The 288,358-nt window shown below is 37.8% G+C and overlaps 10 protein-coding genes across 14 annotated transcripts in view; 6 read left to right on the plus strand and 4 right to left on the minus strand.

Annotated features, from left to right (window-relative positions):
- Positions 1 to 856: 856 nt before the first annotated feature.
- On the minus strand, positions 857 to 13,841 carry LOC134857280 (uncharacterized). The gene is made up of 9 exons (XM_063873661.1): positions 13,511 to 13,841; positions 13,118 to 13,273; positions 12,263 to 12,430; positions 11,508 to 11,659; positions 11,047 to 11,212; positions 10,682 to 10,834; positions 1,936 to 1,958; positions 1,620 to 1,674; positions 857 to 1,236 (listed from the first exon to the last, which is right to left on the minus strand). Exons 1-9 carry the CDS (start codon positions 13,703 to 13,705, stop codon positions 898 to 900), a joined length of 1,407 nt encoding a protein of 468 aa, XP_063729731.1. The 5' UTR covers positions 13,706 to 13,841; the 3' UTR covers positions 857 to 897.
- A 7,755-nt stretch (positions 13,842 to 21,596) lies between these two features.
- On the minus strand, positions 21,597 to 43,484 carry LOC134853104 (uncharacterized). Its single transcript, XM_063869047.1, has 7 exons — positions 43,286 to 43,484; positions 31,234 to 31,328; positions 29,794 to 29,898; positions 29,099 to 29,226; positions 25,035 to 25,159; positions 23,578 to 23,772; positions 21,597 to 22,513 (listed from the first exon to the last, which is right to left on the minus strand). The coding sequence occupies exons 1-7, from the start codon at positions 43,347 to 43,349 to the stop codon at positions 22,431 to 22,433; spliced, it is 795 nt and encodes a 264-aa protein (XP_063725117.1). The 5' UTR covers positions 43,350 to 43,484; the 3' UTR covers positions 21,597 to 22,430.
- On the plus strand, positions 31,273 to 36,893 carry LOC134853088 (UDP-galactose translocator-like). 2 transcript variants are annotated; one of them, XM_063869035.1, is made up of 2 exons: positions 31,273 to 31,382; positions 35,693 to 36,893. In XM_063869035.1, the coding sequence occupies exon 2, from the start codon at positions 35,715 to 35,717 to the stop codon at positions 36,738 to 36,740; it is 1,026 nt and encodes a 341-aa protein (XP_063725105.1). In that variant the 5' UTR covers positions 31,273 to 31,382; positions 35,693 to 35,714; the 3' UTR covers positions 36,741 to 36,893. The 2 variants fall into 2 exon arrangements, with proteins under 2 accessions (XP_063725105.1, XP_063725098.1); XM_063869028.1 differs by lacking the exon at positions 31,273 to 31,382 and adding an exon at positions 34,307 to 34,845.
- Positions 43,485 to 43,572: 88 nt separating the features above from the next.
- On the minus strand, positions 43,573 to 195,759 carry LOC134857282 (dopamine receptor 1-like). 4 transcript variants are annotated; one of them, XM_063873667.1, is made up of 5 exons: positions 195,673 to 195,759; positions 113,694 to 113,938; positions 112,029 to 113,339; positions 98,898 to 99,075; positions 43,573 to 44,333 (listed from the first exon to the last, which is right to left on the minus strand). In XM_063873667.1, exons 3-5 carry the CDS (start codon positions 113,281 to 113,283, stop codon positions 43,649 to 43,651), a joined length of 2,118 nt encoding a protein of 705 aa, XP_063729737.1. In that variant the 5' UTR covers positions 113,284 to 113,339; positions 113,694 to 113,938; positions 195,673 to 195,759; the 3' UTR covers positions 43,573 to 43,648. The 4 variants fall into 4 exon arrangements, with proteins under 4 accessions (XP_063729737.1, XP_063729734.1, XP_063729735.1 ...); XM_063873664.1 differs by lacking the exon at positions 195,673 to 195,759 and adding an exon at positions 195,199 to 195,333; XM_063873665.1 differs by lacking the exons at positions 113,694 to 113,938; positions 195,673 to 195,759 and adding an exon at positions 195,199 to 195,333.
- Positions 195,760 to 205,744: 9,985 nt separating this feature from the next.
- On the plus strand, positions 205,745 to 244,977 carry LOC134853112 (large ribosomal subunit protein uL14). Its single transcript, XM_063869058.1, has 3 exons — positions 205,745 to 205,848; positions 244,216 to 244,367; positions 244,707 to 244,977. The coding sequence occupies exons 2-3, from the start codon at positions 244,219 to 244,221 to the stop codon at positions 244,975 to 244,977; spliced, it is 420 nt and encodes a 139-aa protein (XP_063725128.1). The 5' UTR covers positions 205,745 to 205,848; positions 244,216 to 244,218.
- Positions 244,978 to 245,984: 1,007 nt separating this feature from the next.
- Positions 245,985 to 250,061, plus strand: LOC134841097 (selenocysteine-specific elongation factor-like). The gene is made up of 5 exons (XM_063856880.1): positions 245,985 to 246,244; positions 246,425 to 246,546; positions 246,846 to 246,964; positions 248,285 to 248,520; positions 249,088 to 250,061. The coding sequence occupies exons 1-5, from the start codon at positions 246,061 to 246,063 to the stop codon at positions 250,059 to 250,061; spliced, it is 1,635 nt and encodes a 544-aa protein (XP_063712950.1). The 5' UTR covers positions 245,985 to 246,060.
- Positions 250,062 to 253,405: 3,344 nt separating this feature from the next.
- LOC134857284 (large ribosomal subunit protein uL14) lies at positions 253,406 to 254,164 on the plus strand. Its single transcript, XM_063873669.1, has 2 exons — positions 253,406 to 253,554; positions 253,894 to 254,164. The coding sequence occupies exons 1-2, from the start codon at positions 253,406 to 253,408 to the stop codon at positions 254,162 to 254,164; spliced, it is 420 nt and encodes a 139-aa protein (XP_063729739.1).
- A 1,083-nt stretch (positions 254,165 to 255,247) lies between these two features.
- On the plus strand, positions 255,248 to 259,448 carry LOC134841106 (selenocysteine-specific elongation factor-like). The gene is made up of 6 exons (XM_063856893.1): positions 255,248 to 255,429; positions 255,628 to 255,731; positions 256,033 to 256,155; positions 257,647 to 257,882; positions 258,450 to 258,883; positions 259,002 to 259,448. Exons 1-6 carry the CDS (start codon positions 255,250 to 255,252, stop codon positions 259,446 to 259,448), a joined length of 1,524 nt encoding a protein of 507 aa, XP_063712963.1. The 5' UTR covers positions 255,248 to 255,249.
- A 95-nt stretch (positions 259,449 to 259,543) lies between these two features.
- Positions 259,544 to 282,419, plus strand: LOC134841115 (sorbitol dehydrogenase-like). The gene is made up of 7 exons (XM_063856905.1): positions 259,544 to 259,742; positions 260,854 to 260,973; positions 261,285 to 261,483; positions 261,658 to 261,782; positions 262,161 to 262,277; positions 281,626 to 281,805; positions 282,242 to 282,419. Exons 1-7 carry the CDS (start codon positions 259,544 to 259,546, stop codon positions 282,352 to 282,354), a joined length of 1,053 nt encoding a protein of 350 aa, XP_063712975.1. The 3' UTR covers positions 282,355 to 282,419.
- A 5,723-nt stretch (positions 282,420 to 288,142) lies between these two features.
- The window catches only part of LOC134853123 (kinesin light chain-like), a 9,712-nt gene continuing 9,496 nt past the window's right edge, over positions 288,143 to 288,358 (minus strand). The window contains exon 5 of the mRNA XM_063869070.1: positions 288,143 to 288,358. This exon is cut by the window's right edge and continues 122 nt beyond it. The gene's annotated coding sequence lies outside the window, so the exon portion shown is untranslated.

A 288,358-nucleotide genomic window follows, 5' to 3' on the forward strand; every position in this document is an offset into this window, starting at 1 on the left:
TGTAATCTCCATTAGCAAACTAATGGAGATAACATTAACTCCATTAGTTTGCTATAACTGAAAAAATTTGAGTAAGAGGACAAATCACATTTACTTTTGCTCAACCTATGAGTTGCTTTAATTTTTGATCTTTTACACTACTTTCGGACAACAAAACGGGAAGTAATAGGTGTTTTTCTTCAATAATTCCAATTAAGGAATTTTGTGATGTTTTACCATTCCGCTGTTTTCTTCAAGACAGTCTGGTGTGCAATTTATGAAACGCAGTGGTCTCATTTCATTGTTTCAACAATTTTCTTCAGTTTTGCCTCAAATTGAGATATACTAAGACAAAAAAGTGACCAAATAAATTTATTGGATTATTTACCTCAAGTAAAGTGCTGCAATATGTTACGCTATTTTTGGACATAATTTTCGGCCTGAAAATCGATCAATTTTGGCTTAATTTATTTGGTAGAACAATACGCAAAAACTACAATTTCAGCTGTGGGGAAAACGAACTTTTCTAAAATTAGGGTCATACTTAGCACAACAAAAATTGACAAGGATATAATCAAAAAGTACAATTTGATTTTTGTAATATGTATTTAAAAGGAAAATTATTTATTCATTTTTTTCACTTAAAACGATTATTATGTCTTTCAGACAACAAAATGGTTTTTTATACCATTTTTAAGAATATATATCCTGTCAAGATTTGTTGATTTAAGAAAGACCATAATTTTTATATAAATTGACCCAAAAAAGCAGCTGTTTTGCTGGCGTATTTTGTTCCTCTAGCCAGTAAGTTTTCTGGTTTCAAAATTAAAGAGCAAAATTTGACAGACAATTCATAAAATCAATGAAACAAACTCAATGAATTGTTTTGTAAATTTTGACCAAATACTAATTTGGATATCAGTTAAACCATCTCCCGAAGAAAGAGTTATTGTTAAGTAAGTTTCCACTCGAGCTTGCTTTTTTCTTCTCGTTTTCTGTAATTTCCTTTGCTGCATATTCCTCATAATTGCCTCTTCTGACCTCAAAGTCAATGTCGGTCAAGGTGTGAACTCTTTTCAATTTACTCGGTAGCGTTCTTGTGTAGTCCTCTTGAGCTCGGCCTTCCAGCTTTTGGAAGGCGGCGATTGATTCTTCAAATGAGGGGAGAGGTCTTTCCACTTGTCCGCCGCCCACTTCTTCAAACAAACTGGAGTTTCCGTCGCTGTCTTCGCCTGCGTATGCTTCGTTCACTTTGCCCTAACAAAAATTCAAAAACATTCAAAAAGAAAATCAGATTTTATTTTTTTTTGGAATTTTAACCATGTTGCAACTAAAAAAATGATAGAAGCAATCTGTTTTTTTGTTTTTTTTAGTAATAAGAGAATAATTGCAAAACATGGCTTGTTTTTAATCCTTTTTACCAGTATAGCATTGATGTTTTTATGACTGAAGTTATATGTCAAGTTGCAATCTACAATATTCGAGCAGAGGATACAATTTAACTCCAGAGGAAAAAGTATGCTCTAAATTTGAGGATAAAACTAAACTCAAGGGAGGAAAAAATTTGGCTCAAAAGAAGATAACTTTAACTCCATTAATTTGCTATAACAGACCCGAAAAAAAATATTTATTCTGTTCACCTGAGGGTTCTGAGATGAGTCCACTGCTCGAAAAAGATCCTGCAATGAAGAGGCTCTGAAAAAAAAATAAAAAAGAAAAGAAATGCACGAAGTTAAATAAAAGAACAAATTCATAAAAATAAATTTTCATCAACACTCATCTAAATAATTTTTCTTGAATTTGTAATTTAAACCTCGTATTGAAGGCAGCAATTTATTAGTTTTTGAAGTGGCTTGAGAAAGAAATGAAAGTAAACCTAGCAATCAAAAGCAGTAGATCCCGTGAAAATGTAAGTATTGTTATAAATATTCAAATCAAAGAAACAAAAATTATTACTTTCTGACGATTGAAGCCTCCTTCTAAAATACAAAAAAAATTATTCGTTATATGAGGAAATATTGTCTAGATCGGTTTATTTCTATTGAAATTTTATTATAAACTTCTTAACTATTTTGTACCAACATACATTAGTGAGTATACAAAACAAAAAAATTGGCATCAAGGGCAAGCGAAGTGTAGTTTTGCAATATTTGCAATCGAGAACGACAAATAATCAAGGGAAATATCTCAGAGCGGAAAAACATTTAATTTTTGGCTGCTTAATCGAGAAATCGACATTGCCGCTCAATTTTCCAAACAACAATAAAAAAGAGTGAGATTCACCTGTTTATGTGCAAACAGCACAGAAGGCGCTGATGAAGTTATTTTTTTTAAATAGAAAAATTCGCCAGCTTCTGTCGTTTTTTGGTACGTGATGAGGTGAGAAGGACTAAGGATTTCTTAGAAAAACATTGAAGAAGTGTGGAAATTCGGATAATTAGTGTTTTTGTATATCAAACTGAATTAGATAAGGACTAAGAGAAATTTTTTCATCAATAATTTTTCCACAATGTCAAGAAAAACTAGTCTGAGTTTTTCGTTGATCAGACTGAATTAGATAAAAACTGAAAAAAAATTAATCAAATGTAATCGCCCTTTCAAAAAAATTAACAGCGAAATTTTACAAAATAAACAAAATGAAGAGAAGAAAATCTTTTTCTTCAATTTTTTACATATTTTTTTAAAAGGAAAAAATTCATCGCCTTATGTGGTCAAAACAATCTGAGCTACTTGCATGTAGAGCAACTTTCCTTGTTTGGACGAAAGTTTCTTTCTAAAATAGAGAACAAACAAAAACACCAAAAAAAAAACATTTTTTTTCAAAATTTTCTTTCAAAATTTTTCTTAGATTCATTAATCAAAACTGTCAAATTTTATAACAAAATCACTTTGAAAAATCACAGCTGATTTGGCTCTACCTCTCTGTACTCGCTATTATTTTCATCAAATAAAGAAAACCAGTTTTTCTCAGCGCTGGAAAACTTTTTGGAATTTTTTAGATATTTATCGAGTCCAAATTGAGAGCAATTGATGCAAAACTTCTTGAAATTACAAGGCGGGCATCAATGACAGTATAGAAACAATTAATGAATAATGATTCTCAGCTCTCAAAATAGCTTAGACATCGAAGAAGCAAAACCTACTATTGCATTGATAAACTACTTAGGTATTATGGCGGTTAGACGTGCCAATTAGAACCAAAACTCTTGAAGTCAAAAAATCTATAACCCTCCTGCAACAAAATACTGAACTTTTTGAAGCATAGAGTATTTACTTAAAGCATTTTCAGGCAAAAACGCCGCTTTTAAAATGGGTAATAACTAAATAGTACAGTAACACCGCGCGAGATAAGAAAAAAGTTACGCTGTAAATTTATTGAGAACGTAGTTGTTTTGGTTTTTTTGCCTCATCTATAGTCCCGGTTTAAAAACACCTGTGTGGTGGTAGTGAGTAGACCACCTAAGATAGAGGACGTTATAACTTATTATTATTAATGTTACAGATCATTTGAATAACAATAATTAAAGACCTGTCAATCACGTTGATTGTTCTAACAACTTGATGGTGCTAAAGACTGAAACTCACTCTGTGTTAACTATTGAGAGATTATAGTTATCTTCTATTCTTTGATCCATACTTACTTATTAAACTTTACTATTAATTCAACTGTATTATTAGTCTAGTTTTCAGATAAGGTTTAGGGAATATCACATGGCGCAGCCAGCAGTTTGTTCTTCTGAAGACAGGACGGAACTCCTAGGTGTCCCTTCGTTCTGGGGTAAACCGTCAGCCGAACCTCCTTATCCTTGGGAGGTGTGGATAGGCCAATTTTTCCTCGCCGTATCACTCAAAGAAAATTGTGACCCGAATATCCTACTTACAGATCCGGCAGAAGTACACGACGACCCCCCACCAAGACCTGAACAGATTCCAAATTCAGAAAAGGCAGAAGAAGCGGACAGTAGAACCGCAAGAAATGAAGCGGCAATCAGGAGAACAAACGAAGCGAACGAAGAACGAAGAAAGAAGGGACCCAAAATAAATCCAAATGTGTATTTTCACGAAGCAGATGCAAGGATTAAGTTAAAGTTATTCTTCGCCTTGGGAAACGAAGGGAAGAAAAGATTCCTTCAACAACATGTACATACCAACCTAAACACAGTAAAATTCAAATTTTTCCATGATGCTTGCGAACAACTATTCAAACGGGAAAAGAACTATGTCATAGAAAGAATGCAAATCTACAACGCATCGCACGGGGACAGGGAAAGACTCGAATCATTTTACCTCCGCCTAGCAGGACAAGCTTCAAAATGTGGATGGACAGAGGAGATAGAGAAAGAAGTCATTCGCGACATCTTTATTGCAAAATTGAGATTCTCTGACATACAACGAGAACTTTGCATTAGACCAGGAGCCACAGTAGATGATACCCTCAAATCGGCATTACTTCAGGAGAAGGGATACGTGACAGCGAGCACTCTCCAAAAGCAGAATCCATCTACAACGAGCAATTCAGCGAACTTCACAAACTCATCTAACCAGTTTCGGGTCAAACAAGAACCACTGATGTCCATCCAGTCGAAAAACAATGTCCAAAACAGAATGAATAGAGCGCTAGGGAAAAGAAATTTCAAACCCAAAAACCAGCAAGACCAGTCGAACACTCAATCTAAAACATGCTATTTCTGTGGAAGAAGATTCACACCCGAACACAAATGTAAATGCCAAGCCAGAGGACCAACATGTAGAAATTGTGGGAAAAAGGGACATTTTGCGAAATGCTGCAACAGTAATCAAGTGGCCAATGTCGAACAACCAGATCCGGACGAAGAAGAGGAATGTAACTTCATAGAATCAGACAGCGAAGAGAACTACTCAGTCCTAAAAATCTCGGAAGCATCACTACAAACGGAAACAGTCAAGAATCTAGAAGTAATCAACTCCGCAACGGAGAAAACTAGGTGTCTAAGAACAACGCTAAAAACAAGAGGCTCTTTATTTAGCGCCACCGTCGACACTGGAAGCCCAGCATCATTCATAAACAAACGTACAGCTGAAACTCTATTACAGAAAGACCCCAACGCAAAGATCATATCACTAGATAAGAATCCGTTATCCACAACATAAGTAGAAAACAAACACAAACCGATAAAACTCTTCGGAATACTAGAAATTGACTTTTACTCAAATGGATGGAGACTACCAGGAGCAAAATTCTTAATTTCCGAGAATAGAACCAGATGTTTATTGGGCTTAGACATCCAACTAGACCTGGGAATAGTAACAACTCAACTAAAACCACCCAAAAATTCAATAAACGCAATTTCAGAAGAGCAAGAAAATGAATCAGTCGAATCGACCTTTTGGAGGAACAAATTCACTAAGAAATAAAATGACGTATTCCATAGATTGGGACGCTCAAAGAACCACAAGGTATTCACGTCATTTAAATCACCATTGATCCCAATTCAGGAAAAGGGCAGAAGAGTGCCAATCCATATTCAAACCAAAGTGGGAGCGGAAATTAAAAAACTCATAAAAGAAGGCCACAAAGTAAAACTTGATAAATGCACAAGTGATCACTTCGTAGCTCCAGTAGTCATAACAGCAAAAAAGGACGTCACGGTGAAACTAGCAATGGACGCAAAACCAATGAACTCACAGATCTTCAAAAATAAATTTCAGATGCCAAATTTATTAGAACTACTCGACTCAGCAGCCCAAATAATTACAACCAAGACAGAGGGCACAGTCTGGTTTACGTCATTAGACCTAAAGTACGCATTCAGTCAACTCCCATTAGACGAATCTGTGAGCAAACACTGTAACTTCAGCATCGTATGCGGGGAATTTATTGGAACGTACAGATTCAAAACCGGTTTTTATGGACTAACAGACATGCCAAAGGAATTCCGGAAGGCAATGGAAAACACAATCCAAGGAATTCAAGGAATCTTCTGTTTCTTAGATGACATACTAATAGTATCAAAAGGTTCAGTCACAGAACACAATGAAATAGTTGACAAAGTCCTGTCAAGGTTAGACAAAGAAGGATTTGCGCTAAAACTCAGCAAATGCAAATTTTCAAAAACAAAATTAATCTGGCTGGGATTCCAGATAGATGAGACAGGAGTGAGACCAAAACACTCGAAGATAGAAGCAGTAATGGCCTTACAACCGCCAAAATCTTTGAAACAACTGAGATCATTCATGGGTAGTTTAAATCACATGTCCAGATTCATACCCAATCTCCAAAAACACACCGAACCATTACGCCTATCATTGAAGGCGGATAACAAAGAAATTCATTTGGAGTGAAGAAGCAAACAACGCATTTAAGAAAACACTGGAACTAATCGCCAACATAACAAAACTGCACCATTACGATGCCACCAAACAATGTAGGATCAAATATGACGCCAGTCACAAAGGATTGGGGGCTGCATTGGAGCAAGAACTGGAACCGGGCAAATGGGTACCAATCGCATTCACATCAAGATTTTTGAATGCAGCTGAACAAAAGTACAGCACTAATGAGCTCGAACTACTAGCGGTGGTATGGTCATGTGAATTCTTCAAAAACTAGTTATTGGGAAACTAATTCCAAATATTATCCGACCACAAGGCCATAGTCACAGCATTAACAGAAAACCGGGGCAACAAAACATATCAATCCAGACTGACAAGATGGGCAGACAGAATGCTACCATTCGAATATACAATTTCTCACATCACAGGAGCTAAAATAGGAATGGCAGATTACTTATCAAGAAGCCCTAAATTTGAGGCACCACCTTCATCAAAATACGACGAACAGTTTGTAGTCAAAGCCATCGAAAACTTTGATGAGGCATGTAGGGTGATTAACAATCCAGCGCCGACCAAAAAAATTGAAAAAATCCAATTAGTCAAGGCCCACCTAGAGGAAAACAGGATAATTCCGAAGAGATTTACACTAATTGGGAGGGAGAACGGAGGAGAACACCCAATTTCCGAAGCACCGCAAGGGGGCGTCGATATCTCGTACGAAGAATTTATCCAATCAGATCCTCGATACAGAACCGCAAAAAGTAACAAAACATCCGATACGGAAGGAACAAGTATCAACCAATCAGGATCAGATATGCAAATGTTCACACATCTGCAAGAGGGCGCATCGTCATGCGGAACTGACACTATCCAATCAGATCAATGTATGAAAATTCACATCCCTCAAATACAGATCGGAATTTATGCGGCAAAAACAACAACCAATCAAAACAAGATATGCAAATGCACAACTCACCACGAGAGGGCGGAAAGCCATGCGGTGAAAATTGTAACGAATCAGATTCGTCAAATTTTAATTTATTCACAACTACGCCATATCTAACCAGTTCACCACGAGAGGGCGTCGTAACAAAATCCAACCAATCAGGAGTTATATTCAGCCAAAAATATACAAATTTCATTGTTCCCGACCTTAAACTTAAACATCAACAGCTCAAATAAATTCATAATCAACTCAACAAAACAAAATTTTCAGAGGAAAAAGAGTAAATTCATCCTGCCATCCATAAAACAGACGATAAACCCGATTGAGGAAAGAAATAGAGCAGAAACAAGACAGACAGTGGAGATGATAACCGAGAGCAGGAAAAGGAAAAGGATCAATATCGTAAACAAGAACAAGATGCACTACGCTCGAATGCTGGCAAACTTCAGAACGAACAGAATGAAAAAGACAATGAGGGTCAACATGATAGCAGATAAAGTTGGAAAGAAGAAAGAACAAGAAGCTCCAGTGAACACAAACAAGAAATCATTCACCACAGGCCTCCATAACATACTCGATGCGGATCTACTGGGGGAACTCACGACGGAAGACAGCCAGTTAGGCCAACTAAGGAAACACATCCTAGCGAAGGATAGAGAAGGATTCTTGAGATTGGGCAGCTACATGGCAAACTTTTAGGACGACGCCTCAGTAATCAACGACTGCATCATTATTGACAATAGAGTGGCAATACCAACTTGTCTGGGGAAAACAGTAATGGCCCGATTGCACAGAACACACCCAGGACAAGAGGCAATGGTGGACGCGGCACAAAATCTGTGGTGGCCGAAAATGCATAGGGAGATCATTGATTTATGCCAAACCTGCAGATCATGTTCAGCGTATGGTAAGAACCTTAAAACGTCTAAAACATTCAATTCGGCAGAACCCTTACCAGAATTATCAGAGGTGAACCAGGAATTACAAATAGACCTTGCTGGCCCAATGTTCGATTCTAAGGGAAAGAAACTATTCATAATAGTCGCTATTGATCGATTTTCGAAATACCTTTCTGCCATGATCACCAGGAATTCGGGCAGCGAAAAAATACTCAAACTCTTAAAAAACTACATACACCAACATACCATACCAAAGAATTTAAGGACAGATCAAAATTCGGGATTAAAAAATGCGAAATTAGCAGAATTTTGTAAATCGAAGGGAATAAATCAAATCTTTTGCCCAGTAGGAGACCACCGGGGGTGTGGATTAGTAGAAAGATGTATTCAAACCATAAAAAGAAAACTAGGCACAAGGCAATTGGACCCAAATTTTGAGGATATACAAACAGCAGTCAAGTCAATTTTAGAAGATATTCGAATATCACGTCACAGCATCCTTAACAAGTCACCTTTTGAACTTCATTTCGGACGGAAACCGAATCTGGAATGGTCTAGTTTCAGGGATAAACTAAAATGTTCATTAAATCTAGATCAACAGAGACTGGAGAGATTACTATTGAAGCCGGAGGAGATGCGAGAATCGGCGGACTCAAGGACTAGATTAAAGGTGGTGAAGAAAGGGATGGCAAGCAGAGACGTGTCACCAAAAATGAAGAGGACTGGAGAAGAGCCAGAGAGTTTCAGGGCATTAGAAAATCTGGCAAAGGCAGCATCGGACTGGAAGTTGCACAGGAGACATCTTTCACACAAAGAGGGATCTGAGGCATTGAGAAAGCTGACTGAAAGAAACCCATTATTAGCAGCAAGCCTCAGAAGCGACTTGAATCAAGGAACTCTAAGATTTAGAGTAGAACCGGAGGTGCCAGAGCACAGGACGAAAACAAGTAATCTAGAATTCGATCTTATTCACTATCCGGAGAAAGTAGTGGTATACCGGAAAATTTCAGGCAGGAAATCGGGACGTCCTTTATTCAAGCGGTTTAATGGGAAAATTGTTAAAGTCACTAAGAATACTTACATTACCAATAATGGGAAAGTAATTAGAAAAAACCACATATCACTTAAACCGAAATTCAAGTCAGCATATTGTTCAGGTTTAGGAAAGAAGACACCAGCCGCAAGCACGCCGAGGAAACCATTACATCAGTGCAGCTCAAGTGGACCAAACAGACCGGTTCATATCCTGCCGAGACCAGACGTCTCACCGGTTTCAACGTCAACAGAAAATTCAGACACAGAAAATATGACATTTGACAGGCCATTCGAGAAACTGGATAGACTACATGCGAAGACAATGAAACTATATTCCACGCTGACGAAAGCAGCGAGAAAGAATCCGCCAACGTTAGCTTCCAGATATGTAGCATCGCCAAATGTACTTAAAGAAGTACCGAGTGGAGGAGTAGTAGACCTAACCATGTCATCAAGGAGCTCCCCAGAACACGAGGTGCAAGCAGTACCACCAGCAGAAAATAGATTAGAGGCACAGTCGACAGAAGAATGTCCAATCTCTATAATACCAGCCGGAACAAAAGAAATGCAAATTGAGAATCAATCGAAAGAAAGCATAAACTGTCCAATTCCCTCAGTACCGACAACAGAGAAGGAGAAGACGCAAGACAACATGGAGGGGACTCAGAGTAAGACGGCAACAGAGAAGTCAAATACTTCACAGAACGAGTAAGAAAAATTAGACGGGAAGATGGGAATAACATCAGAAACGACGGAAAAGGAATCGGAGGAAGACAAATCAGCAGATAGAAGGAAACCAGAGAAGAAAAAGGAGAAAAGAAACGGAGAAGGCAATAACGATTCACAGGTGTCGAACAACTCAAGGTCGTCGGGCAGAAGCAAGCGGCAGACACAATTCTTTGGAAGCCCACTAAAACATTCGGTCAAAAACGTAGAAGAGAAACAAGGGTCACAAACTATTCCAATTTCGCCAGGGGAAATTCCGTAATCATCGGAAGATACAACGTCACCATCACCGAGAAGGAAACTTAGGAGACCAACATTCTTGACTAGTAAAATGGAACTACAAGAAAAGAAAATTTAATCCCAAAAACTTTTAAGCTCATTGACTGAATTTTGTTTATTGTGATCTTATAAGAGAATTTCAAACGTTGTTGAAATTTTCTAGAGGGGGAAATGTGGTGGTAGTGAGTAGACCACCTAAGATAGAGGACGTTATAACTTATTATTATTAATGTTACAGATCATTTGAATAACACTAATTAAAGAGCTGTCAATCACGTTGATTGTTCTAACAACTTGATGGTGCTAAAGACTGAAACTCACTCTGTGTTAACTATTGAGAGATTATAGTTATCTTCTATTCTTTGATCCATACTGACTTATTAAACTTTACTATTAATTCAACTGTATTATTAGTCTAGTTTTCAGATAAGATTTAGGGATTATCACAACCTGCTAATTGCAAGTGTAGAAATTAAGCTAAAAATGATCGGCTAAATTAAATCACCGGAGGCTTGATTTGTTCGAGAGGTGCCAGGACAGCCTCGTGCACCAAGCTTTTCTCATACAGAGTCAGGTTGGCTCCTCGGGGAAAAGTTCCAGTCCTCTGGAAGTCCAGTTTTCGATTTGAGTAGCCCGAGATTATGCCCGAATTAGCATTCTGAAAAAAAACATCCTTCCTACCGTTTCAAACTTTAAACATACTTTTACCTATGAAACTATATTTTATAGTCACTTATTTTTGATGTAGCAAAAAAAGGTTTCAAAGGTTATAATACTTAATTTGCAGCGCTGTAATAGCTTATAAGTTATAATAACAAGTTCTCAACCTAAAAATACTGAGACTCAAAATTAAATCTTTTCTTGTAAAACCTTAAGTGGAGCTTCGTCTTCTTCGAAATAGAGAGAGATAGATTGTGACATGGTATCAATCTCATCGCCATCGTCCTTATTGAAGCCACTCTCGGTCAGTGGACCATTATGAGAACTTGTTTCGGTCACAGGCATGAATTTGAACTCAGTGGGTACATACAAATCCCTATGAACAATATAGTAAAATCACTGAATTGATGATCGACTATAAAAACTGAGCAGAAAAGGTCCTCAAATTAAATACAATCCCTTTATATGGTGGCTTCTGCACAGATTAGGTGTCATTTAGTAACATAAGTATCAAGTTTTTGAAAATGAAAAGCTACCAAGTTTGCGGGTATAATTTTGAGTCGTTGTAGATGAAATGTGTTTAATCTGCAACGGTTATAAATCATATCAAAATGGTCAAAAGTGGCACTTTTAGGTGTTTTAAATCTATTTTACAAATATGAAGAACTCACTGGCTGTTTACGAGTGGCCTGCGAGATACTGAGGACATGAGGGAGTCGTGGCCTCCAGTGATCACACTATGGTCGTCATGGTTCTGTCTGTGTCTCACTCGACCAGTTTCCAGATCCACCATCAGGGCCGAGTTATCGAAAGTCGAGGCAGGCTAAAGAAGAACAAAACAAACAAAAACGTATCGTACAGTCACTATAGCTTTAATCTATTTTTTGAAAAAATTTAAAAAATGGTTTATGTACTTTTAGTAACATTGGTTTTGCATGCATTCGTGCAATAATCCAAAGTTTTTGTTGCCTTATTGAAAACATAAGTCAGCAACCTCCACCGCATCATACCAGAACAGCAAAAAATTTCAAAAAATTATTGTTCTGAATGGAAAACTTAGCATATTTTTGCATATTGATGCAAATTTTGCAAAGATTTTGCAAACTGAATGCATATTTTGCAAGGATCTGGCCAGACAAAAACAGGAATCATGAAATTTCTTCCAACAAGATTTGTTGCCAGATTTGCATTCCGAGAACACTGGCTTAAATCCAAGGGGACCGGAAAATTTCTATAAGCATGCTCAGTACACGCAGCAAGCGTCTGGGACTATGTTCAGACTTTGTGCAAGGCTTAGATCGTTTTTGAAATTTGGGTCGACGACTGGCAATTCTTACGTCTTTGAAAGTCTCAAAAAAACCGCGATCTCTGGTGTATCATAAAAATAGTGATTTGAAGTTTTAAATACAATTTTTAGTTCTCTCACCGTAACTTTTGGTTTCTTATCATGGCAGCACATCAAACAGCATAACACGATGCCGAGCAGAATGGAAAGAGCGCAAACAGCCGTCGTTATAACAGTGGCCCATCGCCAAAACTGCACTTCGTCCGATCTGTCGTCGAAGCTGAAGTCAGCCAATGAGACATCCTGGATCTGCAGATAATTATAGTTATTATATTTTTTACCAGTGCTCATTTTTCTCATCAGACTTTAAAACTTATGCACTATCTATGAGCCGCATTTTCAATGACTTTCAACTAGAAAATTGAATAACTAAAAACAAAGAAAGAAAGAAATAATTTCTCCAAAATAGTAATAAGGTATTTTAACTAGCATTTATGGTCTATATGAACCAAACAAAAATCTGGGTTGCTCTCCGAATCTAGAATTTTCTGAAAACTTTGACAATGTTTCTTTCTTCTTCGTCGGCCAAATTGATTTCCGAGCTTTCACAAATCACAAAAAAGCCTCTTTTTGTCTAAGTTTTGGGCCCCGCAAACAATTTTTTGAAAAAACAGATCTATTTTTGGGCACGTTTGAAGGTTTTTGGCTGAAAATTGCGTTTTTTTTTGGCGGGCGATTCCCATCAAAATTAGGTTGTATTGGCGTCAAAAGCGCCTTTAGAACAATTTTAGGGTCGGTCGGCCGGAAATGGATGTCTTAAATCCGCGTCAGAAAGGAGGTGAGCCTTTGGATAGTCAGGGGTCAAAATTACCCCTAAATCCGCTACTGACATGAACCATGGAGGTCACCTTGGTTTGCCAATTTGAATGACGAACTGTTTGGCATTTTTCCAATGCAAAAGTTTAAAAAAAAGTAGATCAAAAAAATAGAATCAACCTGGTTGCCCGTGATTTGTGATAAGTTTTTTTCATGTCCTTGGAATAGCTTGAGCACTACTTGTCCATCTAAGCGACTCCCCAGAGAATCCTCAAAGAGAGCCATGACATCGAATGATTCGTGACTTCTGTATGTTGCCCTTTGCATTTTCACAACCTATTAATGACACAACGTTTCTTGAACTAAAGTCATGCAATTTGAAGCTTGTGTTGGATTTTTTAGTTTTTGAAAATTACTGAATATGCAAATTTACGTACAAATTTGGTATAACTTTTATAGGGTATTCTTAAATGTGTCAATGATTGTTTATTTTGGATGCTTTTGGTCATTCAATTTTAAAACCAGCATCGAGATCTAAGACAAGGCGACGAACAATTATCGACTTCAACTTACTGTACAACTGGAAGCAGATGTCTGCTGCGAAGCATCGGTTCCAACGTCGACTTGCTGCTTGTGATTCAACTCGGAAACCAGCGCCTCTTGGAAGTCATTTAGGTTCGGTTCCAGAGTAAAATCGGTCAGGTTCGCAATCACGATAAGAAAATGAACAGCGTATGGTTCCAACGAGTTAATTAAAAGCGGAACCATTTTGACACAACGGCGCCACAAAATAATAGAAAATAAACTATGTCAAAACATGGTCACCTAAAAAGTATTGTTGTTTTGTTTTGTTTTTAACAATAAAATTATTAATGTGTTTATATAAGTGATACGACAGGGTGTAACAGATGTTGGCGTTATCAAAGTATTGGACTCATAAAAACGTATTGTTGGAATGTTTGTACAATAAACAGTTTTGAAATAAACCATATCGTTTTTGGTGGACTTCAAAGAAAGCTAAATAAAGAACAAAAAAATAATTTTGAAGGCCGGCCCAGCCTTCAAAAAATGTCAGCGGAAAATTGCAAAATTAAGGAATGGACTTCAGATTTAGAAAAACTTCTGCGCTCTGACAAAACTGAAGAAGCTGATAAAGAACTATAGTTATAAAGAACTACACAAGAAGCTGTACAGAACTATTGCTGTTTCATAGCAACCTTTGAAACACAGAGGCGAAAATGAATACGACTCCTAGATAAAAAATTCTGATATGCTTACTTGTTGATATTTTTCTCTACAGAGAGGATATTCGTCAATAGGTGCCCGAGAGGGGATACAGTTAAAGAGATCCCAAAAATCATTAGCAATGGTTCATGAAAGGAGGCTGTCAATTTTTTAAGAAAATCAAATGCAGTAAAAAGTAGAAATTTGTCAAAATTATTACATATTCAAACAAAGTGTAAAGTATTGAAGTGCGTATTTATTGGCCATAGACCGTAACCGTAAATCTGTAACAAATCTAGTTCTGATGGCACATTCAAAAGGAACGTTTTAAAACAAGCCGAAAAACACTGAAGCACATTCTTCAAAGCAAAAATGTTTTATAGAATTTTTTTCTAAAAAAAAACCTTTTTTAAGCTAAAAATTTACAAAGAAAAAAATCTATGCGCTAATAGAAAACTTCTATCAAATATCTGACGACAGTACTGCATCATTGAGTTATCAAAATTTTAACATTCATTTCTCGACAACAATAAATCGAAAAGACTGGAAGCAAAGTGGTAAAAAAGGGGAAAAGTCAGAAGATGAACTTACTAGGAATGGTAAGAATGGAGTGCTATGAGGTATAATACAACAGATGGACCTGTATTTGCAATACTTTAAAAAAATATATTTCGAATTAAAATTCAAGTTAAAATAGTATAAAAAATGATATTTTGAAAAACAATCAATCTGGCAGAAGAGTGTACTAAAAACAATTATCTTAGTACAATTTATTAGAAATAAGATGAATATATTATCCTGTATCGAACAAATACTTTGTTTCTGGCAAAAATTACTTACCTTTTAATCTAAATTTTTGACCGCAAGTTCTTAAATAAATTTTTGACCATAAGTTCGGAATAGAGACGGATTTTTTAAAATATTCGTCACTATTCTTATTTAGTTTATGATTAGACTATTGCTAGCGAGAAAACAGTCTCCTGGTAAAATTTGAGGCCCCGATGTCACATATCTTAGACAAGAGCGTCAAGCACAACGTTTATTTCGTTTCTTAGAAGTGAATTTATTTAGGTTTTTGTCCCGACCATTTAAAATTGGTAGAAACATTGTATTTGGATGTGTTTTCTTTTTTTTTGTTTTCGACGCAAAATCGGTTACCACAAATAACTACCAGCATACAATATGGGTTGAATGATATATCATAATAAAGCTCTTTCAATCGTGACTCCAGCGAAATTTAAAAAGTTTCCCAAGGTCGAGAAAAACAGTGGCTTGAAAAATTTGAATTTTAGTCCAATTTCAAGCGAGTAACGCACATTATAAAGAAATTTTACTTTCTTTAGACTAAAAAATTGAAAACACTTGCCTTTGTTATACAGAAAACTCATTAAGCGCTTAATTGTCAAAAAAAATGTTTTAAATAAATTTCATTTTTTTTATTTTTGTTTTTTGAATACAAATAATTAAACTGACGCCTATTTTACTAATTTTCTACGTCATCGCAACTTTTTCACACCCCACGACGCACTAAAAACGTTACTCATTTAATGAAGCGTATAAAAACATTGTTTTTTTATTTTCTTATGAATATGGTCGGAACATTTATTGCTACCCCCACAGCAACCGTATGTTTTTTTTAATTCATAATGTTAGATGAGAAACAATTCGTTTTGTACAGAAAACACAAAAAGTTAGATAAGATTAAAGTATAAAACTTGTACCCTGTTTACATGCTTTTGTTGGTTATGGGGAAGCATATTTCTCAAATTGGGTACATGCATCTGGATCACATTCCAGGAAATCTGGGATTATCTGACTTTGGCATTCATGAAAAAAAACATCACATTTTATCGACATTAATTCTTGAAGAGAAGAAACGCGTTGAAAAATGTTTAGAACACGTTTGGGAAGAAAAATCTGAGATGGCAAAAATTGCGATGTCTCCAGCAGGGAAGATGAAAGGATTCGAGACATTTTTGTGAACAACATCAGAAACTACAAAAAATTTTTTTGTAAAACTAAGCTTTCGCCCCTCTAGATTCACCCAATGAAATTTCAATTGAACGGAAAAAATTTGTGAACCATTTGAAGATGACTCATAGTGCCAAACATCAAAACCGCTCATCTAACGTCCATCGGAACTTTAATGTCAAATGGAAACCTACCCTAAACGTCGAAAAAAAAATCGTGTTCAAAGTGTGGAGGCAGTTGTCCATGTTCTAAAGGCAACTTGGCTGTTTGTATCGCAGACGATCTGCATTGTAGCTCTTAAATTTAAAGAACCAAGCTACAAAAAACTGTAATTCGAAACATAAAATTGAAAGTTTGTTTCGATCCTGTAAATAGTTCTGTGCAATCTTCTAATCTGCATTCTTTGTATAACCTTCTGGATAACCGAAAAAATTTTGTGGCGTTATGAACATTGCGATAACGATTACTACTCGGTTCTGAAGGTGAATAAAATTTTCGACTCCAAAGAAAAAGAACTGAAGAAACTGTTGAAAGTCGGATTAGGAAAACAAAATCTTAACATATGAAAAAAGGTCCATTTTGCAAGCCCAGCTTTTTTACAGAAAAATGTAATACACTCGTTGAAAATAAAATATACTCCAAAAAATAACAGTATACCAGGCAACCAAAAATTCAGATTGTGCTTCACTGAAGATGTAATAAAGGTTACTCAAAAAGGTGAAATTCCAATCCGATCAAACGGTTGGTTCTGTTCCAGTAAATCACTGCAAATGTCTTAATGGCAAAACTCTCATGGGACTTAGAACCTGCCAAAAATGTAATTAATATCGAGCAAAACGACCACGAGATAACTAACCTTAACGAGATAAATAAGGTTGCAAACTTTAAAAACATATTCTAAAAAATGCTGAAGAATTAGAATTGAAAATATTTCGAATCAGTTAACACAAAATCTGGGGTTACCTGATCCTGGCTTTCATGGGAAAACCCAACATCACAATTGATCAAAATTAACACTTAAAGAGAAGAAAAGGCGTAACGAAAATTCAAAACAAATTTCGGGCGCACTAGCTCAGATGGCAACGAATGTCATATCTCAAATGGAGAAAACGAATAGATTTGAGAACTTTTTGTAAATCAAAATGAGAAACTACGACATTTAAAGAACGTTTTTAAACAAAACTCTTGCCTCTTTAGCTGCACTCAAGGTAAGCATAATGGACGCAAAAGGAGTTCTGAATCACTTGAAGATGGCCTATACTTCCTAACTCCAAATCACACAGCTAAACGTCATCGGAAGATTAACCTCAAAGGGGCTCCTAGCCTAAACTTCGAAAAAAAAGTTAGTGTACAAAATGTGGACGCAGAACTTTGAAAAACTACTTGGCTGTTTGTCTAAATATTTATCTCATCTTTAGCTAGCATACTCGTTGGCGATATCACCGGAACCTATAAAATTTTTAACGGATTTTTTGAATTAGGTGATATGCCTTATGGACGCGAGCATTGTATCGTTTTCTACAACAAGTTACTTAGATGTCATTTTAGTTGGATCCAAAGGAGCTCTCGAAAATTTTTTCAAAAAAGAGATCTACTGGCTAGGTGTTATAATTACAAACTCAAAAATTTCTCTTTCGGACGATAAAACCCCTGCCAATAAAACTTCTGCTTTTTACAAATTTCGATAGATGCTTCTTTTAAAATCATTCGAACATTTTCTGTTCACTATAAAAAATCTTACTTCAACATGCTTACTCTGTTTCTTAGATTTTGAAAAATGCTTATTTTTAAAAAATCCCGCAAGTATGGCTATCACGCTCTTGCAGGAGCGGATAAGTACTTTTGCTATGAAAGGAAGGGAATTATAACTTGCCTTTCCGCTTGAAGTTGAAATCTCAGATTTGAGAGGGCAGTTTTTGAGAAAAGTCAAAAAGTTTCAAGATAATGGTCAGAAATCGAAAGTTTGACTTTTCCGAGTGCCATAAATTTTTTGGTACAAAAATTTTAACCGCTAACGCAGGATAGTTTCGCTCAACTCGTTTTCTCTATTAAATTGTAAATCTAAGATGGTCAAAAATGGTCAAAAAACCGGGAGTAAGACTTCTCAGAGAGCCAAAATTTTTTGTACGAAATTGTGCGAAGCCGCTAAACCCACTAAAGCGTCCCGCAAGCAGCCGTTTTGGTTGAAATTAAAGTATCAGTTTTGAGAAGATACTTTTGAGAAAGAGATAAAAACTCAAACATGTGATTCAAATATTCCCTCCCCCTCAAAAATAAAGTTTTCGAAGATTGCAGATAGTGAGTTATGGTAAGGAGATACTAGAAAAATTTCATTTCCATGTACAGCTTTTTATATATAAAAATTTACACTACTTTTTTAAAACTTTTTATTTTGCTTTTTCCAAGAAAAATTAAAAGTTTTGGAAAAAATGAAAAAAAATTCCAGTAACTCGCAAAATTTTTTTTAAAAAACCCGATCCCATGCCTTTTCAACATATCAGTTTTTATCAAACAGTAATTTTTTTTAATTCCTCCCAAAATTTTGAAACTAAAACACGTGTTGAGAACCTAATGTACATTTCACTTAGCAAATAAATTTGTTAAAACTGAACGTATTACAAAATAAAAGGTGAAAATGCGAAAAACTAATTTAAAGTTTTTATTTTATCTACGCTGACCTATAAGCTTGTTTTATTTTAACTTCTGCGCAAAGCAATCTGATGCTAGGCATACACGTTGTTCATTCTCGAACATTTCCTTTGCAAGGTGTTTTCTGTCTAAAATAAATGATTAGCTGTGGGCCAAGTTTAGATCTTTGAGGAAAACAAAAACCAACTGCCCTAAGCTTTAAAAATTCATTTGTTGATGCCATGTACTACTTACCATAATTAAAAATTTTAATTGACTAATTGGACCTGATAGCCCATAAGTTGCATGCTCTTAGGAGTAGTTGATCTACGGTATTGAACGCTTTTTAAGATCAATGACTATGCCTTGTAAAAAATTGTTTCTTTGTAAAAATTGTCCAATATCCTCAGTAAGTGAAATGATTGCGTCGAATATTCCTCGGCATTGCCTAAAACAAACCTGATTTAGGTCAGGTAAGTCAAATTTATTGAAATTTGATACCAAGCGGTTGCATTTAAGTTTTTCCGGGGGCTTACCTATCTTTGACAGTAAAACTATTGGTGCTATTACGCCATTGGTCGTGATTTTAGCTAAAGGTTTTAGTTTAAGGATTTAAGTTTTAAATTTCGTGTACCTTAGGTTTTAAGTAAGGTCGATTTAAGTTTCAGATTTTCTAGCGGAAAAAAATACCTATTGACCCAGTGTCCTCTATTTGTCAATTTTATGGAAAACTGTCTATCATAAAATTTTCCTGAAACTCAAAAAGCTTGTAAGATTCATGGCTAACTAAGTGTAACGAGCCTTCTGTGCGTCAAATTTTTGGTAACTAAAAACAGCCTAAGCTGGAAACAAGATCTGCAACCTCTTGAGTGTACTCTGAGAGTATCCAATTACAGGGCTGGTAATTTGATTTCAAACGTCTTTTTCAAACGTCCATAGAAAGGTTATATCTCGGAAACTTAAGGGACTATGGAGGATTTTAGAGGCAAAATTTGCAACTACTGAGACTTACATGGGGGCACAAACTTTTCTGGGACCTCCAAAGTTTACTTTTTTTCTTTTCCAGTTTTTCGGAAAACAATGAAAAACTGTTGTATCTTGGAAATGAAAAGGATTGTAGCAGTCATATTGGGGAAAAAAATTGCAACACCTGAGCTTACACTAAACGCATCCAACAACAGGGTTGGAAATTTCAAGTTTTGTAAACCTAACTTTCGTGAAAAACTTCTGAAAAATCATAAAAAAGGTCACACCTCGGAATGTAAATGCATCTGAGCAGTCGCATTTGGACGTAAATTTTGACACCCCTAAGATGGGAATTCCAATTTTTTAAAGTCGTCAAATCTAGTTTTCTGTACATTTTTGATAAAATTACAAAAATGTCTTCTCGTTGACTAAAAAAATATGAGAATCAGCACTGAATTTAAACTGCAAAACCGATAAAAAAAGCAGACGATTGCAATATACAATAAAGCTTAAAAGTGAAAAAATTTTTTTTATTGAACTAGCAAAAAAAAACGTTGAAAAGCTAAACAATAGCGAGATAGCAAAGCCCGCTTTTTATTATATGAGGAATTTTGAAGAGAAAACAATTCGAAAAACGTTCAAGAAGACAGTTTTATTGAGTTTTTTCACTTTTCCGAAAACAGATCAAAATATTCGTTTTTTTTTTGGTACGCGCTTCCCCTTTTAATTAGCATATAATGACGCTGATAGCAACTTTCGAAAGATATAAGGGTTGGTCGTCGGCCAAAAATGGATTACATGAAACAAAACCAAAAGGGTGACCCTTTGGGTGGTGCGGCGTGCAAATTACTCAGAGGCGGCGTGCAAATTACTCAGAGGAAAGCGTCATCCCCCCGCCCTAAATCTGCACTGGACCTGTTTATGTTAAAATAAAAATCTCAATCAGCAAGCATCGAAATATAACCATCATACAGTTGGAAAAGAGTCAGGAACTCAAGGAAACAGTAGAAAAAGCCAACTGTTTGGAAAAAAAATCAGCTTTCTAATTTCTAAGGAAAAAACATTCGGCCTTAAGAATCTTTGAATTTCACGAAAAATTTATACGTGACTTTTTTTGAGAAAATTAAGCCCATTTGAAAAAACTGGATCAATAGGTAAATCTTTTGTTCTGCTGAGAAATCTTGAAATACAACCTCGAAACTACACTAGTGGACAAAACTAAGCCCAAATTCAGTTTACTACTTTCTGAAATACTTGGTTTCAAGTCGAGTTTGGACAGCATTCATTTCGATTTTCCTTAAATTATTTACATGGACGAAGCATAAATAGTCAAAGCTACCATCCATTAAACCATCAATGTTTGGTTTCGAATAAATACCAATGTAATTTGGGTCTTGAAATGCCAGATTTTCTCATCTGCACTAAAATTTGATGTGGCATGAACAACTTTTTTTACTCTGCTTATTCAGAAAGAAATCATTACGATGTAGAACTTAGTGTAGATGAGGAAACTTGATAATATCAGACTCGAATTACATTGGTAAGTCTTTGAAACTAAGTGGATATAGTTTCATAGAGGGTAGCTATGATCATTTGCTCTTGGCCTATGTAGAAAAAATTTGTTGAAAAACGAAAAAGTTGTGCAAAATGCATATTAAAAAGAGAAATACGTGAGAAGAGTAAAAACGTGAAATTGCGCTGAACTTTGTAGACGCCAATCACTAGTGTAGAAGCCATCACGTTCGATAGAAGAATCTTAACGCGTTGGTTGACTCTTCAAAATGCTATTATTTGACTTGACTTGTAACAATTCTGAATGCAGACGCACAGGACGTCGACTTTCAAAGCAATTAATTGCGTTCAAAAGGAATTGCAGCAAGAATGAATTGAAGAATGGAAGGCAAGTTAACCGTGTTTATTGCTATACATTGTTTACATTACGACAATTAGAGACTAGAAGACACGAACGAAGACGAAGTCTATGTGCAGACTCAAAGGTCACATTAAGTGACGCTTCAGTTGAAAGCGCATTGCGATATCAATAATAATGAAATAAAGATGACGTGTGGCATCTAAGTACGCGAAGCTACAGGATGCAGCCCAGCCAATGCAATGTATCAGAAGCTTTAATACTTCATTCCAAAACATGACAATTTCGATTATTTTCTATTTGTTCCTTCAAACTTAAGAGCATTGACTGATTAGCATTTAGGCCTATTTACAGTGCATGGCCAAAGGATCTCAACTATTGATTTCCAAACTCCGCAAGATTGTACTAATAACTTACTGCAAAGCTAGAGATATCGCTGGGTTTAAAATGAGGCAGGGCGTTATTAGTAGGTCGTATGTCTGCACATAAATTTGAGTGTGGTACTGGCAAAAATTTAAACAAGGCTCGGTTAAAATAAAGAATTAAAACATTAATCAATACCACTAACGAAAGGCAAGTAATCGCAGACAACTATTTCAATGATCGACTATCACAACTCTCCCTGCTTTCTCAACAACTTAGCTTAAAAAGTTTCTCGCGTATCAAGACACTGGAACAATTTTTGTTTCCGCTGGTTTGGTACAGTCCAATTAGATTAAGAGTCAATGTGATTAGGTTGCTTGGTCCCATTTTCTCATTTTAGTTTCGTTTGACTTGGAATTTTTTTGTTCGCTTTTGGTGTAGATGCTTCTATTTCTCTTCTATATCCTCCAATCAACTGGCCGCATATGCCTCCGGGTTGTCTCCGACGGCACCATCTTTCGTCGGAGAGTTTTCATCGTCCTCTTCCTCGTCGGCTGGAGAAAAGAAAGGATCAGTATGTTCCTCATTTGAAATCAAAAATACGACCGAATTGTCTAACTGCAAAGTTAAACTCTAGCTAAAACTAAAAAGCACGAAATACATTATTGTTTCGACCATTGGTAAGGAATTTTTATTAGAATGTTTTTTATTAGCCCCCGGCCCAGCTCCCACAATTCAGCCTTGGCACTTTTGTCCTTCACGAGAGAGATGCCACCTATTTTACCGCAACTAGTGCCACTTTGAGGAGGTGGATGACACTGGACCCCTCCGACCGAGACCGAAGCGGGATTCGGCCCCACGATCTTTGTGTTAAAAGCCACGCGTCTAACCCACTCGGCCACCGCTGCTGGTGTGTTGAAGTTACGTTTTTCTTTTTGCTTCCACAGAAAACCAGGTAACAAGCATAACCAGGAAAAATAGAAATTGAGAAAACTGAAGCTTTTAAAATTGAAAAATGCAGCGTACATTTAATTAAAATTTTTCCATCAAAGGCTAAAATTTATTATGAAAACAAACTAATTAATTTAAGTTCAACAATTTCGAATCACTTGAATTGCGTTAGCTGGTGTTTGCAGCATGATATTTGCTAGACCTGACTTGTTTTTTAAATAAACAGAGCCAATATAGTTGGAAAAGTGTAGGCAAAGACTACATTTCAAACGAAAGATTTTACCTATGAGAAATTTTAGCAAAAATATTTTAATTTGAAAAATGCCAAAATGGCGCATTTTGGCCATTAAACGCTGAAAAAACTAGTTGGCTTCAATTTTAAAAATTTTATTCTCCTTTAACTTTGTTTGACTAAACAAAAGGATTAGTTTTGATACAATTGGTTCAAAATTGGCCAGATAGCTTCTGTTTAAAACGAAATTATGTGTCCGAACTTCGCAGACAAATAACACCAAAGTAAATCTGGCGATGATGTCGACATTTTTTTCTAAACTGAAACCAATTTTTGAAAACCACCATTGTTGCGTCATATAAGTGCAATATAATTAAAACAATCGTTAACTTTATTAAAATAAGCGACATGCAATGGGCCATGAAATCTACTTACGTTTGACGTCGTTAGACCATAGGGATAGGTTGTCTCGGATGAGCTGCATGATAAGGGTGGAGTCCTTGTAGCTCTCCTCGTTCAACTGGTCCAGTTCACTGATCGCATCGTCGAACGCACTCCTGGCCAGTGCGATGGCATGTTTGGGTGAGTTCAAGATCTCGTAGTGGAACACCGAGAAGTTCAGAGCCAGACCTATATCAACAGAACAAACTTGAAATCATAATCTGAATTATTATCATATTCAAGAGGTGGGCAGCATAACCGAGTAAAGCTCTAGTAGTTTAATTGAACAAGGACAGCCGGTTACTGTGCAAGTAGCACAATATGTTCCGACCATAGTCTATAAAGTTACAAAAAAAGTTTTTGTTTTCAAATTAGTGTCTTTTTTTTTCTGCGTGGTGTGATAAAAGGATCTGAACAAGAAAAAATGAAACTTAGGAATATTCGACAGTCATAGTAAAATAGGCAAAATTGTAGAAAAATGACCAAGATAACAAATTTCCAAATGTCGCTTAAAAAACTCCAAAAAACAACAATACTTGAGTAAAATTAAGCACAAAAAAGCAAGTGTAAGCCTGCTCACTCGCTCGCACTCGAATTTAGACTATAAATCAAAAATTTTAAACCTGTGTTAAGCTGGGACAATTTTTCGGAAAATTTTGAAACGTCGCTCGAATCACGACCGAAAGGGCTTTAATATAATATGTCATTCAACCCATTCCTATAATTTATTTGTAATTCCTGATTTTGCGAGGAAAAAAGCAAAAAAAATCTAAAAATCACCCGAGTACAAAGTTCCTCCCTATTTTTCAAACGGTCTGAACAAAAACAACATTAACGAATAAACTGCAATTTCCACGGTTGCAGAGTTAGAACTTTTCAAACGCATTCATCTAACGTCTAGTAGGGTAATATCAGATTGCAAAGTAAAATGATTCTTTGACAAAATTAAGTACTTAAATATGGTAAATTCTGGAGTTGAAAAAAATCGATTCTGGCATAAAGGCAAACTGCTTCAACAATTTATTTTTTCAAATTTCTTTACCCCATTCTTGAGTATATTTTTCAAATCAACAATTCTTTTTCGGACAAAACAGTCGTCCAGAATGCCTTAACCACTATAAGTATAAAATATTCCTTTGTTCTAGGATTTCGTTCAGATCCTCTCATCACACCGTGAACAAAAACGAAATTTAAAAAAAAAACAATTATTTTTTCCCGTTTTTTAATATAGTGGTCGGAAGCTTCTGTGCTACTTGCCCTACAACCGGCTATCCTTGTTTTGAATAGTAATTAGAATAATAATTTGATATCCAAGTCAGCGATGAGGTGGAAAATCTACTTCGCTTCATAGGAAAAAGCGCCTAAAGGGCAACAGACGTTATAAATATCTCGATTTCAATGATATGTGGTTGGATTGGTCTGGTAATATGGACGCCGTGTGGTATTTTGACCTAGTCTGATGGGGTGTGTCTTGACTAGAGATGTGGCTGCACTCTCGCTTGCCTTCTGGTAGGCCTTCAGTGCCAACTCAGCCGTCTTCTTCCTCTCCTCTGTCTCCTGCACTTCTGCAATGTACCTGCACAACAAATACACTGAACGTATAATGGCTCTTAACACGCTTTCAATTCTATATTTGTTTTTATTTTCTGACTCAATGCGTTATGAGACAAACAGGATGTCAACTTAGACGTGAAGCTGCATCTCGCACTGCCGAAACCTCTGACCTGGAGATTAGAAGTCTCACGTCCTCGCATCGGCGCCACTTGACAACCGATGCGAGGACGTTGACAACACACTAACACTAGCCACCAACAAAGCAGCTATAGGTGCTATTAAACTGCGAATGCTTGGAAATATGCCAAAATTGCCACCAAATGAGCTTCATTTCCGACTTGGGTTGGGAAAAAAATTGCTTCGTAGTATTACACTACGCTCCCTGGAGTGTAATTTTGAAGAAAAAATATGTTCAGAGCTACTAATTTTATAGCCATGCTTAGTTTCATAACAACAACGTTGCAATAATTTTAGAATGAAGATGAGTGTGGCAATGAGCCCGTACTACTCATACAAAACATTTAGACAGATTGAATTGAAATTTTGTCGGTGATATGTTACAACAGGTGGTAATTTTGAGTATAGCGCATGTATTAAATTTCAGAACTATTATGCATAATATAGTCATTTCATTTTCAATTAATTGTTCTCTTACTAAGATAGTTTTTGTAAATACATTACTCTGCCAAACGAAATGCTTTTCTAAGACTCAATTTTTACACTTCTTTTGCCGAAAAATGTGGCTTTTGAATTAAATTAAAAATAATGTGCGATGTATAACAAAAAGCGATCCAGCTAATGATATTGAACCTACCACCTATTGTAAGATATCACCATTTTGTCTAATGGAGTCGCCAACTAACGAAATCTGATTCTAATTGACTGGTTTAAAACACAGCCAAAAGACCGTTGGAAAAGCGCAAATGAACGCAAGGAAACTGAAAGATAATAACAGACTAGTTTTTTAAAACATACCGAATGAAAGCAAGGAAACAAAAAAAAATTTTTGAAAAAAAAATTGAACTTCCAACATCAAAATAAAAAATTTATTTCAAGAACAATACGCATTTCAGGAACAAATTACGTTTGACACTTTTTTGCTAACCTTCACTCAACTCGAAAAAAAACAGAATCAATATAGTTTTTATTCCACTGAGAACTTTTTACAATAAAAATGCTCTTTCGAAATTAGAAGTTGATCACGTATTTCGTGCCCTTTGCACTATGCAGTTCAAAAGTGGAACTTGACTTCCTTTTAAAAAAAAAATATGAAGAACTGAATTTAACACAGAGGCGAAGCTTCACTTCGCAAACACTAGCGAGAACGCCACAAAAAAATCATAAAGTTCATTGAGAAAAATTGTACGATTCGGCTACGTCTGAAATTCGGACCTGAGATCTAGAGATTAAGAGTCTCACACACTAACCACTCAGCCAAGGACGCTTAATAGGAACTAAATACTAGCCGCAATTAAAGCAGAGGACAGATACTTTGCAATTTACAATGCTGCAGTGAAATTTCTAAATAAGTTGACACTTAACACAGAGGCGAAGCGGAGCTTCACATCACTTGCAATACAACGCAATCATAGAAAAAACATAAGTTGAAAAAATTGGGTGAAAAAAAACTGGAGGTACGTGCTTGATATGTTTAGAATTTGTTATGCTGATGCGGGATCAAATGCGTAATTTCAAAAATTGGACTTTGCCGAAAACTTTGAAAAATTTTTGAGATTTTGGAATTTTCCCAGAGAATTTTACAGAAAAAAAACAGGAGTAGTCGCTTTTGCATGAAAAATAACCGCTTCTTTTTAAGAAAGTACTTTTTAAGAAAATTCAAAAAGTTTTTAGAAAATGGTCAAAATTCAAAATGATCAAAGTTCGCTTAACCTGAGAATTGGCATGGTAATTTTTGAGTATAAACAAAATGGATCCAAAAAACTGTCCGGAATTCAAAACCTTCACTTGTTTGAAGGTCATAACTTTTTTCTAAAAGAAACTGGACGTAGAAAACTATAAAGGTAAGCTTTCAGCAACCTGTTGTGTCGATTAAAGCTATATTATCAGATTTGGCAGGATAGTTATCGAGAGAAGTCCAAAAACCAGTCAACAAATCAGAAAGAGGATTATAGCTTTTTAATTTAAAAAAACTTAGGGCGTAGCCCTTTACGCAGAAGCGTTCCCCCCCCCCAACCTGTTGTTTCGATTGAACCCAAAAACCAAGATTTGACAGAGTAGTTTTCGAGAAAACTTCCAGAAAACGTTAAAAAAAAATCAAATTTTTCTTTTTTTCCGAGAGCCATAAATTGGCGTAATCGCGAATGCGGAGCTTCCCATAAACCGTTTTTTCCATTGAACCCAAAAAATCGGATATGGGAGGGTCTTTTAGTAAGATTTGTGTACGAAAAAACTTGAGTGGCCGTTAATCCAGGGGAGCTTCTTACTACCCGTTATCTCCATTGAACCCACAACCTCAGGTTTCGGGGGTTAGTTTTCAAGAAAAGTCGAAATGATTCAAAAAACGGTCACGTAAATCTAAAATTTCACCATTCCGAGAGCCATAATTTTATGTGTATAAAAATCTTGGGCTTACTTGCTCATAGGGGGGGGGGGCTTTTCAAGTCCGTTTATTCAGTGAACCCAAAATCTGTAGGTTAGATGCTGAGAAAACGAAAGAAAAATCAAAATTATCGGTCGGTCAAATATTTCCCCACAGACTTTTTCGAAGGCTGTCGACAAAAGGTTAAAACAAAAAGAGAGCAGGGGGAACATACAGGGACATAAGGGTATAGAAAATCTTGCTCTGGATACCTCTTTTTTTGAAAATAGCTAGAAGGTTTTTAAAAAAAAAACGATTTTTTTTCAAACAATTTTTTCCAAAGTGTCTCAAAATGATTAAAAACCCAATCACATACAATTTTATCAAACAGGATTAATAGGCGAACATGCCAAGCAAGACATTTGAAATTCAAATTAGCAACTGAACAAAATTTACGACGCGGAAACTTGGCCGGCAATCTTTGACCACGCACCATTGAGCCGCTGACACCAGAAAAAAAAACCTATTCTGTAAAAACTTTTGATAATTTCAAGGCCCCTTGATAATTTCAAGGCTCTATCAAGTGAAATAAAAAGTAGAAGTAAGCCTCAAATTAGCAAAACTCGGCTACGTGTAGGATTCGAATCTGCGGCCTACTGCAATCAAGAGATTTTGAGTCTCACGCACTATGTACTCAGCCACGCAAGCTTAACAACCGACAAACACTAGTCACGAATAAACAGCTAGATGAGCTAACAAATTGCCAATGCATTCAGCAAAAGTGGCACCAAAAACAAATGGACTCAATTTTTCGAGTAAAAAATTGGAATATAACAAACTGAAGGCATCCACACTAACTTTGCATGTAACAAATCGCAAAGCATGAAGCCTCACTATGTATAATTATCCATTTCAAAAAATTGTGAGATATATTGAGTTGAAAAATTTCTGAAATCGAGTTTTCATTATTGCTATGTTGTTTGAAACAAATTACTTTTTTTCGGTTCATTAGATGAATTAAAAATGCATCAACGTTGTTACTTATTACGATTCGAATGTCAAAGCACATGCTATGAAAAAGCTGTAAATGGGCCCTAAAAGTGGCACCAATATTTGCGACTGTAATGAATATTTGCTTCGCAAGTGTAACGAACACTTTTATTTGCGAATTAGTTTAGAAAAAAAAGAACAAGAGATGTAAAAATGAAGCAAAGCCGACGGACAGTTGGAAGAGTTAATGAACGCCAGGAAACGAAAAATTTTCAACTTCGAATTTCACAGAAAAAAAATATATGTGGCCTTACGGCTCTTTGAATTTCATGAAAAAAAAATCAAAATCCAAGCCGCAAAAGATCCGATTGAACACAAGCAAAATACCAACTAAATAGAAAACAGTTTAACCAAACAAGAAAAAAAGTATACCTATAGTAATCACCCTTCATCTTCTCGTAGAATATCTGGGAGTCGGCGTCATTCTCACTGGACTCCAGCAGGTAATTGTCTATCAGACGCAGAAGGTCGTGGCAAACGTCAAAGAGATCTGCCTCGATCTAAACATACATAATTGGAATATCATAATACAATCAGCTTCAGTTTACTAAAGAGTGAAAACAGATTTCAATTTCACAATTGTTTGAAATAGGTTTCAGATTTAGTCTGTTTAAGTCTAAGCAAAATGGATTTCATTATTAATATGGCAAATTTAAGGGTTGCACCCCAGTTCAGTGGAAAACTCATGCAAGGGGTTGCAGAATCTCCAGTTGTTGAGAGTGCAATCGTAACAATCTTCAACGTGCACTAGATAAGAGTAGAATAGCAGTATGTAAAATAATCAGATGATATTGGTCAACGTTGCGCAAATGAACAGCGAAGTCCTCTCTGCGAGCTCTCTCTAAGGAACTCATGAAAGGAAACGCGATCCCCCTTTTAAACATAGCAACTTAGTGTCACATTTTCCAACTGAAGCGGATTGGCGATAGCTGTGACCTATACTTATAGAGACTTGCTTTCACGCGTTTCGTCAGATGTGAAAATAATCGAACAAATCGTGCTGTTTTCATTTAAACGTTTGTTTATTATAGAAAAAAATTTAACTGCAATATCCTGTTTTGACTCACACTCTTGCGATAATCCTCGCACACTTTAGCCACACTGGAAGTCTCCTTTTCTTTCTCCTTCAGCTCCAGATTAGACAGCACTCTCCACGCAGTGCGCCTAGTGCCCTACACAACAGTTATACAGACAACAGATTACAGCGAATAATTTGATATGCTTCCAAATCAGGCCATGTCAAAGAAAAGAGGAACCGGCCGGGTTTCTACTCTAGCAAAAGCACCGTTTGGATCTTTTTAACTACCCACCCCGTACCCCCTATGGTACCTTGTAATGAATCTCTCTCCCCCCTCCCCTCCCCCCCTCTAAAAAGAAAGAATTAAACAGTTAAGCATATACGAATTTGGTACTTTGTAATGAATCCCCCCACCCTATTGCAATAGGGGGGAAAATTGTTAACAAGATCCCACCGTTTCAACCAGTCCCATCTTCAAATCAACATTATAACCACACTCATTTAGCATACGCTTTACACACAAACATCATTTAAATTATTCGAGCAAATGAACATTATTTCAAACTTCAAGAGCGTTTTTCTCAAATTGGGTTCAGATTGGACAAAAAAGAAGAGAAGAAAAGTTACTTAGAATTTCCCCAGAATTGACGCAATTTGTTTTGCGAAACATCTAGCCAAAATTTTAACCAAAAAAATTCACTTTGACCTTTTTAGTTAATCAAGAATTACGCTGAAACTACTCAGTTGATTGGTGAAAAAAATTTATACATAAAAAAAGCCTCTTAACCAGACGAACAAAACTAAAAGTAAAAAATCTCCAAAATATTGAGCTTTTACCATCTTGAATTGAGATTTTACCATCTTGAATTTTGTTAGACTGTGTAAGAAGCTCCATTTACTGTTACTTTTTTTTTTATCAATTAACATAATACTTTTTTTAATCAATTAACATAATACTTTAGACTAACTCTTGATTAACTAAAAAAAAGGCAAAATGTGTACTATAGCGGGCTCCAACTTTGCTTCCATAAGCAATTGCAACCAGTACTTTTTGCGCCCATTTAGTTCATTCACACATCCTAAATTATTGCTCAAAAAAATGGGATATGATAAAATTTTCAGTCATCTTCGTCATTCCTTTCCTTTACAATTTGTGGCAAAAATTAAAAATAGAAGAAAGACTGTAAAAAAAATCGGGGAGGTAAAAAAACAGGCTTACTTATGAGAATTTTTGATTTATAGATATGGAAGTTATATTAGTTCCATCAATGGTTTATTAAACACAATATATGTATACACTGAGCTCCATAGGATGTTTAAGCCATTGTAGTTTACCATTAAACGAATTCTAGTTTAGATTATCATCGTTTACTGTGAATTAGTTTCTTCAACCCAAAGACAGACTAAATTGTTTAGAAAATTAGCTTCAAACTATTTGAGTGTGATTACTTCATATTTTAAACATTAAAGAATGATGTTATGTGCTTACTACAATGTTCTTGTAGGCTACTGAAAGGAGGTTCCGCTCGTCCACTGTCAGAGCCACCTTCATCTCAACTATCTTCTTGATCTGGTCCCGCATGTCTGGAAGAAAAACACAGCAGATTTACACCATGACATAATTCAACAAAACACTCGGTAAGAAACATGGTACTTTTATCCACATGGGTTCGTCAACAGGCAACGCAAAAGAAAAATGATTTTTTTTCACTCGTTCGAAGAAAGTGAATTTTTTTCACTCGTTCGAAGAAAGTGAAGACTATTAATAAAAAGTTAGTTTCCATTTGTGAGGCGATGATTGGGCTTAAACGACTATTGGTCACTGACGTCATTTCGTAGATTTCAAAAGCGACAATTCGTTGTAAAGCTTTTTTCCGTACTAGTTGAAAGGTTTATTCCTGTAAAATTTTATCTAACAGTAGAGAATAAGTCGAACAGCGCCGTCTTAGCTGGCGAGAAGCTTTCTATGGGATCTTTTCACGAACCGTTAAGCTATTACACTTTGATAAATTGTTTCGTGATGCGTTGTCGCTTTTTCTAAATGCTGCGAATTGTCACTTTTGACGAATTGTTCAAAAGCTCCGGTGCTTTTAAGCTCAGACACTAGACGTTGAAAGTGCTAGATCTTAAGGGTTTATGTATTCATGCCAGTGAAGCTTACAACTGACATAGAATGTTGAAAATATTTTTCGATCAATTTTTTTTCTTAATTTTTCAAATTCAAAATGGCAGGCAGCAGAGTATTGTTTGATTCCATTTGAATTGGAGGACCTTTTATTACACTGACCGGGGACAATTTGTAAAATATGGGAAGATTCGAAAAAAAATCTGTTAGAATAAACAAAATTTCGCTGAGAAACCAGACTAAACGGCGTCATCAAATCTTTCAATCAATTTTGTTTATCGACTCTGGTAAAAAGTCCATGTCATAAATTTTCTGGAAGAGGTCGGTCCCCACCATATCAATACTCAGGCAATTCTAAACAACGCCAACTCGAATATCAACTGAAAATTTGTTTTGATAGCAAAATTATTTTTAACCAGTTTTGAATAATTGTTTTTTTTAGCCAATCAGATTTCAGTATAGTCATATTTGTCTCCTTACTGTTTTAACCACTATATTTTCCAAAGCCGTTTCAAATTAGCGTTTCACTAGACTGACCTTTCTTGAGAAACACTACAATAAGAGTTGTAAACAGTTGGTCAGGTAGAAAAGTGCGTAATCAGAAATCCCGAAATGAAAAATTAAAAAAAAACAAGCAGTCTCATAAGTCCCAAATCTTTTGACCACTTTAGACGAATCTCAGTTTAAGGTCACCAGTGGGCGCGTAGTGGCGTTAACCGGATCTAATCATTCAATAGAGTCTTAACATCTGTTGGCAAGCTGCCAACACGTTGGCGCGATTGTGGCAGTTTCTCTTCTGTCCTTTAATTTTTATCAGTGCAGATTTACATTATCCGGAAAAAATGAGTTCAACTTGAAAACTAAAACGCGTTTTTCTCAAATTGGGTTGATTTAGAACAAAATGAGGAAGACCAATCTTGCTTAAAACTTTTACAGAATTATAATATAGTGCAATATTTTTTGCTAAATTCGGGCCCAAAAAATTGACCCAAAAACTATCATTTTTGGTTTTGTTCACTCAATCAAAACTTGCTCCAAACCTAATTGTTCATTTACTGACAAAATTATATCAATGTAAGAATCTTATGGAGCCCAACAAAATTTAAGAAGGCTGTAACATTGGTGTTTAATAAAGTAAAAATGACATTTTTTTGCCATCAAACTAAAATAAATGTTTATAAAAAGCTGAGAAAATTACACCCTCCTTAAACTATGTTGTGCCACATAAGAGGCTTACAGTGATATATTTGTCAATAAATGAACAATTAGGTTTGGAGTAATTTTCGATTGACAAAACAGAGCCAGAAATGATAGTTTTTGGGGTAAAATTTTGGGACCGAATTTTGCAAAAACAAACATTGTACAAATTCTGTAAAAATTTTAAGTAAGATATGTCTTCATCACTTTTTGTCTAGTCTCAACCCAATTTGAGAAAAAATCCTAAATGTTTTCAAGTTTTGTGAATTTTGTTTAATTTAAATCAGCACTGCAGTTTGAACGAGCAATTAATCCATCTATGTTTTCGTTGGCTCAAAATTCAACCTATCAGAATTCAAGATGAATTGAATCATTTTGGGCGTATGCGATTGATTTTTTCATTTTGATTCATATGAAAGCTTTGGTTCCTATGAAACAACTCTCCTCATTTCAGATCTTATTTCTTTATATTTGATAAATTAATTTGCGAACTCGAAATGAAAAAACTAATCTTTTTGCTTTCGTTCAATTATCAATAGAGATTTAAAATAGCACACAAATGACAATCAACGGGAGACTCCATCATTCGCTAAGGATCCGATGCGCTAAAGATTTGTCAAGCAATCAGAGCTCTCAGTTTCCAAAATTTGATAGAAAAAACCGGTACATCAGTCAGTTTTGAACAGTTTAAGGGGTGATTGGTTGAAAATTTTCAGGTATTCGGTCCTTCGCGCATGAGAATAGCCCCCAATGGGTACCAGAAATCAATCCGAAAGGATCTAAAGCCAATTCTAAAAAAATAGGGGCTCCAAGCCGAACATTTTCATAGAAAATCACGAAAGTGGAATAAATTGAATAATATTTTCAATAACTTATCATGGAGAATATTCAAATTTAAGGTTTTTTTAATATATATTGGGCATTTCGTTGAATAAGTTTTTCAAATGTAAAAAATAGGCATTTCAGAAAACAAATGAAAGTCAGCTTTAAATTGCATTGTTACAAACAAAGATTAGTTTAAGATTAGTCAACGATTAGTCTAAGAGCAAAAAAAAAACCGAAAAACATTAAATTATTCGGCTATAAAAAACAGAACAAGTGTTAGAATTGTCAATACTACAAATGAATTAAATAAATTAGGCATGAATTGAGAAAATTCATTTTTATTTAATTAAAAACACTGTCAAATTTGCATATTTATTCATTTCTTTAGTAATATTGACAATTCTAATGCTTGTTGTACAGATAAACCTATAAAAGTGAAAAAATTTTATTTTCTGCTCTTGAACCATTCTGCTTTATGCTCCGCCTCCCCTCAGCTGCTAGTTAAGACCGAACTTATTTACGATCATCCAACAAAAAAAAAACAGATTTACTGTCGATAATTCTCCGTCTCCGCTTTTTCAAAGCTCAGAAGACGTAGCCGGCGTCAGAAGCCGTAGCATAAGAATATGTTGTGTTGCTCACACATGTTTTTCAATTGACTGTATATTCCTTTAACGGTTAAAAATTACTTGTTGTGGAAGGAACACAGAACACAACACACATCACGTCTTCAGTCAAGCCACCGATGGTGTTTAGTACATGGGGACTTGAGCAATCTTCAATGGAATAGTTCAGTGACTGAAATATGTGGCCATTATAATATATAGTTCACACTTTTTATCTCCTTTCATGCGATATTAACTCGTTTTATTTTGTTTTTTATCGTTATCGTAAAACGTCTCATTAACTTGTTTGAAGAGAGTTGTTTGAAGAGAGTCAACTCAATCGTTACAGGTAAATTAAATTAATTAGTGACCAAACGAAACAAAACGTTTTTTTTTTTTCATGTGCATATGCCGTTTCCAACTTTCTGCTAATTTCTGGTTGCGCAAACGTCACTTAACGTAAACAAGTTTTGCAAGGATTGTTTGTTTTCCTCATTTGCGATCGGGCGCGGACCTAGGATTTTCAAAAAACGAAAACCTATAATTTTTTAAATAGATAATAGCGCTTTTAGAAAAAAATAGGGTCTGTCAGTCTAAGATAGATAGATGTCAATAACTGTACGAAAGTGTAAGGGGAGCTTCGGGTGATTGGTATGCGCAATATGTTTATAATTTTTAACGGCAAAAAATCAGCAGTCGAATGCCTTTCAAGCACATTTGTCTCTTAAACTACTTTTGTCTCTTATTCCACGAACTAAACATTTCAGGATAAGAAAAATATAGTCGAACCTATGCATTTTAAAACTTAAATATCACACTTGAGAAATCATTTCCTCTCGATAAGTGCAGGTTTTTGATCGCGTCCCAATTAAAAATTGTTGTAAAATGAATGACCTTTCTTGATGAAAAAAAAATAAATTTCGAGTCATTTTGTCAGCTAGTACTAATCAAAAGAGTGCACTCAAATATAAGTCACATTTAATCGTCCAGCTAAACCTGTTCAAGCGTCAACACAAACGTGTACATTCAAATCTCAATTAAAGAGTTACAAACCATGACCAGCGTAAAAAATATTTATACGAATTAGTTTTATTAGCACAGCAATTCACGCAAATTTAATATAACCTATAACGTCTTTTCGTAGATTCAAACAACAGTTGTTTTAAATTTTTAAAAATGTTTCACTTTTCGAATAGCAATCAAGACTTCGATAGAAAAATGAGCAGTTACAAGAAATCGGACAAAGATGCCATCGTTTCAATCGAGACAACCATCTCACTCCAGCAACCTCCAGATCCGCACCTTCGGTTTAAACGATACCTATCACTCGCAATCTTAGCCATCCAAAATGCCGTGCTTGTTCTCATCGCTCGTTACTCCAGAACAATGCCTGGAGAACGATTTTTTTCGACAACGGCGGTTGTCGTTCAGGAATTACTCAAGCTCATAACGAGCGCAGTCATCATTATTTTTTATTCCGGTGGCTTAAGAGGCCTCTTTTCAGAGATAGACAAAAACATCATCAAGGCTCCTTGGGACACCTTGAGAGTATCAGTTCCAGCTATTCTCTATGTCATCCAGAATAACTTATTTTACGTTGCAGTATCCAACCTCCCCGCCGCAACATTTCAAGTTGTATTTCAGTCCAAAATCCTCACAACGGCTCTTTTTGCAGTGCTTATTCTGAATCAGAAACTATCCGCGACCAAGTGGTTATCTTTAGTTGTGTTAACGGTGGGAATCGCGACAGTCCAAGTCGAGACCACGGTATCCAAAGAGACCAAAGAACTGAACACAGAAGCACAGAGTCCAATCCTGGGTTTCATTGCAGTTATCGCAGCTAGCTTGACATCTGGCTTCGCTGGTGTCTACTTCGAAAAGATCCTTAAAGACTCTCAAGTTTCAGTCTGGATGAGAAATATTCAGCTGGCTATCTTCGGATGTACCTTAGGTTTAGTAGCCGTTTGGGTAAACGACGGCCCACAAGTCATGGAATTGGGATTCTTTTATGGTTACAACCGCTACACAGTTGGAGTGATCCTTAACCAGGCCCTTGGTGGGTTGATTGTGGCTTGTGTAGTGAAATATGCCGACAACATCCTCAAAGGCTTTGCCACTTCAATAGCAATAATAGTGTCATGCGTTTGCTCTATATTTATATTCAGTTTTCATATCACGCCTACGTTCATCATTGGTGCCATTATGGTTATCCTATCCGTTTGTATGTACAGTGGAACGAAGTGAGCACAGTGAAGGAGTCGTAATGGAAACACATGGGTATTTCAATTTATCACTTTACACGGCCGCAAGATCACAATAACATTGTTAATTTATATTTGTCAACGTCAATAATATTCTATATTTATGTATTTATGTTTCGTTGTTAAAGCAAAAAAGTTTAAAAGTTAGAACCTAAAGTTTAAAGTTTAGAGTCAAAGAAGATAGTGAAGGAGCCTTATATAGGTAGGGTCTTGATTTTTCTTTTCAGGAAACTTGTTCGCCCTCAAATTTCATTTTACGCGGTTTGATTTGTGAAAATTTTTTAAATCCAGTAAAAATCACGAAAAACGTGATCGATTTTTAGTTTCGAAAGTGAATTTTAATTGTCAAATTTTTCGCCGAACAAAAAATTTACCTATTGACCCAGTTTTTGTTTCAAATAGGGTTATTTCTAACAAAAGAATGCCAATCATAATTGTTCTCGAAATTCAGAGCTTTGAGGGCATGTGTATTTTTTTGAAGTTCGAAAGTTGGCTTTCCAAAAAATAAGCCAGTATTTTTTGTTTCCTTGTTCATTACAATTTTCAAACGGTCAGTTGGTTATGATTGAAGTCTTTCAAGCTTTTTCAGAATCCTTGATTGACCCTATTTGCAACAATATTCTCCGCCGCCAGCACTTTTTGAAAAATCTTGTCTTTTAAGTAGTCTTAGGAGGTATGAAAGTCGCGCGTTTTTGTGTTTTTGTAGTACGGTACCCCTTAGAACAATGGGCTATTGACGTTAAGGATCGATTTAATAAAAACTGAATGGTATCACTTGGAGAATTCTTGTGAAAAAAGTTGGCAAGTAGCATTGAGAGATGAACTTGAAGTGGATTTGTCCCAATTAAAGGAATAATTTGGTTTCCCTTCAAAAAATAAAGATTTTGATCTTAAAAAGTCATTTGATCCTTACAGATTGTGTTTTTCTTGAATAAAGAAAGCTCCAGAAAAATGAGATAACTATAATTAAAAGGTTCTGAGACATTTATAGTTATCTTAACATCGAGAAGTATTCCAAATTCAGTTGTGAACAAAACTGAGAGATACAGCTAAGTTGATCGATCAAAATTGGGAAGAGAAAACGTCGTTTTAAAATTCACATCAATTCTGGTAGTTCTTAAAATGAAATCAACAAAGATTTGCGACAAAAAAATAAAAAACTTCGAAAAACTTTGAACTGAATATTATGAGCATAGCAGAAAAAATTTTCCGAATTAAAATGTTTTTTTTCCGAATTAAAAAGTTCTCCGATATGATTTACTCACTCTTGCTTATCTTATCTTGAAGGAGTCGTAATGGAAACACATGGGTATTTCAATTTATCACTTTACACGGCCGCAAGATCACAATAACATTGTTAATTTATATTTGTCAACGTCAATAATATTCTATATTTATGTATTTATGTTTCGTTGTTAAAGCAAAAAAGTTTAAAAGTTAGAACCTAAAGTTTAAAGTTTAGAGTCAAAGAAGATAGTGAAGGAGCCTTATATAGGTAGGGTCTTGATTTTTCTTTTCAGGAAACTTGTTCGCCCTCAAATTTCATTTTACGCGGTTTGATTTGTGAAAATTTTTTAAATCCAGTAAAAATCACGAAAAACGTGATCGATTTTTAGTTTCGAAAGTGAATTTTAATTGTCAAATTTTTCGCCGAACAAAAAATTTACCTATTGACCCAGTTTTTGTTTCAAATAGGGTTATTTCTAACAAAAGAATGCCAATCATAATTGTTCTCGAAATTCAGAGCTTTGAGGGCATGTGTATTTTTTTGAAGTTCGAAAGTTGGCTTTCCAAAAAATAAGCCAGTATTTTTTGTTTCCTTGTTCATTACAATTTTCAAACGGTCAGTTGGTTATGATTGAAGTCTTTCAAGCTTTTTCAGAATCCTTGATTGACCCTATTTGCAACAATATTCTCCGCCGCCAGCACTTTTTGAAAAATCTTGTCTTTTAAGTAGTCTTAGGAGGTATGAAAGTCGCGCGTTTTTGTGTTTTTGTAGTACGGTACCCCTTAGAACAATGGGCTATTGACGTTAAGGATCGATTTAATAAAAACTGAATGGTATCACTTGGAGAATTCTTGTGAAAAAAGTTGGCAAGTAGCATTGAGAGATGAACTTGAAGTGGATTTGTCCCAATTAAAGGAATAATTTGGTTTCCCTTCAAAAAATAAAGATTTTGATCTTAAAAAGTCATTTGATCCTTACAGATTGTGTTTTTCTTGAATAAAGAAAGCTCCAGAAAAATGAGATAACTATAATTAAAAGGTTCTGAGACATTTATAGTTATCTTAACATCGAGAAGTATTCCAAATTCAGTTGTGAACAAAACTGAGAGATACAGCTAAGTTGATCGATCAAAATTGGGAAGAGAAAACGTCGTTTTAAAATTCACATCAATTCTGGTAGTTCTTAAAATGAAATCAACAAAGATTTGCGACAAAAAAATAAAAAACTTCGAAAAACTTTGAACTGAATATTATGAGCATAGCAGAAAAAATTTTCCGAATTAAAATGTTTTTTTTCCGAATTAAAAAGTTCTCCGATATGATTTACTCACTCTTGCTTATCTTATAAATTTTTTCATTAAATCTTACTTTTTAAAGAATAAATCAATTTTTAGTGGAAACAGTATGAAAATTTTTCCAAATAGCACTCAATATAGCTATTTATCTGCTTCTTAAATTGCTAAACAAGTGCTTTGTAAAAGTACTTTAAATTTCAAAAAAAAAAATAGGGACAATGCTTCCTAAATATCTCAAACCGAAAATCTGAAAGTTTTTCAGCAATAATTGTGATGGAAACAGAACTTTTGATAAGAAATTATTATGAATATCGTTAAAGCTATTTCGTAACTTCAATAATGATCGACCTTTTTTCGTAAGGTTCGCCCAATGTGAGAAAACGGATCAATACGTACATCGTCTATTCCACTGGGATATATAAAAACCAAAACCAATCATAGAACCATGGTCACCAAATGGTCGACAAAAATTAGTGACCTAGTCAAGATCAAGAGCAAATGCCTCAAAAAGGAAAAGAAACAAGAAAAAAACAGGCAAAAAGGCTGTTTTGGAGCATTATGTTGGAAGGTTTTGACCAAAAAAAAATCGCATTTTTCCGGCGCGCGCTCCCCTTAAAATTAGAATTTATTGGCTCCAATGGCGCCTTCGGATAAATTGAAGAATCAATGGGCCGAGAATGGATATTATTCACTAGCAACAATGGGTGTTACCAAAAACAGTGACCAGTAAAAAAAGAGCTTTTAGAGACTAATATTGACCGCCCACAATGAGAGAGACTAGTTGGCAATCCGATAAAGGACCTAATACGCCTTCAAGTTTTTTTGCGTCTTTTGGATTTTTGGTGTCGAAGAGCGCCAGTTTATTTTATCTTCGGGTCACGAATTCGAAATAAGCTTAAGCTAATCGAAAATGAAACCACGGAAAAACAAATTTCGATACTTTTACGATAATAACAAAAATCCACAAGGCTCAAATAAATGTCTTCATTGTTTTAATTGGCACTTAAGCATGTCACCACATGAAACAAAATAGTGGAAAGTAAAAATACGCTGTAGTCAGGTTACTCAATTTTCCCATATTCAACTACTTTATTCAAAAAAATTCAGAAACAGTGGCAACTGTATTCCAAAACAGTTACTTTTTTATGTAGTTGCCCCCGGACTTATTACGTATTTTCAGGGCCTTCTGTGATCCATTCTGCCGCAGCCGCCGTTCCTGCCTTGAGGAGGCGGATAACATAGGGTACCCTACGCCCATGACCAAATTTAGATTCAAACACATTGAAAAACTGTATCAAAATTAACACAATTTTTGCGAAGCAGCAGAAATCGTCACCCAATATCACTGATACACAAAAAACTAGCCATACAAGTTTACACAGTTTCAATTCTGAAATAACCCAGAAACTTTTTTTAATCATCTTCGTTGTTTTTAAAATTGAAATTCACTTAAAATTATAGCCTACCAATTCAATTTCAACCTTAATGGAAAACTGCTTAGGAAACCATTCTGGATCAAATCTAAAACAAAACAAGCACAAAAAAAATATTTAAAAATTAACCAACCTTAAGCTTTCAAAATAGGTAAATTGCTGGCAACACGTCGCCAAAACACATTTAATTTGCTGGTTCATGTTTTTTTCCCATTGCATAAAATCTTCGTTCAGATTTTGACGAGTGAAGCAATCATAAGACCAATGAACTACCCCCTTTAGTATTCAACGAGTGCTCAGCCAAATGAATTTGCTAATGATATGAGTCAAACAAAAACTCTAAAACAGCCCGCATTAATTGACCGTATTTGTCAAATAGACAAATAGTTTGAACTTTCAAATCCCCATAACTTAGCGAAAAAATATCACCAGTAAAACATCTTCTCAACTTCGATCTCAGGAAACCAATATCTTTCAGATGATATGACAGCCTGAACGAAAAGAATCGATTGTAATTTATCGCTGGATTATATCTATACTGCATAAAACTGAACTGAAAACAAAAATTTGTGGCGAAAAATAGTCCGAAAACTCTTGATATAAATGACTTGAACATGGCCAACAGATACTTGCTAAGCTGAAAAAAATCCAATTTCAAAACTAGAACTTAAAAAATTACATTTGAGCCTGAAAAACCATATTTGATTATGAAAAAACAACCTCAAAAAGTAACCCTATCACAATTCGATAACTTACCATTACTGGCAGTAACCCGTTTTAAAATTTTCAGTTAAAGTTTTGTCGAAAAACTCAGGCTACAAAATAATGTCCAAACGTTGTCAAACAAGTCAATGTACCTCAAATCACTCTACGAAAACTCCACTCCGTGCCATGATATCTTTCAGATGGAATAAGAACATTTGGGTAAAAGCGGCATGTTAAAAAGTCAAAAATTGCTTGCAAAAAATCAGACCGAGCTTATAAGCTACTTTTGTCTAGAAAAGCTAACTCAGATTCTAACGCAAGTTTTTGGTTGAATGATAACAGAATTATATAAGCTTATATAACGAAAAAAAACGTCGGTAGTGTCTTTGATTCAGGTGATTGCAATCTATTACAATAAATATTATATATGACCAGATGCTAATTAAAAAACGTAAATTAAATACTGTTTTTTCCGTCCCGCAAACACCCAAGTTTATTTCTGATACCCGATGTAACGAAAAAAAAATATCGCAAGTCACAAAATATCCAAATTTTAACAAGGATGACCGGTTACTGTGCAAGTAGCACAGAATGTTCCGACCAGTCTTATAAAATTACAAAACTATTTTTCCAATTAATGTCGTTTTTTCGGCTTGGTCTGATAAAATAATTTGAGCGAAAAAGTAGAGCTTAGGCATTTTTGTCAGTCATGTAAAATATGCATTTTGGAAAACAATTTCCGAATACAAATAACAAGAAAAACAAAAAAAAAAATTTTCAAAATTTTTGAAGTTTTTCTTAAGATGAAGCAAAAAACTCCAAAAACTAACTTCATTAGAGTAAAACTAAATTTTCAAGGCTTAAATTAAGCATAGATAAGCTGATGTAAGCCTGCTCACTCGCTCAAAATTAGACGAAAAATCAAAAATTTCAAACCGGTTTTTCTCGACACCGGGAAAACTTCTAAAATATTTTTAATGTCGTTCGAATCACGAGTAAAAGGGCTTCAATATGATATATCACTCAAGCCTATTCGATGATTATTTATTCTAGCTGATTTTGCGTGGAAAACAAAAAGAAATAAAACTAAAACACTCGAATACGAAGTTCCTCCCCATTTTGCTAACAAACAGAAAGTTGAAAAAGTGTCGACAAACTCAGGAAAACAAAAAACTGACAATTTTTTTGAAAAGTTGTTTTGGTCGGAATTCGAAGACAAAATGCATCACGTAAAAGCTCTGTGAATTTCAATTACCTTTTCAGGATTGACACTTTTTTTTGCTAAATTTGACAAAACTGGACGAAAGAAAAAAATATATCCCGCTGGGTAAACTTTACATACAGCTCTCCAACAGACAGTTGGAAAAGAGTCTTATGGCGACTTTTTTAAATGAACGCAAAGAAACATAAGAAAATACTGACTTATATATAGCCTTAAATCTCTTCGACTATGAGAAAAATTGATGATTGGCACTCAATTTAAGAAAAGTGGATTAATAAGTAAATTTTTATTCCGCTGGAAACCTGGTAATTTAAACCCACTTTCATAACAGCTTTTTTCTCGCCATTTCCTTTTCTTAATTAGAGAGCGTTATTTGCCGCCTTTTTAGCAAATTGACTTGAACCGAATTTGAAAAGAAAATCCAGTCGAACTTCGAAAGATCAATTTTGAGCGTGAAACTGTTTGTTTTCTTTATTTTGTTTTTTTTTTCTGGAAAAAAGTCTTAGATAACAGCTTCACGCTTCAATTCTTCGTTGTCACTTAATCAGTCGTACATTGGAGCTCACCTTGATCCATTTGTTTAATTTAACATGTTTGACTTTCGTTGTAAATTGCTCAAGAACTTCACACTCCCTGTATGACTCACCTTCGAATCGGTCAGCCTGTTCCGCCAATTTGGCAGAGTACAGCCTGTCTTCTCTGTCGGCCATTTGGGATGAATTTGAAGAAGGACTGGGGATACAAATCAAATCAGACTCTACAACTGAGAACACTTCGCTTTCGTCTCTTCTCTTCTCTTGCTAACTTCAAATTCAGTAAACTTGTTTCAGACAAGCACGCAAACAAAATCTGAAAAGAGATCAACTCAAATCCTGCTAGTTGAAAACCACTTGTTTCATGGTCTACAAAATGTATTTGTCTTTACACATCAGGGTATACAAAATTACAAATATTTAGTTGTAACGCAACGCCATTCAGGATTCTACACATACATTTCTAGAGCATTCATTCAGCTGCCAGTTGCGCGTTGTTTCGACGGGGCTGTCATGGCCATCATATGCCCCCGTTGCCTCATATTATCTTGGTTTCTGTATCGCTTGCAAAAAAGACAGCCTACTTTTCCGAAAATGCGCTCGAATGTCTGCCTGAAATGCGGGTGGCAATAAGGGTACAAAAAGGGATTGACTGTGCTGTTGAGCCAAAGTAGCCAGAAGGTTGCCTCGAACAATGTTTCTGGAATCAATGCAGGCCACAACGTACGAACCAGGTTGCATATGGTGTAGGGCGCCCAGGAAAGCGAAAACGCTCCCACTATAACAGCCAGAGCTCTGGCCGCCTTTTTGTCTCGCTTCAAACTTCGTGCCTCCTTGTCCTTCAAAATTGCAGCGACCGCTCCTTGCAAATCATCACTGCAAATTGACTTCTTTTTCATCTTGTTCGAACGTGACTTTATGTTCAGGTATATCTTCAGATTGATGTAACACACTGTAACGAGTGGAGTGATGAATTCAACGACAGCTATTGAAAACGTGTATGGGAAATTGCGATAGAACTCGGGCAGACATTCGTTCGGACCAACAATTCGCTCCCCCGCCACATACTCCCAAAATAGGGTTGATGGCCCATAAATGGTGAAGGCCACAGTCCATACGGCCACCATTTTCATCACCGCCTTCCTCACTGTTTGATCAACCCTAAAAAAATAAAAACGTCTTATTTAAAAGCAGTTTTCTCCGTCGCATAGAAAGGCCTTATCCTAAAAGAAATTCTCTCAATCGCTGCTCAAAGAGAAACATGTGAGCAGCACAGGCAGAACCAGGCGCACTCAAATTGAAGACATCGCTTTTGAGATACCATTTTCAACTAGAGCTTAAAACCACTTGCAATATATCACAAACATGGTATTGCAAGAAAGCCTAAGACACGGGCGAAGCCCATTGAGTTGAGCGAAAAACATTAGACAAATGTCAAAAATAACATCTAACAAAAATTTGGTACCTTTGATTCGAATTCATGCCATTTTGAGGATAAAATAGGTAAAAAGAATGGTCAGATAAAAACTAATCAACGCTGAACACTATGGGTAGTTAAGATATTCTGGAACAATTCCACTCAAACGAAACTTTCTTCAACATTATGACAAAAAAATACGCTGGGACAGGCAGAATCAAGTAACTTTAAGACTGCATGCAATTTCGTCGGCAACCAAATAAACGAACAATATATCAAATAAAAACCAATTACACAAATAGAAACATCAAAAGGTTATTCAAGAAAAATTATTCAAAATTTGAGGCTAATGTCATATTTTTTCCATTCCAAGGCAAAAAAAAACACTTCAAGAACTAGAAAAAAAATGATAGCCAGGTTTTTTTTAAAAAAATCTTGAAATAAGTTGTGCCCCTTAAGTGAGCTGATATTACTCAACTTCAACGCAAAATATTTCATCACTGTCGTGGTCACTGTGACTCACAAAAAAGCGCTCGAACAATTTCATTCAATAAGTCTTAATACTGAAGGCAACTTTAGCGGTGAACAAAAATTCAGAAACTCATAGCCATAAGTCACATAATTCAACCTAAAAAAAACAAAGGGTTAATCAAGACAGAACATAATTATATTCCTTCAATCCACTCCGAAATGCAAAAATCTTGTCACTCGGAGAACTCAACCAATGGAGATGGAAACGTTCCAGTTGGAAAAAACTTGAAAACAAGATAGTCAGTTGGAGTTAATCAATATGAAATAGTTTACGCAGCTTAGGCTAGCTGCAACTACTCCACTCGAACGCAAATTACCTCATCATTATAACAAATAAGGAATCGAAAGAACAATTTGACTTAAGTAGCCCTACTAGAAGCAGCTTCGGCGAAAAAAAAATCAAAACAAAACAAAGCCATAAATCACACAAAACAACTAAATATAAACCAAAGGGTTGATCAAGATAACACCCTTAACCGATTGCATTCAATCCTGCGCCTACTCCACTCAAACGCAAATTACTTCATTATTCTAACTTAAAAGAAATCGCCTCATTTAAATCAAGTAGCCTTAAGACTGAACAAAAAACTCAAAACTAACACAAATCAAAAAATCACATACATCAAGGAAATAAAAACCAAAGGGTTGGTCAAGACCAAACATTTGTACACCCTTTACCGATAGCATTCAATCCAATCATGATGAAAACCTGCCAAGTGGAAAAAACTTGAAAAAAAAATAGTCAGATAGAAGTTAATCATTATAAAATAGTTTACGCAGCTTAGGCTAATTGCAACTACTCCACTCAAACGCAAATTACTTCATCATTATAACAAATAAGGAACCGCTCGAACTATTTTAAGTAAGTATCCCTACTAGAAGCAGCTTCGGTAAAAAAAAAATCAAAACAAAATCAAAGCGATAAATGACATACATCGACAAAAAAAAGAACGAAGGATTGATCAAGAAAAACATTTGTACACCATTAACCTATTGCATTCAAGTCAATCAAGATGGAAATCTGCCACTTGGAACAAATTTGACAAAAAAAAGATACTCAGATAGAAATTGATCATTATGAAATAGTTTACGCAGCTTAGGCGAACTGCAACTACTCCACTCAAACGCAAATTACTTCATCAATCTAACTTGAAAGAAATCGAATCATTCAAATCAAAACAAAAATGAAAACAAAACAAAGCCATAAATCACATAAAACAACTAAATATAAACCAAAGGATTGATCAAGAGAAAATAATTGAACACCCTTAACCGATTGCATTCAATCCTGCCACTACTCCACAAAAACGCAAATTACTTCATTATTCTAACTTAAAAGAAATCGCATCATTTAAATCAAGTAGCCTAAAGACTAAACAAAAAACTCAAAACAAACGCAAAGCAAAAAATCACATACATCAACGAAATAAAAAAACAGGGTTGATCAAGACAAAACATTCGTACACCCTTTACCGATTGCATTCAATCCAATCAAGATGGAAACCTGCCAGTTGGAACAGACTTGACAAAAAAGATACTCAGATAGAAGTTGATCATTATGAAATAGTTTACGCAGCTTAGGCGAACTGCAACTCCTCCACTCAAACGCAAATTACTTCATCGTTCTAACTTAAAAGATATCGAATCATTTAAATCAAGTAGCCTTAATGCTGAACAAAAACTCAAAACAAACACAAAGCAATAAATCACATACATCAACGAAATAAAAAAACAGGGTTGATCAAGACAAAACATTCGTACACCCTTTACCGATTGCATTCAATCCAATCAAGATGGAAACCTGCCAGTTGGAACAGACTTGACAAAAAAGATACTCAGATAGAAGTTGATCATTATGAAATAGTTTACGCAGCTTAGGCTAGATGCAATTACTCCACCCAAACGCAAATTACTTCATCATTCTATCTTAAAAGAAATCGCATCAATTAAATCAAGTAGCCTTAAGACTGAGCAAAAACTCAAAACAAACATAAAAAAAATAAATCACACACATCAACGAAATAAATAGTCAAAAGGTTGATAAGACAGAACATTTGCACACCCTTTACCGATTGCATTGAACCCAAGGAAGATGGATATCTGACACTTGGGAAAAACTTGAAAAAAATGATAGTCAGATAGAAGTTAATCATTATGAAATAGTTCACGCAGCTTAGGCTAGCTGCAGCTACTCCACTCGAACGCAAATTACCTCATCATTATAACAAATAAAAAATCGCTCGAACAGTTTGACTTAAGTAGCCCTACTAGAAGCAGCTTCGGTAAAAAAATCAAAACAAAATCAAAGCGATAAATGACATACATCGACGAAAAAAGAACGAAGGATTGATCAAGAAAAACATTTGTACACCATTAACCTATTGCATTCAAGGCAATCAAGATGGAAATCTGCCACTTGGAAAAAACTTGACAAAAATGATACTCAGATAAAAGTTTATCATTATGAAATAGTTTACGCAGCTTAGGCTAGCTGCAACTACTCCACTCAAACGCAAATTACTTCATCATTATAACAAATAAGGAACCGCTCGATCATTTTTAATTTAACATCCCTACTAGAAGCAGCTTCGGTAAAAAAATCAAAACAAAATTAAAGCGATAAATGACATACATCGACAAAAAAAGAACGAAGGATTGATCAAGAAAAACATTTGTACACCATTAACCTCTTGCATTCAAGTCAATCAAGATGGAAATCTGCCACTTGGAACAAATTTGACAAAAAAAGATACTCAGATAGAAATTAATCATTATGAAATAGTTTACGCAGCTTAGGCGAACTGCAACTACTCCACTCAAACGCAAATTACTTCATCAATCTAACTTGAAAGAAATCGAATCATTCAAATCAAAACAAAAATGAAAACAAAACAAAGCCATAAATCCCATAAAACAACTAAATATAAACAAAAGGGTTGATCAAGAGAAAATAATTGAACACCCTTAACCGATTGCATTCAATCCTGCGACTACTCCACTAAAACGCAAAATACTTCATTATTCTAACTTAAAAGAAATCGCATAATTTAAATCAAGTAGCCTTAAGACTGAACAAAAAACTCAAAACAAACACAAAGCAATAAATCACATACATCAACGAAAAAAACCAAAGGGTTGATCAAGACAAAACATTCGTACACCCTTTACCGATTGCATTCAATACAATCAAGATGGAAACCTGCCAGTTGCAAAAAACTTGAAAAAAAATGAAAGATGAAAGTCAGAGGAACCGCTCGAACAATCTGACTTAGGTAGCCCTACTAGAAGCAGCTTCGGTAAAAAAAATCAAAACAAAATCAAAGCGATAAATGACATACATCGACGAAAAGAGAACGAAGGATTGATCAAGAAAAACATTTGTACACCATTAACCTATTGCATTCAAGGAAATCAAGATGGAAATCTGCCACTTGGAAAAAACTTGACAAAAATGATACTCAGATAAAAGTTTATCATTATGAAATAGTTTACGCAGCTTAGGCTAGCTGCAACTACTTCACTCAAACGCAAATTACTTCATCATTATAACAAATAAGGAACCGCTCGAACATTTTAAATTAAGTATCCCTACTAGAAGCAGCTTCGGTAAAAAAATCAAAACAAAATTAAAGCGATAAATGACATACATCGACAAAAAAAGAACGAAGGATTGATCAAGAAAAACATTTGTACACCATTAACCTATTGCATTCAAGTCAATCAAGATGGAAATCTGCCACTTGGAAAAAACTTGACAAAAATGATACTCAGATAAAAGTTTATCATTATGAAATAGTTTACGCAGCTTAGGCTAGCTGCAACTACTCCACTCAAACGCAAATTACCTCATCATTATAACAAATAAAAAATCGCTCGAACAGTTTGACTTAAGTAGCCCTACTAGAAGCAGCTTCGGTAAAAAAAATCAAAACAAAATCAAAGCGATAAATGACATACATCGACGAAAAAAGAACGAAGGATTGATCAAGAAAAACATTTGTACACCATTAACCTATTGCATTCAAGGCAATCAAGATGGAAATCTGCCACTTGGAAAAAACTTGACAAAAATGATACTCAGATAAAAGTTTATCATTATGAAATAGTTTACGCAGCTTAGGCTAGCTGCAACTACTCCACTCAAACGCAAATTACTTCATCATTATAACAAATAAGGAACCGCTCGATCATTTTTAATTTAACATCCCTACTAGAAGCAGCTTCGGTAAAAAAATCAAAACAAAATTAAAGCGATAAATGACATACATCGACAAAAAAAGAACGAAGGATTGATCAAGAAAAACATTTGTACACCATTAACCTCTTGCATTCAAGTCAATCAAGATGGAAATCTGCCACTTGGAACAAATTTGACAAAAAAAGATACTCAGATAGAAATTAATCATTATGAAATAGTTTACGCAGCTTAGGCGAACTGCAACTACTCCACTCAAACGCAAATTACTTCATCAATCTAACTTGAAAGAAATCGAATCATTCAAATCAAAACAAAAATGAAAACAAAACAAAGCCATAAATCCCATAAAACAACTAAATATAAACAAAAGGGTTGATCAAGAGAAAATAATTGAACACCCTTAACCGATTGCATTCAATCCTGCGACTACTCCACTAAAACGCAAAATACTTCATTATTCTAACTTAAAAGAAATCGCATAATTTAAATCAAGTAGCCTTAAGACTGAACAAAAAACTCAAAACAAACACAAAGCAATAAATCACATACATCAACGAAAAAAACCAAAGGGTTGATCAAGACAAAACATTCGTACACCCTTTACCGATTGCATTCAATACAATCAAGATGGAAACCTGCCAGTTGCAAAAAACTTGAAAAAAAATGAAAGATGAAAGTCAGAGGAACCGCTCGAACAATCTGACTTAGGTAGCCCTACTAGAAGCAGCTTCGGTAAAAAAAATCAAAACAAAATCAAAGCGATAAATGACATACATCGACGAAAAGAGAACGAAGGATTGATCAAGAAAAACATTTGTACACCATTAACCTATTGCATTCAAGGAAATCAAGATGGAAATCTGCCACTTGGAAAAAACTTGACAAAAATGATACTCAGATAAAAGTTTATCATTATGAAATAGTTTACGCAGCTTAGGCTAGCTGCAACTACTTCACTCAAACGCAAATTACTTCATCATTATAACAAATAAGGAACCGCTCGAACATTTTAAATTAAGTATCCCTACTAGAAGCAGCTTCGGTAAAAAAATCAAAACAAAATTAAAGCGATAAATGACATACATCGACAAAAAAAGAACGAAGGATTGATCAAGAAAAACATTTGTACACCATTAACCTATTGCATTCAAGTCAATCAAGATGGAAATCTGCCACTTGGAAAAAACTTGACAAAAATGATACTCAGATAAAAGTTTATCATTATGAAATAGTTTACGCAGCTTAGGCTAGCTGCAACTACTCCACTCAAACGCAAATTACCTCATCATTATAACAAATAAAAAATCGCTCGAACAGTTTGACTTAAGTAGCCCTACTAGAAGCAGCTTCGGTAAAAAAAATCAAAACAAAATCAAAGCGATAAATGACATACATCGACGAAAAAAGAACGAAGGATTGATCAAGAAAAACATTTGTACACCATTAACCTATTGCATTCAAGGCAATCAAGATGGAAATCTGCCACTTGGAAAAAACTTGACAAAAATGATACTCAGATAAAAGTTTATCATTATGAAATAGTTTACGCAGCTTAGGCTAGCTGCAACTACTCCACTCAAACGCAAATTACTTCATCATTATAACAAATAAGGAACCGCTCGATCATTTTTAATTTAACATCCCTACTAGAAGCAGCTTCGGTAAAAAAATCAAAACAAAATTAAAGCGATAAATGACATACATCGACAAAAAAAGAACGAAGGATTGATCAAGAAAAACATTTGTACACCATTAACCTCTTGCATTCAAGTCAATCAAGATGGAAATCTGCCACTTGGAACAAATTTGACAAAAAAAGATACTCAGATAGAAATTAATCATTATGAAATAGTTTACGCAGCTTAGGCGAACTGCAACTACTCCACTCAAACGCAAATAACTTCATCAATCTAACTTGAAAGAAATCGAATCATTCAAATCAAAACAAAAATGAAAACAAAACAAAGCCATAAATCCCATAAAACAACTAAATATAAACAAAAGGGTTGATCAAGAGAAAATAATTGAACACCCTTAACCGATTGCATTCAATCCTGCGACTACTCCACTAAAACGCAAAATACTTCATTATTCTAACTTAAAAGAAATCGCATAATTTAAATCAAGTAGCCTTAAGACTGAACAAAAAACTCAAAACAAACACAAAGCAATAAATCACATACATCAACGAAAAAAACCAAAGGGTTGATCAAGACAAAACATTCGTACACCCTTTACCGATTGCATTCAATACAATCAAGATGGAAACCTGCCAGTTGCAAAAAACTTGAAAAAAAATGAAAGATGAAAGTCAGAGGAACCGCTCGAACAATCTGACTTAGGTAGCCCTACTAGAAGCAGCTTCGGTAAAAAAAATCAAAACAAAATCAAAGCGATAAATGACATACATCGACGAAAAGAGAACGAAGGATTGATCAAGAAAAACATTTGTACACCATTAACCTATTGCATTCAAGGAAATCAAGATGGAAATCTGCCACTTGGAAAAAACTTGACAAAAATGATACTCAGATAAAAGTTTATCATTATGAAATAGTTTACGCAGCTTAGGCTAGCTGCAACTACTTCACTCAAACGCAAATTACTTCATCATTATAACAAATAAGGAACCGCTCGAACATTTTAAATTAAGTATCCCTACTAGAAGCAGCTTCGGTAAAAAAATCAAAACAAAATTAAAGCGATAAATGACATACATCGACAAAAAAAGAACGAAGGATTGATCAAGAAAAACATTTGTACACCATTAACCTCTTGCATTCAAGTCAATCAAGATGGAAATCTGCCACTTGGAACAAATTTGACAAAAAAAGATACTCAGATAGAAATTAATCATTATGAAATAGTTTACGCAGCTTAGGCGAACTGCAACTACTCCACTCAAACGCAAATTACTTCATCAATCTAACTTGAAAGAAATCGAATCATTCAAATCAAAACAAAAATGAAAACAAAACAAAGCCATAAATCCCATAAAACAACTAAATATAAACAAAAGGGTTGATCAAGAGAAAATAATTGAACACCCTTAACCGATTGCATTCAATCCTGCGACTACTCCACTAAAACGCAAAATACTTCATTATTCTAACTTAAAAGAAATCGCATAATTTAAATCAAGTAGCCTTAAGACTGAACAAAAAACTCAAAACAAACACAAAGCAATAAATCACATACATCAACGAAAAAAACCAAAGGGTTGATCAAGACAAAACATTCGTACACCCTTTACCGATTGCATTCAATACAATCAAGATGGAAACCTGCCAGTTGCAAAAAACTTGAAAAAAAATGAAAGATGAAAGTCAGAGGAACCGCTCGAACAATCTGACTTAGGTAGCCCTACTAGAAGCAGCTTCGGTAAAAAAAATCAAAACAAAATCAAAGCGATAAATGACATACATCGACGAAAAGAGAACGAAGGATTGATCAAGAAAAACATTTGTACACCATTAACCTATTGCATTCAAGGAAATCAAGATGGAAATCTGCCACTTGGAAAAAACTTGACAAAAATGATACTCAGATAAAAGTTTATCATTATGAAATAGTTTACGCAGCTTAGGCTAGCTGCAACTACTTCACTCAAACGCAAATTACTTCATCATTATAACAAATAAGGAACCGCTCGAACATTTTAAATTAAGTATCCCTACTAGAAGCAGCTTCGGTAAAAAAATCAAAACAAAATTAAAGCGATAAATGACATACATCGACAAAAAAAGAACGAAGGATTGATCAAGAAAAACATTTGTACACCATTAACCTATTGCATTCAAGTCAATCAAGATGGAAATCTGCCACTTGGAAAAAACTTGACAAAAATGATACTCAGATAAAAGTTTATCATTATGAAATAGTTTACGCAGCTTAGGCTAGCTGCAACTACTCCACTCAAACGCAAATTACTTCATCATTATAACATATAAGGAACCGCTCGATCATTTTTAATTAAACATCCCTACTAGAAGCAGCTTCGGTAAAAAAAATCATAACAAAATTAAAGCGATTAATGACATACATCGACAAAAAAAGAACGAAGGATTGATCAAGAAAAACATTTGTACACCATTAACCTCTTGCATTCAAGTCAATCAAGATGGAAATCTGCCACTTGGAACAAATTTGACAAAAAAAGATACTCAGATAGAAATTGATCATTATGAAATAGTTTACGCAGCTTAGGCGAACTGCAACTACTCCACTCAAACGCAAATTACTTCATCAACCTAACTTGAAAGAAATCGAATCATTCAAATCAAAACAAAAATGAAAACAAAACAAAGCCATAAATCCCATAAAACAACTAAATATAAACAAAAGGGTTGATCAAGAGAAAATAATTGAACACCCTTAACCGATTGCATTCAATCCTGCGACTACTCCACTAAAACGCAAATTACTTCAATATTCTAACTTAAAAGAAATCGCATCATTTAAATCAAGTAGCCTTAAGACTGAACAAAAAACTCAAAACAAACACGAAGCAATAAATCACATACATCAACGAAATAAAAAAACAGGGTTGATCAAGACAAAACATTCGTACACCCTTTACCGATTGCATTCAATCCAATCAAGATGGAAACCTGCCAGTTGGAACAGACTTGACAAAAAAGATACTCAGATAGAAGTTGATCATTATGAAATAGTTTACGCAGCTTAGGCGAACTGCAACTCCTCCACTCAAACGCAAATTACTTCATCGTTCTAACTTAAAAGATATCGAATCATTTAAATCAAGTAGCCTTAATGCTGAACAAAAACTCAAAACAAACACAAAGCAATAAATCACATACATCAACGAAATAAAAAAACAGGGTTGATCAAGACAAAACATTCGTACACCCTTTACCGATTGCATTCAATCCAATCAAGATGGAAACCTGCCAGTTGGAACAGACTTGACAAAAAAGATACTCAGATAGAAGTTGATCATTATGAAATAGTTTACGCAGCTTAGGCGAACTGCAACTCCTCCACTCAAACGCAAATTACTTCATCGTTCTAACTTAAAAGATATCGAATCATTTAAATCAAGTAGCCTTAATGCTGAACAAAAACTCAAAACAAACGCAAAGCAAAAAATCACATACATCAACGAAATAAAAAAACAGGGTTGAGCAAGACAAAACATTCGTACACCCTTTACCGATTGCATTCAAAACAATCAAGATGGAAACCTGCCAGTTGCAAAAAACTTGAAAAAAAATGAAAGTCAGAGGAACCGCTCGAACAATCTGTCTTAGGTAGTCCTACTAGAAGCAGCTTCGGTAAAAAAAAATCAAAACAAAATCAAAGCGATAAATGACATACATCGACGAAAAGAGAACGAAGGATTGATCAAGAAAAACATTTGTACACCATTAACCTATTGCATTCAAGGAAATCAAGATGGAAATCTACCACTTGGAAAAAACTTGACAAAAATGATACTCAGATAAAAGTTTATCATTATGAAATAGTTTACGCAGCTTGGGCTAGCTGCAACTACTCCACTCAAACGCAAATTACTTCATCATTATAACAAATAAGGAACCGCTCGAACATTTTTAATTAAGTATCCTTACTAGAAGCAGCTTCGGTAAAAAAATCAAAACAAAATTAAAGCGATAAATGACATACATCGACAAAAAAAGAACGAAGGATTGATCAAGAAAAACATTTGTACACCATTAACCTATTGCATTCAAGTCAATCAAGATGGAAATCTGCCACTTGGAACAAATTTGACAAAAAAAGATACTCAGATAGAAATTGATCATTATGAAATAGTTTACGCAGCTTAGGCGAACTGCAACTACTCCACTCAAACGCAAATTACTTCATCAATCTAACTTGAAAGAAATCGAATCAATCAAATCAAAACAAAAATGAAAACAAAACAAAGCCATAAATCCCATAAAACAACTAAAAATAAACCAAAGGTTTGATCAAGAGAAAATAATTGAACACCCTTAACCGATTGCATTCAATCCAGCGACTACTCCACTAAAACGCAAATTACTTCATTATTCCAACTTAAAAGAAATCGAATCATTTAAATCAAGTAGCCTTAATGCTGAACAAAAACTCAAAACAAACACAAAGCAATAAATCACATACATCAACGAAAAAAACCAAAGGATTGATCAAGACAAAACATTCGTACACCCTTTACCGATTGCATTCAATACAATCAAGATGGAAACCTGCCAGTTGCAAAAAACTTGAAAAAAAAATGAAAGTCAGAGGAACCGCTCGAACAATCTGACTTAGGCTTCGGTTAAAAAAATCAAAACAAAATCAAAGCGATAAATGACATACATCGACGAAAAAAGAACGAAGGATTGATCAAGAAAAACATTTGTACACCATTAACCTATTGCATTCAAGGCAATCAAGATGGAAATCTGCCACTTGGAAAAAACTTGACAAAAATGATACTCAGATAAAGGTTTATCATTATGAAATACTTTACGCAGCTTAGGCGAACTGCAACTACTCCACTCAAACGGAAATACTTCATTATTCTAACTTAAAAGAAATCGCATCATTTAAATCAAGTAGCCTTAAGACTGAACAAAAACTCAAAACAAACACAAAGCAAAAAATCACATACATCAACGAAATAAAAAACTAAAGGGTTGAGCAAGACAAGACATTCGTACACCCTTTACCGATTGTATTCAATCCAATCAAAATGGAAACCTACCAGTTGGAAAAAAACTTGAAAAAAAAAGATAATCAGATAGAAGTTAATCATTAGGAAATAGTTTACGCAGCTTAGGCTAGCTGCAACTACTCCACTCTAACGCAAATTACTTCATCATTATAACAAATGAGGAACCGCTCGAACAATTTGACTTAAGTAGCACTACTAAAAACAGCTTCGGCAAAAAAATCAAAACAAGATCAAAGCGATAAAGGGCATACATCGACGAAAAAAGAATGAAGAATTGATCAAAAAAAAAACATCTGCACACCATTAATCTATTGCATTCAATGCAATCAAGATGGAAATCTGCCACTTGGAAAAAACTTGACAAAAATGATACTCAGATAAAAGTTTATCATTAGGAAATAGTTTACGCAGCTTAGGCTAGCTGCAACTACTCCACTCTAACGCAAATTACTTCATCATTATAACAAATGAGGAACCGCTCGAACAATTTGACTTAAGTAGCACTACTAAAAACAGCTTCGGCAAAAAGGTCAAAACAAGATCAAAGCGATAAAGGACATACATCGACGAAAAAAGAATGAAGAATTGATCAAAAAAAAACATCTGCACACCATTAATCTATTGCATTCAAGGCAATCAAGGTGGAAATCTGCCACTTGGAAAAAACTTGACAAAAATGATACTCAGATAAAGGTTTATCATTATGAAATACTTTACGCAGCTTAGGCGAACTGCAACTACTCCACTCAAACGGAAATACTTCATTATTCTAACTTAAAAGAAATCGCATCATTTAAATCAAGTAGCCTTAAGACTGAACAAAAACTCAAAACAAACACAAAGCAAAAAATCACATACATCAACGAAATAAAAAACCAAAGGGTTGAGCAAGACAAGACATTCGTACACCCTTTACCGATTGTATTCAATCCAATCAAAATGGAAACCTACCAGTTGGAAAAAAACTTGAAAAAAAAAGATAATCAGATAGAAGTTAATCATTAGGAAATAGTTTACGCAGCTTAGGCTAGCTGCAACTACTCCACTCTAACGCAAATTACTTCATCATTATAACAAATGAGGAACCGCTCGAACAATTTGACTTAAGTAGCACTACTAAAAACAGCTTCGGCAAAAAAATCAAAACAAGATCAAAGCGATAAAGGACATACATCGACGAAAAAAGAATGAAGAATTGATCAAAAAAAAACATCTGCACACCATTAATCTATTGCATTCAAGGCAATCAAGATGGAAATCTGCCACTTGGAAAAAACTTGACAAAAATGATACTCAGATAAAAGTTTATCATTAGGAAATAGTTTACGCAGCTTAGGCTAGCTGCAACTACTCCACTCTAACGCAAATTACTTCATCATTATAACAAATGAGGAACCGCTCGAACAATTTGACTTAAGTAGCACTACTAAAAACAGCTTCGGCAAAAAAATCAAAACAAGATCAAAGCGATAAAGGACATACATCGACGAAAAAAGAATGAAGAATTGATCAAAAAAAACATCTGCACACCATTAATCTATTGCATTCAAGGCAATCAAGATGGAAATCTGCCACTTGGAAAAACTTGACAAAAAATGATACTCAGATACAAGTTAATCATTATGGAATAAATTACGCAGCTTAGGCGAACTGCAACTACTCCACTCAAACGCAAATTACTTCATTATTCTAATTTAAAAGAAATCGCATCAATTAAATCAAGTAGCCTTAAGACTGAACAAAAAACTCACAACAAGCACAAAGCAAAAAATCACATACATCAAGGAAATAAAAAACCAAAATGTTGATAAAGACCAAACATTCGTACACCCTTTACCAATTGCATTCAATCCAATCAAGATGGAAACCTGCCAGTTGGAAAAAACTTGAAAAAAAAGATAGTCAGATAGAAGTTAATCATTAGGAAATAGTTTACGCAGCTTAGGCTAGCAGCAACTACTCCACTCAAACGCAAATTACTTCATCATTCTATCTTAAAAAAATCGCATCATTTAAATCAAGTAGCCTTAAGACTGAGCAAAAACTCAAAACAAACACAAAAAAAATAAATCACATACATCAACGAAATTTAAAGTCAAAATGTTGATCAAGACAGAAAATTTGCACACCCTTTACTGATTACATTGAACTCAAGGAAGATGGATATCTGACACTTGGGAAAAACTTGTAAAATTGATAGTCAGATAGAAGTTAATCATTATGAAATAAATCACGCAGCTTAGGCTAGCTGCAACTACTCCACTCGAACGCAAATTACCTCATCATTATAACAAATATAAAATCGCTCGAACAAGTTGACCTAAGTAGCCCTACTAAAAGCAGCTTCGGCGAAAAAAAATCAAAATAAAATCAAAGCGATAAATGACAAACATCAACGAAAAAAGAACGAAAAATTGATCAAGAAAAAACATTTGTACACAATTAACCTATTGCATTCAAGGCATTCAAGATGGAAATCTGCCACTTGGAAAAAAATTGACAAAAAATGATACTCAGATAGAAGTGATCATTATGAAATAGTTTACGCAGCTTGGGCGAACTGCAACTACTCCACTCAAACGCAAATTACTTCATAATTGTAACTTAAAAGAAATCGAATATTTAAATCAAGTAGCCTTACTACCGAACAAAATTTCAAAACAAACACAATACAAAAAATCACATATATCAACGAAATAAAAAATCAAAGCGTTGATCAAGACAAAACATTCGTACACCCTTCACCGATTGCATTCAATCCAATCAAGATAGAAACCTGCCACTTCGAAAAAACTTGAAAAAAATGATAGTCAGATAGAAGTTAATCATTATGAAACAGTTTACGCAGCTTAGGCTAGCTGCAACTACTCCACTCAAACGCAAATTACTTCATCATTCTATCTTAAAAAAATCGCATCATTTAAATCAAGTAACCTTAAGACTGAGCAAAAACTCAAAACAAACACAAAAAAAATAAATCACATACATCAACGAAATTTAAAGTCAAAATGTTGATCAAGACAGAAAATTTGCACACCCTTTACTGATTACATTGAACCCAAGGAAGATGGATATCTGACACTTGGGAAAAACTTGAAAAAATTGATAGTCAGATAGAAGTTAATCATTATGAAATAAATCACGCAGCTTAGGCTAGCTGCAACTACTCCACTCGAACGCAAATTACCTCATCATTATAACAAATATAAAATCGCTCGAACAAGTTGACCTAAGTAGCCCTACTAAAAGCAGCTTCGGCGAAAAAAAATCAAAATAAAATCAAAGCGATAAATGACAAACATCAACGAAAAAAGAACGAAAAATTGATCAAGAAAAAACATTTGTACACAATTAACCTATTGCATTCAAGGCATTCAAGATTGAAATCTGCCACTTGGAAAAAAATTGACAAAAAATGATACTCAGATAGAAGTTGATCATTATGAAATAGTTTACGCAGCTTGGGCGAACTGCAACTACTCCACTCAAACGCAAATTACTTCATAATTCTAACTTAAAAGAAATCGAATATTTAAATCAAGTAGCCTTACTACCGAACAAAATTTCAAAACAAACACAATACAAAAAATCACATATATCAACGAAATAAAAAATCAAAGCGTTGATCAAGACAAAACATTAGTACACCCTTCACCGATTGCATTCAATCCAATCAAGATAGAATCTGCCACTTGGAAAAAACTTGAAAAAAATGATAGTCAGATAGAAGTTAATCATTATGAAATAGTTTACGCAGCTTAGGCTAGCTGCAACTACTCCACTCAAACGCAAATTACTTCATCAATCTATATTAAAAGAAATCGCATCATTTAAATCAAGTAGCCTTAAGACTGAGCAAAAACTCAAAACAAACACAAAAAAAATAAATCACATACCTCAACGAAATTAAAAGTCAAAAGGTTGATCAAGACAGAACAATTGCAGACCCTTCACCGATTGCATTGAACCCAAGGAAGATGGATATCTGATATTTGGGAAATACTTGAAAAAAATGATACTCGGATAGAAGTTAATCATTATGAAATAGTTCACGCAGCTTAGGCTAGCTGCATTTATTCCACTCGAACGCAAATTACCTGGTCATCATAACAATTAAAAAATCGCTCGAACAAGTTGACTTAAGTAGCCTTACTAAAAGCAGCTTCGGCGAAAAAAAAAATCAAAATAAAATCAAAGCGATAAATGACAAACATCAACGAAAAAAGAACGAAAGACTGATCAAGAAAAAATATTTGTACACCATTAACCTATTGCATTCAAGATGGAAATCTGCCACTTGGAAAAAACTTGACAAAAAATGATACTCATATAAAAGCTGATCATTATGAAATAGTTTACGCAGTTTAGGCAAACTGCAACTACTCCACTCAATTGCAAATTACTTCATCATTCTAACTTTCAAGAAACCGCATCATTTGAATCAAGTAGCCTTAAGACTGAACAAAAAACTCAAAACAAACGCAAAGCAAAAAATCACATACATCAACGAAATAAAAAAACAAAGGGTTGATCAAGACAAAACACTCGTACACCCTTTACCGATTGCATTCAATCCAATCAAGATGGAAACCTCCCAGTTGGAAAAAACTTGAAAAAAATTATAATCAGATAGAAGTTAATCATTATAAAAAGTTTACGCAGCTTAGGCGAACTGCAACTACTCCACTCAAACGCAAATTAATTCATAATTCTAACTTAAAAAGAAATCGAATCATTTAAATCAAGTAGCCTTAATACTGAACAAAATCTCAAAACAAACACAAAGCAAAAAATTACATACATCAACGATATAAGAAACCAAAGCGTTGATCAAGACACAACATTCGTACACAATTTACCGATTGCTTTCAATCCAATCAGATGGAAACCTGCCAGTTGGAAAAAACTTGAAAAAAATGATAGTCAGATAGAAGTTGATCATTATGAAAAAGTTTACGCAGCGTAGGCGAACTGCAACTACTCCACTCAAACACAAACTACTTCATAATTCCAACTTAAAAGAAATCGAATCATTTAAATCAAGTAACCTTAATACTGAACAAAATCTCAAAAACACAAAGCAATAAATCACATACATCAACGAATTAAAAAACCAAAGCGTTGATCAAGACCAAACATTCGTACACCCTTTACCGATTGCATTCAATCCAATCAAGATGGAAACCTGCCAGTTGGAAAAAACTTGAAAAAAATGATAGTCAGACAGAAGTTAATTATTATGAAATAGTTTACGCAGCTTAGGCTAGCTGCAACTACTCCACTCGAACGCAAATTACCTCATCATTATAACAAATAAAAAATCGCTCGAACAAATTGACTTAAGTAGCCCAACTAGAAGCAGCTTCGGCGAAAAAAAAATCAAAACAAAATCAAAGCAATAAATCACATACATCAACAAAATAAAAACCAAAGGGTTGATCAAGACGAAAACAATTGTACACCCTTTACCGATTGCATTCAATCCTGCATATACTCCACTCAAACGCAAATTACTTTATCATTCTAACCTGAAAGAAATCGCATCATTTAAATCAAGTAGCCTTAAGACTGACTAAAAAAAATTCAAAACAAAACACAGCAATAAATCACAAACAACGAAAAGAAAACCAAAGGGTTGATCAAGACAAAACATTCGTACACCCTTTTCCGATTTCATTCGATACAATCAAGATGAAAACGTGCCAGTTGACAAAAATGATGAAAAAAATGATAGTCAGATAGAAGTTAATCATTATGAAATAGTTTACGCAGCTTAGGCTAGCTGCAATTACTCCACCCAAACGCAAATTACTTCATCATTCTATCTTAAAAGAAATCGCATCATTTAAATCAAGTAGCCTTAAGACTGAGCAAAAACTCAAAACAAACATAAAAAAATAAATCACACACATCAACGAAATAAAAAGTCAAAAGGTTGATAAGACAGAACATTTGCACACCCTTTACCGATTGCATTGAACCCAAGGAAGATGGATATCTGACACTTGGGAAAAACTTGAAAAATGATAGTCAGATAGAAGTTGATCATTATGAATCAGTTCACGCAGCTTAGGCTAGCTGCAACTACTCCACTCGAACGCAAATTACCTCATCATTATAACAAATAAAAAATCGCTCGAACAAGTTGACTTAAGTAGCCCAACTAGAAGCAGCTTCGGCGAAAAAAATCAAAGCAATAAATCACAAACATCAACGAAATTAAAAGTCAAAAGGTTGATAAGACAGAACATTTGCACACCCTTTACCGATTGCATTGAACCCAAGGAAGATGGATATCTGACACTTGGGAAAAACTTGAAAAAAATGATAGTCAGATAGAAGTTAATCATTATGAAATAGTTCACGCAGCTTAGGCTAGCTGCAGCTACTCCACTCGAACGCAAATTACCTCATCATTATAACAAATAAAAAATCGCTCGAACAAGTTGACTTAAGTAGCCCAACTAGAAGCAGCTTCGGCGAAAAAAAATCAAAACAAAATCAAAGCAATAAATCACATACATCAACAAAATAAAAAACCAAAGGGTTGATCAAGACGAAAACAATTGTACACCCTTTACCGATTGCATTCAATCCTGCAACTACTCCACTCAAACGCAAATTACTTTATCATTCTAACCTGAAAGAAATCGCATCATTTAAATCAAGTAGCCTTAAGACTGACTAAAAAAAATCAAAACAAAATCAAAGCAATAAATCACATACATCAACGAAATTAAAAGTCAAAAGGTTGATAAGACAGAACATTTGCACACCCTTTACCGATTGCATTGAACCCAAGGAAGATGGATATCTGACACTTGGGAAAAACTTGAAAAAAATGATAGTCAGATAGAAGTTAATCATTATGAAATAGTTCACGCAGCTTAGGCTAGCTGCAGCTACTCCACTCGAACGCAAATTACCTCATCAATATAACAAATAAAAAATCGCTCGAACAAGTTGACTTAAGTAGCCCAACTAGAAGCAGCTTCGGCGAAAAAAAATCAAAAAATCAAAGCAATAAATCACATACATCAACAAAATAAAAAACCAAAGGGTTGATCAAGACGAAAACAATTGTACACCCTTTACCGATTGCATTCAATCCTGCAACTACTCCACTCAAACGCAAATTACTTTATCATTCTAACCTGAAAGAAATCGCATCATTTAAATCAAGTAGCCTTAAGACTGACTAAAAAAAATTCAAAACAAAACACAGAGCAATAAATCACAAAGAAAGAAAATAAAACCAAAGGATTGATCAAGACAAAACATTCATACACCCTTTTCCGGTTGCATTCGATACAATCAAGATGAAAACGTGCCAGTTGGAAAAAATTTGAAAAAAAATGATAGTCAGATAGAAGTTAATCATTATGAAATAATTTACGCAGCTAAGGCTAGCTGGAACTACTCCACTTGAACGCAAATTACTTAATCATTATAACAATTAAGGAACAGCTCGAACAGTTTGACTTAAGTAGCCCTACTAGAAGCAGCTTCGGCGAAAAAAAAATCAAAACAAAATCAAAGTGATAAATGACATACATCGACAAAAAAGAACGGAAGATTGATCAAGAAAAAACATTTGTACACCATTAACCTATTGCATTCAAGGCAATCAAGATGGAAATCTGCCACTTGCAAAAAACTTGACAAAAAATGATACTCAGATAAAAGTTCATCATTATGAAATAGTTAACGCAGCTTAGGCGAACTGCAACTACTCCACTCAAACACAAATTACTTCATAATTCTAACTTAAAAGAAATCGAATCATTTAAATCAAGTAGCTTTAATACTGAACAAAATCTCAAAGACACAAAGCAAAAAATCACATACATCAACGAAATGAAAAACCAAAGCGTTGATCAAGACAAAACATTCGTACACCCTTCACTGATTGCATTCAATCCAATCAAGATGGAAACCTGCCACTTGGAAAAAACTTGAAAAAAATGATAGTCAGACAGAAGTTAATCATTATGAAATAGTTTACGCAGCTTAGGCTAGCTGCAACTACTCCACTCGAACGCAAATTACCTCATCATTATAACAAATAAAAAAAATCGCTCGAACAAGTTGACTTAAGTAGCCCAACTAGAAGCAGCTTCGGCGAAAAAAAATCAGAACAAAATCAAAGCAATAAATCACATACATCAACGAAACAAAAAACCAAAGGGTTGATTAAGACAAAACAATTGTACAACCTTTACCGATTGCATTCAACCCTGCAACTACTCCACTCAAACGCAAATTACTTCATCATTCTAACTTGAAAGAAATCGCATCATTTAAATCAAGTAGCCTTAAGACTGACAAAAAAAATTGAAAAAAAATCACAAAGCGATAAATCACAAACAACGAAAAGAAAACCACAGGGTTGATCAAGTCAAAACATTCGTACACCCTTTTCTGATTGCATTCGATACAATCAAGATGAAAACGTGCCAGTTGGAAAAAACTTGAAAAAAAAAATGATAGTCAGATAGAAGTTAATCATTATGAAATAGTTTACGCAGCTTAGGCTAGCTGCAACTACTCCACTCAAACGCAAATTACTTCATCATTCTATCTTAAAAGAAATCGCATCATTTAAATCAAGTAGCCTTAAGACTGAGCAAAAACTCAAAACAATTACAAAAAAAAATCACATACATCAACGAAATTAAAAGTCAAAAGGTTGATAAGACAGAACATTTGCACACCCTTTACCGGTTGCATTCAATCCAATCAAGATGGAAACCTACCACTTAGAAAAAATGGAAAAAAAAGATAGGCAGATAGAAGTTAATCATTATGAAATAGTTCACGCAGCTTAGGCTAGCTGCAACTACTCCACTCGAACGCAATCTACCTCATCATTATAACAAATAAAAAATCGCTCGAACAAGTTGACTTAAGTGGCCCAACTAGAAGCAGCTTCGGCGAAAAACAATCAGAACAAAATCAAAGCAATAAATCACATACATCAAAAAAATAAAAAACCAAAGGGTTGATCAAGACAAAACAATTGTACAACCTTTACCGATTGCATTCAATCCTGCAACTACTCCACTCAAACGCAAATTACTTCATCAATCTAACTTGAAAAAAATCGCATCATTTAAATCAAGTAGCCTTAATACTGAACAAAACCTCAAAGACACAAAGCAAAAAATCACATACATCAACAAAATGAAAAACCAAAGCGTTGATCAAGACAAAACATTCGTACACCCTTCACCGATTGCATTCAATCCAATCAAGATGAAAACCTGCCACTTGAAAACTTGAAAAAAATGATAGTCAGACAGAAGTTAATCATTATGAAATAGTTTACGCAGCTTAGGCTAGCTGCAACTACTCCACTCGAACGCAAATTACCTCATCATTATATCAAATAAAAAAAATCGCTCGAACAAGTTGACTTAAGTAGCCCAACTAGAAGCAGCTTCGGCGAAAAAAAATCAGAAGAAAATCAAAGCAATAAATCACATACATCAACAAAATAAAAAACCAAAGGGTTGATCAAGACAAAATAATTGTACACCCTTTACCGATTGCATTCAATCCTGCAACTACTCCACTCAAACGCAAATTATTTCATCATTCTAACTTGAAAGAAATCGCATCATTTAAATCAAGTAGCCTTAAGACTGACAAAAAAACTTGAAAACAAATCACAAAGCGATAAATCACAAACAACGAAAAGAAAACCACAGGCTTGATCAAGACAAAACATTCTTACACCCTTTTCAGATTGCATTCGATACAATCAAGATGAAAACCTGCCACTTGAAAACTTGAAAAAAATGATAGTCAGACAGAAGTTAATCATTATGAAATAGTTTACGCAGCTTAGGCTAGCTGCAACTACTCCACTCGAACGCAAATTACCTCATCATTATAACAAATAAAAAAAATCGCTCGAACAAGTTGACTTAAGTAGCCCAACTAGAAGCAGCTTCGGCGAAAAAAAATCAGAAGAAAATCAAAGCAATAAATCACATACATCAACAAAATAAAAAACCAAAGGGTTGATCAAGACAAAATAATTGTACACCCTTTACCGATTGCATTCAATCCTGCAACTACTCCACTCAAACGCAAATTATTTCATCATTCTAACTTGAAAGAAATCGCATCATTTAAATCAAGTAGCCTTAAGACTGACAAAAAAACTTGAAAACAAATCACAAAGCGATAAATCAAAACAACGAAAAGAAAACCACAGGCTTGATCAAGACAAAACATTCTTACACCCTTTTTTCAGATTGCATTCGATACAATCAAGATGAAAACGTGCCAGTTGGAAAAAAACTTGAAAAAAAAAATGATAGCCAGATAGAAGTTAATCATTATGAAATAGTTTACGCAGCTTAGGCTAGCTGCAACTACTCCACTCAAACGCAAATTACTTCATCAATCTATCTTAAAAGAAATCGCATCATTTAAATCAAGTAGCCTTAAGACTGAGCAAAAACTCAAAACAAACACAAAAAAATAAATCACATACATCAACGAAATTAAAAGTCAAAAAGTTGATAAGACAGAACATTTGCACACCCTTTACCGATTGCATTCAATCCAATCAAGATGGAAACCTACCACTTGGAAAAAATGAAGAAAAAAAATGATAGGCAGATAGAAGTTAATCATTATGAAATAGTTCACGCAGCTTATGCTAGCTGCAACTACTCCACTCGAACGCAAATTACCTCATCATTATAACAAATAAAAAATCGCTCGAACAAGTTGACTTAAGTAGCCCAACTAGAAGCAGCTTCGGCGAAAAAAAATCAGAACAAAATCAAAGCAACAAATCACATACTTCAAAAAAATAAAAAACCAAAGGGTTGATCAAGACAAAACAATTGTACACCCTTTACCGATTGCATTCAATCCTGCAACTACTCCACTCAAACGCAAATTACTTCATCATTCTAACTTGAAAGAAATCGCATCATTTAAATCAAGTAGCCTTAATACTGAACAAAATCTCAAAGACACAAAGCAAAAAATCACATATATCAACGAAATGAAAAACCAAAGCGTTGATCAAGACAAAACATTCGTACACCCTTCACCGATTGCATTCAATCCAATCAAGATGGAAACCTGCCACTTGAAAAAAACTTGAAAAAAATGATAGTCAGACAGAAGTTGATCATTATGAAATAGTTTACGCAGCTTAGGCTAGCTGCAACTACTCCACTCGAACGCAAATTACCTCATCATTATAACAAATAAAAAAATCGCTCGAACAAGTTGACTTAAGTAGCCCAACTAGAAGCAGCTTCGGCGAAAAAAAATCAGAACAAAATCAAAGCAATAAATCACATACATTTACAAAATATAAAACCAAAGGGTTGATCAAGACAAAACAATTGTACACCCTTTACCGATTGCATTCAATCCTGCAACTACTCCACTCAAACGCAAATTACTTCATCATTCTAACTTGAAAGAAATCGCATCATTTAAATCAAGTAGCCTTAAGACTGACAAAAAAAATCACAAAGCGATAAATCACAAACAACGAAAAGAAAACCACAGGGTTGATCAAGACAAAACATTCGTACACCCTTTTCAGATTGCATTCGATACAATCAAGATGAAAACGTGCCAGTTGGAAAAAAATTGAAAAAAAAAATGATAGCCAGATAGAAGTTAATCATTATGAAATAGTTTACGCAGCTTAGGCTGGCTGCAACTACTCCACTCAAACGCAAATTACTTCATCAATCTATCTTAAAAGAAATCGCATCATTTAAATCAAGTAGCCTTAAGACTGAGCAAAAACTCAAAACAAACACAAAAAAAATAAATCACATACATCAACGAAATTAAAAGTCAAAAAGTTGATAAGACAGAACATTTGCACACCCTTTACCGATTGCATTCAATCCAATCAAGATGGAAACCTACCACTTGGAAAAAATGAAGAAAAAAAATGATAGGCAGATAGAAGTTAATCATTATGAAATAGTTCACGCAGCTTATGCTAGCTGCAACTACTCCACTCGAACGCAAATTACCTCATCATTATAACAAATAAAAAATCGCTCGAACAAGTTGACTTAAGTAGCCCAACTAGAAGCAGCTTCGGCGAAAAAAAATCAGAACAAAATCAAAGCAACAAATCACATACTTCAAAAAATTAAAAAACCAAAGGGTTGATCAAGACAAAACAATTGTACACCCTTTACCGATTGCATTCAATCCTGCAACTACTCCACTCAAACGCAAATTACTTCATCATTCTAACTTGAAAGAAATCGCATCATTTTAATCAAGTAGCCTTAATACTGAACAAAATCTCAAAGACACAAAGCAAAAAATCACATATATCAACGAAATGAAAAACCAAAGCGTTGATCAGGACAAAACATTCGTACACCCTTCACCGATTGCATTCAATCCAATCAAGATGGAAACCTGCCACTTGAAAAAAACTTGAAAAAAATGATAGTCAGACAGAAGTTAATCATTATGAAATAGTTTACGCAGCTTAGGCTAGCTGCAACTACTCCACTCGAACGCAAATTACTTCATCATTATAACAAATAAGGAACCGCTCGAACAGTTTGACTTAAGTAGCCCTACTAGAAGCAGCTTCGGCGAAAAAAAAATAATCAAAACAAAATCAAAGTGATAAATGACATACATCGACAAAAAAAGAACGAAAGATTGATCAAGAAAAAACATTTGTACACCATTAACCTATTGCATTCAAGACAATCAAGATGGAAATCTGCCACTTGCAAAAAAATTGACAAAAAATGATACTCAGATAAAAGTTGATCATTATGAAATAGTTTTCGCAGCTTAGGCGAACTGCAACTACTCCACTCAAACACAAACTACTTCATAATTCTAACTTAAAAGAAATCGAATCAACTAAATCAAGTAGCCTTAATACTGAACAAAATATCAAAAACACAAAGCAAAAAATCACATACATCAACGAAATGAAAAACCAAAGCATTGATCAAGACAACACATTCGTACACCATTTACCGATTGCATTCAATCCAATCAAGATGGAAACCTGCCAGTTGGAAAAAACTTGAAAAAATTATAGTCAGACAGAAGATAATCATTATGAAATAGTTTACGCAGCTTAGGCTAGCTGCAATTACTCCACTCAAACGCAAATTAATTCATCATTCTATCTTAAAAGAAATCGCATCATTTAAATCAAGTAGCCTTAAGACTGAGCAAAAACTCAAAATGAACACAAAAAAAAATAAATCACATACATCAACGAAATTAAAAGTCAAGAGGTTGATCAAGACAGAACATTTGCACACCCTTTACCGATTGCATTGAACCCAAGGAAGATGGATATCTGACACTTGGGAAAAACTTGACAAAAAATGATACTCAGATAAAAGTTAATCATTATGAAATAGTTTACGCAGCTTAGGCGAACCGCAACTACTCCACTCAAACGCAAATGACTTCATCATTATAAAAAAAATCAAAAACAAAACACAAAGCGATAAATCACCAAACAACGAAAAAAACCAAAGGGTTGATCAAGACGAAACATTCGTACACCCTTTTTCGATTTCATTCGATACAATCAAGATGAAAACCTGCCAGTTGGAAAAAAACTTGAAAAAATGATAGTCAGATAGAAGATAATCATGATGAAATAGTTTACGCAGCTTAGGCTAGCTGCAATTACTCCACTCAAACGCAAATTACTTCATCATTCTATCTTAAAAGAAATTGCATCATTTAAATCAAGTAGCCTTAAGACTGAGCAAAAACTCAAAACAAACACAAAAAATAAATCACATACATCGACAGAACCAGAAAATTTGCACACCCTTTACCGATTGCATTGAACCCAAGGAAGATGGATATCTGACACTTGGGAAAAACTTGAAAAAAATGATAGTCAGATAGAAGTTAATCATTATGAAATAGTTTACGCAGCTTAGGCTAGCTGCAACTACTCCACTCGAACGCAAATTACTTCATCATTATAACAAATAGGGAAACGCTCGAACAGTTTGACTTAAGTAGCCCTACTAGAAGCAGCTTCGGCGAAAAAAAAATAATCAAAACAAAATCAAAGTGATAAATGACATACATCGACAAAAAAAGAACGAAAGATTGATCAAGAAAAAACATTTGTACACCATTAACCTATTGCATTCAAGACAATCAAGATGGAAATCTGCCACTTGCAAAAAACTTGACAAAAAATGATAGACAGATAGAAGTTAATCATTATGAAATAGTTTACGCAGCTTAGGCTAGCTGCAACTACTCCACTCGAACGCAAATAACTTCATCATTATAACAAATAATGAACCGCTCGAACAGTTTGACTTAAGTAGCCCTACTAGAAGCAGCTTCGGCGAAAAAAAATAATCAAAACAAAATCAAAGTGATAAATGACATACATCGACAAAAAAAGAACGAAAGATTGCTCAAGAAAAAACATTTGTACACCATTAACCTATTGCATTCAAGACAATCAAGATGGAAATCTGCAACTTGCAAAAAACTTGACAAAAAATGATACTCAGATAAAAGTTGATCATTATGAAATAGTTTACGCAGCTTAGGTGAACCGCAACTACTCCACTCAAACACAAACTACTTCATAATTCTAAGTTAAAAGAAATCGAATCATTTAAATCAAGTAGCCTTAATACTGAACAAAATCTCAAAAACACAAAGCAAAAAATCACATACATCAACGAAATGAAAAACCAAAGCATTGATCAAGACAACACATTCGTACACCATTTACCGATTGCATTCAATCCAATCAAGATGGAAACCTGCCAGTTGGAAAAAACTTGAAAAAATTATAGTCAGATAGAAGATAATCATTATGAAAAAGTTTACGCAGCTTAGGCTAGCTGCAATTACTCCACTCAAACGCAAATTACTTCATCATTCTATCTTAAAAAAAAACGCATCATTTAAATCAAGTAGCCTTAAGACTGAGCAAGAACTCAAAATAAACACAAAAAAATAAATCACATACATCAACGAAATTAAAAGTCAAAAGGTTGATCAAGACAGAACATTTGCACACCCTTTACCGATTGCATTGAATCCAAGGAAGATGGATATCTGACACTTGGGAAAAAAATTGATAGTCAGATAGAAGTTAATCCTTATGAAATAGTTCACGCAGCTTAGGCTAGCTGCAACTACTCCACTCGAACGCAAATTACCTCATCACTATAAAAAATGAAAAATCGCTCGAACAAGTTGACATAAGTAGCCCTACTAAAAGCAGCTTCAGCGAAAAAATATCAAAACAAAATCAGAGCGATAAAAGACAAACATCAACGAAAAAAGAACAACGGATTGATCAAAAAAAACATTTGTACACCCTTAACCTATTGCATTCAATGTAATCAAGATTAAAATCTGCCACTTGGAAAAAACTTGACAAAAAATGATACTCAGATAAAATTTAATCATTATGAAATAGTTTACGCAGCTTAGGCGAACCAAAACTACTCCACTCAAACGCAAATGACTTCATCATTATAAAAAAAATCAAAAACAAAACACAAAGCGATAAATCAACAAACAACGAAAAAAAACCAAAGGGTTGATCAAGACCAAACATTCGTACACCCTTTTCAGATTGCATTCGATACAATCAAGATGAAAACCTGCCAGTTGGAAAAACTTGAAAAAAATGATAGTCAGATAGAAGTTAATCATTATGAAATAGTTTACGCAGCTTAGGCTAGCTGCAACTACTCCACTCGAACGCAAATTACTTCATCATTATTAAAAAAAATAAGGAACAGCTCGAACAATTTGACTTCAGTAGCCCTACTAAAAGCAGCTTCGGCGAAAAAAAATCAAAACAAAATCAAAGCGATAAATGACATACATCGACAAAAAAAGAACGAATGATTGATCAAGAAAAAACATTTTTGTACACCATTAACATATTGCATTCAAGGCAATTAAGATGGATATCTGCCACGTGAAAAAAAACTTGACAGAAAATGATATTCAGATAAAAGTTCATCATCATGAAATGGTTTACGCAGCTTAGGCGAACTGCAACTACTCCACTCAAGAGCAAATTATTTCATAGTTCTAACTTAAAAGAAATCGAAAGCAATAAATCACATACATCAACGAAATAAAAAACCAAAACGTTGATCAAGACAAAACATTCGTACACCCTTTACCGATTGCATTCAATCCAATCAAGATGGAAACCTGCCAGTTGGAAAAACTTGAAAAAATGATAGTCAGAAAGAGGTTTATCATTATGAAATAGTTCACGCAGCTTAGGCTAGCTGCAACTACTCCACTCGAACGCAAATTACTTCATCATTATAAAAAAAATTAGGAACCGCTCGAACAATTTGACTTAAGTAGCGCTACTAGAAGCAGCTTCGGCGATAAAAATAAAAACAAAATCAAAGTGATAAATGACATACATCGACAAAAAAGAACGAAAGATTGATCAAGAAAAAACATTTGTACACCATTAACCTATTGCATTCAAGGCAATCAAGATGGAAATCTGCCACTTGCAAAAAACTTGACAAAAAATGATACTCAGATAAAAGTTGATCATTACGAAATAGTTTACGCAACTTAGGCGAACTGCAACTACTCCACTCAAACACAAATTACTTCATAATTCTAATATAAAAGAAATCGAATCATTTAAATAAAGTAGCCTTAATACTGAACAAAATCTCAAAAACACAAAGCACAAAATCACATACATCAACGAAATGAAAAACCAAAGCGTTGATCAAGACAACACATTCGTACACGCTTTTCCGATTGCATTCGATACAATAAAGATGAAAAGCTGCCAGTTGGAAAAAACTTGAAAAAAATGATAGTCAGATAGAAGTTAATCATTATGAAATAGTTTACGCAGCTTAGACTAGCTGCAGCTACTCCACTCAAACGCAAATTACTTCATCATTCTATCTTAAAAGAAATTGCATCATTTAAATCAAGTAGCCTTAAGACTGAGCAAAAATTCAAAACAAACACAAAAAATAGATCACATACATCAACAAAATTAAAAGTCAAAAGGTTGATCAAGACAGAACCAGAACATTTGCACACCCTTTACCGATTGCATTGAACCCAAGGAAGATGGATATCTGACACTTGGAAAAAACTTTTTAAAAATGATAGTCAGATAGAAGTTAATCATTATGAAATAGTTCACGCAGCTTAGGCTAGCTGCAATACTCCACTCGAACGCAAATTACCTCATCACTATAGCAAATAAAAAATCGCTCGAACAAGTTGATATAAGTAGCCCTACTAAAAGCAGCTTCGGCGAAAAAAAATCAAAATAAAATCAAAGCGATAAAGGACAAACATCAACGAAAAAAGAACAACGGATTGATCAAGAAAAAACATTTGTACACCCTTAACCTATTGCATTCAATGCAATCAAGATTAAAATCAGCCACTTGGAAAAAAATTGACAAAAAAGGATACTTAGATAAAAGTTAATCATTCTGAAATAGTTTACGCAGCTTAGGCGAACCGCAACTACTCCAATCAAACGCAAATTACTTCATTATAAAAAAAATAAAAATCAAAAATAAAACACAAAGCGATAAATCACCAAACAACGAAAAAAACCAAAGGGTTGATCAAGACGAAACATTCGAACACCCTTTTCCGATTGGATTCGATACAATCAAGATGAAAACCTACCAGTTGGAAAAAAACTTGAAAAAAAATGATAGTCAGATAGAAGTTAATCATTATGAAATAGTTTACGCAGCTTAGGCTAGATGCAACTACTCCACTCGAACGCAAATTACTTCATCATTATAAAAAAAATTAGGAACCGCTCGAACAATTTGACTTAAGTAGCCCTACTAGAAGCAGCTTCGGCGAAAAAAAATCAAAACAAAATCAAAGCGATAAATGACATACATCGACAAAAAAGAACGAATGATTGATCAAGAAAAAACATTTTTGTACACCATTAACCTATTGCATTCAAGGCAATCAAGATTAAAATCTGCCACTTGGAAAAAACTTGACAAAAAACATTTGTACACCATTAACCTATTGCATTCAAGGCAATCAAGATGGAAATCTGCCACTTGCAAAAAACTTGACAAAAAATGATACTCAGATAAAGTTTATCATTATGAAATAGTTTACGCAGCCTAGGCGAACTGCAACTACTCCACTCAAACACAAATTACTTCATAATTCTAACTTAAAAGAAATCGAATCATTTCAATTAAGTAGCCTTAATACTGAACAAAATCTCAAAAACACAAAGCACAAAATCACATACATCAACGAAATGAAAAAACAAAGCGTTGATCAAGACAAAACATTCGTACACCCTTTACCGATTGCATTCAATCCAATCAAGATGGAAACCTGCCAGTTGGAAAAAACTTGAAAAAAATGATAGTCAGATAGAAGATAATCATTATGAAATAGTTAACGCAGCTTAGGCTAGCTGCAATTACTCCACTCAAACGCAAATTACTTCATCAATCTATCTTAAAAGAAATGGCATCATTTAAATCAAGTAGCCTTAAGACTGAGCAAAAACTCAAAACAAACACAAAAAATAAATCACATACATCAATAAAATTAAAAGTCAAAAGGTTGATCAAGACAGAACATTTGCACACCCTTTACCGATTGCATTGAACCCAATGAAGATGATTATCTGACACTTGGGAAAAACTTGAAAAAAAAATGATAGTCAGATAGAAGTTAATCATTATGAACTAGTTCACGCAGCTTAGGCTAGCTGCAATACTCCACTCGAACGCAAATTACCACATCACTATAGCAAACAAAAAATCGCTCGAACAAGTTGACATAAGTAGCCATATTAAAAGCAGCTTCGGCGAAAAAAAAATCAAAACAAAATCAAAGCGATAAAGGACAAACATCAACGAAAAAAGAACAACGGATTGATCAGAAAAAAAAACATTTGTACACCCTTAACCTATTGCATTCAATGCAATCAAGATTAAAATCTGCCACTTGGAAAAAATTGACAAAAAATGATACTTAGATAAAAGTTAATCATTCTGAAATAGTTTACGCAGCTTAGGCGAACCGCAACTACTCCACTCAAACGCAAATTACTTCATCATTATAGAAAAAAAAACACAAAGCGATAAATCACGAAACAACGAAAAAAAAACCAAAGGGTTGATCAAAACAAAACACTCGTACACCCTTTTTCGATTGGATTCGATACAATCAAGATGAAAACCTACCAGTTGGAAAAAAACTTGAAAAAAAGATAGTCAGATAGAAGTTAATCATTATGAAATAGTTTACGCAGCTTAGGCTAGCTGCAACTACTCCACTCGAACGCAAATTACTTCATCATTATAAAAAAAATTAGGAACCGCTCGAACAATTTGACTTAAGTAGCCCTACTAGAAGCAGCTTCGGCGAAAAAAAATCCAAACAAAATCAAAGCGATAAATGACATACATCCACAAAAAAAGAACGAATGATTGATCAAGAAAAAACATTTTTGTACACCATTGACCTATTGCACTCAAGGCAATCAAGATTAAAATCTGTCACTTGGAAAAAACTTGACAAAAAATGATACTCAGCTAAAAGTTAATCATTCTGAAATAGTTTACGCAGCTTAGGCGAACTGCAACTACTCCAATCAAACGCAAATTACTTCATCATTATAAAAAAAATCAAAAACAAAACACAAAGCGAGAAATCACCAAACAACGAAAAAAACCAAAGGGTTGATCAAGACAAAACATTCGTACACCCTTTTCCGATTGCATTCGATACAATCAAGATGAAAACCTGCCAGTTGGAAAAAACTTGAAAAAAATGATACTCAGCTAAAAGTTAATCATTCTGAAATAGTTTACGCAGCTTAGGCGAACTGCAACTACTCCAATCAAACGCAAATTACTTCATCATTATAAAAAAAATCAAAAACAAAACACAAAGCGAGAAATCACCAAACAACGAAAAAAAACCAAAGGGTTGATCAAGACAAAACATTCGTACACCCTTTTCCGATTGCATTCGATACAATCAAGATTAAAATCTGTCACTTCGAAAAAACTTGACAAAAAATGATACTCAGCTAAAAGTTAATCATTCTGAAATAGTTTACGCAGTTTAGGCGAACTGCAACTACTCCAATCAAACGCAAATTACTTCATCATTATAAAAAAAATTAGGAACCGCTCGAACAATTTGACTTAAGTAGCCCTACTAGAAGCAGCTTCGGCGAAAAAAAATCCAAACAAAATCAAAGCGATAAATGACATACATCCACAAAAAAAGAACGAATGATTGATCAAGAAAAAACATTTTTGTACACCATTGACCTATTGCACTCAAGGCAATCAAGATTAAAATCTGTCACTTGGAAAAAACTTGACAAAAAATGATACTCAGCTAAAAGTTAATCATTCTGAAATAGTTTACGCAGCTTAGGCGAACTGCAACTACTCCAATCAAACGCAAATTACTTCATCATTATAAAAAAAATCAAAAACAAAACACAAAGCGAGAAATCACCAAACAACGAAAAAAACCAAAGGGTTGATCAAGACAAAACATTCGTACACCCTTTTCCGATTGCATTCGATACAATCAAGATGAAAACCTGCCAGTTGGAAAAAACTTGAAAAAAATGATACTCAGCTAAAAGTTAATCATTCTGAAATAGTTTACGCAGCTTAGGCGAACTGCAACTACTCCAATCAAACGCAAATTACTTCATCATTATAAAAAAAATCAAAAACAAAACACAAAGCGAGAAATCACCAAACAACGAAAAAAAACCAAAGGGTTGATCAAGACAAAACATTCGTACACCCTTTTCCGATTGCATTCGATACAATCAAGATTAAAATCTGTCACTTCGAAAAAACTTGACAAAAAATGATACTCAGCTAAAAGTTAATCATTCTGAAATAGTTTACGCAGTTTAGGCGAACTGCAACTACTCCAATCAAACGCAAATTACTTCATCATTATAAAAAAATCAAAAACAAAACACAAAGCGAGAAATCACCAAACAACGAAAAAAAACCAAAGGGTTGATCAAGACAAAACATTCGTACACCCTTTTCCGATTGCATTCGATACAATCAAGATGAAAACCTGCCAGTTGGAAAAAACTTGAAAAAATGATAGTCAGATAGAAGTTAATCATTATGAAATAGTTTACGCAGCTTAGGCGAACTGCAACTACTCCAATCAAACGCAAATTACTTCATCATTATAAAAAAATCAAAAACAAAACACAAAGCGAGAAACCACCAAACAACGAAAAAAAACCAAAGGGTTGATCAAGACCAAACATTCGTACACCCTTTTCCGATTGCATTCGATACAATCAAGATGAAAACCTGCCAGTTGGAAAAACTTGAAAAAATGATAGTCAGATAGAAGTTAATCATTATGAAATAGTTCACGCAGCTTAGGCTAGCTGCAATTACTCCACTCAAACGCAAATTAGTTCATCAATCTATCTTAAAAGAAATGGCATCATTTAAATCAAGTAGCCTTAAGACTGAGCAAAAACTCAAAACAAACACAAAAAATAAATCACATACATCAACAAAATTAAAAGTCAAAAGGTTGATCAAGACAGAACATTTGCACACCCTTTACCGATTGCATTGAACCCAATGAAGATGATTATCTGACACTTGGGAAAAACTTGAAAAAAAAATGATAGTCAGATAGAAGTTAATCATTATGAACTAGTTTACGCAGCTTAGGCTAGCTGCAACTACTCCACTCGAACGCAAATTACTTCATCATTATAAAAAAAATTAGGAACCGCTCGAACAATTTGACTTAAGTAGCCCTACTAGAAGCAGCTTCGGCGAAAAAAAATCCAAACAAAATCAAAGCGATAAATGACATACATCCACAAAAAAAGAACGAATGATTGATCAAGAAAAAACATTTTTGTACACCATTGACCTATTGCACTCAAGGCAATCAAGATTAAAATCTGTCACTTGGAAAAAACTTGACAAAAAAAGATACTCAGCTAAAAGTTAATCATTCTGAAATAGTTTACGCAGCTTAGGCGAACTGCAACTACTCCAATCAAACGCAAATTACTTCATCATTATAAAAAAAATCAAAAACAAAACACAAAGCGAGAAATCACCAAACAACGAAAAAACCAAAGGGTTGATCAAGACAAAACATTCGTACACCCTTTTCCGATTGCATTCGATACAATCAAGATGAAAACCTGCCAGTTGGAAAAAACTTGAAAAAAATGATACTCAGCTAAAAGTTAATCATTCTGAAATAGTTTACGCAGCTTAGGCGAACTGCAACTACTCCAATCAAACGCAAATTACTTCATCATTATAAAAAAAATCAAAAACAAAACACAAAGCGAGAAATCACCAAACAACGAAAAAAAACCAAAGGGTTGATCAAGACAAAACATTCGTACACCCTTTTCCGATTGCATTCGATACAATCAAGATTAAAATCTGTCACTTCGAAAAAACTTGACAAAAAATGATACTCAGCTAAAAGTTAATCATTCTGAAATAGTTTACGCAGTTTAGGCGAACTGCAACTACTCCAATCAAACGCAAATTACTTCATCATTATAAAAAAATCAAAAACAAAACACAAAGCGAGAAATCACCAAACAACGAAAAAAAACCAAAGGGTTGATCAAGACAAAACATTCGTACACCCTTTTCCGATTGCATTCGATACAATCAAGATGAAAACCTGCCAGTTGGAAAAAACTTGAAAAAATGATAGTCAGATAGAAGTTAATCATTATGAAATAGTTTACGCAGCTTAGGCGAACTGCAACTACTCCAATCATACGCAAATTACTTCATCATTATAAAAAAATCAAAAACAAAACACAAAGCGAGAAACCACCAAACAACGAAAAAAAACCAAAGGGTTGATCAAGACCAAACATTCGTACACCCTTTTCCGATTGCATTCGATACAATCAAGATGAAAACCTGCCAGTTGGAAAAACTTGAAAAAATGATAGTCAGATAGAAGTTAATCATTATGAAATAGTTCACGCAGCTTAGGCTAGCTGCAATTACTCCACTCAAACGCAAATTACTTCATCAATCTATCTTAAAAGAAATGGCATCATTTAAATCAAGTAGCCTTAAGACTGAGCAAAAACTCAAAACAAACACAAAAAATAAATCACATACATCAACAGAATTAAAAGTCAAAAGGTTGATCAAGACAGAACATTTGCACACCCTTTACCGATTGCATTGAACCCAATGAAGATGATTATCTGACACTTGGGAAAAACTTGAAAAAAAAATGATAGTCAGATAGAAGTTAATCATTATGAACTAGTTCACGCAGCTTAGGCTAGCTGCAATACTCCACTCGAACGCAAATTACCACATCACTATAGCAAACAAAAAATCGCTCGAACAAGTTGACATAAGTAGCCATATTAAAAGCAGCTTCGGCGAAAGAAAATCAAAACAAAATCAAAGCGATAAAGGACAAACATCAACGAAAAAAGAACAACGGATTGATCAGAAAGAACATTTGTACACCCTTAACTTATTGCATTCAATGCAATCAAGATTAAAATCTGCCACTTGGAAAAAATTGACAAAAAATGATACTTAGATAAAAGTTAATCATTCTGAAATAGTTTACGCAGCTTAGGCGAACCGCAACTACTCCACTCAAACGCAAATTACTTCATCATTATAGAAAAAAAAAACACAAAGCGATAAATCACCAAACAACGAAAAAAAAACCAAAGGGTTGATCAAAACAAAACACTCGTACACCCTTTTCCGATTGGATTCGATACAATCAAGATGAAAACCTACCAGTTGGAAAAAAACTTGAAAAAATGATAGTCAGATAGAAGTTAATCATTATGAAATAGTTTACGCAGCTTAGGCTAGCTGAAACTACTCCACTCGAACGCAAATTACTTCATCATTATAAAAAAAATTAGGAACCGCTCGAACAATTTGACTTAAGTAGCCCTACTGGAAGCAGCTTCGGCGAAAAAAAATCCAAACAAAATCAAAGCGATAAATGACATACATCCACAAAAAAAGAACGAATGATTGATCAAGAAAAAACATTTTTGTACACCATTGACCTATTGCACTCAAGGCAATCAAGATTAAAATCTGTCACTTGGAAAAAACTTGACAAAAAATGATACTCAGCTAAAAGTTAATCATTCTGAAATAGTTTACGCAGCTTAGGCGAACTGCAACTACTCCAATCAAACGCAAATTACTTCATCATTATAAAAAAAATCAAAAACAAAACACAAAGCGAGAAATCACCAAACAACGAAAAAAACCAAAGGGTTGATCAAGACAAAACATTCGTACACCCTTTTCCGATTGCATTCGATACAATCAAGATGAAAACCTGCCAGTTGGAAAAAACTTGAAAAAAATGATACTCAGGTAAAAGTTAATCATTCTGAAATAGTTTACGCAGCTTAGGCGAACTGCAACTACTCCAATCAAACGCAAATTACTTCATCATTATAAAAAAATCAAAAACTAAAAACACAAAGCGAGAAATCACTAAACAACGAAAAAAAACCAAAGGGTTGATCAAGACAAAACATTCGTACACCCTTTTCCGATTGCATTCGATACAATCAAGATTAAAATATGTCACTTCGAAAAAACTTGACAAAAAATGATACTCAGCTAAAAGTTAATCATTCTGAAATAGTTTACGCAGTTTAGGCGAACTGCAACTACTCCAATCAAACGCAAATTACTTCATCATTATAAAAAAATCAAAAACAAAACACAAAGCGAGAAATCACCAAACAACGAAAAAAAACCAAAGGGTTGATCAAGACAAAACATTCGTACACCCTTTTCCGATTGCATTCGATACAATCAAGATGAAAACCTGCCAGTTGGAAAAAACTTGAAAAAAATGATAGATAGAAGTTAATCATTATGAAATAGTTTACGCAGCTTAGGCGAACTGCAACTACTCCAATCAAACGCAAATTACTTCATCATTATAAAAAAAATAAAAAACAAAACAAAGCGAGAAATCACCAAACAACGAAAAAAAACCAAAGGGTTGATCAAGACAAAACATTCGTACACCCTTTTCCGATTGCATTCGATACAATCAAGATGAAAACCTGCCAGTTGGAAAAAATTTGAAAAAAAATGATAGTCAGATAGAAGTTAATCATTATGAAATAGTTTACGCAGCTTAGGCTAGCTGCAGCTACTCCACTCGAACGCAAATTACCACATCACTATAGCAAACAAAAAATCGCTCGAACAAGTTGACATAAGTAGCCATATTAAAAGCAGCTTCGGCGAAAAAAAATCAAAACAAAATCAAAGCGATAAAGGACAAACATCAACGAAAAAAGAACAACGGATTGATCAGAAAAAACATTTGTACACCCTTAACCTATTGCATTCAATGCAATCAAGATTAAAATCTGCCACTTGGAAAAAATTGACAAAAAATGATGCTTAGATAAAAGTTAATCATTCTGAAATAGTTTACGCAGCTTAGGCGAACCGCAGCTACTCCACTCAAACGCGAATTACTTCATCATTATAAAAAAAAACACAAAGCGATAAATCACCAAACAACGAAAAAAAAAACCAAAGGGTTGATCAAAACAAAACACTCGTACACCCTTTTCCGATTGGATTCGATACAATCAAGATGAAAACCTACCAGTTGGAAAAAAACTTGAAAAAATGATAGTCAGATAGAAGTTAATCATTATGAAATAGTTTACGCAGCTTAGGCTAGCTGCAACTACTCCACTCGAACGCAAATTACTTCATCATTATAAAAAAAATTAGGAACCGCTCGAACAATTTGACTTAAGTAGCCCAACTAGAAGCAGCTTCGGCGAAAAAAAAATCCAAACAAAATCAAAGCGATAAATGACATACATCGACAAAAAAAGAACGAATGATTGATCAAGAAAAAACATTTTTGTACACCATTGACCTATTGCATTCAAGGCAATCAAGATTAAAATCTGTCACTTGAAAAAAACTTGACAAAAAATGATACTCAGCTAAAAGTTAATCATTCTGAAATAGTTTACGCAGCTTAGGCGAACTGCAACTACTCCAATCAAACGCAAATTACTTCATCATTATAAAAAAAATCAAAAACAAAACACAAAGCGAGAAATCACCAAACAACGAAAAAAACCAAAGGGTTGATCAAGACAAAACATTCGTACACCCTTTTCCGATTGCATTCGATACAATCAAGATGAAAACCTGCCAGTTGGAAAAAACTTGAAAAAAATGACAGTCAGATAGAAGTTAATCATTATGAAATAGTTTACGCAGCTTAGGCTAGCTGCAACTATTCCACTCGAACGCAAATTACTTCATCATTATAAAAAAAAATTAGGAACCGCTCGAACAATTTGACTTAAGTAGCCCTACTAGAAGCAGCTTCGGCAAAAAAAAATCAAAGCGATAAATGACATACATCGACAAAAAAAAGAACGAATGATTGATCAAGAAAAAACATTTTTGTACACCATTGACCTATTGCATTCAAGGCAATCAAGATTAAAATCTGCCACTTGGAAAAAACTTGACAAAAAATGATACTCAGCTAAAAGTTAATCATTCTGAAATAGTTTACGCAGCTTAGGCGAACCGCAACTACTCCACTCAAACGCAAATTACTTCATCATTATAAAAAAAAATCAAAAACAAAACACAAAGCGAGAAATCACCAAACAACGAAAAAAAACCAAAGAGTTGATCAAGACAAAACATTCGTACACCCTTTTCCGATTGCATTCGATACAATCAAGATGAAAACCTGCCAGTTGGAAAAAACTTCAAAAAAATGATAGTCAGATAGAAGTTAATCATTATGAAATAGTTTACGCAGCTTAGGTGAACCGCAACAACTCCACTCGAACGCAAATTACTTCATCATTATAAAAAAAATAAGGAACCGCTCGAACAATTTGACTCAAGTAGCCCTACTAGAAGCAGCTTCGGCGAAAAAAAAATCAAAACAAAATCAAAGTGATAAATGACATACATCGACAAAAAAAGAACGAATGATTGATCAAGAAAAAACATTTTTGTACACCATTGACCTATTGCATTCAAGGCAATCAAGATTAAAATCTGCCACTTGGAAAAAACTTGACAAAAAATGATACTCAGCTAAAAGTTAATCATTCTGAAATAGTTTACGCAGCTTAGGCGAACCGCAACTACTCCACTCAAACGCAAATTACTTCATCATTATAAAAAAAAATCAAAAACAAAACACAAAGCGAGAAATCACCAAACAACGAAAAAAAACCAAAGAGTTGATCAAGACAAAACATTCGTACACCCTTTTCAGATTGCATTCGATACAATCAAGATGAAAACCTGCCAGTTGGAAAAAACTTCAAAAAAATGATAGTCAGATAGAAGTTAATCATTATGAAAAATTTTACGCAGCTTAGGCTAGCTGCAACTACTCCACTCGAACGTAAATTACTTCATCATTATAAAAAAAATAGGAAACCGCTCGAACAATTTGACTTAAGTAGCCCTACTAGAAGCAGCTTCGGCGAAAAAAAAATCAAAACAAAATCAAAGTGATAAATGACATACATCGACAAAAAAGAACGAAAGATTGATCAAGAAATAACATTTGTACACCATTAACCTATTGCATTCAAGGCAATTAAGATGGAAATCTGCCACTTGCAAAAAACTTGACAAAAAATGATACTCAGGTAAAAGTTGATCATTATGAAATAGTTTACGCAGCTTAGGCGAACTGCAACTAATCCACTCAAACAAATTACTTCATAATTCTAACTTAAAAGAAATCGAATCATTTAAATCAAGTAGCCTTAATACTGAGCAAAAAAATCACATACATCAACGAAATGAAAAACCAAAGCGTTGATCAAGACAAAACATTCGTACACCCTTTACTGATTGCATTCAATCCAATCAAGATGGAAACCTGCCAGTTGGAAAAAACTTGAAAAAATGATAGTCAGATAGAAGATAATCATTATGAAATAGTTTTATGCAGCTTAGGCTAGCTGCAATTACTCCACTCAAACGCAACTTACTTCATCATTCTATCTTTAAAAAAATCGCATCATTTAAATCAAGTAGCCTGAAGACTGAGCAAAAACTCAAAACAAACACAAAAAAATAAATCACATGCATCAACAAAATTAAAAGTAAAAAGGTTGATCAAGACAGAACATTTGCACACCCTTTACCGATTGCATTGAACCCAAGGAAGATGGATATCTGACACTTGGGAAAAACTTGAACAAAAATGATAGTCAGATAGAAGTTAATCATTATGAAATAGTTCACGCAGCTTAGGCTAGCTGCAACTACTCCACTCGAACACAAATTACCTCATCACTATAACAAATAAAAAAAAAATCGCTCGAACAAGTTGACATAAATAGCCCTACTAAAAGCAGCTTCGGTGAAAAAAAAATCAAAACAAAATCAAAGCGATAAATGACATACATCGACAAAAAAAAGAACGAATGATTAATCAAGAAAAAACATTTTTGTACACCATTGACCTATTGCATTCAAGGCAATCAAGATTAAAATCTGCCACTTGGAAAAAACTTGACAAAAAATGATACTCAGCTAAAAGTTAATCATTCTGAAATAGTTTACGCAGCTTAGGCGAACCGCAACTACTCCACTCAAACGCAAATGACTTCATCATTATAAAAAAAATCAAAAACAAAACACAAAGCGATAAATCACCAAACAACGAAAAAAAACCAAAGCGTTGATCAAGACAAAACATTCGTACACCCTTTTCCGATTGCATTCGATACAATCAAGATGAAAACCTGTCAGTTGGAAAAAACTTGAAAAAAATGATAGTCAGATAGATGTTAATCATTATGAAAAATTTTACGCAGCTTAGGCTAGCTGCAACTACTCCACTCGAACGTAAATTACTTCATCATGATTAAAAAAAATAAGAAACCACTCGAACAATTTGACTTAAGTAGCCCTACTAGAAGCAGCTTCGGCGAAAAAAATAATCAAAACAAAATCAAAGTGATAAATGACATACATCGACAAAAAAGAACGAAAGATTGATCAAGAAAAAACATTTGTACACCATTAACCTATTGCATTCAAGGCAATCAAGATGGAAATCTGCCACTTGCAAAAAACTTGACAAAAAATGATACTCAGATAAAAATTGATCATTATGAAATAGTTTACGCAGCTTAGGCGAACTGCAACTAATCCACTCAAACACAAATTACTTCATAATTCTAACTTAAAAGAAATCGAATCATTTAAATCAAGTAGCCTTAATACTGAGCAAAAAATTACATACATCAACGAAATGAAAAACCAAAGCGTTGATCAAGACAAAACATTCGTACACCCTTTACTGATTGCATTCAATCCAATCAAGATGGAAACCTGCCAGTTGGAAAAAACTTGAAAAAAGGATAGTCAGATAGAAGATAATCATTATGAAATAAATTACGCAGCTTAGGCTAGCTGCAATTACTCCACTCAAACGCAACTTACTTCATCATTCTATCTTAAAAGAAATCGCATCATTTAAATCAAGTAGCCTGAAGACTAAGCAAAAACTCAAAACAAACACAAAAAAATAAATCACATACATCAACAAAATTAAAAGTAAAAAGGTTGATCAAGACAGAAAATTTGCACACTCTTTACCGATTGCATTGAACCCAAGGAAGATGGATATCTGAAACTTGGGAAAAACTTGAAAAAAAATGATAGTCAGATAGAAGTTAATCATTATGAAATAGTTCACGCAGCTTAGGCTAGCTGCAACTACTCCACTCGAACGCAAATTACCTCATCACTATAACAAATAAAAAAAAATCGCTCGAACAAGTTGACATAAGTAGCCCTACTAAAAGCAGCTTCGGTGAAAAAAAAATCAAAACAAAATCAAAGCGATAAAGGACAAACATCAACGAAAAAAGAACGGATTGATCAAGAAAAAACATTTGTACACCCTTAACCTATTGCATTCAATGCAATCAAGATTAAAATCTGCCACTTGGAAAAAACTTGACAAAAACTGATACTCAGATAAAAGTTAAGCATTCTGAAATAGTTAACGCAGCTTAGGCGAACCGCAACTACTCCACTCAAACGCAAATAAAAATAAAAAATAAAATAAAAAATCAAAAACAAAACACAAAGCGATAAATCACCAAACAACAGAAAAAAACCAAAGGGTTGATCAAGACAAAACATTCGTACACCCTTTTCCGATTATATTCGATACAATCAAGATGAAAAGCTGCCAGTTGGAAAAAACTTCAACAAAATGATAGTCAGATAGAAGTTAATCATTATGAAATAGTTTACGCAGCTTAGGTGAACCGCAACTACTCCACTCGAACGCAAATTACTTCAACATTATAAAAAAAATAAGGAACCGATCGAACAATTTGACTCAAGTAGCCCTACTAGAAGCAGCTTCGGCGAAAAAAAAATCAAAACAAAATCAAAGTGATAAATGACATACATCGACAAAAAAAGAACAAAAGATTGATCAAGAAAAAACATTTGTACACCATTAACCTATTGCATTCAATGCAATCAAGATTAAAATCTGCCACTTGGAAAAATTTGACAAAAAATGATACTCAGATAAAAGTTAATCATTCTGAAAAAGTTTACGCAGCTTAGGCGAACCGCAACTACTCCACTCAAACGCAAATAAAAATAAAATAAAAAATCAAAAACAAAACACAAACCTCTAAATCACCAAACAACGAAAAAAAAACCAAAGGGTTGATCAAGACAAAACATTCGTACACCCTTTTCCGATTGCATTCGATACAATCAAGATGAAAAGCTGCCAGTTGGAAAAAACTTGAAAAAAATGATAGTCAGATAGAAGTTAATCATTATGAAATGGTTTACGCAGCTTAGGCTAGCTGCAGCTACTCCACTCGAACGCAAATTACTTCATCATTATAAAAAAAAATAAGGAACCGCTCGAACAATTTGACTTAAGAAGCCCTACTAGAAGCAGCTTCGGCGAAAAAAAAATCAAAACAAAATCAAAGCGATAAATGACATACATCGACAAAAAAAGAACGAAAGATTGATCAAGAAAAAACATTTGTACACCATTAACCTATTGCATTCAAGGCAGTTAAGATGGAAATCTGCCACTTGGAAAAAAACTTGACAAAAAATGATACTCAGATAAAACTTCATCATCATGAAAAAGTATACGCAGCTTAGGCGAACTGCAACTACTCCACTCAAACACAAACTACTTCATAATTCCAACTTAAAAGAAATCGAAGCATTTAAATCAAGTAAGCTTAATACTGAACAAAATCTCAAAAACACAAAGCAAAAAATCAACGAAAAAAAAAAACCAAAGCGTTGATCAAGACCAAACATTCGTACACCCTTTACCGATTGCATTCAATCCAATCAAGATGAAAACCTGCCAGTTAGAAAAAATGATAGTCAGATAGAAGTTAATCATTATGAAATAGTTCACGCAGCTTAGGCTAGCTGCAATACTCCACTCAAACGCAAATAAAAATAAAATAAAAAATCAAAAACAAAACACAAACCTCTAAATCACCAAACAACGAAAAAAAACCAAAGGGTTGATCAAGACAAAACATTCGTACACCCTTTTCCGATTGCATTCGATACAATCAAGATGAAAAGCTGCCAGTTGGAAAAAACTTGAAAAAAATGATAGTCAGATAGAAGTTAATCATTATAAAAAAAATAAGGAACCGCTCGAACAATTTGACTTAAGTAGCCCTACTAGAAGCAGCTTCGGCGAAAAAAAAATCAAAACAAAATCAAAGCGATAAATGCCATACATCGACAAAAAAGAACGAAAGATTGATCAAGAAAAAACATTTGTACACCATTAACCTATTGCATTCAAGGCAGTTAAGATGGAAATCTGCCACTTGGAAAAAAACTTGACAAAAAATGATACTCAGATAAAACTTCATCATCATGAAAAAGTATACGCAGCTTAGGCGAACTGCAACTACTCCACTCAAACACAAACTACTTCATAATTCCAACTTAAAAGAAATCGAAGCATTTAAATCAAGTAAGCTTAATACTGAACAAAATCTCAAAAACACAAAGCAAAAAATCAACGAAATAAAAAACCAAAGCGTTGATCAAGACAAAACATTCGTACACCCTTTTCCGATTGCATTCGATACAATCAAGATGAAAAGCTGCCAGTTGGAAAAAACTTGAAAAAAATGATAGTCAGATAGAAGTTAATCATTATGAAATGGTTTACGCAGCTTAGGCTAGCTGCAGCTACTCCACTCGAACGCAAATTACTTCATCATTATAAAAAAAATAAGGAACCGCTCGAACAATTTGACTTAAGTAGCCCTACTAGAAGCAGCTTCGGCGAAAAAAAAATCAAAACAAAATCAAAGCGATAAATGACATACATCGACAAAAAAAGAACGAAAGATTGATCAAGAAAAAACATTTGTACACCATTAACCTATTGCATTCAAGGCAGTTAAGATGGAAATCTGCCACTTGGAAAAAAACTTGACAAAAAATGATACTCAGATAAAACTTCATCATCATGAAAAAGTATACGCAGCTTAGGCGAACTGCAACTACTCCACTCAAACACAAACTACTTCATAATTCCAACTTAAAAGAAATCGAAGCATTTAAATCAAGTAAGCTTAATACTGAACAAAATCTCAAAAACACAAAGCAAAAAATCAACGAAATAAAAAACCAAAGCGTTGATCAAGACCAAACATTCGTACACCCTTTACCGATTGCATTCAATCCAATCAAGATGAAAACCTGCCAGTTAGAAAAAATGATAGTCAGATAGAAGTTAATAATTATGAAATAGTTCACGCAGCTTAGGCTAGCTGCAATACTCCACTCGAATGCAAATTTCCTCATCACTATAGCAAATAATCAATCGCTCGAACAAGTTGACATAAGTAGCCCTACTAAAAGCAGCTTCGGCGAAAAAAAAATCAAAACAAAATCAAAGCGATAAAGGACAAACATCAACGAAAAAAGAACAACGGATTGATCAGAAAAAACATTTGTACACCCTTAACCTATTGCATTCAATTCAATCAAGATTAAAATCTGCCACTTGGAAAAAATTGACAAAAAATGATACTTAGATAAAAGTTAATCATTCTGAAATAGTTTACGCAGCTTAGGCGAACCTCAACTACTCCACTCAAACGCAAATTACCTCATCACTATAGCCAATAATCAATCGCTCGAACAAGTTGACATAAGAAGCCCTACTAAAAGCAGCTTCGGCGAAAAAAAATCAAAACAAAATCAAAGCGATAAAGGACAAACATCAACGAAAAAAGAACGGATTGATCAAAAAAAAAAAATTTGTACACCCTTAACCTATTGCATTCAATGCAATCAAGATTAAAATCTGCCACTTGGAAAAAACTTGACAAAAAATGATACTCAGATAAAATTTAATCATTATGAAATAGTTTACGCAGCTTAGGCGAACCGCAACTACTCCACTCAAACGCAAATTACCTCATCACTATAGCAAATAATCAATCGCTCGAACAAGTTGACATAAGTAGCCCTACTAAAAGCAGCTTCGGCGAAAAAAAAATCAAAACAAAATCAAAGCGATAAAGGACAAACATCAACGAAAAAAGAACAACGGATTGATCAGAAAAAACATTTGTACACCCTTAACCTATTGCATTCAATGCAATCAAGATTAAAATCTACCACTTGGAAAAAATTGACAAAAAATGATACTTAGATAAAAGTTAATCATTCTGAAATAGTTTACGCAGCTTAGGCGAACCGCAACTACTCCACTCAAACGCAAATAAAAATAAAATAAAAAATCATAAACAAAACACAAAGCTATAAATCACCAAACAACGAAAAAAAACCAAAGGGTTGATCAAGACAAAACATTCGTACACCCTTTTCCGATTGCATTCGATACAATCAAGATGAAAAGCTGCCAGTTGGAAAAAACTTGAAAAAAATGATAGTCAGATAGAAGTTAATCATTATGAAATAGTTTACGCAGCTTAGGCTAGCTGCAGCTACTCCACTCGAACGCAAATTACTTCATCATTATAAAAAAAAATAAGGAACCGCTCGAACAATTTGACTTAAGTAGCCCTACTAGAAGCAGCTTCGGCGAAAAAAAAATCAAAACAAAATCAAAGCGATAAATGACATACATCGACAAAAAAAGAACGAAAGATTGATCAAGAAAAAACATTTGTACACCATTAACCTATTGCATTCAAGGCAGTTAAGATGGAAATCTGCCACTTGGAAAAAAACTTGACAAAAAATGATACTCAGATAAAACTTCATTATCATGAAAAAGTATACGCAGCTTAGGCGAACTGCAACTACTCCACTCAAACACAAACTACTTCATAATTCCAACTTAAAAGAAATCGAAGCATTTAAATCAAGTAAGCTTAATACTGAACAAAATCTCAAAAACACAAAGCACTAAATCAACGAAATAAAAAACCAAAGCGTTGATCAAGACCAAACATTCGTACACCCTTTACCGATTGCATTCAATCCAATCAAGATGGAAACCTGCCAGTTGGAAAAAATGATAGTCAGATAGAAGTTAATCATTATGAAATAGTTCACGCAGCTTAGGCTAGCTGCAATACTCCACTCGAACGCAAATTACCTCATCACTATAGCAAATAATCAATCGCTCGAACAAGTTGACATAAGTAGCCCTACTAAAAGCAGCTTCGGCGAAAAAAAATCAAAACAAAATCAAAGCGATAAAGGACAAACATCAACGAAAAAAGAACAACGGATTGATCAGAAAGAACATTTGTACACCCTTAACCTATTGCATTCAATGCAATCAAGATTAAAATCTGCCACTTGGAAAAAAATTGACAAAAAATGATACTTAGATAAAAGTTAATCATTCTGAAAAAGTTTACGCAGCTTAGTCGAACCGCAACTACACCACTCAAACGCAAATAAAAATAAAATAAAAAATCAAAAACAAAACAAAGCGATAAATCACCAAACAACGAAAAAAACCAAAGGGTTGATCAAGACAAAACATTCGTACACCCTTTTCCGATTGGATTCGATACAATCAAGATGAAAACCTACCAGTTGGAAAAAAACTTGAAAAAATAATAGTCAGATAGAAGTCAATCATTATGAAATAGTTTACGCAGCTTAGGCTAGCTGCAACTACTCCACTCGAACGCAAATTACTTCATCATTATAAAAAAATAAGGAACCGCTCGAACAATTTGACTTAAGTAGCCCTACTAGAAGCAGCTTCGGCGAAAAAAAATCAAAACAAAATCAAAGCGATAAATGACATACATCGACAAAAAAAAGAACAAATGATTGATCAAGAAAAAACATTTTTGTACACAATTAACCTATTGCATTCAAGGCAATCAAGATTAAAATCTGCCACTTGGAAAAAACTTGACAAAAATTGATACTCAGATAAAAGTTAATCATTCTGAAATAGTTTACGCAGCTTAGGCGAACCGCAACTACTCCACTCAAACGCAAATTACTTCATCATTATAAAAAAAATCAAAAACAAAACACAAAGCGATAAATCACCAAACAACGAAAAAAAAACCAAAGGGTTAATCAAGACAAAACATTCGTGCACCCTTTTCCGATTGCATTCGATACAATCAAGATGAAAACCTGCCAGTTGGAAAAAATTTGAAAAAAATGATAGTCAGATAGAAGTTAATCATTATCAAAAATTTTACGCAGCTTAGGCTAGCTGCAACTACTCCACTCGAACGCAAATTACTTCATCATTATAAAAAAATAAGGAACCGCTCGAACAATTTGACTTAAGTAGCCCTACTAGAAGCAGCTTCGGCGAAAAAAATAATCAAAACAAAATCAAAGTGATAAATGACATACATCGACAAAAAAAGAACGAAAGATTGATCAAGAAAAAACATTTGTACACCATTAACATATTGCATTCAAGGCAACCAAGATGGAAATCTGCCACTTGCAAAAACTTGACAAAAAATGATACTCAGATAAAAATTCATCATCATGAAAAAGTTTACGCAGCTTAGGCGAACTGCAACTACTCCACTCAAACACAAACTACTTCATAATTCCAACTTAAAAGAAATCGAATCATTTAAATCAAGTAGCCTTAATACTGAACAAAATCTCAAAAACACAAAGCAATAAATCACATACATCAACGAAATAAAAAACCAAAGCGTTGATCAAGACCAAACATTCGTACACCCTTTACCGATTGCATTCAATCCAATCAAGATGGAAACCTGCCAGTTGGAAAAACTTGAAAAAATGATAGTCAGATAGAAGTTAATCATTATGAAATAGTTCACGCAGCTTAGGCTAGCTGCAATACTCCACTCGAACGCAAATTACCTCATCACTATAGCAAATAAAAAATCGCTCGAACAAGTTGACATAAGTAGCCCTACTAAAAGCAGCTTCGGCGAAAAAAAATCAAAACAAAATCAAAGCGATAAAGGACAAACATCAACGAAAAAAGAACAACGGATTGATCAGAAAGAACATTTGTACACTCTTAACCTATTGCATTCAATGCAATCAAGATTAAAATCTGCCACTTGGAAAAAAAATTGACAAAAAATGATACTCAGATAAAAGTTAATCATTCTGAAATAGTTTACGCAGCTTAGGCAAACCTCAACTACTCCACTCAAACGCAAACTACTTCATCATTATATAGTGATAGTCAGATAGAAGATAGTCAGATAGAAGTTATGATAGTCAGATAGAATGATAGTCAGATAGAAGTTAATCATTATGAAAAATTTTACGCAGCTTAGGCTAGCTGCAACTACTCCACTCGAACGCAAATTACTTCATCATTATAAAAAAATAAGGAACCGCTCGAACAATTTGACTTAAGTAGCCCTACTAGAAGCAGCTTCGGCGAAAAAAATAATCAAAACAAAATCAAAGTGATAAATGACATACATCGACAAAAAAAAGAACGAAAGATTGATCAAGAAAAAACATTTGTACACCATTAACATATTGCATTCAAGGCAACCAAGATGGAAATCTGCCACTTGCAAAAAACTTGACAAAAAATGATACTCAGATAAAAATTCATCATCATGAAAAAGTTTACGCAGCTTAGGCGAACTGCAACTACTCCACTCAAACACAAATTACTTCATAATTCCAACTTAAAAGAAATCGAATCATTTAAATCAAGTAGCCTTAATACTGAACAAAATCTCAAAAACACAAAGCAATAAATCACATACATCAACGAAATAAAAAACCAAAGCGTTGATCAAGACCAAACATTCGTACACCCTTTACCGATTGCATTCAATCCAATCAAGATGGAAACCTGCCAGTTGGAAAAACTTGAAAAAATGATAGTCAGATAGAAGTTAGTCATTATGAAATAGTTCACGCAGCTTAGGCTAGCTGCAATACTCCACTCGAACGCAAATTACCTCATCACTATAGCAAATAAAAAATCGCTCGAACAAGTTGACATAAGTAGCCCTACTAAAAGCAGCTTCGGCGAAAAAAAATCAAAACAAAATCAAAGCGATAAAGGACAAACATCAACGAAAAAAGAACAACGGATTGATCAGAAAGAACATTTGTACACTCTTAACCTATTGCATTCAATGCAATCAAGATTAAAATCTGCCACTTGGAAAAAAATTGACAAAAAATGATACTTAGATAAAAGTTAATCATTCTGAAATAATTTACGCAGCTTAGGCAAACCTCAACTACTCCACTCAAACGCAAACTACTTCATCATTATATAGTGATAGTCAGATAGAAGATAGTCAGATAGAAGTTATGATAGTCAGATAGAATGATAGTCAGATAGAAGTTAATCATTATGAAAAATTTTCCGCAGCTTAGGCTAGCTGCAACTACTCCACTCGAACGCAAATTACTTCATCATTATAAAAAAATAAGGAACCGCTCGAACAATTTGACTTAAGTAGCCCTACTAGAAGCAGCTTCGGCGAAAAAAAATAATCAAAACAAAATCAAAGTGATAAATGACATACATCGACAAAAAAAGAACGAAAGATTGATCAAGAAAAAACATTTGTACACCATTAACATATTGCATTCAAGGCAACCAAGATGGAAATCTGCCACTTGCAAAAAACTTGACAAAAAATGATACTCAGATAAAAATTCATCATCATGAAAAAGTTTACGCAGCTTAGGCGAACTGCAACTACTCCACTCAAACACAAACTACTTCATAATTCCAACTTAAAAGAAATCGAATCATTTAAATCAAGTAGCCTTAATACTGAACAAAATCTCAAAAACACAAAGCAATAAATCACATACATCAACGAAATAAAAAACCAAAGCGTTGATCAAGACCAAACATTCGTACACCCTTTACCGATTGCATTCAATCCAATCAAGATGGAAACCTGCCAGTTGGAAAAACTTGAAAAAATGATAGTCAGATAGAAGTTAATCATTATGAAATAGTGCACGCAGCTTAGGCTAGCTGCAATACTCCACTCGAACGCAAATTACCTCATCACTATAGCAAATAAAAAATCGCTCGAACAAGTTGACATAAGTAGCCCTACTAGAAGCAGCTTCGGCGAAAAAAAATCAAAACAAAATCAAAGCGATAAATGACATACATCGACAAAAAAAAGAACGAATGATTGATCAAGAAAAAACATTTTTGTACACAATTAACCTATTGCATTCAAGGCAATCAAGATTAAAATCTGCCACTTGCAAAAAACTTGACAAAAATGATACTCAGATAAAAATTCATCATCATGAAAAAGTTTACGCAGCTTAGGCGAACTGCAACTACTCCACTCAAACACAAACTACTTCATAATTCCAACTTAAAAGAAATCGAATAATTTAAATCAAGTAGCCTTAATACTGAACAAAATCTCAAAAACACAAAGCAATAAATCACATACATCAACGAAATAAAAAACCAAAGCGTTGATCAAGACCAAACATTCGTACACCCTTTACCGATTGCATTCAATCCAATCAAGATGGAAACCTGCCAGTTGGAAAAACTTGAAAAAATGATAGTCAGATAGAAGTTAACCATTATGAAATAGTTCACGCAGCTTAGGCTAGCTGCAATACTCCACTCGAACGCAAATTACCTCATCACTATAGCAAATAAAAAATCGCTCGAAAAAGTTGACATAAGTAGCCCTACTAAAAGCAGCTTCGGCGAAAAAAAATCAAAACAAAATCAAAGCGATAAAGGACAAACATCAACGAAAAAAGAACAACGGATTGATCAGAAAGAACATTTGTACACTCTTAACCTATTGCATTCAATGCAATCAAGATTAAAATCTGCCACTTGGAAAAAAATTGACAAAAAATGATACTTAGATAAAAGTTAATCATTCTGAAATAATTTACGCAGCTTAGGCAAACCTCAACTACTCCACTCAAACGCAAACTACTTCATCATTATATAGTGATAGTCAGATAGAAGATAGTCAGATAGAAGTTATGATAGTCAGATAGAATGATAGTCAGATAGAAGTTAATCATTATGAAAAATTTTACGCAGCTTAGGCTAGCTGCAACTACTCCACTCGAACGCAAATTACTTCATCATTATAAAAAAATAAGGAACCTCTCGAACAATTTGACTTAAGTAGCCCTACTAGAAGCAGCTTCGACGAAAAAAATAATCAAAACAAAATCAAAGTGATAAATGACATACATCGACAAAAAAAGAACGATAGATTGATCAAGAAAAAACATTTGTACACCATTAACCTATTGCATTCAAGGCAATCAAGATTAAAATCTTCCACTTGGAAAAAACTTGACAAAAAATGATACTCAGATAAAAGTTAATCATTCTGAAATAGTTTACGCAGCTTAGGCGAACCGCAACTACTCCACTCAAACGCAAATTACTTCATCATTATAAAAAAAAACACAAAGCGATAAATCACCAAAAAACGAAAAAAAACCAAAGGTTTGATCAAGACAATACAATCGTACACCCTTTTCCGATTGCATTCGATACAATCAAGATGAAAACCTGCCAGTTGGAAAAAACTTGAAAAAATGATAGTCAGATAGAAGTTAATCATTATGAAAAATGTTACGCAGCTTAGGCTATCTGCAACTACTCCACTCGAACGCAAATTACTTCATCGTTATAAAAAAATAAGGAACCTCTCGAACAATTTGACTCAAGTAGCCCTACTAGAAGCAGCTTCGGCGAAAAAAATAATCAAAACAAAATCAAAGTGATAAATGACATACATCGACAAAAAAAGAACGATAGATTGATCAAGAAAAAACATTTGCACACCATTAACCTATTGCATTCAAGGCAATCAAGATGGAAATCTGCCACTTGTAAAAAACTTGACAAAAAATGATACTCAGATAAAAGTTGATCATTATGAAATAGTTTACGCAGCTTAGGCGAACTGCAACTACTCCACTCAAACACAAATTACTTCATAATTCTAACTTAAAAGAAATCGAATCATTTAAATCAAGTAGCCTTAATACTGAACAAAAAAAAACACAAAGCAAAAAATCACATACATCAACGAAATGAAAAACCAAAGCGTTGATCAAGACAAAACATTCGTACACACTTTACCGATTGCATTCAATCCAATCAGGATGGAAACCTGCCAGTTGGAAAAAACTTGAAAAAATGATAGTCAGATAGAAGATAATCATTATGAAATAGTTTACGCAGCTTAGGCTAGCTGCAATTACTCCACTCAAACGCAAATTACTTCATCATTCTATCTTGAAAGAAATCGCATCATTTAAATCAAGTAGCCTTAAGACCGAGCAAAAACTCAAAACAAACACAAAAAAATAAATCACATGCATCAACAAAATTTAAAGTCAAAAAGTTGATCAAGACAGAACATTTGCACACCCTTTACCGATTGCATTGAACCCAAGGAAGATGGATATCTGACACTTGGGAAAAACTTGAAGAAAAAATGATAGTCAGATAGAAGTTAATCATTATGAAATAGTTCACGCAGCTTAGGCTAGCTGCAACTACTCCACTCGAACGCAAATTACCTCATCACTATAACAAATAAAAAATCGCTCGAACAAGTTGACATAAGTAGCCCTACTAAAAGCAGCTTCGGCGAAAAAAAAATCAAAACAAAATCAAAGCGATAAAGGACAAACATCAACGAAGAAAGAACAACGGATTGATCAAGAAAAAACATTTGTACACCCTTAACCTATTGCATTCAATGCAATCAAGATTAAAACCTTCCACTTGGAAAAAAACTTGACAAAAAATGATACTCAGATAAAAGTTAATCCTTCAATCCAATTAAAATTGAGAAATCTTGTCACTAATAAAAGTAAAATAACAAAGAAAGTCAAAAAGCTGCTCATTGGGAAGACTTTAAAAAGATCATCAGATAAAAATTAATCAATCCGAAAAAATTTGTGCAGTTTAGCCGAGCTGCAACTACTCGGCTGAAAAGCATATAACTTCAACAAAGTGGTTTCTGCAATAGAACAAAAACACGTCTAGAAATACCATCGCCAGAATTAACTAAATTATGAAAATCAAATTTTTTGCTTCCCCTCCTTGAAACATCTTTCCCGACAACATTTTTGAGCTCCCCCTTCTGCTTACTTTAACCGTTCACACAAAAGCCAGAAAATCGAGGCAAAACAAAACTTTAGCGAACACTGGTTATGCAAGTATTTGAGCGGCATCACTCGTAATGAATGGGAGCTTCGCACAAACTTTTCTCTCCGTTGAACCCAAAATCCCAGATTTGGGAGGGTAGTTTTCGAGAGAAGTCTAAGAGTTTCAAAAAAAGGTCAAAATTTTAACTTTTCCGAGGGCCAGTATTTTTTGAGTTAAAAAAATTGTGCGTAACCGCTTATGCAGGAGACTTCTCAAAACCCGTTTCTTCGATTGAATCTAAATCCTCAGATTTAGTAGGAGAGTTTTTGAGTGAAGTCAAATAGTTTCAAAAAACGGACAAAAATCGAAAATTTGACTACTCTGTGGGCCATAGCTTTTTGTGTAAGATAAATTGGGCGACGACGCTTATGCAGGGGAGCTTCCCACAACCTTTTCTATCCGTTGAACTTAAAATCTCAGAAATTCCTAACAATTTTTCGAGAAAACGTTAAAAAAATCCAAAAACTTGGGTCAATAAGTTACCCCAAACACTTTTTCAAAGGCTGTAGAAAGTGGGGCTAAGGTTAAAAAACGAGACTAGGGGATTATGCAGGCACACAGGGGAGTAGGCGGACTTGCCATGGGTACCACTTTTATGAAAATCGGTAGAGTAGTTTTCGAGAAAACTAAATTTTGTAAAAAAAAAAATAAGTGAAAATTTGTCAAAAAGTGAACAGACAGTTAGAAGAGTCAATGAACGCTAGTTAACAAAAAAAATTCTTGGTTGTTTTGATTTTAAAAAAAAGCTCCAGTTTCGAATTTTAGAGACAAAAGAATAGATAGCCTTATAGCTTTGAGAATTTCAGGAAAAAATTATGATAGACACTTTTGTGATAAAATTAACCCAATTTGAGATAAATGGATTAGTAGGTAAAATTTTATTTCGCTATGTAATCTGATCATTGAATTCCATTTTCGAAATCAGAAGTCGATCGCGTTTATCGTGACCTTTTCTTTTTTGCTGTTCGATAGTAGAGTTGGCCTTCCTTTTAACAAAGGCAAATAAGTGAACATAAAAAGAAATCAAAGGTCATGCCACAAAATATTTGAGCCTAAAAAGCTTTTAAAACACATCACGACCTATATAGGAGTCTGACCACAACGTTCATCGACTCTTAAACAGTAGAACACATTTGGCACCTGTATGACATGGCGTGTATGACACTGAGGTATCTGTCGCTCGATATAAGCATGATGTTGAGTACCGATCCACTGCAGACGATGTTGTCGACCAGGAGAAACATCTTACACAAAGTCCTTCCCAGTCTCCACTCGCCCCAGAGAATGGAGGGGATATACAGAGGAATGCAGAAGACACCTAAGAACACACAGAACAGTTCACATATTTATTCACACATCTTAACAAAGCATTTAGAAGACAATTCTCCACCTATTGCTTAATTTGCTTAAATACTCTTTTACTGCCATTTTATATAGATCGATAGCGTGGAAAGGATGGGGACTCTTTCACTGCTTGAGTTTTTTATGCGGTACATTGTTTCCAACCATACCCAACGTGTCTTTTAGACTGGCTTTTATGGACAGCTAATCGTGGAATTAAATCCCATTGAATCTGTCATTCAAATTTAATAGGAGGGCTTATTTATGAATTACTTTTTGTTTAGTACATGAAACTGAGAGCATAAAAACCAGTGAATATTGATTGAGCCTAAGTAATTTTGAATCGGAAAAATGATATTTCTTTCAGTTATTGCTTAGCTACCTGGAACAAAAAATTCTAATGAGATTTCAGGATTACAGGATTAAACATATTGAGCTTCCTTATCTGATTAAGAATTATCGCATGTTTCAAAACAGCCAATGAAGTAAATACTGATAAAAATAAAAACCTTAATACCCAGCAGGGGCGAATCTAGGATTTTCTCGAGGGGGGATTTTCAAAAAAAAAATTCGAAATTTTGTGGACTTTTTTTGTTTAAGTCGACCAAATTGCTTTTCTGAGCTGTCCCAAATCTCTATAAAGACCCTATTTTGACAAAAAATTCTGCGCCGCAGTCATATTTTTGAAAAAAAAAAACAGGCCAAAAAAGGCGTTTATAGGATTTTGGAAAATGATGACTAAAAATTTCGTTTTTTCGGAGCGATCTCCCCCTAAAATATAGTATGTATTGGCGCCAAATGCACCCACCTTAAGAAAAATTTTAGGATCAGTCAGCCGAAAAAGCATATCTCAAAATAGTACAACGTGCGCCCTTTGGGTTGGCAAGGGGTCGAATTCTTCTGTCCTTAATCCGCTGGTGGTAGCCAGTGAGAGACCGATACATTTTTGAACCAAATATATTCCCAAAAAAACCCTACGATCCGATAAAAACTGCGAGAACTCGACCAAAAACTAGCTCTAGAAAGTGCAATAAGAAAAAGTAGAAATAAGCATCGACTTAGCAAAAGCTTGGCTAGGTCTAGGATTCAACCTGCGACCTACTGCAATCAAGAGACTTTGAGTCTCACCCACTATCCACTCAGCCACGCAAGCTTAACAGCCGACAAACACGGGTCACGAATAAACGAGCTACATAGTTAAATTGCCAATGCCATTCAGCAAAAGCTGCATCAAACACAATCGACTCAATTTTGCAAGTAATAATTTGGATTATAACAAACTGAAGGCATCCACACTAACTTTGCATGTAACAAATCGCAAAGCATAAAACCATATTATGTATAAATTATGCATTTAAAAAAACTGCGAGATATATTGAGTTAAGAAAATATCTGAAATCGAGTTTTTATTATTGTTATGTTGTTTGAAACAAATCACTTCTTTCGGTTCAATTCATGAGCTAAACATAGCGAACTGACAGTTGGAAAAGAGTAATGAACGCAAGGAAACTGAAACAAAAACTGATTTGTTTTTCTTAAAAAATTCAACTTTTGAATTTCGAAGAAAAAAATAGATGGCATTAAAGCTTTTTGTATTTGTAGAACAATTTAAGACGGACACTATTTTTGTTAAAATTAGAGAAAACTGGATCAATAGGTAAAACTTAGATTTTACTGGAAAATCTGATAACTAATTTCCATTTTCGAAATTAGAAGTCGATCACGTTTTTCGTGACCTTTAAACTATTGATGTTCGATAGTGGAGTTTGTCTCATTTTTAAAAACGAAAATGCACTGATTGTAAAAACAAAATCACGAGTCAAACCGCGAAAAATCAAAATTGAGCATGAACAAACTTAAAAAAAAAAACAAAAAAAATCAGCAAGACCTATATCAGAGTACTCACTACGTTCATTTCTCTTAAAAATGCATCAACTGTGTTAACTTATTACTATTCGAATGTCAAAGCCGATACTATGAAAAAGCTGTAAAGGTGTCGCAACAGTATTTGCGACTTGGGTTGGAAGAAATAGATGGTTCGTACTAATACACACGCTTCGCAAGTGTTAATATAAAACTTTGAATCATTCGAGCTGAAATTAAGTTGACTTGGGTTTAAAAAAGAGTGTCGCGTACAAGTCACCTGCCATCAAATCCAGCGGCCCATCGGTTAAGAAGTGTCCTAAAAACCCAGATACAATCACAGGTCTGCGTATTTCCGTTATTTATATCAAAAACATCTTTGCTGAGTTGGCAGAGCGACAAAACATAAAATGGGCCAAATTCAACAAATCCTAGTCCCAAAAATGACAAAAACGTGACACGTTGTCTGTCTTCAGGTAACAAGTCTTTATAAGGCACTGCGAAGGTCTACATAAACAGCTGATATTGTTATGTTCTCAATCAGGAATACACTTATATGCACTGATTTAAGGAAACTCAATTAGGCAATTAGGCAAAACTCAAATATCATGACAGTGATAACAGATAAAATATCAACTTAGTTCGATATCTTAAAATGACGCCTACACCCGCGCCCTTACTACTTAAAAAAAACAAAGCAGTAAAAAAAATACCAGGCTACAAGGATAGCCAGTTGCTGTGCTATGTTCAGCTTACAGTTATCTTGAAAAAAGGGAGGATAATTGGTTGCTGTGCATGTTCCACCATATGAGTTTCGACCACATTCCTGGAAAAAAAATTTTTTCTTCAATTTCGTTTTTTTTTGTGGATGATGTGATGAAACAAATATACACACGCGTATAAAATTAGCGAACTAGGCGAAGTTGACAGCACTTATCTTCAAAAAAACGAAAAACAATCAACATGAAAAAAGTTCAAAAAAAATCTTAAGCTATATATTATTTTTTGCAATTATGTTTGAAATTTTTATAGAAACGTTTATTGCCAAGGAAGCGCTATAAGCAGCTTCAAAAAGTAGTCTTAATTGTGTGAAACCTATTTTTTAAGCTTAATTGACCAATTTCCATCAATAATTATAACGAACGTTACTCGTTCCATCAATGTTTATAATGAACGTTACTCGTTTATAACGAACGTTACTGAAAAACTGGATGGAAATCTCAAAAATTTCCATCCAGTTTTTCTCAACACTGGAAGAATTTTTTGAAAAATTTTGAAGGTTGTTCAAGTAACGACTGAAAGGGCTTTAAATTGATATATAATCCGCCCCTTTTTGATGATTATTAATGGTAGCAGATTTTGCATAGGAAACAAAACTACAACATCCGAATACAAAGAATACTTTCATTGTCGGAACAAAAACGCATCATATCACAAACACAGATCCAAAACGTAGCTTCACGGAACTCACTATTCAACCAAGGAGCACTATTTCAAGCTAGCGAATAGAAAATGAGACGTTTTTTGTTTTGAAAAGAAATTTTGTTTTGAAATGAAAAAATCAATTTCATGAAAACAGAAACCAAAAAATCAATTTGATTAAAATAGACGAAAAAAAAACACCAAAAATTAAGCCTTTGTATCATTTACTGAGCGACCACTAGTCCGAAAGTACTTTGGCAGACTATACTTAAGCTGAAAAAAAAAACACCAAAAAATGTAGTCAGAAAACAAAAAAAGACAAATATTATCCGGCAAATATTATCCTCGCACAAATATTATCCGGCTATTGCCCTACTTCAATTAGTTTTCAAATCGGATAGACCCAAACGTCCCGCTAATACTCCCCTCCCCACAAACCAACTTCACGACCTCAATAGACATGTGACTTCGGCCTATTTATGGAAGAGCTAGCCGGACGCGCCCCAAATATCGTACAAACAACAAACATCAACACAAAGCCTTGGCTAACATGCTTTTATGACAATACATTACATCAAGTAAGCCTTCGTGATGACGTTTTTTCAACAGTTTCTGACGGGGCCTTGCTATTAGCATGCGTGTCGATTAGCATGCTCATGTTTAACAAAGAAGATTAACTATTACACGTTTTGGTTACTCAAAATTGCAATTTTGAGCAGCGTGCACTGCAATTTTTTATTAGGCGAAAGCGAAATTTTAACTCCCCCAACAAAATTGTTAATTATGTTGGGGGAGTTATTAATTAGAAACAGTCGTAATTAATTAGAAATTGAAACTATTTTTCGTGTGAAAGCACAGGCAGTTAATGCAATTACCGCATGCTAATAGGCACTCAGGCTTATCGCTACACCCCCCGAAAATTACATCCGATTGAAAGAATACCCTAGCTGAGTGCAAAAACCTGAAAGCAAAGCTCTACATTGCTACGGTTGCAGCGGGATTTTAGTCAAACGACATCGACTTCTAAAGAGTTCGGTTCAATGATTTTAAGACATCCCAAAACTACTTTCGAAAACAGTTTTCTTAATTTGAATCACAGCTGGATTCAGGAAATTAAACAACTGGGTCTCAACTGAGACTGGAGATATTTCCAGGATCAGCTCACTATTTTTAATTCGTTCACTTCCTGAATGCTATTCTTCCCAATTGAAACGATATCGCAAAACTACTGCGATCTACAAAAAAATATATATTATTCCTGGTTATATTGTTAACCTGGTTATATAACTAAACGTTCAATTCATTCTTTCGAGCTTTTTCTAAACTAACTATAAAATGCTCCAGAAATTTAATTCAGATGAATGGTTTAAGGGTGAGACCATCTTCTTTCAACTGAAACGTTACCTCAAGGGTCAAAAAGAGCAAAAAGTCATCACATTCAAAGACCGAAGGAATTTATTTACACAGAGGCGAAGCTGAGCTTCGCACGACTTGCGATACAAAACACGAAAGCCGCTCAGTCGAAAAAATTCTATCTTCGAAACTTCGAACTAGATCTATCGGTAAGGCTAGATTTGCAACAACAACGAGCCAAGACAATGCAAATGAAACTAGCATCGAAACAAAAGTTATCACGCGGTAACAAAGCCGGAAATACCTTAGCAGAAATCCTTTAGGCCAATTTTTTTGTAAACATCAAGTCCCCTACACCTCAAACAACCAAAAACACACACACACAAACTTTATTCACGCCTCAAATGAAACAATATGCGGCCCTATGCCGATGTAATTTTGGCCGAAATCTAGCAAGCCGAAAAAAGAAGATAATCAAAAAAAGTCGAAAAAAAATATTTAAACAACTAAAAAGTTATTAAGTCCCCCTCACCCCCAAAACACATACACATCTCGTGAAAACACTCCATATGTGGCGACTGAGCCGATGTAATGTAGGCCAAAAACTCTCAAGCCGAAAAAAAAGAGGAGAAAAAACACAAAATAAAAATAAAACATTTTCAAGACTAATATGAAGTTATTAAGTCACCCTCACCCTCAGAACAGACACGCACACACAAACTTTTTTTCGCCCGTCAAAAGGCACAACATTCAGCCATTAAACCGATATAAAATAGGCGGAAACTTATCAGGCCAAAAAAAAACAAAACAAAAAAAAATTGTCATGAAAAACTTGAACTCTATTATTTCTATTAAGATTTTCAGCATTTTGTGCGATTCAGAGGTGAACATAAAACTATGTGTCTCTGGAAACTACTCAAAATTAGGACACTAAGTCGATTTAAAATAGGCCCGAGCCTATTAAACCCAAAAAACAGACAAAAAACTAAAAAATTTTAACAAATCGAGTTGGAAAAATCACAACCAACATGAAAGAGCAACGGATATTTAAAATATCAAACTCAGCCATGCATAATATTTGCAACCGAGAGGAGTAAGATCGGCAAAGAGGACGAAGAAAAGGGGATTTGCAAAGAAGATTTGTGAAGGAGTCCAGAAGTGAGTCCCGTGGACAAAGTTGTTTACGGGAAAAAAGTCTAGCACCCGATTGCAATACCCGATGGTAATAATAGAAACAAATGATCGCATACTTTTTAGCCGATAGATGAGACACTTAATTCAACAAGAACACTTAATAACAGGCCAAACTTCAGTATTTCTGGGTATTGTTGAATTCGAATCCTTCTGTATGCATCACAGAAATCTACCAAACTAAAATTTTTGATTTTTTTGAAAGTTTTTCAAATCATTCTTGACGCTATCGCAAAACTATTTCGATGTTTCTGCATATTGAGACGTATGATAATAACGTATGATAAAAAACCTTTTCAATCATTTGATTGATTATTAAGCGCTTAAAAGCCCCCTACAACATTAATGGGCGGACCAAACAACTTATCATCTCGCATCCTTAATAACACTCTCATTCAGCACAATAAAACCGGATTGATTTATGATCAATTTAGTCGGATGTCAACGTCATGTTTTTAAATGGCAGTTCTTGGGGCAAGAGTTTAGATTGAAATTGCCTCCAGACAAAAATATAACACAGTTATCTTCAGTGCAGATCTTCCGAACACGAGAACTCAGTCGAACTTTCAATGCAACCATTAAACATAGCCAACAGACAGTTGGAAAAGAGTCAATGAACGCAAGTAAACAGAAAAAAAAACTGACTTTTTTTTTGAAAAATCTCAACTTTTGAATTTCAAAGAAAAAAAATGCCCCTAAAGCTCTTTAAAATTCTAGATCAATTTATGATTGTCTATTTTTTGACGCAGTTGCAAAATAATGAACAAGTATCGCCAACAGGCAATTGTCCACAAGCTCAAGGAAACCAAAAAAAAAATGTTCTTCAAATTTCGAGTTTCAAAGAAAAAATATACAACCTTAAAAATTCTTTTGAATTTAAGAACCTTTGGGGGAACCTAACCAACAGATCTCATTAATGAATGACTTTGTTTTTACCAGCTCTTGTTGCTTAGCTTTTTTCTAGTTCACGTCTAGTTCAACATCGACTTTGAACTACGCGGCACAAGGTCATTTTCTGCAACTGCTCTATGGTTTTATGGAAGTTACCAGCTTCTGCATTTGGAGCATCAAACATGATCCTTATCTTTCAAGTCGCCATAAATCTTATCCAAATAAATATAGACGGAGGCGATGTCGTACAATCTCGGCGCCAGTAAAACTTACCTCTTGTTAATAAAAATTTTATCTGAATGAAAATTACAGTTCAATTAGAAGCCTTCGGATGAAACGAAAAACTAACAGATAACTTCATGCAAATATCGATAATTTGTACGAAACAAAAAAGGAAGCACACAACAAACGCATCAAAGTTTCTCTTATTTGAATCAGAAATAATTATTTTTATTTGTTCTGTTCGCCTATATGAAGTTTTCAACCTTAGTTTGAATGGAGAAAACTGGCTAAGCACACCCTTCATTTTTTTCAACCAGTCAATCTTAGCATATCGTCTTTATATTGTGCGTGTGGGGTTAAGGATTAAAGCTAGCTTAGAACAAACTACGAATGGCTCTATCAACGAATCGTCAAAACTTTGTCAACTTCAGCTTAAAATGAAACAATATATCAAAATCAAACTGGCGAGCGCAGGAAATTTGAGGGTGAAGGGAGCGGTTTTTCGAATAATGTTTGGAATTTTATGATTTTCTTAGCTCCATAAAATCTTATGCGCACCCTCTTCTGTCAAAATATATCTGCCGCAGGCAAAAATTTGAGCGCAACAAAATGATGTTGAAGGGCACTATTTGAAAGCTTTTGACCAAAAAATTGTGCTTTTTGCTGCCTGCTCCCCCTTCAATTTAGTGTTTATTCAGTGGCGTACGCAGAAATTATTCTAGTGAGGGAGAAGGTTCTAGGAGGCGGACCTTTTATTTTCTTAGGTTGACCAATTTGATTTTCCTAATGCAAATTTTAAAACAGCTAAAAAACAACTTTTTGAGCACTTTTTTCAAATATAACCAAAAATAGCGCTTTTTTGACGCGCAACCCCTCAAATTTAGTTTCACTGAAGAGTGACCATTCGCACGAAATTCATCTAAAGTGCAAGATTTCCACAACGGTTTTTTCTACACATTTTTAACGATCGATTTGATCACAACTGAAGGGTTTTCAATAAAGCACTCGACAACATCTGATATTTATTTCTGGTTCCTGATTGCGTGGAAAAAAAAACTAAAATATACTCGAATACAAATAATCTTGCCACTTGCCTTCTTCGAGGTCAAATAGGAAACAAAATGGATTCAATTTTCCAGATCAGGTGGACTCTAGTGCCGTCATTAAATTGCACAACCATCGTGAATAGAAAACAAATAAAAATCTTTTAATTAAGTTTTAGCAGACAGCTAATTGAGTACTTTGATCATCTGCCCGGATATCATTATTAAATTTTTCAAAACAATATACATCATCTTCCTCCACAAGTCATTTAAAGCCGGAAATTATCACTGAAAAATGTAGAAAACTAGCTCAGAAAAAATATACTTCGACAAAATATTCCACCATCGATAAATTAGGGTCGATAAAAGCGCCATCTAACTTCCTTGTAACCTTTGAGAGCCATCAGAATAGTCATAAATTCAAAAAAATCAACGACGCATCACATCCTGGTATGGGCAAAGTGCAAACAATCTGACTACTTTATTATGTTAGCTAGAACACTTCAGATGATAAGCGAGCTCAGCTTTCAATTATCCCAAAAAGCCTTCCTGAATCTAGATCTACGATACTTAGCTACAAGAAGTCATCGTCCTTATTGCCATCTAATTAGAAAGCGCCTCCTTCTAAGACACTGAAATTGACATTTGGTACAATGAACTGGGTTATTTAAGTTGAACTGTGTTTTAAACAACCGTAAAACTAACCACCGGTGAAAATTATGTTGATGCGAATAACCAACCTCCTTTCATCTTCCAGGCAAAATGCAAAAACGATCAGAACGGCTGTTCGTGCCGCACGCAATATTTCATTGATTTGAAAACCAAAAAAACTGATAAGTAAGCTTTAAAAAATCGATAGTTGTTAAATATCGATGTATTTTGCCCAGCAGCTGGACAATCTATTCGTATCCAGTCAAATATATTCCAGACAAATCATATCACATAATTTCATGCAATGGATTTAAAAATTTGCAGACAAATCTATTGCCGTTTTAATCTTTGGGTATTATCATCTTAAGGATACCACTAACATAGGGGCTACGGCTTAACAGCTTGCTATTACCACCATGTTTTTCAAATATCTACCTTATATCAAATTGCCCCGTAGCTAATATTATATTCATAAATATTCTTCTATCAATTTTTCATGTAGATTGACGTAGTATCTTTCACCATCCCTCATTCTATACGTTTTGCAAGCAAGGCATTGAAAGCCGATTTTGTCAATTGATCCAAATTAGATGAAATCAAATTGCAAGCTTGCATTTTGGGCATTATAAAGCTCTCTTTTCTTCTTTTCTACAGGAGTTGAATTAGTTCTATCCTTCTCAAAATGCTGCCAGTTTTGGTCCTAATTGAAACTTAAGATGAAAAATTAAGCGCTCAAACAAAAGCAAAGATTAATAGCACCAACTTTACACCAAATTTAATCATCCAGTGCTTTGTAAAAATATCAGCAATCTATGACTGCTATCAAAAGCTCAGGTTCGACGACTCTTTTGAAACTGAAGAAGCTGCCCCTCTGATGATCTTAAATTAAATTACATATGATTTCTTTTTAACTTGGTTCCAAAAAAGTACCATAGTTAAATTCAGAATATTTTGTCATCAGAATGCAGTGTCCGACCGCCGGAATGCTACAAAGTGAAATATTTCATCCATAGCTGGCTTAGAGTTAAAAGCTAACGAAACAATGGGCAATTTTACACCAGATTCTCCAAGTAAAGCTCAATGTCATACAGGTCAAGCTTTTCTTTAAGCATATCGAGAAAAACTTTGACTGAACTTTAACTAAATGATAAAATTGACGTTTTGAATCAAAACAGGAGCCCAAACTGGCACGTACAAAGAAAACAACCAAATATTGCAAAAAAAAGCATGGGAGAGTTTCGTCTCTTCCGTGATAGAAATCCACAGAGCTCAACAGCAGGACAATTTACCCTATTCCAATCTACCCCCTGCCATTTTACCCCCAAGTCATTTTACCCCATATATCATTTTACCTCATATCATTTTACCCTATGCCAGATTGCCCCCACAATTAAGTTTCGACCTTTACAGCAGTAGGTGTTAGGGTCATGAATGGATGTGTTAATTCATTTGAGTTCTACCAAGTAGACTCATAAATTGTCTCAGCTAAAGGCTAACTTTCACTAATTCAAAACTGAGGCGACGCAGAGCTTCGCACCAGTTGCGATACAGCACAAACAAAGCATGACAAAATATCAGAACAAAATTGAGACAAAAACCGCTCAATAAATTTTTTTTTCGAACGCTAGATCTACCAAATAATCGATAACCTTGACTCAAATTTGTCGAGAAAAGCTAGATCCACCAAAACTTTCATATTCTTGTCTCAATTCGTCATGAATAAAGCTAACTTTTACACAAATTTGACAAACAAGACAAATGAAAATTCAAACTGAATCGAAACAAAACTTCCAAACAAGGTATCTAGCTAAAAAAAAACCTGCACACACCCCCTTGCGCCAAGCCATAAAAATTGTTTTCTAATAAATTGAAAACTTATAATAAATAACAGTTAACATAGCCAACAGACCGTTGGAAAAGAGTAATGAACGCAAATAAACAGAAAAACACTGACATATTTTTTGAAAGGACTTCAACGTACGAATTTCAAAGGAAAAAAAGATGGCCTCGAAGCTCTTTGAACTTCAACAACAATTTCTGAATGACACGTTTTTGATAGAAGTTACCCAGTTTGAGAAAACTGAATTAATAGGTAATTTTTTATTCCGCTGGGAAATCCGAAAATTAAACTCAACTTTCGAAACTTGAAGCCAAATACACTTTTCAAGACCTTTAAATGTTTGATGTTCGATAGTGAAATTGCCTTTCTTTCAACTTAGGAAATAAAGTGAACTTATCAACAAATCAAACGTCAAGCTGCGAAAAATCAAATTTTAGCATGAACAAATATTCAGACTTTTTCATGAAAAAATCACGAAGCCCTACATTAAAAAATTCACTACGTTCATGACTCTAAAATTAATAAACCCTCAAAAACACGCACGCATAAGAAACTTGTTTTGCTCATCCAACGACACAATATGATGTCACCAAACCGATCAGGTATAAACCGATCAATTTTAACCGGGATTGATAAATTTGAAACGAACAAAAATAAATACTGGGTAGAGCGGAAATCTTGAAGGCGGGCGGACATTCTCTAAATATGGAATGCGGACATATCTCAGAAAATGATTCAGTTATTTTGTTGGACAAGTTGTTTACAGGACAAGTTGTTTACAAGAAAAAATTAATTTTCCGAAATGATAACGTCTGTTAGTTGCGAGCATGGCTCAAAACTCCGCGTATGAATTAGTTCAATCCTTCTCAAAATGCTGCCAATTTTGGTCCTAATTGAAATTGAAGATGAAAAATTAAGCGCTCAAACAACAGCAGATATTCTTAAAGGAAAAAAGTAGTTTACGGAAACAAACTTGCAAATAAAACTTAAGAAGCCAAAACTCGCCAATTTTTAAAATATTTTATTAAAAACTTACGCCACTAAATGAGCACTTTTATTTACAAGTTAGGTTGGAAACAAAGTAAATTAATACTAATACACTACGGTCGCTAGCTTGCAAGTGTGAAAATAAGAATTCGGCAGAAAAACTTGTAACTCATTTACTCATACCGATGGGGCTTTAGAAATGGTATTCAGAAGTTCAGAAGAAAGCTTATCTTTCAAAAAGAGATCGTGTTAGTATGCAAAAAAAACAGGTCCCGGCAGAATTCAGACCTACTCCCTTCTCTTCTGCAGCAGGTGGGTTACATCTACACCAGATGCTCTGGCTAACTGCTTGATTTTGAATTTACGAAGCAAGTTGAAACACGTGTAACTTTCAAGCGTGAAATCTTGTGAACAAAATAGTTTACGGAAAAAGTATAGTACCCGGTTGCAACACCCTTGCTTATCACTAGGATAATGATCGTTTTCACTCTGATATTATTCTTTAATAATTGCTAAAGCAAGATCTGGTGGTCCATTATCTCTGACGAATCTGGTGCAATTTTTTTTTATAATTTTGGAACTTGTTGCAAAAATTGTTCTCTCTAGGTATAAGATGTAATTATTTCAAGTATTTGGGGTGAACCTCTACAGTGGACTCAAAATTTGGCAGGTACATAGAGGCAATGAAAAAGAACATCCCGGTTTTCTAAAATATTTTACTCTCAGAACGGCGCAATGAATTCGTACATTTAAAGAGGTCGTCAACCAGTAATTTAAGACGCGGTATTGGTTTATGGAACAGCTGGGAAGTGTTAAGTGATTTCAGCAGAAAAATGATTATTGAGGGTGATTTTCCGTGAACAGAAAACGTAACCATTACGCAGTTTTAGAGTTAAATGCAAACAATCAAAAGTACTCAGAAAAGGAAAAAATTGTGACCCAAGATAGAAGTGATTCTGTTTAACAAGTTGATAACCCAAAAAAGTCTATATTCCGATTTGATAACGCCTGCTATTCGCAAGCATTATTTAAATAAGACAACTCTTGCCATGAATCTCACAGCTTTCAAATTATTGTTTTAGCTCTGAAAAGTTAATTCTATAAACATTAATTTCCGCAATTGATGTAATTTTTACGAAATTCGGTTTCCTGATCTGGTAATTTACTGACACATCGGTTTAACAACGCACCTCCAAATTACAAATGACACGATGCGAGTCATGAGTAAATGAACTCTCAGATTAATTCTCAGGTAATTTCGTAATTTTCAAATTTTTTTAGCTATTATAATGTCTCATTCAACGTATTCAATCACCCTGGAACTAGAGAAAAAATACAATTAAATTAAAAAATGAAAAAACATTTTTTAAAACTTTTTTTATTCTTTTAACCTTGATTGATATCGGATAAAATTTTTCAAAAAAAACCCCAAAAAATAGTTTATCATGAAATGAGTTTTGAACTTACCAATCAAGAAATCCGCAATGGCCAAATTGAGAATGTAAAAGTTAGACACTGTTCTCAGTTTGCTCTCGTAGATGAAAGACACGATGACCAGCATATTTCCCAGTGTCGTCATCAGGCTCATGATTACCATCAGGAATCCGACGACCAACCAGAACCAGAACATCGGACTCATCGGATCCGGAGATCCTGCCGTGGACTCCAGGTCACTAACGTTGGACATGACCATCGAGGAGTTATTTAAGTTCCTCATTTCTTCGATCTCAAATGAGGTCAGGGCAGAAAGGTATTTCGATGACGAATTATAAGCAAAATTGAGAGTAATTTGATCAATGGAGTCGATAATTGTTGAGCAGAGTAATTCAGCACCTTTCGAGGTCACCTGATGTGTTGATAAATTCGGGCATATATAATCAGATATTTTAAAGCAAACATCTACTCCAGCAGTTTCATATGGCACGAAATCTTGTTTAAAAACAGACCAATGATCTTCAATAGACGAACTTAAAAAGCCTGGACTGTTCTCGCCGGATAATTCCGAAACGCCACCAAGATTTATTAACGCTTCCTCTGAATATTCCGAAATTTTCCGGTCTGCTGCAGATGAAAACGGGAAATCGCTACTTGAGAGAGAGGATAATGAGAATTCTTGTAGCTTTGACAGGATATTGGCATTAACAAAAACACGTTGGTTGCTACTGTAGTCAGTGAAACTTGACCCCGCAGTTTTCTCCGAGTTCAGACCCAATTTTCCACAATAAGCGGGGGAAGCTGGGATTAAATTACTATGACTGCTCGAGTTCTGGGTAATTGGCGATATAAGAGTACTGTTACCGAAAAAAATGGAATAAATCAGAGATGGAAAACTCTGTAAACTGTCCTGTGAAATAAATGCCGTGTCAGATATATTCAACCAATCAGAATTGAGATTTCCCGCAGACGCCAAATTACGTTCCTTTGCCTGGCCGCAAGCGCTGGGATTTTTCGCTTCACAGGTGGCGAATAAAGCAGCACAGGGCATCTCAAATTCGGACCGGGATTTTAAAAAGGTCATTCGATCTGAATTAAAAAGCCTTTGATAAATCGCTGACCAGAACCAATTAAGCCCCGCTGCGCAGTCTTGTTTCTCGACGCAGGCGGAAGTTCTAGAGTGATTGGCATTCGCAATGTTTGAAATGGCATGTAGCAACAATTCGAGCCCGTTTTCCGATAAAACGGATGACGGTGCTTCGAAGTATTGAGTGAAATGGGAAGGCATCGACTTAAATAACGTGATCTGCGTCAGAATCAAAGAGAATTGCAGCCAATGCCCACCTAAAGGTTGTAAACTCAAATACTGCATACAGGGCATTCAAAAGACAAACTTCATAAATCATAATGCCGGTATGGAATTTCAGTCATCATGTCGGTGGAATATTGTTTCAAAAATTGTCCAAGCATTTCAATTTCCGATTTAATGCTTTTTTAAAATTATTGGAGCTCTAAGCTGCCCTTAAAAGCAAATATCAACAATTTTTGGCAAAAAAAGTAATCACCTTACTGGGTTGGTTTGAAATGAAGTTTGTCTGCTAAAAGCTGCACAGCAGAGTTAATCAAGTATTAAAGGTCAACTAAATTTATGGAAAAATGAGTGTACGTAGAAGGAAATGCACTACGTATATAAGGTACCTTTCACAAGAAAAGATTTAAATTAAAGCTTGAGAGCAAATTAAATTAGTATTTCTTCACTTGTTCCAAAAATCATAATGAGAGATAACATAGCTTGTATGCAATCATAGAGGGTTCGAGTGAACTAGTTCATTTGTATCAGGGTGAAATAAACATCTTCGCAGCTTGACCGAATCTATCCCAATCTTTGCTAAAGAACCAATTGGCATGAGAATGAATGGCCGAGGTAAACAAATTAAATTGAGCTGAAACAAATCCAAATTTGTCGAAAAGGTTCCCAGAAACAATTTGCTTTGTTGAAATACCTCGAAATTCTTTTGTAGAAATAAATAATTTTTTTTCTCTAAATTATCCAGCGCTTGTAGCCCTGATTTTTTTTGATGCACGAGCTACACCCAATATAAATGTACGCAACAATTGACTAAGCAATTGTTCCTAATATCGACCATCATTTCAAAACTCAGAAAGTATATTTCAAGTATGCGGATTAAAACTGTGCTTAGCGAAGCATAAAACAAATATAAGACGAAAAAAATGAAAAATGTTTAAAAAACTATGTAAGAAAATTTTTTCGTGTGTCTCGATTAAAAAGAACTAGGGACACAGCTAACGCTGTAAGCACGTGTTTGATACTGTATGAATTTGTTACACTGATGCTAGACCAAAAATGGAAACTTTACCCAAAACCTTTGTTAAACCTCTACTAAAATCAGCGAGAAGAGTGACAATTTCTGAGAAAATGGAATTTTCCCAAGAACGCTTTCATCTCACACTTGATTTAGAAAAAAAAAGTTTTTCAGATCCTATATATTACTACGCACTTACATATATAAAAAAAATCAACAATTTGGCAACTAAGTCGACAGTGCCACAATCGACACCCATGAAGCTAAAAAACTATCATTGCGAAGTGTTCAAATCACATTTCTATTAAAAACATAGCTGATCGAAGATTGGAAAAGAGTAATGAAAGCAAGTAAACAAAAAACTGACTTTCTTGAAAAAAAATCTCAACTTTCGAATTTCAAAGAAAAAAAATAGATGCTCTTTAATTTAAGCTCTTTGAATTTCTAGAACAATTGATAATTGGCACTTTTTTGATAACATGAACCCAACTAGAGAAAACTGGATCAATAGGTAAAGTTTTTATTCCGCTGGAAATCTAAAAAGTAAATTCCACTTTCGAAACTAGAATTCGCTCACGTTTTTTTCTTGCGCCATTTCCACGTTCGTTTTTACGTCACTTTCAGCAGATGAATTTCAATTGAACTCAAAAAGTGTATATAACTAAGTGCATTCATAAATGCATCAAGGTCTATGAATGCACATCTGTAGTTATTAGAGAATTTTAAGACTTTCTGAAAAAAAATCAGCATGACTTATATAAGAGTCTTCACTTCGTTCATTATATTAAACAAAAATGTTTAAAGAGTCTTAGATATAGCCATTATCACTTTTTACTATTATTAGTAGCCAGTAATTACATATGAAGTTTCAAGAAATTCTCTAGTTTGATAACAATAATAATCGCAAGCGTAAAACTGAAAAAGTTAGCCCAATTTTCATATCAAATAAAATAAATTTACACACAAATAACAAGAAGTTTAGAAAAAATAGTTGGAGCAAGCCAGTGTAATTAATGAAGACTGCCCACCATTTAACAATTTCGAAGGAATAACAATGAGCCCGAATACAAAAAGAATATCATCAAAACTTGAAAAAGCATTATTAAGAAAAAAATTGCATTCAAATTGAAAAAATTTTAACAAAGAGAAACACTGAAAATGGTTTATGTTTAGTCTTATAACGAAATGAAATGACGCAAAAAAGAGATTGTGGAAAACAGCAAAAAACAACCTCAAATTTCAAAGAGATTAACGCTTGAAATTTACAGTAAAAAAAGTATCAAAAATTGGACACATTAATTGCCAATTTGATAGAACTTCAAGACTTCCAAACAACAGTTTATCAATTCAACCAGTTCCAACCATTAAAAGATAGAAAGCAAGAAAAACTAATTAAAAAAATTGTTGTTGACGATAAAAAGGAAAATAAAAAAAAATCATGCACAAAAATGTGAACGCAATTACCTGCACCAAAAACTATGTAACAATCACAACACGTCACTTAAAAACCCCCAAAAATGGTTAAGACCGATTCAATTTTTTTAATTTTCTGAAAAGACGGTCTTTGATTTAACAAAAACACTTCAAAAAGTAGGACCAATCTTGAACATTACCAGTAATTCCCAAAAACACTTACAAGTAATGGAGGCCGACTGAATTAGAAACGACACCGAAAAAGCTGAGAACTTTGAAAAAAAGACCATTATTGAAACTTAATGAATATAAATTGAATATAAATTGAATTTAACACACCGAGGCGAAGCGATAAAATGCAAACGAAAAAAGAATCAAAAATGTTGAAACAAAACTAGGTCTACCAAAAATAGAGAGATGATAGAAGTTCATTCTGGGCAAACATGCCATAGAAATGAACGCTAAACTAGCAACGGAACAAATATTACGAAGAAACAATGCCGACAATCTTCAATGCCGACAATCCACAAGTTGAGCCAAAATTTTTCAAAATAAGTCCCTCTTGAAACTAAACACTTGCACCTCCAATGAAAGTTGCTTACAGCACAAGAAAAATCCGCGATGTGGCATCTGAGCAAACAATTTTAGAGCAGGCACCAGTTGAGCCGGCAAAAAAAATTTACACAGGCGAAGCGGAGGTCCGCAAGACTTGCGATACAACACAATCATTATAAAATCATGCCGAAAACAATGAAAAATGGTTAAAAAAACTAGCTGGATCAAAGTTTTCGTATGTCTCGATGAAGGACACCTAGCGCCTAGCTAAAGCTGGTGGTACTTGTTTGATTTTTAGAATTTGTTATACTATGCGGGACGAAATGCGTAATTTCAAAAATTGAACAAAACCTTAGTTTTTTTAAACTAAATGAGTAGTTGGGTTTTGGGACTTTCACAACAATTTTATCTTTCTCTTACAAAAAACTCAGGAGTCTGCAAGAAAAATTTGCGCAACCGCTTCTTTCGACTAAAACTTTCATCTCAGATTTGCTAGGGCAGTTTTAAGACAACTCGAAAAAAAAACAGTCAAAGTTCAAAAACTTGACTTTCTGAAAACCATGAACTTTCTGAAAGTCATCGTCAGTAAAATAATGAAGATTCCCAAAATCAGTTTCTCCATTGAACAATTAATATGAGAATGGTTACGGTAATTTTTGAGTTGAGTAAAAAAACTACCAAAAACGGTCAAAGTTTCATAACTTTTCCTAGGTTGAATGGCGTAGTAAATGCAAATGGGCCTAGTAAATTATAAAGGTAATCGTCCCACAACCTGTTGTGTCGATTAAACTTCTGACATCAGATTTGGCAGGATAGTTCAGGAGATTCAACCAATCTGTAATTTTAACTGAACCTAAAACCCACGTTTGGCAGGGTAGTTCTCGAGAAAAATCAGAAAGCTTCAAAACTGGTCGAAAAACGAGAGCCAAAATTTTAAGAAATTTAAAAGATTCAAACAAAACGGTCAAAAATCTAAAATTTTACTTTTACGAGGGCCGCAATTTTATGATTCAAACAAAATGGGCGTAGCCGCTTATGGAGGGGAGCTTTTCCAATCCGCTCTTTTCATTGAAATCAAATCAGATTTGGTAGGTTAGTTTTCAGAAAACGAAAAAAAATCAAAAATATCGGTCAAATAATCCCCCAGACTTTTTCGAAGGCTGCAGACAAAGGGTGAAGCAAAAGAGACGAGAAGAGTATGCACACACACAAATATGTAAGTGGTCTTTCTATGGATACCCTTTTTTGAAAATCGGTAGAAGAATTTTGAAGATTTTGATAAAATTTTCGGAAGCGTCTCAAAAAAAAATAAAAAACCCCATACACTTTTTTTATCAAACAGGATTCGAAGCGAGCATGCCAAGCAAGACGATAAAAATTCAAATTAGCAACTGAACAAAACTTACAAAGAGGAAACAAGGCCGACAATCTTTGAGCAGACACCTGTTGAGCCGAAAAAAAAACTGATCATGTAAAAAAAACTTCTGAAGACTCAAGTCGTCCCTGAAACTATCCTATAGCAACTAGTACCCACCCAGTAGTTTAATTTGAGCTTTTATGAAATTGAGCATCTCAGCTGCATAGCAGCATCATAAACGATTCAACTGATTTTGTTAAACTAGTTGTTAAACCGGAAGTCTACATTCCGATTTGATAACGCTTGCTAATCGCAAGCGTAGAGAAATCGAAAAAAAAAAAGAAACTTGAGCGTGAAAATATGAAAAGTTTTCCGAAAATTTAAAAGATCAACACGCCCTATATAAGTGATAAATCATTTCGTTCATTATCACTTAAAATTTGTGTCGGTAAAAAACAACCAATATAGAACAAGAATATGCTGTCAAGACAACCAGTAATCATCAGTAATAGCTGTCAGTAGTTAAATTTAAACTTTCTAGAAAATGAGCATGCAAGTCAGCATAAATGGTTGTGATTCTGTAAAACACGTTCCTTACTTGAGAATAGATACTCCAATTTAATAACGTTCACTAATTATTAAACAGAGGGGAAGAGGAGGGTCGCACCACATGCAATACGAAATGAATGACTATCGTACAAAAATATATTTTCAAACATATTTCATCCACTTTGCAAAGATGAACTGAACTCTAAACTTCAAGACAGAAAGCTAATCATGGCCATCAACTCAACTGCAAAAAAATTTCTGACGATTTAATTATGAGAAAAAAATCATTCGGGAAAAGAAGTTGAATGAGAACTGTTTTGTTTTCGAAGCTTTATGATCAAAGGAAATCAGCCTTTTAGATAATCTGAAGTCTAGTACCGCTTTGGATTAACCTTGCTAATCGTAACAGTAAAAATGGGTTTCAGAATTATTCGAAAGTAATCAGGGCGCTTCCAAATAAATCACCCTTTCCACCTTCCAGTTGGTAACAATAAAGCATAGCCCCTCCATACTGTGATTTAAATATTTAGGAGGGGGCTACATTTTGCTGGGGGGCTTGAATGGGATAGACGCAAATTTCGTTGTCGGCACTGATGTAACTCGCCGTTAGCAACGAGATATAATTTAAGCAATGTGAGATAAATACTGGTTAGATCAACACTGGCTAATTATTTTCTTCGAGACGAGTGAAAGCATAATTATTTTCTTCTTCAAAACGAAAAAAAAACTTTAAAGTAGACCAACCGACTCAAAAGCGATTTTTCATTTGATTGACTATGTTACCACGAAAATGCCACAAAGAATGGACCTCATTACTGTCTTGCAGAGTTAATTATATAATTCAATCGGATAAAGGTAATGGAACGTGAACATGCAAGAAAAACAAAGGAGGGTTTGACATGACGCTGGAATTGGTAGGCAAATTAAGGAAAGTAAACCAGAAGCTCTAGGACCTTATCAGCAATAAACCAAATACGAACAAAAAGAAAAAGATAAAACAATCAGGGCTCAAAAAGCATTATTTGATGTAACATTCAGAGAAGCTACCAAAATACTACAAATCTGAATTCAAATAGAACTTCCTTGCTAGTAAGAAGCACTAGCTTCACAAATTAAGAGGCAGATAAATAGCCATAATGAGAACTATTCGAAAAAATTTTCATACTATTTCCGCTAAAATTTGATTTATTCAGCAAGATTTATCAAAAATTTTTGAAAAATAAGCAAGAGCAAGAAAATCATACTAAAAAATTACAATAAATTCATATATATCTTTTATACTTCAGTTGTTTGAAAATTTTGAAAAAATCATTAAAAAAGTCACATTTCGGAAAGAAAAAACATTTTAGAGCACCCTCACAGCATTTTAGAGCACCCTTTTAATCCTTAGAGCACCCTCACAGCATCCAACTAAAGGGTTGAAAATGACCAATTTTTGAAATCTAAGTATTCTGATAATTAAGAATTAATCATACAAAGTCATATCACAAAAAATTACAAGGCTAGCAGTCACATTTCGAGACAAGAATTGTAACCCTGAGAGTAGCCTGACAGCACCCACTTACCCGTTAGGAATTTAAAAGTTTTGTAAACCTAAATTTTCTGAAAAACTTCTGAAAAAGCATAAAAAGGTCACATTTCAGAATGCAAAAGCATTTGAGCAGTTGCTTTTGGACGTACAATTTGCAACCCATAAGTAGGAAATTCCAAATTTTCTAAATTAAAATTTAGTTTTTTGATAATTTTTTTATGAAATTACAAAAATAGTCGTATCTCGTTTGCTAAAAAGATTAGAGCATTCACAACTGGAGGCCCAATTCGCAACCTCTGGTGGAACCATGAAATCATCCCACTATTGTGCTGCTGATTTCAAACTCAAAATGAGCTTTGAATTAAAACTTGAAAATCGAAAAAAAATTCTTAACCATTGCAATATACGATATACACGTACATTGACACTTAATATTATAAATTGGAAGAGTACACCAGAAAGAGTCCTATGAACAATATTTTTACGAGAAAAAAAAACTTGTATCCAGTTACAACACCTTAGCAAAGATAATCCAAGTTAAACAAATGTTAACGAACTCAAGAAAAAGAGAAAAATTTTAAATTATTTTTAATGAAAAAATTGTCGACTTTGGTTACTACCTTTTTGAGGAACTAACTCATATTGACAAAAGTGGATCAATTTTCCGAAAAAAAAAACACTGTCCAAGCCAAAATTCACTCAAGTTTTTTCCCGGCATTTGCACTTTTGTTACTAGAGAGAGTAATGAGTAATTGAAATCAAAGCTCAACTACCGTGATCAAATTTTCAGACGTTTCCTCAAAAAAAAACTACAATCTAAAAAACTGATTTATCACTTCGTTCATCAACGCTTAACAGTAAGAAAAATATAAACTGGCAAATCAAGAAATATTTAGTGAAAAAATTGCTGATTTATGTAAACAATAAAAAGTATAAAAACAAATCTGGCTACATAGATATACCCTTGCTACTGCTGACAACTTCAGTTAAATACCTCAATAACCGTTTATGTGGTGCAACTTAACAAAGTCTGAAACAAATAAGAGTTCATATGAATTGAGGGCAGGGTCAATCTATTTCGTACGCCAATTAGGATCAACTCGGATTGTAATAAAGATAAGACATTGAAGTGGCGTGATGAGCTCAGATTTTTTAACAATGATAACTGTCAATACTCACCGACAAAATTAAATATACAATTAAATTATTTCATGAAAAACTGCGCACAATTAATATCAAAAGTCTCTTCCAATAATCAACTTTGAGCAACGACCTTTTGATCAGACATTTGATCACTCAAATTAGTTTTTGTGTTTGATTTGATAGGAGATTTGTTTTCGAATCAGACATAGGACGATAAAAGTCAAGTTAATGGTAGCTTTACCTGCTGGTGCGAATAAGTATAACCTTAAGTTCAAAGACTTGCTCAAAATCCTGTATCAAGTGTGACAGACCGGCATTCCAGTAACCAGATTTAACTCGATTTTACCTCAATGCGAAACATTTGTTTTTGAATTATTCTATATAGCCTAAGGTTGTAGCAAAACACGCTACTTGTGAATAGACAAAACATTTTCCACCTATAATTTTTGCTTTGAATCAGTGCATTTACGGAAGTTAACTACTTTTAGTACATAATCGCCAGTCAAGCTTTAGATCGTTTCAGACTAGTCAACCAATTAGTCTTATCAACTGGACTTATGCAGCTAAAGTGCAGAAGCCTAAAAGATAAGTATTATCTTTTCGATTTATCTACCAATTTTGGAGTAAGCAAAATAACTTTTTCTAAATTGATAATTCAAAAGTATTAATTGTGAAAGGACTTTTTAAAAGCTAACTCGCTATTTACCTGCTAATTATAATGATGAGGATTGAAAAAAAAACGACTTTGATGTTCTGCATGGTCGGGATGAAATTTCGAAACCCCAGAAAAATAAATCTCGAAGCAAAATATAGAATTACTGCCAAAATTCAATACACAGAGACCAAACTGAGCTTCTCATCAATTGAGATACAGGAAGAGAAACAATAAAAACAAAGCTAACAAACAGTTGTAAAAGTGCCATGAACTCAATGAAACATAAATATCTACTGACTTGTTTTTTTTTTGAAATTTCCAGGCAACTTTCGACGTTCAAAGTGAAAAATAGATGGTCTTAAATATCTTTGAGTTTCAAGACAATTTATGACTGCTAATTTTTTGATAAAATAATCCAATTCGATACAACTAGATCAATAGGTCAACTTTTTATTTCACCGGAAAATCCGGAAAATTCGACTTTCAAAACTAGAAGTCTCTCACGTTTTTCGTGATCTTTATACTTTTGCTGTTCGATAAAGTTTTTCAACACAGGAAATGAAGTGAAAAAAAGGCAAATTTTAGCGTGAACAAATTTTAAGACTTATCTTAGCAATATATATAAACAAAAAAAGAAAGTTCATAACTCTTAATCATACATTGAAAAGCCATTTCTAAAACACATTGCAAAAAACAAACAAACACACGAAAAAAAATCATAGACCGAAAAAAAATTTCTACAAAAAGGCGAAGAAGAGAATCGCATCACTTGCTATACAAAAATGAAGGACAGTAACTACTTGCAGATGAACCAACAAAACGAAAAATAAAATTGAAATTAAATGTTTTCTTATTAGAAAGTTTCCGAAAAACGACATCCTGGAACTGAATTACTTGTACCATTACTTGCAGCCACATTAAATAAAAAGGTGGCGACTAAAGCTGAACAAACTAAAAAAAATTAATTTTTTTTAAAACTACAGAATACTGTTGACAATTTTCCAAGTTTATTTCTCAAATTTTTATTTCGGAGCGCTTATGAGGGTGATTTAGGTTCTCCAAAAAACTCACGTTAGATCTTAGCCGTTTTCGTTTAATAACAGCGAAAATAAATATAAAAAAAAAATAAGGAGAACTATCAACTATAGTGCGACGCACCTACGGTGCTTCAAACAGATTAAAAATTTCAAATTAATTTCAAAAATTGAACAATAAAAACTTTCAGCTTAAGGTTCTTTTCAAACTATAATGGTCAAGTCTCCAAAAATTATTCAGTTTCAGATCTTCGTATTTTGAACTCAGAAACGAAATCATATAATGGCCGACAGCATATAACTGAACTTAACATATTTAACGAATTCATTGGCAAAACCACTGATACATGAATGAGACTCTGTTTAAATAAAGTTTTTTATTTTCAATAGACCGTACGTATATCATTTGCTGACATCAGTAGATAAGTGCATTTAAGTTAAAAACGGCAGACTTTTTTCTTAGTTTCACGACTCTTTTTGAAATATCCTAAAACGTCAATTTCCAAGACTAACAATTTGAGCGATTTATTAGGATGGACTTCTTATCTGGGAAAACATATGCGTCGACCAACTTATTTGGAAATGCGTCAAGCATACATATTTGGAGTCCAGATATAAATTTCTTCGGACCACCTTGACAGCACTCAACTAGTGATGAGAAGAGACATTTCAAGTTGTTTGAAAAAAGTTGAAAAAACCATATACAAATGTCATAACTTGGAAACTAGGATGATTTGAGCAGTGAAACTTAGAGGAAACAATTTCAATATCTGAGAGCACCCTGAGATTTCCCCATTACAGGCTTGAGGAATAATGATTTTGTAAATCAAGTTATTGAAAAAAAAAACAATGAAAAAACCTCAAGTCTCGGAAAATAAAATGAACTAATTTCAAGTCCGGAGGAAAGACTCAAACCCTTGTTGCTACATAGCAGCAACTACCTACAGGGCTAGGAAATTTCAAATTTTAACTCTGTTACCTTTGTTTTGAAACTTTTGAGCAAATCATAAAAAAAAAATGTCATCTCTCAGAAATCAAACGTATTTGAGCAGTTACATTTGGAGGCAGTATTTGCAACCGCAGAGAGCATCCAGCTAGAGGGTTGGGAATTTCAATCTTTTTAATTCCAAGTTTTCAGAAAATACAAAGATTTGAGCATTCATATTTGAAAGCAAGATTCGCAACCTCGAAAAGTACCCTGACAGCAGATCACTATAGAGATGGAAACTTCGAATTTAGTGAATTTTTTTTATATCTAAGTTAATAGAAAAAATTTGCTAAAATCATTAAAAAAGTAAAACCTCGGAAAGTAAAAGCATTTCAGCAGTCACATTTAGATGTATATTTTGCAAACGCTAAACTGTGAAATTCTTAACTGCGAGATTTACAAAAATTTTTGCATGCACCGAAATTTTCGCGTGTCTCAACAAAAGTTCAATTGAATATAAATTTAAATAGAGCCGATCGAAGATTGGGAAAAAGTAATAATGGCAAGAAAACATTAGAAAAACAACAGAATTTCTTGATAAAATCTCAACTTTCGAATTTCAAAGAAAAAAATAGATGCCTTTAAAGCTCTTTGAATTTCTGGAACAATTTATGATTTGCGCTTTTTGATTACATGAACCCAACTAGAGAAAACTGGATCAACAGGTGAAGTTTTAATTCCGCTGGAAATCTAAAAATTAAATTTAACTTTCGAAACTAGAAATCGTTCACGTTTTTTCGCGCCATTTCTACATTCGTATTTGAAGAGTGCTATTTGCGTCCCTTTCAGCAGATTAATTTCAATTGAACTCAAAAAGTGTATATATTAAGACTCTTAAGACTGAAAAAAACCAGCAAGACCGACATAAGAGTCTTCACTACGTTCATTACTCTTGTTCTTGTTAAAAAAAAAGATTTTGTATTGAATTTTGAAACCCCCCATAAACTACAATGAGATTAGACTCATATAATATCTACCTCAAAAGGAGTAAAACTCTAAAACTCGCAGCCTTACAGATAATCAAAAAAATGTTCGAAACAAGCGCACGCAGTTCCAACCAGTTACCATTGCAAAAGATGAAAATACATGTATGTCTCAACAAAAGTTCCGATTTTGAAAACGTCTTGAAAATATCCTATGGGGGTGAAACATTAAACCACTAGTATTGAGATTTTATAATTAAACATTGACATGGAATGTAAAATTAAAATCGGTAAATACGAATTATTCTTCCTGTATCTGAATACAACAGTTCAATATTTAGACCATTTTTTTACTTGACAGTGGAAAATTTTTCTTCATGAAATCAAATCACGACAGATAATGCTTTCATTTAATAATACACATAACTCCCACGAGCTTTCCTCGAAATACCAAAATCGGGCAAAAACACCCTCCGCCATAGTTGAAGCAAAGCTGATGCAGCTAATGTTAAAATTCATTGTCGCTATAAAAATTCTTTCAACCCTTCTATACTGAAGTTAAAGCCAATAAAATGGTACAAACAGGGGCGGATTTAGGGGGGGGGGGGGGGCGGACGCCCCCTCCCTCAGGGATTCGACCCCCTGCCGACCCAAAGGGTCCCCCCTTTGGTACTTTTTAAGAAATCCATTTTTTGCCGACCTACCCTAAAATTTTTCTAAACGCGCCTTTGGCGCCAATATATACTAACTTTGAGGGGAGCGCGCGCCAAAAAAATGCGATTTGTCAAAATTTTTCATAAAGTGCCTAAAAACGGCTTTTTTGACCTGTTTTTTCAAAAATTTGCCTGCGGCGCTCAAAATTTGGCAAACACAGGGACCTTTTAGTGCTTTAGAAGAGCTCGGAAAATCAATTTGGTCCACCTAAAAAAAAAAAGGTCGTCAAAATTTTCGAAAAATTTTTGAAAATCCGCCCCCCCTCAAAAAAATCCTAGATCCGCCCCTGGGTACAAATAGAAGAAACTTAAAATTACAGCAAATGCCTCTCATTTAAAAGAAGCAAAAAATACTTTGAACATCCTAAATTTTTTTAAATTCAAAATTCAGCCCTGTATCCTCCCAAGCATGGGCGCTTAATCTCTGTACCAAGTGGACAAAATCAGTCATAATTGATTTGGCTGAACACGAAGCTAACAAATGATTCACTAATTCTTTAAGATAAGTTGCTTACTGAATAAAACTTGATCAAAAAAAATAAAAACTTGATCAAAAAGATCTCAGTAAACGAAAAGTATAAAATCTCGTTTACTGAGATCTTTTTGATCACAAGAATAAAAACTTGATCAAAAAGATCTCAGTAAACGAAAAGTCTGAGTACCTGTTATTGTTAAACAAAGCTCGCAGCTCAAAAAATGTGTTGTAAAAGACAATTCCCAAGGAACAATTATACTGGGGAAGCTGCAGAAGCCATAAAGGACGCATATAGGCAAGAAAACAGCAAAAGCGTTTCAGACACTTATGTTCCGGACAAAAGTGTCCAAAATACAAAAATTGTCCAAGACAAAATTGTCCAATTATCCAAAAATTGTCCTGCCTACAGATAACAACCAATTTTTTGTTGATATAACGCTCAAGAAGGATTCATTCAAAAAGCCCACGCACAAGTGCAATTAGACCAGAATTTTTTTGAGCAGCATATTGAAGACAAATTTAAACACAGAGGCGAAGCTGAGCTTCGCACCACTTGCGATACAAATATGAGCGGCTATGATTAATATAAAAGGGAAAAACACCAATGAATCGTTTTTGTCAATAAAAATTGCAACAAAAGCCCAAAATATCCAGAACAAAATTGCCTGCGCCATTAGAATCTCTACAAAAAGCTTTGGGTAAGCTATAAAGAAGGCAAGTTACCAAAAACGTCCTTTCTGCGGAACTAAGCAGACCACAAAAGCAGACAGACAATAAATCAAATAAGCCAAAATTTTCTATTTACAAAAAAAAAAAACAGGTCAACTCGAATCGAACTCCCAGGCTTTGTCGTCTCAAGCATGACGGTTACATCAACTTAAAATACAACTGAACCATCGGGCTACGGGAACCAAGCCGACAAAAATAAACAGCCTGACGATAGTCCGAAAAAAAACACAAAAACTCTAGTTTGCAAAAAAGGGCCCGGCCATATTCGAACCGCACGCCTTTGCCATCTAAAAAAGTTGTTTTTAACTCTACGATAGAAGCACCAGATGGTTGATTGGATTTGAATTCATAACTACCAAGCGGTAACAAAAACGAAAATACCTGAGCAGAAACCCTTCTTGCCGGAAAAAGACTCAAAAAAAATCTAAACGTATAAAAATGTTAAGTTCATTTCCCCTCAGAGCACATAACACATTTTTTTTTTCGGTCGTAACGACGCAATAAAAGTCCACTAAGTTGATATTAACTGAGCTGGAAATTATTATGCCGATAAAAATACAAGTGAAAAAAAAGTTTCGATTCGGTCGGATTTTTAAAATGCTGAAAGCAACTTCAGTGAGAATTGTTTGTAACTAAAATAAACGATTCTCAGATATGGCAACTTAGCCGACAAAACATAAGCAGACAAATAATAGGCCAAATTTTTTTTAATCCTGAATATTTACGGTTTGAAAAAACGTCCTGGTCAGATTCAAACACAGGGCTTTTGCTGTCCCAGGCGTAGTCTTTACTACCAAGCTAAGTGTGCGAGACTACAAAACTTGAATTCACTGTGCTGCAAGGCGCATCAGGAGTCCAATGAGTCCAGTTGTTTACGGGAAAAAAATTCTAGCAGCCGATTGTAATAACCTTGCTTATCGCAAGGATAAAGAGGAACCAAAGCATTTTCACTTACCTATACCATTATTGCTTGATTGATGCATATTCCATATTCAAACATTTTCTGTCATAAATTAAAAACTGCAACGAAAAGTTTCAGAAAGGTTTTATTGGAGTATATAAAAAGCTTCTAAAATTTACTCTTTTCAGATCAATTTATAAAAGCGAAGACAGTAAGCAAAAGTAATTTGGTAGTTTCATGTTGCATAAATTAAAAATTATGTTTAGGAAAATGTTAGTAATTTTCAAGCATTTGTAGAGCCGTAAGTTATCAGGTACTATAATTATACGCCTTTTCAAACGAATATCGAAAGTATTGTCCAAAACGGCAGAAACAAAACTTACACAGAATCAAAGCGTACCTTCAAATCACTTCGGAAATAACGCAAGCACAGCATTGCAAGCTAGCGAATAGAAAATTATACAGAAATTACAAAATCGAAAAAATATATATTCAGACAAATAATCAAGAAACACGACAAACAGCATTAAAAAGGACTTTACTTTTTAACGAGTGGTCACTTAAGCGACCATGCCTTCATTGAGCCAATAAAAGCCACTATACGCCGCTCACTGAGTCAAAAACAAAAAAATCGTAAGAAAAAAAAACAGTTAACAAAATTTTTTTGAGCAATCAAGTTTTTGACTTCGACTTTCTGCAAGACACCATTTTTTTTTTTCCAATCAAACACTTTTTTGATTGTGAAGCGACATAAATCAAGGTGACTAAGATGATCGAGGTGACTAAGCCAAAAAAAATATAATCGGAAAACACAGGAATACGTCAAAAATCATAGTATCTACAAAAAACTGATCGCGCAAAAGAAATTCCACAAACTACAGAATGTAAAATCAGTATCGGAACAAAATTAACCAAGCCGTGAAAAAGCCAAAAACATCTTAGCAGAAACTCTTCAAGCCGAAGTTTCTATTTCAATTCGAAACTAAATAAAAAAATTTACGCCCCCTTACTCTCATAACACACACAGGCACAGAAAAAAATTTTCGCGCGTCAAAAAGAGCCGAAACAACGATATAAAACAAGCCGAAACCTATTAAGCCGGGAAAAAAAGAAAACGAAAATTTCAACAAAAGTAAAAATGCAACCAAAGGCGAAGGGGAACTTAAACATATGTTTCCCTTGGAATGACCCAAAATTGGGTCACTAAGCCGATAAAAAAACGCCGAAGTAATTTGAGCCGATCAAAGTTTATAATCGGAAAAAAACTTAAAAAAGATATACGAAAAAAAGAAACGGCAAAATTTCAAAATCCGGGAGTAAATCAAAACACAAGCTAAATTATTCAAAATTGCAAGCAGCAATCAAAAAAACTATTCAAAGATGTGGTAACTAAGCCCAAAAATCTTAAGCGGACAATTATTAGGCCGAAAGTTTAATTTGAAATAGAGTATTACCCGTGCAAAAAAAAACAGGTCCGGTTCAGATTCGCTCACCAATTTGAATTAACTATGAAACAAGGTTCTACTAGAGATGAGTCCAGAAGCCCAGATGAGATATGTCCTGTGAACACAGTTATTTACACAGAAAAAAGTCTAGTAACCGATTGCAATACCCTTGCTTATCGCAAGGGTAAATATCAGAACTATCCAAAAACATCCACTGCAGAAAAAAACTTTGAAAAGCTGAGCTCTCAATTCGAACAATGAAAATTCATCAATGAAACAAAGATAGCCGGTTGCTGTGCATGTAGCACAGAATAATCCGACAATAATCATTTTTAAAAATTTGAAATTTTTTTTCTCCAAATAAGTGTCGTTTTTAGAGGTGGTGTGATTCGAGAACTACACGATCGCGTAGAAAATATGTGAATTAGGCATAATCGACAACACTTGCCTTTAAAAAATGAATGTTGAACATATGAAAATAAATTTACACAATTTTTGGAGATTCTTTTTTGGCCAATAGGCGCAAAATGAAACATCCAAAACCAGTTTTCTTTATAGTAAAATCAGGTTTTTTTCATCATAGAAGTCAAAAAATTGGCATATAACGAGCTTACTCGATCGCGTTCTCGCTCGAAATTAGACTAAATCTTAATCATTTCAAACCAGTTTTTCTCAACACTGGGACAATTTTACGATAAATTTTTCAAGTCGTAAGAATCACGACTGAAAGGTCTTGAATATGCTCTATCACTCCACTCATTGGAAGGACTATTTGTGTTACCTGCTTTTGCGCGCAAAACAGAAAGGAAAAACTAAAGCACACCCGATTGCACCGCTATTGAGGCCAATAAATAAATTAAACAAAATTGTACGAAAACATCTGTTGCTTTAAAAAATGAGACTGCCGAACTCAGACGCCAAGGCAACTTGCAAAAATCTGCCCAATGAAATCCGCGACTTCCATTGAAAAATCTGAGAAAGAAACATAACAAGAACATAGCTTGTGTAAACAAACTACGTAGAAAAATAACCAATCAGAATTTTCTTTGCCAAAGAAGTGAAAGAATTAAAAGAGAAAGAATTAAAAAATTAACTAGTTGCTTACAGAAAAAAGTTTAGCATCCAATTTGAAATCAATTTCAATCGGGAATATTTTAGGAAACTATTTTAAGTAATTAATTCACGTAATTTTTTTACTGGAGAGTTTGAATCAAAAATAACTAGAAGATCATCTTATGACAAGACAGAAAACTATTAGAATTAGAAAAACCGAGAATGCAATTCACCGATTACCAGTTGACAGCTCTTGCAGGATTTCAAATAACGCTAAAATGACAAATTTCAAACGACGTGGTGTGCAATAAGATTAACGAAAAAATATCATTCAGGTCAACGGCAAAGAATTACGATGAGAGCGAATTGTTTTGAAACTGAATTGAAACGGATATAGGTACAATTGAAGATCGGAAAAGCTCATAGAGAAGTGCCAGTCTAAAATCAATTTAAGCCCAGTGCCGCATCAGGCGAGAGAGAAAGATGGGTCAAAAAGCTTTGATAGAAATTAGATGTAACTTGAATAGAATATGGCAGCGAGTTGAATTGAATTCTGACGCTCGAGGGGGCTTGAAATTTTTTACAATAAACTTTGAGAGCAGAAAACACATGAAAGTCAAGAAATAAAATACTATAAATTCACAACGACTTCTTTATTATCAAGGCAGCAGACTAACTGTCAACTGTCAATTTCAAGTGACTCAAAATATTTCCAGTCAAAAACAAACACATCTCGAGAACAAATTGGCACTGCAGTAATTAAACCACATCATAGTGGCTTAATAATCAAATATAAAATGAGTTTAGGTTGCCTGGTGGACCAATTGTATGTCCACGCTTGTTCACTTGACTGATTCAAATGCAAATCACTGAATGTGAGGTGCTTGATCAAAATATAAGCGGCACTTAAACCATTTTTTATTCAACTACACCGGGAGATTTTCAAAAGTAACAGTTCGGACTCAGCGCAGAAACCTAAAATGCAAATCAATAATAGGCAAGAGAAGCCGCTAGGCAAAAGGAGTACAAATTAGCAAATGAGAACCCCATTTTCGAACTTAGCTTTGATAAGCAGCTAGCTAGCATTTACTACAGTGCGCTTAGCTTACATTCAACACGGGTTATACAGTGAATGCGTGGCAGTGTGTGTCTCCTATTAGAAAGTTTTTGTTGAAGAAAAACAATTTTAAACAAGGATAGCCGGTTATAGTGCAAGTAGCGCAGAATGCTCCGACCATAATCTAAAAAACACAAACTTTATTTCTTTCAAATTAGCGTCAATTGTTCTGCGTGGTGTGATAAAAAAGATCTGAGTAATTCGGCATACTCGACAATTATAGTAAAACAACAAGCCATGAATTAATTGCTTAAATTTTCATATAAGAAAAAGGATAGCCGCTTGCTGTGCAAGTAGCACAAAATGTTCATACCATATTCATAAAAACACTAACAAAAATTCTTCAAATTATTAAGTTCGTCAACTTAGTGTCGTTGTTTGTACGTGGTGTGATGATGAAATATACACGCTAAACATTAGTAAATTAGGTAAAATTGACAATAGTTGTCTCCAAAAAAAATAACCATTCTTTTTTGAACAAAAATTTTCATTTTTTTTTAGAAAAGTTATCACGCCAGGGAAGTTCCCAATATAGATTTCAAAACTAGTTTCTGTCGTGTCTCAATTTATTTATGTGAGGTCTCTGAAGGTTGCTCTGAGTATTACTGAGTTTGTTATTTAGTCGCTTTCCAAATGACGAGGAAAGTTCTATGGCCGAGAGATATCGGATGTCGTTCAGTTCGCAGGGCGGTATTCCTCTTGAAAGCTCAAAGTACAGAGAAAAAAGTTTAGGCAAAGGCTTTAATTTCGAATCAAGCTGGTCACTCTCGCGGATATCTCTCGAGTGATTTTACAAAGTTTATAAACCAAGAGTATATGCTATTATTTACACTCAACAAATTTATTTAACAAAGTTATCAGTAAAGATTGGCCACTCTGTTTTTCATCATCAAGCCTTTTTCGGAGTTTATTATTTGAGTTCAAATGTTTACTTCCTGTTTCTTTCGTAATGATGTTTGCTAGTCCCTTCGTTCACATCTTCTTGTTGTCTCACAGAAAATACAGTCCGTGGTCGTAAATACCAAATAGGGACTTGAAGTAATTTGGTTGGGTCAAATAATGAATCACACCCATAAATGGAATTTACGGATGTGACACTACCATCCTTGAAAAAGTTGCTATGTTTTCGGAAATTTTCTGCGCTCTGCTTTTTGTAGAAAATATATGGGTACAGTTTTGATGTCCTCTTGTTCCACACACAGTCCGTCGGCCACTTTATAAGTTTACAAATATACAGCACATGGATAATTACATCTTCAATTTTTTGTTTTTGGATTTTTTAAGGATAGTTATGTAAGTGAGTGTTAAGGTTTGCTATAAGTGTTTATAGTTATTATATAGTAAACATCCTATTGCTCTTTTAGTGGTACTATTTTTTCATTCATAGAATGAAGTCCTGGTTGTGACTTAGAAACATCACGGTTGATCTATGATGTTTGCGAGGTGAAAGCGTGAGCTCTCACATTATTGAGTTCCATTGTCATCTCCAACTTTATTCGGTTCGCGTGATTTTTCACGTCATTCAGTGCTTCTTGAAATGGAGCTGTGGGTTCACTGGATTCGGCATTTGATTCTTGTATTAGTGGAGGTGTCAAGAGTAGCGTAGGATCAGTTCTCTCCTTTTCACATTTGTGGTAGGTCCACATGAAAAGTGCATGGAGAACCATCGAGCCTATGAAGTAAATTATACTCATTATCAATGAACTTCTCAATGTCAGTCGATCATCAAATAATCTTGCTAATGAAGGTCGAAGTTTTCTCATATTCAGCGCTAGCGGCTTTGCTTTTTTCTTCATGTTCTTGATTTTGAACATTTGGGATTGCGAGTAGCTTCTTCTTTATTTCCTTGAATAATTCGATTCCCGCTTCCGTTTTTGAGTCGTTATATGGCATGTCCTCCAATTCTGTCAATTCGCTTCGCAAGTTTGAGATCGGGTCCGGCAATTGGACGTTGATCTTGATTGCTGGAAGCTGTTCGCATGTTGCTAAATCAGATCGAATTTTTATATAAGGCCCTACTAACTGTTTTCCACATTCCAGTGTTACAATGCAGATATGGCATCCCCGGAACTTCTCTATTCCGCTGGCGGTTGTTGATTCTATATCAGACTCAAAGAGGGTGTATGCAGATGTTGCTGATGTGATCAGCCATACCCCAAATCCTAGATTTTCAGCTTCTTCAGTGGAAGGTAACTGAATCTGTTCGGTGTCGCACTTTCAGTGCGTCTAGATTCCCTTTGAAGAAAAGATTTGCCAGTCACGATCCGTGTCCTGTCTCAGTAGAGATCATTTCGTGGCAAATCTGATATCTTGAAGATCCAAGGCAGTGTTTCAGTTTGTACTCCGTTAAAACTGCAGTTATCGCCAATTTGTCCTCTGATATTGCCAATTAGGGAGCTTCCGTTTTCCACAAAACTTTATCCTTCTCGTACTGTGGCATCGGGACTGGAATGGCATGGAAGACCGTAAATGAAGTTTGCCGAGAAGCTGGTGGAATGGCAATCTTCATTAGCAAGCCTTCTTTGATAGTGACCACGTCGGTAAGAAGCTGGGCTTCATAGTAGGATAGAATTTCGTCCATCGGAATGGCTAGTGAAAGTCGATCACGGGCATGGCTTTGCATTTTGGAAACTTCTTCGAGAATTTTAATGAATGAGGAGTCTCGTGGGACTAGCGACATTGGCAGAAAATTATTCAGCAAAGACGGTATCGAGTTAAGCATGTTGATGCGATAGGAGTAGAGAGCTAATCGGTACGATTTCACATTTGCAAAAGTAATCGCAAGCAGCGAGGAGACCGTATCATAACTGAAGTTAATCTGATGTCTTGTGAACAAAAGTTGATCACAGTCCCGTAGAAAGTGAATGTTTTGCTTAAAAACTTGAAAGTGCTCTTGAATAACTTCCCAGTTTCAATTTTAGATTTGTATCATTTCGTCTTGTCCCTGTTTTATCGAATTTAATTCACTCGTTACCATGAAGAATTTATCATCTAGATTTTCTGCAAGCGTATAGACATTTTCAGCTATTTGGCTGGCGAAGTCAGAGAGTCTGACAATGTTTTCAGCATTTTCTTTAGACTTATCATTGCAGGACCCAAAAAATCCTCGTAGTCCACAATCTGCGGTTTTTCCTAGTAGAATTCCACCTCCGAAAAGTCCAACTGATGCTAGGGCTGCAATCGCTAAGGCGGGTGCTCGTTTTTGCCTCAGATTGGATTTTTGTTGTTGTTCATGGAGAAATGAGGCTGTATATTTGCGCCGTCCTTCTACAAATGGTTACTCAAACACATTGCCTTATTTGTAAAAACAGCTTGCGAGGCGGAGGTGTTTCGTGCCTCACATGCCCAGGCTACATGCATGTAAAATGCAGCAGCCTAGCCCGCAGCAGTGATCATTATGACAATTTCAGCTGTCATCGCTGCACCTCCTAATTTCGTTCAGCTAACGACACGCGTGAATGCAATCCCCCAACCCAAGTTACAACCACGCTCCCCCAAATGCACCCTCACTATTCCACTGCCCCACTCACAAAACTCAAGAAAACCCTCCACTATAGAAACTAGAACAACACAAGACCCATGATCAAACCCCTGTCCAGAGCTCATAGAAACCACAAGGAAAATATACACCGAAGTGGTCATGTGGAAACCGGTCTTTATGATCTGATCAAAAATTAAAGTTGTTTATAATCTCATTGAAACCCGTAATAGAACTCCGAACAGCCTAATAGAAAACCACGAAAATAGCTTCGCAATGCACGCAGCAATGATCTTTCGACACTTACTTTGGTGCAAAACAAAGTCCGAGAATGATGGACCTTTATCCAAAACAATCGCTAAAATTGCCAAATTTGCGCAGGGACGTAAGTTCCTGTTTTGCTAAAGAAACCTCGTTTTTCACTTGGTGAAGTAGCCAGTCGACGTCAAAGGTTGAATCGTTTTTAGTGAAATTGGACGAAAAGTCCATATGGCAGAATATGCTGGGCTGCTTCCACATTTAAGCTAGTTGTTTAAGGAAATCTTCTAGTTCATCGCGGGTATTGAGTTGAAATTTTGGGAAAGGGACTAAGAATTCAATGGGAATGAATTTTTCTGCTAGGAGAATTTTCGATTCACAATTGAAGATGATTCCATTTTCCAATACCGTCTCTGATTGTTTATCTGAGTTGATGTCAGCATTCCATTGTGATTGGACCGTGTTGAGTGCTATGAGGGCAAACTACATTTTATCTATTGTAGTTGGAGTTTTTCAGATCCGCTGAAAAATGAAATTGGCTTTGTTTTTGTTGATTGTTTCGTGCCTTTGGGCCTGTGAATAAGTTGATGTATTTGCGAAGAAACTGTTGTGCTGTGATGAAGACGTGTGTATTTATGAGGAGGCGCCGTGTGTCAAGGATTGGATGCGAGTATGTGGAGATGGGAAGAGAGAGGTTAAAGAGGGAGATGTTGGATATGATCTCAGCATGAACATGTGTTTTCTTTTGGTGCCATTTTGTGTTCTCTTCTTGTTGTCTCACAGAAAACATAGTCCGTGGTCGTAAAGACCAAATAGAGCCTTGAAGTAATTTGGTAATTTGTTCTTGAAGTAATGGAATTTAGGGATGTGACAGTTTCTGATTGAAAAAATTAGCCTACATTTTTTAGCCTAAATGACCAATTTAACAAGTTATCATCACTTTATTCGGTCGAAATTACATGAAAAACCAAAATTTGAAACCGACTTTTCCCGACAATGGGATTTTTTTGGAATTTCGAATCACCACTGAAAGAGCTTTAATATGATATATCACGCCACCCATTCCATTGATTATTTGTGGTACCTGATTTTGTGGAAAACAAAAAAAACTAAAGCAGACCCGAATACAAAGTTTCTCCGCATTTTCAATGTTCGGAACAATAAGAATTATCAGCCTTACGTTCCTATTCGACTCTTCACATAAAAATTATCGGCCATACGTGCCTATTCACTTCTTCAAAACAAAAACCAAGATTAAACTACATTAAATACCAGTCTTATTCTGGGAATCTCAGCCTTGAGCCAACCGCTTCAACATACCTGTCGATCGACCATCTCAACTCCCTCAGTATGTTAGTCAATAAAATTCTTTGCTCTGACGACCAAAGACGAGAGGAACTCGGATATCGAAAAAAAATTTTCATGCAAACTCGGGTACTAGAAAACTAAGTTAAATATGATCCAATAAATTGACGGCTCGTTATGCGACTAGCACAGATTATTCTGAACCCACTGATGAATTCGCAATATGAAAATTTGTTCCAAGGGTACCTGATCGCAACAGGCGGATTTTTTGCAGCAGCACCTACCATGGTACCAAAATCGGCAGTACCCAACCATATTTTAAAGTTTGTATCGAAAACCCCAATATCACAAGTTGAAACTCCCAGCATATGTTCCATTCTATTGATGCAGCCATCGCCAAAACTTAGAGAAATCAGGGATAAGTTTAGCCTAATTGCTGTGATAAACTTATTAAATAGAGTGTTGTATGATTATGGAGACATGTCCTCGAAGACTACAAAGAAGAAACATGTCACTAGAGAAGCAATAGAGTCCGAGCACATCCCCACCAATGGACAGTTCATCGCAAAGGTGATTGTGGCGCGTGGCAACAACCTGTATGAAGTGGTGCCGGAATATGGGGATGGGGATGAGAACATTCTGGTGTCCATGCCTTATTTGTAAAAACAGCTTGCGAGGCGGAGGTGTTTCGTGCTTCACATGCCCAGGCTACATGCATGTAAAATGCAGCAGCCTAGTCCGCAGCAGTGATCATTATGACAATTTCAGCTGTCATCGCTGCACCTTCTAATTTCGTTCAGCTAACGACACGCATGAATGCAATCCCCCAACCCAAGCTACAACCACGCTCCCCCAAATGCACCCTCCCTATTCCACTGCCCCACACTCACAAAACTCAAGAAAACCCTCCACTATAGAAATTAGAACAACACAAGACCCATGGTCAAACCCCTGTCCAGAACTCATAGAAACCACAAGGAAAATATACACCGAAGTGGTCCAATGGAAACCGGTCTTTATGATCTGATCAAATATTAAAGTTGTTTATAATCTCATTGAAACCCGTAAAAGAACTCTGAACAGCCTAATAGAAAACAACGAAAATAGCTTCGCAATGCACGCAGCAATGATCTTTCGACACTTACTTTTGTGAAAAACAAAGTCCGAGAATGATGGATCTTTATCCAAAACAATCGCTAAAATTGCCAAATTTGCGCAGGGACGTTAGTTCCTGTTTTGCTAAAGAAACCTCGTTTTTCACCAGGTGAAGTAGCCAGTCGACGTCAAAGGTTGAATCGTTTTTAGTGAAATTGGACGAAAAGTCCAAATGGCAGAATAAGCTGGGCTATTTCCACATTTCAGCTAGTTGTTTCAGGAAATCTTCTAGTTCATCGCGGGTATTGAGTTGAAATTTATCCTCTCCGTTTTGAACTCCCTGCCGTCTGGGTGAACGTTTCGAACGCCATCCAGGGTTCAAGGATTGCAGCACGACTCGGGTGGTGCTAGACGAAGTTTTGGTGTTGGAGCTGTCCAACTTTGCCAGGTTGCTGAAACTGAGACCAGGAGTGGATGACGATTGCTTGTTAGTGCAACAGGTAACAAATGACCTCTAGTTAAGACCATTGGATTGTAACATTCGTCTACTGCAGTCACACATGAGGCTTAAGAAAAATAGGCCCTATAACCACTGGCTCAAGGGTCAGGGACACTATCTCTTGTGTTTTTCAACCTCAAGAACGGTCGGAGCCAGTTCGGTTCGCTTGTGACATGAGACTACGACCCGTTACAGCTTAAAGGCTACTACTAAAATATCCCCCCACTCTAGAATTAGAAACGTCCCCATACTTAGGTCTCTAGATACCCAAAATACATGAACGCCGTTAAAAACCGGGTTGGAACAATCCGTTAAGTTACTTTTTATTAGACAGTGTAACTTTGATCCATTTCAGATGGATCAACCTAAAACTCGCCTTACCTCAACATAACAATTATAAAACACACTCTAGGAATTTAAATTAAGTACTCACATTGTAGCACGCTCAAGAACCAGGAAGTAAATAAGTCGGTAAACAACTCAAGAGTCAACAAAGTAACTAAAATGAGTTTAAGGTCAGTCAGTTTTAACAACAAGAACAAGTTTTTACTCTAGACTGCAAGTTCTCGTGAACCATTGGGACACTCTAGCTGTCCACCTTTCCACCGAAGGTTCACTCTGGTCCAGTCAATAATAGTATTCCAATCGTAATAATCCAACTCGTGGGAATGCTCTCGTCTCTGTTTCAGATGGGACAGCTCTACTCTAGGTTATTATTGCTTTCGAAATTGCGAATAGCAATTTCCCACCGATTTTTCTAGCAACTTTCCCGCGATTGTTACTCAATTGTTCTGAAATTGTTCTGATCTCTTTTTCTGATTTTCAGTTCTCGCGAGAAAATCGTGCATGACAGGTTCCATTCGAAATTTTGAAAAATTAAATTTCACTCCAAAATCAAGTGTTTTTTGCTTCTCTCAAGGTCAAACTTCCAAATATGACCGACTGGCACATACTCCCCGGACTCGAGATCGATGTCCTCATCGCGCGCTGTCTTCTGCCAGTGAGTCCCAGAAAAACCGAGTGTTGCTCAAGATACAGTGCCAGTGGTCATTTACAGAAGTTTGCAGCAGATTTAAGCTTATCTACACCCCAAAATTCACAGCCATTTAAAATTTTCACGCTATTGCTAAACAGCAACCAAAATCTGCATACACCTGCACCCTTGAATTTTCGCTTTTCAAACCAATCATTTTAAAATCTCTTTTGTCCTATTCAATCAGGAAATTGTCATGCAGCATTTCGATTTATATAATAAATATAGTATATTAGTAACAATATTTGCTTTGTTAAAATTTCTTTTTCGTGAATCCAAGTTTCACTCGGATCCACGCTCAAGCCCCCCTTCCCTCTCAAGACGCAAGATCCATCCGATTTGCCCATTCATCTCGTACTCTTCGCCTTGGAGGTACTGCATCATCGGAACTAATCACAATCTCCTCCCAAGCCTTCAGCTGTTCATAGGATCGCATCCATTCTCTCTGCTCCTGCAATCTCTTTGCTTGGTTGGGTAGTGCCTTCACCCTAGCTTCTCTGTTCAAGCAAAAGGAGTTGTGCAGGCTCAAGCTCACGTTCTTCGCCAGGTCTTCCTCTAGTATCGACTCCCTCGCTTTGGTATTGTCTCTAGACATCTTACCCACTCTTTTCCATCCTGTCGTGATCGCATTACGATGGGTTAGCAGGGGTCTCTTGAAAGCTTCCGGCCCAATCTCGGCCTGGAACTGTCGATACTCTTTTTGATGTTTTCTCATGTGATCTTTCGTTGTCATGTACAACCAAGACGTCACTGTCGCCCGAAACCATGGAAAGTACCTCAAGCGACTCCATACGTGCCTGACTTCCGTCGGTATGGCGAATACTTTGCACGCAGTCTCAAACAACTCGAGTCTCCTGCTGTAGTCTATCGCGTATATTGACTCAGCCGTTGGCGTCGTCGCCTCCCGATACTTCGTTATATTCTCTTCTATCCATCTCAGAGCTAACATCGTACTCACTACTAAGAGCGTCACCTTCTGCCGGTGATCCGGTAGTCCGATCGACCGAATCTCTTCCACATCCCACACCAGGCAAAGGTTCTTGTGATCTGGATACCACACCGTTTGTGCCAAACAGTGGCATGGGCATTCCCCATGAGAGATCTCAATGCTCCTGAGATTACGCTCCCCTGAGGCTTCCAAGAGAGGCTCAAGCTCCATCATTTTCTCGTGCATCGTGTCGTTGTCTTCCAGGTTCGGAGTACTTCCCACAGGTTTCCCGATCACGTTTTGTCTCTCGTGATCGCTCGTGTTTTCTCTTTCCAACTTCAGAAGATCTTCTCCCCAGATTTCGCTTAAGTCATCTCTCAATTCTTTTGGTACTGTCCCTTTGATTTTTCTCAACAACTTGTGCGAGTGATGCGACATCCGAGCCAACCTCACGCACTTGGGCACTGAGAAGGCCTTGTCCACCAGTATTCTCTGGCTGGACACTTCCACCATCGCCATGTGTAGCGGGTAGTGACTTCCGCACAAGTTGGCCATCATTGACCCTATCAGCGATTTCGCGTTCAATGGCAAGCCATAAGCTTCGCTCATGGGAAATCCCATTTCCGCCTCAAGACCAACCTTCCAGCTCCGGATGTGTTTTTGAGTCACCTGCAACACCCCGGGCCATGATTCCACGCTCAACGCCGTCACTAAATGATGTTCAGACTCCAGTCTCTCCAGTGCCTGCAGACCACACATTCTCGAGAAGAATCCGAGAGCTGTCGCTATATTCACCGTGGTTCTCGCGTAACATTCCGCTATTATTTGCACTTCACTTTTCTCCCTTTCTGTGATGTCTTCGAACCAAGTGACCAGGTCTTCTTTTTGAAACGACAGTATTCTGACGCATGACCGTCCATCGCAGATGTGCTCTCCATTCCCACACGTCGAATCCAGACAGCTACCCGGCTCCAATTTCTTTACTGACCCGGGGTCGCTCGTCCTTTCGCTTGGCTCTTGCATCTGGGGCGTGATTAGCTTATGTAGCACACTCAACTTCGCCAGATCTTCGTCTTCCGTTGGTGCTAACCTCACTCGCTCTGTGGTTTCCTCGATTAGACTTGCATGGGGATGTGGACACCAGGAGGGTCTTAGTAGCTTCCATATCACTCCCAAGTTCGTGGTTAACAAGCCATTTCCACCGCCCATGTTCACTTCAACTCTCTTGTTTGAGCGCGGTATGCTTATAACCTCTGGTGTTTTCTCAAGAATCAGGCCCAGGCTCGGCCCCTCTTTCTCCACCGCGTCTATCTCCATTATTCTTTCTGTCCAAAACTTCAGTAGCTCCACTACCTCATGGTTTCTGTGGGCTCCTCCAGCTTCCGAGTCTAAGAAGGGATTGTAGGCCATTCCCATCACTCCAGACACATGTTGGTATTCCCCCTTCTCACTGAGTCTCGAGTACTGTTCTGACGACGCCAGGTTACGGTGAACATCATGTTCTTCCTCGAACTTCTTATTAGAGAACCTCCGTACCTCGTCCAGCTTCCGATGGTTCTCTAAGGATAGTCTGGAACCATCTTCTTTCTCTATTCCTGTACTCTGATATACGTTCAAGATGATCGTTGAGACTCTTTTCTCCATGGTTTTACTTCCACTTGCTCTCTGGTGGCATGCCAGGATGGTGCTATCAGACATCATTGACATTATCCATCTCAAGAAACATGTGGCATCTTTTCTTCTAGCCAGGCTCAAGCCTGAATTGTCCCTGGCCACGTGTTGCATCAGTGCCTGATACACCTCTAGCTTCTTGCTTCCCAACTTCAGCCTGTCATACGAGGTCAATGTCTCCAACTCTATTCCCACCAGACTCCAGGTGAACATTAATTGTCCCGCAGTTCTAACGAAGGGATTCGCCATTAGTGGCGGTGCTGATGAGGATGTTCTCATCGCCTCTTCAAAATGATCCTTCAACAAACTCTGCCAGGACCTCTTCAGATGACTTGCCATCTCTATTTTATTAACCTCGGCTTTTTGCTGGGTGGCCCAATTGCGTCGCCTGCGAGCTATTCCACTGTCCAACTTCTTCAAGCAGTCCTCCATTTCCTTCAATGTTTCGAGGGCCACCCACCACGTCCGGGAAGTGTTCCTCGTCTTGTTCCTCTCCAATGGATCACTCGTCACTTGTTTGCCCATGTCCTGATGTGCCTTCGAGATCCATTCTTTGCCGATCTCCACTTCCCCTACCTGTCCGTTCGTTGAACCTCTCTTCACGTTTACCTTCTGAGGCTTGAAGTCTTCTTCTGACATCGAACTGGTGGAAACCTCTATTTCCTTTTCTACTTCAAGTGGTTTCCTGAGCTCCGAGCTGTTCTTGTATGCCGCCGTCTTGCATCGGGCCAAAACGATGGGCGCCGTCTCTCTCAAGTTTCCTTCCGAAACAGCATCCACTGAAGGACTACCCCATCCTTCCACTTCTCTCTTCCTCTTGCGAGTCTTCACATCTCTGCTCGAGGGTGTTGTGGCTATCATCATTGATTCGACCTCTCCATCCACTCTTTCCAACTCTTGCCTCCCCCCTGCTCGAGCCTTAAGGATATTAGTACTCTTAATCATATTACTAGTCCCAACCTTATCCCTTTTTATATCATCAACCATTTTATCCACAGTTTTTTGTTTCAGAGTAGAGCTGTCCTCACATTTCTCTTTTCTAGTCTTCGATCGTGCGTTCCTCAGCTCCACTAGCTTGTTCAGCAGCTCTTTTCTTGCTTTCTCATCCAGGCCCGTTCCTATCAGGAGCGGTTCCCCGAATCTCACTACTGCGTCCCACAGTTCCTCCTTGAACTTGTCCAGCGTCGTCTCGCTGCCCACTTCTCGATTGAATTCCCCCAGGAATTCCTGCCAAGCGTCATCCTCGAGAGATCCCAAGAATATGTCCCTGTTCCCTTCGAACGTGTTCTTCTCCCTTTCCTCCGAGCTCAAGAGTAACATCCCCATATTGAAGGTCTCACCTGCCAATGGCAACTCTAGGTTCTTCCGCGGGGACGGGTTCAGAGGTGGTGTGGCAGTATCTGCCCAATTCTCTTCGCTCAAGTCTTTCAACAGCTCTTGAGTGGTGAGTTCCTCCCCTGATGGCCCTGGTTCAGGTGTATTCCCCACCTCCATGTCTTCTCCAGCTTCACTGAGAGTTTCATCCATACTCTCTTCCTCTGATTCATTTCTTCTTCTCTCGAGAATTCTTTTGAATCGATCCTCAACGGGTCCACTCCTCTTGTCTCCAGGCGTGTCTACAGACAGTGGTGACGGTGTCGTAGGATCCATCTTTTTATATTCCGTCAGGGCTACATGCAGTTGACCTGCTGCATCTAGTTCTGTTCCCTCCTGTGTCACTTCTACTTGTTCCAAGCCATAGGGTGCCTTGTATTTTCTCGTGGCAAATTTCATTTCGTCCACCAATGCGACGTGTCCCTCCATCACGATCATCCTGCCATCATCCCATATGGGTAGCATATTCTCAAGTCCTTCCTTCTCAAGAGTCGTCAAGACTTTCCGCACCTCATATCCAGGGGGCTGCGAACCTCTACTCTTTTTCGCTTGCGTCGTCCACGAATTTACCTTCCTCTCGCTGGTGTGGAAGTAGACTGCCGCCGTGTAGCCGATGAACAGGGGATCCCAGCCATCCGTGAAATGCCTCTGCGTTTCCTCCGTCATCATCTTCGCCATTATGGAGGGAACCACCAAGGGACTATTCATTCCCAAGGTCATCCTCCTGACTGTCGGGAACTCAGGCATGGTGGCTGGTAGGATTTCTTTCTCCATTATGGCCTCCAGCTCCCTCTTGACTAGTGCAAAGCACTCCTTCCAGGCGGGGATTCTCAAGACTTCTCGTCCGTTGGCCGTCAATGGGTTTAGGTTCCAAAACTTTGGATACATTTCAATGGGGCCCTCTCGCTTGCCTCCCATTCTACATTGCATTTGTCCCCTGAAGTTGCACACCATCATCTCGGCATCTTTCACTTTTCCGAAGAGTACCGTGTTGCTCATACGCGCCCTGAGCACCTCCTGCTGACACCAATTCAGCGCTGTACCATCCAGTACGCTGATGAGACTCAAGTGCGTCACCGAGTGACGATACGTTATCACCAGGGGATCTGGAAACGCGTACGTCACTGCTGGACCATAGATGCAGGTCACCACCTCCTCTAGACCCCGGATTATCCCCATTGGGTCCGACCTCATTGCCAGGCACAGGTCCGTCAACAGAGGCATCCCTCTGTTCGCCTTCTCCCATTCTTCTCTCGAGGTTGGGTTCTCATCTTCACCCGTCATGTATCGATTCTGCATCATGAGGTATTGCACCAGCAGTGTCTTCAACCCTGCGGCACACTTGTAGGAGCTGGTTTCAATGCTCGTGTGGACTCTCCCCATAGACAGAGGTTCTCCATATTCCATTAACCGATGAAACGATACCAATTCCCCATGGGTCAAGAGTACCAGTGCCAGATACCCATCAACTCGAAGTGTCTCCACTCCTCGACTAAACATGTATGCTGGGCCCATGTTGAACAAGTATCTGGGGTAAACCAAATACAGGGCCAAGAGCAGGCTGATGGACATGCCCAGTATCTCCTGTACGAAGGCTCCGAAGATAGTCGCCGTGGTGCCGAACACTCCTGCCAAGAATTCTCTCTCCCAGCAAGGACTCAAGAACTTGAGAATCTCGTAATCTCTCCTAGTCTTCAATTCGCCGTTGGCGTGCTCTCTCCAAAATCCTCCAATCGTCACTTCATTGGCGGCCGAGACAAATCTAACCACCGTCATGTCTCTCGTTTCAGCTAGCTCCAGTTGCTTCTCTAGAAAACTCCAGATTTGTTTCACGAGGAGTGGTGCTTCCTCCCTCGTCTTATTCGTGACGTTCTCCAGCCTTGGTGTCAGGAATGGCCACCAGCCATTCTCTTGAGTCAAGCGATATTTCATCGATTCTAACTGTTTCTCCGTCTCGACCACATTTCTTCTCTCGTTGCTGGGACCTCTAGTCCTGCTGGTGGAATTTGCGACTTTCACATGCATACTCCGGAACCACAGGCTGGCCGTCAACTGGTTCATCGCCGGGTGGTCGTCCCCGATGACTGGGCTGAACTTGAGTTGTCTAGCAAAGTTCGATATCTCTAGCAAGAGTACCTCATCCAATACAATCAGGACGTCGGCCAGTCCGTAAAAGCCCCTCAGTGCATGAGATATGTCAGCCCATGCCGCCGGCAATTCTGATTTGTAAAGCCTCAAGTTCAATGGCTCCAGCTCTCGATTGGGGGCTGCCATCAGAATCCGCCATTCACTCCCTTCTGCTATCAGGATCAAGACCGCGTACACGAATTGTAGGGCGGGTGGCATATTTGCGTATCCTGGGGATGTGGTAAACACCACCTTCGTCTTGGACCCAAATCTCGAGGCTACGTTCTCTTGTACCTCATTCATCGCCGCAAATAACGCCTGAATAGCCTCCCATATCTTCTTTGATGTCGGAATCTCCTTGCCCTTCAGTTGCTCAAGAAGTCCCATCGCGTGCAGGTGATCATTCATTCCTGCAAACATTAGCAGCTCAGGTTCACAGGGCATCTCCGACTTTATTGCCACCACTAGAGTCAACATCTGGTTCAATTCGGCTCCTGGCAAGGAGTATACCAGAGTCTCCGGCCAGAACAACTTGGGAGACGTTCCTTCGAAGTCCGATCCCGCCACAATGACTACTCTTGCAGCAGCTGGATCTGCTCTATCATAAACTGCCAGAGTTTTGGCCAGTTGGGTGCCACCACAGGGCTTCCCGTACCTGGGATCTTCTGCCAACTTCGGACCTTCGTAAGCGGCATCAGGCAATTCCATTCCCCCCGGATTGAGTAGCTTGTCTACCACCTTCAACTGCGCCGGGGTTGCCAACCTGATCCTTGCGATGCCAGTTCGGTGCTTGGGAGGTTCTGTTATAAGTCCAGGACCCCCCAACAGTTTGAGAGGCCTGTAGTTAATGGGTCCCATGATCGTTTTTGTGGGAATTCCAGTCAGGTCTGTGGTCTCCATTAACTTTGCTCTCGAGAAGTGCGCTTCGTGAGCTTTCAACCAGTCTATGCAATGATGTCTATTCAAATCCTCGTGCGACACTCGTTCGATCCCCAGGGTTTCCGCCAACTCTCGTCTGCATTCCAAACTCTCTAGATCCAGTTCCTTCACCTTCTCAGGATATCTCAAGCGGGCAGTCTCCATAGACTTCTTTTCTCTCCTGCCATCTGCCACCACCACAGAGGACATCGCCGAGCCCGGAGGTGTTGATGACTCTACCTCCTCCGACTCCATTGGCGTGGCACTCTGCAATCGGGTCTGATTGCTCCTTGAACTGTCTCTAGTATCAACTCTCGCTCCCAAGCGACCAGCCAAGGCCCTCGAGGCAAGGAATGGTGGGTTGGGAGGTGGTCCTAAAGTGAATTGGGCTGTCTCCAGCAGGTCCGCCTCTAGCGTGTTAATGTGTTCCTGGAAGACGTCGTTCAGCCACTCCGCTCCCCTTGGCCTATCGAAATGGATTCCATCTTTTGAGGTGTCTTCAGGGAATCCCTTTTTCTCCATACGTTCTGCTATGTCCAACAGCCTGAGAGGAAGCACACTCTTCCGGTGTATGTCTCGGATCATCTTGTTCAGGCTCCGCACCTTCTGGTTCATCTCTAGGGCGTGCTGATCAAACATCATGTTGTAGGGGACCGTGCATACCGTCAGCAGGATGGGGTCCATCTGGATCCTCAGTTCCTCAAGAAGGCAGCTCATCTTGTCGCACAGCCTCGCTACTTTCCTCGCTTCTCCCCTTGACACGTCGTTGGTCCCAACCATCAGGGTCACTGTGTAAACTTTGGTCATCCCTAGCATGTCCAGGGTTGCCAACATCTGTGGCGTGGCCGCTCCAGCGAAACTCAAGACTCCTGTCTGCCAATGGGACCGTATCTGGGTCAACACCCGCACCAGGCTATCCCCTATAATTAGGTGAACTGCACCCTCTGGCACACGAGGTGGCGCTAGATACTCCACCCAGGCTGCGTCATGGAAGCAGTCCCTCCTGGCTCCCTGTTCCGCACTCCAGTCCAGCCGATTGTGCCTGTGGTAGTTCCCTTCTGTATTCTTCTTATAGCTTGCGATCACGACATTCCTGACCGGCTGTTCCCTCCAAGTAGGGGGAAGCTCTGGCCTCGTCGATCTTTCACGACTCTGCTGCTGCAATTTCTCGCCTAGCTCCTTCAGGCGCGATGAGGCGCCACTCACCTGACTGCCACTCGAGGTCGAGGTTGGGGTATATCCTGGTAACACCACATCCATCAGAGGACGTACAGGTTGTGTCTCTAGGTTGCGCAAGGAAGGCGTCACGTCATTCGGTATCCAGACCTCTAACCCTTCGCTCATATGTTCTCTGGCCTCGCGGTCAAGGTTGAACCGTCCTCTAGCCCTGGGAGCTTCATCCACCTCCATGCGCGACTCTGGCCTCGAGCTGGTCACCACTCGTTCGTTTGACCTGGCTCCCTTCTGTGCGTCAAGCTCGCGTTGTCGCTGTTCTATCCTTTCCAACTCCGACTTCAGTTGATCACGATTTGCGACGTTCTCCCGCACCCTCAGCTCCTGCTGATGTTCAGCCCTTAGCATCTCAAGTAATTTCGACGTCTGATCTCGCTCGTCGACTGCCTGGTCTCTCTCCAGCTGAAGCTTCTCCCTGTCCAGCTTCGCCTGATCCCGATCGAGGTTCGCTTTATTCCTTTCCTTCAGCGCCTTCTCGAGCTCTTTCTTTAGAACCCCCAGATCCGGATATGCCTCTGTCGTCTGTTGCGCTCGCGACATCGACGGCACCTTACTCGAGCTCTGGCCTGTGGATCTTGCTGTTGGTCTCGTCGGTAGCGGAAATTCTCCTGCGCCGTGTTCGGTGTTGTTACTCAGGCCAGGATTTCTTGCCAAGTCAAAGCCCCTTACTCCTCCATCCGCATTCCAAGATAACCATCTGGTCTGTTCTCGATTTGATATGCCCTCGGTGGTGTAGCCGACCATCAAGACAGCCTCCGTCGCAGACTCCCTGCACTCACCCTGGTCCTCCAACTGGAGGATCGCATTCAGCATCACCGCCATTCTCTCGTCTATCTGGGTGTAGTCCAGGTCTCTCAAGCGTCTGTACAGCTCGTCAAGAGTGGGCTTCTTCAGAGCCGCGGGCACGGAGTTCCAGAATCGGTCTGCCATTTTTGCAACTTCGGGATGTATATAGGTAGATGTTAACCAGCTCAAGAATTACCTTACCAACTCAAGAATTACCTTACCAACTCAAGTATTACCCAATTCAAGAATTCTCTAGAAATGTTCTCTTGCAAGTACTTGCTGTAGATTCGGATTATCGCGTGTTCAATCAAGATTCTCTCTTTCTGTTTCTCGCTTGAGTGTAGTTGGATTTTCAACTTTGTTTTTCAAACTCGATCTGAAAACAGAAAGCTCATTAAAACTTAGCATGTCACGTTCCTAACCTAGAGACCCCCCTTCTACCCATATGGTTAAAATCTTATCATTCTCATATCACTTAAAGCAATTCGATTGGATTTTCCCTTAAGAACATGCAGATTCATTTTATGTTTTAGCACCATCAATTCTTTCTTTTAAAATTCAATTGTCATGCCAATCACATCTTAAGATCCCTTTACCTGCGCCGCACCCCAGCACCTAACTCAAGACTCCTCCTTCACACCCGACCTGATACCTCCATGTACCCGACTCAGGCGATGCTCAAGTAGTACTTCTTGTGAAGATGCACCATTATCTCTGTTTCTGCAAAGACCACATGTAGGATAGCGTACAATTCCCTCGAGCTCAGTTTGCCCCTGTTTGGGTCGTACACCGGCATCGAGACCTCCACTATTCCTCTTTCAATCATGAAGTCACGTAGTCTTGTCAGTGCCAATATCACGTGTTCGGGATCAATTGTGTTTCTGTCGTTGACTCTCGTTACTAGGAAGCAGAGGTATTTGCCCGGGACTTGTGCCACTGACGGTGGAAGCGCTGCTATGCCTCCCAGTCCTGGCCTCTGTCTGAACAGAAACTCTACGTTCTGGTACTCTCTTTTGAAGTCAGCCTCCAATCTTGATTTGAAACTCATGTCCGCCGTGATGCAGATCGCGCTGGTCCTGTTTGACAGGATGAAGTCGCTATCCGTTATCATGATGTTCTCTGAGTATTCATTGGGTATTTCGAATTTCGTTTTGAAATTCCTTCCTATGGTAGGCTCTGGTTCTTCTTCCTCCAGTTCCAATCCGCTTGTTTCCCTCACTTCCTTGAGCTTCTTTATCATCAAATTTTCGGTGTGGGTAAGTCCTACCCCCACTCCCCGGACAAAAATATTTATCGACGTCCCCGTCGATGTAGTCGGGTCTGAATTGTCCTTGGGGATGTCCAGTGGCCTGTCTGTTGCTGTCCATCCGAAAAGAGGGTCCTCTGTCTTCATGTAATTTGCTGCTGATACATCGATTTGCTGAATGCTTTGTCCTTCGCGGCTCTCGTCTTTGACATCACGCATCCACTCTAGAATCCTCAAGTTCGTGTTCTCCCTCCTTTCTATTTCACTCTGCTCGAGATCCGTCTCCAATTCTGGCGTCGAGTAATCATCCTGCGGATAATGTCCACCATCGTCAATGACCTGCCATTCCTCTTCGGCTTCCAGTTCGCCTGCGCTTAGTAGTTCATCGCCCAACTTGTCTGGCTGTATCTTGTCGATCAAGAAGTCATCCCCATACCTATTGTACCTCATACCTGTTCGTTTACGATTGCCAGTCCTGGTTTCCGGTGGTGTTGGTCGATCCGGCTCCATCCACTTCGGTACCTCGTTTTGCTCTGGGTCGTTCCAGTCTTCTTCTACAAATGAACCTGCATCCGACTCCACTTCTATCTTTTCGTTGTCGTCCAAACTCAAGTTCTCATTACCATCATTTTTCTCTCTAGTGCCTTTCTCATTCACCTCGCACGCTGGTTCCACCACCAGGTACTCAAGACCTTCCATGTCTTTTGGTAGGCACCAGTCCTCCGGGGACGGGACATGAGGCTTCAGATTTTCGTAATGTGCTGCTCGCCCTGTACTCAAGCGATAGAACCGTCCTTGTTGATGTACTTCCGTAATCATGAACGGTCCTCTCCATTTCTTGAGTAGTTTCTTTGTTCCCTTGGGCGGTATGACATTTTGGAAGACCCACACGTATTGGCCCACTTCGTATGGCTTTGCTCTTAGTATCTTTTCGTCATATTTCTTGCTTTTGCCTCATTTGCGCTTGCGCCGTGTTTCTCCGACATAGCTCGTTTAGCTCTTGTTGTCTTTTGATCGCTTCCTTCACGTATGCTTGAGGTGACGTCCTCTTCCCCTCGTACTCCGGGTAAAAGAATGTTATAGGCATTGCCCTTTCCCTGCCTATCAACATCATGAAAGGACTGATACCCGTCGTTGAGTGCTGAGTACTTTTATAGGCTCCTACTACCTGTGGCAGGTATTTGTCCCAGTCCGTCATGTATCTCGAGCAGTACACCCTGAGCATGTTGACCAGTGTCCTGTTCTGTCTCTCTACCAACCCATTGGTCTGTGGATGATAGGTCGTCGAGTGCGCTTGAGCAATGTGTGATCTCTTCATCAATTCTTTTGTCAAGTCCCCCACAAAAGCCTTGCCGTTGTCCGACTGGAAAGTCATTGGACAACCATACCGCAATATCCAATGCGTTATCAGGTGATCACATGTCTCCTCTGCCGAGGCTGTCTGGCACGGAACCGCTTCCGCCAACTTGGTGAAGTGATCTATTATAACTAGTATTTGGTTATAACCCGACTCCGTCATGCAGATTTTCTGATGGTCTATCTGCACCACTTCATTGAATTCCGAACTCTCGACAGACTTGAGGGGAAACTTCATCTTCCTTGGGTCTTTTACTTGAAGGCATGCTAGGCAGGCATTCACCCATCTCTCGCAAGCTTTTCTCATTCCCGGCCAATCAAACCTGTGAAGTATCCTTTGTTGTACTTTATCTATCCCCTGGTGGCCCATCTGGTCGTGTGATCTGAAAAGCACCTCCGTTTGGTACAATTGTGGTAGTATGATGAGGTTGTGTTTGTGTAATATTTTTTCCTCATCTCTTCTCTTGCACGCTACCACCCCTTCAGCTGTGTGATAAAGTGAATCTCTCTTTTCCTTGTAGAACTGGCTCAAGATCTTGTAGCTGTCTTCCTCAAGTTCCCCCTTCTCCTTGACTCCCGAATGGATCCATTTGGAGAGGTTACTTGTCATTTTGTCATTCTTCTGGGCCCTTATTAGGTCAGACAGCCTGTATCTCGCCTTAACGTGCTCCTTTAGCGCCATGATCTGTCCATTCATTTCACCAGGGTTGTGGATGTCATCGCTCAGCTTCACACATATCATCCTTTTCACGATTTTCATGTCGTCTTCTGGTACCAGATTCGTTCTGACGTTTGAGTTGCACGATAGTTCCCTTAGTGGTTTTCTTGAAACTGCTATTTTCTCGAGCTCTTCACTACCTCGTACCTCTTGTATTTCCAGATTGTACGTCCCTGAAGATGGATCCGTCTGTAATTCCCTGTCGTGCTGTCTTATCTTCTCTTCCGCCAGTATCATGCATAGACTGTCTTGGTCTTCGCTGCTCTCATCCGAGTCTTCATCCCATTCTTCACGCTCCCCGGACAATTTCCCTTCTCCGGTTTCGTCTTCTTCCATGAATCTGGACCACTCCCCGGACTCTTGATCTAGTCCCAGGTGTTCAACTTCTTCTCTGAATGTTACTTTCTTATCCCTGACTTTTGTCTGTTCCAGAATTTTTTCTGGGATTTTTTCAACTAGTGATCGCACAACTTCCTTGCTATCAGTGATGCTTCCTTTTGAGACGTCAGTATTGTTCACTGTTTCTTCTCTCCGAAGTATGGTTAGTTCCGATGCCTCCTGACCTCTCCCTTGGATCACGGCCTTGTCATCTGATAGTTTCTCAAGTAACCTCATTAAGTCTTCATCTATTCGGACCGTTCCCTCCTCTACCTGGATGAGATCATAACCTTTTGCCTTAAGTGTTTCCCTCACGATCTTGGACTTGAGCATTATTCCTATCGGAATCCCTCTGCTTTTCTTCAAGATGGTCTTTTCAAGAGGCTCTTTCGGCAATTCGGGATGATCTTCAATCGGTTTGCCTGATTTGTCCAGCCATCTCGTGAGTGGAAGACTGTCGTACGTTTCTTTGTCCATGAAGGAGAAGCCGTCTTTGATCTCAGGTCTGTCCGCCTCTCTTTGTTCTTGCCTCTCATAGAACTCCGTCTTCTTACTCAAGCTGTCAGCATTTTGATGTTTATCTCGTGTTCTGTGCTCAATTATCATGTTGTATCCATCCAAGCGAACTATCCACCTCCCAATATAGCTCTGGTCCATTGAGTACGTTTTCAGCCAGCTTAGTGCTCGGTTGTCGACTCGCAGCTTGAAGGGCTCACTGCCTAAGTATGCTCTGTATTTTTCGACAAAGGTGACCACCGCAAACATCTCTGCTTTCGGTGCTCCGTACTTCATTTCTGTGTCACTTAGGACCTTGCTCCCGTATGCTATCGGTCTCAAGACTGTCTTCCCATTCCATTCTTGTTCTTGATGGAGAATCCCAGAAATAGCGACTACTGACGCATCCGTGTCTAGCACGTACATCCCCTTCTCAGTCGGCATACCCAGTACTGGTGCCTCACACAGCTCTTTCTTTATTCTCTGGAATGACTCTTCTGCCGCGTTGTTCCACGTGAATTTCTTGCCCTTGTGTCTCATTAATTGTTGCATCGGGTATACCTTATCCGCATAGCCCTTGATGAATTCTCTATAATAGTTGGCGAAACCCAGGAAGCTCATCAGCTGGTGCTCCGTCTTCGGTGATTTCCAAGTTAGGACTGCTTCCACGGCGTCTGGGTCAGGTCTGATACCGTGTTTATCTACCATCCTGCCCAAGTATTTAATCGAGTCCTTGAGTATCTCGCACTTTGATGGTTTACACTTCAGCCCCGATCTTTTCATGCACGCGAACACCTCGTCAAGCCTCTCAATGTGGTCTTCTAGTGTTGGCGTTGCTATTACCACGTCGTCCACATAGCACATTACCAGGTTGCCGTATTTCTTCGTCACGCCTATCAACGCGTGTGCCATCAGCCGCTGAAACGTGGCTGTTGCATTGCAGAGTCCAAACGGCATCCGTTTCCATTGAAACAGACCCAACTCGCAGGCGAACCCTGTCTTGTCCCTGTCTTGCTTCCTTAATGGTACCTGCCAAAAGGCCGAGCCTAAATCAAGAGTCGTAAAAAATTTCGCATCACCTAACTTCGAGAGGCTCTCATCAATTCTAGGTATGGGATAGGCATCCTTCACCGTGACGGAGTTCAGGTATCGAAAATCACAACAAAACCTTAACTGGTCGCCTTTCTTTTTGGCCATCACTACTCCACACGCCCACGGTGACTTGGATGGTTCTATCATGTCATACTCTAGTAACGTTTCGATTTCTTTTCTACACGCGTCCGATTTGTGTGGGGTCATGCGCCTCGCCCCCTCCCTGTGTGGCACCGCGTTTTCCTCAAGTTCTATTTCATGTTCAACAAAATTACAACACCCGATATCCGCCTTATGCCTTGAAAAAACCTCCTCGTTCCGCTCTAGTACGTCCTTGATAGCTTCGAGCTGTTCATCTTTCAGTTTGCCCCTTAAATGTTCAATCTCCGGCAGAACCGGTTTATCAGTTTGCATTTCATCTAGCGTGGGTCGCTCTGGAAAGTTCGAACAGCTCGAAAGCCCATCGTCCGTTTCTGACTTAAGTGATTTGATAAGACCTGAAGAATCTTTTATTCTCTGCAATCGTCTCAAGATACAAATTTTGTCCCTGTGGTTGGGACAATCAACAACTTCATTTTGTTTTGAGTTTTCAATTGTTTCATATCGAGTTTTAACCGGTAATGCATATCCCAGCTTCCTCCCTCTCTGTATCGTAATCGGTATATCAAGGGTATTCAACAAGACACTGACGCAGAGGCCGCTCTTCGTTATCGAAAATGATCTTCCTAAAACAGCAGGGCTTTGACTATTAGGATTTGGAACTATACACACTTGCTTGTTGTCACTTAGTTCATTATAATTTTTCATCCTCAAGCTTACGATTGCCGCTTCATTAGCTTTTAACCTCACTCTCCTACTCAAGAATACCGGTGCTTTGTTTTCATTCGCCATTATTAAATTTACCGGTTTGATTGCGTACCTCCTATCCGGGTTCCGTATCCTGAACATTGCATTATTTAGATCAATCGTTACGTCGAAATTCCTGATGAAGTCTCTGCCCAAAATGAATTGGTCAGATTCATCTAGGTTTTCTACCACGATGAAGCTCATCCACAGGTTACGTTCCCCCAAATTGAGGGCTATTATCGGCGTCCTGCCCAACACCCGAAGGGCCCCTTTGTTTGCAGCTGACAGCCGTATTCTCGAGTCTATCAAGTCACCTTTGTCAAAGCCCATTTTTTCCCATGTTTCAATTGGTATGACGCTCAAGACTGCTCCCGTGTCAAGTAATCCACGTAACTGAGTCTTTTTGCCATTTATGTCTAGCACGTGCCCTGTCACGTCTGCTTCCGTCCCGATGTGCATTGCATCTTCTTCGAGCATAGCACAGTGTCCAATCGATCTTACTTTCAATTCTTCTTTCCCTACATAGATTTGTCCAATTAGGTCTTCGTCGCATGTTATCATCGTCTTGGTATAGATGTTGATTCCATCTATATTTAGCATGACCTCGTGTGGACCATAAGCTTCAGTGTACCTATTATCAACACGTACCGATTTGCTGCCCCCTCTCGTGAGTAGTGCCCTGAGCGCTCTAGAAGTCGTTTGTGGACTTATTCCACTCAAGTAGTCTGCATACACGTCAATGTGCATTATCGTCTGGTCGCTCGGCTCGCTCAAGTTTCTGGTTACCTCGTGTCCGCCCACTGTGATTATCGACATTATTCTTGCTCCGATTTTCGATATTCCAAAAGGTTTACCTGTCACCATTTTCACGGTGTTACAATTCCCGGTCTTCATTGAGCCCGTTCTAGCCTCTGGTATTGAGTTCGATCCGGTTAATGCTTCGTTAAAATTCTGTCTTTCGATCTCCAGCTTTAGTCGTTGCTCTATTTCTTTCGCAGCTAGATCTTGTTTCACTTTGGCAATTGCTTCCGTCGCCGCTTTCTCATAATTTATCTCTAGAGAACTTCCGGCCGCGGACTCTAACGCACCGCTAACATGTGTAACAGCTTTCACTGTCTTCGTCGGCAATTCGGTGTTTGGTGCCCCCAAGTTCCTAGATTCAAACTCGTTTTGCCTGTTCCGCTGATTCTGCACCGCCGCTAATGCCAACTTATGTTTGGGGTGATTCTGGTCCTTGACCGCTTCCCAGAACAAGGGACAATCCATTCTGAAGTGCCCCTCCTGGTTACAGAAGAAGCATCTGGCGCCTATCTTGATGATTAAGCCATTATAGTACTCGTGTTCCTCCATCTGACTCATATCCTCCTCATCCGGTGCATAACCTAGGCTCTTCATGCCTTGTTTGTACGTTGTGCAGTCAGCCACATGATGATCCGCTGACCCGCAGTTCGCGCATGATCTGCGCTTGTCCATATCATCTCTAGGTTTGTACCATGATGACCTCTGGGGTTGGCTTCCCCCTTGCGTGTTCCTATTTTCAGAATATGAGTACTTCTTAGGTTTCATCAGCATGTATTCTCTTGATTTCTGTCTCATTTCCTCTGGGGTGGGTGCGCTGTCCTTCGACAATGTGTAGTATGTTGCTAACATTGTCCTTAAGTCATCACTTTTCACCCCATCGATGAACTTCGAGGCAATGCTAAAGTTCCGTCTATTTGTCGACTCCTCTGGGTCACTCCTCCTTCTCAAGCTCTCGAGGTCATCTAGGAACCGATCTATTGACTCGTCGTCCCTCTGCCTTCTCTTTTCAAATCGCATCATCGCTTGGTGACCCTTCATGCCTGACCCGAATCGATTCAGCAATATCTCGAAGATCTTGTCCGCAGTGTCGCGTTCTTCCTCCTTCTTTGCGACCACGCATTTTAATGCCGTTCCTTCCAAGTTGCTCAGTATGGCTGTACATGCTTGTCTTTCGTCACTCAAGTTATCTTGTTCTAGATGTAATCTCATCACTTCCACCCAAGTGTCAATGCATCCATCGGAGTCGTCTTTGAATTCTTTTGGCTTCTTGAATGTCTTTCTTGATTTTCCCTCTCTCCTGTCGCTCGAGTCAGTGTTCCTCGTGGCGAAGGCCTCTAGAGTCCTGTTCATCATCTCCCAAGTGCTGGCCCATGTTATAGCATCCGGTCCTGTGTTGCTGTTAGCTGTTGAATCTCCCGGAGCAGTCGTTGTATTCGACGTTCCATTCTTCATTATTGTTTTCGCAGCTGTTGGTGCTATGCTTATCGCATCCCTGGTTAAGGGCAACGGTGTCGATTGCCGTTTGTTCCTTTGTGGTTCTACAAAGTCAACTCTGGTGCTTTGCGTACGATCCGCTGCCGGTCTTTCTTGTGGAGTGGAACCTCTCAAGATTGCATCCAACTTCGCCTGTATTGCACACGAACTCTCGTCTTGACTCTTGCTCATTGTGTCCATTCTCCTTTCCAGGCTCCCTAATTGGCTGTTGACATCATCATATCGGTTCTTCAACTGTTGCATATCTGTTTTGATGTTCTTTTCTCGTTCTTCATTGGTGGCTTCTACCTTATCTGACATTTCCTTGAGTCTCTCATCTGTTGCCTTAGCTAGGTTAAAATAACTGTCTAGATACTCGTGCTTGTTGTATCTTATCTCCTTTTTTATCACCTCTCTGTCTTCTTCACTGTGCTTAAGTCTTTTGTCAATCTGATTTAATTTCGCCAACAAGTCACCCAGCTCAATGGTAGTCTCTTCATGGTCAGCTGTCGGTCTCTCTTCGGCCGTAGCCTCTGCTTTAGCTTGTTCCTCTCTTGGATTGGCTTCTGAGGTCTTCGTGCTCACTGTCCCAAATGTTCGTGCTCTTTCTGCTTTTGGTTCTTCAGTCACGTTTTCTTTTGTTTTTATTCCGAACATTATTCCCAATTTTTCCGTAAAAGATGTCCTCTTTACTTGAGAGTCTTCTTTCACCGTTTCTTCGGTGTTGCCTATTGCATCTTCCGCGTCGTCTATCGGTGAGAACTCTATGGGTTTCTGGTTCGGTTCCTCTGCATTGGGCATTGGAGTTGACTCTGTCGCCATCTTCCTTGTTTCATCCACACTTTGATCGGGTGTCTCTAGATCAATTTCGATGGTGGGTTCTACTCGCTCCCCTTCCGTACCCTCTTTCGCCCTGTTCTCCGCTGTACTCCTTGTGCTGACCATGTTAACTGAAAATTTCGTCTTCGTTATCTTTGGGCCCGTTGATGTCGTTCCGCGCAGCGATGAATTATATTTCGTGTTTGATCCACTTGACCTTTTTTCGAGCACCGGTACCCTACTCCGCCTCATTATTTCTATTTACAACTGCTCCTATTTACAATTTTATTATATACACGATTCTATTCTAAGGGTAAAAAAATATTTTTTTTTTTTTTTTTTTTGGTAACAAATTCTGTACAACGTGTTAAAAACCTTATCCAATTCTCTTTCTAAAACCTCCGAAAAACTTTCCTTAATTTGGTCTTAACCGTACCTATTTCGATTTGTCTTATTCTGTCTTAAGACACACTTGTTGTGATTCTACTTCAATTTTTATACCGTCCCAAGACTATTCGTCACTATCACAGTACTCTCCGCTAGTGTCCTAAGACCCTTGTACCAAGACTACTGTCCCAAGACTAGTGTCCCAAGGCTAGTGTCCCAAGACTACTGTCCCAAGATTACTGTCCCAAGACTAGTGTCCCAAGGGTAGTGTCCCAAGACCAGTGTCCCAAGGCTAGTGTCCCAAGACTAGTGTCCCAAGGCTAGTGTCCCAAGACCCTGTCCCAAGACTAGTGTCCCAAGGGTAGTGTCCCAAGACCAGTGTCCCAAGGCTGGTGTCCCAAGACTACTGTCCCAAGGCTAGTGTCCCAAGACTACTGTCCCAAGACCAGTGTCCCAAGACCAGTGTCCCAAGGCTAGTGTCCCAAGACTAGTGTCCCAAGACCCTTGTCCCAAGACCACTGTCCCAAGACCACTGTCCCAAGACCCTGTCCCAAGACCACTGTCCCAAGACCCTGTCCCAAGACCACTGTCCCAAGACCCCTGTCCCAAGACCCTGTCCCAAGACCACTGTCCCAAGACCCTGTCCCAAGACCCTGTCCCAAGACCCTTGTCCCAAGACCACTGTCCCAAGACCCCGTCCCAAGACCACTGTCCCAAGACCCTGTCCCAAGACCACTGTCCCAAGACCACTGTCCCAAGACCACTGTCCCAAGACCCTGTCCCAAGACCACTGTCCCAAGACCCTGTCCCAAGACCACTGTCCCAAGACCCTGTCCCAAGACCACTGTCCCAAGACTGCTCTGTCCCAAGACTTCTTCGGTACTGTCCCAAGACTCGTCACGGAGTGTCTTCCTCGTTGTAGGGTCTTCTTGAATCACCGTACCTTGTACCACCACTCAAGCTCTAGTAAAATTTTCCCAAAAACCCTCTCTTAAAAGCCAAATGCTGACCCCCCTCTTCTTTTTGGTTGTTTCTATTTCAATGTAGGTGCGCAGGTATCTTGTGATCACCTGTTCGTATAAAACTAAACACAAATCTTCACTAAAATGCAACAAAAATCTAAGTAAGAAAAATAATAAAAACAGAAAAATGAGCCCACTTGAAATTCAAAGGTGACCAATGTCTACCTTTCGTCTAAAAAAAATGTCTGGTACCTAATTGCCACGCGTTTTCCTCCCCCCACTAGTGATCTTATGGGGTATCACAAAAGCTGTCTATATCCGGTCCCCCCTACCAAACCAACCAGCGTACCAGTCTTAACTCGAGTTGAATTTTGGATCTCCACCTAATATTACCAACGCGTGTTAATTTCTAATGTAACTAAGTCAACGATGTCGACTAATTAGTTACTCTAATTTCCCCCTTTTTACAATTTACAACCGCTCACCTCTAGCCTAACCAGTCCCCCTTCTAACCTCCCCCCTTTCTAGCCCCCCTTCTTAAGCCTAAAAATTACTTTAAGCGCCGGGTGCTAAACCTCTCAAGAGAAAACCGTAGACCTGTTTCCAGGCCTGCTCAAGTAAAAACGTTCCTCAAAACTGGGGGATTTCGCTTATCCAATTTTACACTTATCTCCTATAATGTAATGTGGATTCTAACGATACCCGTTCTGCCCAACTTGAGAACTCGATAATTGCCAAATACTTCTTGGCTGCTTTCCCACTCGACTGGTCACCTGTTCCAGTCCAGTCTCCTATTGGTTCAGCCAAGTGTCCCTGAACCACTTTCCCACTCGGCTGGTCACCTCTTCCAGTCAAGTCTCCTATTGGTTCAGCTCAAGTGTCCCTGAACCACTTTCCCACTCGGCTGGTCACCTCTTCCAGTCTAGTCTCCTATTGGTCCAGCTAAGTTCCAAGCTATCTGAAAACCCTTGACAACGCCCCACTTCGGGCACTTTATTCAGTTTACTGGTTTAAATTGCTAGGTTGATCGAAACGATCGAACTTGTAAAACAGTATGGGTATACTATTTAATTAATATAAAGGTTTGATCCAACTAATCTGGTGTCAAAGTCACTGTCTTTTTTCGTTTTATGGTTTTTGTTCCTTTTTCTATTCTTTTTTGGTTTTTGTTTTGCTTTTTGTCTTTTTGCTCGTGTTTTTGTCCCCCTAGTTGCCCCCCTTTACTCGGTTAGCTAAGCCTCGTTCGGAGAGCGTACCAGGAAATTTTCTCGAGTTTTCTTAAAAAGCTATCACGGTACAACCGGAAGGTTTGCACGTTCCTGTCGAACCGTACCGCCGGTACTCTAGAATGGGCATTCAGCCCGAAGCTGTCTCAAGTGGGTTCGACTCCGTAGTCTTGATGTCGTAAACACCCAGGAGCGCCATAAAAACACTATGTAACATTCGTCTACTGCAGTCACACATGAGGCTTAAGAAAAATAGGCCCTATAACCACTGGCTCAAGGGTCAGGGACACTATCTCTTGTGTTTTTCAACCTCAAGAACGGTCGGAGCCAGTTCGGTTCGCTTGTGACATGAGACTACGACCCGTTACAGCTTAAAGGCTACTACTAAAATATCCCCCCACTCTAGAATTAGAAACGTCCCCATACTTAGGTCTCTAGATACCCAAAATACATGAACGCCGTTAAAAACCGGGTTGGAACAATCCGTTAAGTTACTTTTTATTAGACAGTGTAACTTTGATCCATTTCAGATGGATCAACCTAAAACTCGCCTTACCTCAACATAACAATTATAAAACACACTCTAGGAATTTAAATTAAGTACTCACATTGTAGCACGCTCAAGAACCAGGAAGTAAATAAGTCGGTAAACAACTCAAGAGTCAACAAAGTAACTAAAATGAGTTTAAGGTCAGTCAGTTTTAACAACAAGAACAAGTTTTTACTCTAGACTGCAAGTTCTCGTGAACCATTGGGACACTCTAGCTGTCCACCTTTCCACCGAAGGTTCACTCTGGTCCAGTCAATAATAGTATTCCAATCGTAATAATCCAACTCGTGGGAATGCTCTCGTCTCTGTTTCAGATGGGACAGCTCTACTCTAGGTTATTATTGCTTTCGAAATTGCGAATAGCAATTTCCCACCGATTTTTCTAGCAACTTTCCCGCGATTGTTACTCAATTGTTCTGAAATTGTTCTGATCTCTTTTTCTGATTTTCAGTTCTCGCGAGAAAATCGTGCATGACAGGTTCCATTCGAAATTTTGAAAAATTAAATTTCACTCCAAAATCAAGTGTTTTTTGCTTCTCTCAAGGTCAAACTTCCAAATATGACCGACTGCAGTTCAGCCACGCGTTTTCCCAAGTCCTGGTGTTGGAGCTGTCCAACTTTGCCAGGTTGCTGAAACTGAGACCAGGAGTGGATGACGATTGCTTGTTAGTGCAACAGGTAACAAATGACCTCTAGTTAAGACCATTGGATTATGCTAAGAACGCGCAGGGGAGGACGGTCATAGTAATGGATGAAGAAATACAATGGAATGCAAATACCCCTCAAAGAAGAAGAGATAAAACACCTAAGAGGGTTATATATGGCAAAGGTGAGCCAAGTATCACCGGCGTTTCTGGCAACGATGAACTCCTCGGACGGATCCAGGGACACGCTTCCCAGGACGAAGACACAGGAGCTGTGCACCCCGAGGGAGCCCGGGGCTCCTCAGCAGATATCACAATCTGCCTTGAGCTCTAGGAATACGATACCGGATCCTTCAGAGACCTATTTGGCTCCTCAGTTTCAGGAGTCATTCAATCAGGTAGCCAGAGCGACGATGAGTGAGATCAACTGGACCACTGGACGGACGAAGTGTAGGTCGTCTCTTCCCAACGCCTTGATCGTTCCTTGAGTAGCTCAGAGCGAACACCTCGAGCAATAGTACCAACGGGAACTTCACGCGGCGAAACGTTTTTGAGATCTCGCGTATTGGACGTCAGAAAGAACTTGGCGGTCAGCAACTTATTCCTGCAAGTAGCTGCGGAGCATCCTCGAGCCTGCCTGAACGGCATGAGCTGGAACCCTGCCATAAGCGATCAGGCAATTCCTCCAGGGAGTCGTCATTTGGTTGTTGGAGATAGTCTGGTGAGGGATCTGAATGAGATCTTTGTGAGTGGTCAGACCACTGTTCTAACTTTTGGAGGGGCCTCCGTGGTTCAAGTCATTAAAATAATGGAGTTCCAGAGCGAGGATCAGTTCGACACATTGGTGATAATGCTTGGTACGAATGATGTTTCAAGGGTCCCTGTTACCCCAGAGTACAAATGGGAGCCCCTGCTGGTCTGCCTTTTGAATGAATTGAAAGAATATACAGATCTAGACTCGTGGTGCTGTGCAAAATCCCGCAAAATCGGCTGATTGTTGGAATGGCAAAGTGACCCGATGGAATGGCATGACCCGCAATCTGGGGAGGAGCAATCCTAGCGAGCTGCGACTCATGGATCTTGAGAACACGCTGCGGATGACTGACCATCTCACACTCACCAGTTCAATACAGCACAAGAAAGGCGTTGGATAAACGACATGTTTCAGAATAAAATTGAGGAAATGGAGCAGGAATTGAGGACAACCGACTCTCTGGCTCGGACCAGCTCGACTGCAGGAGGTAGAGTGAGGTGCAACGTGCCGGATCCACTCGCCAGTCGTCTCGCGCCCCTAGCATTGGAAACGGGTGCAACTGCTCCCGTTGCTCCAAGCTCAGAAGTAAGAGAAAGACTGGGGACTGCTCCTCCCCCTAGAAGACAACCAATAGAAAGCCGAATTGGGAGTCCAATGGATCAGAGTCAGACTAGCTCTCAAACCGTAGCGAGGACGAGTAACCCGCCCGCGACCGCTCCTGCTTCTGCAGGAAGCCCATCGACGAGTGCCACGCCGGCGGAGGGAATTGAGCCAAACAGTGTGCTGCTCTGGAACCGTCCAGATCCCAGCGGCTGGGGGCAATATAAAACTGACCTGTTGGCGAACTTGAACACGAACACGTTAACCATCAGATGCAAGGAAGATGATGGGCGGAGAGGGTCCCACAGTGTCGGGATTATATCGGATATAGGGCGTGTACTGGCTATTAGCGGAACAGGAACAGCTTAGCTCCGCAACCACGCTCAGGTTTGTGGACCTAGATGGATAACCTCAGGACAACACCTTTGGGCCCCTGAACACCCGATCTCTGACGGACGTCCGTCGGAGAGCCAGGGAATTGACGCCGCCTCCCCGGAGGGGCAAGTTTCTGACAGAGAATAGGCCCAATAATAAGCATCACAAAATGTGTCAGCAGTTCTCCAAACCACCCGGCCAAGCGCCCGTTGAGTATTTGAGAGACTATCCCCGAGCGACCTCGGTGGAGGGACGATAAGAGGTACGAGGGACTGAAGACGCCAATGGGTGACAGTCTGTTTGCTGGCTCTGATCCCCTAGATATCAAGGCCGCCAAATACTTGATAGTGGCCAGTTCGGATTATCTCTATACGCCTCGTTCTATCTTTTGGCCGGACGTGATTTTCTTGAAAGCGCCTAAATTGGCCTGAGGACAATCAGTGGGCATGAAAATGAGCGGGCAGAGGACGATCAGCATGGACCCAGAGGTGATAATAGTTGCCGGCTCGAATAACCACATGCAGAGCAGTGGATTGTTGTCCCGACTGACGGATGGATCGATTCCCAGTAATGAGATAATGGGAGAGGCGATCATGACGTTACTTTCGCCCATGACCGAGGTAGAAACATCAGAGTAGCGACAATTCACTAGGAACGTGGTGAAGATCATTTTTGTGTTATCACCTGGATATGCCATATTGCCAGAGCCCTTGCAATTTGTGTACACGATGGTTTCCACATTAGCGGAATCACAATTCAACGTGATCATACCCGCGCCGAACAGGATCGTTGAGCCTAACAACTATTATCCTCTCCGTTTTAAACTCCCTGCCGTCTGGGTGGACGTTTCGAACGCCATCCAGGGTTCAAGGATTGCAGCAAGACTCGGGTGGTGCTGGACAAAGTCCTGGTGTTGGAGCTGTCCAAATTTGCCAGGTTGCTGAAACTGAGACCAGGAGGGGATGACGATTGCTTGTTAGTGCAACAGGTGACAAATGACCTCTAGTTCAGACAAGTGGATTATGCTAAGAACGCGCAGGGGAGGACGGTCAGAAGAAATCTGACATCAGCGGAAGAAGCCTCATGGCACTGGCCTTGAGGACGAAGCCACACACCAATTCATGGTTGTGTTTATCACCGAGAGTGTGTGACTTGGGAGAAGATGCTTTTGAACATGCTCCAGCTGTGATCAAAGAAATACACGGATACCTGAAAAACGGGAGCTAGCCGGAGGCATGATGCTGCAGTTGATACAAGACGTGAACACGATGTCGCTAGATAGATTCCAGGCAGATATCTTGGCCACGAAAGCACAATATGAGAGATCTGACGCCATCCTGGGAGGAATGGGAGTGGGATGGACGCCATCCTTCCTGTCCACGGGTTACCCGAGGGGCTCCAGGAGTCTGATCGCGAGCTTTGTTAAGGACATCCGGAAACTGTCGATCGGTCTGGTACTAGCACTGTACGTGACGTTTGGTCACGAGAAATTTGTGGAAGGACCTGCGAACCTCTTCACCCAGGCATTGGCGTACCTGAGACTAGATGGACTCCTTACCCTGACTGCGATGACATATGGTTGGTTGGGCGATTTGTTCGTGCTTTTGCGTTACCCCGAACAATTGCAGGGAGCGAGTCGAGAATTCAACGCGCAGTTGGAAACCGCCTCATACCGGAAAATAAAGGATTGGAGAATACTCTTTCTCCAGTACCTCCTACAACAGAACAGGAATGTCCCAGGAGAGGACAAGTTTGCAACGGGGTTGAATGAGTGTAAACAGTTTTGTGGCATGCCTTTGCCCACAGATCTGGCTGTAATAATGCGGATCGATCCGCTGGTTCTGGTCCATGGACTAAGGGAGTTTGTCACGGTGGTGTACGGACCGTTGATGTCATACGCGTTTCCAGGCGTACAAGTAACTCGGTGTTTTACCTCAATTTAGTCTCCTTGGTAGAATGTTCCGTGTTAAATTGGGTGGAACAGAAGGAACTGAGAGGACAGGCCAGTGACGATAGATTGTTCGGGAGAATAGCGGAGCCAGGATGGTTATTGATGGACTTTAACAACCGTCTTAAGTGCCGTATGATGTAGACCTTTCCCAAATTCAGTTTAACCCCAGGCTCTGGAGTTTGCGACCAGTGGTGGAAGACACGGGAGAGGCGGTGCGGGTCCCGGTTTGGCCGGAGGCGTATGCCCACGTCAAGGAAAATCAGGATGCATGGCTGCTGGATCTAGGTCACTGCCGAGCCAATGTAATCAGTACCCGCCGATAAGGAGGATGCTGCTGTGAGTCACGTCCCCTGTTGTTGCCCCCCGTTTTGGAGCTGTCCGTTACGCGGAAGAGAGAATGCGGAAATGGAGTGAAGGGATAGAGCCGCGCTTCATCAGTTGGAATGTGGCGGCGATGCACGCATTTGACTTCAGTTTCCCTGTTGCATGGAGCTTAAAGAAGATTAAAACACCACCCTCGAGAAAACCCGACGTTTCCTCCGACATGTGGAGTAATGTGTACACACTCGCTGACAATTGGTCCAGGTTGAGGTGCCCAGGAGAGGTGAAAGTGGTGTTGTTGAAGGTGCCAAAGGAACTTAGAGGAAGCACATACATGACGGTCGACGAGCTGGCGCCACATGGCGACGAGTCGATGGGGTTCCTGGTGAACGACGAGTTGTTCTACCACGCGGGGGACCCGACCGTACCGTCGCGGCCGGACTTGGGCATGGATATGCGCCAAGGCCCTTCGGGACTCGGACCAGACACTAATGACGATGATCAGATGGACCAGGATGACGACCACTGTGGAGGGAAAGAAGGACAAGTCAAGTGGACTAGAGTTAGGTGCGTTAGAAAGGGACTTACTGGAAGATCAATTCAGTGAAGACGACGACGACGGGGAAGTCGATGGACATCTATTGTTGATGACATCATCGTCTTTCAAGTCCCCTACAAGGGAAGCGCCAGCCAGTCTGTCCCCAGTGGATCCGATGGGCCTGGCAGTGGACTACCGGAGTAGGGATACGCAGAAACTGCTCCATGAGTCACCTAGGAGGAGAAGAATCGACGAGACGATGAGGGTATCCTTCCTGAGCATGTTGCCTGAAGAGGAATGGGAGAGATACCAGAGCGAACTTGAACGGAAAGCGGGAATGACCTGGAGCCGTGTGACCTTCATGGAAAGGACATGGGACGTGATATGCAGATACGGGACGCAGTCCGTAATGAAGGTGGGGTTGAACCAACCCATCATGCGCGAGGTTCTAGGGAAGCTAATGAGCTCCGCAGAGTCTGATGTTCTGACCGAGTCAGTTACGGAGGACAGTGCCGATGATCATCAGATTATGAGAAAACTACCCGTCAGGCGAGCCAAGAAAGCTCTGAAGAGATTGAAGGGGAGAACAGGAAGCAAGAGAGTGAATGAGAAAGTAGTGAAGTCGAAGGCGAATGCAGTAGTGGCCTCGTTGGCAAAAGTAGCTCGTCCGAGTGAGAGTGGACACGGAGATGGTGCGGCGTTGGCTGGGGGGAGAAAGAAATTATGATACCCCCTATGCTATTGGCAGGTTTGACCTCAACAGCCACGAGGTCGAAGAAAAGTGCACGGACCTTGGCGGATACAAAGCTTGAAATGGAGGTCATCAGTCAGTGTGGATCTGGAGGGCTCGATGACTACAAACCCTCGCGGACGAACAAGGCCCGATGAAACTGGAGGGACAACTCGGCGTGGTCGAGTACAGTCGGATCACAGTACCCTTCTAAGTCCACATGGGTGATCCCGCCGGGGGTTATGTGGAGATGCTCAAGGCGAGAAACTCAGCGAGAGGGCACTTGATGGCCTGGAGCGAAAAGCACGCCATGCATGAGTAATTAAAGGAACTGACGGAGGACTCTAATCTGAATCGGAATATGGCACTGCGATGTCCTCGGAGCAAATGAAATCGGGCTGTAAAAATTGTTAGAAATCTCTTGGAGGGCGGCCAGATATTTCGACGAGACCATGCATGCACCTGCGACGATGGCGGCGTACCTGGCCTGCCCATGTGCAAGACCTGACTTGCAAGTGCGACTGGCCTGGCGCCTAATTGGAGTCAAGAAATCGGAGTATGAGGCCAATAATGAGTCGAGATTGAAGGAACAGGAGCTGGAGCTGATGGAAGCCCTACGAGTGTTGATTAGTAGAGACGACTCCGCGATAGCCTGGGCTAAGCGCAAAGATGCCCTTTGCGTTGTGAGGTTCGTGGGGGATCGTATCCCCACCCTTGTATTCGAAGAATGTGTAAAAACCATTCGGCAAGGGGGAGTTCTGAGGGCTCTCCTGGAGCTATTTCTGAGGGCTCGCCTGGAGCTATATCAGGACATGCCGCTGCTCATACCGAGTAAAGAAACTAATGACATTGAAAGCTATCGCAGGCTGGAGGAAGTGAGAAGATACTCCAACAAGAAGTTGAAAGTGAGCCGTGAGTCAATTGAGGCAGTCAGGGAACAGAAGGATTATGCAACCCTGGGGAAGCTGAAATCATTCCAATATGTTTCAGGCATACCAGGGATGGCGTACAATCCCTTTGTGGAATAGGACGCCAGGGAGGCATATTTTGACTACGAGCAGGTCATAATACTTGATTTTTGGGTCGAGCGAGTCAAGGAAACTGGCATGCTGATGGTGGAACAGCCCAAGCTGGGAACTATTTCGGAGGAAAGAGTGGTCAAACCCTCGGTTCCCGAGCTAAAGGGGCAAGTGAGCTTTGAATGTGGTTCATGGGACGGTCCCTTGAAGACCAGCTTAGTAACCATCTGGGAGATCATGAAGCCTTCATGGTGTTCACACCCGAACGCCGGTTTAATCTGGGATATGACGGCAGACGTCGCATTGGATTTGGATGATGACGCGAGTCTACATGATTTGGCCATAATACACCATCTGCTGGCCCTGAAAGTGACAAAGCAGAATGGCAGACCATCCACGGAACCGTCCGAGGGAAGTTCTTCGAGTGATTGGTTGAGACAGGGCAAATGTCTAGCTTCCAGTTGTAGAATGGAAGGAAACGTGTGTGGTACGGGTCCTTGTCTGAACACGCTGAGTGAGCAACATCGACAACTAGCTCAATTGTATGGGAGGTTAAGCATGTCGGACAAAGGTGAAATGGAATTGATTGCGGACTGCCACGGATTAACAGAAGTGAATTTGATCACTGCCTTAGGATTTTACAGCATGACGAGCTCAATCGAATCGTTAGAACGCCTGGAGCGTGCCCACGGGCTGGTTACTTCCTTAGGTGTGGAAATGTTCTCTGGACCATTGCAGACGGAGCAGAAAATTGGAGGCTGGCGAGAGGCTCTAGAAAACGAGATGAATTTGAGAGACAGTGAGACATATCATAGACCTACTGGTTCGAAACATCTGGTGGGTTCGAGCTCCTCACCACCTTGAAATAGTAAAAACCCGACGCATATGGTGGTGATGAATGCGAGGACGCAGCAGGTGTTGGTCGACCAACTCTTCTCTGTACCAAAATGCGTGAGGTTGGCCAGGATGTCGGAGAGGTCATATGATTTAGTTACGAAGATCATTCGGGCCGTCCCGAAGAGATCTGAAAGCGAGTTGCAGGACGTAGTGGGTGAGAATTTCATGAGGTTGAATGAGGGTAATGTGAGTGAATTCCAGAAGAAGAAGGCGAGCGGAGCGTTACTCACCGAATTCTCCACCATTGATGAAAAAGACTACGTACATCGGATAATGACAGAAGTGGCACCGTTACTAGGAGCTTCAGGGTACCGGACCCGAAGGAACATCTTAATGACCCATGGGGAGTTTCCTTGTCATTGCCTGGCGCAGACGTTATGGTACCCCAAGCGCGGGAATCTGGTGTTAGTATGCGACGTGGAGGAGTTGTACTCCACGGGGTTGCCGGACCAAATCCAGCCAGTGTCGATTGTGGTGGTTAGTGCCATGCTGACGGTGAGATGGTTAGAAGCCAACGCGGGCACGAGTGAGCAGGAGACGGCTGTGCCGACACCCGAGCAACTGAGTGATGTGAAATTGAACAACAACATAGATCTTTTCGGAACCACCTGCAATGTTCTGAAGATACTCAAAGCAATTGAGAGAATACGGGCGAGGCAGAGGTTGATGCCTTGGTTCCGGGCGGTTATGACGTCATGGATGTATGAGAGCGCGAAGCGTCATATGTCCAGGAACACAGAAGCTCATCAACCCTTCCAGTTAAATATAGAACCGGAGCCTATAAGAGAGCCTTCCTAACGCACAGGAACGCTGTTACCACTGCGGTGAAGCGAGTAGCTGGAGCGCCTTGTGTTACTGTAGCCGAAAGATAGAGGTCTTGCAAGCTGACCTGGAACGGAATGTGAGCCTTTGTCTGCATAACAGCTTTTGCAACACCGGGAGCAAAAGGTGAACGTTGACTTACTGCCTTGTTGCAAACCGAGGCTGCTAGAACAGGAAAGTTGGGGCACGGCCCCAACTCCGTTGACAAGTTGAAGAAAGACCTGGAGGATAGTGAGGAAGAAGAACAAGGACAAGAGGCAACGGAGTGAAGATGAAGATATGACACGAGAGTGAAATGAAGAGAGAGGGAGAGAAACTTGTACCAATCAACTAAGATTGATCATTGAAACTTTTAAACTTTTTGTTCTGTTGTAGTTTGGTTAAACCAGGCGTTGAAAACTGTTAAATTGTTGTAATTGTTGGATAACAATGAAAATTTTAGTTGATGCTATTTACATATATATACACATACAGCATAGGTGATAGGTGAGTAAATTTACCTATTTAAAACTAACTGAAATTTTTAACCTGTGTAGGACGGATCTTCACTTTGTGGCGACCTGGTAGAGTTAGGATACACTTGCTCGAAGAGGGTGAGTACCTCCTTACCTTTCCTAGCCAGATAGTTTCTTAGTTTTAATTTTGAGCCAAACGCATAAATGAATGATAATACTTGGTAAGACAGTGAGATGTAGTACGATGCCATTTATGACACGCGGTGAGTTGAGGTGGAGTAGATAAATTTCAATTTTCTAATGCGGTTTGTAAAGTTATTTATAGAGAACTGGAACACTACTTGACGATAGCCCGGCGTTTTGCGATCAATGGGGACATTGAAGGGGACTGTCCGGGAATTATGTGCAATTCCCCCGGATTGGCACAGCGGAACCTTCCGTCGCAGCGCAAAAACGACATTAGAGCACGATAAGACAGCTAATTGAAGTCGATAGAAGGAAAGGAGGCTTCATTGGGGCAGACGGAAGGAGCAGTACCCTCCCGTGCCACGAAGTTAGAGTAATAACGACGTTATTACTGGAAGAGCGCGGGATCGGAGGCTCGACCCCAGAGACTGTCATATGGTGAAAGACTATAGTAAACTAACTTTTTAGCTTTTCTGATGTCCTAAACATTTGAATTAACCCCAGTATTTTTTGTTATTCTAGAGTATGAGTAGCTAGGAAGAGGAACTGGTCAATCCATCTCCAATGGATTTAATATAGAACTGTCACCAAAAACATAGAAAAGTTGGATATTCGAGCCGTGTTTTTAATGATAGTCATGTAGTCTGGGGATCCGAGACCCAGCTATGTGATTATCTTCGCATGTAAACGGAAGCTGATTAAAAGTCGTTTGACTGATGGCCTGAAAAAGGTAATTTTTTACTTAGCCCTAATCAGACCAGAAAATCAACTGGCTAAGTCGAGACGGTGAAAACCGAGTAGAATTTAGGTTACTGACTCCGGCCAGTCGTCAATAGGTGCTTTTTCAGTGCTCAGTCACTGGTAGCGTTTGGGCGAATGTTACATTGCTCTGTTCAAACTATCAACTCTGTCTTGGACAAAAATGTGGCATTGAATATGCCATCCACACGCTAAGAGATCAGTAAAGCAAAACCTCCGCCGATACTGTTTAACTGATAGATGCCGAAAACGCTTTCAACTCGCTAAATCGAAAACTGGCATTGAAAAACATCGAAAATACCTGCCCATCTTTTTTAACAGAGATCAAGAAATCCTACTCCAATCCATCTAATCTGTTTGTTAACAAAAAACAATCTACTCTCAAGAAGGGGCTACCCAGGGGGATCCACTAGCAATGGCCATGTACGGTCTAGCCATAATACCCGTCAGAAAACTTTTATCAGCAGACAACGTAACCCAAAAATGGTACGCAGACGACGGAAACGCAGTCGGTAAATTAGGCAATCTACGAACCGTCCTCGATAAAATTGTAACTCTAGGTAAATTTTTTGGCTACCATGTTAAAGCATCCAAATGCCAACTCATTGCCAAAGATGAAAAACTCGGTGAAGGTGAGAAAATCTTCAAAAATAGAGGAATCACTATAAAGGCAGGAGACCGAGTGCTTGGTTCAGTTATAGGAACAGAATCTGAATGTAAAAAGTTCCTCGAATTTCAACAGACTGAGCAAATCAAAATTTTGAAAAAGTTAACAAAATTGTTAAAACCTTCATCCAAAAAGTTTATGCCTGCTATACTAAAGGAGTTCCAGAAAATTTTTCATTTCTTACCAGGACAACGCCTAACACTATCGAAAACTTAGAAATATGTGAAAAGATTATCGAAGATCAATTAATACCTAACCTAGTCGGTAAAGACACATTGAACCCCCAGTTCCGTGAGATATCTTCCTTATCCCTTAAAATGGGCGGCCTTAACATCAAGCTGCCATCCGATCATGAGAAGTATCTAGAATAGTCTAAAGAAACATCACTAGTACTGGAATCTCAAGATCCTGTTACAGCAATAACACAGCAAGAAAAAACATGTACGAAAATCAAAAAATTGAAAACTGATAGAACAAACCGAAAGAAAACAAACCTCATTAACTCTTTAGAAGAAACAGATAAATACGCAACCGAACTGTACTCTGAACAGGGAGCCTCTAACTGGCTCAACGCTTTAACATCGAGCAGATAAAACTTCAACCTGAATAAATCAGAATTCAGAGATGGTATTTACTTAAGATACAGATGGGAACCGACCAAAACCCACTCACATGTGCATGTGGTGCTAAGTTTAAATTGACACAAGCGCTACACTGTGAAAAGGGCAGTTACACAAACATAAGACAAAAGGAAATTAGAGACACATTCGCCAACCTCATGAACGAGGTTTGCAATGACGTCGAGATAGAGCCACAACTTCAGCCGTTGCAAGGCGGAAGCTTTGTCAACAATTCAACTACAACTGAAGATGAGGCACGACTTGATTTTAAGGCAAACGGACTCAGGGGTTCACGATTTAGCCGCGCTTTCTTTGATGTGAAAGTTTTCAACCCCAAGCCAAAACATCGCAAAAATTGCATAAAGACGCATATAAATATCACGAAACGCTGAAGAACTCCAAGTATCAGCAAAGAATTTTAAACGTAGAGCAGAGTAGCTTCTGCTCATTATTTTTCGGATGCACCGGTGGTCCTGCTCTAACAGCCACGCGGACGATGCAGCGATTAGCCAAAAAACTAAGTGAAAAAAGATAAGAAAGATATCCAGAATCGATAATTTACTTAAGAACTAAAATAAGCTTCGCGCTCCAGAGGAGCTCAATACTATGTATAAGGGGGTGCAGATTGCTGCGCAAAGTTCAATTTATCGACAACTCTATTAGCGCTATTGTAGAGGAAGGACGGCTAAGATAAATTAACATTACGACGATGCATTTAATGCTGATTTATGACTTCTTAAACAAAATGATACAGTTTGCTGATATAAATGCATTTTTATAACGCTGGTATGGCCCTATCCAGCTTGTGCACTAGCCGTAACTAAACGGAAGGGCCTCTTTTGTAACTTATTTCTTTTCTCGCAGATATCGACATCTTCCTCTCAGATCTCAAACATCGGAAAATGCGGCAAAAGCCTAACGTAAACGGGTGAAACAGAACACCATCGGACAAGGGCATAGAAAAAGCGAGAAAGTATCTCAGGGGAACGGGCTAGTGGCAGAGCCTTTCGACAAGAGGATCGGTTTCTGTGTAACGAGGAAAACAATTTATTAATCAAAACTTATGGGGCTGCTTGATCCGAAATAATTCAAGGAAAAGAGAGAAATGACTGCCTCAATAGAAGTGAAGAGTGAAAAAGATATCTATAAAGAACTAATGGCCATGAAAAAAAAGAGATGAAAAAAGTTCTCTGGAATAAATTAAGGTCAACGGGCGGACAACCCACCAGACTTTAGAGTCAGGCCAAAGGTCATAAAAATGACACACCATTGAGACCAAACCTATCATTCTCTGGTAGCTCATATGATAATTTGAGCAGGACCCTGGCAAATTGGTTTGAGGGTAATGAGGGTTCCAACCTTGAAACAAACTCATTGGATGGCAGGAGTATCATTAAAAGTTTACACACGAAGGTCCCACTCAAGGGAGTAATTGATACAGTGGTTTGAGAAAACTATGAGGAGGAAAAATCACCGGCAATGGGAAGAAAGACCACGAATAGATTACTAAAAATGGCGGTCAGCTAGGTTCATCTTAAAAGCAATGAAATTGGTTTTGTACGAAAAAATTGTTTTGGCCATTGACGCCTCTCTGGTCTTGATTTTAGCAAATCTTTGGCTCAAGGAATTTGAAAATGCACTGAAAAGGGAGTTTCCAGAATTGACTACACCTGCAAAAAATTGTAAAGAATTGTGCCCCAATGCAACAAAAAATTAGGGGGAGAATGCGAGGGAGAATGCGAGGGACTATTGAGCTGGTATCACGGTAAAGGACCACAACATAGCTAAAATAGTGTGGTATTGTATAAGTTTTATTTCAAGGAAGGAAAACGAGGCAGAACCTCAAGGTGTGAAAACTTTCCTATGCTGCGTAGCTGATATAGTGAGGACGGTCAAGGATGACCCTGGAAAAGTTTTCATCAGAATTCATCCTCACTTACAGTTCACAATTGAAACATCAAATGCCTCGGGATATCTCGTTTTTCTAGGTTTTGAAACATCAAAAAGGACAGGAGAGTGAGCTGTGGATGCTATCAAAACAGATACAGGTTCCAATTTTAATTTTATGAGTTGTGCCGTCTTTCAGTATGAAAAGAGTGTGATTGAAGGAACTGTTCACCGCGTCTTCTGAAGTACGTCTAGCTGGTAAAATTCGGATAAGGCAATGAAAATCAATCGTAAACAGTGGTCAGACGACCAGTATCCAGATCACTGGTTGTTTCGGGTTGCGACGCCTGCCCTCGGAAAAATCATAGGGGAGAATAACAACATCGGGAGAAAGGCCGACAACCAGATAACTTCTACTACCAGTAAGGAACTACCACCCATGCTGATCATCAAATATCGGAGTAACCACACTGAAAAACTTGCGAAGAAAGCGTGTAATATCGCCGCTACGCAAATAGACTAAATTGTGGTTGTAACATTGAAGCAGGACTCAGTAAACGCGACGAGTTTAGAAGCGTGGAGCTAACATTGAAACAATAGTTATAAATTCAAAAATATTTGGCTAAAACATCAAATTATTTAAAAAATTGACATGTAAACATGGCTATAAATTTTAAAAAAAAAAATTGTGATTATGAAATCGGGAAAAATAACAAACTCTCCGACTAAATTTTATTGCATAATAAAAATAATGTAACTGTTTGATATATTACTATTATGAATATTGTGTTTGACACTTTTTATGATTTTTGATCATTCTGTACTTATTATTTAGAATTTGAAACATGAAGATGCACTAAAATTATGTGTTGTTACCTTATGTGTACAATTTTAACGTAATCGTTCATTCACAGAGTAGGTCATTGTTGATTGAGACAGAAATAATAAAGGCGCATCCACTTTCCTTTACCAGCCTAATAAAAAAATTTAGCTTTTACTCTACTTTTAAATAACAAACTTTAACTTACCTAAATATAATCAACTTTACTTTAATTTTATATAATTAAAAAATTTTACCAGCCTAACTAAAAAATATAAGTTCTAAACCCGGATCTTATGCAAATTTAAAAAAAATAAAATAAAATACAAAAGGGGCCCTTCCGTTTAATTACGGTCAGTGCACAAAGTGGATAGGGCCATACCATGTTAAAAATTGCATATGTAAAAGCAAACTGTATAATTGTATCAATGAAATCATATATCAAAATTAAATGCATCTTCGTAACGTTAATTTAATTTAAGGAAATCAGAGGTGAAAAACCAAAGAGCTTCACGATGAAATTCAGCTTCAACTTCACTTTAATTTTATATAAGTGAAACATTTTACCAGCCTAACAAAAAAACATAAGTTCTAAACCCGGATCTTATGCCAATTTTAAAAAAATAAAATACAAAAGGGGCCCTTACGTTTATTTACTGTCAGTGCACAAAGTGGATAGGGCCATACCATGTTAAAAATTGCATATGTAAAAGCAAACTGTATAATTGTATCAATGAAGTCAGATATCAAAATTAAATGCATCTTCGTAACGTTGATTTAATTTAGGAAATCAGAGGTGAAAAACCAATCAGCTTCACGATGAAAATTTTTCGCTGATAGTTTGTAGTTCTTCAGCGTTAGTAATAATTGTATGCATCTTTCAGCAGTTTTCTCGATGTTTTGGAATGGTGATTAAAACGCTTCACGTCGAAGAAAGCGCGGCAAAGTCGGACTCTGAAATTTTGCGAAGAAGGCGCGGAATATCGCCGCCACGCAAATAGGGTTTACGACGAGGAAATTCAAAACATTTTTAGCGTCGATGAAATCAGCTTTTTCGTTTGAGCTAAAATCCATATTGATATACTAAGTAGAATGTAGTGGATGCAAATCCATCTATGTCGGCCAAACGGTCAGACATTGCACCACTAGCGTTGAGGAGCACCGAAAAGCGGACATTCTCGTAAGGCAACATCTGAAAGAGTCTGGAGGCGATGGTTTGAGTTCAGAAATAAGTTCGAAGATCATTGACTATGCCAATAGCATTAATAAGTTATTTACATAAGAAGCGCTAAATATTTGGAACGAGAAGCCAGGACTCAGTAAACGCGACGAGTTTAGAAGCGTTGAGCTAACATTGAAACAATAGTTATAAATTCAAAAATATTTGGCTAAAACATCAAATTATTTAAAAAATTGACATGTAAACATGGCTATAAATTTTTTAAAAAAAAATTGTGATTATGAAATCGGGAAAAATAACAAACTCTCCGACTAAATTTTATTGCATAATAAAAATAATGTAACTGTTTGATATATTACTATTATGAATATTGTGTTTGACACTTTTTATGATTTTTGATCATTCTGTACTTATTATTTAGAATTTGAAACATGAAGATGCACTAAAATTATGTGTTGTTACCTTATGTGTACAATTTTAACGTAATCGTTCATTCACAGAGTAGGTCATTGTTGATTGAGACAGAAATAATAAAGGCGCATCCACTTTCCTTTACCAGCCTAATAAAAAAATTTAGCTTTTACTCTACTTTTAAATAACAAACTTTAACTTACCTAAATATAATCAACTTTACTTTAATTTTATATAATTAAAAAATTTTACCAGCCTAACTAAAAAATATAAGTTCTAAACCCAGATCTTATGCCAATTTTAAAAAAAAATAAAATACAAAAGGGGCCCTTCCGTTTAATTACGGTCAGTGCACAAAGTGGATAGGGCCATACCATGTTAAAAATTGCATATGTAAAATCAAACTGTAAAATTGTATCAATGAAATCATATATCAAAATTAAATGCATCTTCGTAACGTTAATTTAATTTAAGGAAATCAGAGGTGAAAAACCAAAGAGCTTCACGATGAAATTCAGCTTCAACTTTACTTTAATTTTATATAAAAGAAAAATTTTACCAGCCTAACAAAAAAACATAAGTTCTAAACCCGGATCTTATGCCAATTTTAAAAAAAAAAATACAAAAGGGGCCCTTCCGTTTAATTACTGTCAGTGCACAAAGTGGATAGGGCCATACCATGTTAAAAAATGCATATTTAAAAGCAAACTGTATAATTGTATCAATGAAGTCATATAACAAAATTAAATGCATCTTCGTAACGTTAATTTAATTTAAGGAAATCAGAGGTGAAAAACCAATCAGCTTCACGATGAAAATTTTTTGCTGATTTTTTGTAGTTCTTCAGCGTTACAGAATAATTGTATGCATTTTTCAGCAGTTTTCTCGATGTTTTGGAATGGTGATTAAAAATCTTCACGTCGAAGAATGCGCGGCAAAGTCGGACTCTGAAAATTTGCGAAGAAGGCGCGGAATATCGCCGCCACGCAAATAGGGTTTACGACGAGGAAATTAAAAACATATTTGCCGTCGATGAAATCAGCTTTTTCGTTTGAGCTAAAATCCATATTGATATACTAAGTAGAATGTAGTGGATGCAAATCCATCTATGTCGGCCAAACGGTCAGACATTGCACCACTAGCGTTGAGGAGCACCGAAAAGCGGACATTCTCGTAAGGCAACATCTGAAAGAGTCTGGAGGCGATGGTTTGAGTTCAGAAATAAGTTCGAAGATCATTGACTATGCCAATAGCATTAATAAGTTATTTACATAAGAAGCGCTAAATATTTGGAACGAGAAGCCAGGACTCAGTAAACGCGAAGGGTTTAGAAGCGTGGAGCTAACATTGAAACAATAGTTATAAATTCAAAAATATTTGGCTAAAACATCAGATTTTTAAAAAAATTGACATGTAAGCATGGCTATAAGTTTTAAAACGAAAATTTTTGATTACGAAATCGGGAAAAATAACAAACTCTCCGACAAAATTTGATTGCATAATAAAAATAATGTATCAATTTGATATATTACTTTTATGAATATTGTGTTTGACACTTTTTATGATTTTTGATCATTCCGTACTCATTAGTTAGATTTTGAAACATGAAGATGCACTAAAATTATGTGAAAACCTTTGCTCATTTTACATTTTTAACGTAATTGTTCAGAAATAACAAAGGCGCAGCTACTTTCCTTTACCAGCCTAACTAAAGAAATTTAGCTTTTACACTCATTTTAAATAATTAACTTCAGCTTACCTAAATATAATCAACTTTACTTTAATTTTATATAACTGAAAAATTTCACCAGCCTAACTAAAAAATATAAGTTCTAAAACCGGATCTTATGCCAATTTTAAAAAAAAATAAAATACAAAACGGTCAGACATTGCACCACTAGCGTTGAGGAGCACCGAAAAGCGGACATTCTCGTAAGGCAACATCTGAAAGAGTCTGGAGGCGATGGTTTGAGTTCAGAAATAAGTTTGAAGATCATTGACTATGCCAATAGCATTAATAAGTTATTTACATAAGAAGCGCTAAATATTTGGAACGAGAAGCCAGGACTCAATAAACGCGAAGGGTTTAGAAGCGTGGAGCTAACATTGAAACAATAGTTATAAATTCAAAAATATTTGGCTAAAACATCAGATTTTTAAAAAAAATTGACATGTAAGCTTGGCTATAAGTTTTAAAACGAAAATTTTTGATTACGAAATCGGGAAAAATAACAAACTCTCCGACAAAATTTGATTGCATAATAAAAATAATGTATCAATTTGATATATTACTTTTATGAATATTGTGTTTGACACTTTTTATGATTTTTGATCATTCCGTACTCATTAATTAGATTTTGAAACATGAAGATGCACTAAAATTATGTGAAAACCTTTGCTCATTTTACATTTTAAACGTAATTGTTCAGAAATAACAAAGGCGCAGCTACTTTCCTTTACCAGCCTAACTAAAGAAATTTAGCTTTTACACTCATTTTAAATAATTAACTTCAGCTTACCTAAATATAATCAACTTTACTTTAATTTTATATAACTGAAAAATTTCACCAGCCTAACTAAAAAATATAAGTTCTAAAACCGGATCTTATGCCAATTTTTAAAACAAACAAAATACAAAAGGGGCCCTTCCGTTTAATTAGGATGGGGCCATACCAGTTTAAAAATTGCGTATGTAAAAAAAAACTGTATAATTGTATAAATCAAGTCATATATCAACTTGTACTAGATCGAACAAGGGCCATACCAGCTTAAAAATTGCGTATGTAAAAGAAAACTGTATAATTGTATAAATGAAGTCATATATCAACTTTAAATGCATCTTCGTAACGTTAATTTAATTTAGGAAAACCAGAGGGGAAAAACTACTCAGCTTCGCAATGAAAATTCTTCGCTGATATTTGTAGTTCGTCAGCGTTACGTAATAATTGTATGCATCTTTCAGCAGTTTTCTCGATGTTTTGGAATGGTGATTAAAAAAGGTTCACGTCGAAGAAAGCGCGGCTAAATCGGACTCTGAAAACTCCAGAGTCCGTTTGCTTTAACATTGAGTCTTGCCTCGTCTGCAGTTTAAACTGAATTGTTGACAAAGCTTTCGCCTTGCAAAAGCTAATGTTTCGGCTCAATCTAGACGTCAAGGCGAACCTCATTTATGAGGTGGGTGCGTGTGTCTATAATTTCAGTGTGTCTTATAAGTGTGTAACCACCCTTTGCGTAGTGCAGAGCGTGGGTCAGGTTAAAATTTGCGCCACATGAACGTGTGAGTGGGATTCTGGTCGGTTCCCATACGTATTTTAAGTAAATACTATCCTTGAATTCTGATTTATTTAGGATGACGTTGTATCTGCTCTATTGTAGGGCCTTGAGCCAGTAAGAAGCTCCCCTTTTTATTGTTTTCATTTGAGTAGTCTATGATATTTTTTCTTCTGTTTTGTTCTATCAGTTTTTAATATTTCAATATTTGTACCAATTTTCTCTTGCTGTGTTTTTGCTGTAACCAGATTTTGAGATCCCTGTACTAGTTATGTTTCGTTAGCCCAGTCTATGTACTTTTCATGTTTGGATGGCAGCTTGGTGCCAAAGTCGAGCTTTTTAAGGGGTAACTGAACTGAGGGCTTAATGTGTCTTTACCGACTAGGTTAGTTATTAGTTGTTCTTTAACATTATTTTTACATGTTTCTATGAATTCCATGATATTAGGCATGTTCTGATTAAAATTGAAAGTTTTCTTGGCATAAACGTTTTAAGGGCAGGTTTTAGCGATTCTGGTTAATTTTTCAAAGTTTTGAATTGCTCAATCTGCTGAAACTTGTAGTTATATTTCTCTTTAACCTGATAATTGGGTAACTTATCATGGTAGCCACAAAACTTGACTCCCGATACAATTTTATCCAAGACAGTTCCTAGGTTGCATACGACTTTTGGGTTACCTTGTCTGCTGATAAAACTTTTATGAGGGCTTTTACAGTTAGACCATACCTGACCATTGGTAGCGGATCGCTGGGTTGTCCGTTCTTGACATCAGATGGTTTTTTGTTAAAAACCAAAATAGATGGATTGTTATAAGAATTCTTAATTGCTGCTAAAAGAATGGGCAGGTGTTTTCGATGTTTTTCAATGCCAATTTTTTTATTTATTACTTCATTCGCGGAGGACATGCTGTATTGCCCTGTCAAGGCGAAAAGCGGACATTCTCGTAAGGCAACATCTGAAAGAGTCTGGAGGCGATGGTTTGAGTTCAGAAATAAGTTTGAAGATCATTGACTATGCCAATAGCATTAATAGGTTATTTACATAAGAAGCGCTAAATATTTGGAACGAGAAGCCAGGACTCAGTAAACGCGAAGAGTTTAGAAGCGTGGAGCTAACATTGAAACAATAGTTATAAATTCAAAAATATTTGGCTAAAACATCAGATTTTTTAAAAAAATTGACATGTAAGCATGGCTATAAGTTTTAAAACGAAAATGTTTGATTACGAAATCGGGAAAAATAACAAACTCTCCGACAAATTTTGATTGCATAATAAAAATAATATATCAATTTGATATATTACTTTTATGAATATTGTGTTTGACACTTTTTATGATTTTTGATCATTCCGTACTCATTAATTAGATTTTGAAACATGAAGATGCACTAAAATTATGTGAAAACCTTTGCTCATTTTACATTTTTAACGTAATTGTTCAGAAATAACAAAGGCGCAGCTACTTTCCTTTACCAGCCTAACTAAAGAAATTTAGCTTTTACACTCATTTTAAATAACTAAATTTAGCTTACCTAAATATAATCAACTTTACTTTAATTTTATATAACTGAAAAATTTTACCAGCCTAACTAAAAAATATAAGTTCTAAAACCGGATCTTATGCCAATTTTAAAAAAATTAAATACAAAAGGGTCCCTTCCGTTTAATTAGGATGGGGCCATACCAGTTTAAAAATTGCGTATGTAAAAAAAAACTGTATAATTGTATAAATCAAGTCATATATCAACTTTAAATGCATCTTCGTAACGTTAATTTAATTTAGGAAAATCAGAGGGGAAAAACTACTCTGCTTCGCAATGAAAATTCTTCGCTGATATTTGTAGTTCGTCAGCGTTACGTAATAATTGTATGCATCTTTCAGCAGTTTTCTCGATGTTTTGGAATGGTGATTAAAAAAGGTTCACGTCGAAGAAAGTGCGGCTAAATCGGACTCTGAAAACTCCAGAGTCCGTTTGCTTTAACATTGAGTCTTGCCTCGTCTGCAGTTTAAACTGAATTGTTGACAAAGCTTTCGCCTTGCAAAAGCTAAAGTTTCGGCTCAATCTAGACGTCAAGGCGAACCTCATTTATGAGGTGGGTGCGTGTGTCTATAATTTCAGTGTGTCTTATAAGTGTGTAACCACCCTTTGCGTAGTGCAGAGCGTGGGTCAGGTTAAAATTTGCGCCACATGAACGTGTGAGTGGGATTCTGGTCGGTTCCCATACGTATTTTAAGTAAATACTATCCTTGAATTCTGATTTACTTAGGATGACGTTGTATCTGCTCTATTGTAGGGCCTTGAGCCAGTAAGAAGCTCCCCTTTTTATTGTTTTCATTTGAGTAGTCTATGATATTTTTTCTTCTGTTTTGTTCTATCAGTTTTTAATATTTCAATATTTGTACCATTTTTCTCTTGCTGTGTTTTTGCTGTAACCAGATTTTGAGATCCCTGTACTAGTTATGTTTCGTTAGCCCAGTCTATGTACTTTTCATGTTTGGATGGCAGCTTGGTGCCAAAGTCGAGCTTTTTAAGGGGTAACGGAACTGAGGGCTTAATGTGTCTTTACCGACTAGGTTAGTTATTAGTTGTTTTTTAACATTATTTTTACATGTTTCTATGAATTCCATAATATTAGGCATGTTCTGATTAAAATTGAAAGTTTTCTTGGCATAAACGTTTTAAGGGCAGGTTTTAGCGATTCTGGTTAATTTTTCAAAACTTTGAATTGCTCAATCTGCTGAAACTCGTGGTTATATTTCTCTTTAACCTGATAATTTGGCTGTTTTATCATGGTAGCCACAAAACTTGACTCCCGATACAATTTTATCCAAGACAGTTCCTAGGTTGCATACGACTTTTGGGTTACCTTGTCTGCTGATAAAACTTTTATGAGGGCTTTTACAGTTAGACCATACCTGACCAATGGTAGCGGATCGCTGGGTTGTCCGTTCTTGACATCAGATGGTTTTTTGTTAAAAACCAAATTAGATGGATTGTTGTAAGAATTCTTAATTGCTGCTAAAAGAATGGGCAGGTGTTTTCGATGTTTTTCAAGGCCAATTTTTTTATTTATTACTTCATTCGCGGAGGACATGCTGTATTGACCTCTTAGCGTATGAATTGTATATTCAATGCCACTTTTTTGTCCTAGACCGATTTGGTAGTCAAAATCTAGCGACTTGATTTCGTTTTTTAAGCTTTTGGCCATTGTTCGTCCTAGTATCTTACGCGCAACCTCTCCTAATCTATTGTTCTACTCCTTGATTTATATTGAAGGGTTAAAACCTACATGCCTTGTATGGTTCCGTTTTTTCTGGGTCTAATTCTTCTGAAGCAAAGTTTTTGGCAGTTTTAGCTATTTTTTTGAAATCTCAATTAATTAGTGTCCGAATTGTGTTAAAACACGTCTCCATTCGTTTGTATCATAGCCAAATAGTCCACGAGATCCATGTGTATTCATGTCTGTGTCTTAAAATGTTTATCTGATAATTATTGATGGAAAAGTTTTGTTTCATTTCAGACTGGTGTTATATAGCTATTAGCAAAAGGTTCACATGGTGGGTGCTTCACAATAAGAAATCATGCCTTGTGTCCGTTAAATTTACTATTGCGCTTGATATTTTTCTGGTATTCATTTGTGTGTTGAACTGCTGAATAGGGGATTTGACCGTGTGTCTTGAGTTGTTACAGGTTTTATAGAGGAGGGTTCTTTTGAGTTTTGTAAGTGTGGGGCGGTGGAAGGGTGGGGTGCACTTAGGAGAGCATTTTGTAGCTGCGGTTGCATTGTAGAAAGATTGCATTGTAGGAAGAATGCATTGGTGTATGTCATTAGCTGTGTGAGATTGGGAGAGGCAGCGACGACAGCTGAAATCATCATGTTGATCACTGCTGCGGGCTAGGCCGCTGCATTTTTCATGCATAAGAAGTAACGAACATCTTTTCCTAGCAAGCTGTTTTCACAAACAGAGCAATGTATTTGAGGTTTGAGTAGACATTTGAGGAGAGACGGCGGTGTCAAGATAGCCAGAAAAAATATTAATTTTTTTTGCAAGAAAATTAGTAAAGAAATCCTTACCGTAGAAAAAGAAGTAGAAGCCACGAAGGCAGAAACTTTGAAGGGTTAGATTTAAGTTAAGATTAAGTGAGACAAAAAATGTATGGTTGTAAAAAAATTTTTTCAAATAAAGCAACAGATGATTAGAAGAAAAAATTTGCGAGTTACTTCAGGTTTACTACATCTCTGAATTGTTTTGGGGTTGATCAGTGTCTGGGGTTGAAACATTTTAGTGATGATATTAATCAAGGTGTTCCACTGTCGTCTATATCTTGCTGATACAGCCTTTTATCATTGTATCCAGCAACTGTTGTTGCTGTATTCGGGCGCTTTGGTCTGTATTGCAAGTGTGTTTTGATAGATTTGGTCATTGAAGTCACTGCAACTAGTATCTCTGAAAAATCTGCGTATGATTTGAAACTGCGGCATCTCAGACAACGGGAGCGAGACAAAAAAGCAATTTGAGACATGGTGTGGCGGGGTGGTTTTCGAATCTGTTCAACTGGATTTTTAATTGGTTTTAAAGAAGACAGGGGCGAAGAAAATAGGTTCAATTACTATTTAAAAAAATTTGAAAATAAAAATAAGAAAAAGTAGTGGTAAAAGCTGAGGTTATTCCAGCTCACATCTCCTTGCGTCTAAACACGCTCAAAAAACTCTACTCACCTACGTATGGGACGGCGAGATTCGATAAAATAATCAGAGTCAATGAGGAAAACCGAGCACTTGTTAATAGGTTTTTTACATAAAAGTTAGGCTAACCAGTAATTACTCGTCGATCGAAACAACAATGTTTTTCAGTTACAGAAAAGTTTGCAATTAATAAAATCTTGCTTCTTTAAGTTTTTTAAACAAACTTCACAATTTTTCCAAAACCGACTTTGTCGCTTCTAAGTTAACCTAAATCAACCTAAGACGAAATAAGTAAGAAGAAATTTTTAAAAACTTCAAAGAAAAAATGAGAACTTAATGGAACCAAAATTGTTTTTGCAAAAAAAGTCCTTGGCTAAACCAAATATTCAAAATATTTTTCCTTGTTTTACCGGCTCATTTCAAAGTTTCTGTTAGACACAGAGGCAAAACTGAGCTTCGCATCACTTGCAAAACAACAATTATAGAATGAAAGCATTATGATGCTCAAAAATTAGCAAGCAGCACTTCGAACAAGGTTAAGATTGACCCAGGAAGTGAAAAAAAACGAGACAAAGACTGTTCATTGCTTTTGCCTTAGTTTCATTAATTTTTACCAAGAGTTTCTATTGAGGTTGACAATGCTTTCGGAAAAACTGGTCCTCTTGTAAAAATCGCCCGGAAACTACACAGCGAAGGAAATAGATAAAGTCCCCATTGACAAATGGCTCATTCCATAGTCTTTAATATATGTTTTTCACCATCTCAACCTAGCCACTCTAAATTTGATCTGTTTAAGGGTCAATAATCATTTTCCAGAATTTTTGAAAAAAGTAAACTTTAAACGTTTTTGCAACAATGTGCAAGCTCATTACAATAAATTAAACAATATGGAGAAAAACGTCACTTTAAAAATGTACTTATTTTACTTCAAAAAACTTTACTCTAAGCAGTCGTGTTAATTAAAAGCCAATTATCTTTTGGCCTAATTAGCTTTCAGCCAAATTGTTGTGCTAAACGTAATAAATAGATGTGATTTGTTTGATGTTTGTGCCTGTTTGACGAGCGCCCTTTGAGAGATTTTAGAGACCATCCTCTGGTCTGGGGAAGGAATTCCTAGCCTGGGTAATCTGATGATGCCCAACTGGACTTTCTGAGCTCGTGTGAAACTGTTTCTTATGAGCTACTTTAAGAGGCTTCATGTTTTTTTTTCGAAATAAGTTTTTAATACCTTTTTCTTTATCTATAAAACTCCGTTGCTGTTAATATGGATTAATTCAGTCCACCTGAGAATCTTTTTTTTCTTTTTACTTTTACGCCTTGCCGTCAACATGAAGAGAAACAAGAAAGAGTGTAGAAGCAAAGAACGCCTAAAGCTTTCGGGACTTTTAAATAACACTAGCTGTGATTCTTAGCAAAGAAGATCTAATGAATTCATTGTCTTATTTATTTTGTTGATGTGAAATCTGCCAATAACGCTTCAATTGGCAATATTTTTTTTCCAGATATTTATGTAACCATAGCCATTTCTAATGCTCGAGTACTCAAAAGATTACCTATGGATTCGCGTGTTCATCTGCTGGAAGTCCTTTGTATGAAATTAAGAAACTTTTCTGCAGGTAGAGAACGTTACCTATTGACTGGTTTTTCTGACGTCCTTTTTGCTTTTTGAGCACAATTCGAAAAAATTGTCGCAAATAAACAATAGCTATGAATGTTTTAATACACAAAAAATTAAGACCAAAAATAGTTGCATTGCCTAAAACCCTCCAAAAGGCTCAAGTCCACCATAGAAGTATCTCTAGGAGATTAAAAAAAGTACTCAACAGAAAGCTCGATGAGAGAAATATTAAGGTATAAATAAGCCTGGCCACTTCACATTTCAACATAGCACCTTTTTCATATGAAAAATTGGCATCTAAGCACAACAAAGTCTTGTTATTAATGCGCCAGAACCGAAAGCGTCGATAATTTTTTTAAACTGAGTTCGATGTCTACAAAGCAATTAAGTTTTTCCTAATGGCTCGAGAGCCGGTCCGGACAAGGTTGTTCCGCAAGATGAAAGCTTGCAAGCGATTGCCACCTGCGACAGGCTCAGAAGCATCGCGTCTAAATTCATGGGCAGAAGGCTTTTGCTGAGCGACGAAAATTCTGTTCGAGTTTTTAGGTAGAATGTGGTACTAAACGAGGCTGCACATTCCAATGGAAACCTTAGAGAGCGTGATGACAACCCGAAGCGATCAGTTTTATTTGAAATTTATTATAGTAATGCATGTAATGGGCTTAAAAGAAAAAGTATGCTGAACCCGATTTTTCCAACCGCCCCTATTTTACCAATACACTCAATGCGTCTTCGGTAAACAGAGTTACCTTTTTTACGGAAACTCCATCATTATGTCTGAGGAAGTAACACAACATTGGGTCTCCGAGGCTCCAAGGTTGTATGCTGAAACAGTATAGACACTAACAAAAAACCTTGAATCCTCAAAAAATGCTTAACATTCAGATGACAAAAAACTAGCCAACGATTTTAAGATTGTGCTGCAACACCCTAAAAAACACACTAAAGAACGAAGAACGATATGGCTTAGGCCTAAGCAAAGAAAGTATAATCTATTGTTTTAGGTCCGACCACAAGTACGCAATACAATACAATAGAAGGTCAATTTGAGGAGGGTGTAGAAAACTTGACGAGGGAACAAGTAAAGAAAGAATACGGCTGTCCGCTTCTTACTTCGAGTTAATTTTTTTGACTCCTGACTACAAGAATTATATCTGGGGTGACTTTGTAGAAAGATTGCATTGTAGGAAGATTGCATTGGTGTTTGTCGTTAGCTCTGTGAGATTGGGAGGGGCAGCGACGACAGCTGAAATCATCATGGTGATCACTGCTGCGGGCTAGGCCGCTATATTTTTCATGCATGTAGCCTGAGCATGTGAAGTAACACACAACTTTTCCTAGCAAGCTGTTTTCAAAAAAAAAGCAATGTGTTTGAGTAGACATTTGAGGAGAGACGGCAGTGTCAAGTTAGCAAGAAAAATTTTCGCTTTTCCTTTCATGAAAAACAGTGAAGAAACCCTTATCGTAGAAACAAAAATGGAGGCCATGAACGCGGAAGCTTTGAGGGGCGAGATTTAGGTTGAGATTAGGTGAGACAATAAATGTGTCTGGTTGTACAAATCTTTTTTTTTCAAACTGATTAACACATGATCAAAAGAAAAAAGTTGCGAGTTACCTCAGTTTTATTACAGCTCTGAGATATTTTGGGGTTGATCAGTGTCTGGGGTTGAGGCATTTTAGTGATGATATTAACCAAGATGTTCCACTGTCCTCTATTTCTTTTGGATACAGCATTTTATCATCGTATCAAGCAACTGTTGTTACTGTATTTGGGCGCTTTGGTCTGTATTGCAAAATTGTTTTGATAAATTTGGTCATTGAAGTCACTCCAACTAGTATCTTCGAAAACGCCGGTATGCGTATGGCTTGATACTGCGGCATCTACTTGACACCAAGACAACGGGAGCGAGAAAAGAAGCTCTTCGAGACATGGTGTGTCTGGGGGGGTTTTCGAAGCTGTTCAATTGGATTTTTAATTGGTTTTAAATGAGACAGGGGCGAAGTAAAGAAGTGCAAAAATTATGAACATTTTTAAAAAAAAGAGAGAAAGTAGTGGTAAAATCTGAGGTTGTTCCACCAGCTCACGCCTTCTTGCGTCCAAATACGCCAAAAAAACTCTACTCACCCACACGTCTAGGACGGCGAGATTTGGTAAGATAATCAGAGTCAATGAGTAAAACCCAGCACTAGTTAATTGGTTTATCACAAAAGTTAGGCTAACCGATATTTACTCATCGATCGAAACAACAAACTTTTTAATTACAGGAAACTTTGCAATAAGTACCATCTTGTTTCGTTAAGTTTTTTAAAAAAACTTGATAACATTCGTAAAACCCACATTGTTGCTTCTAAATCAACCTAAGTCAATCTAGGAAGAAATGAGAAAATTTTGAAAACTACAAAAAAAATTGAGAAAAAAATGGAGCCAAAATTGTTTTTGTAACAAAAATGTTCTTAGCTGAACCAAATTTTCAAAATGCTTGTCCTTTTATTACCGGCTCAGTTCAAATTTTTTGTTATAAACAGAGGCGAAACTGAGCTTCGCATCACGTAAAATACGACAATTATAGAATGAAATCAATATGACGCTCAAAAATGAAAAAGTCAATTTGAGAAGGATGTCAAAAAATTAAATTGAAACTAGCGAATCAGCAGAAAGCTTGACGAGGGAAATATTGAAGAAAGAACAAATCTGACCGCTTCATAATTCGAGTTAGTTTTTTTGACTCCTAACTTCAAGAATTGTATCTGGGATGAGTTTGTAGAAAGATTGCGTTGTAGTAAGATTGCATTGGTGTTTGTCGTTAGCTATGTGAGATTGGGAGGGGCAGCGACGACAGCTGAAATCATCATGGTGATCACTGCTGCGGGCTAGCCGCTACAAGTTTTGAGCATGTAGCCTGAGCGTGTGAATTAACACACAATTTTCCTAGCAAGCTGTTTTCACAAAAAAAGCAATGTGATTGAGTAGACATTTGAGGAGAGACGGCAGTGTCAAGTTAGCAAGGAAAATTATCGCTTTTCTTTGCAAGAAAAACAGTAAAGAAATCCTTACCGTATAAACAGAAATGGAAGCCATGAAGGCAGAACTTTTGAGGGGAGAGATTTAGGTTGAGATTAGGTGAGACAATAAATGTGTCTGATTGTACAAATCTTTTTTTAAAACTAATTAACACATGATTAAGAGAAAAATGTTGCGAGTTACTTCAAATTTATTACAGCTCTGAGTTGTTTTGGGGTTGATCAGTGTCTGGGGTTGAAACATTTTAGTGATGATATTAATCAAGGTGTTCCACTGTCGTCTATATCTTGCTGATACAGCCTTTTATCATTGTATCCAGCAACTTTTGTTGCTGTATTTGGGCGCTTTGGTCTGTATTGCAAGTGTGTTTTGATAGATTTGGTCATTGAAGTCACTGCAACTAGTATCTCTGAAAAATCTGCGTATGGTTTGAAACTGCGGCATCTCAGACAACGGGAGCGAGACAAAAAAGCAATTTGAGACATGGTGTGGCGGGGTGATTTTCGAATCTGTTCAACTGGATTTTTAATTGGTTTTAAAGAAGACAGGGGCGAAGAAATTAGGTTCAATTACTATTTAAAAAAATTTGAAAATAAAAATAAGAAAAAGTTGTGGTAAAAGCTGAGGTTATTCCAGCTCTCATCTCCTTGCGTCTAAACACGCTCAAAAATCTCTACTCACCTACGTATGGGACGGCGAGATTCGATAAAATAATCAGAGGAAAACCGAGCACTTGTTGATAGGTTTTTTATAAAAGTTAGGCTAACCAATAATTACTCATCGATCGAAACAACAATGTTTTTCAGTTACAGAAAAGTTTGCAATTAATAAAATTTTGCTTCTTTAAGTTTTTTTAAACAAACTTCACAATTTTTCCAAAACCGACTTTGTCGCTTCTAAGTTGCGAGTTACCTCAGTTTTATTACAGCTCTGAGATGTTTTGGGATTGATCAGTGTCTGGGGTTGAGGCATTTTAGTGATGATATTAACCAAGATGTTCCACTGTCCTCTATTTCTTTTGGATACAGCTTTTTATCATCGTATCCAGCAACTGTTGTTACTGTATTTGGGCTTTGGTCTGTATTGTAAAACTGTTTTGATGGATTTGGTCAGTGAAGTCACTCCAACTAGTATCTTTGAAAAAGCAGGTATGCGTATGGCTTGATACTGCGGGATCTACCTCACACCAAGACAACGGGAGCGAGAAAAGAAGCTCTTTGAGACATGATGGGTTAGGGTGATTTTCGAATCTGTTCAATTGGATTTTTAATTGGTTTTAAATGAGACAGGGGTGACGTAAAGAGGTGCAAAAACTATTAAAAATTTTTTATAAAAAGAAGAGAAAGTAGTGGTAAAAGCTGAGTTTGCTCCACCAGCTCACGCTTTCTTGCGTCTAAATACGCCAGAAAAACTCTACTCACCTACGTCTGGGACGGCGAGATTTGGTAAGATAACCAGAGTCAATGAGGAAAACCCAGCACTAATTATTAGGTTTATCACAAAAATTAGGCTAACCGATATTTACTCATCGATCGAAACAACAAACTTTTATATTTACAGGAAACTTTGCAATTAATACCATCTTCCTTCATTAGGTTTTTTAAAAAATCTTCACAACTTTCGTTAAACCAACATTGTCGCTTCTAAGTCAACCTAAGTCAATCTGGGAAGAAATAAAAAAAGAGGAAAATTTTGAAAACTTCAATGAAAAAATGAGAACAAAATGGAACCAAAGTTGTTTTTGCAAAAAAAATGTCCTTAGCTGATTCAAATGTTCAAACTATTTGTCCTTGCATTACCTGCTCACTTCAAACTTTCTGTTATACACAGAGGCGAAACTGAGCTTCGCGTCACTTACAATACTATAATTATAGAATGAAAGCAATTTGACGCTCAAAAATTAAAAGGTCAATTTGAGGAGGATGTCAAAAAACACAAATCAGCAGAAAGCTTGACGAGGGAAATATTAAATAAAGAATAAGGCTGGCAGCCTCAGATTTCGAGTTAGCTTTTTTTTGATCCTAGCTACAAGAAACATTTCTGGCGGAAGTTTGTAGAAAGATTGCCTGGTAGGAAGATTTCATTAGTTTATGTCGTTAGCTATGTGAGATTGGAAGGGGACATCGACGACAGCTGAAATCATCATGGTGATCACTGCTGCGGGCTAGGCCGCTACATTTTTCATGCATGTAGCCTGAGCATCTGAGGTAACACACACATTTTCCTAGCAAGCTGTTTTCACAAATAAAACAAATTGTTTGAGTAGACATTTGAGGGAGACGGCAGTGTCAAGTTAGCAAGAAAAACTGTCGCTTTTCTTTGCCAGAAAAACAGTAAAGAAATCCTTACCGTAGAAGCAGAAATGGAATCCATGAAGGCAGAAGTTTTAAGGGGTAAGATTAAGGTTGAGATTAGGTGAGACAATAAAAGTGTCTGGTTATACAAATCTTTTTTTCAAATTAAACAACACATGGTTAAAAGAAATTAGTCGCGAGTTACCTCAGATTTATTACAGCTCTGAGTTGTTCTGGGGTTAACACATTTGATGATGATTTTAACTAAGGTGTTCCACTGTCGTCTATTTTTTGTGGATACAGCTTTTTATCATCGTATCCATCAACTGTTGTTACTGTATTTGGGCTTTGGTCTGTATTGTAAAACTGTTTTGATGGACTTGGTCAGTGAAGTCACTCCAACTAGTATCTTTGAAAAGGCAGGTATGCGTATGGCTTGATACTGCGGCATCCGCCTGCCACCAAGACAACGGGAGCGAGAAAAGAAGCTCTTTGAGACATGGTGTGTCGGGATGATTTTCAAATCTGTTCAATTGGATTTTTAATTGGTTTTAAAGGAGACAGGGGTGACGTAAAGAGGTGCAAAAACTATTAAAAATTTTTTATAAAAAGAAGAGAAAGTAGTGGTAAAAGCTGAGTTTGCTCCACCAGCTCACGCTTTCTTGCGTCTAAAAACGCCAGAAAAACTCTACTCACCTACGTCTGGGACGGCAAGATTTGGTAAGATAACCAGAGTCAATGCGGAAAACCCAGCGCTATTTAACAGGTTTATTACAAAGAATAAGGCTAACCGATAACCAATCGATCAAAACAACAAACTTTCTTAGTTACAGAAAACTTTGCAATTAATACCATCTTGCTTCACTAAATTTTTGAAAACAACTTCATAAATTTCGTAAGACCCACATTATCCCTTCTAAGTCAACTTGAGTCAATCTAGGACGAAATAAGTGGGACGAAAATTTTAAAAACTTCAAAGAAAAATGAGAACAAAATGGATCCAGAATTGTTTTTAGCAAAAAAAATTGTCCGTAGTTGAACCAAGTGTTCAAAAAATTTGTCCTTGTATTACCAGCTCATTTCAAAGTTTCTGTTAGACACAGAGGCAAAACTGAGCTTCGCATCATTTACAATACTATAAATATAGAATGAAAGCAATTTGACGCTAAAAAATTAAAAGGTCAATTTGAGGAGGATGTCAAGAAACACAAATCAGCAGAAAGCTTGACGAGGGAAATATTAAATAAAGAATAAGGCTGGCAGCCTAATATTTCGAGTTAGCTTTTTTTTGCTCCTAGCTACAAGAAACATTTCTGGCGGAAGTTTGTAGAAAGATTGCGTGGTAGGAAGATTACATTGGTTTATGTCGTTAGCTATGTGAGATTGGAAGGGGGCAGCGACGACAGCTGAAATCATCATGGTGATCACTGCTGCGGGCTAGGCCGCTACATTTTTCATGCATGTAGCCTGAGCATGTGAGCTAACACGCAAATTTTCCTAGCAAGCTGTTTTCACTAATTTTTTGAAAACAACTTCATAAATTTCGTAAGACCCACATTGTTGCTTCTAAATCAACCTAAGTCAATCTAGGACGAAATAAGAAAAATTTGAAAACTACAAATAAAATTGAGAACAAAATGGAGCCAAAATTGTTTTTGCAACAAAATTGTCCTTAGCTGAACCAAATTTTCAAAATGCTTGTCCTTGTATTACCAGCTCATTTCAAAATTTCTGTTAGACACAGAGGCGATACTGAGCTTCGCGTAACTTGCAATACGACAATTGTAGAATGAAAGCAATATGATGCTCAAAAATTAGCAAGCGACACTTCAAAAATGGTTAAGATTGACCCAGAAAGTGAAAAAAACAAGAAAAATAATGTTCATTGCTTTTATCTAAAATTCAAATTTTTTTTTAGGAATTTCTGTTGGGGTTGACAATGGTCTTGGAAAAACTGACCTTATTGTAACAATCGCCCAAAAATTACACAGCGACGGAAGTAGAAAAAGTCTCTGTTATCAAGTGGCTCAATTCATGGTCTTTAATATAAGTTTTTCACCATCTCAAAATTTGATCTGTTTAAGAATCAACAATCATTTTCCAGAGTGTTTGATAAAAAAAAATTTAAACGTTTTTGCAACTATGAGCAGGATTTTAGAATGAACTAAGCAACATGGGGAAAAACGTCAATTTACAATTGTACCTACAAAACTTCACAAATTTTTTTAAGCAGTCGTGTTAAATAAAGCCAATTGGTTTTTGGCCTAATTAGCTAATAGCCTAATTGTTGTGATAAACGTATTTATTAGATGTGATTAGTTTGATGTTTGTGCTTGTTTGACGAGCGCCCTTTGAGAGACTTTAGAGACAGGTTTCTTGTCTGGGGGAAGTAATTCCTGGCCTGGGTAGTCTGGTGATGCGCAACTGGATTTTTGAGCTCGTGTGAAATTGTTCCTTATCAGCAACTTTTAGAGGTTTCAAGTTTTTCTCGAAATAAATTTTAATAATTATTTCTTTATCAATAAAATTCCAACGCTGTTATTATGGATTAATTCAATCCACCTTAGACCAGTCAATTTTTCTTTTCTTTTTACCCTTTCGCCCTATTGTCAACATGATGAGAAACAATAAGGAGAATATAAGCAAAGAATGCCTGAAACCTTTGGGACTTTTAAATTAAGCTAGCTGTGATTCCTAGCTATGAAGATATAATGATTTCATTGTCTTATTTATTTTGTTGATGTGAAATCTGCCAATAACGCTTCAATTGGCAATATTTTTTTTCCAGATATTTATGTAACCATAGCCATTTCTAATGCTCGAGTACTCAAAAGAGTACCTAAAAACTCGCAGGTTCCTCTGCTGGAAGTCTTTTAATGAAATGAAGGATATTTTTTACAGGTAAAACATGTTACCCATTGAGTGGTATTTCTGATCCTTCCTGCTTTTTCCTTTTTCTAATACAATTCGAAAAAAAACTGTCGTAAATAAGCGACAGCTACGAGTGTTATAATACTTAAAAAATTAAGAACAAATAAAGTTGCATTGCCTAAAACACTCCAAAAGGCTCAAGTCTACCATATAATGATCTCTAGCAGAGAAAAAAAGTAATCAGCAGAAAGCTCGATGAGAGAAATGTTAAGGTAGAAATAAGTTTGGCCACTTCAGATTTCAGAATCGCACCATTGTTATTCCTAATTATAAAAAAAACATCAAAGCACAAAAAAATTTCTTGACTTTAATGCGGTACAACCGAAAGCGTCGATAGTCTTTTTCAACTGAGCTCGATGTCTACAAAACAATTAGATTTTTTTTTCAAATCAGTTCCGCAAGTTTGAAAATAAATGAAAGCTGGCAAGCGGTTGCCATCTGCGGCACGCTCAGAGGATTCGCGTCCAAAATCAAGGGCAGAAAGCTTTTTCGTTCGAGTTTTTAAGTAGAATGTGGTACTAAACAAGGCTGCACATTCCAATGAAAACTTGACAGAACGTGACGAGAACCCGAGGCGATCAGTCTTATTTGATTTATATTTTAGTAATGAATGTAATTCGTTTAATAGAAAAACTATATTGAACCACGTTTTTTCCAACGGCCCTTTTTTTCAACCGCCCTTAGTTTTACAAATACACTCAATGCGTCTACAGTAAACCGAGTTAGCTTTTTTACGGGAACTCCATCATTTTTTCAGAGGTCGTAACACAACATTGCGACTCGGAGGCTCCAAAGTTGTTTGCTGAAACAGTAGAGACACTAGCAAAAATCTTGAATCCTCAAAAATTGGTTGGCATTCAGGTGATGAAAAACTAGCCAACAATTATAAGATAGTGCTCCAACATCATAAGAAACATATATATGTATATATATATATATATATATCAAGAGCGACTCAGTTATTGGGAATTCGGGAATCTTTCAAAATCATCTTTTATATTAATGCAAAAAGCAAGCGAACCTCATTAAATCATCATGTTTGAAATTCAGTTATCGAAAAAATCTTTTGTGAAGACAGAACCTTCGATAAAGATAACAAAGCAATGCTGTGACAATTTTACTGGAATCTGGAACAAAGTTTAACCATGCAAAACAGAATCCGTCCAATTTGCTGCCAAAATTTTTGCGTAATTAATAGCCATATGCTCATAGTTTCGACATTTTTTATACTTTTGTGTCGTTTTTTTTTCTAGTCTCGGCCTAGTTTAATCTGAAGTTTTGCCACACGGCAAGCCAGCTTTGAGCGATACAGTGTTGATAAAAAAAGATACTCATTTGCTGTACGACTCAAAAAGCTGAGAGTATGTTTTACATCTTTGGACTAACTACAAGAACCAAGAGCTATAGCAAAAGCAACTGCAGCGCTAAGAGAGGAATCGCGACGATTTCATGGAAGTTTTACACGGAAAATTCAGGATTTGAAAAAAATTTAGAATATTTTACGAGATTTCTATAGCCAAAAAGTTTCTCTTCGTAGCTGAAAAAAAATTAGTGAATTATCTAAACTTTCGCTGTATCCCTTAACAACCACTTCAATTTAAAAAAAGCTTTTTTTTTCTTTTTTCTTCCAAATGTTTAAAAAGAGTTCGGAAAATCAGTCCACTTCAATAAAAGGATGATAAATTGTGCCTTTTTTTGAATCCCACCCTCTGCAATAATAGGAGAAGCTCAATTACGATCATAGTCTAAAATGAGATGAAAAAAACTAACTAACATTTAAACTCACGCTGTTTGTTTTCCTGTGTTCTGTTTTTTAATAGAGATGATCAAGAAAATAACGTCTAATAAAAAAATTCCGCATTAGACGTCAATGAAATAAACTAAAGGCTATAATTTTGTCCGGTGGCGATGGATCCATGGGAGGAGAAAAAGTTCTTTTCTTTAATTTTGCAGTTGCTGGGTTAAAAATAACATTTTGCTTGTTTGAAGAAGATTTGTGAAAACATTGTGAACTAAAAAAAATGTGAGATTGTTTTTTGAGCCTAGTCCTTTATTTTTGCATTGGCATGGTTTAAAATAATACAACTGTTTTTTTTTTTTCAAATGAGTAAACGCAAGTAGTAAGTTTTTGCACAGATGCTCTAAAAATATTTGTAGATCGAATATTTTGGTTGTAGAAAAAAATGGCAAAAACAACCCATACTGAAAATGAAGAGGTCTTGATAAAGTCGGATTTAACAATAATAAGATCATCTTTTACCTCACATACCACAAAAAGACGTCGTTTAATATCCGGGATAAATATTTTTGTCTCCGATTTCAAAGATTACAAAGACGCTAATTTATAAGGCTATTTTCTATTTATATGGCGCTTTAATGTAAAAGCATCTGAAGCCACATGTTTGAATAGAGGAGCAAAGTAAAATTTATGAGAGTTATGATCAGAGGGAAAAAGAGCATCGGATTCTTCTTTTGATACTTTTTTAGTTGCCTGAATAACAGTACATGGGGTCGTATATAGGTAGATGCCTTCTCTATAGTTTTGAGATGAAAAAAAAAAATACTTAACAGAATGATGAAATAAATTAGAGAAAACTGGAACAAAAAAGAAAATAAATCAAATCAGTTTTATTGTTTTTACTTTAAGCAATTAAAACTAATTTTAGTTAATTTTTAGCCATTTAAAAAATTTCCATTGTTTCAACTTTTTTTATTTTTTATCGACTAATAGCGTCTATTGACTAGACAAGATAACGCCAGTTACTAAGTACAACATTTCACTCTCCTTTAAGTTTTATCAAGATTGTTGGTATGACAGTGATGCCCTTAATGTTCCGATTGTCCAGTATTTTGTTTAGAAAATTGATAAAAATTCCAAATATGAAAAAATGCAGATTTTTTTCCAAACTTGTCACCGGCAAAACGTGAAGCAATTAGGTACCAGGTGATATGTTTAACATCTTGTCTAACCTGTTTAACTAATTGCGTCTGTAAGAAAATTTATTTATTCAGCAAATTTTATGTACCTCTAGGAGAATATACTATCACAATGAGAAACTATTTGTCGTCAACAAACTTTTCTCAGTATAGAAAAAAATATATTTGTACAATTTTTCCTTTGCAGAATAAATTCGAAAAAAATTGAAAGACTGATTTTTTCACAACACTTTTGAAGTGACTTTATTTCTAAAAATTTCAACAAAAAAATTAAAATTTTTTAAAGTTTAATTCAGTCGGTTTTTCTAAAAAAAAAAACAAATTTGAGAAATGAAAAAAATTTATTTTATTTTCGAAAAAAATTCATCTGTAACAGTGTACCACCAAAATTCTCTGTGTTAAATGAACAGCAACTGGCTATCCTTTTTTAAATTTGTAGTTTCCTATTACACAACAGCTGGCTCGGCAGGGAGACCAAAACAAACTTTTGATCATTTTTTTCTCTCTCAGGTGTTTTGCAGAGATTTTGTTCTGTCACGAAAATTTGGCTAAGCGAAAAAAAACAGTGAATAAAATTGTTATTTTATCAGTAAAAAAAATAAGTAACTAGAAAAAAAAGAAGATAACTCTAAAAAAAGACAACAGGGGAAAACTGAAGAAATGATTTTTTTTCGATTTCTAATAAATGCGCGAATTTCTTCAAAACGCTCAAATGCAGTTTTTATAGAGTTCCCACCGCCAATTGTATGCAAAAATTTTTTTGATAAAATGTCTGCAGTTTTTTCCATAAAAACAAAAGTGATCGAAACCGGACTCTTCATTTACTTTATTGTTCCGACTTTCGTAACAAAAGTAATGGAATATTTCTGCTCGGGTTGGTTTTTTTCAGACAAATTTCGACATTTTAACTAGCCATTTTTGATGGATTTTAAAAAAAATATCATAAAAAAGGTTTTGTTATCTTGAATTTAAATTTGAGAAATATTTCACCCGTGATCAATTTGGAACAATTAAGGCGTGCTATATTTCGCGCTATTAACGCGTGAGCGGAGATTTAATCTATCTTAGAAACCGTTCCGATTTGGTTGAAGGAAGCTTATTTGCCATCATTGATTTGTTACCAGGAGCGAAATTTATCATTTTGAACTTTATATGGCGTATGGGGGGATGATTTTTCGCAAAAATTTCAAATTAATTATTTTTATTTTTTAGATTTTTTGTTCATGTTATTACTGAGCCATAGAGTTTAAAAAGGCAGTCGGAACATTCAGGGCCTCGCACTGATACGAGAAATTTTGTTTGTTTTTAAATGAAAATGTTTTCCTGTGAATCTTTCCCAGCATGATATGCACTAAAAATTTGTCGTTAACAGTTTCTAGTATTGCAGGCAAATTTTTTTGTCTTCAATATTTACCCGGGTTGACGTCCATAGAAGAAAAATGCTTAAAAAACATTTTCATATATGAAGTCTATGAAAAAAAAATGCTTATCATACAAAACTCAAACAAAAATAAAAAAGTGTTTTAAACTTTTTTAATAATGTTTTTGCTCTATTTGCCTCTTTTGAAGCTTTCTGATTATTAAAAAGACGATTGAAAACATTCGAGAAAAATGCTTATCATACAATTTTCAATTCGTCATAGAAAAAAACAAAATTTTCATAAATCAGCAAAAAACGTGTCTGGGTAATTTTAAATAGAATTAAATGATTATATCTAAGATAGAAGGCATTTTCATAATCGGAAACATATTTTTAATTTGGTCGGAAAAATACTTATCATATAATTTTTATATAAAAAAATTGTATGATATGCATTTTGTTCAAAAACGAAAACACAAATTGAGTTAGAAAAAGTGTAATCCCTTTTTTGGTTGCAAACTTGTTTTTGTGCTCAAATATAAATTGTACGACAAAAAAATGTTGCCTGCAAAATTTGACTTTTTGTGTTGATAACGTAGTTCAGGATTGGTTTTCCACGCAAAAAAATCCAAAAATCACAAAAAAGTGCTTTTTTTGTAAACACTATTAATATGATTAATATTTTTTTGTTTCATTTGCTAAGATAGAAATAATTATGTCAAAACTAGGCCTTTTTTCTCAACCACAAAATTTTTCAAACTAAAAATTATCTAGCCATATACAAACAGTTTATATTTCCATTTGAAAATGTTGAAATTAACTTACATGGCTAAAATCACCAAATGCAGTTATCTGCGTGGTAATTGCCAGTTAGACCCTGGGTTTTCTTATCACAAAAATTCGTTGGTTAGTGTTTTGGATGGAACATAAAATTTCAATACTACATTTTTTTGTGAAACTGCTTTGAAATGCTTTTGTAAAAACTTTTTGAAGTGCTTGTCATACAATTTCATAGTATGGAAAAAATGCGTGTCATACAATTTCATTGTATGGAAAAAATGCTTATCATCCTTTTTTCATACAATTTTGGGGATAAAACGACTGATGAAAAAGCTCAAACTTTAATTTCAGAGTATGGAATAAATGCGTGTTATAAAATTTCATAGTTTGGAAAAAATGCCTTTTTTGCTGATTTCATACACTTACTTTTGCTCTATAAATTTGTATGAAAGAGCATCATCAGAAATTTTTTCAGAAATGAAACTTTTACAATAACCATTATTTGTAAACCCAGGTAAAGATAAAGTTTCGACGCCCAAGTTAAAATTTCATTTTATTGAATTAAAGTTTTGTTATTTTTGGGAACTTTTTCGACCTTAAAGGAATTTCCAACAGAGTTCTCTGTAAAACTTGGCTATTTTTCGCAGATATCATGATCAGCAGTCTACATGTGGTTGAGAACTGCTTTTTGTTGCCTGGAAGTTTTCTGAATAAGAAAAAAACAATTCATTGTTTTCGGTGGTTTTAATTTCTGTTACGCTGGCTATGTAATTCAAGGGGACTAATGTTTTACTCGACGCACCTTTTACCAACAAAAATGAAACAAAGACGTTCAACTGGACCATAGACAAATTTGATTGGCAGAAACAATATATTTTCTAACTCTGTGACTTAGTGCAATTATTTAGCTTTTATCTCACAATTTCCAAATGAAGTTACACAAGTAAGCGACAAAAACCGAGCCGAAAACAAAACCGAGGTGCGAGATTTTTTTCTTTTAAAAAACAGGAAAAAAGGCTACTCAATCTTAAAGATGTATTATGGAAAATTGCTGGTCGAGACTTTCCTTAGGTTTACGACAAAAGGTTATTACAAACTCGCCCTCTAGTCAAAACCATTTACAACATTGTGAAAAAGCGGACTAAAATTTTTCGAAAAAAAGACCGGCAGCTTAAAAAACCTCTATCAAAACAAAGTATAAAAAATAACGAGTGAAGAGAATAAGGATTTTTTTCTGACCCCTCGGTTCGAACATTTCCACCGAGTTCGAAACTTACACCAAAACTTACGCAATCGAAATTACGTAATCTCACGCACTTTCGAAGCCAGAAACAAGTTTGAGGGGCCGCAAGACCCGTAAGGATCGAATCCAGGGCTGATCCAGTGCTTCATATTCCATTTGAGACAGCATTCTGTCACATGATGAATTTTTTTTCTGTGATTGTATACAATAAAGGGTATATTTGTACATTACTACCCTTTATACATGGTAATTTTCCGTTTTTATAAAATAGTCTATCATTTGTTTTTGATTTTGTATTGATTATTCAAATAATATAAATAATGATTAATAATAAACATATGATAATAAACTAAGTGACTTCATAAATAGTCATGAAAAATATTATTTTTTTTTAAACAGTTTGATTACTAACACAATCAGTTCATTTTTTCAATTATTTAGGAATAAAATTCATTGCGGTGGCCTGAGATGGAAAAAAAAACGTTTAAGAACTGAAGCTGAAAACGTGTACTTAATACACATTTGTACAGTTATACCCTTTTTTATGGCACGTTAACAAAGACATATGTATTTATAGGCTGCATCCTTAGTCTTGCTTAGTGATTACGTTCCCTTTTCTGATACCAAGGTAGCGTATGGCATCTTTACGGAAGCTACTGTCATTAATACATCAAAAAACCAATCGTCGCATCATTACCAAAAAAATACATCGTCATAAAGTATACATGTAAGAAAAATGTCGGTCAAACACACGTCAAACTCATTTAGTTTGCACAGGGAAAAACAAAAAAAGTAAACATAAATATATATATCAATTAATGCAACGTATGCACCTGTGCAGGACATGTCTTAAAGTTCAGAATACTTGACAAGAGACATATCCTGTCAACGAAAGAAAGAGGTAAGAAAAGAAGAGGTAAGGTTAGTTTGAGTTTTCAAAAGTACTATCTGAGTACAATGTCTTGGATCACTTTTTTATTTCTAAGGTATGTATTCGAAAAGGTGTGCAAGTGATTTTTAACGTTCTCATTTGAAATGTTTTCTAATTTGAGGAGTTTATGTTCAACAAACCAATTGTATAAAATAGTGCAGCGTCTGCTTAGGGAGAATTTTTTAATGTTTCCTTTGAAAGACACAATATTTATTGCTCCTGAGACATTTCGTCTGGTATTATAAACTGAAGGTTCTTTATATCTTTTTGAATGGGCATGAGTTTATCGTCTAAACCTAAGAGCTGGTAGACTAGGATTTTAAAAATTTCATAAATATACAAATCAAAAACTGTATAAACATGAAATTTTTCGAATTCATCGGCGGTTGAAATTGTTCGTTTTTTGGAAAAAATAATTCTGATGAGTCGTTTTTGTGCTAAAAAGATTTTATCGAGAAAACTTTTGTATGTATATCCATATACCAAAATCCCATACTGTATAATTGACTTACAGAAAACATTGTATAGGACTATTAAACTTTTCCCGAAAAAAACTTTCGTGCCTGACAGAACATTCCCGTATATCTAGATAATTTGGTCAAAACATGATTTATATGTTCAAGAAAATTTAGTTTATCATCCAATCTTATTCCTAAATACTTAACCGACGTTTTTTCTGGAATTTTTGTGTTTTCGATAGTAAATCTAAATTTACACCCTTTGAATCTTACCATTTCAAATTTGATTGGATTCACGGTTAGTTTGTTTGACGCAAACCATTGACTTGTTTTAACACTTCTAAATTGATTTTTGTGGGTATGTTGTCTCCTATTATACTTATGGACGTATCATCAGCAAATATCACAGTATTGCAGTTATTGAGATGTTTAGGAAGATCATTCATATAGATAAGGGAAAGCAATGGTCCAAGTTTAGACCCTTGTGGTACACCACACTCAGTAGACTCGATCGTTGACTTAACGTTGTCAAATTCAACATACTGTGTTCTATCCGTTAAATAACTTTTGAATAATTGTGATACTTTACCTCTTATTCCATAATGTTTTACAGTATCAAGGCTTTTTTAAGGTCTAAGAAACATGTACTTGCACACCTTTTTGCGTCTATGGCCGTTCTCAGGTTTTCAGTTAACACAGCTACAGCTTGAGCTGTTGAGCGTTTACTCCTAAATCCATATTGCTCATCACAAATTATACTGAAAGTATCTAAGTAGTTCTGCAACCTTCGCTGCAGGACCTTCTCAAACACTTTGGACACACCAATTAGTCCACGAATATAAATTTTCAGTAAAAAAAGCGTCATTTTCAGTTTAGCATAGCTAATTATAGGGGTGCGTGGAATTTTTATAACCGGAAACACTACAAATTTTAGGCTACGAAGTTTCCGGGAACGAATTATCAAAACCTAGGATGTTCCATCCGTTCCGGAGGTAGGAGTACGGATGAAGGGCGAATCCCTGGGCTATGATTTTCAGCACCGCTTCAAAGCAGAAGATCGCCAGAAAAACCGGCTCTGTCGTTTCCTACAAAACAGAACATTTCCGACGGTTACCTACTGAGCATTGCTAAAAAAACGTTGGTCGAAGAAAAAAAACGTTTGTTTTGAACGTTTTTTTAATCTTTTTTTAAAAATAAAACGTTAAAAAACGCTGACTGAGAAAATTTTGAGATTGCATTGGAATCTGACTTTTTGTTCGCGTCTGAGATGATGGGAAACACTGGGGAGCTGGTATATTTCTTCATAAAATTATCGACCACCATGAAAGCAGCCACAACTAGCGCACTTTTGTGCGGGACGGGGTTTATTCGGGCGAGAGTTTGCCAAGATTTCCATCACAAAACATTACACTACCAAACTTAAGTTTGTTATCTCGTTGCGTAGAGCAATATGTAAAGACGTTTTAGATTCAATGTTAATTCAGAAGATCACTAGGGACGAATGAATAATAACACAATCAATCATTATACTAAAAGGCGGGTGTGCCCGTCAACATAATCAGAGAGTTACTATGCTACGTGTGACGATTGTCATTCTCTAGTACTCTCTCATACCACATTCCCCCTCCGATCACAATTTCATGCTTCATCGTCACTTGAACATGAAAACTCGTAGGGTACAATAGCGTTGTCCAGTATTGCCAAAAACTCTAAACAAGTAAAAAGTGTAACAAAAAGTAAGAGCATAAATTAATTCCATGGAACGCCCCCAAATTTGTCAACGGCTTTCCGCTCTCTTCCAGACTTCGGTAAATCCACCAAATCCGAATAATTCTTTTTACTAGCCCCTGATGTACCTTTCTCTGTCTTCTTTCCTTTCTTTGCAGGCGAAAGTTCCTTAAACACCTCCTGATGATCCTCCCCCTCTTCTTCTACTTCCTTCTGGGCAACCTCTTCGTTGTCCGACTTTCCTTCTTCCAAATCCCCAGACTCCACAACTGCCTTCTGAATTCCCTCACTAGGAATATCTCCACAGGGAGTGGCCGGGGTGGTATTTACACAAGGAGTTGTCGGGACTGTATTTACACAGGGAGTTTCATCTGGACTATCTACATCGGATCGCAAAGTAACCATTGGTGCTTTTTCAGGCGTTTTCGTCCTCTTCTTCGGCGGGGCTGCGCTTGTACTGGGACTATCCACATCCGAGCCCTGCATTTCAATCCGTGATAACTCCGATTTCGATAAAACTACCAAAATAACTGTACAATAGTGGTAATTTACCAATCTCACTTTTACGTCTATGTACAACTTTCCCATTTACTCTGTTCTTTAAAACCATTTCAAACTTGTTTGAGTAAATTGCATCGAACACTGGTACCTCAGAAAGAGAAGACATTTTGCGCTTTAACAGACCCGCTGCCAAAACGTACGCCTCTGACCCAGTCTCGTCATCTTTTGGTCCTTTTGCCATGCTTTCTTTAAACTCCCTCTACTTCTCTGCAACAATTTTGTTTTCAATTATTTCTTCCCAACTCAGATAATCATAAGAGGGTTATGTTAGGGTTACAAATTTAATATCCTAGAGGGCTGAAGTGCATCTGGAAGGGGGTAAATTTCAGTGGTGTTTTCGTAGTTCCTCTAATTGTAAATAATGCCGATAGTAACGCTTTGTCTTCATCATTTGTCTCCTGTAGGTTTGTCAAGAACAATTTCCCTAATGTTCCGATGCAGCGTTCCACCTTTCCTATAGTTTGATGTTTATTCGTAGGTGCCGTCGTAAATCTAATATTCATTTCTTCCATGAATTTTAAAAATGTTCCAGACGTAAAACAACTACCCGAATCCGTTTTACTAATTCTAGGAATTCCGTGCTCCGAAAAGTAAGTCTGGAGATTCCTAATAACTTCCGAAGTGGTGGTGTTTTTGCTAAAATATGCGGAGGGATAAGAACTAAAAGAGTCTAAGAGCAATCGAAGTGTAAATTATGACTATCGCTTTCCACCACTTTTCTGATAACATTTCGGGATTCAATTTTTTTTCTCATCGGTAGGTTTCTCTTTGACTGTCTAATACTAATTCTATTTACAGGGCTATTTACAAGTTGAATGAGGCATTGAAAATTCTTGAAGCGGATTAAATTTGTTGAAACAAGCGACTGTTTTAGAAGGTGTGGCCAAAAGGTGTGAGATTGGCGGAAAGCTTCTCGGCTTTCGCGTAGCTAATTTCTGATTGGTCCATTCTGTGGAATCAACATCCGACTTGCTTTCGCTTCTCGTAATTGCGTGCTCGCGTCTCGTTGTTGATTCGTAATTGCTACGGAACATTCCAGCTTCACTTTTGGCAACGCCTTCCATTCTAAAGCCTTTAAACGTGTCTGTTAATTTGTTGACTACCGATATCACAAATTTATCATCTAGAAAATCCGGTTCTTTCGCTTGTGAGCAAGGGTTTCTCGACAGGAAATCTGTAAAGCCCATCAACTTTCCTGGACTATATTCAATTTTAAAATCAAATGGGAATAAACGGGTTAACCATCGTGTCAATCTTTTGCAGTATACCTTATTCAAATGCTTTTTTCCAATAGCATGCACAATAGCTTGATGGTCCGTCTTTATTGTGAATTGCTTTCCTACCAAATAATGCTGAAAATGCTCGCATCCCCATACAACGCCCAATATCTCCAGTTCGTTGGTTGAATACTTCTCTTCTAACCCATTTAAAAATCTACTCGCAAAAGCAATCGGTAACTTCACCTCTTCTTTGACTTGGAATATTGTCGCACCTAGGCCTGATCTCGACGCGTCTGTTGCCAAAATGCATTCCAGTTTCGGGTTACAAAAATTATTTTCTACAAATTTACAAATGGCGGCTTTTATATTTGCAAAACACTGTTCTTCTTTCTCTCCCCACTGGAATTAATTCTTCTCCTTCAATAGATGTTTCAAAGTTACGAAATAGGATGATAATTTAGGTACGAATTTCACCATTTGATTTACGCTACCCATAAAGCTTTCAAGTGTTTTTAAATTCTTTGGTGCTGTCAATTTCGAAATAGCTTCAATTTTCGATGTTAATGGAGAGATAGACTTTTCTTTTAGTGTAAAACCCAACCATTCGACATTATTGTTTAATAGTGAACACTTCTTTGCAGATAAGCGGAAATTTGACTCCACCAATTCTTCTATTGTCTTTCTTACCAATTTCATGTGTTCTTCGACTGAACTCTTCGATACTACAAGAACATGGTCCAAAAAAGCGAACGCATTTCTATTATTTGCCAAACACGCGTCTATTAACTGCTGAAAAATCAAAGGGGTGTCACACAAACCATAAAAACCTCTATCAATCTTCCATGTGCCTGCGTAGTTTCCACCTATCACTCCGAAATTGCAATGTTTACTTGTACTTGGATGAGGGGATAACTGTCCAAAAGCATAGTTTAAGTCTAGCCTAGAATACCATACTGGGAATGGATTATGTTGCTGTGCGATTAAAGAAATGCTTTCTATCAGCGATTCTACCCGTGGCATTTGCGCCTTCATTGAATTCAAATGTTTGTTTAATTCTCTTGCATCTAATGTGACCTTTATCGACCCTTTGTCATGTTTTTGAGCAAGACATACTGGTTGGACAAATTGGTCAGCTTTTACATTCAACGCTCGAGAAATAAATTTCCCTACCAATTAACCTTTTCATTTCTTTATCGAACGCTTCCTGTAAATTTATTGGTAAGTGTCTTGCCCTTTGTTGTGTAATTTTCGCATCTTCTTTCAGTTCTATTTTTAATTCAAAGTCTTTCACCGTAGATAGGTCATAACAAAATTTTTGGGGTATCTATCTATTAGTTCTTTTAAAAAACGGTCTGTCTTGATCTTGCTTCACAATATGTACAAAATTATGTTCATTTTTTGCTGGAAATTCTTTAAAAGCAATGAATTTACCTTCTTTTGTGTATTGAGGCCATATTCCTATACGCAATCCCAATATCCACTCCAAACCTAATAGATCAGGTGCATTCTTCTGTGATGAGACATAGGCTTTTCCTTCCGGGATTTGCATTCCTCTGTACCTCGCTTTACACTCTACGTATCCACCCATAGGTATGGGATTTCCGTTGTAATCCGTGAAGTTCTTCTTTGTCTTCTTTATTCTCTTTTTCTTTAAAATTTCTTTATATAGGTCTTGATTTAGGATAGTAAATGGAGAGCCCGTGTCCAATACAAATTCAGTCATTTTTCCATCAATTTCAATTGTGATCAACATTTTACTTCGCAAAAGATCCACTGATATTTCGTTTACTTGGTATATTGGAAAGCCTTGCGTTTGTTGTTCTTCTTGATCATCCTCTTGCTCCGATCCTTCTTCTTCTAATAGATTTGCTGTACTTGACGTGTTGGAGCGGCAACAACGACCAAAATTTCCACGTTTGCCACATACGTTGCAATTTACATTTTGCCCCCGACATTTATCCAAATGATTTTTTATCTTGTCTCTCGATGCGATTTTTTCTCCACATTTAAAACATTTCACATTGTCTTCTCTTGAGTCTCCTCCTCTCGCATTAAAACCTTTAGTTCCCATTCTTCCTCTGATTCTTGAACCTCGGTCTCCACGTCCTCTTTGTCCGGTGTAGAATATTGGTTCTTCTTTTACCTCTGGTACTGACGCCTTCAATTTTTCTTGGTCTCGACTTGTGTCTTCTTATTGGAATGCCATTCTTCTGACTGAACTTGGGCTGAGTTCCCTTTCCATCAGTTGCTTTTGTATATTCTTGTCTGATATTGTTACTATGAACCGGTCTCTGATCCATTCTGCCTCTTTTATTCCATAATTGCATTTGGAGGCCATAAGTGAGAGTCTGGCATGGTATTCTTTCAAACTTTTTTTGGTTTCTGGTATGCCATGTTAAACTCCCATCTTACAAATTTTGAACTTCTTTTCTCTATGAATATTTCCTCGCAAATTTTGATCAGTTCCATTATGTTCTTTTCGCTGATTTTGAAATGCAGATAAGCTGCTTGAAGTCGGCATCTTCCTTCTGTACCCAATCCCATGAAAAGGAGAAACTTGGTATTCTTCTGGTTGATGTCTTCTTCTTCTGTTCCGCTTGTCAATACCACACTCAACCACGGTTTAAGCTTTCTTCTTCTCATTTTCAAGTGTGATTTTATGTGAAATCCATAGAAAGGTACTAAACAGCTCTGCCCATGTTTCCCAATCTTGTATTTCTTCTTTTGAATCCTCCCAGTAGTTTCCTATGGACAGCCGCATTGCTGACTGCGCCATGTTATCTCGTTGCGTAGAGCAATATGTAAAGACGTTTTAGATTCAATGTTAATTCAGAAGATCACTAGGGACGAATGAATAATAACACAATCAATTATTATACTAGAAGGCGGGTGTACCCGTCAACATAATCAGAGAGTTACAATGCTACGTGTGACGATTGTCATTCTCTAGTACTCTCTCATACCACAAAGTTAAAATTCGCTATCTTTCCACTGATATCAACTGCGTTTTTTTGTTTTATTTAGGACGTTTTAAAAAAAACGTTTGTTCAAAACGTTTTTTTCAATCAAAAACAAAATCGTTTCAAAGGTTTTTTTAGCAATGCCACTGAGGAAAAATCACAAGCGAATTCACAAAAAAAAACATTTCAATCCAAAAACGTTGGTGAACAAAAAAATCGATGTTTTGACGTTATTTGAAACAATATGTTGAATTTTTCACCAGTTTAGTTGCAAAGGGGATTTTTTTCTTAAGACAAATTCGAGGTCCGTTTTTTATCCTATTCTAACCCGAACAATCTCTAGTTACTTCCTAGTAGGAAGTTCCTACAGTTCATATTTCATTTATACTTTTAGGTGGACTTTTCCAAGTTGGGACTCACTAGTTTAGTAGCAAGGGGGGTTTTGTCTTCTTTGCGAGAATACTTCTCTTAAGCTACATGAACGAATAGAGGGTAAAAATTTTTCAAATAAGGATTAATATTTTGATGTCGCGTGAATTAAAATTTTGTCGAACATCTCATCTTTCAAGTTTCGCACTCACTAGTTTAGTAGCAAGGGGAGTTTTGTCTTCTTTGGGTAAATGCGTCTCTAATGCTAACACTACACAATTAGCCATAATCGTCAACAGAATCAGATACTCGAAAGGCATCCAATCCGTGATCCGTTTCGCCCATTTACGGATGATGTTGTCTTCCGCGAACAGGAAGAGGGAGGAATTTCCCGAGAGACAGGATTGGTCGGTTTCACCTGGCATGTTGTGAGCTGATTGCGAGGAAGACTGGCTTTTGGCGCGACTGGAAAAAAAATTTCATTCATAAAAAAAATTATTTAAAAATGACATAAAATGTCTATAATTATTTTTGGAAAAAAACGTATTTTCATTTAATAAATATTGTATTTTATTTTTACAAAATACTATGTACTAAAAAAATCTTAGAATTAGAAAAATGGGTGATTTGTAGTTTCGCAGAGTTCACTTGGAACGTTTTTCGTCCTTTTTTTTCTGTGAAATTGCCTTTTTACTTTCATATGATACTTCTGAAAAACATGACTATGAAACAGAAATCTCAGTACTTTGAACAATTCTAGAACGAAATTTATGGGTTAAAAAAATGTGGTTGTAGCTATATATAGCTTACGATTAGCTGTGGATTAGCGCACTTATACGTGAGATTCCGTGAAATTTTTATTGAGATTTAGGGATTTGAAAGAAAATTGGCTTTCTTGACTATGACAATTTTTTTTCCTATAAAAACGCCTATAAATTTTTTAAGTCTCAAAAAACTCTGTGGATTATTTACAAAAAGTATAAGTTTTTTCATTTTTCATCACGTTAAGAACTTCTGTATTCAGATCTATAAAAAGATCTATAAAGTTCAGCATTGTTAAACACGCCTACATAATACAAATGATCATTTGTGCTCAAGCGCTTTCTAAGCATATAATCACTGAGTATCATAGTCACTTTTTTGCACAGGCAATTAGTCCTGAAAATTGGCCAGTTTGTTCACGACTCAGTGCACTGAAGTTCAAAAACGCTTGAGCGGTTTATGGTTCGTATGTTTCAAGTTCATATAAAAGTTGCAAGTTTTGGTGATCAGCTAGCTTTGTAAGATTAACAGTTCGTAATGCACCGCTAACTATAACAAATTGCGCTTTTTTTATAAAAAAAATTGTAATATTCTGTGGTGATCTGTTGTATTCGGTTTAACAAATTCGGTACCTTATAAAGGACTTTAGTCACAAAAACAGTGTGCCTGAGCACGGAAAAAATGAAATCATGCTCATAAAGAATACGACAAAAAATTGGTTAATAGTCGGCGCACCAACAAGGGGGGGGGGTATGATGTTACTGACCTGGCTATAGTCTGGAAGCGAGTGACTCCACCGGAAGCCCCGGGTGTGCCCTGTTGAGATCCGTAAGACTGCATGACAACACTGGCAAAGGAGGACGGATGGATCCTAAAAACAAACAAATAAACAGTAAAAAAAGTTCCTGAAGTATTAATTTTTTCACAGCTTTAGCTGGCAGTGGTCCTTTTAACTTTTTTTTGCATTCTTGAATTTTTTGTGACAAAAATTGAGAGCTTAGAAAGGTTTTAAAAAAATTGTTTATAAAAAATTTAAGTGAAAAAATGTTGAGAGAAAATCAAACTGTTTTTTTTCAATGGAATCAAACTTCATAAATGAGGTTGTTAACGTTTTTTTGGAAAGATGATTCAGGAAAATGGAGGAAGAATGATAGGTTATGTTGTCAACAACATGATGGAACGATTATAAACAATCCAAACAAAAACAAAATTCGTATTATCAAATGCTGGCAAGCACATATGCTTCTTTCGTCTACGTTGCTCATGAGAAGTTTTATTTGAATGTAGCCCAATACCACACATATGTGTGAACAAAACATAGCCTATATTTTCACACAAAATTATGATAAATTCACTTCACTTTAATAAAACCTTAATTTCACCTTTTCTCATACTTTTAACAGATTAACATGTAGAAAACTTTTCTTTTTTTCTGTGCATATTTAAACAACTTACGCCATTTTGTGAACAAACTATGATAGTTATTTACGTGAGCTCTACTTTGTTGTTTTTGTTTCGTTAATTTTGTAGAGTCTATTACTTCGTAGCTAACAAGCACGTACTGCCCGAGGCAAAATTCTCGTTAAAATATGTTTCCCAAACTAACCGAAAAAATCTCTGAAATTTTTTGTGATTTTTATAAAGAGTTTTGAACATGTACCTGAGAGAAAAATCAAATTTTACAGGCCTATTTGAAAAAAAAAGAGACGAGTCAAGATTTTGATCATTATTTGACGGATAAGAAGTGGAATAAAATTTTAAACAAACCAATTGGTCTTATGAGATCAAATGACCGCAAATGACTACTTTTTCGTTTCAAGTGGCATTAAATTGAGAGACGCGTTATCTACCTTTTTTCTAATTTTCAAACTGAAAGTATGGGTATCAAGGCTATAATCCTTAAAATTGCAGAATTTTTAAAATCTTTTAAATGAAGGAATCATTTTTTAGGAGACTCGTATAAATGTCTTTGATACTGTTCTTCAAAAATCACTGAAATTGATTGCAATTAATTGTATCAATCGGTGCACCGACATTTGCGCGCAAGACATTACCGCGCAAGACATTACCGCGCAAAACACAGACATTACCGCGCAGCTTAATAATGTTCAGCAGTGACCGGATTAATAAGTAATTACTTATTTTCACTTATTTTACTTATTCAGCTGAAAGTGTCTAAATCACTTATTTCACTTTCTTAATCACTTATTTTTGATTTTCTAAGAAATATTAGATAATTACATAAGGATATTTCTTAGAAATCGTTCGAAAACGCAGTTTTTGGAACTGACGCATAAATTTAATTTCGAGAAACCCTTCTGAAGAATAAGGGATTGAAATGTAGAAATGTAGAAAATATCCGTTTTTTGCGAGCGTTCACGGATAATTAAAAATTATGAAAAAATAATGCTAACGCCATGAAACAAGTTTTGCATCCTATAACTCATGCTGCAGCAGGCGGGGGTGGGGGGGGGGGTAGTATGATTATAATCACTTATATATGATATAAAATATATCAATAGAAAGGGGGGTATTTTCAGGGGGAGGTATTTTCAAGGGGGGATTCTGATTCGCTCGGGGTATTACATGCATGGTGCCAAATGAACGATGTGTTAATTACCGTAATTTACGACATGTTAATAAAGTTGTTCAAATCGGGGTGATTATAATTAATTGAGGTGATTATATTAAACGCTAATTGCTACCCTGCCTCAATTTGAGGCATCACCTATAGTGCTTAACAAAAAGTTCGCGAGACGAGGTTTAATTAAATATAACTCAAAATCTTCAAATAATGAATATCTAAGGTCTAGATTACATGGAAAACTCAAGTTTCTGAGCAAAAGAGTTTGTTGAAGATATCCAGACTTCTTCATTCATAATTTCGTTGATGTCATTGAGGGTAACAGAAACCCTGAGGGAACACTTGTTTCTTGAAAATAGGCCAAAAAACTTCAATAGGGTTGAAGGAAGGGCTGGAGGGCGGCAGTACAACTCATGCCAAGAATAGATAGTTTCTGTCGAAGGTTAAGAGCTGCTATTCGACCCATTTTTCCGGTACGGTGAATAGTTGTGCCCCAAATTCTTCCTTGCAAATCCCTTTTCCCAGTTGACTCAGGAATATAGAATTTTCTTACAATTCCGATGTTAGTAAAGGAATCATTGGCGTCTTTCGATAGAAAAAGAGAAGCTGTAAAGTTATCGGAAATCTAACGGTCACGTATTTTGCAGAAAATTGATGAAATCACATTCAAAAGCAATTAGTTGCATGAACGGGTTGCTTCGTCTCGCGAACATTTTGTTAAGCACTGTTTTTGCGCGGTAATGTCTGTGTTTTGCGCGGTAATGTCTTGCGCGGTAATGTCTGGACACGGTATCAATCAATCAATCAAATAGACTATACAATGTATTATCAATTTTGATGAGATATTCATAATCGAAATGAACACAATTTTACCTGGAGATAAAGTTTGTTCTTTGCAAAATTGAAAAAATTTCATGAGAACACACAAACCTCAAACAAGATGCGCTGAAGAAACACGATATACTTAATTAAACTATTACTCGGGGTGGCTATTCTGTGCTGAAACGACAGACCGTCATTGAACAAAGTAAAAAAATCCAAACTCATAATCCATTTGAGACCAGCGCGCGTTTGCGAATTATTGAACGAAGAGGGGGGGGGGGGGAAGTCTTGTGATTTGGATTTTTTTGGCTCTGATATTTTTAGGATGCATTTCTATGCACTGAAGATAGTTTTTTCTACAGATCTTACATAGAAAATATGTGAATTGTGGAAAATATAGAACTGTGGCTTTCACTCAATTTTTCCACTAGTCGCTCTAAATTGCCTTTCGGAAATGCGACAGAAGGTTTATAACCACAGTAGTTTTAACTGAATAATTTGACAACTACCTCCCCCTCCCCTAAACGCGCTCTTGATTCAAGAATTGGATTCAGGTTTTTCTGAATACAGGCTCTGTAAAAGAGCTATTCGGTTTCGAATCAATTAATTACCGGGGTTCATCGCGAGTTTCCAAGCAGAAGGCGCTGTAAATTAGGTCGTATATGAACTATGTCGACAAATATAACAGGTAATTCTTAGCGAGGCGTGGCGAATTTTTGATTGTAGATAGACAATATGTAAAAAACAGATGCTGGTCGATTTGTAAGCGTGAAAAGATAACTACTATTTGCGTGAAAAGATTTTGTTGGTAGCGATTTTTATGACAATTGGCGGGAACAGGTATTTAACACGTATGAATTCATGCTGTTCTGCTGGCTTTTGAATGTGCGCTTTGGTTGTTAACTGGTACTAACTGGTAGAATGTAACATTCGTCTACTGCAGTCACACATGAGGCTTAAGAAAAATAGGCCCTATAACCACTGGCTCAAGGGTCAGGGACACCATCTCTTGTGTTTTTCTACCTCAAGAACGGTCGGAGCCAGTTCGGTTCGTTTGTGACATGAGACTACGACCCGTTACAGCTTAAAGGCTACTACTAAAATATCCCCCCACTCTAGAATTAGAAACGTCCCCATACTTAGGTCTCTAGATACCCAAAATACATGAACGCCGTTAAAAACCGGGTTGGAACAATCCGTTAAGTTACTTTTTATTAGACAGTGGAACTTTGATCCATTTCAGATGGATCAACCTAAAACTCGCCTTACCTCAACATAACAATTATAAAACACACTCTAGGAATTTAAATTAAGTACTCACATTGTAGCACGCTCAAGAACCAGGAAGTAAATAAGTCGGTAAGCAACTCAAGAATTAATAAAGTAACTAAAATGAGTTTAATGTTAGTCAGTTTTAATAATAAGAACAAGTTTTTTCTCTAGACTGTAAGTTCTCGTGAACCATTGGGACACTCTAGCTGTCCACCTTTCCACCGAAGGTTCACTCTGGTCCAGTTAATAATAGTACTCCAATCACAACAATCCAGTTCGTGGGAATGCTCTCGTCTCTGTTTTAGATGGGACAGCTCTACTCTTGTTCTATTGTGACAGAAATTGCGAATAGCAATTTCCCACCGTTTTATTTAGCAACTTTCCCGCGATTGTTACTCGATTGTTCTGACTTCTCTTTTTCTGATTTTCAGTTATCGCGAGAAAATCGTGCATGACAGGTTCCATTCGAAATTTTGAAAAATTAAATTTCACTCCAAAATCAAGTGTTTTTTGCTTCTCTCAAGGTCAAACTTCCGAATATGACCGACTGGCACATACTCCCCGGACTCGAGATCGATGTCCTCATTGCGTGCTGTCTTCTGCCAGTGAGTCCCAGAAAACCGAGTGTTACTCAAGATACAGTGCCAGTGGTCATTTACAGAAATTTGCAGCAGACTTAAGCTTATCTACACCCCAAAATTCACAGCCATGTAAAATTTTCACACTATCGCTAAACAGCAATCAAAATCTGCACACACCTGCACCCTTGAATTCTTGCTTTCCAAGCCAATCATTTAAAATTTCTTTTGTCCTATTCAATCAGGAAATTGTCATGCAGCATTTTGATTTATATAATAAATATAGTATATTAATAACAATATTTGCTTTTTTAAAACTTCTTTTTCGTGAATCCAAGTTTCACCCGGATCCACGCTCAAGCCCCCCTTTCCCTCTCAAGACTCAAGATCCATTCGAGCCACCTGCTCATCTCGCACTCTTCGCCTTGGAGGTACTGCACCCTGAAGTACTAGATACGGCAAACTGTCTCAACAGTTCCTCTTCATCATCGGAGCTAATCACAATCTCCTCCCAAGCCTTCAGCTGCTCGTAGGATCGCATCCATTCTCTTTGCTCTTGCAACCTCTTTGCTTGGTTGGGTAGTGCCTTCACCCTAGATTCCCGGTTCAAACAAAAGGAGTTGTGCAGGCTCAAGCTCACGTTCTTCGCCAGGTCCTCCTCTAGTATCGATTCCCTCGCCTTGGTATTGTCTCTAGACATTTTACCCACTCTCTTCCATCCTGTCGTGATTGCATTACGATGGGTTAACAGGGGTCTCTTGAAAGCTTCCGGCCCAATCTCGGCCTGGAACTGTCGATACTCCTTTCGATGTTTTCTCATGTGATCTTTCGTTGTCATGTACAACCAGGACGTCAGCGTCGCCCGAAACCATGGGAAGTACCAAAAACGGCTCCAGACATGTCTGACTTCCGTTGGTATGGCGAATACCTTGCACGCAGTCTCAAACAACTCGAGTCTCCTACTGTAGTCTATCGCGTGTATTGACTCTGCCGTTGGCGTCCCCGCTTCCCGATACTTCGTTATATTCTCTTCTATCCATCTCAGAGCCAAGATCGTACTCACTACCAAGATCGTCACCTTCTGTCGGTGATCCGGTAGTCCGATCGACCGGATTTCTTCCATATCCCACACCAGGCAAAGGTTCTTGTGATCTGGATACCACACCGTTTGCGCTAAACAGTGGCATGGGCATTCTCCATGGGTGATCTCAATGCTCCTGAGGTTACGCTCCCCCGAGGCTTCCAAGAGAGGCTCAAGCTCCATCATTTTCTCATGCATCGTGTCGTTATCTTCCAGGTTTGGAGCACTTCCCACAGGTTTTCCGATCACGTTTTGTCTCTCGAGATCGATTGTGTTCTCTCTCTCCAACTTCAAAAGTTCTTCTCCCCAGATTTCACTCAAGTCATCTCTCAATTCTTTTGGTACTGTCCCTCTGATCTTTCTCAACAACTTGTGCGAGTGATGCGATACCCGAGCCAACCTCACGCACTTGGGCACTGAGAAGGCCTTGTCCACCAGTACTCTCTGGCTGGTTGCTTCCACCATCACCATGTGCAGTGGGTAGTGACTTCCGCACAAGTTGGCCATCATTGACCCTATCAGCGATTTCGCGTTCAATGGCAAGCCATAAGCTTCGCTCATGGGAAATCCCATTTCCGCCTCGAGACCAACCTTCCAGCTCCGGATGTGTTTTTGAGTCACCTGCAACACCCCGGGCCATGATTCTACGCTCAACGCCGTCACTAAATGATGTTCAGATTCTAGTCTTTCCAGTGACTGCAGACTACACATTCTCGAGAAGAATCCGAGAGCTGTCGCTATATTCACCGTGGTTCTCGCGTAACACTCCGCTACTATTTGCACTTCACTTTTCTCCCTTTCTGTTATGTCTTCGAACCAAGTGACCAGGTCTTCTTTTTGAAATGACAGTATTCTAACGCATGACCGTCCATCGCAGGTGTGCTCTCCGTTTCCACACGTCGAATCCAGACAGCTACCTGGCTCCAATTTCATTGCTGACCCGGGATTACTAGTCTTTTCGCCTGGCTCTTGCATCTGAGGTGAAATTAGCTTATGCAGCACACTCAACTTTGCCAGATCTTCATCTTCCGTTGGTGCTAACCTCACTCGCTCGGTGGTTTCCTCAATCAGACTCGCGTGGGGATGTGGACACCAGGAGGGTCTTAATAGTTTCCATACCACTCCCAAGTTCGTGGTCAACAAGCCATTTCCATCGCCCATGTTCACTTCAACTCTCTTGTCTGAACGTGGTATGCTCACCACCTCTGGTGTTTTCTCAAGAATCAGGCCCAGGCTCGGCCCCTCTTTTTCCACCGCGTCTATTTCCATTATTCTTTCTGTCCAAAACTTCAGTAGCTCCGCTACCTCATGGTTCCTGTGGGCGCCTCCAGCTTCCGAGTCTAAGAAGGGGTTGTAGGCCATTCCCATCACTCCAGACACATATTGGTATTCCCCCTTCTCGCTGATTCTCGAGTACTGCTCTGACGAGGCCAGGTTACGGTGAACATCATGTTCTTCTTCGAACTTCTTATTATAAAACCTCCGTACCTCGTCTAGCTTCCTATGGTTCTCTAGGGATAGTCTGGAACCCTCTTCCTTTTCTATTCCTGTGCTCTGATACACGTTCAAGATGACCGTTGAGACTCTTTTTTCCATGGTTTTGCTTGCGCTTGCTCTCTGTTGGCATGCCAGGATGGTGCTATCAGACATCATCGACATTATCCATCTCAAGAAACACGTGGCATCCTTTCTTCTGGCCAGGCTCAAGCCTGAGTTGTCCCTGGCTACGTGTTGCATCAGTGCCTGATACACATCTAGTTTCTTGCTTCCCAACTTCAGCCTATCATACGAGGTCAGTGTTTCCAGCTCTATCCCCACCAGACTCCAGGTGAACATTAATTGTCCTGCAGTTCTAACGAAGGGATTCGCCATTAATGGTGGTGCTGATGAGGGTGTCCTCATTGCTTCTTCAAAATGATCCTTCAACAAACTCTGCCAGGACCTCTTCAGATGATTTGCCATTTCTATTCTATTAACCTCGGCCTTTTGCTGGGTGGCCCAATTACGTCGCTTGCGAGCTACTCCACTGTCCAACTTCTTCCAGCAGTCTTCCATTTCTTTCAATGTTTCAAGGGCCACCCACCACGTCCGGGAGGTGTTCCTCGTCTTGTTCCTTTCCAATGGATCACTTGTCACTCGCTTGCCCGTGGCCTGGTGTGCCTTCGAGATCCATTCTTTGCCGACATCTACTTCCCATGTCTGTCCGTTCGTTGAACCTCTCTTCACGTTTATCTTTTGAGGCTTGAAGTCTTCCTCCGATGTCGAACTGGTGGAAACCTCTATTTCCCTCTCTACTTCAAGTGGTCTTCTGAGCTCCGAGCTGCTCTTGTTGGCCGCCGTCTTGCATCTAGCCAAAACCATGGGCGCCGTCTCTCTCAAGTTTCCTTCCGAAACAGCATCCACTGAAGGACTACCCAATCCTTCCACTTCTCTCTTCCTCTTGCGAGTCTTCACATCTCTACTTGAGGGTGTTGTGGCTACCATCACTGATTCGACCTCTCCATCCACTCCTTCCAACTCTTGCCTCCCCCCTGCTCGAGCCTTAAGGATATTAGTACTTTTAATCATATTACTAGTCCCAACCTTATCAACCATTTTATCTACAGTTTTTTGTCTCCGAGTAGAGCTGTCCTCACATTTTTCTTCTCTAGTCTTCGATCGTGAATTCCTCAGCTCTACCAGCTTGCTCAGGAGCTATTTTCTCGCCTTCTCATCCAGGCCCGTTCCTATCAGAAGCGGTTCTCCAAATCTTACGACTGTGTCCCACAGTTCCTCCTTGAATTTGTCCAGCGTCGTCTCGCTGCCCACTTCTTGATTGAATTCTTCCAAGAACTCCTGCCAAGCATCGTCCTTCAGTGATCCCAGGAATATGTCCCTGTTCCCTTCGAAAGTGTTCTTTTCCCTTTCCTCCGAGCTCAAGAGTATCATCCCCATATTGAAGGTCTCACTTGCCAATGGCAATTCCAGATCCTTCCGGGGAGACGGAATCAGGGGTGGTGTGGCAGTATCTGCCCAATTCTCCTCGCTCAAGTCTTTCAACAGCTCTTGAGTGGTGAGCTCCTCCCCTGATGGCCCTGGTTCAGGCGTATTCCCCACTTCCATGTCTTCACCGGCTTCACTGAGAGTTTCATCCATACTCTCTTCTTCTGACTCATGTCTCCTTCTCTCGAGAATTTTCTTAAATCGGTCCTCGACGGGTCCGCTCCTCTTGTCTCCAGGTGTGTCCACGGACAGTGGTGATGGTGTCGTAGGATCCAGCTTTTTGTATTCCGTCAGTGCTACATGCAGTTGACCTGCTGCATCTAGTTCTGTTCCTTCCTGTCTTATTTCCACCTGTTCCAAGCCATAGGGCGCCTTATATTTTCTCGTGGCAAATTTCATGTCGTCCACCAGTGCGACGTGCCCCTCCATCACGATCATCCTGCCATCATCCCATATGGGTAACATGCTCTCAAGTCCCTCCTTCTCTAGAGTTCTCAAGACCTTCCGCACCTCATACCCTGGGGGCTGCGAACCTCTACTCTTTTTCGCTTGCGTCGTCCACGAATTTACCTTCATCTCGCTGGTATGGAAGTAGACCGCCGCCGTGTAGCCAATGAACAGGGGGTCCCAGCCATCAGTGAAATCCTTCTGCATTTCCTCCGTCGTCATCCTCGCCATTATGGAGGGAACCACCAAGGGACTATTCATTCCCAAGGTCATCCTCCTGACTATTGGGAACTCAGGCATGGTGGCTGGGAGGATTTCTTTCTCCATTATGGTCTCCAGCTCCCTCTTCACCAGTGCGAAGCACTCCTTCCAGGCAGGAATTCTCAAGATCTCTCGTCCGTCCGCCGTCAATGGGTTCAAATTCCAGAATTTGGGATACATTTCGATGGGACCCTCTCGCTTGCCTCCCATTCTACATTGCATTTGCCCCCTGAAGTTGTACACTATTAGCTCGGCATCTTTCACCTTTCCAAAGAGTACCGTGTTGCTCATTCGCCCTCTGAGCACTTCCTGCTGACACCAATTTAACGCCGTCCCATCCAGTATACTGATAAGGCTCAAGTGCGTTACAGAGTGACGATACGTTGTCACCAGGGGGTCTGGGAACGCGTACGTCACTGCTGGACCATAAATGCAGGTCACCACCTCCTCTAGGCCCCGGATTATCCCCATTGGGTCCGACCTCATTGCCAGGCATAGGTCCGTCAGCAGAGGCATCCCTCTGTTCGTCTTCTTCCATTCTTCTCTCGAAGTTGGATTCTCATCTTCACCCGTCATGTGCCGATTTTGCATCATGAGGTATTGTACTAACAACGTCTTCAACCCTGCGGCACACTTGTAGGAGCTGGTTTCAATGCTCGTGTGGACTCTCCCCATAGACAGAGGCTCTCCATATTCCATTAATCGATGAAACGACACCAATTCTCCATGGGTCAAGAGCACTAGTGCCAGGTACCCATCAACTCGAAGTGTCTCCACTCCCCGACTAAACATGTATGCTGGGCCCATGTTGGACAAGTATCTGGGGTAGACCAAATACAGGGCCAAGAGCAGGCTGATGGGCATGCCCAGTATCTCCTGCACGAAGGCTCCAAAGATAGTCGCCGTGGTACCGAATATTCCTGCCAAGAATTCCTTCTCCCAGCAAGGACTCAAGAACTTGAGAATCTCGTAATCCCTCCGAGTCTTCAATTCGCCTTTGGCGTGCTCTCTCCAGAACCCTCCAATCGTCACTTCATTGGCGGCCGAGACAAATCTAGCCACCGTCATATCTCTTACTTCGGCCAGCTCCAGTTGCTTCTCTAGAAAACTCCAGACTTGTTTCACGAGGAGTGGTGCTTCCTCCCTTGTCTTGTTCGTGGCGTTCTCCAGCCTTGGTGTCAAAAATGGCCACCAGCCATTCTCTTGAGTCAAACGATATTTCATCGATCCTAATTGCTTTTCCGTCTCGGCCACATTTCTTCTCTCGTTACTGGGACCTCTAGACTTGCTGGTGGAGTTTGTGATCTTCACATCCATACTCCGAAACCACAGGCTGGCCGTTAATTTGCTTATCGCCGGGTAATCGTCCCCGATGACTGGGCTGAATTTGAGTTGCCTGGCAAAGTTCGATATCTCTAGCAAGAGCACCTCGTCTAATACGATCAGGATGTCGGCTAGTCCATAAAAGCCCCTCAGTGCATGAGATATGTCCGCCCATGCCGCCGCCAATTCTGACTTGCGAAGCCTCAGGTTCGATGGCTCCAACTCCCCATTGGGGGCTGCCATTAGAATCCGCCATTCATTCCCTTCTGCTATCAGGATCAAGACCGCGTACACGAACTGTAGGGCGGGTGGCATATTCGCGTATCCAGGGGATGTGGTAAACACCACCTTCGTCTTGGACCCGAATCTCGAGACAACATTCTCTTGCACTTCATTCATCGCCGCAAACAACGCTTGAATGGCTTCCCATATCTTCCTCGATGTCGGAATTTCATCGCCCTTTAGTTGCTCAAGAAGTCCCATCGCGTGCAGGTGATCATTCATCCCTGCAAACAACAGCAGCTCAGGTTCACAGGGCATCTCCGACTTTATTGCCACTACCAGAGTTAACATCTGATTTAATTCAGCTCCTGGCAAAGAGTATATCAAAGTCTCCGGCCAGAACAACTTGGGAGACGTTCCTTCGAAATCTGATCCCGCCACAATGACTACTCTCGCAGCAGCTGGATCTGCTCTATCATAAACTGCCAGGGTTTTGGCCAGCTGGGTACTCCCACAGGGCTTCCCGTACCTGGGATCTTCCGCCAATTTCGAGCCTTCGTAAGCGGCATCTGGCAATCCCGTTCCTCCCGGATTGAGTAGCTTGTCTACCACCTTCAACTGTGCCGGGGTTGCCAACCTGATCCTGGCGATGCTAGTTCGGTGCTTGGGAGGTTCTGCTATAAGTCCAGGACTCCCCAGCAGCTTGAGAGGTCTGTAGTTAATGGGTCCCATGATCGCTTTTGTGGGAATTCCAGTCAGGTCTGTGGTCTCCATCAACTTCGCTCTCGAGAAGTGCGCCTCATGAGCTTTCAACCAGTCCACGCAATGATGCCTGTTCAAATCCTCGTGTGACACTCGTTCGATCCCCAGGGTTTCCGCCAATTCTTGCCTGCATTCCAAACTCTCTAGATCCAGTTCTTTCACCTTCTCAGGATATCTCAAGCGAGCGGTCTCCATAGACTTATTTTCCCGTTTGCTCTCTGCCACTACCACTGAGGATATCGCCGAGCTTGGAGGTGTTGATGACGTCACCTCCTCAGACTCCATTGGCGTGGCACTCTGCAATCTGGTCTGGCTGCTCCTTGAACTGTCTCTAGTGTCAACTCTCGGTCCCAAGCGACCAGACAAGGCCCTTGAGGCAAGGAATGGTGGGTTCGGAGGTGGTCCTAATGTGAATTGGGCTGTCTCTAGCAGATCCGCCTCCAGCGCATTTATGTGTTCTTGGAAGACGTCGTTTAGCCACTCTGCTCCCCTCGGTCTATCAAAATGGATTCCATCACTGGAGGTGTCTTCAGGGAATCCCTCTTTCTCCATGCGCTCTGCCACGTCCAACAGTCTGACAGGGAGCACACTCTTCCGGTGGATGTCTCTTATCACCTTGTTTAGGTTCCGCACCTTCTCGTTCATCTCCAAGGCGTGCTGATCAAACATCATGTTGTAGGGGACAGTACATATCGTCAACAGGATGGTGTCCATCTGAATCCTCAGTTCCTCAAGAAGGCAGCTCACCTTATCGTGCAGCCTTGTTATTTTCCTCGCTTCACCCCTTGATACATCGTTGGTCCCGACCATCAGGGTCACCGTGTATACTTTGGTCATCCCCAGCATGTCAAGCGTTGCCAACATCTGTGGCGTGGCAGCTCCAGCGAAACTCAAGATTCCCGTCTGCCAGTGCGATCGGATCCGGGTCAACACCCGCACCAGGCTGTCCCCTACGATTAGATGAACCGCACCTTCTGGTACCCGGGGTGGCGCCAAGTACTGCACCCAGGCCGCATCATGAAAGCAGTCTCTCCTAGCTTTCTGCTCCGTACTCCAGTCCAGCCGATTGTGCCTGTGGTACCTCCCCTCTGTATTCTTCTTATAACTCAAGATCACGACACTCCTAACCGGCTGTTCCCTCCACGTCGGGGGAAGCTCCGGTCTTGCCGAACTCTCACGACTCTTTTGTCGCAATCTCTCGCCCAGTTCTCTCAGACGCGATGAGCCGCCGCTCACCTGACTGTCACTCGAGGTCGAGGTTGGGGTATATCCCGGCAGCTCCACATCCATCAGTGGGCGTATGGGTTGCGTCTCTAGGCTACGCAAGGAAGACGTTGCGTCATTCGGTATCCAAACTTCCAACCCTTCACTCATGTGTACTCGGGCCTCGCGGTCAAGGTTGAACCGTGCTCTTGCTCTGGGGGCTTCATCCACCTCCATACGTGACTCTGGCCTCGAGCTGGTGACCACTCGCTCCTTCGGCCTGGCTCCCTTCTGTGCATCAAGCTCGCGTTGTCGTTGTTCTATTCTGTCCAATTCCGACCTCAGTTGATCACGATTTGCGGCGTTCTCCCGCACCCTCAACTCCTGTTGATGTTCAGCTTTTTGTATCTCAAGCAACCTCAGAGCCTGGTCTCGCTCGTTGACCGCCTGGTCCCTTTCCAGCTGAACCTTCTCCCGATCCAGCTTTGCCTGATCCCCATCGAGGTTCGCCTTATTCCTTTCCTTCTGCGTCTTCTCGAGCTCTTTCTTTAGAACACCTAGATCCGGATATGCCTCGGTCGTCTGTTGCGTTCGTGACATCGATGGCACCCTACTCGAGCTCTGGCTTGTGGATCTTACTGTTGGCCTAGTCGGTAGCGGGAATTCCCCTGCGCCATATTCGGTATTGTTATTCAGGCCAGGATTCCTTGGCAAGTCAAAACCCCTTACTCCTCCATCCACATTCCAAGACAACCATCTGGTCTGTTCTTGGTTCGATATTCCCTCGGTGGTGTAGCCGATCATCAAGACAGCCTCCGTTGCAGACTCCCTGCACTCACCCTGGTCCTCCAACTGGAGGATGGCATTCAGCATCACCGCCATTCTCTCGTCTATTTGGGTGTAGTCCAAGTCCCTCAGGCGTCTGTACAGCTCATCAAGAGTGGGCTTCTTCAGGGCCGCGGGCACGGATTTCCATAATCGGTCTGCCATTCTTCGTGACTTCGGGATGTATGCAGGTATGTGTTAACCAGCTCAAGAATTACCTTACCAGCTCAAGAATTACCTTACCAGCTCAAGAATTCTCTCAAAATGTTCCCTTGCAAATACTTGCTGTAAGTGCCGATTATCGCGAGTTCAATCAAGGTTTCTCTCTCTGTTTCTCGCTTGAGTATAGTTGGATTTTCAACTTTGTTTTTCAAACTTGATCTGAAAACAGAAAGCACATTGAAACTTGACATGTCATGTTCCTAACCTAGAGACCCCCCCTTTTACCAGTATGGTTAAAATCTTATCATTTTCATATCACTTAAAACAATTCAATTGGAATTCCCTTAAAAGCATGCAGATTCATTTTATGTTTTAGCACCGTTAACTCGTTTTAAAATTTAATTGTCATGCCAATCATATCTTTAAGATCCCTTTACCTGCGCCGCACCCCAGTACCTAACTCAAGACTCCTCCCCCACACCCGACTCGATACCCCCATGTACCCGACTCAGGCGATGCTCAAGTAGTACTTCTTATGAAGATACACCATTATCTCAGTTTCTGCAAAGACCACATGTAGGATAGCGTACAATTCCCTCGGGCTCAGTTTGCCCCTGTTCGGGTCATACACCGGCATTGAGACTTCTGTTATCCCTCTTTCAATCATGAAGTCTCGTAATCTTGTTAGTGCCAATATCACGTGTTCGGGATCGATTGTGTTCCTGTCATTGACCCTCGTTACTAGGAAGCACAGATATTTGCCCGGGACTTGTGCCACTGACGGTGGAAGCGCTGCCATCCCTCCCAGTCCTGGTCTCTGTCTGAACAGAAACTCTACATTCTGGTACTCTCTTTTGAAGTCAGCTTCCAATCTTGATTTGAAACTCATGTCCGCCGTGATGCAGATCGCGCTGGTCCTGTTTGACAGGATGAAGTCGCTATCTGTTATCATGATGTTCTCCGAGTATTCATTGGGTATTTCGAATTTCGTTTAAAAATTCCGACCTATAGTAGGCTCTGGCTCTTCTTCCTCCAGTTCCAATTCGCTCGTTTCTCTCACTTCCTTGAGCTTCTTTATCATCAAATTTTCGGCGTGGGTAAGTCCTACCCCCACTCCCCGGACAAAAATATTTATCGACGTCCCCGTCGATGTTGTCGGGTCTGAATTGTCCTGAGGAATGTCCAGTGGCCTGTCTGTTGCCGTCCATCCGAAAAGAGGGTCCTCTGTCTTCATGTAATTTGCTGCTGATACATCGACTTGCTGAATGCTTTGTCCTCCGCGGCTCTCGTCTTTGACATCACGCATCCACTCTAGAATCCTCAAGTTCGTGTTCTCCCTCCTCTCTATCTCACTCTGTTCGAGATCCGTTTCTACTTCTGGCGTTGAGTAATCATCCTGCGGATAATGACCACCATCGTCAATGACCTGCCATTCCTCTCCAGCTTCCAGCTCGCCTGCCTTCAGTAATTCCTCGCCCAATTTGTCTGGCTGTATCTTATCGATCAAGAAGTCATCCCCGTACCTGTTGTACCTCATGCCTGTGCGTTTACGATTGCCAGTCCTGGTTTCCGGTGGTGTTGTTCGATCCGGTTCCATCCATTTCGGCACCTCGTCTTGCTCCGGGTCGTTCCAGTCTTCTTCTACAAATGATCCTGCATCAGACTCCACTCCTATCTTTTCATTGTCGTCCAAACTCAAGTTCTCATTACCATCATTTTTCTCTCTAGTGCCTTTCTCATTCACTTCACACGCTGGCTCTACCACCAGGTACTCAAGACCCTCCATGTCCTTCGGTATGCACCAATCCTCTGGAGACGGGACGTGAGGCTTCAGATTTTCATAATGTGCCGCTCGCCCAGTACTCAAGCGTTAGAACCGTCCTTGTTGATGAACCTCCGTTATCATGAATGGTCCCCTCCACTTCTTGAGTAGTTTCTTTGTTCCTAACTTCATATGGCTTTGCTCGTAATATTTTTTCGTCGTATTTCCTGCGTTGCCTCATTTGCGCTTGCGCCGTGTTCCTCCTGCATAGCTCGTTCAATTCCTGTTGTCTTTTGATCGCTTCTTTCACGTATGCCTGAGGCGACGTCCTTTTCCCTTCGTATTCCGGGTAAAAGAATGTCAGAGGCATTGCTCTCTCCCTGCCCGTCAACATCATGAAAGGACTGATGCCCGTAGTTGAGTGCTGTGTACTGTTGTAGGCTCCTACTACCTGTGGCAGGTATTTGTCCCAGTCCGTCATGTATCTTGAGCAGTACACCCTTAACATGTTGACCAGTGTCCTGTTTTGTCTCTCTACCAACCCATTGGTCTGTGGATGATAGGTTGTCGAGTGTGCTTGAGCAATGTGCGATCTCTTCATCAATTCTTTTGTCAAGTCCCCTACAAAAGCTTTGCCGTTGTCCGACTGGAAAGTCATTGGACAACCATACCGCGATATCCAATGCGTTATCAGATGATCACATGTCTCTTCGGCCGAGGCTGTTTGGCACGGGACCGCTTCCGCCAACTTTGTGAAGTGATCTATTATAACCAGTATCTGGTTATATCCCGACTCCGTCATGCAGATTTTTTGATGGTCTATCTGCACCACTTCATTGAACTCTGAGCTCTCAACGGACTTGAGGGGAAACTTCATCTTCCTTGGGTCTTTTACCTGGAGACATGCCAGGCAGGCATTCACCCATCTCTCGCAAGCTTTTCTCATTCCTGGCCAATCAAACCTGTGAAGTATCCTTTGTTGTACTTTGTCTATCCCCTGGTGGCCCATCTGGTCGTGCGATCTGAAAAGCACCTCCGTTTGATACAACTGTGGCAGTATGATGAGGTTGTGTTTGTGTAATATCTTCTCCTCATCTTTCCTCTTGCATGCTACCACCCCATCAGCTGTGTGGTAGAGTAAGTCTTTTTTCTCTTTGTAGAACTGGCTCAAGATCTTGTAGCTGTCTTCCTCGAGTTCCCCCTTCTCCTTGACCCCCGACTGGATCCATTTGGAGAGGTTACTTGTCATTTTGTCATTCTTTTGGGCTCTTATTAGGTCTGACAGCCTATATATTGCCTTGACATGCTCCTTTAGCGCCATGATCTGTCCATTCATCTCACCAGGTTTGTGGATGTCATCACTCAGCTTCACGCATATCATCCTTTTCACGATTTTCATATCATCTTCTGGCACCAGATTCGTTCTGATGTTTGAGTTGCATGATAGTTCCCTGAATTGTTTCCTTGCGACCGCAATTTTCTCAAGTTCCTCACCACCTCGCATCTCCTGTATGTCCATGTTGTATGTTCCTGAAGATGGATCCGTCTGTAACTCCCTGTCGTGGTGCCTTGTCTTCTCTTCCGCCAGTATCATGCACAGACTGTCCTGGTTTTCGCTGCTCTCATCCGAGTCTTCATCCCATCCTTCACGCTCCCCGGACAATTTTCCTTCTCCGGTTCCTTCTTCCGTGAACCTGGAACACTCCCCGGACTCTTGACCTAGTCCCAGGTGTTCAGTATCTTCCTTGAACGTCACTTTCTTTTTCCTAACCCTGGTCTGCTCCAGAATGTCTTCGGGGATTTTGTCCACTAGTGACCGCACGACATCTTTGCTGTCAGTGACGCTTCCTCTTGATGAGTCAGTATCGTTCACTGTCTCTTTTCTCCGAAGTATAGTGAATTCCGGTTTCTCTGTACCCTTCTCCTGGATCACTGGCTTATCATCTGATAGTTTCTCGAGCAACCTCATTAAGTCATCATCTATCTGTGCAGTTCCTGCTTCCACCTGGTTAAGATCATAGCCTTTTGCCTTGAGCGTCTCCCTCACGACCTTCGACTTGAGTATAATCTCAATCGGAATCCTCTTGCTCTTCCTCAAGATGGTCTTCTCTGGAGGCTCTTTGGGCAATTCAGGATGATCTTCTATCGGTTTGCCTGACTTGTCCAGCCATCTCGTGAGTGGAAGACTGTCGTACGTTTCCTTGTCCATGAATGAGAAGCCATCTTTGATTTCAGGTCTGTCTGCTTCTCTTTGCTCTTGTCTCTCATAGAACTCCGTCTTCTTACTCAAGCTGTCGGCATTCTGATGTTTATCTCGCGTTCTATGCTCAATTATCATGTTGTATCCGTCCAGGCGAACTATCCACCTCCCAATGTAACTTTGGTCCATTGAGTACGTTTTCAGCCAGCTCAGTGCTCTGTTGTCGACTCGCAACTTGAATGGCTCACTGCCCAGGTATGCCCTGTATTTCTCGACAAAGGTAACCACCGCGAACATTTCAGCTTTCGGTGCTCCGTACTTCATTTCCGTGTCACTCAGGACTTTGCTCCCGTACGCTATTGGTCTCAAGACTGTCTTCCCATTCCATTCTTGTTCTTGGTGGAGAATCCCAGAAATCGCGACCACCGACGCATCCGTGTCCAGCACGTACATCCCTTTCTCAGTCGGCATACCCAGTACTGGTGCCTCACATAGCTCTTTCTTTATCCTCTGGAATGACTCTTCTGCTGCGTTGTTCCACGTGAACTTCTTGCCCTTGTGTCTCATTAATTGTTGCATCGGGTATACCTTGTCTGCATAGCCTTTGATGAACTCTCTATAATAGTTAGCGAAACCCAGGAAGCTCATCAACTGGTGCTCTGTCTTCGGTGATTTCCAGGTCAGGACTGCTTCCACGGCGTCCGTATCAGGTCTGATGCCGTGCTTGTCTACCATCCTGCCCAAGTATTTTATTGAGTCCTTGAGTATCTCGCACTTTGATGGTTTACACTTTAGCCCCGACCTCTTCATGCATGCAAACACTTCGTCTAGTCTCTCAATGTGGTCTTCCAGTGTTGGTGTCGCTATTACCACGTCATCCACGTAGCACATTACCAGGTTGCCATACTTCTTCGTTACGCCTATCAGCGCGTGTGCCATCAACCGCTGAAACGTGGCTGTGGCATTGCAAAGTCCAAACGGCATCCGTTTCCATTGAAACAGACCCAACTCGCAGGCAAACCCTGTCTTGTCCCTGTCCTGCTTCCTTAGTGGTACTTGCCAAAAGGCCGAGCCTAAATCAAGAGTCGTAAAAAATTTTGCATCACCTAACTTCGAGAGGCTCTCATCAATCCTAGGTATGGGATAGGCATCCTTCACCGTGACGGAGTTCAGGTATCGAAAGTCACAACAAAACCTCAACTGGTCGCCTTTCTTTTTGGCCATCACTACTCCACACGCCCACGGTGACTTGGATGGCTCTATCATGTCATACTCTAGTAACGTCTCGATCTCTTTTCTACACGCGTCCGATTTGTGTGGGGTCATGCGCCTCGCCCCCTCCCTGTGTGGTACCGCGTTTTCCTCAAGTTCTATTTCATGCTCAACGAAATTGCAACAACCGATATCCGCCTTATGCCTCGAAAAAACATCCTCGTTCCGCTCTAGTACGTCCTTGATGGCTTCGAGCTGTTCATCTTTCAGTTTGCCCCTCAAATGTTCAATCTCCGGCAGAACCGGTTTTTCATTTTGCATTTCATCTAGTGTGGGTCGCTCTGGAAAGTTCGAACAGCTCGAAAGACCATCATCCGTTTCTGACTTAAGTGATTTAATAAGACCTGAAGAATCTTTTATTTTCTGCAATCGTCTCAAGATACAAATTTTGTCCCTGTGATTGGGACAATCAATAACTTCATTTTGTTTTGAGTTCTCAATTGTTTCATATCGAGTTTTAACCGGTAAAGCATATCCCAGTTTCCTCCCTCTCTGTATCGTGATCGGTATATCAAGGGTATTCAACAAGACACTGACGCAGAGGCCGCTCTTCGTTATCGAAAATGATCTTCCTAAAACAGCAGCACTTTGACTATTAGGATTCGGAACTACGCACACTTGCTTGTTGTCACTTAGTTCATTATAATTTTTCATCCTCAAGCTTACGATTGCCGCTTCATTAGCTTTTAACCTCACTCTCCTACTCAAGAATACCGGTGCTTTGTTTTCATTCGCCATTATTAATTTACCGGTTTGATTGCGTACCTCCTATCCGGGTTCCGTATCCTGAACATTGCATTATTTAGATCAATCGTTACGTCGAAATTCCTGATGAAGTCTCTGCCCAAAATGAATTGGTCAGATTCATCTAGGTTTTCTACCACGATGAAGCTCATCCACAGGTTACGTTCCCCCAAATTGAGGGCTATTATCGGCGTCCTGCCCAGCACCCGTAGGGCCCCTTTGTTTGCAGCTGACAGCCGTATTCTCGAGTCTATCAAGTCACCTTTGTCAAAGCCCATCTTCTCCCAAGTTTCGATTGGTATAACGCTCAAGACTGCTCCCGTGTCAAGCAACCCACGCAACTGAGTCTTTTTGCCACTTATATCCAGCACGTGCCCTGTCACATCTGCCTCCGTCCCGATGTGCATTGCATCTTCCTCAAGCATGGCGCAGTGTCCAATCGATCTCACTTTCAATTCTTCTTTCCCTACGTAGATTTGTCCAATTAGGTCTTCGTCACATGTTATCATCGTCTTGGTATAGATGTTAATCCCATCTATATTTAGCATCACCTCGTGTGGACCGTAAGCTTCAGTATATCTGCTATCAACACGCACCGACTTGCTGCCCCCTCTCATGAGTAGTGCTCTCAGTGCTCTAGAAGTCGTTTGTGGGCTTATACCACTCAAATAGTCTGCATACACGTCAATGTGCATTATCGTCTGGTCGCTCGGCTCGCCCAAGTTTCTGGTTACCTCGTGGCCGCCCACTGTGATTATCGACATTATCCTTGCCCCGATTCTCGATATGCCAAAAGGTTTACCTGTCACCATTTTCACAGTATTGCAATTCCCTGTCTTCGTTGAGCCTGGTACAGCCTCTGGTATTTGTTTCGATCCGGTTAATGCTTCGTTAAAATTCTGTCTTTCTATCTCCAGCTTTAGTCGTTGCTCTATTTCTTTCGCAGCCAGATCCTGTTTCACTTTGGCAATTGCTTCCGTCGCCGCTTTCTCATAATTTATCTCTAGAGAGTTCCCTGCCGCGGATTCTATGGCATCATTAACATGTGATACAGCTTTCACTGTTTTCGTCGGCAATTCCGTGCTTGGTGCTCCTAAGTTCCTCGATTCAAATTCGTTTTGCCTGTTCCGCTGATTCTGCACCGCCGCTAATGCCAACTTATGTTTAGGGTGACTCTGGTCCTTGACCACTTCCCAGAACAAGGGACAATCCATTCGGAAGTGCCCCTCCTGGTTACAGAAGAAGCATCTTGCGCCTATCTTGATGATTAAGCCACTATAGTACTCGTGTTCCTCCATCTGGCTCATGTCCTCCTCATCTGGTGCATATCCTAGACTCTTCATGCCTTGTTTGTATGTTGTGCAGTCAGCCACGTGGTGATCCGCCGACCCGCAGTTCGCGCATGATCTGCGCTTGTCCATGTCATCTCTAGGTTTGTACCATGACGACCTCTGCGGTTGACTTCCCCCTTGCGTGTTCCTGTTTTCTGAATACGAGTATTTCTTGGGTTTCATCAGCATGTATTCCCTTGATTTCTGTCTCATTTCTTCTGGGGTTGGTGCGCTGTCTTTCGACAATGTGTAGTATGTTGCTAACATTGTCCTTAAGTCGTCACTTTTTACCCCATCAATGAACTTCGAGGCAATGCTAAAGTTTCTTCTGTTTGTCGACTCCTCTGGGTCACTCCTTCTTCTCAAGCTCTCGAGATCATCTAGGAACCGATCTATTGACTCGTCGTCCCTCTGCCTTCTCTTTTCAAATCGCATCATCGCTTGGTGACCCTTCATGCCTGACCCGAATCGATTCAGCAATATCTCGAAGATCTTGTCCGCGGTATCGCGTTCTTCTTCTTTCTTCGCAACCACGCATTTTAATGCTGTGCCTTCTAAATTGCTGAGTATGGCTGTGCATGCTTGTCTTTCATCGTTCAAGTTGTCTTGCTCTAGATGTAATCTCATCACTTCCACCCACGTGTCAATGCATCCATCTGAGTCGTCTTTGAATTCTTTTGGCTTCTTGAAGGTTTTTCTTGATTTCCCATCTCTCCTATCGCTCGAGTTAGTGTTCCTCGTGGCAAAGGCCTCTAGAGTCCTGTTCATCATCTCCCAAGTGTTTGCCCATGTCATAGCATCCGGACCTGCGTTGCTGTTAGCTGTCGAGTCCCCCGGACCAGTCGTTGTACTTGACATTCCATTCTTCATGATTGTTTTAGCAGCTGTTGGTGCTATGCTCACCGTATCCCGGGTTAAGGGCAACGGTGTCGATTGCCGTTTGTTCCTTTGTGGTTCCACAAAGTCAACTCTGGTGCCTTGCGCGCGATCCGCTGCCGGTCTTTCTTGTGAGGTAGAATTACTCAAGATTGCATCCAATTTCGCCTGTATTGCACACGAACTCTCGGCCTGATTTTTGCTCATTGTGTCCATTCTCTTTTCCAGGCTACCTAATTGGCTGTTGACATCATCATATCGGTTTTTTAACTGTTGCAAATCTTTTTTGATGTTCTTATCTCGTTCTTCATTGGTGGTTTCTACATTATCTGATATTTCCTTGAGTCTCTCTTCTGTTGCCTTGGCCAGGTTAAAATAACTATCCAGATACTCGTTTTTGTTGTATCTTAATTCTTTTCTTATCACTTCTCTGTCCTCTTCGCTGTGCTTCAGCTTTTTGTCGATCTGATTCAGTTTCGCCATCAAGTCACCTAGCTCAAGAGTAGCCTCTTCATGGTCAGCCGTCGGTTTTTCTTCGGCCGTCGCTTCTGCTCTAGTTTGTCCCTCTCTCGGATTGGCTTCTGTCGTCTTCGTGCTCACTGTTCCAAATGTTCGTGCTCTTTCAGCTTTTGGTTCTTCAGTCACGTTCTCTTTCGTTTTTATTCCGACCATCATCGCCAACCTTTCTGTAAAAGATGTCTTTTTTATTTGAGAGTCTTCTTTCACCGTTTCTTCGGTGTTGCCTATTGCATCTTCCACGTTGTCTATTGGTGAGAATTCTATGGGTTTCGAGTTTGGTTCTTCTGCATTGGGCATTGGAGTTGACTCCGTCGCTATTTTCCTTGTTTCATCAACACTTTGATCAGGTGTCTCTAGATCAATCTCGATGGTGGGTTCTACTCGTTCCCCTTCCATGCCCTCTCTTGCTCTGTTCTCCGCTGTACTCCTTGTGCTGACCATGTTAACTGAAAAGTTCTTCTTTGTTATCTTTGGGCCCATTGATGTTGTTTTGCGTAGCGACGAATTATACTTTGCTTCGGTAGGTCTTTTTTCAGCTACCGGTACCCTGCTCCGCCTCATTATTTCTATTTACAATTGCTTTTATTTACAATTTTACTATATACACAATCCTATTCTAAGAATAAAATCTTTCGGGAAGGAAGAAAAAAATATATACAACGTGGTGAAAACCTTGTTTCAGTTCTCTTTATTAACTTTTCGAGAAACTTTCCTTATTTGTGGTCTCAACCGTACCTGGTTCCAATTAGTCTTGTTCTATCTTAATTCTGTCTTAAAACACTTCTTGTAATTTTACTTCAATTTTTACACTGTCCCAAGACTTCCAATTGCCGTCCCTACTCTTCTTTGTACCGTCCCAGGCTTCTTTCTCCTGTCCCAAGACTGTTCGGTACCGTCCCAGTACTTTCCGGCCGTGTCCCAAGACTCTTGTCCAAGACTACTGTCCCAAGGCTAGTGTCCCAAGACTACTGTCCTAAGACTACTGTCCCAAGATTAGTGTCCCAAGACTAGTGTCCCAAGACTAGTGTCCCAAGACTAGTGTCCCAAGACCAGTGTCCCAAGACTACTGTCCCAAGACTACTGTCCCAAGACTAGTGTCCCAAGACCCTGTCCCAAGACCCTGTCCCAAGACCTTGTCCCAAGACCTTGTCCCAAGACCTTGTCCCAAGACCCTGTCCCAAGACCCTGTCCCAAGACCTTGTCCCAAGACCCTGTCCCAAGACCCTTGTCCCAAGACCCTTGTCCCAAGACCTTGTCCCAAGACCCCGTCCCAAGACCTTGTCCCAAGACCCTGTCCCAAGACCCTGTCCCAAGACCCTTGTCCCAAGACCTTGTCCCAAGACCTTGTCCCAAGACCCTGTCCCAAGACCCTTGTCCCAAGACCCTGTCCCAAGACCCTGTCCCAAGACCACTGTCCCAAGACTGTACTGTCCCAAGACTGTCCCCAGACTGCTCTGTCCTAAGACTTCTTCGGCACTGTCCCAAGACTGTTGACAAGTGTCTGGGTGGTGGGACTTCTTCCCTCTTCGTTATGGGGACTTCTTGATTCGCCGTACCTTGTACCACCACTCAAGCTCTAGTAAAATTTTCCCAAAATCCTCTCTTAAAAACCAAATGCCGACCCCCCTTTTTCTTATTTCTCTTTTTGGCTACCTCTATTTCAATGTTCCAAATAACTTGAGACCAAAACCTGTGCGCAGGTATCTTGTGATCACCTGTTCGTACAAAATTTTAACACAAATCCTCACCAAAATGCAACAAAAATCTAAGCAAGAAAAAGTAATAAAAACAGAAAGATGAGCCCACCTAAAATTCAAAGGTGACAAATGTCTACCTTCTATCGAAAAAAATGTCTTGTACCTAATTGCCACGCGTTTCCTTCCCCCCTGCTAGCGATCTTATGGGGTATTACAAAAACTGTCTATGTCCCTTCCCCCTTACCAATCCGACCAGGGTACCTTCCTTAACTCGAGTTCAAATTTCGATATCCACCTAATATTACCAACGCGTGTTAATTTCTAATGTAACTAAGTCAACGATGTCGACTAATTAGTTACTCTAATTTCCCCCTTTTTACAATTTACAACCGCCAACCTCTAACTTAACCAGCCCCCCTTCTAACCTCCCCCCTTTTTAGCCCCCCTTCTTAAGCCTAAAATTACCTTAAGCGCCGGGTGCTAAACCTCTCAAGAGAAAACCGTAGACCTGTCTCCAGGCCTGCTCAAGTAAAAACGTTCCTCAAAACCGGGGAATGTCGCTTATCCTATTTTACACTTATCTCCTATAATGTAATGTGGATTTTAACGATACCCGTTCTGCCCAACTTGAGAACTCGAGAATTGCCAAATCCTTCTTGGCCGCTTTCCCACTCGACTGGTCACCTGTTCCAGTCCAGTCTCCTATTGGTTCAGCTCAAGTGTCCCTGAACCACTTTCCCACTCGGCTGGTCACCTCTTCCAGTCAAGTCTCCTATTGGTTCAGCTCAAGTGTCCTTGAACCACTTTCCCACTCGGCTGGTCACCTCTTCCAGTCAAGTCTCCTATTGGTCCAGCTAAGTTCCAAGCTATCTGAAAACCCTTGACAACGCCCCACTTCGGGCACTTTATTCAGTTTACTGGTTTAAATTGCTAGGTTGATCGAAACGATCGAACTTGTAAAACAGTATGGGTATACTATTTAATTAATATAAAGGTTTGATCCAACTAATCTGGTGTCAAAGTCACTGTCTTTTCTCGTTTTATGGTTTTTGTTCCTTTTTCTATTCTTTTTTGGTTTTTGTTTTGCTTTTTGTCTTTTTGCTCGTGTTTTTGTCCCCCTAGTTGCCCCCCTTTACTCGGTTAGCTAAGCCTCGTTCGGAGAGCGTACCAGGAAATTTTCTCGAGTTTTCTTAAAAAGCTATCACGGTACAACCGGAAGGTTTGCACGTTCCTGTCGAACCGTACCGCCGGTACTCTAGAATGGGCATTCAGCCCGAAGCTGTCTCAAGTGGGTTCGACTCCGTAGTCTTGATGTCGTAAACACCCAGGAGCGCCATAAAAACACTATGTAACATTCGTCTACTGCAGTCACACATGAGGCTTAAGAAAAATAGGCCCTATAACCACTGGCTCAAGGGTCAGGGACACCATCTCTTGTGTTTTTCTACCTCAAGAACGGTCGGAGCCAGTTCGGTTCGTTTGTGACATGAGACTACGACCCGTTACAGCTTAAAGGCTACTACTAAAATATCCCCCCACTCTAGAATTAGAAACGTCCCCATACTTAGGTCTCTAGATACCCAAAATACATGAACGCCGTTAAAAACCGGGTTGGAACAATCCGTTAAGTTACTTTTTATTAGACAGTGGAACTTTGATCCATTTCAGATGGATCAACCTAAAACTCGCCTTACCTCAACATAACAATTATAAAACACACTCTAGGAATTTAAATTAAGTACTCACATTGTAGCACGCTCAAGAACCAGGAAGTAAATAAGTCGGTAAGCAACTCAAGAATTAATAAAGTAACTAAAATGAGTTTAATGTTAGTCAGTTTTAATAATAAGAACAAGTTTTTTCTCTAGACTGTAAGTTCTCGTGAACCATTGGGACACTCTAGCTGTCCACCTTTCCACCGAAGGTTCACTCTGGTCCAGTTAATAATAGTACTCCAATCACAACAATCCAGTTCGTGGGAATGCTCTCGTCTCTGTTTTAGATGGGACAGCTCTACTCTTGTTCTATTGTGACAGAAATTGCGAATAGCAATTTCCCACCGTTTTATTTAGCAACTTTCCCGCGATTGTTACTCGATTGTTCTGACTTCTCTTTTTCTGATTTTCAGTTATCGCGAGAAAATCGTGCATGACAGGTTCCATTCGAAATTTTGAAAAATTAAATTTCACTCCAAAATCAAGTGTTTTTTGCTTCTCTCAAGGTCAAACTTCCGAATATGACCGACTGGCACAGAATCAAGTGATGTTCTGTATATAACGCCTGCAGAGGTTTATGGAAAACGTTGTGAAGTGAGCTAGCAAAACCAATTTAACTATCTATACGCGGCAATTTAACTATCTATACGCGGCAATTTAACTATCTATACGCGGAATGGCTTTTCCATCATAGAAAATGAGCGAGTGTGCAATTATTTAGGAAAGAACGGAAAAGTTTGTACCATATGCAAAAGCAATGTTGTGTGACCACATTTTTTGTTCACGAAGACCGCCGGTATACTTAATAATTCGAGGAGGTATAATTTATTGATAATCACATTGATTTAAAACTGTTTATTGTGCACGGAACGTGCGGTTTTACTTATCTTGACAAACGCCGCGTGCAAAACTTCAATCGCATCGTTTGTGGAAAACGAGGTCATAATGAAAAATTTTGTCGTTCGCAGACTTCAAATACAGCCAATCTAGTTGCAGAGATTTTTGAACAAGAAGGACTTGAAGCACATAAAAATGAAGATGCATAAAGTTTTCCGGTTTATGAGATGAAAGAGATCTCAGTGTTTTTTTTCTGAAGCAAGACGTTAATTTCCCTCGAATTTCATGGGTTTTAACTGATTTAGTGTTGGATAATGGATCCCCAATCACGATTTTGAACCATGTTTTGCAATGATTTACTGAAAAAAAAACGAGGACAAATGTCCTGAAAAAACTTCACTTCAATGGCATGCAAAAAAGAATACCAGCATGTAAATTTACCAAAAACTAAAGCTTGGCCATCAAGAAGTTTTCTCTTATATATATTTTTAAAATCAGATTGGGTAATGGGACTTAAAGTTGGAGTATGACCTCCAGGGTTGAAATAAATAGATTAAAGTTTGAATTGATACAAAAATACATTTAAAATGTTTAAAACGTGTTTAGAACAGGTATTTTTTTCAATACGTTAATTGTCACAATCGTTAGTTAGTGAACGCAAACGAAATGCTAGTTAGCCAAAAGTGTTTTATAATTGGTTTCCGAATGAAATCTGATGAGAAAAAGCTGTTGCGAGGCATGCTAGAGCTTTAAAGTTCAGCCACATAGCAAGGGCAGCAATGTTGATTGGCTGATGAGATTATTCGGAAACACGGGCGCGCCTATTTTCATCGCACGCGACGTTTTTTGGCTGAATTAATACAATGATAAAAAACGCGTTGATTTGTTACATACGATCAAAACAGTGTTTAAAACATGTTTTAAATCACTCATATATTTTATTAACGAACCCTGATGACCTCGAATACGATAAAGAAAACAACTTCTTAGCTTTTAGAGAAAACTCTGCGCATACTGTACATAATTCTGTGAATTTTGCCGGAATGAGCGATAGCGTTTTTTTTTTAAAAAAATAACAGATTAATAGCCCAACTTTCGATAATGACCTATCTACGGTTAACGAAATTGTATCAAAGTTTTTAGATATTAGAAAAAGGAACAAAACTCAAATGAGAGCGAGGCATACCCCTATGAACTTACACAAACTTTTTGATAAGGAGATGAAGTTGAGGCTAACCAGTTAAGTGTAGGCTGAACAGTTTGTCCAACCCGTGTTGTTTGCGCAAAAACACAATTGTGCTATTAAGATAGCTTTGGATGCACGTGAGTTGATCAACGATTTTTGTTTCAATAGAGGATCGGTGCCACGGGTGGACCTTCGCGAAAAAAACATTTTGTTAGAAAGCCAAATAAAAAAACACACTAGGTTCTGTCTTTTTTTAAGCAAATTACGTAAAACTTATGGCTTTGGACAATTATCCTTAAAGTCTAGCACGGCATGGTGGGCATCCGATCCGTGCGCACTACACAGCAAAGCGAACGGATCTGATGCTTTCCGTTTGCGGGGGGCACTGGGATTACCGAGAAAGTTGTTGGTGAAAACACTGACATCAAAGCGAAGTTTTACACCCTCGTTAGACGAAGGGTTCAGTTTCGTTTCTGTCCCAGATGCTCAGAGGATCGGATTAACTTCCAATCGCCCAAGTAGCCAACAGGTTTGCTCATCTTGATTGGTCGTAAGGCTATGACCTAAAACCGACAGAAATGTGACCATTGTTACTTCAACCCCCTTCGTGGAGGAATGCATCTGCGTGGAGACGGAGCCCAACTTTTATTTTTGACGTTATAGTATAACTTACACTTTACATATTGATAATACTATGCGCTTGATGCAAGCAGTGATTCAATCTCAGTCTACCCCTTACTTGTACAGTGGTTTCGGATAGTGGTGGTCCAGCTCGACCACTTCTAATTAGAGGTATTGGAGCTGACAGTCCAAATCTCGCCTGGGAACCCTAGATGTTTGAATCATCTTGGGACTTCTTACTAGAAGCTGCGCATTATATCCTAACGGCTAGTGAGCTCTGACCTGACACTCCTTCGACGCCCGGATCAGTAAGCGGAATTGGTTTACTCCGAAGGCTGTTCATGACTGGGTGTCAGAATTAGCCGCGAGATGTCGATGGGCGATGGAACTAATTACCGAAGACGATTACCATATATGGTACCCTTCCGAGAAAAACGACATCAATTCTTAGAACTTATTAATACCAACTCGAATACCAGTCTCAATGCTTTATATACCACTAACATTCATTCTTTATCATCAATTCAGTCAATTGACAAAACCTAGCTTGAAAGGTTATGGGCCCAGCTACTTGCTGACGGGGTTTAACTTATGAACAAGTTAAATCTTTCAAACTTTGTGATCACACTCTAGCAAGCATAGATTAACTTTGCGACTCAATTTATCAATTTCGAATAAAAATTCTCTCCTCTCCTACGATCGATTTATCGACTTCGATCAAGTTTTCTTTCAATCTCTTTCTCTCCTTTTGATCGATTTCGATCTGATCCTATTACATTAACTTTTCTTCTCCTCCATCTGGCAGATGGCCACCCCGACTAACTCTCGAGCAGAACGACTCACCTACAGCGGGAAAGAAGAAGAGCAGTTTGAAGCCCGCATCTACGTCCTGAACCTGTCGGACTGCCTCTTCAACAAGATCGTGACGATAGCGGCTTCCTCTGACGAAACGCCAGCCGAGAAGACGAAGCGCGAGAAGGAATAAGCGGCTTTGGCGAAACAGCAGTACATGGTGTGGTGTGAGCTGGTGCAGTGCTTCGACAAGGGGAGCATCAACTTCATCCGAAGTTACAAGCCGAACGGTCCAGCGGCGTGGGCGCCCTAGTGAAGCAGTTCAAGTCGACGGAACGACCCCGCATCCACACCCTGCTCTCGCAACTGACAAGTCTGACGATGGTGACTGGTGAACGTGTGACCGAGTACTTGACGAGAGCCGAGAACGTCAAACTGGATCTGGACGATGCTGAAGAGATAGTGTCCATCCCCTCGTCACGGCGATGGTGCTCAAGGGTCTATCTAAGGATTACGATCACAAATCGACTGTCCTCAATTTCGGTGCACCCAAGCCTTACGACAAAACGAAGCAAGACCTCATCAACTTCGAGAGCACCAGATGTCTGTCAACTGGTAAGGAATCAACTGCAGCGTTTCATGTTACAGACAAAAAGAGGGTAGCCTGCCTCAAGTGTGGAAGAACGGGGCATATGGCGAGAGAGTGCCGAGGACGAGAAACGAGAACGTCTTTCAACTGCGGGACGAAAGGCCACCTTGCTAGCAAGTGCAGAACGCCACGGAAGAAAGGGTCGATCGATGTTGCGGGGGCTTCAGGGAACGCGCGTACAGCTGGCTTCTTCAGTTTAGAATCGTTCGATGCCCTTGATGAGCAGTGCTGCGAGCTTATAGTGGACTCTGGTTGCAATGGGTTCATGATCAAGGACAAGGAGCTCTTTGTGGAGCTGGACGAGAACTTCAAGTCAGATGTGGGCAACGCCAACTCGTCTCGGTTTTTTTTCTCGAGGACAAGGGACAGTACGATGTGGAGTCATCAACAAGAACGGATGCAGTGTGAGCTAGAACTACGGGATGCTTACTGGGTACCGAGCTACGCAAAGAACCTCATCTCAGTCAAGCGACGTACGGATGAAGGAGGTACGGTCAAGTTTGAACTTTTCCTCATTTAAAATTTCCAGATGGGACTGTATTACCTCTTACAATGGGTGACGAACTGTATAGTTTGCAGGTGTTCCCTTTGCGCAACACTTTACAGTCTCATTCCAGCCGCACACTTACGAATTTACACTTGGCACTTGGACACAACAATTTCAACGATGTGGCTCGACTCCCAAAATTGGTGCAGGGATGGTGATCAATGCGGATGGGGATACTGGACACTGCAGTACGTGTGAATTGGAAAAAGCGAAGCGGGTGCCTACTACCAAGAGGTGGGGGACGGGACTGAGGCCAATTCACCAAACGTCAAACGAAGGCTATCGGTATGCAGTGGGATTCATAGACAGCTTCAGCCGTTTTTGTGCCATCTACCCCAAGAAGACCAAGGAAGAAGTGGTAGGGGAAATTATAATTCTTCATTGCCGACGTGGGCATACCAGACACTTTGGTATCGGACAACGCTATGGAATTCAAATCCAAGGTATTCTCCAATCTGTGTGTCAGAAATGGGATCCGCCAAGAGTTTTCGGCTCCCTACACGCCGGAAGAGAACGGAAAGATCGAGAGGGTCTGGGTGACAGTGACAGGCATGGCACGATGCATGATGTCTACAGCAGGAGTCCCTAAACAACTATGGCCCCATGCTCTAGCTACTGCTGTCTATGTCAAGAACCGTAGCTTCCATTCTGCCCACAACAGAACACCGTTTGAAATGTTTAATGGGGTTAAACCAAATTTGTCAAATATTCACCAATTTGGTTGGAGAGCTTTTGTGTTGGATCAAAACAGGAAGAAACTGGAGATTAAAGCGCGGGAAGCAATGTGCTGGGTTACTCCGAAAACAGCAAGGCGTTCGTAGTGGCTTCTCTGGAAGGATCAACTGTGCGAGGACCTGACAAGATTGGAGCATCTCGTGATGTGACGTTCAACGACAGTGACTTCCCAAAACGATCGGGCAGTTCCCACACAACGCCAAGTGACATCTTCTACGAAAAACCAACCGAGGAACGCAAAAGTGCTGCCAACCAAGACAGAATGCAAAGATCCACCAAGTGACAATGATTGCGGGGGCAAGGAAATGATTTCAGTGGATGTCAACAAAGGCTTCACGGAATCAAGTCAGGGAGCAACAACTGTGCAACCTATGCCTACAACCAGCCGCTGGTTGCGGCAACAAGGGGCAACGCAAGACTCCTCAAAGGTTCAATGACTACGTGATGGGACAAGAGATGGAGAACTTAGCACCTCACTCGTATGCGTTGCTTCCAACAGGGCTAGCGGAAAGTGCGAAAGAAGCGTTGCAAGACTCCAACTGGAAAGCAGCAATGGATCGAGAGTACGAAAGCCTCATTTCCAACAAAGTGTGGACGTTGGTAAAGCGTGTGAAAGGCAAGCAACCGATCGCAATGGGGTGGTAGCATTACGCACTCAAGATTAACTAACTGGGCGAAGTGAGCAAGTACCAAGCGCGATTTGAGGCAAGGCGATTTTCGCAAGCTGCTGGGGTGGACTACAACGAGACGTACTCAGCGACTGCAAAACTTACCACAATTCGGACTGTGCTTGCATGTGGAGCGTCAATGGGTATGGACTTCTACCAGATAGATGTGAGGACAGCCTACTTGAACGCTCCCATCGAAGAGGAAATCTATCGGGATCAACCTGAAGGATACAACAAAGGAAACGAACTGGTAAGCAAGCTTCAACGATCTCTCTATGGTCTGAAGCGATAGGGAAGAAACTGGTTCGAATGACTTTCGGCGTATCTGGGTGAGAGTGGTTTTGAATCGTCTGTCCACGACCAATGCCCAATGATCCTGAAGCGCAATGGGCATAAATGCTGGATCGTGATATGGGTTGATGATATCCTCTACTGCTCAACCGACAAGAATTGGTTCGTGCGTGGTTCAAGGGTATGATGCAGAAAAGGTTCACGATTGGTGACGACTCGCCTCTAATTTGGTTTCTGGGGACAGCATTCAAAGTGGATGAAAGGAGTGTGACTCTCAATCACTCGGTGTACGTGAGCAACCTTCTTCAAAAGCATAGTGTGGAAAACTGTAAACCTCAGGCTGCTTCGACTCCACTAGCAGAAATGGTTGAACTGAGTAGAGAGCAAATGCCTGAAGATGGGTCATTAGAGCAAAAAGAAATGAAAGACATGGACTACCGAACAATTGTGGGGAGAATCTCTTATCTGGCCTTGACTACTCGACCCGACTTATGCTTCACTGCCCACCAACTCGCAAAACTTCTGTGCAACCCAGGTAAACTGGCAAGCGGCTAAGCATGTTTTGCGCTTTTTTCAGGGAACTAAAGATGTGGGAATCAGCTACCACAAGTTCGCCCAACGTCGGTTGGAAGGCTTCTCTGATGCGGACTACGCCAGCTGTAAAGATGACAGAAGAAGTGTGACTGGATTCTGCTTTACTCTGGGAAGTGGTGCTATCTCCTGGGCTGTGATGACTCGACTACTATCAGCAGCGACAGCCAAGCATGTCTGGCCCTATCTACCAGAGGGGACAACAGTGCCAAGACCAAGCACTACGCAACCCGCATGGCGTTTATCCGAGAAGAAGTTCAATGAAAGAACATTGAGCTGAAGTTCGTGGCAACAGGAGACAACCCGGCCGATATCTTCACAGATGGGCTGGGGCGCATGAAGACAAAACATCATCTCCAACGACTCTCGGCTAAGCCGTGGGGTCAGAGTTAACCACGAGATGTCGATGGGCGATGAAACTAATTACCGAAGACGATTACCATATAAGGTCACCTCCCGAGAAAAACAACATCAATTCTTTGAACTCATTAATACCAACTCAAATACCAGTCTCAATGCTTTATATACCACTAACATTCCTTCTTTATCATCAATTCATTCTACTGATAAAACCTAGCTTGAAACTGGGCAATAAACTATACAGCCTAAGACCCATTACTGTTAATGCATAGAGAAATTTGACTAATACTGTACTTTGAGTCTCCACTTGATCCCGGCCAAGTACATGAAATTTGATCACTACTTCTTGTGAAGTGAGGACGGGTTATGGTTTGGGCCTTTTTACTTGTCAGCTCAAGGTTTTGGGGCGGTGCGAAGTGAATTGCAGTCTAAGTTTGGTCTACGTTGAGTAGACCAGTCGATGAGAGGCGATCCCCAGAGGTAACCATGCAAGGGACAAAAGTGCTGCCGGAAGACACATGCGTTATCATAGTAGCAGTGACGCAATCACAAAACCGCTTCTTGAACAGCTTGACTATAGTGAATTTTTGCGTAAACTCAGCAACTAGTGTATCCTACCGCGAACTGAAACGAGTTTCTGTTTTAGCGCAACATCAAGTGAGCTTCCTGGTCAATAGGATGCGGAATCCGGGGTTACTGAGTGATCTGCATGCTTTTTGATTGCTTCACTGGGTAGGAGAACCGTCCCTATAAAGACACGGAAAACACAACTAGTCGCCTGAGCTCATGTTACTCGTTCGCCGAATCACGTCGGGACTCCACACGAAGTTTTTCTGAGTTTTTCACATTTTTATGGGTGCACGCCATATGCGTAAACATTGTTTCAAACATGAACATGAATAACCAATTGCTGAAACACCGTGCCTTCCAGAAACTCAATATTCACATTTTGCAGTCGACTGTTATATGCATATGCTGTTATCATTTTCCGAACTTTTCTCGTGACCATGTAGTTTTGTTAAAACGAATTTGCAAATCTACAAAGTCTGAGCTGTTCTGAAATTGCAGCTGTGTGTCCACCAGTTGACTCTTTCAGTAGACTCAACTAGGCTCATTCATAATTAGTCTCACACCGAACCCGAGGCAATGGTAATCCTAGTGTGAACATACCATAACTGACTCTTTCATCATGTAAGTATCGTATTTTACGCGTTGTTCCAGTTTGCTTCTATCCAGTTCGATAATCTCGTGCATATTAGGTCCGGGTTTGGTTTGTGAGCTCGTATTGAACACTATCTGATCAATCAGTTTTCTGATCTTGTTCTCGACAAGCTTTGAACATAACGTTCTCTCAAAACTCAGGCTCGAAACAGTAAATACATGTACATGATTTATATAAATTGCTGGGTTATAGTTTTCCTGACACTAAATCCCAAGTTCTGACCCGAGTGCGGCAGTTTTAAAGTTGTGTGTGAGACTGATTTCTTATATTTTGCGCATCGGGTTATTGCAACGAATAAACTACGGCCAATTGGTTGTTTTTTTAAAATTACGTTTCATTTTACTGTTTTTTTCAGAGTATGTCGCGACGAGGAAAGGGAGGTGGAGGTTGTAAGTTCAGGATCTCTCTCGGTCTCCCGGTAGGAGCAGTCATCAACTGTGCGGACAACACCGGTGCGAAGAACTTGTACATCATCTCTGTGAAGCGAGTCACTGGAAGACTTAACAGGTATGGCGAGAGCGTGCTAGGTATGTGTCATAAGTGCTGGAAGAAATACAGTAGAGGGTGGATATAACGGTTTTGTTTATAACGAACTGACTCGTAAAACGAGCCGAAAGTACCACTTCTACATTCTCATCAATTGTTCCATGTTCCAGCTCGTTTTTATAAAAAAAATACGAGTTTATTAATCAACGCACAAATTCAGAACAAATTTTGGGTTCGTTTTATCCACCCTTCACTTTAATTGTGCTGAGTAAGTAAAGGTCTACGCTTAAATTTACGAGATTTCAAGAGATTTCTTTGCTATCTCACGCCTTAATTTTGTCTTTTTTTGAACCTCTATAGGTTGCCAGCCGCTGGATGCGGTGACATGGTGATGGCCACGGTGAAGAAAGGCAAGCCAGAACTGAGGAAGAAAGTCATGCCGGCAGTTGTGATCAGACAGAGGAAGCCCTACAGACGCAAGGACGGTGTGTTCATCTACTTCGAGGACAACGCTGGAGTCATTGTCAATGTAAAGGGAGAGATGAAAGGATCTGCCATCACTGGACCGGTTGCCAAGGAGTGCGCTGACCTGTGGCCTAAAATCAGTTCTAATGCTTCCTCTGTCGCATAATTGATTTTTCCCTCATTCAATTTTTCTGTTTGTCTATTTTTGGGTATAAGAGCTATTAAAATGCATTACATGTAATGCATTGTAATGTACATGTAACATTTAACAAAATTCCTTTGTCAGTTGTGCAACGACCTTTCAAAAACAGTAGGAAGCGTATCTAACGAAACCCAGGTTACACGAAAAAACTTTCGTTTTACACGCTTTACGTTGTGTAAAAGTTTCGCTGTACAGTGGAGTGTGGATATAACGAAAGCGGATATGACGAAAGTTTTCCGGGTCCCTTGACTCAAAGGACTCGGAGTTTCGTTATATCCGCTTTATACTGTAGTTTATAGCATACCTTATCATTTTTCCCGCTCGACCGCATATCCTATATTAACCATGTTTAAGCGCGTGTTTATACCGGACGGGTTCTAATAGAACCTTTATAGAACCTTCTAATAGAAACTTTCTATTGCCGACTAATTCGGCTTAATTTGCGAGTCCGTTATTTATATTCACCCTCTACTGTATGTAGAACAGTTTAAGCAAAAACATATATCGAACGAATTACAGAATATATGTTTTTTGAAGTGAGACGCTGACCTGGACATTTTTTTGTCCAACAGGACCTGGTTAGATGACATTTTTAAAGTGTGGCCACCCTGTGAGAGGTGACTACGCCTAAGAAGATATTGTTAAAAGAGCTATGAGGGTTCTTTATGAAAACTTTTCTTCTTTTGTTATTCTTTTTTGATGTTTACTGCCTTTCGACACTGCCTTGTGAGTCAAAAGTTGTGACTTTACTGATCTTGCAGTAGCAAATATATTTGCATGTAATTTGTACGCCTCTGGAAGGTTTTTTCCAATTAGAGGTTTCCTTCCCAAAAAAAAACTATCATGAGTATTTCACGTGTTTGCGCAAGTTCAGTTTCCGATTTACCGACTGAGTGGCCTTATTTCTCGTGATTTTCAGTGGAAATATACCGATTTTGTCCTGATTAAAAAAAACGTTGTCCTGATTTTCCCCAAAAATCCGCTACGAGGTCTGTCCATGTTATCCTCTCGGATACTACCCCTGATTGAGTTTTCCTTCAGACAAGTATGATCAACGTGAACATCGGTGTTCTGGGTCATGTCGATGCAGGAAAGACATCCCTGTGCAAACTGTTGAGCACAACTGCCTCCACCGCTTGTTTCGACAAAAATCCGCAGAGCCAAGAAAGAGGCATTACGTTGGATTTGGGATTTTCTGCTTTTGAGATGGACTTAGGAGATGAAACGGTAAGTTCTGATGGTAAAGGACAGACAGTGTTTAGACGCGTCATGAAAAACTTGAAAATTTTATGATTTTTTTTATTTCGTCATGAAGAATCATTTCCGATTTGTCACGAAATGTCATGAAATTTGTCACTACCAACCGTATAAACCCTGAAGGACTATCAAAGTTTGCGTTTGTGACTTTAAGATGTTGCTTCCCAGGTGCAAGTGACTCTGGTAGATTGTCCGGGCCATGCGTCCCTCATCCGGACGATCATTGGAGGAGCAAATATCATTGATATGATGATCCTCGTAGTCGATGCTACTAAGGCAGGGTTTATACGCGTCATAAAAAACCTGAAATGTCATAAAATTGTGGATAAAGTTTCCCCAGCCTGAAAGTTTCAGAGAGCGATGAATGATAATGACATATTTTCTTACTTTTGTAAAAATCGGATTTCGAATTTTTGAATTTTCCGATACATTTTTGTCTTTCTCCAACTCGTGAATAACGAACCCCCCCACGGTCGCTTGTTCGTTTACTTGATATCCTCATTCACCCTCAAAAAAATGTCATCTCCGGTTTGTCATTAAATTCGTGACTTTAACAACCGTATAAACCCTGTAAGGGTATTCAAACTCAAACTGCTGAGTGTATCGTTATTGCCGAAATTCTGAAGCAAAGCAAAGAAAGCTTACCCGTCATTGTAGCAGTTAACAAAACTGACCTTTTCCCAGACCAAGACAAGTAAATCTGTTGCATGATCAGGGTGGCCCACGGTAACATGGAGTGACATGAAAGTTAAAAGTTCGTAAGGTAGTTCTTTTCTGAGATGAGATCGTATGCAGGGTGGCCACGCTGTCATGGCCAAAATCATGACCTACGAGACATGTCATTTCGTTTTTTTACAAATGGCCAAACTGTTACTGTCGTTTAAAGAAGTAAAAAGAGTATTTCATTACAAGGACTCTGTGAATAATGAAAGTCGGTTTTTCGCCAAAACCAAAATTTGTGATCCATTGAGAAAAAAAATAAACCTCGCTACCTACCCTCATTTGTGCGTGGTTTCTTGTTCATTTCACGATTTTGGCATGGCCAACGGTTGAGAAATGTCATGGCTGTCATGCTAATTCCTGTTTGATTTATTAAACAGGTCTTATGAAAAAGTGTTTTTTTTTGTTTTTTTTGAGACGCTTTCAGCCTTTTTTTACATACCCGAAAAACTACCCTGGCTTTTTTTTTCAAACTGGTCTTAAATGGAAGCCTGGCCACCTACGGTCTTTCTGACGTTAAGCGCTAGTCTTTCCGAAGCTTGTAGCGGTGGGAAATGAGTTCGGAAAATTATGAAAAAGTGCTTTTTCGACTGAATATTTATTATATTGAATATTTCTTAAAAAGTACCCATTGGATTTGGATATAAAGCTGCAAAGAACCAGTATCAACAATATAAAAAGAGGAAACCGCAGGGCTTGGGTTGCTTATAGCGATGGAAAATGACATCGAAAAATCATCGAAAAGTGCTTTTTCGACAGAATAAGTGCTTTATTGAATATTTCTCAAAAAGTACCCATTGGATTTGGATATAAAGCTGCAAAGAATCAGTATCAACAATGTGAATGGGGGAAACCGCAGGGCTTGGGTTGCTTATAGCGATAGGAAATGACATCGAAAAATCATCGAAATGTGCTTTTTGACGAAAAAAATATTGAAAACCAACAGAATGTTTCTGGAGTATAACATTTGAAAACAAAATCAAACAGGACCCTCCCTGCTTTAGCTGGGCCTCTAGTTTGAATTTCTGATAACGTGGCCAACCTGGTATGGCTGGTACAGTTGCTGATTGAAATTGTAAAAAAGTCGACGAACCTCGCAGTAAAAACATAGGAAAATGAGAAAAAAACGCATTGACAAAACCTTGAAATTTTGGGAAAATTTCTGCTCCCCAGCTCCATAGACACTTGAATTTTGAAATTTTTTGACTTGGAAAATGAATTGGATTATAAAAATCTCCAACCCGTGGCCACCCTGATAATCGTGTATAACAATGTTACCACTTGTTTTTTTTAGACTCGAAAAAGTTCTCAAAAAGTTGGCTTTGACCTTCAAAGAAACTTCGCTGGGGACGAACGTCACAATGGTTCCTTTATCATGCAACACCGAAAAAGACAACGATAGCCTGGTGATAATGAAAGAGAAGCTACAGATGTGCATAAGTAATCAGTTGTCGCAGATCAAATGCAGTCGCCAGAAAAGTGAAAAACAAGACTTTCTTTTTGCTGTCGACCATTGCTTTCAGATAAAAGGTGAATCTGTGCGCCTTCGAATGCATTCACTGATCAACAGGAATGGGCGATTTTGATCAAGTGATTTTTATCACTGATCAATCATGATTTCAGATTTTAATCGGATTTTATTGAATTATAATCGCGATTTTCATCAATTTTGTCTTATAATTTAAGCGTTTCGCCCAAATGTGGAGAAAAAACGATTTCGTAGTTCCAAATGAATGTATCTTGATGTCAGACGCAGTATGTGAACAATAAATTTATGTAATGGAACCAACAATCTAGCTTGTTTCCCCAAAATTTCACCATTTATTCGTGATTTTTTTTCCTGGTTTTTAGACCTGACTATTCTATTTAACAATTCGGGGGAAAAAATTAAAGGTATCGTGTCACAAAATGAAATAAAATCCGATCGATTTGATTCTAAGGAAAAAATCAGATAATAAAACATTCCTGCTGATCAGTGTTTTTTCTGTTTCTCGCCCGGTTTTCAGTTAGTCAATGACTAATGATTGAGAACTATGTTGAAGACTTAAGTAGGAAAAATGTACGAGTTTTTTCACAAGTCTGGGTGTCATTGTTTAGGTCAGGGCACGGTTTTAACCGGAACATGCCTCGCTGGCGAAGTATCTATTAACGACAAAGTCGAGATTGCTAACATTTCTCTGGAGAAAAAAATTAAGTCCATACAAGTTTTCAAGAAGCCAGTGAATTCTATCAGACGCGGCGACAGGGCTGGTTTATGTGTGACACAATTCGATTCGTCTTTGCTAGAGAGAGGCATAGTTTCATTCCCGGGGGTATTAAAGTCTTTACATGCTTGTATAATTGCCTTGAAAAAAGTCCGGTTCTATAAAAGTGACATATCATCTAATCAGAAGTTTCACATAGTAGCTGGATACGAAGTTGTAATGGGAAAAATCACTCTTTTTTCAAGCTCAGAACAATCTTTTTCTCCCGATAGCCCATTCGAGTTTCTCTCCAATACCGATGAGCCCACCCCTAATGAGGAGCAAACTGTTTTTGCTTCGATTCAATTCGAGAGACCTGTTTTAGTAACCCCCCAAGTTATTTTCATTGGCTCCAAACTTGACTCCGATGTTCACTTCAAGAATTGCCGATTAGCCTTCTATGGGTCTCCTGTGTTTTCACTACACGAAGAAAATTATGCTACATCAGTTTTACCAAACCTAAAAGTTTTCAAGAAAAAATCGAAAGAAGGTCGAATTGAGCGGATATTTTCGGATGATGTGGTTATATGTAAACACTTGCTCAAGAAAGAAAGTAGCATCGAGAAGTTTATACATTTAAAAGTGGTTTTTTCTACTGGCCATGAGGGTGTTATAATCGGGACATTTGGGCAAGGTGGTAAAGTTAAAGTTCAAATCAAAGGCGGTGTTTCGGAAAAGATAAAAGTTGCTTATCCTACGAAAAAGGGTAGAAAACAGCAGGGCGATGGTCCCATTGATGACGAATCAGAAGTAAAAGAAGATGCCATCAAAGTTGTTTTGAACTTGAAAAAGTTCATTTTTACAACACAATCCAAAATTGTACAATAAATTGTTGCATATATATATATGTATGTATATGTTTTGTCTGTTCCGGCATCGTGGCCACCATGTCTCATATTTGAGTCATCATCGTTTCAGTAGTGATGGGTTGTTCCGACAACTTGTCAGCAGTTCTGAAATCCGCCAAAACACCAGATCAAGTTCAGATCCGAATGTATTCTGTGGGTATTTGCGGATCGGATGTCCATTATTGGCAACATATGCGCATCGGTGATACATATGTAGTCCCTGAACCTATGATCCTCGGCAGGATGGATGAATTTTTAATCATTTGATAAATTAATTATCTACTTTTTTGCATCAAATCCCAACCAGGGCTCATGGCATTTGTTGAAAGTAATCAAATTGGAAAATGTTTTTGCAATCTCATGGAAAATCATGGGATTTTGCTGATATTTGTCAAATTTGCGCTTCAATTTCGTCGATTGGTCATCTTTTTCTTTGCTTTTGTCAGAAAATTGATGCACCTAGTGTCAAGTTTGACCCGAGCGTGAAAATTCAAATTATATTTCTGAGTTTCCATTTTAAAGTCTTTACTTGTGACATTTTTTGTAACGATGAGCTGAAAAAGACAAAAGAATTGATAAAGCTCATGGAAAAAAGTATGTGCTTGAAGCTGACCGTGATTCAGTTGATGTTTCCTTTGTTGATCGAGCTGCGAAAAAATTGAGGAATCATTTGTTTTTTGAGCTTTTTTACCGCTGTCTAAAAGTGTCTTTTTACAAAGCAAAATTATTTTAAGTTACTTTTTGGCATCTTTTTGCGGATACTCAGAAGTTATCTTTTTTTTCTCAGCCAAGTGGCCACCCTGAGTCAAACCGATTAAGCTATTTTTGTAAAACGTAATGAGTTACACGTAACAAGCATAACATAACATTTTCTTCAAAATACGTAGTATTAAACTTTGAAAAAATGTTTTTTTATCAAACACGAGTCAACTGGGACAAAACTCTGTATCTATTTTCTTAATTAATTAGGTATATCGCTGAATTGGAACCCAAAAAAATCTCCATTAAAACACATAAAATATTTTTGCGTATGTGAAAATAGTTTAAATACCTGTTCAATTTGTTTCTGATTTTTCTTTGTTAGGTTTTTTTAACACGCATTTTTGACTAATAAAAGCAGGAACAGGTATTACTTACAACACACATTTGGTTATGGGCTGCCAGCACAGTGTTCAAAAAGTGGTATGGGTTTGGGAATATATTCCTTGATGACATAGTTTTGCTCGATTATTCTAAAAATTATGAATTTTTCCCTAAAATTATACCGTTTACTCTGCAATTTGAAACGCTAGGTTTTTTCTGGTTTTAAATTTTCATCCATTCTGCTCACGTGACCAGGTCATGAGTCATCAGGGACTGTGACTAAACTAGGAGAGGGTGTGACTAATCTCTCTGTGGGTGACAAAGTGGCGATTGAACCCGGAGTTCCCTGCGCACACTGTAGCTTCTGCAAAGCTGGTAGAGTGGCTTTCATTAGCGTAGTTTCGAATCTCGCCGGTCTCTCATTTTTTTTGCTTTAAAATTTCTGTTAAAACTTGTGAGATTTTCAGATTTTAGGGTTTTGTTGAAGCCCATGAGAGCTATGAGTTTTCTAAAATTAGAATTTTTTTTTCTCGTGATGAACCGAATTGTTTCAAATGCGTCTTGAAACTTTTCAAAAACTTGCTTTCACAAATGTAAACGCGTGGTTTCCCTCATAGAGACGAGTGAATAATATTTTCCTTTGTGTATGCAAAAAATCAATCGTAGCCACTCTCCCTTCCCCCAGGGACGTACAACTTGTGTCCGGACGTTGCTTTCCTGGCTACACCCCCATCCACGGGTCCCTCCGTCGTTTTCACTGCCATGCAGCTTCTTTCTGCTACAAACTCCCGGATTCTGTCAGTCTTGAAGAAGGCGCTTTGCTAGAACCGTTAGCTGTGGCAGTTCACGCGTGCCGAAGAGCTCATATCACTGCGGGAGACAGGCACGGCTCCGATAATTTAGGAAAAATATATAACATATTATTGGAGAAAAGCGTAAAACTTCAACCGAAAAACGTCAGTCTCCACTTGATCCCGGCCAAGTACATGAAATTTGATCACTACTTCTTGTGAAGTGAGGACGGGTTATGGTTTGGGCCTTTTTACTTGTCAGCTCAAGGTTTTGGGGCGGTGCGAAGTGAATTGCAGTCTAAGTTTGGTCTACGTTGAGTAGACCAGTCGATGAGAGGCGATCCCCAGAGGTAACCATGCAAGGGACAAAAGTGCTGCCGGAAGACACATGCGTTATCATAGTAGCAGTGACGCAATCACAAAACCGCTTCTTGAACAGCTTGACTATAGTGAATTTTTGCGTAAACTCAGCAACTAGTGTATCCTACCGCGAACTGAAACGAGTTTCTGTTTTAGCGCAACATCAAGTGAGCTTCCTGGTCAATAGGATGCGGAATCCGGGGTTACTGAGTGATCTGCATGCTTTTTGATTGCTTCACTGGGTAGGAGAACCGTCCCTATAAAGACACGGAAAACACAACTAGTCGCCTGAGCTCATGTTACTCGTTCGCCGAATCACGTCGGGACTCCACACGAAGTTTTTCTGAGTTTTTCACATTTTTATGGGTGCACGCCATATGCGTAAACATTGTTTCAAACATGAACATGAATAACCAATTGCTGAAACACCGTGCCTTCCAGAAACTCAATATTCACATTTTGCAGTCGACTGTTATATGCATATGCTGTTATTATTTTCCGAACTTTTCTCGTGACCATGTAGTTTTGTTAAAACGAATTTGCAAATCTACAAAGTCTGAGCTGTTCTGAAATTGCAGCTGTGTGTCCACCAGTTGACTCTTTCAGTAGACTCAACTAGGCTCATTCATAATTAGTCTCACACCGAACCCGAGGCAATGGTAATCCTAGTGTGAACATACCATAACTGACTCTTTCATCATGTAAGTATCGTATTTTACGCGTTGTTCCAGTTTGCTTCTATCCAGTTCGATAATCTCGTGCATATTAGGTCCGGGTTTGGTTTGTGAGCTCGTATTGAACACTATCTGATCAATCAGTTTTCTGATCTTGTTCTCGACAAGCTTTGAACATAACGTTCTCTCAAAACTCAGGCTCGAAACAGTAAATACATGTACATGATTTATATAAATTGCTGGGTTATAGTTTTCCTGACACTAAATCCCAAGTTCTGACCCGAGTGCGGCAGTTTTAAAGTTGTGTGTGAGACTGATTTCTTATATTTTGCGCATCGGGTTATTGCAACGAATAAACTACGGCCAATTGGTTGTTTTTTTAAAATTACGTTTCATTTTACTGTTTTTTTCAGAGTATGTCGCGACGAGGAAAGGGAGGTGGAGGTTGTAAGTTCAGGATCTCTCTCGGTCTCCCGGTAGGAGCAGTCATCAACTGTGCGGACAACACCGGTGCGAAGAACTTGTACATCATCTCTGTGAAGCGAGTCACTGGAAGACTTAACAGGTATGGCGAGAGCGTGCTAGGTATGTGTCATAAGTGCTGGAAGAAATACAGTAGAGGGTGGATATAACGGTTTTGTTTATAACGAACTGACTCGTAAAACGAGCCGAAAGTACCACTTCTACATTCTCATCAATTGTTCCATGTTCCAGCTCGTTTTTATAAAAAAAATACGAGTTTATTAATCAACGCACAAATTCAGAACAAATTTTGGGTTCGTTTTATCCACCCTTCACTTTAATTGTGCTGAGTAAGTAAAGGTCTACGCTTAAATTTACGAGATTTCAAGAGATTTCTTTGCTATCTCACGCCTTAATTTTGTCTTTTTTTGAACCTCTATAGGTTGCCAGCCGCTGGATGCGGTGACATGGTGATGGCCACGGTGAAGAAAGGCAAGCCAGAACTGAGGAAGAAAGTCATGCCGGCAGTTGTGATCAGACAGAGGAAGCCCTACAGACGCAAGGACGGTGTGTTCATCTACTTCGAGGACAACGCTGGAGTCATTGTCAATGTAAAGGGAGAGATGAAAGGATCTGCCATCACTGGACCGGTTGCCAAGGAGTGCGCTGACCTGTGGCCTAAAATCAGTTCTAATGCTTCCTCTGTCGCATAATTGATTTTTCCCTCATTCAATTTTTCTGTTTGTCTATTTTTGGGTATAAGAGCTATTAAAATGCATTACATGTAATGCATTGTAATGTACATGTAACATTTAACAAAATTCCTTTGTCAGTTGTGCAACGACCTTTCAAAAACAGTAGGAAGCGTATCTAACGAAACCCAGGTTACACGAAAAAACTTTCGTTTTACACGCTTTACGTTGTGTAAAAGTTTCGCTGTACAGTGGAGTGTGGGTATAACGAAAGCGGATATGACGAAAGTTTTTCGGGCCCCTTGACTCAAAGGACTCGGAGTTTCGTTATATCCGCTTTATACTGTAGTTTATAGCATACCTTATCATTTTTCCCGCTCGACCGCATATCCTATATTAACCATGTTTAAGCGCGTGTTTATACCGGACGGGTTCTAATAGAACCTTTATAGAACCTTCTAATAGAAACTTTCTATTGCCGACTAATTCGGCTTAATTTGCGAGTCCGTTATTTATATTCACCCTCTACTGTATGTAGAACAGTTTAAGCAAAAACATATATCGAACGAATTACAGAATATATGTTTTTTGAAGTGAGACGCTGACCTGGACATTTTTTTGTCCTACAGGACCTGGTTAGATGACATTTTTAAAGTGTGGCCACCCTGTGAGAGGTGACTACGCCTAAGAAGATATTGTTAAAAGAGCTATGAGGGTTCTTTATGAAAACTTTTCTTCTTTTGTTATTCTTTTTTGATGTTTACTGCCTTTCGACACTGCCTTGTGAGTCAAAAGTTGTGACTTTACTGATCTTGCAGTAGCAAATATATTTGCATGTAATTTGTACGCCTCTGGAAGGTTTTTTTCCAATTAGAGGTTTCCTTCCCAAAAAAAAACTATCATGAGTATTTCACGTGTTTGCGCAAGTTCAGTTTCCGATTTACCGACTGAGTGGCCTTATTTCTCGTGATTTTCAGTGGAAATATACCGATTTTGTCCTGATTAAAAAAAAACGTTGTCCTGATTTTCCCCAAAAATCCGCTACGAGGTCTGTCCATGTTATCCTCTCGGATACTACCTCTGATTGAGTTTTCCTTCAGACAAGTATGATCAACGTGAACATCGGTGTTCTGGGTCATGTCGATGCAGGAAAGACATCCCTGTGCAAACTGTTGAGCACAACTGCCTCCACCGCTTGTTTCGACAAAAATCCGCAGAGCCAAGAAAGAGGCATTACGTTGGATTTGGGATTTTCTGCTTTTGAGATGGACTTAGGAGATGAAACGGTAAGTTCTGATGGTAAAGGACAGACAGTGTTTAGACGCGTCATGAAAAACTTGAAAATTTTATGATTTTTTTTATTTCGTCATGAAGAATCATTTCCGATTTGTCACGAAATGTCATGAAATTTGTCACTACCAACCGTATAAACCCTGAAGGACTATCAAAGTTTGCGTTTGTGACTTTAAGATGTTGCTTCCCAGGTGCAAGTGACTCTGGTAGATTGTCCGGGCCATGCGTCCCTCATCCGGACGATCATTGGAGGAGCAAATATCATTGATATGATGATCCTCGTAATCGATGCTCTAAGGCAGGGTTTATACGCGTCATAAAAAACCTGAAATGTCATAAAATTGTGGATAAAGTTTCCCCAGCCTGAAAGTTTCAGAGAGCGATGAATGATAATGACATATTTTCTTACTTTTGTAAAAATCGGATTTCGAATTTTTGAATTTTCCGATACATTTTTGTCTTTCTCCAACTCGTGAATAACGAACCCCCCCCCCACGGTCGCTTGTTCGTTTACTTGATATCCTCTTTCACCCTCAAAAAAATGTCATCTCCGGTTTGTCATTAAATTCGTGACTTTAACAACCGTATAAACCCTGTAAGGGTATTCAAACTCAAACTGCTGAGTGTATCGTTATTGCCGAAATTCTGAAGCAAAGCAAAGAAAGCTTACCCGTCATTGTAGCAGTTAACAAAACTGACCTTTTCCCAGACCAAGTCAAGTAAATCTGTTGCATGATCAGGGTGGCCCACGGTAACATGGAGTGACATGAAAGTTAAAAGTTCGTAAGGTAGTTCTTTTCTGAGATGAGATCGTATGCAGGGTGGCCACGCTGTCATGGCCAAAATCATGACCTACGAGACATGTCATTTCGTTTTTTTACAAATGGCCAAACTGTTACTGTCGTTTAAAGAAGTAAAAAGAGTATTTCATTACAAGGACTCTGTGAATAATGAAAGTCGGTTTTTCGCCAAAACCAAAATTTGTGATACATTGAGAAAAAAAATTAACCTCGCTACCTACCCTCATTTGTGCGTGGTTTCTTGTTCATTTCACGATTTTGGCATGGCGAACGGTTGAGAAATGTCATGGCTGTCATGCTAATTCCTGTTTGATTTATTAAACAGGTCTTATGAAAAAGTGTTTTTTTTGTTTTTTTTGAGACGCTTTCAGCCTTTTTTTACATACCCTAAAAACTACCCTGGCTTTTTTTCAAACTGGTTTTAAATGGAAGCCTGGCCACCTACGGTCTTTCTGACGCTAAGCGCTAGTCTTTCCGAAGCTTGTAGCGGTGGGGAAATGACTTTGAAATATCATGAAAAAGTTCTTTTCCGATCAAACAAGTGGTTTTTCGAACTTTTCACAAAAAGTACCATCCGGATTTTCCTGAAAAGCTGCCAAATGAGAGAACAAGTACCAACAATGAATTTAAACATAACCGCATGGTTTTGGTTTGCTTGCAGCGGTGGGAAATGAGTTCGGAAAATTATGAAAAAGTGCTTTTTCGACTGAATATTTATTATATTGAATATTTCTTAAAAAGTACCCATTGGATTTGGATATAAAGCTGCAAAGAACCAGTATCAACAATATAAATAGAGGAAACCGCAGGGCTTGGGTTGCTTATAGCGATGGAAAATGACATCGAAAAATCATCGAAAAGTGCTTTTTCGACCGAATAAGTGCTTTATTGAATATTTCTCAAAAAGTACCCATTGGATTTGGATATAAAGCTGCAAAGAATCAGTATCAACAATGTGAATGGGGGAAACCGCAGGGCTTGGGTTGCTTATAGCGATAGGAAATGACATCGAAAAATCATCGAAATGTGCTTTTTGACGAAAAAAATATTGAAAACCAACAGAATGTTTCTGGAGTATAACATTTGAAAACAAAATCAAACAGGACCCTCCCTGCTTTAGCTGGGCCTCTAGTTTGAATTTCTGATAACGTGGCCAACCTGGTATGGCTGGTACAGTTGCTGACTGAAATTGTAAAAATGTCGACGAACCTCGCAGTAAAAACATAGGAAAATGAGAAAAAAACGCATTGACAAAACCTTGAAATTTTGGGAAAATTTCTGCTCCCCAGCTCCATAGACACTTGAATTTTGAAATTTTTTGACTTGGAAAATGAATTGGATTATAAAAATCTCCAACCCGTGGCCACCCTGATAATCGTGTATAACAATGTTACCACTTGTTTTTTTTAGACTCGAAAAAGTTCTCAAAAAGTTGGCTTTGACCTTCAAAGAAACTTCGCTGGGGACGAACGTCACAATGGTTCCTTTATCATGCAACACCGAAAAAGACAACGATAGCTTGGTGATAATGAAAGAGAAGCTACAGATGTGCATAAGTAATCAGTTGTCGCAGATCAAATGCAGTCGCCAGAAAAGTGAAAAACAAGACTTTCTTTTTGCTGTCGACCATTGCTTTCAGATAAAAGGTGAATCTGTGCGCCTTCGAATGCATTCACTGATCAACAGGAATGGGCGATTTTGATCAAGTGATTTTTATCACTGATCAATCATGATTTTAGATTTTAATCGGATTTTATTGAATTATAATCGCGATTTTCATCAATTTTGTCTTATAATTTAAGCGTTTCGCCCAAATGTGGAGAAAAAACGATTTCGTAGTTCCAAATGAATGTATCTTGATGTCAGACGCAGTATGTGAACAATAAATTTATGTAATGGAACCAACAATCTAGCTTGTTTCCCCAAAATTTCACCATTTATTCGTGATTTTTTTTCCTGGTTTTTAGACCTGACTATTCTATTTAACAATTCGGGGGAAAAAATTAAAGGTATCGTGTCACAAAATGAAATAAAATCCGATCGATTTGATTCTAAGGAAAAAATCAGATAATAAAACATTCCTGCTGATCAGTGTTTTTTCTGTTTCTCGCCCGGTTTTCAGTTAGTCAATGACTAATGATTGAGAACTATGTTGAAGACTTAAGTAGGAAAAATGTACGAGTTTTTTCACAAGTCTGGGTGTCATTGTTTAGGTCAGGGCACGGTTTTAACCGGAACATGCCTCGCTGGCGAAGTATCTATTAACGACAAAGTCGAGATTGCTAACATTTCTCTGGAGAAAAAAATTAAGTCCATACAAGTTTTCAAGAAGCCAGTGAATTCTATCAGACGCGGCGACAGGGCTGGTTTATGTGTGACACAATTCGATTCGTCTTTGCTAGAGAGAGGCATAGTTTCATTCCCGGGGGTATTAAAGTCTTTACATGCTTGTATAATTGCCTTGAAAAAAGTCCGGTTCTATAAAAGTGACATATCATCTAATCAGAAGTTTCACATAGTAGCTGGATACGAAGTTGTAATGGGAAAAATCACTCTTTTTTCAAGCTCAGAACAATCTTTTTCTCCCGATAGCCAATTCGAGTTTCTCTCCAATACCGATGAGCCCACCCCTAATGAGGAGCAAACTGTTTTTGCTTCGATTCAATTCGAGAGACCTGTTTTAGTAACCCCCCCAAGTTATTTTCATTGAGTTTTCAAGTTTTCAAGTTTTCATCTCCAAACTTGACTCCGATGTTCACTTCAAGAATTGCCGATTAGCCTTCTATGGGTCTCCTGTGTTTTCACTACACGAAGAAAATTATGCTACATCAGTTTTACCAAACCTCAAAGTTTTCAAGAAAAAATCGAAAGAAGGTCGAATTGAGCGGATATTTTCGGATGATGTGGTTATATGTAAACACTTGCTCAAGAAAGAAAGTAGCATCGAGAAGTTTATACATTTAAAAGTGGTTTTTTCTACTGGCGATGAGGGTGTTATAATCGGGACATTTGGGCAAGGTGGTAAAGTTAAAGTTCAAATCAAAGGCGGTGTTTCGGAAAAGATAAAAGTTGCTTATCCTACGAAAAAGGGTAGAAAACAGCAGGGCGATGGTCCCATTGATGACGAATCAGAAGTAAAAGAAGATGCCATCAAAGTTGTTTTGAACTTGAAAAAGTTCATTTTTACAACACAATCCAAAATTGTACAATAAATTGTTGCATATATATATATGTATGTATATGTTTTGTCTGTTCCGGCATCGTGGCCACCATGTCTCATATTTGAGTCATCATCGTTCCAGTAGTCATGGGTTCTTCCGACAACTTGTCAGCAGTTCTGAAATGCGCCAAAACAATAGCCCTGGAAGACACTCCTGTACCGCAACCGTTGCCGGGTCAAGTCCAGATGCGAATGCATTCTGTGGGTATTTGCGGATCGGATGTCCATTATTGGCAACATATGCGCATCGGTGATACATATGTAGTCCCTGAACCTATGATCCTCGGCAGGATGGATGAATTTTTAATCATTTGATAAATTAATTATCTAGTTTTTTGCATCAAATTCCAACCAGGGCTCATGGCATTTGCTGAAAGTAATCAAATTGGAAAATGTTTTTGGAATCTCATGGAAAATCATGGGATTTTGCTGATATTTGTCAAATTTGCGCTTCAATTTCGTCGATTGGTCATCTTTTTCTTTGCTTTTGTCAGAAAGTTGATGCAATGCGATCACACCTAGTGTCAAGTTTGACCCGAGCGTGAAGATTCAAATTATATTTCTGAGTTTCCATTTTAAAGTCTTTACTTGTGACATTTTTTGTAACGATGAGCTGAAAAAGACAAAAGAATTGATAAAGCTCATGGAAAAAAGTATGTGCTTGAAGCTGACCGTGATTCAGTTGATGTTTCCCTTGTTGATCGAGCTGCGAAAAAATTGAGGAATCATTTGTTTTTTGAGCTTTTTTACCGCTGTCTAAAAGTGTCTTTTTACAAAGCAAAATTATTTTAAGTTACTTTTTGGCATCTTTTTGCGGATACTCAGAAGTTATCTTTTTTTTCTCAGCCAAGTGGCCACCCTGAGTCAAACCGATTAAGCTATTTTTGTAAAACGTAATGAGTTACACGTAACAAGCATAACATAACATTTTCTTCAAAATACGTAGTATTAAACTTTGAAAAAATGTTTTTTTATCAAACACGAGTCAACTGGGACAAAACTCTGTATCTATTTTCTTAATTAATTAGGTATATCGCTGAATTGGAACCCAAAAAAATCTCCATTAAAACACATAAAATATTTTTGCGTATGTGAAAATAGTTTAAATACCTGTTCAATTTGTTTCTGATTTTTCTTTGTTAGGTTTTTTTAACACGCATTTTTGACTAATAAAAGCAGGAACAGGTATTACTTACAACACACATTTGGTTATGGGCTGCCAGCACAGTGTTCAAAAAGTGGTATGGGTTTGGGAATATATTCCTTGATGACATAGTTTTGCTCGATTATTCTAAAAATTATGAATTTTTCCCTAAAATTATACCGTTTACTCTGCAATTTGAAACGCTAGGTTTTTTCTGGTTTTAAATTTTCATCCATTCTGCTCACGTGACCAGGTCATGAGTCATCAGGGACTGTGACTAAACTAGGAGAGGGTGTGACTAATCTCTCTGTGGGTGACAAAGTGGCGATTGAACCCGGAGTTCCCTGCGCACACTGTAGCTTCTGCAAAGCTGGTAGAGTGGCTTTCATTAGCGTAGGTTCGAATCTCGCCCGTCTCTCATTTTTTTTGCTTTAAAATTTCTGTTAAAACTTGTTGAGATTTTCAGATTTTAGGGTTTTTTTGAAGCCCATGAGAGCTATGAGTTTTCTAAAATTAGAGCTTTTTTTTCTCGTGATGAACCGAATTGTTTCAAATGCGTCTTGAAACTTTTCAAAAACTTGCTTTCACAAATGTAAACGCGTGGTTTCCCTCATAGAGACGAATGAATAATATTTTCCTTTGTGTATGCAAAAAATCAATCGTAGCCACTCTCCCTTCCCCCAGGGACGTACAACTTGTGTCCGGACGTTGCTTTCCTGGCTACACCCCCCATCCACGGGTCCCTCCGTCGTTTTCACTGCCATGCAGCTTCTTTCTGCTACAAACTCCCGGATTCTGTCAGTCTTGAAGAAGGCGCTTTGCTAGAACCGTTAGCTGTGGCAGTTCACGCGTGCCGAAGAGCTCATATCACTGCGGGAGACAGGCATGGCTCCGATAATTTAGGAAAAATTTATAACATATTATTGGAGAAAAGCGTAAAACTTCAACCGAAAAACGTCAGTAACAAATAGAAAAATTCGAAAAAAGGATATTTTTTTGCGGAATTTTTGAGGATATACAATTTATTTGGATTTTGCTCTGGAAACCGTGCCTGCAGAGTGTTAGTGTGTGGTGCGGGACCGATTGGACTTGTGAACGCGATGGTGGCTTCCGCTAGTGGCGCCACTGACATCGTATGTACAGATATTGACGACAAACGACTCGAAATGGCCAAACAATGCGGTGAGACATTAGTGCTTTAAAAAAAGTACAATGATAAAAACGTGAAACAACAAGATATGTTCAATTTATCAGAAAATCAAATCAGGGCTGGTTAAACGGTAAATTTTTTGACCATGGGTACGTTTTTTCACAATTCTCCCTCAAAAGTCGTGATGAATTGAATAAAAACATTTCTGGGGAAATTTTGAAAAAAACGCTACTTTTCTATTAATTTTCCTACTCGTAATAGAGTTTTTCTCCGTGAACTGCACAACGCCTAGCGGATTGGAACCTGCCCTGTTTGTAATACTAAAAAAACTAAAATCTAAACGGATATGACAGTTTTTGTTACCTCTGAGTGAAAATTCAAAGTTGATTGCATGTCTTCGTTTCGAACAGGAGCTACTCACGTGATCAATGTTCGTGGATTGACCAATGAAGGAGCAGTTGAACAGATCCGGATTATGTTGGGTGGACACAAAGCGGATAAAGCAATCGAATGCTCCGGAGCGCAACCCAGGAATGTCATTGTACATAATATATTATGTCTCAACTCCCCCCACCCAAACACACCCTTTTTTGTTGAATTTCACATTCTCCCACATTTGTAGAATTCTTGGAGCATCCCAGGAATGTCATTGTGCAGGGCTGCCACGTTGACCTAGAGATGACCTGGAGAATTTTTCGACCTAGAGATGACCTGGACGACCTGGAGAAAAATCTAATTTTTCAAACTTTTTTCTCAAGAGGTCGAAACAAGGGTAGTTAGACCTGAGAATTGGTACAAGCAATAAAAGAAATTGCTAATTTAGTTCATTTAATGAAAAAAACTGGAAATTTCCAAAATTTGGGGCGGGGGGTAGCTCGTTCAGTTGCGAAAAAAAATGCGGAGGTCATGAGTGAACAAAAATTGTTTTGTGACCTGAAGTAATGTTAAGAAATGACCTGGAGGATCTGGAAAAATGACATTTCGGAACTGTGGCCACCCTGTACATGAGTTTTCATCGATTTCTCCATTTCTCCTAATTTTGCACCTGGCCACAGAGGTTTCAGGGCCCGTGGCTACCCTGTGCCCCTGGAGAAGCACCTGGACTCACAGTTTCAGAAACCCGTGGCAACCTTGTTGTCGTAATTCAGTTTGTTTTGATAAACATTCTTCACTTTGAGCTATCACGAAGCTACATTTTGGTCCGCTGAACCGGAGACTACAATGAGTCTAAGCCACAAACAATTAGAGAGGAAGCAACATGCCCTCCGTAGAAATCTAGTGAGACCAGAGAATCAAGCAGAACAAGAAGTAACAGGTACAAATACTGTTACTCTTCAGAAAATATTGGCAAAACTACAGATGGAACTGCAAAGACTGACGACTGTTGATGATGCTGTGCTAGACGGTATCAACAATGAAGACGAATAAGACACGAAATATAAAGAAGTGTATGAGATACAGAAACAAGCAAGAGGAAGAATATTCGCAATTCAACAAAGAATCAATCGAATATCCTCACCACAAATCCGCGCAGATGCAATACCAGAAAACACCAGGGCCAACACTACAAACAAACTGCCACAATTGAATTTGCCTACATTCTCAGGGGAATACAAAGAGTGGGTCTCCTTTGAAGACTAATTCGAGACCGGTGTCCATTCAAACGAAAAACTCTCTTGATGTACAGAAGCTTGTATATTTGAAAAGTTGCTTAAAGGGAGATGCCGAAAAGCTCATCAAGAATTTAGCGACTACTAGTAACAATTACTATATCGCTTGATCACTCCTAGCAGAAAGATACAAGGATGAAAGAATCATTCTCAGATCACTCCTCCAACAAATTTTCGAATTCAGAGCAATTCAGACAGAAAATGCATACCAACTCAGACACTCCATTCGACTTTCAATGAAGTAAGTCAGTCAATAAAAGCCATCGGTAGGAAAGTAGAAAACGATGCATGGTTCTACGCTCTCTTGTCAAAAGTGGATCCTGAGAGCCAGAAAGCTTGGGCAATGGAACAAAAGGGCTCCAATTGCCTCAAGTACACAGACTTGTTGGAATTTCTTGGTGCAAGGATACAATCCATTGAATCCTCAACTTGTTCACTAGAACAAAAAACGGCAAAGCACCAAGACGCCAAGCAGATTGACGTATCTGAGAAGCAAACAAAACATGTCTGTCCAACGCCTGGTTGCAACGAAACTCACAACTTGGAGTTGCAGCACATTTCGAGCAGCTAGTACTCGGGAAAGAAAAGACATTGTGAGCAAGTCACGATGTTGCTTCAATTGTTTGCGGATTGGTCATACGGTTGCAAATTGCACATCAGAGTCAAAGTGTAAACAATGCCAGAAGAAGCATCACTCATTTCTACACGATGACGTCAAAAACTCCAATGGGATGCAGATTACTACAATCGTTAGCAGAGCCAAGTGGAACCTGATCTAAACTACATTTTATGATTGGATAAATTAGATATTTTACCAATGTAAAGTATTTAATATTAACCAATCATGATCCATCTGACTAACAATCCACTTATTTGTAAGTGCTGAAATTACTTGTAATTTCAGCACCAGAGTGATTTGAATTTAACTTAGAAATTAGTTGAACTCTCCCGAGTACTTCAGCAGCCGCAATAAACCAGTATACCCTAGATCTATTGAGCCTAGCAGAGACTAGTTAAACAACCTGAGACTAGATAGTATAAGAGTAAGATTAGGATCGGTATTAGACTAAGAAGTTGCACGAATCTATCCGGCCGAAAATAAGATAGCGTGACGAGCAGACGGTGTACCCTATCCGAAATTACTCTATGAGTTATACCCTTCGGTCATAACTCATCTGGTGCGACCATAAGTCTCGAACAAGACCTTAATAGCTTAGAATTAACCAAAATAGATTAGAATTTAGACAAAACATTTAAAAAATGTTATACGACGATAATTTAATCGAAATGTCTCTACGACTCAATAGATCAGAGCCAATATTCCGAACGATAACAGAACTACCCGGAATTGGAAGAAGACCTCGAACCAGAGACGACATACGACAAAGTAGAAACTTACCATATAGTTATATGATAGTTCGGCAAAAGCCAACACAAACTTTTGTATTTAGAATACTACTAGCAATGAATTTAGATTTTCATTTGCAAACATAAAATTTTGAAGTCAATTTTCAAAATCATTTCAGGCGCTAAACAAAATTATTAATATACAATAACGATTGATAAAAAGATCTCAGATCGTTTTCCTAAATTCTGCAGTAATATACAAAACATGTTTAAAAAATATTTATTGAAAAATCAAAATAAAAATTAGTAGCATGACAATAAATGGTTAGTAATTATAAATCATCCTGTTGTTCCAGCTTAAATACTAAATCTTTTCTTTACACAAATTTAAATCATTATTTAAACTTAAATTCACTTAATTTTAAAATCAGATCATCAAGGCTTATCCTTGGATCTTAAATAATTTTCTATTTAATTAAATTTAAAACTTGATCATCAAGGCCTATCCTTGGATCAAAAAGAACAACTTTGTTCTCCCCCACCCACTTAGCTAGTGTCTAACGACCTCAAACGTCGATTCACTATCCAACCCTTTCTAAAAACCCAGGACTAATAGAAATTTTTGAACAAAACTAATCATTCAAATTAGGATAAACAGTGAAGAACTTCGGTTATTCATCCTTCACTTGATCCCCCCTCTTACCAGACCCAGGATAAATCTTAGACTTAGTAAGTTTAAAATAGTATCTAACGAACTACTCGCGTTCTAATTATACCTGAACCTTGTGGATCGATTTACTATTCTCCAACCCTGAACACAATCACTACCCTTAAGTAAGATTAAGTAAGTTAACACCTTAGCTTATACTAGCCACGAGAAAGTATAAAATCATTCTTCGGAATCGATATACTTTTCTCTCCAACCCTGAACAAATAGACCCAGGTTAAGCTAACCAAAAAATCGTAAGGACTAACAGTTTAAGCAAATAGAAATCATTTAACAACCTTTTGCACCCGTCATCCTAAACCTTATGTCATTTAAAAACCTAGGAAATAAACAAACAATCGTTTTACACAATTGTGAAATAGATAACAAAAAATACGATCTTGTAATCACACCACACACACAAACAGTTGGATATATCAGAACAAAACGACAAACACTAAAGAGAAAAATAATAACTAAACAAAGACAAATAACACGAAAAAGATTTTCAAAAAATCGAAACGCATTTTCAGAATCAGAAACCAACAGTTTAGACGAACTTTATAAACTAAAAGAAGCAATAGATAAAAATTGCCCAATTCACGATCAATTATATTTCTCTGACTCAGAAACAACTTCAAATTCATCAAAAAGAGGAAAAAGAAGAATAAAAAAGCAGTATAAACACAAACCAGTACATTTATACAATTGGAATCAACCAATTAGACACATTGATAATTACATATTAACACTCATCGAACGAAAAAATGAGCTCAACGCACACCCCAGGTGAAGAAAGTCCAGATGATGATGATATCTTCCCCTTTATAGTAGATGCAACCACTGATAGAGGACAGCATATATTTTGCAAAAATTTACTCTTAAATTTGTTTGAACCCGGAATCAGTCCATGTAAAACAGAGTTCCCAGATGTAAGAATCAAAAGACAAATTATCGATCACTATCTAAAAGATATTTGTAACCTAACACAACAATACGGAATCTACTCCATAGAATTCAGCTCACCAAACCAGAATCACAGTAAATATATAATTCAAACAGACGACCTTGATTTAGAATTTTTAAAAGATTCTCAGAATATATAAAAAGCATCCAATATCATAACTCACAAAGAGCAAACTCCATATTCACCAATGAAGTTTTTGCGATAATATATAGTTATATCTCGATATTAGAAAACGAAATCCAGATACCAAATGTCTCACCGACAGAAACATCTAAACATATAAGAGTACGACATGAAATCACACTACTCTCTAGTTTTCTAAATATAATTAAAGAAAATTTCACGAAAGATGAAGTTTCACAACATACAAAACACGACATACAAAAAATTTTGGCATGGTTCATAATAGATTATTTCGTTCTCTATTACGTGATCAAAACAGATCACGAAATAATTCACAAAATCGACATTCAAGTTATAATAATCGTTATAGAAATTATTCCCAATCACCACATAGGAATAATAACCATTATAATAATTCTAATAATCGCCATAGAAGCAGTACACCTAAACATCAAAGGAATATAAATCAAGTACAATCAAATCCAGAAACAACATCAGACCCTCCAGGTATTGACGACACAGTAAATGATACGTTACAACTCAATCAAATCAACTGTGAATCATCAGATTCAGAAAGTGAAACAGAAAACACTCTCTCCATCAATATGATAAAAGTCGAAAATGACTATGAACCTGTTATATATGAACAACCTTTTTCATCACACATATATGAGAATCAATCAGAACTCCTTCACAATTATTATATTGAACCCGTCCATTCCACACCGACGACCACAAAAAACTAATGAAATAAACACTACAAATCAACCCAATGAGAACGAAAAAACAAAATGCTTGAATACAAATCACATCTATCAAAATATACAAAAAAAAACAACCCAAAGAAAAAATTTGGACAATACCATTTCTTTTAGAAAGCCCAAGAAGCAAAGAATTTCAACCACCAGATCTTGAAATTGATTTTTTAATTGATTCAGGAGCAGAATCAAATATAATAAACATTCCCACATGGAATGAAATAAAAACCTTACACCCAAAGCTAACACTTCTTGAAACCTCCAGTAAACTAGCAACAGCACAAGGATCAACATTAATAAACTACGGAAAAATTCAATTATTTCTTCTCCCCACAAGAACAATGGAGCAAAACAAAATTTTAAATAAACCATTTAAACAAATATTCCATATCACCGATATTAAACATAATATCATTGGAATACCATTTATCTCTAAATATATACCAACAATCAACATCTTGAATAGTAAAATATTAATCAAAGATAAATATACAAAAACAAAAGACACATCCCTAACATTTTTTCAAAGATTAAATAAACAACCACCATTCTTTTCAAAATTCTATCCAATATATAACCAACAAAGAAAACACTTGAAACCACTATCAGGAAACATATACAATTTTTCAATAAAGCAAGTTCACCAATATGATAAAAAGCAAAACAAACAAAAATTTTATATGTCAGATTTTGAATTCAAACCTATTCATAAATTTTTCAAAATCACAATCTCATCAATAAAATATTTGAAAAACTCGAATTCAGATATTATTTCCTTACATGTATATAACAATACACCTTACCAAGTAACATTACCTTTAGGACTTTTAGGCTATTGCGAAACCAACGCTACAATATCACCGATACACGAAAAAGCGTATCGCGTAAATAATATACTCCAATTATTAGATATTTGTCAATCCACAATTCTTAATGAAGAATTATCCATAAATAATATAATAAGTAACGAAAAAAGTAATACGGATTATTTCACAAAAACCCCATATTTCAAACCGACATTCAACATAAATAACTACACAGAGAATCAACAGAAATTTTTAACAATGTTTAATTTCCAACATTCACAAATAACACAAGACGAATTTGAAAAATTAGCCAAACAGCTAATTAAATATTCATCAGTCTATGCAACATCCAAATTTGATGTTGGCAAAATCAGCTCATCACTACATCTCCCATTAAAACCAGACGCAGTTTTCAAAAAACAAAGAGCAAGTAAAGTACCAATTCATTTATACGATAAAGTGAACAGATTACTTGATATTTTAGAACAATACAATATAATCTCACCAGTAAATAAAGAAGAACAACCAAAAAGTAACACATTTATCAACCCTGTTATCATTCTAGCTAAAGGAGAATCATTAAAAATCGTTCTCGACGCTAGATACCTCAACTCACTCATAGATGAATCAAAGTGTAATTGGCCTATTGAACCAATACAAGTTATTTTAACAAAAATAAATGGAAAATACTTTACAACCGCAGATATGAATAGTGCATATAATCAAATGCCATTAGATGAACAATCACGACGTTTAACACAATTTGTTATTGGAAACCAACAATACGAATTCAACCGCTTATTCTATGGAATATCCATAGGACCAGCAGCATTTTCAGCTTTTATGAGCAAAATTTTTTGACCACTAATACTCAAGAAAAACGCAATCACCTATTTAGACGATGTTTTTATGCAATCACAGACAAAAGAGGAAATGTTCAATGTTTTAGAACAATATCACCAAATACTTCAGAACGAAAATCTGAAGGCCGCCCCCGATAAATCACACTTCTTTTTGACAAGAGTTAAATTCTTAGGACATAATATAGAAAGAAAAACAATCACTCCATTGAAATCACGTATAGACGCTATTCAAAAACTCCAACCACCAACAAATAAAAAGAAAATCCAAGAATTCCTTGGAATGTTAAACTTTTTACGCAAATATGTTTATAAAATGCAATTATATCTACGACCATTCTATAACATACTTAGACAACAAAATAATTTTGAATGGAATACAGAACATCAAGCACGATTTGAAGAAATCAAAAAACTTCTAACTGAACAAATTTCAAACACAATTCCAGATTCAAATCAACCATTTTATGCAATGTGCGATGCTTCGAACTTTGGCATCGGCGCAGCATTATTACAATCACATAATGGTACAAATAAAATGAACCTCATATCAGCAAATTCTCGATTATTCACTCAAGCAGAGCTACGACTCTCAACTCTAATGAGAGAATGTACAGCCATAATATATACACTGACAGAATATGAATTTCTGATACTTGGATCAAAACATCCCACAGTTCTATTCACAGACCATAAACCAATCATCTTTCTTTTTACACAAAAGTCTAATCCAAACCACCGAGTTTATAGATTTCAACTAATTTTAATGAAATTCCCAAACTTACATATAGTTTGGACCGCAGGAAAAAATCTTGCATTACCAGACACCTTAAGTCGAAATACGCCACCTGAATTACTTACACGTAAAACCACAGTTGAAATACCCAAAAAAATAAAATTCTACCTTGCAGAAAATGAAACATCACCCCGACTAGAATGCAAATATGCAGTAAAAACTGACGTTGAACAATCACAGATAAACAATCTACAACACTTCCCACTTTATTTAGATTGTCAAAATAATCACTATGAAGTTGATCTACTTGGAACATCAACTTTTAAACCAATCCCATATTCACAATGGATAAAAAATAACAACCAACAAAAAAGAAGAAAACAACATCCGCCTAAAAAAGACCATTTTCCACTAATTGAAAAAGAAAATTTAACTGATAAAATAAACTTATCCGGACCACAAACAAACGATTCAAAATAAACAATAAATCAAGTTTTTGACCTCCATGACCCACTTGATACAATACCCTTATCTAAATTAGAAATTGAAAACATATTTCTCCCCCCAACAGAAACAATTACAATTTCAACATTGAAACAATACCAAAATCTTGACCCAGTAATTAGACAACTAAAATCATGGCACAAATATAAAACTAAACCCGTCAAGGCAGATACAACTATTTTAGGAAATAAAACACTCCTCCGATATTTTCGAAAATTCAATAATACAACAATTAACGAAAACACAGACCTTCTAGAATACAAACTAAATGAATCTACAGTTCCCTGTCTCCCTTTAAGTATGATTCTCATAGCTTTTAATATTTCACATACACAAAATATTGAAGGACACTCTGGATCAGAGAAAACATATTCAAATTTTATACAAAACTTTTATTTCCCAAATGCACCAATTTGGATAAAAGTACTATGCAATGACTGTATAGTATGTCAACTAAATAAACCTTACCCAAATCAAAAACAAATAGCACAAAAACAAGATTTTAAAGGACAAAGTTTGTACTTTAACCATCGTATCTCATTTGATACTAAAGGACCAATTTCACCCTCATCCGAAGGAAACTCCTACAATATGGTAATTGTTGACGCATTTACACATTATGTAGCACTTAACCCAGTACCACATTGTAACGCTTATTATGCTTACACAACGCTTTATGAACACTGGATAGCAAAATTCGGACTACCAGAAATTTTAGTTACAGACAACGGTACAGAATTCATAAATAATGAAATCATCACACTATGTCATCTATATAACATCAAACACAAACCACGTACATCTCACGCACCTTGGACAAACGGCTTAGTCGAAGGTATGAACCGTTCATTACAAGAATATCTCAGATGTATCATCAATGGAAATGATACAAGAAATACCGAATGGTCAGCAGACGTAAAATTATTTCCCTTAGCATATAATTCACAAATTACGACAACTCTAGGAATGTCACCACATGAAATGGTTTTTAACCAAAAGCCACGCAAACCAATAATGTTTACAGCAAACTCTCATAAAAACGCACAAGGTTATTGTCAACCAAATAAAGACTCAATTTGTTATAACCTACCATTACATACACACGATGAAGATCATTATCATCACCCACAAATTCTTAAATTAGCCTCCGGTACACACACCGAATGGATTTTAATCAGAGATAAAAAACACAATGAAATTCATCAAAAAGTAACAAAAAAAGTGTTACAAAGGCAAAATATTAATGAACAAATAAATTCACGCTTTACACCAGCCTCCGATTTAAAAATTGGAACATTTGTTTTAATACCCAATTTTAATACTCAAAAAGGAATTTCAAAAAAGTTACAACCCCTTCGCAAATGACCATACCAAATAATTACAAAACCCACTGATGTCACATATAAAATCATCGACTCAGACAAAAAAGAAATCGTTCAACACCGAAATAACCTATTACCTTATTATCCAAAAGAATACGCACTCCGCGAACTAACTCAATTATATTCTTTTACAGGTTTAAAAGTTATTCAAAATGACCCACATACGGAAAATACAACAAAGGAACAAAATGATATTCACCTCGGAAATCAAAATACAAAATCAACCACCACAAAAAACAATACAAAAAATCTAGATCAAAATACATCTCAAAAAGAAAGAAAAATATAAAAATGACAGAACAAATAATACCCCAAGAACAAATCGACAAATCAGAGCATAGAGAGTCTTCACGACTTAGAAATCAACCACGTAAAAATTATAAATTATTCATCCCACAATCTAAAATATTAAAGAAAGTTGAATTTCAAAAACAACTTTAATTCTACATTTAATAATCTTTGCACCTCTGAAACATTTTACACTTTCATTTTTCAAAATAACATGCTGACAAACACGCAGCGATTCTAGTTCATAATTAGCCAATAGGATTCATCCAATCCGTCACCTTCTCTAACTCTAACACAAACCAACTAGACGAACGATATTAAACTCCAGGCATATCTATAACTATAACTTTACGACCTCCAGGTCAAAAATAAGCAAACCACTCCAACTTGACAACTAAAATAAATATCACCATAATATCATAACCCTCCCTTATCTAATAAACCAAAGATCAACAATATTTCCCCAACTCAGCCCTCAAATACCCCCCAAACAAATATGTTAAATTAGCCTAAAGTAAAAGAACGACCATTTTAATTAGCCTAAAGTATAAAAATCTCAAAAATACCCCAGATCATTTGACAAATGAAAATAAAGACAAAGAAGACCTCCCGATCACCATAAAAATTGCCCCCAACAATTTTTCACAAAACTCAACCCACTTGTCAAAAAGTCAATAAATAATCCGACCACACTTAAAAATTGCCCCAAACAACAAAAAATATTCGATCAAGAAGTCATTTCTCAAATGCTCTTCTATCAAACAGTCACAAAAATTATCACAAACCTCAAACAATTTTTTACGATACTTGAAACTTTCAAAATATTTCTTTTTGATATCCTTGAATCTTTTCTAATAATCTTTATCATTTTTTGTAATGTTTTTTTAATTTTCTACACTATATTCGAACTATTTCTCCAACTTTCAAAAACCCTTGATTATATCCACAGGTACGATTCATACAACTTGTCTAAATGATACGAACTATTTTCAGTAGAACTGATATTTTTCTACTATTTGTAATTTTCATAACATTTCTATCATCCCTCATTTTGACCATATGCAAATGTATAAAGAAAGCAATCATCACATTTGCTCTAGCAACAATCCTCCTAATTCTTTTCTTAGAAGAATACTATAATAAACATAAACTTTTTCACTAAAAGAATAGACCAAAAAACTATCAAAAATTGCTACCCAACAGTCACAAAATCAGTCTTCACCGACATCATCCCAAGATAATCCAACAACACCTTCAACTACCCAAAATCCTCAAACATCTACACGAATTTCCTTTCAAGATAACCCATACACTTTTGAGGAACGACACGCTCGTTTATCAGAACCACTAGAACCAGTTCAACGACAAGCACCTCTAAGCGAACCAACATATAACTTATACCCAACACTACCACAAGAATTAAGTAGAATAAGAAATCCTAGTCAAAACCAGAATACAGTCGAAATAAATAGACAAATTATACATCCTCGACGAAACAGAAATTTTCAAACTCCCCGAGTTCATTTTGATATACCTCAATCCCCATCACAAAACACTCCAGAAAACCCCATTGGTATATTACCAGAAACCCCTACGCTTCTTTCACAACGTAGCACCTCAAGCCTACCATCAGATTACTTAGGTTCAACACCAACATCTGAACAAATACGTGAAAATCCCTTTAACCCCCCAAACCAGGCATCACGACTACCATATTGGACAACACATTCATTTACACAAGGTGAACTAAATTTAGTCAATGATCCAATAGATATTTCTACGGATACAAAAACATCCTCATCACTACCAGAAACATTATCACTACCATCAACACCATCAATAAGCCAGATTTCACCACCACCTTTTAACTTAAATTTTCCAAATAATCTCGACACCAGATATCGAGAACAATCATCAACAAATATCCCTTTAAGACTAGATTGGAATACATTTACAGCACCTCCACCATTATTTGGACAACATCTAGAAAGTAATCGCCTTCACAACTGGGCACTTAATAGATTACAATACCGACAAGACATTCACGACGATATCCGTGATCACAATATCCAAATACTCCAACAAAACAGTTTACAACTAAAGTTTGAAATCACAGTTAAATTAAACAACATTACTCAACATCCCTACCCATTAAATCCACCAAACATAACAGCTCAATCACTACCACCACCATTTATAACCACTGAAGTAATATATAAATACGACAGATATACCAAAAAGACAATTGGTTACATCACATTTTATAACCCATACTCAGGATTATCATACACATGTATATTCTAAAATTATTAATTTTTTTCCAAATCCTTTTTCTAGTAATCTCAAATCAAAACATAAACCCTTCTCCCCGCACAGGACCCCAAGATTTATTAGTAACACATTACGATTGTGAAGAAAACGAACAAAAAACACTACACAAGTATGCAATAAATCAAGTATCACAATGCGAAACAGAACCCCAAGCCATAGAAACTACAAATGTAATAGCAACACTTTATTCAAAAGCCCGAGCAACTACAGTTATAGGATATAAATTCACAGCAACATTTTCTGAAAAGAAAGTACATTGTTCACAAGTCTCAAACGGAAATAAAAACCGACTTGACCATGAATCATTCTACCAGAGTAATATAGAACGACTTTTACATCTCAATCCCGAAGATTGTAAAAACGAGTTACTCCGACTAAATATCACAAAAAATAAAAACACAGATAGAAAGTTAGTCTATTTCCAAGTTTTTTCAGATTCTGTACATCAAGCAGAACTTGAAAGATATCAAAGACATATAAAATTAGATGAAAAATACCCATATAACGGCGCACACGGACGATTAACCTATGACAAGCACGATAAACACTGGATACCACACATTGGTATAAATGACCCATCAAACTGCAAAGCAGACACAAAAAATAAAGGATACCAAGAAATAATGTTTTTCGATTGGAAAATACAACTCGAAAAAATACAACTCACACGAGATTTATCAGACAACACAATGATCTATCAAGGAATCAGATTACCTTGTAAAAACGACCAAGGTTATTGCGACCCTACAACACGAACACAAGCAACAATTGTTTGGTTCCCTGAAGACACATGCACAACATTTCAAGTAGCAAAAATACACACTCGTATGATAAAATTTCACGAAAAATATTTTATACAATCAATACCATATGAACAAGTAAATCCATTACGAAAAATAAGTTCTAATTTTCGGAACATTCAAAATATAGAAAATAAATTAACACGTTTTCAAATATATCAAGAAACAGAACTTGCATGTAAATACAGAAACCCACTTCACAAAACACAATACTCTGAAATATTAGTTGAATACGAAAATGGATTCGACATGACCACTGGAAAAATAAAAGTCGACCCATACGCCACAAGTCATCCTCCAAATGAAGGAACATCATACATACCAGTTCATTTTCAAAAGAATACAGGTCAAACTGGTGGACATCTAAAGCCCCAAGACGATCAAAGCACACGTTTACAAGAACTATCACTAATGAATAGTACATATTTCGGTAATATCCACTATGATATTCACTTAGATATGAAACTAGACTACACGATTAGCCGAATTTTTCAAGAAATGTCACTCTCCGAATTAGAAACACTACACCAACTATGCGAATTAGAAAGAACACAAATATTACAATCACTTGCACTAGCAGTATTAAAAATACCCTACGCAGGATATTTACTATCAGGAAATAGATCAAATTTTTTAGACTATGAAGGAAACATCTTATGTTTTTATACTTGTACTAAAAAAGTATCACCACTATACGTTTTTGAAGACAAACGATGCTATAAAAGAATCCCTATCTTTTATAAGAACAAAATACATTTCGTTGACACACTTTCACGAAGAACCTATTTCTGGGATACCGCAGTCCCATGTGGATCAGAAAATAGCCACAATGTAGTACAACTAAGCCCTGATGAAGATAAATATTACCTTCTCACCCCATATCCCACATTAATGCAATCACTCAAAAAATTTTCACCAGAAAGCATTCGCGCTATTGCTCGAAACCCAAATATAGACTTACAATCAATAGGAATATATTCAAAGTCAGATATTCAACATCACATTCGAACACAACAATTCCAAGAATTATTAACACAAATGGACACTATACAAAGACAATCAATTGACCAAAACTTACGCAAACTTGCAGAAACCGCAGGATTTGCAGACATCTATACGCAAGACTATAGCGGATATTTTAAAGACATTAAAGATTATATATATCTAAACGGTGAAAAATACCGTCCCCAAGATATATCACCTATCAATATTTTTAGCTTTGTTACACTCAAGAATGAAATTCTTGATTTTCTAGGATGGCCCTATTACATCTTAGAAAAATTGACTATTTTATACGCAATGTTTAACTTTATTGGATTTCTTTTCTCACTTTTAAAAGGAATCTACAACACATGTGCTATACACACACAAGTCAATAGACAAGCAAGTGTAGCACGCATACTATTTGCAGGATTTTTTGGAATCTTTTCTACATCTATAAACAAAATTCTTTTAGACGCACAAATAAAAGAATACAACACAAAAATAGCAACAAGACAGAACACATACGACGAAGAACATAACAATGTAGACACAACACCAACAGCACCACAGTTACCACCCCTACCACATAACCATCCATTATCCCTAGTCCCACGTAATTTTCGAAATTTAGCCATAACACATAATCAAAATTTTAGACCAACCATATCACAAAGTCCCATCCAACATATAATGCCACACCACTCACAAGATGAAAATACTTATGAACAAATTATAGAACAACCCCATACCACCGCTTTTCAGTCTCAAAATAATAATTTTTTTAGCCCACGATGAGCCGACAACTTGGATCCCTACACCGATCAAATTCCCATCCAACCAACCTCACCACTCCAATCCAAATAATACCACTTTTTGCTTTTCCGCCACCCGATTTCCCCACCAGTAATGTAACATCCGGCATGAATTCCGATACTAATTCACACATCTCAGTTTTATACTCCATCTCACAACTCAATAACCCGAATATTGAAACCCCCGATGAATTTGCCGACTCTGAACCATCTCCATCAAATAATTTTCCCACCAACTCCTCAAATTTTTCTCAACCCCCTTTTCAACCCATACTACCAAATAACCCTGACCCAACCAATTCTACACCCTCTTATGCTTCCCAAGTCACTCCAACATACTCCTCACTTCACTCAGACCAATCATCTCATTCTCCAAACACCCCCCGAATCTCCCCAGAACTAGATAATTTCATTACCCTACAACAACAACCCTACCACCTTGACACCCCAACCATAAACCAAATCTCATCCACAATAGATTCATCCAACCCTCTTACCCCTACACCCTCTTCAATTTATACCGAATCATTAGCACCATCATCCACAACTACTGAATCTTCACTTAGCACTAATAGAGCTTACCGCACTTTTAAAAGAAAGTTCCCCAACCATCCTTTCCCAGCGAAACCAGGAACAGCCCGTGAATATATCAACCATCCAAAACACACTAACACAAAAGAATTTTTAGCTATCACCTTACCCTCATTTCCACAATACACCTTAAACACCCCTCACGACACTAACGAGACACGTAACTTTGTAGACGAACACGTTTTAATGCCTACCCTTCCTTGGACCTCATATTATCATTTTACTAATCCCCTTTGCTTACCTTTATCTAACACTCACATCGATATAGAACGAAATAAGGACATGCTATATCGACTCACTACACCACTAACACCTAGACAATTTACTTACATAGGATATAAAAAATCACTAAAAACATACACTGCACCCCGAGCTAACGAATATACGCTAGAATATTACGATCATAACATCATCAGAACTAACCAAGATCAGTTCTTAGACGATGACCGCTTCGCTAACCCACAAATCACAAAAAAAAATTTCATTAAAACACCATATGTATTTACACTCAATATATTTGATCGCAAATTTGACCACATCATCTCAGAAGCACTAACAGACACGCAAGCCTACGAAAGTTTTAAAGAACGCTTCCAAATATTTTCACTAACCTTTCATTTCCTTGCACCACATGAAAGAGATTTGCACTGCTCACACGATGTTATGTTGCGCACTAAACAAACTCACACATATACATATTATCGTTTTATCCAAAATCACTTCGACCTGCACACTCCCTCCAGACAACCACGCCATCGTTTTCAATTCATCAATTCCAAATACACCTCACCATTCTTTCTTAACTTCACATATTGCATTAAAGATACTAACCTTCATGGTATTCTTCGAAATTATGATCCCATAACCCAAATGTATATTTTTTGTCCCATCACCAAGACCTTCAACGCAGAAGAATCCCGACCCTTCCTTCTCCCACACGAATTTGTTCAACCTATAGAAATCCCCATTTTAGAATTCATCCACAACACTAAATTCAATCACAAATTATATAATCTAATCCAAAACACACCTTATGAGTTTGCAGTTGGCACTGAAGAACTAACCACCATTAAAGCACTTCAATTGCTTTGGCCACTACTTCAAACTAAAAATATCATCCGCATCTTAGCTAAATTACTAACAACTTCAGATCTCATCCACGACATCTTCCCCCACGGTTTCTTCCCCGACGACTAACAGGTAAGTATGAATTATACATATTATTAACTAATTAAAATAAAATTAGAAACTAACCATTCTTTATTCATGTCTTCTTTAGAATTTTAGCCTTCATCCAACGATCATCTGAAAAATTCACAAAAAAAAAAAAAAAATAGCGAACTTCTTCAAAACTGTTTAAAACCCTATTAAATTTTTGCACCATTAATTAAATAAATATAATACCAATGCAGTAATTTAATTTATAAATTTTTCCCCCACAAGCAGTAAAATTAAAATTCTATGTAGTAAATTAATAAGAAGCAAATGCAGTACTAACCTTTTGATATTTCCATTCACTCGCACAAGAATACTATCCAAACTCGCACAGCTCGCCCACGAAGAATTGTTTAAATAATGAATTTCAGTTTCAAGCTTTCACAACTCAACAACTCTAACATACGATAACAAGTTTCAAACTTTCCTTTAACCCGGTTGGAAAGGAATTATATACTGAACAAAACTAACCAATGCAGCTTACTAAACACCACAACACATAGCATAACAGCATGACTAAGAAAAAGGAAACCAACGGTACCCAAACCGGATTAACCCAGTTTAAAACTGGATAATTTATTCTTTTGAAGACTATTATAAAGTCTAAGAAAGAAATAATAAAACACAAAAAAGTCGAAAGACAAACCCATACCACAAACAATTTGATTTTTGAAAAAAGGACACAACCAACAAAACATAAGAAAAACCACAACAAACCCAACATAAAACGTTGTCACATAACAGGACCTCTCACAAAAACCGCATGCAATCATACTCCCACTCCTGGCCTAACCCACCAGGAAGGACGTCCTGAGCATGCTCTATAGCCGGCCTAACCCACCGTGCTACATCCACGCTTTGTGACCACACTCCTATTTTTAATAAGAGCTACTCAAGGGTGAGTAACTCTTCAAAATAACTGAACTAAAACAAAAAGCTTTTGTGAAAACAACTAACTAAAATCATAATTAAAAAATATTAAACTAATAAAAGTTTTATAAAATGTAAATTACATTATGCAATACATAGATCAGAATACAACACCAAGGACGAACATCCAAAGACAAAACGACCTCACTACACTCGAGAAAGAATGGCCAACTACAATCAATATGCCGCTCACAATCACAACTCAAAGGATTTAGAGTACGACTTGACTTCGCAGAAAAGGACTTCATTGAACTAGACCAATGACCACCTCGATGTTCAAGTATACGTACAGATCCGAGTAACCAGGCATCCCCTCCACGCACAATCTCCACGCCATTCCTAGACAAGATCAAAACACAAAGAAGTTCTCATCAATGAAACAGAAAAACCTGATATAGCCAACCATTCTGAAATCAGATTTGAGTTTGTTGCGAAAACCCAGTCGTTGTCTTGAGAAGACACAACGATTGAATCTGGGACTTCCCTAATAAGAAAACCCAGAAGAAATAAGATGTTCGCCAAATACCAACGTCCATCATCCATCCTTTGAATTGCAGAAAGACTATTCTAAAAAACTCTGTAAAACCCGGATGGGTGGAACCTGATCTAAACTACATTTTATGATTGGATAAATTAGATATTTTACCAATGTAAAGTATTTAATATTAACCAATCATGATCCATCTGACTAACAATCCACTTATTTGTAAGTGCTGAAATTACTTGTAATTTCAGCACCAGAGAGATTTGAATTTAACTTAGAAATTAGTTGAACTCTCCCGAGTACTTCAGCAGCCGCAATAAACCAGTATACCCTAGATCTATTGAGCCTAGCAGAGACTAGTTAAACAACCTGAGACTAGATAGTATAAGAGTAAGATTAGGATCGGTATTAGACTAAGAAGTTGCACGAATCTATCCGGCCGAAAATAAGATAGCGTGACGAGCAGACGGTGTACCCTATCCGAAATTACTCTATGAGTTATACCCTTCGGTCATAACTCACAAGGACAAAGAACAAATAAGTGTGCCCCATTATAATGTCAACCTTTTGACACAAGACAACAATTTTCAAAATTACTTTTATGTGGACAATTTTGTGGGCAGCGGTGATTCTCCAGACGTGCCCAATGCTATTTTGACTAGTTTCAATTCTGAATGTAGTCTAGAAAAGTTTGTGGTCAACTTAAGCCAAGTAGCAAATGATGAAGACATGGTCGGATCGGGTGGACCCGATACTTTTCTGCATCGCAATCGTTGCCCGATCATTTGTGCACAAAATCGTCCGGGTACTGCCAGTACTACGGATACCAAGAAGGACCTGGTCAAGTTTGGACCCGCAAAACTGGGTAAAGACGAGGACGGATCGGGTGGAACCGATACTTTTCTGAATCAGTATCGTTGCCCGATCATTCTGGAAAAAAATAGTTTGGGTAATGCCAGTACTTCAGATACTAGAGTGGGCCTGGTCAACTTTGGACCTCCAAAATGCGGTGAAGACGTGGACCGATGGGGCTGAACAATTACTTTTCTGGGTCGTTATCGTTGCCCGATTAATTGTGCAAAAAATGTCCGAGTTCAATCAGAACTTTGAAATTACAACAAAAAGTCCTCAGCTGGTCAACTTCAGCCATCCAATAGAAGTGGAAGATGTGGAGCTAGAACCGCGGAGTAAAGTTTTTCTGGCTCGTAATCCGTGCCCAATTAACCTGCAAAAGAATGAACCGGCCGCTGCAATCTTTCACACATGTGGTCATTTTCCGATGGCAATTACAACACCTTCCCGACAGATAACTACAATTGTTAGCAAACAACATGAATCGCGTTATTCTGTTTATTGAATTGCCCCCATTTATTGCCCCCAGGGGGAAGGCCCCTTTTATTTACAATTGGAATCACCAGCAAATATATTTTCTCAAAGGTAAACCTGAGAATTCATCATAGATAAGAACGCCGTTCCCCCACCGCTCAAAAAAGACTGTTTTCCTTAAATGTGTTTCTCAAACAAAGAGTAAGTGTAATTTTCGTTCATGTTATTTCAAACAAATGACATTCCTGTTTGGCTCTAGTGTTAAACTGGCTATTCACTCTGTCAAAGCTTCCGGCACGGTCGTACTAGTTGGCATGGGACCTTACGATGAAATCAAGATCCCTGTGATGACCATGTCTACAAGAGAGATCGATATTAGAGGCATTTTCCGATACGCTAATTGTTATCCGGCTGCTTTGGAACTTGTGAAATCAGGCAGGAGCGGTTCAAGGATACTGATGTTCACGGAGTCAGGTTATCCGGAGTATTATACAGGGTGGCCACGATGTCAGTGCCTGGCATGAGATTTCATGAGTGGCCACCCTATAAAAGTTTCAGGGTAAATTCGGAAACCGTTCGTAATATATATTTTTTAATTTACTTTTCGTCTTCGTTTTGATCTTGATTGCCTGGTTTTGGAACTTCCTAGAAATTCTAAAACTTTTGCTTTCTGTCCAGAAATTTAAGTTAAATGGTTTTTTGGGCGCGTCCAAACGTTTCTGTAACTTTTTTTTGGTTTTAGAATATTTTTTTATAAGCCATTAATATTCAATTCAAAATTCCGGGAAAAAAAGTTAGTGAAATAGTCATCTTTTTTCACGTAAAAAGTTTCGAAAATGGTCAATTATTTGTGAACCGCCCCTGAAATCAGGAAAAGTGGATATCAAGAAATTGGTGACTCATAGGTTCCCTATTGAGAAGACAGTGGAAGCCTTTGAGACAACTCTGAGAGGGGAGGGCATCAAAATCGTCATCAATTGCTGATTGGGCGACGTCTCATTGGAGGCCAGTATACGAATTGTCTATCGGAACCTTCATAGAAAAACTGATTGTCTAATGCTTTATTTATGTTTTAAGATATCAAACGCATTACGTGACGCATAGAGAGATTATATATAAAAATTTATATTTTAATTGAAGTTTTTCTTAACGATGAAATGATTCATTTCATTGTCTATTTTTCACAAATTAAAGTAAAATTGTATGATATTGTTTGACATCTTTAATTTTTTTTTCCAGACTTTGTTTTCATGTAGCACGCATACCTGGCTCAAAGATTTCCCATGCTGCTTTTATACTAATTTATTTATTTACACAGACTTTAATTTCGCAATTAAAAGTATTCTCAGATGAACTCTGAATAAAGTAAAGCTCTTCTTCATAAAACTCGTCGTCTTCTCCTCCAGAACAAAAAAAATACCCAAGGTTACCAAAATGTAGTATATTTCACGCTTCGACATGAATGTTAACCGTTGTTTGTCTTGATGAAATATCGCGTTCTCGTTAAAATTGTCAATGACTTTTTTCGTGACCTATCTCCCGTGTGTTCAATCACTTCGTGAAAGGTCATAGGTTGAGAGTATGCTGACGAAGACTGAATTAAGTTAGCTCTCCATGAAGGTTAGAAAACATCCAGTAAAACGTTTTATTCCGCAATGTCTTCGCGAATATGGACCCTACCGTATCGTGAAAAGTTTAAAATACCGAGGTAAAGACTTACTGTGTGAGATGATATTTGACAATAAAAGGTTTGAAAAAATTCAAAACTTACCATTTAAATATTTTATACCGGGTACATTTTATTCATCCCTGTATTGCAACTAAATATTGTGAAATTTTTTTCGACGACTTTTCCATAAGTGATCATAAACTGTTCTAAAAGTTCTTTTTTACTTCGGCAAAAAATGAGGGTGAACTATTGGAATTGGTGCTTGGAAGCTGTATAATCTTATAAAACGTGCCAAAATACTGTGTGCTGAATATAAAACTGGTTGCATCAAAGCTATAGGAAAAATTAATCATTTAAATGTTTTTTTTTACCTTGAAATTACCCAAATTGAACGGATTTAAAAGAGTTTTTCGAAGGAAAGAACAATTGCATCGAAAATGTAAGAGTACCATCGGAAAAATATGGTACGCACATATACTTTCGACGGTACCCTCACATTTCCGTGTAGACAAACCTTTACATTTATATATAAAGTGTCCAAAACAAGCCCATGGTCAAACTATACTAAGGTTTGAAGCCAGAAAACATGGTCTCGAAAAAAGGGGAAAGAACACAAAATAAAGCTTTTCCCTTAAATCCGTATGATCCTGTAAATTATGCCAAAAAACTTTAAAGATTGCGTTGAATACGAAAAAAAACATATTGTGAATTTGTATCAATCCTGTTGTTCACACTGAAGAAAGAGCAACCGCGGGGAACACGATTGGAACCAACGGAACTCCTCTATCTGAGGACTGGAAAAAAACAGTTGATCCTCTGATTTCCTCAATTCTTACAGAATTCGGAAATAATTATTACTAATTAGTAACTTACCTGCAACGAATTGTTGATTACGTACTGCTTGCTACGGAATACGGACAAAATCCCCCCGGACAAATATCCCCGGACACAATTCTCCTCGCACCCACCCCCCCCCCCCCCCCCCGGATAAAATCCCGTCCGACCTGGACAAAAACCCCTTTCAAATTCTTCGTGATTATGGTGAAAGTCAATACACCTCGCGAAGCGCGCTGAAGGGGCTAAACGATTGAGGACGAGCACCCTTGCGGCGGGAGAACGACGTCAGAGGATTGGACACTGAAGGGGATTTTGTCCGGGTGTGGGGGGATTGTGTGCGGAGGGATTTTGTCCGGTGGATTTCGTTCCGGGGATATTGTCCGGGATTCGCTGGCTACACAGTTCCGACCAGGGGCTGTCCATAAATAATTGCAATATATATATTTGTTTCAATATGAATTGAATTTTTCTGGAAATATACAATAAATAATGCAAAATTGTTTCTATTTTTACAATGAAAATATGGATTTAGTCTCCATCACGTTTTTTCCGACCATTTTTGACTATTGTCACAGTTATCAAACGACTAGTGCTTCGGATTATGGAAGCACTTGATGCAATCCCGCACATCTTTGCACAATTTTGAACGTTTTTTGGCATATTTTATACGGTTATATGGCTTTACGGGAAAATATCTTGGAGTTTTTTTGACAAAATAGCGTCATTTTATTTGATTTTGGGATTACTTGAGAATCTCCTCATTCATCTTTGCAATGGTACTATTATAATGTTGATGAAATTGTTTTTTCCCTCGGAAAAACGTGTCTTTTTCGCCCCATTTTGATAGTTTTTAAGTAAAAATTTAGAAAATTGTATCTAAGTGACCAACTAGTATTGCTATTGGCTTTGAGTCATGACTCTTTAGTCAGTACATTTCTTTACAGTTTTATGGAATGATTTATAGGATTATGCAGCTTTGGAGGTTAACATCTTATCGTTTTTCATCAAAAAGTCTATTTTAAACCAGTTTTTAAAAGTACAGCTTATTGCTTTATTGATCAAAAACTACTTAAAGAAATGCAGCGAATCATAGTCTCAATCACGTTTTTTCCAACCAGTTTTGGGTAAAAACACAAACAGGTTTCTAAGCAAAATTCTGAGCGATAGTTCAGATGAAATAATATAGTATGTCAAAAGACTAAAAAAACGGGTGAACAAATAGAAAACGCTTTAATCCTTTCAATTGTTCAAAGTTCATTTCACTTACACAACGAATTTTCGATTTGCATTCAATCGTTCTAAAATTACAAACGGTCTCATTCGTCCTAAAATTTTCCTAAAAACTCCACGAAGCCGTTGGGAACGATTATGCAGGGTAATGTCTGTCGGCTCGCCACAGACTGTGTTGGAGGCTGTTCTACATTTATTTCGCACTATTGGAGCCCTATTATAATCGTTTTGAGACAATTACACATGTTGTTCAGTTAGGGTGGGGGTCTTTGTTGGGGATGCTACAAGGACAAACCCAAAAACCCAGACAGAAGTCGCGAACACAAACTTTGTATTATAGTTTGAAACTAATTTTTCGCTTCGCTCAAATTCGTAAAGAGAGTTTCCAGGCAATTACGACGGGGTACCTGTGATCAGGGGTAAAAAAATGTTATTTAAATAATTGGCAATGAATAAATATAAAGAATTTGTTTCGTAGATTGAAAAATGCAAATAATTTATTTTTCTCATACAATAATCGTAAAGTGACAGACAATTATTTCAGTTTCTTTGGTCTCCAGTTTCAAATGGGTAAAACCTACTTCGAAATTGTGTTGAAAGACTGTTTATTACCGCAAAGGCTGTCCATAAAGATTACAGAAAAAGTTCGAGTCCAATCAACTTGGAGGCACAGATGTCCTTGCAAAAACAAACAAGAAATATTGGGACAAATTGACTATTTCCGAAAAAATGGGTTTCATTCACAATAATTTATGATAATTAACAACAATTTATTCTTGAGAACAATCTTTTTTTTCTGTATAGAGCAATACAAGTATTTTCATTTAAGGTAACAATAAACATACATTACATTATTTTACACCCCTGCCTGTGATTTTGAACAAGCCGTTTTAGTTTGGGACCGCGAAAAAGGGAGATTCTATCGCTACAAATTAAAAGCGTCGGATACAAGTAAAAAAAAAATTTTTTGAAGTGTTTACTCTTCGTGTTCTTAATTTAGCAATCTGTAACTTAATAATAGATTATCTATCTATTTTTTTTTCAAGAAAAACATATTTTTCATGACTCAGTAAGACTAATAAGACCCAAATTTGGGTCACGTTGGGAGACGAATTGTCAACAAGAGCCTAAAATACAGTATTTTATTCTCGATATTTCCCCCTCGTTTATTACAAAAAATTATGTTTTGGAAGCCATATCACGTAAAAGTATGTAAAAGACATGTAGCAAAGTGCATGTGATACTTGAATAAAGCCGGTTTAATCACACACAAGTTACTTGGCATAAAAACACAATGTGGCCGCGGGGTTAATTAACTCAGCTATCTTCACAAACGCTTGACTTGACACACAACAATTGAACAAAGGAGTTGAGAGGCGTGTGTTTTTCGTGACGTCAATCAATTCAGCCTCGATCTGTGAAGTTATATATGCTTTAAGTTTATGCCTGCTGGTGAAGTGTAAGAGCCAGATTAGCTACTGAGATATCGAGCTACCATTTTAATGTTAAATAGAAGTTTCTAATCAATACCCTGAGACGAATAAACCAACCAACTAGTTAATAATTATAGTAACTAACATTAGCCATAAAAGTAGCAATTAACCTGCTGGCTTCATAGTTCCGACCAGGGCCGGGGTGAATTTAGTGGGGAGGAACTGGGTCTAGTGATTTGCTAGGAAAGCAGTTCCGACCAGGGCCAGTCAATAAATAATTGCAATATAATTTTTGGGTTCCAAAAATTATTGCATTTTATTGAAAATGAACAATAAATATTGCACTAAAGCAATTATTGATTCAATTTTTACGATGAAAAAATGCAGTTTCAAAACTTGAACTATTATATTTAAGTCCAAAAGAAAATTTCTAGAAAAAAGTGGCGACGAATCATAGTCTCCACCAGGTTTTTTCCCGACCATATTCAGTATAAACACGAACGTTCGAACTTGTCCGATGTAGAAACATTCCGACCATTGGAAAACCAGCGTGAATTGACACCCTCAACCACAACCATGCCTAACCTCAATGACAAACTTTTTGCTATGGCTTCGAATCAAAATTTTTTTGGCACATATGTTCAGTTTTTGGCAAAACTTATAGGATTATACGGCTTTAGGGGAAATCATCATTACGTTTTTCATGAAAACAATAGCTGCTTATTCTTTTCAGCTGTTGTTTTCTCTTTTTCCTAGCCTTCAATGTCTATACGGTCGTAAAATTTGTAATTTTTTTCAAATTTGAAGATAAAATATTTCAACCAATGTCAATCAGAGGGCAATGGCAAATCGTTTCCTGATATTGCAATGAAATTATCCTTCTAATTTTTTTAATGCCAAGAAACAAGATTTCCTTTTGTCGATGTTTATATTGCTGCATCACGGAGATCGTTTGGCGAGCAATAAGTTTTTCTTGGCTCTGCTCGTCATTTTGTCAGTTCCGAATTCTGTAAAATCAGAGGATCCAACTGTTTTTTTTCCAGTCCTCAGATGGAGCAGTTCCGTTGGTTCCACTCGTGTTCCCCGCGGTTGCTCTTTTTTCAGTGTGATCAACAGGATAAATACAAATTCACATTATGTTTTTTTCGTATTCAACCCGATCTTACAGAAACAATGATTTTTCGAGGTTTCAGGAAACAATTGTCTGCCGTCTTCCGGAAGAAATTGTTCGTAGAACGTTTAAAGCCTTTCTACATCGGCGGAATTTGCCTGCAAAGTTGTTCAAAAAAACGTCTGCGGTAGTTCGTTAGTTTCAGAGTCCGAGGAATCCGTCACCCAACTGAAAAAAGTGAATGTTATTTGCAAACTTCGCGCATAGAGGAAAAGTTACGAATTCGCAGACATATAGAAACGTTCAATTCTATCGCACATTTATATATCGAACTGAACATTGTATTGCATTTATGCATTATTTCAACCACTTTTTGCGTCAAACATTATATAAAGAAGTCAAATATCTAATGATAGCTCTTAACTGAACCCATTGTTCGAAGTTAACCATTTTGAGCAATAATAGTTGACGCTAGCGTCCGAATGAGCTCGATCCTCCCAAAAACAGACAAAAAGACAAATGTAGCAGAAACTAATTCAACTCTTTATATACAAAATACTGTACAAGTACTAAATAGAACAAATTTACAAGTGAGCAGGAGAATATGTTATTTGCTAGGCAATAATGAGTTAAGGCTTTGCGAGATCATGAAAATGTCAGCAAGAGACCGCTGTTGTTTCCCAATATGGGTTATGGGAAGGCGTGTCT

This window comes from Symsagittifera roscoffensis, chromosome 1 (assembly GCF_963678635.1).
Source record: "Symsagittifera roscoffensis chromosome 1, txSymRosc1.1, whole genome shotgun sequence".
Lineage (NCBI taxonomy): Eukaryota > Metazoa > Xenacoelomorpha > Acoela > Convolutidae > Symsagittifera > Symsagittifera roscoffensis.

Excerpts from the sequence above, each read along its gene's own strand:
- LOC134853088 (XM_063869035.1), top strand. The coding sequence starts at position 35,715 with ATGAGCAGTTACAAGAAATCGGACAAAGATGCCATCGTTTCAATCGAG.
- LOC134857284 (XM_063873669.1), top strand. The coding sequence starts at position 253,406 with ATGTCGCGACGAGGAAAGGGAGGTGGAGGTTGTAAGTTCAGGATCTCT. Across the intron at positions 253,555-253,893 it reads GTCACTGGAAGACTTAACAG|GTTGCCAGCCGCTGGATGCG; the intron begins GTATGGCGAGAG and ends GAACCTCTATAG.
- LOC134857282 (XM_063873667.1), bottom strand. The coding sequence starts at position 113,283 with ATGCCTTCCCATTTCACTCAATACTTCGAAGCACCGTCATCCGTTTTA. Across the intron at positions 99,076-112,028 it reads CATTGCGGATTTCTTGATTG|GTGTCTTCTGCATTCCTCTG; the intron begins GTAAGTTCAAAA and ends GTGTGTTCTTAG. Across the intron at positions 44,334-98,897 it reads ATACACGCCATGTCATACAG|GGTTGATCAAACAGTGAGGA; the intron begins GTGCCAAATGTG and ends TTATTTTTTTAG.
- LOC134841115 (XM_063856905.1), top strand. The coding sequence starts at position 259,544 with ATGGGTTCTTCCGACAACTTGTCAGCAGTTCTGAAATGCGCCAAAACA. Across the intron at positions 261,484-261,657 it reads CATATCACTGCGGGAGACAG|AGTGTTAGTGTGTGGTGCGG; the intron begins GCATGGCTCCGA and ends CCGTGCCTGCAG. Across the intron at positions 262,278-281,625 it reads CGAATGCTCCGGAGCGCAAC|CTAGTGTTAAACTGGCTATT; the intron begins CCAGGAATGTCA and ends TCCTGTTTGGCT.
- LOC134857280 (XM_063873661.1), bottom strand. The coding sequence starts at position 13,705 with ATGGTTCCGCTTTTAATTAACTCGTTGGAACCATACGCTGTTCATTTT. Across the intron at positions 11,213-11,507 it reads AGGCCACTCGTAAACAGCCA|GGATTTGTATGTACCCACTG; the intron begins GTGAGTTCTTCA and ends TATTGTTCATAG. Across the intron at positions 10,835-11,046 it reads AAGACGAAGCTCCACTTAAG|AATGCTAATTCGGGCATAAT; the intron begins GTTTTACAAGAA and ends GTTTTTTTTCAG.
- LOC134841097 (XM_063856880.1), top strand. The coding sequence starts at position 246,061 with ATGATCAACGTGAACATCGGTGTTCTGGGTCATGTCGATGCAGGAAAG. Across the intron at positions 246,547-246,845 it reads TCGTAGTCGATGCTACTAAG|GGTATTCAAACTCAAACTGC; the intron begins GCAGGGTTTATA and ends AAACCCTGTAAG. Across the intron at positions 248,521-249,087 it reads CCATTGCTTTCAGATAAAAG|GTCAGGGCACGGTTTTAACC; the intron begins GTGAATCTGTGC and ends GTCATTGTTTAG.
- LOC134853112 (XM_063869058.1), top strand. The coding sequence starts at position 244,219 with ATGTCGCGACGAGGAAAGGGAGGTGGAGGTTGTAAGTTCAGGATCTCT. Across the intron at positions 244,368-244,706 it reads GTCACTGGAAGACTTAACAG|GTTGCCAGCCGCTGGATGCG; the intron begins GTATGGCGAGAG and ends GAACCTCTATAG.
- LOC134853104 (XM_063869047.1), bottom strand. The coding sequence starts at position 43,349 with ATGGCCGACAGAGAAGACAGGCTGTACTCTGCCAAATTGGCGGAACAG. Across the intron at positions 29,227-29,793 it reads GCGAGGATTATCGCAAGAGT|ATCGAGGCAGATCTCTTTGA; the intron begins GTGAGTCAAAAC and ends ATGTATGTTTAG. Across the intron at positions 23,773-25,034 it reads GACACACCCCATCAGACTAG|GTCTGGCTCTGAACTTCTCG; the intron begins GTCAAAATACCA and ends CTGTTGATATAG.
- LOC134841106 (XM_063856893.1), top strand. The coding sequence starts at position 255,250 with ATGATCAACGTGAACATCGGTGTTCTGGGTCATGTCGATGCAGGAAAG. Across the intron at positions 255,430-255,627 it reads TGGACTTAGGAGATGAAACG|GTGCAAGTGACTCTGGTAGA; the intron begins GTAAGTTCTGAT and ends GTTGCTTCCCAG. Across the intron at positions 256,156-257,646 it reads CTTTTCCCAGACCAAGTCAA|ACTCGAAAAAGTTCTCAAAA; the intron begins GTAAATCTGTTG and ends TGTTTTTTTTAG.